At 40.6% G+C, this 288,358-nt stretch overlaps 12 protein-coding genes and 1 long non-coding RNA gene across 27 annotated transcripts; 7 read left to right on the top strand and 6 right to left on the bottom strand.

Moving 5' to 3' along the window:
• Positions 1–1,574: 1,574 nt before the first annotated feature.
• Positions 1,575–3,709, top strand: nkx2.7 (NK2 transcription factor related 7). The gene is made up of 2 exons (XM_069523080.1): positions 1,575–2,094; positions 2,951–3,709. The coding sequence occupies exons 1-2, from the start codon at positions 1,818–1,820 to the stop codon at positions 3,514–3,516; spliced, it is 843 nt and encodes a 280-aa protein (XP_069379181.1). The 5' UTR covers positions 1,575–1,817; the 3' UTR covers positions 3,517–3,709.
• A 5,811-nt stretch (positions 3,710–9,520) lies between these two features.
• On the top strand, positions 9,521–10,696 carry nkx3-1 (NK3 homeobox 1). The gene is made up of 2 exons (XM_020093721.2): positions 9,521–9,784; positions 10,092–10,696. The coding sequence occupies exons 1-2, from the start codon at positions 9,589–9,591 to the stop codon at positions 10,484–10,486; spliced, it is 591 nt and encodes a 196-aa protein (XP_019949280.1). The 5' UTR covers positions 9,521–9,588; the 3' UTR covers positions 10,487–10,696.
• A 6,863-nt stretch (positions 10,697–17,559) lies between these two features.
• slc25a37 (solute carrier family 25 member 37) lies at positions 17,560–25,762 on the bottom strand. The gene is made up of 4 exons (XM_020094053.2): positions 25,422–25,762; positions 21,499–21,727; positions 21,110–21,166; positions 17,560–20,525 (listed from the first exon to the last, which is right to left on the bottom strand). The coding sequence occupies exons 1-4, from the start codon at positions 25,617–25,619 to the stop codon at positions 20,029–20,031; spliced, it is 981 nt and encodes a 326-aa protein (XP_019949612.2). The 5' UTR covers positions 25,620–25,762; the 3' UTR covers positions 17,560–20,028.
• Positions 25,763–28,139: 2,377 nt separating this feature from the next.
• Positions 28,140–35,179, bottom strand: entpd4 (ectonucleoside triphosphate diphosphohydrolase 4). Of its 4 annotated transcripts, none has more exons than XM_020094034.2 (13): positions 35,022–35,179; positions 34,542–34,669; positions 34,235–34,432; positions 33,940–34,145; positions 33,647–33,797; positions 32,584–32,687; positions 32,186–32,260; positions 31,858–32,012; positions 31,147–31,313; positions 30,745–31,069; positions 30,156–30,241; positions 29,874–30,035; positions 28,140–29,210 (listed from the first exon to the last, which is right to left on the bottom strand). In XM_020094034.2, exons 2-13 carry the CDS (start codon positions 34,547–34,549, stop codon positions 28,976–28,978), a joined length of 1,872 nt encoding a protein of 623 aa, XP_019949593.1. In that variant the 5' UTR covers positions 34,550–34,669; positions 35,022–35,179; the 3' UTR covers positions 28,140–28,975. The 4 variants fall into 4 exon arrangements, with proteins under 4 accessions (XP_019949593.1, XP_019949595.1, XP_019949594.1 ...); XM_020094036.2 differs by having other exon boundaries at positions 31,882–32,012; XM_020094035.2 differs by having other exon boundaries at positions 32,201–32,260.
• A 774-nt stretch (positions 35,180–35,953) lies between these two features.
• Positions 35,954–41,077, bottom strand: LOC109633606 (uncharacterized). Of its 2 annotated transcripts, none has more exons than XM_020093609.2 (5): positions 40,937–41,077; positions 39,992–40,307; positions 39,436–39,602; positions 37,741–38,981; positions 35,954–37,560 (listed from the first exon to the last, which is right to left on the bottom strand). In XM_020093609.2, the coding sequence occupies exons 2-5, from the start codon at positions 40,278–40,280 to the stop codon at positions 37,185–37,187; spliced, it is 2,073 nt and encodes a 690-aa protein (XP_019949168.2). In that variant the 5' UTR covers positions 40,281–40,307; positions 40,937–41,077; the 3' UTR covers positions 35,954–37,184. The 2 variants fall into 2 exon arrangements, with proteins under 2 accessions (XP_019949168.2, XP_019949169.2); XM_020093610.2 differs by having other exon boundaries at positions 39,992–40,310; positions 40,937–41,041.
• A 1,938-nt stretch (positions 41,078–43,015) lies between these two features.
• Positions 43,016–52,518, bottom strand: gda (guanine deaminase). Its single transcript, XM_020093635.2, has 14 exons — positions 52,268–52,518; positions 50,890–50,978; positions 50,027–50,198; positions 49,701–49,788; positions 47,945–48,050; positions 47,426–47,453; positions 47,225–47,332; positions 46,791–46,898; positions 46,356–46,453; positions 46,033–46,100; positions 45,162–45,308; positions 44,795–44,913; positions 44,647–44,674; positions 43,016–44,319 (listed from the first exon to the last, which is right to left on the bottom strand). The coding sequence occupies exons 1-14, from the start codon at positions 52,394–52,396 to the stop codon at positions 44,246–44,248; spliced, it is 1,362 nt and encodes a 453-aa protein (XP_019949194.2). The 5' UTR covers positions 52,397–52,518; the 3' UTR covers positions 43,016–44,245.
• On the top strand, positions 52,180–53,368 carry LOC138407490 (uncharacterized). The gene is made up of 2 exons (XR_011240909.1): positions 52,180–52,589; positions 53,153–53,368. It is a non-coding gene; the product is annotated as an uncharacterized lncRNA (long non-coding RNA).
• Positions 53,369–57,607: 4,239 nt separating this feature from the next.
• c4h9orf85 (chromosome 4 C9orf85 homolog) lies at positions 57,608–61,813 on the bottom strand. The gene is made up of 5 exons (XM_020093803.2): positions 61,104–61,813; positions 60,718–60,973; positions 60,460–60,566; positions 60,225–60,338; positions 57,608–58,349 (listed from the first exon to the last, which is right to left on the bottom strand). Exons 2-5 carry the CDS (start codon positions 60,817–60,819, stop codon positions 58,118–58,120), a joined length of 555 nt encoding a protein of 184 aa, XP_019949362.2. The 5' UTR covers positions 60,820–60,973; positions 61,104–61,813; the 3' UTR covers positions 57,608–58,117.
• On the top strand, positions 61,646–76,311 carry abhd17b (abhydrolase domain containing 17B, depalmitoylase). Its single transcript, XM_020093801.2, has 4 exons — positions 61,646–61,780; positions 64,324–64,800; positions 72,716–72,895; positions 73,890–76,311. The coding sequence occupies exons 2-4, from the start codon at positions 64,334–64,336 to the stop codon at positions 74,107–74,109; spliced, it is 867 nt and encodes a 288-aa protein (XP_019949360.1). The 5' UTR covers positions 61,646–61,780; positions 64,324–64,333; the 3' UTR covers positions 74,110–76,311.
• A 701-nt stretch (positions 76,312–77,012) lies between these two features.
• On the top strand, positions 77,013–105,715 carry cemip2 (cell migration inducing hyaluronidase 2). 2 transcript variants are annotated; one of them, XM_020093800.2, is made up of 24 exons: positions 77,013–78,154; positions 81,414–81,765; positions 81,889–82,029; positions 82,124–82,691; positions 86,601–86,770; positions 87,284–87,475; positions 88,925–89,094; positions 90,574–90,786; positions 91,950–92,155; positions 93,637–93,706; positions 94,742–94,870; positions 95,497–95,585; positions 96,927–97,058; positions 97,503–97,538; positions 97,806–97,961; positions 99,853–100,030; positions 101,070–101,285; positions 101,385–101,596; positions 101,935–102,117; positions 102,373–102,592; positions 102,670–102,774; positions 102,864–103,009; positions 103,625–103,731; positions 103,826–105,715. In XM_020093800.2, the coding sequence occupies exons 2-24, from the start codon at positions 81,432–81,434 to the stop codon at positions 104,023–104,025; spliced, it is 4,173 nt and encodes a 1,390-aa protein (XP_019949359.2). In that variant the 5' UTR covers positions 77,013–78,154; positions 81,414–81,431; the 3' UTR covers positions 104,026–105,715. The 2 variants fall into 2 exon arrangements, with proteins under 2 accessions (XP_019949359.2, XP_069380053.1); XM_069523952.1 differs by lacking the exon at positions 77,013–78,154 and adding an exon at positions 79,232–79,293.
• An 11,925-nt stretch (positions 105,716–117,640) lies between these two features.
• Positions 117,641–255,478, top strand: trpm3 (transient receptor potential cation channel, subfamily M, member 3). 10 transcript variants are annotated; one of them, XM_069523943.1, is made up of 28 exons: positions 117,641–117,757; positions 119,841–121,179; positions 192,591–192,670; positions 194,811–195,012; positions 196,334–196,547; positions 198,219–198,343; positions 199,656–199,827; positions 209,406–209,580; positions 210,608–210,731; positions 220,175–220,247; positions 224,850–224,950; positions 225,689–225,823; positions 226,059–226,109; positions 229,920–229,955; positions 230,131–230,271; positions 231,983–232,012; positions 233,224–233,516; positions 235,427–235,655; positions 238,045–238,248; positions 240,413–240,553; positions 242,120–242,248; positions 242,868–243,119; positions 244,773–244,947; positions 245,568–245,696; positions 247,306–247,456; positions 247,978–248,171; positions 248,401–248,533; positions 248,907–255,478. In XM_069523943.1, the coding sequence occupies exons 2-28, from the start codon at positions 120,976–120,978 to the stop codon at positions 250,516–250,518; spliced, it is 5,505 nt and encodes a 1,834-aa protein (XP_069380044.1). In that variant the 5' UTR covers positions 117,641–117,757; positions 119,841–120,975; the 3' UTR covers positions 250,519–255,478. The 10 variants fall into 10 exon arrangements, with proteins under 10 accessions (XP_069380044.1, XP_019949433.1, XP_069380046.1 ...); XM_069523945.1 differs by lacking the exons at positions 117,641–117,757; positions 119,841–121,179 and adding an exon at positions 146,225–147,285 and having other exon boundaries at positions 238,045–238,212; XM_069523944.1 differs by lacking the exons at positions 117,641–117,757; positions 119,841–121,179 and adding an exon at positions 146,226–147,285.
• A 5,689-nt stretch (positions 255,479–261,167) lies between these two features.
• klf9 (Kruppel like factor 9) lies at positions 261,168–265,856 on the top strand. The gene is made up of 2 exons (XM_069523942.1): positions 261,168–261,973; positions 263,777–265,856. The coding sequence occupies exons 1-2, from the start codon at positions 261,547–261,549 to the stop codon at positions 264,052–264,054; spliced, it is 705 nt and encodes a 234-aa protein (XP_069380043.1). The 5' UTR covers positions 261,168–261,546; the 3' UTR covers positions 264,055–265,856.
• Positions 265,857–266,569: 713 nt separating this feature from the next.
• fam219ab (family with sequence similarity 219 member Ab) lies at positions 266,570–275,364 on the bottom strand. The gene is made up of 6 exons (XM_020093640.2): positions 275,064–275,364; positions 273,681–273,780; positions 271,940–272,045; positions 271,004–271,084; positions 270,844–270,898; positions 266,570–268,263 (listed from the first exon to the last, which is right to left on the bottom strand). Exons 1-6 carry the CDS (start codon positions 275,139–275,141, stop codon positions 268,105–268,107), a joined length of 579 nt encoding a protein of 192 aa, XP_019949199.1. The 5' UTR covers positions 275,142–275,364; the 3' UTR covers positions 266,570–268,104.
• Between the last annotated feature and the right edge of the window lie 12,994 nt (positions 275,365–288,358).

The following is a 288,358-nucleotide window of genomic DNA, read 5'->3' as shown; positions in this document are numbered from 1 at the left end:
CAGAAAATAAATTCAACTAGAAAATGGATAACAGCAAAATAAAGTCTAATTAATAAAACTACAGTCTCTCTTAGGCCTAAGAAAAGAGGTGGCTTCAAAACAACAAACAAAAGCTGTTAATAAGATTGTATCTGAATTTGATTGAATGAATATAGTTATTTGAGGTGTAAACATCTGACCCTAACTCAAGACCTTAAACCTCTTTTAGATTTAATCTGCAGCAGGTTGAAGTTAGACTCCAGACACACAGACCTTTAATGGCATTGAGGTGATTTCTACACTGCATCTGGGTTTATAGTATAAACCACAGTGAAGTTAATACCAGATCACAGGGTTCACTTTCACAGATGTTTGCCTCTTCTCCAGACTGTGTGGATGTTCACTGGCTGTTTTCTTTTCCATTCAGCTCTTTTCTGATTTTCTTTGAGCTGCAGAAAACTACACAAATCAACCTGAGAACAGCTTTTACTGACCTGAATGTAACTTCTCAGGGACATTTCAATTGCTTGTTCAGTGTGGAAGATGGTCAATCAACAGCTAACTCTTAACCCTAACCAGCAGAGGGGGAATCTCATACTTTGACCATGATTGATGAAGTACATAGACAAACTGTGTCTGATATCCATTGATTCATAAAAAATATAGAACTAGTGTCATTTTTTCTTTGTATATTTCTGGATTGTTGTTTGCACTCACTATCTGTAAAGACTTTTCAGACTGACGTTGGCTGTACTTGTTGTACATAGTGTGATGATGACTGAATAAAAAGTCAATCAGAGGAAAGACAGAAATCATAAGTGATCCTACAGTGTTTTATTTTATTCAATTACAAAGTCTTAAAGATAATAGAGAGTTTTATTCTAAAGTGTCAATCATCAGTTTGAGTCAGTGCTTTGAAACCCTTTGCTCGGGCGCGTACGCGGCCTCCACACATCCTGCAGTGCGGCCAGTGTCTGTCCTGGTTCCTGTCTGTGCGCAGGACGCGCGCCTCGGCCTCAGTCATGCATTGAGGGCTGGCGCCGCCGCCTCTCCACTTCCACAACATCAGGTGTAGTGTTACTGTTTGTTGTGGCCTGAGAACACTAATAACGTGGCTGGAAAACAATGTTGATGGTAAAGCTGTTCAACATCACGCAGGATCACTCAACCCACCCACCTCCCCCAGACACCCCAGAGACCTGCGCGCTGATGGCTTTTTTTCTTTGACTCATCAGATGGATGGATTACACTGAATAAATTAACCTGCACCTCTTTTAAAACACTTGATTGAACTGGAAAAGTTTCACTCATTGCTGATGATGCAAACGCACACTTTTATCAAACATGCATTGTTTATCCATGAAGCAATGTAGGAAATGTAAGAACTTTTAATTCCTTTCATGTTACGAATCGATTGTTAAAAAGAAAAAAAGAAAATCGGCAGAAAGCAACGTAGAAGTTCGTTCAAAGGTTTATACTTGGTCTAGTTAGTATGGTGCTAAGATCTTATCTCTTAATTAAACTTGTTAATTACGCCTCCTCCCAGGGAAGGGTGGATATGTTGAGAGGAGTGCCTGTAAGGTGAGAAGAAGAAAGGCAGCTGCAGGACTGTGCGCACAGGCAGGCAGGGTGTTGGCCAGTGTTTTGGAGAGAGGTGACAGATCTATCTCTTCCCTCGCGCTTCAGCCGGACCTTTGAATGATTTAAATCTTCCTAGGCCCTCCACTCTTCAGTCACTTAAGAGGTGCAGCGTCACCATCACCAGCAGCTCGAGCACAGTGCGTAAAAATAAGGATTTTTTTAAAAAGTAATTTGCAGCAAACTAAAAGGTTGCGGGGATGCATCCCAGTTCAACCTCAACCTCGACACCCTTTTCCGTCAAGGATATTTTGAGGCTGGAGCAGCACAGGGACTTTGAGAACGAATTTCTGATGATGGACCAAGTTGTTCCAATGCAACATCATCATCATCATCATCATCAACAGCAGCAGCACATGCTCGCTGCGTCCAGGAGCAGGGACTTTTATGACAGCCGGTCAGAGCCGTGCGTCTCCGGGACGCAGGAGAAGCTCGACGCTCACAACTCAGCAGCAGAGGATGAGATAAATGAGCAGGGTGAGATGACACACTCTGTAAATCACCATCGAACTAAACTAATTTTGAACACTAATGGCTGTTTGTATGGAGTTAAAGGCCACCTGGAGGAATTGGGCCTTGTGGTCCCAGGGACGAAACGGCCTATAGACCTGTAGCATTTTCATTTTGCTTCAGATCTCTCAATTTGAAAGCTCAACCAAACATCATTATTATTGAATAAACCACCAAATATGGGGAGAACCAAGCATTAATAACATTTTACCACCAAACGCCCATAATTACTCACGTGTAAGGAATAGAAGGAGTAATGAATTGTGACTAAAGGATTATTGTTGTTACTATTATTTATTGTTTACTGTGATTAACCAAATGAAACAGTTTAATGCACTGTTTACTGATTTTTGTCTTCAACGTAAATCGATCCATATAAATTATGTCTGTCTAAGTGGGACAACGTCACATAACCACTTCTATATTCAGATATCGTTTTTAAAAATCTATAAAACATTACAATAACCGATTTTACACCATGTAACTTTTCTCAACACTGAATATTTTATTTTGAAAGTGGAATAAATAGGCAGCAAAGTATGTATTTATTTTATAAAATATATTACAAATACAGTGTACTGCAAATATAATAAAACAGTTGTAAATATCTGGTTTCTTGCAGTAAAGTAGCCATAAAAAGTTAAACCTTACTATGAAAATGTTGGTATAGAAACACATGACATCATCAAACTCCATCAACTGAATTTTATTTCATTTTATTTTAGCCTCAAATACCATTAATCATTGTTTTTACATGTGTAAAAATGGTTTGTAAATTTTGGATTATTTAAACACATTAATATTATTGAAGTGTTTTGTGCAGACACCAGCGGACTGGACAGTTCTCCCGGCAGCGACAGGAGCGCGCAGCAGCAGCAGCAGAGCCGATCCAGGCTGCGCAGGAAGCCGCGGGTCCTCTTCTCCCAGCCCCAAGTGTCCGAGCTGGAGAGGCGCTTCAGGCAGCAGCGCTACCTGTCCGCCCCGGAGAGAGAGCAGCTGGCCCGCATCCTCAAGCTCACCTCCACGCAGGTGAAGATCTGGTTCCAGAACCGCAGGTACAAGTGTAAGCGGCAGAGGCAGGACAAGTCCTTGGAGCTTGGGTATCCACCTGCGCCCAGGAGGGTGGCGGTGCCGGTGCTGGTGCGGGACGGAAAACTCTGCGGCGCGGGCTCACACTCGTCCCCTTACAATGGGACTATGGGACATTACAACCCGGTGTTTGCCAGCAGCAGCGCGTACGGCTGCGGTTATCACAGCTTGTCTCCTGCGGCCAACATGGGCGCTGCGCACATGTCCAACAACCAGCTGGTGGATCTAACAGGAGCCGGCGAGGGGCCCTTCAGCCACGGACACTTCCAGGCTTCATTACAGGGACTGATAGGCTGGTGAGCACAGGAACACCCAGGATCTGTGTGGAAGAAAACTGTTTAATATTTTTTACTGTATATTTTGTATGGAACTGTATGTTTATCCTTTTGAAAAAGTCAGTGGTAAATTAAAAAAAACAGCTGATATAAGATTCACCTTTTGTTTCTCTTCAGTCACAGGATATAATTGCACAGTTTAAAAAGACACGTTTTTTATTAGATTTCATATTATTTGTTTTTTATTGTTTTTTGAAAAAGTTGGACTTACTTTAAATCAACTAAATATGTTTACATGGTATTCATTTGCCTCCATGGGCTAAATTCAATTCAGTTTTTCCTTTGTAAAACACTTATATTATATTATAATATTTTTGTTGATCTTGTTTCACAATTATTTATCCTTAAAGTTGACACCTACTCTCACTTACTTTAAAAAGGAACAATGCAAAGCTTTCAACGGACATCACTGAATAATAAGGCTGGGCAATGAAACAATATCAATAAACGGGGAAATATAATTTACACTAATTGCAATAATAAAAGTTCAATATGTATCAATATACTGTGTAAGCACAGTGAGAAGGTATAACACATAATTGATCCACCTCAGATTTTCACATGGAAGATTTTAAAACCACTTCACATGCAGGAGCTAAATCAGTCTTTAAATCTAAAAGAAATAATGTGACATTTATCGTGATCATTTTCATTATGGACTTATATTGACTCATTTTTGGCCGTATCACCCTGTCCTGCCAAATTATATCAAATTTGACAAGATTCCTCAATCCATTGCTTCCAGTGAAATGATATAATGTTCCTGTGAAAATAAAATAAAATAAAAACAACATACCTGATTAGAAACCCTTTAGTGGCTATAATTGGCCACTGAGCTTTTCTCTGTGCACTTTATCAAAGAGGGCCATCAAACAGCTAATGGATGAAGTGACATCTGACCTGAGCCGTGCTGCTCTATCAAACTCAGCTCATTATTGTCCCATTCACAAATCCACTGATAAGGCTGCAGAGCCTGTCCCATCCCGGAGCTTTGCTTGGTAAACAAACCCGCAGACAGAGTGGCTCTTTAACTCCTTCAAACTCTCAATCAAACTGGAAACACTTCCAGTCTGACCTGCCACTCACTCATCCATCAGCCACTGATAAGAGCCAAATTTACTTGCACTGCAAAAAGTATCCTTCAGTTTCCTTTAGCTTCATTGTCCTGAACATCAGGTGGAAATGTGTATTTATGTGGAGATTTAAAATGTCACACCGAATGCTTACAACAGAACAGAACTCAACCAAGCCAGGTGTGATATCTTATCCTAATAATACATGAATGAACTGAGCAACAACAAAATAAAACAAAGTAGTGTGTGAGTGTGTGTGAGTCACTTTTGATGGACATGGATGCAGAGGTGCACACAGAGCCTGAGGAGGAGAAACACCTCTAGGGGGAGAGAAGAGCTGCAGGAGCATCTCTGCACAGATAAGATTGAAGCTGCAGACAGAGAGGAGACCAGAGACCCTTCAAGAGATCAGATAAGGCCTTTGTGTGTGTGTGTGTGTGTGTGTGTGTGTGTGTGTGTGTGTGTGTGTGTGTGTGTGTGTGTGTGTTACATACAGTTACATCTCTAACTCTGGTTTTAAAAGGTAGGTGATCTTATCTCTTTTGTAATTCTAATTCAGACGTTTACTTCTTTATTGATATTCAATGTAAATGTGAGAAAACGTAACTTTTCTTTGTGTTTTCCCTCCACCTCATCCCACCTTGGTTACCGACCAATTCATAATTAAAGACGTTTAATCAATCAAGTAGGTAATTCCTTGGTGAATTCATATTTTCAAGGATGCAGGGACACACTTGAGCCCACTTGATGAAACATCAGTTATTTTTGTAGACTTGCTCTCTCCCCCTCACATGATTCATTTGGTAAAACAGGTTAAGGGCTCATACCGAATACAGAGTGTTGGCTGTCAGTGATTACACAGAGTCATTCAGATGAAGTGGTCTAACAAGACAGCTGGGTCAGCCACAGCCTCGGTTTCAAGAAGGTGCATTACCTGAGAGAGTAGTCATTCTCTAACATGGTGAAATTAATTGAGCCATATTATTCGGAACTATGACAACTGCCTGTGAAGCCAGTTAGTCCAGCCACAGCAGTTCGGTGTCGGCAGATGCAATGTAGATAAACAGTAAAGTGTTGACCATGCATTCAAGAGTCTGCGTCCGCTGAGAGTTGCATGCTTGTTCCGATTACATGCACGTTCCCTCAGTTCTACTTAAACTAAGATGACGGTCTTTAGGTGTTTCTCGCATGTGATTCCATTCCAGTAGGTGGTGGTAATGAGCACCTAGGTTGTTTGTCAACTGCCACTTCTGTCAGCAGGTACTCTCTCCAAGAGTACGCACACATGTTGTTGTATTTCTTCAAAGACCGGTTGTATAGATGTGGGCACCGGTGGATCTCCTCAAACAGCTCTCACTTCAGAACAAGCATCCATGTTCTTCTTCTCTTCTTTGCAACCAAACCAAGAGGATGCTACCAACGGGAACGTGTTGAACAACAAACTATATCATGGAGCGTTAATTTGATGAGCACCAGCGTGGTTACAAATTTTGGGCAGCACACAGCGTCACAGGTAGATGAAGTCATTTAGATCACAAAGGTCACAGAAGACCCAGGCAGACTGGTAAACATGGGAAACTGTGTGTTTGCCTTATGGCTGAGTCACAGCAGGCATTAAAAGCCACTTTAAAATATGTCAGGGCAGTTTATAGGTACTTGAGGTCGGGGCCAGAGAAAGGTGTCACCTCTCTTGGGGCCCAACAGATTAATGACGGTACCGCCTGATGCCCAGCACAGAGCCCAATGACAGGTCAAACATCATTTAATGTGAACGCTGGGTTTTCCACAGGAATGCTCTTTTTTTTGGCAGAAATAACTGTGTATTGATTTCTGTCATCTTCCAGAGATTAGCACACATGAAGATAACAAATAGAGCAGGCTATTGAGGTGTTAATGGGTGGGAAAGTGGGCTGAGAGAAATGTGGAATAACAAGTTTCCTGTTGTTGACAGAGGCAGAGAGAAGAGGGGGTCTGACAGAGAGATAGTACTGAAAACAAAATCCCAGAATAAAGATGCTTGATTGCACTGTTGTGATTTCATGAGGGTCAGTTTAAACAGAGGATGACGTGAGTCAGGACATCAGTGAGAGACCCATTATGTTTCATTTGAAAAAAAAAAAGATATTTAGTCTTCCTGTACACTGTCTTACGTCAACTTTAGAAGAAAAAGAAAAAGTGGATGTGTCATTTTGGACCCTGTGATGACATCTTTTAAAAGTCCCTCTGATAATCTTGTGTTCATAACAGAGCTGAGACGGTTCATAAATCCATGATCAGGGTTTTCTCTGTCCAACCACCCGGCTGACTAAATCCACATAAGAGACTGTTGATTCTGAACTCACTGAGAGAGGAAACTATCCATGAAAGATAAGGGCTGACGGTGCATAATCTGCCTCTCTTCAGACCACATCTCTGGTAAAATAGCTCGTTGTGTGATTGTCCCTGTAGCTTCAAGTGGCTGCAGGCTTGCTGAAGACTCCCACATCAATTTAAAATGACAGAACACAGATTTCTATAATAAATGTTTATCTGTGAACTTCCCTTTCCAGCCTGATGACATATTTGTTATGTAATACAACACACGGAGTGGCGAACTTGTGCAATACCTGCAGGTGTGGGATTCAACACAATATGACACTGATGCCGAGCAGATAAATCGACTGTTAGGACAAAAAAGTCTCACTGCTCGTCGTCCCAGACAAAGACATGACAGGAACAACAGCAGAAGATTGATGGCACAACAACGATCTGTGACTTAAAGAAAACATTGTCTCCACACATTACCTGCTGCAGATGACAAATGCCTTTCCGGGCTAAAAGGTGAGAGGTTACGCTATGTCATGCCTCATACAAAACTATGAGGATGTATATCTTCATAGTGAACGTCTGCAACGCATGTGAGCAGTAAAAAAGATGGGGTTGTTTTCAGTATAAGCAATCATGTAGATTGTCTCAGAAGAAAAGCAGAGGATAACAACATGTTTAGTGCTTTACAGAAAAAGAATGAATGCCTCATCCAGTACAACACAGACCCTCAGAGGCCCCCACATGGGCACAAGAAGCAGGGGCGGATTCAGGGGAGGGCCAGGGGGGCACTGGCCCAAGCTGAAATCTAACTGGCCCCTGAAGTGTTCCTGCCTTCTTCTTTTTTTTGTAGTCACCTACTAACAATACCAACAGCAAATATGTCAATTTTTATTTGCTAAGCTCTTTAAACAATCTGATTTGAAAAATATAAATGCAATGATTTGTGACCAGCTACAGAGCTAACAGTAAACAAGAAATGACTGAGCAGCTTAATAAATTAGGAAATGCACATGCATGTTGGACATTAATTTGGCCCCTCTGTGTAAATTGTGGACCCTTTATGGCCCCCTTTTTTCACTGGTGATGTATTTTTGAGTAATGTCGCCAAGAGTTTTTCTACATTTGAAATCAATGTATACATTTTCCTGAAGGCCTGCATGACCACATGATCTTAAAAATGCACATAAGGGCTTAGAAAACAGAAAGAAAAACTTTGTCTAGACAGAGGGATAAAAGCTCCCAGTGCTTACAGTCCAACACACTGTGCCTCTGCAGACAAAGAATTCAAGGTGAAGCATATCACAGTCATGATCTTAATACACTGTTGACAAGACAGCAGCTAATGCTTGAGAGGAATCTTTTGAACGGATGTGTTTTTATAAATGATGATCCACAAACACAGGACAGAACACGTTAAATATTACATCAGTCACTGTGGCTTTATATCACATGAAGTACATGGCACTTAACATTCAGGGAAGTTGCTGCACTCCCATTGAATTTAAGCAAAGTGTCATTTATGTAACACTGTGGTGCTGGTGACTCCTCGGTGTGTGTTTGGTGGAGTCGGGGGGCCAGGGTGCACGCAGAGGACCATGTTTGTCATACAAGCATTTCCAAACTCCCAGAGGAGCACAGACACCAAGGAAATGAGTGAATCTCAGTGGAAAGGTCAGGCCGAAACCACGGAGAACAACACATTAACAGCCGCTGAACAATGACTGTGTCCGTTCAGGAGTCTGTGAACACAAATGTGTCGAACTCATTAGTCCTGTGTGAGCATTACCACCCACCACTGCAGACAGAGGTGTCTCCCTGCAGCCGCAGACAACCGGGTCACTGCCCTGAACTGAGGGAGACATGACACTCAAGGCACAAATCCATCTGGCTGCTATGACAATTATACTGTGTAATATCATATTTCCAAATATGCAATGAATCTATAATTTATTATATTTATTGTAGACATATTTATAAAACATATTCAATGTGGAGATAAAGGTTTATGCTGGATACAAGTAAAATAAGTTTTCTTTAGAGTACTCTGTTTATGAGAATATATTGTTTGCCTATTTTATAGTTAAAATATTTGCGATGTATGGCAGATTTACTTCATGTATATGAATAATAATTCCTATATATTTATACATAAGCATTGATTTATTGGTTGTCAAGCTAAAACAGATAAAACATATTGTGTTGATATATCACAATTTAACATTGTATGAAAGAAGCCATATATTATATTTATATTATATATATATATATATATATATATATATATATATATATATATATGATATATATAACATTATATTAAAACTATGTTGTTTAAAAAAGTTATTTGTGCATTTTACAACAAATGTTTTTTAATTTGGAAAATCGATATAAATAGCATAATTTCAAAAAGGCCAGTTTAATAGAATTAAAAATATATTATGCATATTCAATTTGCATAAAACAATAGAAAGTGATTAACACTTAACAGCACATAGTGAGCCACTTGTCCCGCCTTCTTATCTTGTAAGTGCAGTGTGCGTGAGCCCGCCTCTGCTCTGGTATAAATTCAGCCTGCGTGAGTGTGTGAGGACTCACACTCCTTCAACCACGTCCCCCTGCAGCTGCAGCCCTCTGGCTCTGATCTGTGGATTTACTGGATGGACATGTCTGATACAGTTAAACCTCGGACTTCCTTCCTCATAGAGGACATCCTGTCCATCAAGGACAGCACGAGATTTAATGGCAAATGCAGTTCACAGAAGATGGAGAGATGTTCGTCGTGGGAGGAGGAAGAGTCTGAAAAGTTGACAGAGAAACTCTGTGCTCAGGAGACAGTGTCTGGAGAACACTCAGGTGAGCTGCAGATTTACTCTAACAGGAATTTTACATTAACACAAACAATATAGTTTATAGAGTTATAGAGTATTTGAATTCCAAAAAAATGTTTTAGAGGATGGATGCTTTTCTTTTAAATGATATGTCTGCACAATCAGAAGTTGTAGCAATGTACTGAAGTTCTCAGGGGACAAAGAATGTTTTTATTCATTGTCATGAACCAATTTTTGGAAAACTACTTCAAATTATTGCAGACTACACCATAGTATGTACTGAAGAATATAATTGTCTTCCTTAATCACGTATTCACATATGTACTTCACAGGGTCTCTGAACACCTCCTGTCCCATCACCCCAGAGTCCAGAAGTATGTTCACCACAGGGAAACAAAGACGCTCTCGAGCTGCGTTCACACACCTCCAAGTGCTGGAACTGGAGAAGAAATTTAACCACCAGAAATACCTGTCAGCCCCGGAGCGGGCTCACCTGGCCAACGCCCTGAGACTGACTGAGACCCAGGTGAAAATCTGGTTTCAGAACCGGAGGTACAAAACCAAACGAAAGCAGCAGACGTCAGAGTTCAGTAAGGATGTGTACAGAGCCGAGGGCCTGAGAGAGGAATTAGTGCGGTCGTCCCTGATCACCTCTTTCTGCAAAGCTTACCAGTACAGACCCTACCTGTGGGACTACAGTGGCCCCTGGGGACCAACGTTATGGTGAAAGTGACACTGTGATTTTAAATCATGTGTGGTATTCCTGATATTTAGGCTCAATGTTCCTTATCAAAGATGATTCCTTACTCACAGAATCATATGTGTAAAAGCATGAATGAATATGATGTGGTTTTGCACAAAAAACCATTAAATCACTGAATTCACTTGTGGCATTATTGATTAATTGACTGATTAATAAACCAATACTGATACATTTCATCTGCCTTCCCATTAAAATGTACAGAAAATGAATGTAATTGAAATACCTCTTATAGAGCAAATAATGACATTGAATTAAAACTATGCTCCTGATGTACTGAATCTATTCTGCCAATGTTTAGGAAACACTTTGACATGAGGCCCAAAAGTATATTACAGCAAAAAGTTGAGAAAACAGGGGAACTCTCAAATTATCAAATGATAATATATCAAAAGATTCGGTATATATTTAAAAAATACACAATTTGCTGTTGTTGAAGTAGTAGTTATAGAAGTGTTAACCACTGTATTGAAATTAATAACACTATGACACGTCTTTAAATCTTCATACAGGAAATATTTAAAATATGTGTGTGCAGTCAATGAGGTAGATGAAGATAACAGTGAGATGAGGGTAAGAGAATGATGACATAGAGATAAAACAGTTTTTTTTCAGGTGACATTAAGATGAGATTAATAAGAGAGTAAGATCAAACAAGCATCAAAGACTGATTAGTTCATAGGGAAATTATGGATAATTATGTTTTGGTCAGAATACAATAGAAAAAGATATGAAAACAATAATACTGGTTGAAATCTGGTTGATTGAAGCAAAAAAGTCATCCATCTAAGAAGCACGTCAGCAACCACTGCAACGTTTTGCTTTCTAAACCAAACGTGTCCTTGTCTCTCACATAGGGTCAATGAGTTTTGCTTGTGTGACTGCAGCGTGAGTTTTTTTGAATGCATCAAGAAGCTCATCACATGAATGTGATAGCGATTAACAAAACCTGTTTGTTAACATGACTGCTGCTGGGAACAAAGACAGAACCCAGACAAGCGGTACAGAGGGGACACAATGCAAAATGAAATTATATAAGAAGACATGCATTATAAAACTGATAAATGTATGTCGAACAAATGTATTTAACTCTATACTTCTTCTTTACACTAAAAAACGTATTAATATCATATTATCATATTTCAAATTATTCCAGTGTTAACCTTATTGGAAAAATATAACTGAAAACCAAATGAGAGAGCAGTTACATGGTTGATGGCCATTTCAAATATGGTGCAAAATATCGACTTCAGCCACAGAAGCAATAAGCCATGAAAGTTACATTAAACCCAGATGAAACTGCACCACATTTATATTCATTGATTCATATGTTTGTTTAAAAAAGGTTTAGGTTTCCATTAATAATGATCCAACGCAATCTAGATGTGAGTATAATTTTTTCATGAAATACAGGCGTTATGCTCACATAATGCATCCATGGGCTCTAAACTTGTGGCTGTAGAATCTCAAGAAAATAATCTGGTTGCCTGGCAGCTACCTTTAGCCTTTAGCTTATAGGTTGTGTATCCACCGCCTGCATGTGCCAGTATGAGACACATGCAGTGTGCACTTGAGCCTCCCTGCTGCAGGTTTCAGATATGGAAGGCGGTTTGTTATCTTCCAGATTATTGACATTATCCATGGCTGAATGAATTAAGGACATTGTCTCCTCTTGTTATCAGATGGTCTCCTGTGTACGTTGTCCTCAGCAGGTAAAGTCACTGCCTCCTTCGTGATCACAAAGCTGAACCTTCAGGTTCACTGAAGTCTGAGTATGTCAGAGCTGTGACTGTGTGTCGGAATTATCCTTTACCAAATGCAACACATTTTCTCTGAGGAATATTATCACAAGCTCATATTTCTGTTATATCACAACTTCGCATGGTCTGGGTTTTGAGGTCAAATAAACCATTAGCCCATAGCAAATAAAAAAGAATAATTATGTCTGGCAGGAAACTCAAACTTTGCTTTGTCAGCTGACAGCTTTTCAGAGGCATCCTTTCTATTTATCTGTATGCTGCTGTTCCAGTGAAGAGTCTCCTCTGCTCAGAGCCGCATCTTCAAGTCTGCTGTTTCCTCTCTCCATGGACGTTTTCTGAGTTAATGATCACTGTGATGCTGCGTCTCCACCACCAGGAGCTACCTGTGTGTTCTGAGGTCAATCTATTACAATTTTCAGAGTTCAGTCAGACAACTCTTCCTAAAACGTTTATTGCAACAGTGGAACATGTTAGTGTTCGGCGTCTAGGCTCTGACTTAAAGGGATAGTTCACCCAAAAATGAAAATTCACTCATTATCTACTCACCACTATGCCAATGGAGGTGTGGGTGTTCTCTGCTTAAACAGAGCGCCTAATAGGGTTGGTGTGTATTATAGATGATGGTGGTGAATGAGGTATGCCACATGATGTAAGTCACATGATGTATGTCACATGATTGGAGCAGCTCAGCTCGATTTGGATAGCTCGCAAACATCGCCTCATTTATTCAATGCTGTATTTATGTAACCAAACCAAGATTGAGTTTATGGAAAGAAATTAATTTTGGCCTCTATTTGGGTCTTCTAAAAAATCAAATAGCAATTATAAATTTGAAGGTCTTTTTAACAAGACATTTTTCTTCTTTATCATGATTCCAGTTTATACAGAGAGGATCTCCTAACTATCTCATTCCCACTGGCCAAGTGAGCCTCTACAAACAAACATAAGGTGTGTGTGTAGGTTTTCGAAACACGTCCCTTGAAAATCATTAACTCAAATGAAAAAGGGGGTTTCTCATCTGCAGTCATTTGAGAGTTTTCAAATAAAAAACATACAATCAATAATTACAATCTATAGTTAAGTCCCAGTCTTTCAGATTCCAGTTAACTGCTCAGACGTATAACTATTTCTCTGTGTCCTAAGAAGAGTATAGACGGTGATTCGTGCAGGTTGGCATGTTGAGCTCACTCAGTACACTGCTGATAAGATGGCATGCAGGATTTAAGGCTTTACATATTTAAGAAGGGCAAGTTTGTAGTAAGACAACTGTAGTGTGTGAGCAGCAGAGGTCTGATGGAAGTGATAGAGGGAGCATTGAGAGCTCTCTCAGCAGTTAACCGCCACATCTGTGCTACCTACAGAAGAGAAGTGTCGAAAGACTTTCATCATTTTTCAATGAGATTATGTGTTTCACTGCACATTCATTTCAACTTTCACTTTTACTCACTCCTTACTTTGATCGTCTTACTGTATATGCAGGAGTGGACAGTAAGCAAGCACATTCACTCGAGTACCATACTTACGTACACACAAGGAACTTAGAACAGGTATTGGCATGTAGGTAACTAATCTTCTTACTAACTAATCTACTTCTATTCCACTCCAGCTTTAGTTATTTTTCAGATGTCAGTGTAAACTATGATATTGCTGTTGATTAAAATACCAAACAGAATATAAAGTCGCCATAGAATAATAAAACATTTTACTGAACTATGACAACTTTTGCTTTTCATACTTGAACTACATTCTGATGTACTTTTACTCAGGTTTTGAATCCAGGAGTTTTAATGGTTGGGGAGATTTTTCAAATTGTGGAATTACTATTTTTACTTAAGGATCTGAATACTTCAACTTTTATGCTGCTTTGATGACACGGACTCATTTCTCCACATTCAAACAAGCATCTGGTATTAGTTATAATCAATGATCTGGCGGTCATATATCAATCAATTACACTTTATTTATAAAGCACTTCTCATACAAAGCAAGGTTATTGTTAGTGGTCTACTAAACCACTAACAATATAACACAAAAAATAAAAACACTCACAAAAACAAGAACTGAGGAATCACTATCTCACCCATCCTCAGGCCCGACCGACCAGCAGGGGGGTCCCAGGCTTTTAACCTCTGTGGGTCTCTACCTATGTTACAACCAACCAGCCTGCTAGAACCAGAGAAGGCAAAACATTCCTGAGACACAAGCAAGCCACCCACGCACATCTGCACAACTCCGAGAAACCAATGAGGGCACTCTAGAGGCAGAATTTAAAAACTGCTAAAATTAAAAAAACAAAAAAATAATAGAAATAGAAATGAATTAAAAATAAATCCTATAAATCCTATGGAAGGCTAGATGTTATAAAGTGAGTTCGATCGATAAAGAGAAAAATAAAGTGCATTAAAGGAAAATAATCTGAAAATCATAAAGTAAGTGTATTTTAAAGATATAGCAAATAATAAAACAGGCCGAAATATATACAAATACACAAATAAATTAATAAATTCAATTGAAAGCCAGATTTAAATGGGGATGAGGTTGCTTTTAAAAAATATCAATTACACTACTATGTCATGCCTCGCTATGTAGAAGCTTAAAAACTGAAACCAGACATGAATCTTAATGATTTCCTTAAACTGATGTGACTTTTTAAGCAACAATACCAGCAGCTGCACCATTCACTCTGGGTCCTTGGAGTAAACAGGTAATTAGACATGAAGAGGGCAGATAGCATCTGTTTTGACGGCGTTGAGAACCTGACAGTATCTCTCAGTGTCTCTCAGGCCGCTTATGCACACGCTCATCAGATAAAGGAGCCTGTTGAAGGCTGAAGCCGAGGGTTGCGAGAACTATTATTATTGTATTTGCAACCGTAATACCTGCACTTCCTTAAAGAGGAAGGCTCAAAGAGACGCGGTTTCCACAAACATAGAAGACTTAACAACCTCATGCCTGTTAGACCCTCTGTCTTTCCACAGGTTCGGGGAGTGTCGCTAAATCTGTCTCTGCACCACCTGGATTAACTGGATTTTGAAAGTAAATGATAAAAAGCATCGAGGAGTTGGAAACATTACTGTCTTATCTCCTCCTCTATACTAAGATCATAGATTTGGCTGGTACATGGCTCTGTGCAGATTTTCTAGGATATGTAGTTGAAGCTGGTATAAACGCCAATAAACACAATGTTAAATCTCAAGAGTTTATCTTCTGTTCTATGCAGGAGTGTGGTTTGTGAGATGCAGGGAGCCGTGTGGTCGACGTGCTCTTCAAGGTGGCCAGTGATGCTTTGAAAAACAAGCAGATCCTCACAACAGATGAGGCGAAAGCCAGGGCCTGGCCACAAAGACAGCCTTTGTCGGTGTACCAATATGCCGTGACTGTCTGACAAATTTGTTGAAGTTGATAAGATGGTTTAAAGCAGCCCAGATCTTTTCTCCACACGGGAACACTCGTAAACTTCTCCGCACAGTGAAACTGGATCCCACGTGTTACTGTACCTGAGGAGCAGCTGCTTTTCTTCTCCCATCAGCAGATGCAACTCAGCATTCAACTGAACTGATGGTTAACGTTGATTGTGTGGCTGCAAACAGTGCATGTGTGTGTGTGTGTGTGTGTGTGTGTGTGTGTGTGTGTGTGTGTGAGAGAGAGAGAGGGAAAGTCTCAGGTAGACAGAGTACATTTCCAATGTGTTTATCTGTGAAATGAGAAACATAGAAAGTAGTGGGATAGTTTACTGCAGATGAAAGTGATAAGAGAAGTATGACAAGGACAGGGGACAGGGGGCCGACCATTGTGCACCTCAGATAAACAAGCTGCTCGTGGACCAGGGCGAAAACTAAACACATCTGAGACAACAACGTTGCAGCACAAGTGTACGTGTCCTGAGGCATGTTGGTTTGGGATAAAGCGCTGCACTGTCTACATTTCAATAAAAGAAAAAAAAGGTCAGTCTTGATTTCCTGCCAGTATAACATGCAGGACATATATGTGCATTACCTTCAGGTAAACAACAGAATATGTAAGAATATGACGACAATGATAGTTCATATTCTTCTTGTGTTTGTATAAGTTATCAATAATCCAATTTGCAGAAGATCATCAGATATCTGTGTTTACAGGCGTGTTCCCATCCTCACTTCTTTCTGAGAGCATTTGCAGTAGAAACTTTATTCACTTCCTAGTGGAATAAAATACAATTTAGAGACGAGATTTTTTTTTTCATCTTTTTTATGCAACATAAGAAGAGAGGCCTTTACAAATTGAATATTGAGAGTTAGATAACTTTTAAGTTGCAGTTTGCAGCGTTACTCTGACATAAGTTGTTTCTGGTCAGATTCTTTTTAACATTATGAAGAGATGTTGTTATGAAAAAATAAATAAAAGAGATACAGTGTAAAATCAATGGAAAAGGCATTTATGTATTTATTTATAGAGTTTACTCATGAATCAGTGATGGAGACTGGGGTTACAGAGGTCCACTGCACAACATAGTAACTTTAAAACCTGTATGTGATACATTTTCAGAATGTTATCAGTGTTGGCAAAGTTCAAATCTTCAAACTTATTATTTTTTTATTTAAGTACAAGACTGGTGGTTCTGAGGGCAGAGTCAGTAGAGCTGGACTCATCATCACATCATCATGTATCTGAGTGAGTCACAGTGACAACTCAATGTCAACATCATCTCTGCCTGTAAGTAATACTATAGCGCCCTCTACAGGAAGGATATGACTTTGAAAGGTCGTTTCAGACCAATTTCAGATCAGCATATTCTACAGAATCCACTGGGATGAGTGGTGCACATATCTGTGGTTTTCAGACACTGGTCTCTTGGCTCGTGTTACATAGCAGTTAAAAAAAAACACTTTTCAAAATGTAGCAACAATTTGCCCATGAGTAATACACAGTAGGTGTTTCAGTAACAGTTTGGAGTGAGCAGGTTTCCAACTGAACTACTATGTTCTTGAACCAAAACCTAAACCCTGAAAAACAAAATGGAACAATTAGGTCCATGGGTTTTTCTTCACATTAAAGGTGAGTTCAATGTCAACCTCATATCATCCATCCATTTTTCTCAAATCTTCGCTGGTTTGAAATCAGTAGCACTGAGCCCAAGTTATTTCTTTGTAATCAAAAACAATTCATCTCAACAATAGCTGACATATCCTGACATCTTTTGTTCCTCTCGTGGGTAAAAACAGAATAATTACACTGGAGAGTAAGTAACGTTAAAACAAATCTAAGACTGAGACAGGACATTAAGAGACAACAACCACAGCATTCCTCAGTTGCTTGTTTATTTCAGCTCCAGTGATACATACTGTAGCAGCATTATTACAATCATTTCATATTTGCATGGTCAAACTTTTAAGCACTCCTCCTCTGGAGATGGCACTCAGCAGAAAAAAAAACCACTCCCAGCTCCCATTTCAAATCACTTGTGCGTAATTAGCGTATAAATATTTACATCATGAAAATCCCCACATAGAATACGAGTTCTCCTGTCTTCTTTAAGATGTAGAGATATACATGAGAAACACTGATTTAACATGTTAAAAGAACATGGACACACAATTGTAGAATAATAATTCTCTATTCTGCACCAACACCTCAAAGGAATAATGCAGCATTAAATACAAGTATAAAGCAATAAATCAAAATGTATTCAGACTGAATTGTTATTTTGTTTATCATGTGATTAGCATTGGATGAGTTGATGTTTGTCAGTGGACCCAACTGTGAAAACACAATGTGGATAAATGCGCTGTAACTGTGATTAGATGCTTTAAGGAGAATAGAACAGCTGCATGAAGCTAAATGCTACTGAATCCACTTTTATATTCAAGTTTAACATCTTATCCTTTCATGTGAAATTCATATTGCACACGTAACTAGGAACAATATAAGCGGTTTATATAGCCTAGTCTAAAAGAAATAATCAGTCCATAATTAGCTCACAATGTAATTTCCCAAACTCACTGAAATCTTTCCAAAATATCAATGATTTTTCACAGTTAACTGCTTTTGCTAAACGTTTTGAATCGTTATTGAAACTTGTCAGAGGACAATGAAAAATGTCAAGGAAGAAAAGATGTTTCTTTCTCTTCAACAAGTTCCAAAACAATAAAGAAAGATAATGAAGAATCTAACTGAGTGGAAGCTACTATATGTGGGGGTGAAGGTGGAATAACAATTCACAGCAGGCAGGCACACAGCATCATGACTACATGTTCGAAATGTGATGTGTAGAATAGAATGCATGTCTTTGGTATATTAATAATTACCCAAGTGTACAAGCAAGAAGAATCTGTTGCTAACGGGTTCGTGACTCCACTGGAATCTGACAAACTCTCTGAACTTTTCCAGAGTAAGACAGAAAAAAACCTCCATAATTAAAAACAAATAAATCTGGCCACTTGCTGGATCACATCAATATCTGGAGGAATGTCCTGATTACTTTATCAAAAATAGACAATAGGCTGGAGAGAGCAGTGAGCACACAGGAAATATGTAAATACAACAGGACGAAAATAAAAGGAATGATGCTGCCTGCTCACCAGCTGATCAGACCTCATGGAAACGAGAGCGCCTGACTTCACTGGTCCGTTTTTAAAATCAAATTCAATCACATGAAGTTTGAATTGCAGCAAGTGTGAATTTTAACTTTCAGCTAAACTTATACTCTGAAAAATATTTTATATACAATCTACAACCTTGAAAGGTCATTATTATTTATACATATAAACATCACAGTATAAATGCACGAGATATTACCGCCAGATCAAGTAACAGCCGTATTTGATCCACCTGTGGACCTGCATAATGAAGTTTCTCAGAAATAGTCACCCTAAAATATATATTCACGTGTTTGAATACATATGAAAAAGCTGCCTTCTTTCTGGAAGTAACGTTATTGTGCGTGATTCAGGAGTGTTTTAGTACTTCACTTCAACAAGGCAAATAAAATAACAGACCGTTACGGCCTACACATCTTGACCCTGAGAGGAGTCTCTCAGGGGGAAAACATGGTATTTTACACATCAACCGGTTAAGCCTGTTCAGATGTTGAAAAATTTGACCATTTATGACAAAGAGCCACAATAAGATTGTAATCTTATCTTATTCTGATAAGCCTTGGACCAAACAAAAATAAAATGTGGAAAGATTTCAAAATCAAGTGCATAAGATGGAAAAAGCAAAAGAGCATTTAATATTTATGAGGCACTTTAAAAGCGCTGATGTACTTTCCACTGTGGAGTGGAAATAAGGAATGTGTTGTAATGGTTCTTTATAAATACTCCATGAAACAAAACAAACATCCTTAAAACACAAGCTGCGGAAAGCTAACAAAATAAATAAGAAAGTTCCAATATTAAGAACTATAAACATCTTTCAGGACAACTTCATTAAATGGTCAGCACATGAGACTGGAGAGTTGTGGTTGATGGGACCGTGGAGAGGAGGAGGAAGAAGATGACACACTAACAATAGTCATCTCCTCCTTGTGCAACGTCATCCTAACTCAAAAACACACACAGACTTGAGTAAATGAGAAATATCAAGTGTCGTCCTCTGCCACACCTCGACCACAGTGACTCCCCTGTGAGACAACTACTGATGTTATTTCCTCCACAGTGGAAACGATACATTGAGTTCACACAGCTTCAGGTGGGGAAAGTCTTTCATCAGTCTAGGTGTGGGTTGCTCCAACACATTTTCCATGACAGCAGGTCCTGCCTCTTGTTCCAGCTACTGTTTCGTCAGGAAGTACTTGAAGAACTCATACACGGACCAGGCGATGGCGGTGGAGGGCATCTGGTATATAACCCTTGCTTGGACCCCTTTGAAGAAGGCTGCCATTCCACCAAGCCGGTACACTGTCCTGAAGGTGTTAGCCATTCCTGTTAAGTGGCCGCTGATTTTCATGGAGTTCAGTGCTACATTCTCTTGTGTGTTGAGCAGCGTTTTACAAACGTCGAGCGGAGTAGTTATCGCTGCAGAGATGGCTCCGGCCGCTGCTCCCGACACTATGTGGCTGCCGGGGTGGTAATGTCTGTGGGGGTTTAACTGTTCCTGCATCAGCTCATAGGTGATGAAATGAACAGCCTGGAAGGGGATGTTCATGGTCAGCTGCGTGCTGTAGCTGCGGTAGAACGCTCCGATGCCCTCGGTCCGTGTTATTGTTTGAACACAGTCCCAAAGTCCTCGATATGGAGAGTTGTACATTTGCATCCGCTGCTTTATCACTGAGTGATGGGAGGAAACAGAGAACAGTGTTTAAAAATGCACTTTACTTTAACACGCTGCTTAAAAAATAAAACAAATATCTCAAACACCAGTAGAATAAGTTTGGCAATTAAGGGATAAAGGAGCAAGTCAGCCAGTGTAGCTCATTGATATTTTTGGACAACAATAGAGTTCTATGGAAGAGAAAAATACAGTATATCAGACATTAGATACAGAAATTATTCATGGGGTTTTTTGACATTAAGAAAATTACAATATTGTCACCAATATCCTTTAATAATACTAATAATACCAATCACTGAATCTTTAGAAGGTCATGGGGGAATATAAAACAATCCTAGCAGCGATAGGAAAGAGGCATGTTCCAACCTGAACAGTTCATCAGTCAATGACAGGGCTCTCTCATAGTGACGTACAATCGTTCACACCCACGGGAAATTTAAAGACGCAAACTAAGGCCAACATACTATTCCAGCCTGTGGGAGGTAGCTGGAAGCTGCATTATTAGAATGTTCCTGTCAGAACAGTTCTAACAGCTGCAGCAGCGAGCCACCCACCAAGAACTTGGACTTTTTCTTCTTACCTTCAGCTGGATTCATGACTGCATCATGGAGCACAGTGGCCACACTACCTGCCATACCTGTTAAACATAAACCAGTGTTGTCAACTCTGATCCAGTCACAGAACTATAACAACAAACAAAACAAACTGGATCAACTTTGTTGAAATATATGTTCCTTATTTTCATTGGTTTTTCTTCTTCTTTTTTTTTCTACATGCTAGAAAACAGCTTGTACCCACACATCCTAGATCGCATGTTAGGATTTTGGCTTTGTCCTTGCCATTCCAAACAGGAAACAGCATTAACAGGCATTATCCTAACCCTCCTCCTCCTGGCCTTGCTGCTCAGCCTAGTGCACAACAGTTAGTACGACAGCCAAGTGATTTGTGTAAAGACGTGGGAACTCATACCGTTGGCTAAATGGCTGTTGCCTCCCCTCTGAATGACGTCACTTAGTGAGCGTTTGACCCGCTCGTAGCAGGCGAAGTAGAGGGCATGGGCCGGCCCCGCTCCCATCATGGTGATGTTGAGGCCCCTCAGAGGCCTGAAGATCCCCTCTGTCTGAATGATCCGTTTCAGAGCCTCATAAACACTTCTGTACTGTGCGTTCCGGTCCGGCTGCAGGCTCTGCATCCTTGTCTGCAAAAACAAACCGATATTTTAACCACTGCTCATCAATGGTCGCAGCATGGTTGGATTGGTTAACAAGTGCTGATGTTAATGTCCAGCATGAATGCTGTGGCTGGCTTCAAAGTGGACACCTGGTATCATCCCAATCACCATTTCTTGATGCATTGTTCCTTTTAAGACTGTCACATTGTTCTGACAGTGAGTGCTCTTGGCAGCAGTGAGGTTCCTGTCAGAGTGGTGTGTGTCTCTCACAAGGCTGGTGTGTGTGTGGTGGGGGTACGGGCGGTGGCAGCTCCTTGTTTTACTCCACCATGCCAAGTTATCTGGCCAGCACAAAGCATGTTTTTATTTGCGAGGAGATCTGGGGCTGACTCAGGAGATAGGCCGAGTCTATCTTCCCCAGCATGTTCCCATGCGTTTCCTTCCTTTGGCTTGACAATGAAGTATCAATTACATTTCCGTTTAATAAGCATTTTTGGAACCTTGGGTCACACAAAACCTGGTAGCATAGTTTACATTTTTGGTTATTGTGACTAAACTCAGAACTACATTATTACACAACTCTGCCCAGGACAGATGCATTAATATTCATTTTATATGCACCTTTCAATGAAGTAGTTGACAAATAAAACTAATTGAACATGACACTATAATTTAATGTTACAGCTAATCTGAAGCTGAAATTATGCTGGGGACACAGTAACCTGCCAGTTCAAACTTTATCATCAGACGGTGATTGTACAGAAGTTCTGATGTGATAAGACATGCATCCACTTTAACGACACAAAAATAACAATAGTCTCTGAAATTTTTTTTAAACTGCAGTATTTAGTATGCCTGTTATTATTATGGTTTTTTTTATTTTTAAATCATTTGAACTCAGGCACTTGATTGCACTTTATGATTACCACACATGAGATTAACCTGAAACTTGAAACGAAATACAAATTCGTGAAAGAGAATCATGAAAAAGATGATAGGTCATAGTAAAGGTAAAACAAGTAAAAATTGGTTCATGTTAGGGAAGGTTTAACCTGAAGATAGAGTACTTAGATTGTTCATGTATCAAGATGCCTTTAACATCAATGTAACAGTCAACTGAGGTAACAAAACAGGTGGCAAACACCAGAGTATCCATTTACTCATCCTTAAAAGGATGCGCTCTCACCTCTGACATCACTCTGTGTCCTATCTTTATAATTCACTTTTGGCAGTTGTGGTTCTTTGGACGTTTACTAATCAATACAACAAAAGATTGAGTGCACACACACGCCCTTCGCTGTGTGAGGCTGATTCCACATGTGCACAACATTGATAAGATCCCCCTCCTAGCATTCACATGGGCTACTCCCTGAGTCTGAGCGGTGTCTCGGCCTGCATGGGAGGCTGAAAGATACACTAAGTAGATTGTTGTCATATTCAATGAGCTCTGAAATTATTTAAAACAATTATTCAGCTAAACTCATCTCAAGTTTGAGGCGAGACTTCGCAACTTCAATTCATTACTTAATACACAGACTCTTAGTTTTGCATCTACTGCTGAAAACATATGCAGATATTGTGTCTCTGAAAAGAAAAAAAGGAACCATGAGTAGGGATTTCATCAGTTTAGATCCACCGATATTTCAAAACAGGCTATGTTTCAATGCCAGACACACACTGATCAAACAGCTGAAAAGTGCAGAGAAATCTCAGGAGGAAATGACAACAGTGGTTTGTATAATAATGTCTATTTTCATAAGAAGCACTTAATGAAGTTAAGTTAACTTAATAGTAATAACAGTACTAATAAACATAAGTTAACTGTCAGTTGTCAAGACTATGAAGCAAAAAAGGATATAAAGACTTCTTTTCCTTGCAGTAGGTTTGCAGTTTTCTGTGCCACATCGAGATTAATGTTGAGTAGAGCCGCATACCAAATTATCACAACAACACCACATTGTTAGAAAACAGTAGTTGAGCAGAAGAGAGAGGATTTCAGGGGCAAGGATCACAATCAGCCCAACAGTTAAAGATTTACTTTGCAGACACAGGCCAATTTTTAACCATTTCTTTTAGTCATTTAACTTCATCGACTGCGTCTCAATTCAAGATGGCACTCATTGGTGAACTAGTTCATTCCAATACCAGCCACACAAAGAGCTGGAGTGAGAAGGATTGAATGTTTATGATTTTGTGTGATTCCTGCCAAATATTTGTACACACAAAAATGCATGTGGGCAGTGACTCATAGCATCTTTGCGACTTGATGTGCAGCTCTTTTTATAGCAAGTTTCAGCCATTAACGTGTAACATAACTTACTTTCTTATGAAAATTTGCTCAATATCAAATTTTCTCTACCTTGTTACTAATGTGAGTAACAGAGAACCATGGTATGATCATTGTTTTCAGTATTTAGGAACTACATAAAATGAAGAAAGAAGACAGAAGTCCTCAATGATATATCTAAACCATGTTTTATTTGTACCGTGTATTAAGGCTGGAGCGGCCAAGTTGATTCATAACAATTCATTCTTTGGATCCTTTTTTGGTTCATCAATTTAACAGTGTCAAGTTTAACAGGTCAAGTCCAAAACCCAAAGATATTAAGTTAACAATTACTTTAAAAATGACAGACAGCTGCAAGATTCATTTTAATCCACTAACCAATTTATCTATAATCAATTGTTTCAGCTCTACAGTGTACTGCATTAAATGCTCACTACCAAAACACAGAAAAACCCCAATCACTTAAAGTGGGCATTTTATATATTGGATTGTTGTTAATTTTAGATATTGAATATATTATATTATTAATTGTATTGTATTATTTTGTATATACAGTTTGCTGATGTTTAGTATCTGGTTAGAGGCTGAGCTGCATTTTGATTCATGGGCAAATGTTGAGCAATCACAAAGCTAAATCCTGTAAATACAACAAATCTAAATCTTTGTATTGATTTATTAGAGTACTCCTGTGAAAGTAAATAAAGATATGTTTAATTGGCAGAGTTGTTTTAAGTTAATGAGTCATCTGGGCATCAGTGAGTGGCCACTATGTTTCGCAACTACACACGGGAGTGAAGCAACACAGTAAAAAGATAAAGTTAAGCTTTTATGAGGGGCAGCATCGCTGTGGCAGTAAGACTGTGGATTTGAATTTAAAGGCATTTAGACACAAGTTACTGCCACGCCACCTTCTTGACCTTCACTTATCCTCACAGCAGTAACGAAGTGTGGACAACTCGCTCAGTTCTGTGAACTACAGCCGAGACTGAACAGAAAGAGGGAGAGCTAAAGAGGAGCTAACGATGAAAAACGTAAACGTCCATAACTTGGTTCTGACCTTGCTAACTTAGGAGTGACAGCGGTGAGGTTACAGTGGGCGCTCAACCCACTCACTATGTTAGCAAAGTTAATAATTACACATGGAGAGCCGTGTAAATGAGTACAACTGTTAGTTCTCTCTGTGTCGGGCTGACACGCGGTGTTTTACTCGTGGTTTCATTTATGCTAGCGAGCTTAATTAGTTAGTAAAAGCAGACTGACGAGCTTGAATTAGCTAACAGCGTGGCTAGCTGCTGTGTGATGAGCAGCTGTTTTAAAGCTAACGCTCGTTAGCAGTCGGCTGCGGAGCATGTGTGCGGTTAGCAGCGATGTTGTAGCCCGTTGGTGACGGAGCTGTGGCGGCGGGGCGAGCGGGGTTCACCCGGTGGGTGTTACCTTGACGGAGTCCACGGGGTACATCACCGTGTGCTCCAGGATGCCAGCCACGGCTCCCGCTGTCATGTGGGTCGCCACCGAGACATGAGGCGGCAAGCTCTCGTAGTCGCCGTCGCTGTCGCTGTTAAAAGGCCCGTCGTCTTTCTGGCTCTGCGGCATCTCCAGCGCTGCCGCCGCACGCTCCGAGCTCAGCTCCATGCGGGGTGAGCTCTCGCTGCGGGCTCTGAGGTGCGGGATCGTGCTCGGAAAGGTGTCGGCGGCGGCGTGGACAACCACAACATCACCGCGCGCACCGCAGCTCCACTGCCCTGGGCGTGACGTTGGCAGCCGAGGGGGGCGCGTCTCCGGCCAACATGGACCAATCGCGCTGCGGATTTTCAGCAAAAGGGCGGGCCATCGCTTTGAGGCGGCCAATCGGAAGTTTTTCCGTGGTCAATTCCTCTGACGCTGGTTGTGTCAGTGTCAGCGCGTCCCTGCTTCTCCGAGAGGTTTCAATGGGTTTGACAAGAAAGTGTAATCTCACAGCGCTGCTGCAACAGATAAGTAGGTTTGGTCTCTTTATCAGCATCTGCTCGTTAGTAAGGATCGATCTCCCTTTGTGCTTTCCTCACACTCAATGATTCTTAGGCTGTACACATTGTAGTATTATTGTTACAAATAAAAGTCCTTCAAAGTTTAAGCCACGTAAGAGGAAAGACAGAACAAAACCATTTAAATGCAAAAATCTAATCTTGAATGAAAAGGATCATAATAATAATGATCTTATATAATCTGCTCTTCCACAAGAAATTAATTAACAAAGAAAATAAAAATAATTCAAAAGAGCCCCCCGAACAATATTAATAATATAAGATAATGTCATTACTGATGCACCATGTGAACATCTGTTTAATTATAAACCCCATTGGACTATTTTATATAATGCCTGATTTTAATGATATCATTTAATCAACAATACTGTCTTATCTTATGAGATGATCATATGTGTCACACATGAAGACATTTATATTTTCATTGACATTTGGTCCAATATAAAGAGAAAGTGGGAAAAGAGTGGAAACATTGACTTCTCAAAGAAGAATAGCACAATATCTCAAAGACAATAATTTTTTTATGTGAATGTAATTTGTCACTTTCCACGACTGGGGTTGTATGTACTCGAAAGGGGTCTTACTAGAATATAATAAAATAATTTATTTGTCTGTACACATTTTAAATACAAGGTGTTGTGTGTTTTTGCAGGTTGGTTGTTGTTTTTGCATAAAATAAGTTTAAATTCAATGAAAACACATGCAGCAGCTACCGTGGTAATCGTTGTTCCAGGGACCAGTGCTCAAACTAACCACAGCTTTTGGTACTACTTATTTTGTACTGAGATTTTTATTGAAAATTTTCCTGGAAAATTCAATTATATATCACATCCTTATTTGAAAAAGGAACAGAGGAACCAAAATGGGCTCTCTGAAACCACATGGAAACCACAACAGTTCTTCTTGAGTAAGTAACAAATTGGGGGAAACCATCTCACCTGTGACCCTCTTAACTGGTGTGTGAGCACATGTTGTCTTTTCCACATCCATTTTCAAACAATGCAGAGACTGCCACTGGATGTGCTGTGTGAGGGAAGTGTAAATACTTGATGCCCTCTGCATGTGGGACACATTAAAACATCCTGTGTGAACTCAATGACACAGTTTGTAACCCCTCATCCATTGCAACTTCATCAGTAAAATAAATACATTTATTTTTGCACTTAAAACATTGAAGATACTATGGCCTACTTATATTTCATACACTTCTACATTCCATACCGTCAAGTTATTAACTCACACATTTACTTGTTCTGTAACTTGTACATTTGATTTGAATTGAATACTTGGTTTGTTTCATGGCCAAAAGATTATGGACCAATAGTTAGTCTTTTATTAAACATACCTCAATCATGTGGATTATAGTGTATGAAAAAAAGTGGTGGCCAGTCTGACAACCCTGACTGTAGCTGTGAACATGTGAATATCAACTTTAACCCCACTGCTGGAACAAGAGGATCTTAAAAATGCCAGGCTCTTATAATGCTGAGTCACTGATGTGTCTCACTTCACCGACACACCCACAGAGACTCGCCAGGGCACTTTGTGTGCAAAGCTTATGTTTCAGCCAATGGTGAGTGACACAGGATAGCCAATAGATCAGGTTCTACTCAGTCGCTGCAAAGATAATTGATAGTGTCTTTCTTCAAAAGAATAATACAATTTACAAATCAAATATTGTGACTAACAGGTGAGGAAACAAAGGTTTAGATCTCTCACTGCACTACACAAGATAAAAAACATTATAAATCATTCAGAATAATACTTAAAGGGGCCTGTGGTGAAGAAACTCTCTCATCTAAATTCAGAATTTTTATTCCACAGCTGATGACCCTCACATGCTTTGCAGTGTAAATTCTGAGCATCTCATTTGTCCCATTCTCACAACTCATGACCTTGTCTTGAGCACTCAAACGCAAATGACAACTATAACTTGTTACAGTAAAGGGAGATAAACTTATCATTTCAGTGTGGAGCTATTGTTTATTCTAGGAGAACCACAGATTTCAGATTCAGTTGAAGGAAAGACACCACTTGTTTAGTCTGATTCATGTACACCCTATGGTCTGATCTCTTCCTCATTAAATAAACAGCCAGACAAGTTTACCATGAAACCTTAATAACTGAATTGAAATTTGACAACATTTATTTCGCATTAATTTGTGCAAACGTTTCAATAGACGATTTTCATATAAATAACGGGACAAATAAATGTGCCCTCATTTACAGTCCCCTCACAGCAGTGATATGACAGCTTCTGAAAATGAAGCCCAACGTAAATAACAGTGTACGCAACAGCATCCAACAAGATCGTCAGATCACCCAACGTGAGAATTTCAGTTGGGCTTCAAGAGAGATTGATACCACACACAAAATGAGCAGATGGGTTTTGGAGAATTTCCCAACAGTGTCAAGACATGTATTGCACAAGAGGCAGAAATTATTTGGGATAGACACACGCACACAAAAAAAGACTATTCCAGCTGAGAGTAGCTGTGCGTTCAAATTTTCTCATTTTTAACTGCATTACAAAGTGCTCCTTCCACTAATTAGAAATCATATTGCATTTGAGGTTTCTGTAGATGGCAAAAGAAAACGTGTGATGATGCAGATATAAAAGGCATAAAGAAAAGGCAAATGCCCACACACACAGAGAAAATTAAATTAATGCCACTGTGGTATATTTTGTCAAACTTTGAGAAAGTTTAGATGACACTTATTTGGGTATGGAAGATTCCCTAATGAGAAAAGTACTGCGTTGTTTGTCTTTTTTTTCAATTAAGTAGAAGACAAATTGAGGCAGCTGCCTTTTAAAAATGACAAAGGAGTGACAGGCAAGATCATTCATTGTAAAAAGACATTTTCATGTCAAACAAAATAAATTAAATACCAACATTGGCTCAGCCAAGCCTGAGAGCTCACAAACAATGTCCCTCATTTGTCCAAATCTCAGTACCGAATAGTTTAGAGGTTGATGGGGAGCGTGGGTGAGCTGAGGCCCTCTTCCAACCATGGTACGGAGGAGGGGGTGCAGCGCTGGGCCGCATGCCGGTGGATGCGGCGGAGTCGCATCAGGTACAACATAATAGACAACAGCACAATGAAGAAACAAGCCAGGAATAAGTAGTGGTTGTTGAGGAAGGAGAAGTTGTGCCGCCAGTGAGAGTGAGCTCCTTTCAGGCTTTCCTGTTGGATGTCCCTGAAATAGGCAGAAAACGAAGCAGCTCTCAACAAAGAGATTATGTGCATTACATTTTTTGTTTCTATGTGTTAAAACATAAGATAGTTTGATTTGATAAGAATCCTGATTTAGCGTGGTTTCAATTTCAAAAGCAAGATGCTCAAATCTGCCAAACCATCAGGACCAACTCTAGTGATTACACACAAGAGAATGTGGAATTTATTTGTATCTTTTAAAGAAATGTTTGGGGTCTTTTTGCCTTTATTGAGAGGACTATATTGAGGTGACTCTGTATGCGGGGTGCACAAGATATTTTTTTTTTAAAGAGAGCTGTAATAATAAGTCACCAAGATCTTTAGAGTAAAAGACACTGTCTATAATTCGCTTTGCTAAAGATCAGAGAAATTTGAATTTCAGTGAATTTGAATTTATGTTGTTCTGCCAAATGCAGAAGTGAAAAGCCACCATCTCTGTACACCATAATACTTAGTGTCTTTTTACTAGCCAATCTCAAGTAATGGTCATTGTTTCACTTATGCTCAAATGTGTGTTGTTATCGATGGCAAACAAACAATCACTCCTGCACTTACACTGAAGAGCAGTTTTAAGGTGGATGATCTCTTATTTTTGCTCATTAAAACTAGTTGACCCTAGTTTGTTTAAAGCGACTGAGAATCTTACCTCAAAGGCAGAAACCGTGTTCGGTAAAGTATAGCGCCAAGAGTCCACTGGACCTCCTTATCATAGACCAGCAGCGCTGTCTTTAGGTTTTTGTAATTGGCTGGGAAAGAGAAGCCTGAGTGTAATACCTCATACATCCATGCTGATTTAAAACACTGGTACCTGGAAACAGACACATGAAGCCATTGATTAAAACAATCTTGCACAAATCACCAGACATCTGTTTTTTTTAGGTGTGACCAAGTGGTTTATTGAGCTTTCGAATAATCCTGTATGACTTACTTCAGTCTGTGGAGATCAGCATGTGACGCATACAATCCAGAGTCAAAGCGCTCTCTCAGAGTCTTCCACTGGGTGGCACAGTAACTCTGAAATGTTAAACATAAACCCACAACATCAGCAAAGTTTCCAGTGACAAGGCATCAACAAGTTATAATAGATTAACCAAAGCTGCTCTCAAAAATATAGAATATTTAAACCACAATAGCATTGCACTCCACAAGCCAATCAGGGATTCATATGTTTTCATAGAATGGTGAATTGGTGGGGCAAAACAGCATTGGTTTATAACAAGCCTAACCCTGTACTAAATCAAATTACTGCACGTGTAGTAAGTAAATGAATAACCTCGCAAAATATTAAATGCATGATGGATTCAAAATCCTAATCAGCTAATCAGAAAGAAAGAAAACACTGTATGAATTGGGCACAGAAAAATAAAAAGCAGTAGTGTGATGATGAGCTGTGGCAGATTTTAACTTCACGCACTTCAAGAGAATAATGTTTCTAACAGAAAGAACATTGTATTTTCTAGTCAGATGGAGAATATTAGGGGAATACTAAGTTACTTATTTTTCTATGTGGCACTTACCTTAGCAGCCCGTGTATATTTTGAAGCATTATAATCCCCACCCATGCGCAGCACATCCTCTGTGCAGTAGTAGAATTCAGAGAAGCCGTAGAACTGACTGTTGCTGTAGTCAATGGCTGGCTGGTAGATACCACTGAGGGAGGTTTGGGTCTCATTGGTGCGGTTGAGGAACGGCTGGAGAATCTGGCGACACTTATCAAAGTCTCCTGTGCCTCGCAGATGGAGCTTCTGTGCAGATGAACCAATCTCATCCTGCAGGTCTGTGGGCAGACAAGGGTCCAGGAGGGGAGACTCTGCTGTCTCACCGATCTGCTGACCCATGAGCCTGAAAGAATCAAGTAATACAGTGTGAATACACACCAAAACATTTACAAAAGAAATGTGGAAACAACAGGATCTCACTTGTTTCGAGTGGCAGTGTTTCTGGTGAGGCTTTCCTCATATCTTTGGCGTGCTGCATTTCCTCCAAAACCCAGGAAGGTGGACACATAAACACGATAAACATGCTCTGTGCGATGTGCGTCACATCCCAAATTGAACTCCGCCAGTAAGTTCTTAGCAACTTCCTCCTATGGGAACAAACAAAAATCCACCTGGGAATGAGGAACCTCGAATAATCCCACACACATCCATATCAGTTTACCATTTTCTAGATGACAGAGAACTGTTTTCTAAAGCAGGTCACAACAAGCGTGGGGCTAACTCATGGGGCTAACTCATGTTATGTCCAGTTATGTGTATTTAAAAATATCACGCAACAGAAGATAAAACTAATAAAATCTAGTAAATCTAATTAGTGAAAATTCAGCATAGACAGTATATAAACCTTCTACTGTATATAAGTCACAACGACACAAACAAAACATCCTTGCACTGACAACTTTCATCATACCTGATGATCTCTACATTAATAACCTTAATCCTGCTATGGAGTCATGCAGCAGGCTTACAGTATGCGTTCAACAGTGATGAATGGAGAGCAGATGATCTCCACGGGACAAAAACGGTGCTTACAGGTTTAATCAGGGAATGTAAGAAGGAGGGAGAAGAACAAAGGGTGAGTGACAAAAAACCAAAGACGGCACAAAAACAGAATTGGTTGTGGATAATAACCTGCTGTGGAGAAGCAAAGCTTACAGTTTTGGGCACTTCGTACGCAATCTGTGTTGAGACCCCGCCCATGTCCAGGACACCGGCAGTCCTCTTTCTCACCAGCGCCTCCTGCTGATCGCTGCCCGGGACATTAACCTCAACTACAGCCTCCCCATCTTCAACAATTGACAGTGGAAATGTGAGACAATCAGGCAGGGAAGATATATCACACAATTACTGTGTAACTAGAGACTTGTTTAACATACAAGTGCTTTTTTATTAGGTAAAATGTAGCACATTAGCTGTTAAATTGCAAAAAAGCAAAGCAAGGATGTACTCAATATATTACCTGTTGGGTTCTTACCATTGTGCACATGGTTAAACCTTCCAAGGACAAAGTTTATTCCAATCCATGCATAGACACCTAAACCAACAAAAAAATTTTTTATTAAGTTATTGCATGAAATGTTTTCAGAATTGCCAATGCTACACTAGTTTTAATTAGTTAACTAATTAAAAAAAGAGAATCCTACACCCACTAATTTAGCTAATGCAGATGTGTCTTATTTAATTTGAGTAACAGCTACAAGAACTGGCAAGAAATCTGTCAGCCTCCATGAAGAAATGAATCAGTTGTGCTGTATTAAATATGTTACAAACAATGCTTTATTAAGTCATGATGTTTTGAGGCAGAAGATTGAAGCTGAGGCTATTGCTTTTTATTGCTTTCTATTTCCTTGTATTTACCTTCCTGTTTTCCAGAAATGACTTCTACATGGGAGTCAGAGAAGAGGAAGTTGAAGTGGACTGGGATGTCAGTGCGCAGATCCTCCAGAAGTGCTTCTTGTTGACTGAGGTTAAACAAACACCAGAACTTCATCATGAGTGTCAGTTTTTCTTTTTACGAAACAAAATGGTCAGTGCTGTTGATTAGGTTGATGCCGGTTTTGCCAGTCCAGTCAAGTGTAGGAGTTTTAACCAGTTAGATTTAATGATGGGTAATGATTGTTAAAACCACAAAGGTTTGTGTTGCATCTCAGCACTAAATCCTACTTGATGTATTAGTAATAAGCAACAAGGTAAACATATCATTCTTCATTTATAAATTGATTAGCAGCTATTGTGTAATCTAATCCTAGTATCTGACGAGCTGTGTGCAAACAGAGGTCGACAACATGTAGGAGCTCAAATTTCAAAATTTGGGGATGAAAGATGTTTACAGTGAGTCAATCCGGTCAAGTGCAACACATAAACCGTTTTCAGACATGAGCTCTGTGTCTGCATAATTGGGTCTGGACTTTATCCGTGGTTTGCTTTTTACACAAACAACGCAGCAGGGATCAAGTGTTTTTGTTTACAGCACATCGAAACCTGCTTCGGCTCTGTTGAACCCTTTGTCAGTTTCTTCTACGTGTATTGTATCACTTTTTCATCAATTTATTTCAGTTCTGCATCCACCGAATGTTAGAAATGTCAGCAACACACCCACACACTCAAGATGAATCCTAAGGAGGATCTCCTACTGTGTTCCTAAATTGGCTCATTCTTACACTCTGCAGACTTTTTTATTGAGAGCTGGCAGGAGAAACTCCAGAGAAAGTCCAGAGCCTTGCATTTGCGACAGTCCCTCCGGATAACGTCAAGAGATTATCCAGAGTTAAGTGCATATCTGAGAGCAGCTTTAGTGGTGCAATTTTGTAAACTAGTCAGGTCCGGTCCAGCTCTAAACAGTGCTGTATTCACCAGAAGTCTGAACATTTCATGCAGTCTTATATAGATCTGATATTATTCTCATTAGACCCAACTGTACCTTTCAGGTAGGATTCTCATTCCAGCTGTGCACAGTATATACAAGGGTGTTTCCTGGTGCTTATTTCTGGGAATGTGTTGGGCTGCAAAGCTCAGCAGTGGATAAATATAATTACTTGCTTTCTCTGGCGTTTTAGCCAATTCAGAGATACCTACAAGGAAAAAACAAAGACCAAACATCTTGTTTTAGAATGGGTAAATAACAGACTAACTTATAATAGTTTTTCTTAGAGGATATTTAATCATTTGAGTTTTGAAATATTCAACAATTGGCACTAGCTCTGGGGTGCTTACCCGGTTTGATCTTCATTACCACTGGCTTACGGTGTTGATCTCGCATTTGCCGGATGTCCAACAGCTCATGTGGATTACCATTGTGCCTGGGCCAGCAGTAAACAAATACTCGAGAGCCACTGCTGCCACAGTCCACCACCAAGCCGTAGTTCAGGTTGGGGTTACTGGTATCCGTCGCATCCACATCAGTCACCCTTGCCAAGTGCCTTTTGGACAGCAAAAAGATTATCAGTGCTGAAATATTACCGGTGGCCCTCATAACATAAACACTTACCAACAGCGGTTGATGGGTTACCTGTGAAAATTATTTTCCTTCCTGATCCAGCTGGCGTGCCCCTTTCCTGTAGCAAGCAGCAGGTACAGCAGTCCGATGAGGCAGAGCACCAGGCCGATGAAGAGCAGCTGTCTGAGGGAAGGGACGAGGAGCCGAGGAAGAACCTGGGACGACAGGCTGAAGTGCCACGAGGCTGGGAAGAGGCACGAAAAGCTGATCCTGTCAACGGGTGAAAGAAAGAAGAGAATCAGCACAAAGGATCTGTAATGTCACAGATATGAGAGGTGTGAGAATCAAGTTACAATACCACAAAAGAAATCCAACAAACCTCCCCATGTTGCAAATTGTCTTCAACTTCAGACTTTAGATGACGTACATCACTGATCAGTCGATTGAGGGAGGCTGGTTTGGCTTATTCCACGGCTCCATTCCGTTCTGCTCAATTTACATCATGATCTTGTGATAGAAAAAAAACAAGTCAATGTAATAGTCAACATTAAAACCTCAGGTTCTGAGCTCTTCTACGACAAAGGCCTCAAGTTAGACGAAGAGGACGCACATGTCCTCTCTTGTCTGTCGATGCTGTAAGTGTGAAGGTTCATGTATTTAAATTAGAAACACAATCTGTTAGAACCGCAGGGAAACACTGCTGTAAAACCAAAACAGAAGATAGCATTAGCATTAGCTGTGAGCAGTGACACTCGGCTACAGCGGCTAGCTTAAACCGAATTTAACGTCGTTTTCAGAGCCGTCAGTGTAAACACAGTAACTTCACATGTTCGCGACCTTTAGCTGAGTCGACACTTACTAGCAAACACGCGGAAGTCTCCCGTTTTCCCGAAAACGTGACATTTCTGAGCAGCCAGATGCGAACCGCTGGCTAACGCTGAGCGAGTATGTGGCAGAACGTCTCCGGCGAGTGACGTGTTCGTGTCGTCGGAGGTGTGTTTGCTTTTCCTCTCCGCGCCGCCCGGAGGAGAAGCAAAGTTTACAGACGGTGTAAAAAATCAAATGCCGCCCTACACCGACCCCAGCGGCGACATGCAAACAAAACAAACGCCATCTGTGGAATCTATTGCTTTGAGCGTGGAGTAAGATTAGAGATCGATTTTCTATAATGCTTTGATTATACTCGACAATCTTACTTTGAAAGGACCTCCCTAAGATTCAGTATATGTGTTTGAATCGTCAATTTGTTTAATTATATAAAACTGATATAAAAACGGTCATATTTTGTCAGTAGTATCACTTCATTAGTTCTCAGACAGAGGATACATTAAATTCACATTTTCATTTAAATACGGACTAAATAGTAATATACTGTAATTTGTTTTAGATGTGTATGACTCATTATAGTAAGACCATTTTGAATACAATTTGAGACCCCTGTCTAGGGTTGGGTATTTAAAAATGAATTGATCAAACATCTGGTTATTGATTCCAATTCTTAGCTATTTGGATTTTCAATTCCAATTTGGTAAAAAAGAATATCTTTATAAATGAGCATGAACTAACTTTGGAGAGAATTTGACCAATTCTAAAATATACAAGTCAAAAGGTGAAGTTATAAAATCAGTAATAATCAATAAGAGCAAATAAGTACGGATTGTGAACATGCTATTTCAAAAACTCCTTGACTGAATTTCTTCAAATTTGGTGAAAACATTTATTTGGACTCAAGGATGAACTAAATGTAGTGGACAAAAGTCACAGAGGCATAAAAAAACACACCCAAGAGAGTTTAAAATTCATAGTTTATTTATTGAAATTAGAAAAATAGCAGGTAATAAAGAGACTTGAGCAAACAGAGGTACAGATAAAAATAATGCATTTTAAAAAGGTCAAAAACGCCAAAGATGAACTCAATGAAAGCTCTCTCACACACACACAGGTGTTTACTCTACACTACTGTGATCCGCATGTCACCAATATAGAGTTTGAAGATCACATCGAAGGCCTCTTCCTTGAGCAACAGTCAGATGATTTTCTGCAGGTCGTCTCCACTGAGATTGGCAAACACTGTGGCCATGATGGGGGATGTCATTTGTCATCACGCCTCATTTTAAAAACATACTATATGACACAAAAACACATGCATCCACATCTCATCACGTCCAGCAAAAAAACACAGTGACAGGAACAAAACTGTGTTTTCATATATATTTTTTCTCTCTTTATCTCTCTGCACGACATAAGCATGTTATCAGTAATAAATCAATGTGTGTAAATGCTTAAAATAATACTAGTGTTACCTGATTCGCTTGTAATTTGACAGTTGGCCCCCCGCAATTCTGCGAACAATTTAAACAACAGTAAAAGAGGAAGCCTAATTTTTTTTCAAACATAATCAAACCTTGAACTGAAAGTGTTCCGGGGGAAAAAAAGGAAAATGTATTCACACACACGAACAGATTTTTGGTGCAGATTGGATAATGTAGTGTACAACAACTTAATGTTTCATGGTGAAACATTGAAATTAGACGCCATGCCACGGACACGCCCTCTGGCAAAAACTCACAAAGAGCACAACTTTTACTTCATCAAGGTGTTTAGATTGTACTGTAATTTGAAGCCGAGCTGATAATCCTCTAGGAGGAGTTTGTTAAAGTATGATGTGTGTGAATTGCCAAAAATGACAACTCAATCAGAAATGGCTGACTACATTTTGGGTTTGGAATATGGGTCACATTTTCATGCATTTTGGTAAAACATCATCAATTTGGCACACCCATGCGAGAAAACCATTTAAAATGTAAATTTCTCGTACATCTGAATTTTGTGAAAAAGTTTAGGCCGTGATATTTGGGATTCATTAGGAGGATAAAAATATGAACTTCAATAGGGTCCACAATAGGGTCATTGCTCAAGGTCTAAATATAAGCAGTAATAGTCACACAGAGATCCCTATATTATTACAGATGACATTTATATAGCGCTGTATTTCTATTTTAATTCAAAAGAGTACACTTCTTTACACCCAGACCACTTGGACTTCACTGAACTTCTTGCAGTTCAGCCACTCAACCTTATTGATCCCCCAGCAGTATCTTACATCCACAAACTTGAGTCTCTTGCTGTGTTGCATTATGTTTTTCACTGTTACCATCCTCACATCCGTCCGCTGCAGTTTAATGTGCTGTACTCGTCTGAGTGGCATGTCTATACAGTCCATACGGGGATAAAGGTGTGGGCCCAATACACGCTGTAAAACGCAGTCCAGAGGGCATGGCAGGGAGACAAGTGTGAGCTTCTCCAGTAAAGGAGAACCACTTAGGAGACACTTGAGCGTCTTCCTCAGGGACATCCAGGACATGGCAGGTTTCATTTGGCTGTGAATGTAAGAGAATCTGTCGACATATGGGAGACACAAAGAAGACAAGGGATAAATTATATATATGTCGAAAATATAATCTGATTTAATCTGCTGGATCCATCAAATTAAAATGTCACTGATATGTTGCAAGAGTTCAAATATACTCCTTTCCTCAAGTGAGTCATGCTGTACTACATCTCAACAGTAGCCTTACTTGAGTTTGAGAGTGCAGAGGTGAGGCAGCCGTGGCAGATCCTGATCATCCCCCTGATCATCCCACTGATCCTCCTCCTCATCTTCCAACTCTGGCATGATGGGTGGCTCAGCAAAGATGAGTAGGTCTCTGAGTCTGGGACAGGACTTGATGACCACCAGTAGAGGGGTTTGGGGGCTGGTTTTCACAACCTCCATGGTGAGAGAGACCAGGGAGGAGCCTACAACTTGGATGGCAGGAAGCAGATCAACCAGAGGGCCGGAGAATTGTACTGAGAGGCTCAGCAGCTGGCCTGACCATGTCTGGAGGGCTGCTGGTAACACAGACACAGGCCTTCTCCCCATACCGTCACCATCAGCATTCACAGATATGGAGCAGATGTCTGGACATAAACGGCTTAAACTCTCCAGAAAGTCACAAGTAACACCCTTGACATCTTTTAGGTGCAGGATCAGGTGTTTATCACCCGACTCTGACAAAACACTCCTTTTTTCCTCTGCTTGGTTCAGAGAGCAACTTGGCCCTTCATCTGTACTTGCATCTTTCTCACTGTCACCACAATACTCTTCACACAATGTCTCCTCCTCATCATCATGTTCCTCAACCCCTGCTGTTGCTGCACCTTCTCTCTTCTTCTTCCAACTGTCGACCCCCTGCCTGCTCCTCCTCTCCCTCCACACCTCCTCTAGCCTCAGAACTCCTTCTCTGTCACTGAACTCTTCTGTCTGCGTAAACTCTCTGTGCTCAATGAGCCAGCAGGCCTGTGCAAGGCCCTCCATGTCCACTCTCTCCAGCCCAGGCAGAGAGAGTAGTAGGTAGGCTGCAGCCACCACATTGTCTCCATCTTCTTCCCCAAACCCAATATCCAGAGCCAGTAGACTAATGAGGGGGAGAGGAGGCAGGGATGAAGAGAAGGAGGGCGAGGGGGCAGAGGAGAAAGAGGAACTAGGAGGTGAAGATGTAGAGGTGCGGCAAAAAGATGAGTTTGAAGGACGAGCAGAGGATGAGCAGAAGGCACCACCTCCAAGAGGTAGGAGTGCAGCAGGGGAAAGGAAATGACAGCAAGATACATCGAGGTGGCGCAGCAAACGGCAGCGGTGGGCAATTGTGCTGATCACACATCTGTCACAAGGCATACCAGCCAGGGAGAGCGAGCGCAGGGCAGGCAGACAGCAGAGAGTTTCACACAGGACCTTTGAAGGCAGCTGCTGGGCCCCAGATAGATCCAGTCTACACAGACCCTGAGACAAAAAAGAGGAAATACAAGCTGTGTCTCAATTCAGGGACTGCATCCTTCATAGGCTGCATTTGAAGACCTGTGAGATTATGGCATCGGCAAGCAATCAGGCTTCATTGTTCTGATTTGACTCAGGTAAACATGTTAAGAAAAACAAAGGGTATTAAAACATGTAATTTCCAATTGCAGCTCTGTTGCTAGGCAACAGCAAGAAGGAGTAGGATAAACCAGTGACGCCGAAAAAAATTGTCAATTACTTGTTAACTTTTCGAATGTAGCAATTTATATATATATATATATGACTCTAAAAAACACTAATACATCCATAAGATAGTATTTCAGTATTTAAAAAGGAATAAGATCAGTGCAGCTGACTCCCAACTATTAACTATTAAATACACTCTCAGGTATTTGTAGTATAAGACACTGGTTTCAGGAGACACTGGTTTCAGCCTGACCTGGCAGCGTGCAGTAATGTGGGCACAGAGGGCGGAGGTGACCAGACCAGGACAGCTTTCTAGTGACAGGCCACGAAGTTGGGGGACCAGCAGGAGGTGGAGGGCCGCGCGGGACAATTGTTTTCTAGAGCACAGCAGCTGCGTGAGCTCCTCAACCAGTTCTCCTGCTACGCAGGATATAAGGATGGAAAGAGAGAGAGAGGGAGGCATTAGAAGTGATCAATTACTCTGTTCCTCTGTGGTCAGAGAGGTTGTATAGGGCAAAGGTCTGTACATGAGGATGTAGTTTAGGAAAGACAGCTAGTTATTTACCATCTAACTCAATCTGCATGATAATAAATGCTTTAATTTTATTGACATCACAGACATTTTGCTAATATGGTGAATGACATTTGCTAAAGTTCACATGGTTGGAGATGGACAAAACGTGTGATCAATGACAGTCACTTAAACTACACACAGTGACAGTTGTGTAGTAACAGTTCCAAACTGAAATGCAATAAAGTGGGAGCAGGCAGGTGATAGAGGACTGATGAATAAGCCCTGGTAAACTCACGCAGTAAGTTGAAAGGCCCCATAATGTGCCTGAATGAATAGTGATCCAGGTACTTGTCAGCGTAGTCTTTCGCCCATACGTCCTTCATGTTGTCGGCGAGGCTGAGCAGACAAAGCCGTGTCAGTGACAAGACAGAGCCGTCTTCATCCATCCTCCCGCTTCTCCCCTTCCCCCTCATATTTCTCAAGCACCTCTTCTGCATGGGTTTCGTCAAATTTAGGGCGAACATAGGCCTTGCAGGGCAGCAGAGGCTGGCTGCTTTGCTGAAGTGGATGCTGGGGTAGTACATGAGAGGTGGAGGCTTCTGAGGCTTTTGCTGCTGGTGGGAAGAGAAGATTAAGAGGACAGAAAGAATCTCATCAAAGCTAAATACAAAAATGCTAATCTTGCTGAAACATTATTCACTTCAAGAAAATATAAAAAATGTAGGAAAAAGTAATGAAACTGTTTGAACTTGTTGAGTAATGATTATGGTTATTATGGTTATTATGGTGGCGATCTGTTGTGCGATTTGTGAAAAGAAAGGAAATCAAATGGCCATATCTATCTATATATTATAATGTTATTTATAATAAAGGGGCAGGTAATATATGATTTTTCTTCTTCTTGCTCCTTTTTAGTTCATAAATCAGTGTTTTGTTTTGTTTGTGGATTACACTGATATGAACAAAATAAACTAAACCAAACTAAAATGGGAGTTTACAAGATTCCAAGCTCCCTTCCTAACATATACATCAATGTTAGTATTTAATTGGTTTGTTTACTAATTGATTACTTGTATTACTGTGTTGTTTTGTCTTTGTTCCATTTAAGAAGATACACAAAAGATAGTAGTACGTACAATGCCAATATTTAATCCATCAAATAAATACTGTCACATATAAAGTGAAGAGAGGGTTTTATAAGGAGAGAATATATAAATATTGGGATGTCTATAACACCTACCTGTGAGCTCTACAGGTGCCGGGTGTGTTCACACGAGAAGAAACCAGATGTGTACAAATAAAAACAACCTCGAACTCGTGATTCTCTGTAGCACTTCCTGGTTGCAAGATTTGGGACATTTCGCCCTGTGTTAGGTCTCACAGGAACATCCGGTCAACCTATCCGTGGTGTTGATTATGAATAAAGGGATAGATTTGAACACCAGCTATGGACTGAAAACTAAATAAACAACATGCAATTAGTCTAGACATATTGATAAGTTGATAGATGATGGGGCAGGACATTATCCGAGTGGCTTATATCTTCCTGAAAGTCAAAAATAGGGGCAGTAACTCATGGTTCATGGTTGTTTGATACAGTGGCGGATCAAGGATTTTATTAAATCAGGGGGGCACAATTTACAACCCCTGATTCAGTAAGGGGAACATTTAAGTTATTCCTTGTTAACAGTTGGTTCTTTAGGTTTGAGTAAAGTCACACATCTTGGATATATTTTTGCCCTGTCCCAATTCACCCCTGACCACTTGGTCCTACCCCTTGTTTTGTGTGTGGCCATGAAGGGGTAGCATTGTCCCATTTCTCTATAGGTAGTGGCCATCCAGCACTTCAAGTGTATTGTGTCAAGTAGCTAAATAAAGATGGTGACCGATATCTTATCAAAATAACCATGTCAAAATGTTTAAATCCAGCACAATAACTTATTTTAATCCAGTAGGAAATGAAAATGCAACTGAATAGCTGTGAGTTTCAGGAAAATTGCTATTCACGCCTTCAAAACAGGCACGTAAACAGCCTGAGTGAGAGAAACGAGTAACGTTCATTACTCTTGTGTCCCATATATAAAGTTTGAAAAAAACTTCCCAGCTCATTTAAGAACATTTTCAGTGCAGAAGTTTCTATGGACTGGACCAACATTACATTGACATAACCAATGTTAATACACTCGTCTGTCCTGCAGTTGTAAGATGTGTCACTGTTATGATGTTGGTCAATGACAGTTGTTAATATACTGTAGTTACTGAAGTAACATAGTTCAGTTTGGAGGGGGGCCCTCCCAGGGAAAGGTCATATCTAGGGATAGGTAAGAACTGGGACAGGGCCTTTGGACATTGTTCCTTGTTCAAGCACATTGTGAACTTCAGAAAAACTTAGCAAACAAAGATTCTTAACAAATTTCAACAAATTTCAAAATATATTTTTTATTTAATCTTATAGGAAGCGAGTCATGCTTATAAAATAAAAAAACAAGACGTGTGTATCTGGGGTAACGTATAATTGAATTCATAATGAGGCTTCTGTTGAGTACAGACTGCATGTATTCACTGTGTGCATGTATTTATATTAATACTATATCCTTTCTTTGCTGCACTTATCCTTTGAGGGTAGTGGGGGGCCAATCCTTGCTGACACTATAAGGCTGTCTGTACATAAGCAGTGTATTACGTTAAAGCTGTTTATTGTTATTTCCACTGATATATTTTGTATTGTATTTATTTTTATAGTGACAATGTACATTCAAAAGCAATTGCACCAGAGCTAACCAGCAGCTAACTGGCATCTGTTGCATATTAATTGATAAAAATAATACGTTTGGCTATTTTATTGAATGGATTGCTCACTATCCTGGTTAACTTTACATGTTATTACTTCAAACTAAGGAGGATAACTGAACCACAACTATTCTAATATATGTGATTGTTGAAACTATTTTCATGGCTTCTTTACCACTAGAGGAGATTTCTGTGGTAATCTTCGTATTTCAGGTACAGTGTCCCCCTCTAGTGGATTTGAATATAAGCATGACCCCTGGAGTGCAAACACTCTCCAATGGTCTATTTGAAGAAGAGGAGCAGGGGCCTTGGTGTCAGCAGGACGTGATTATAGACTTCTTCATGTCTCTCTGCAATCTCACACTCTGAGCTGTCTCACCCAGATGGTGAAGATGGTCTATTAAAGGAGTTGTTCCGTTAGTCGACTGGAGGGGTCAGTGGGCATTTTTGTTTATCCAAATATTCTGGGCCATGATCAATGATGAGAAGCTGCTGGGTAATCAACTACAGAATAGAAAAAAAATCAACATAGACTTCTTGGTATTCTTTATTTCGATCTCTCATGATGTGACACATGGAGAGAATCTTAAACATGTACAATGTGCTCATCTGTCTCAGTTCTATTTCGTGATAATAAAATTAGCAATATTTCAGTAAAAAAGGGAAACGTGTCTTAAATACATCCTCATTCACCTGGACAAAAACATATTCAGCAAGTTGTGCATTTCATTTCCCTTGATTTCCTGACAATTAGTATATAGAGAGGAATATAAATACATAAAGTGTATTTAATCTGGATGGTCCTTAAAATCCTCTCAGAGGTCAAACCATTAGAATTGATATATAAATGCGGGGTTAGTATAACAAAACTATAGTCAATGAGACACCAGGTTTATTTCCCTTTCACTAAGGTCAAGTCAGGATGTGGATTTTGACCAAATCAAAAAGGCATTAGTGCAGCTACATGTTAGATAAGATCCTAGTTTCAGTTTGTACATGGAGCAGACTGACAAGTGGAAAAGTGACACTGAGTAAATAACATAAACTGTGTCATTTTAAAGACATGAATGGATGCATTTGAATGGAGTGTGCAGTGAAAATAAACAGAATGAGCTCTAACTATTTAAATCAAGGCAATCCCAGTCTGATTGTAAGTCTGTTTTCTAGCTACACTAGCATGAGAATGGGACCATTAACCCGCTGTAAGGAGTCATTCAGTCTGCATTAGTCCAACACTAATATGTTTCTGTGGTTGTTAACACACTGCAGAGGCTAAAATCACCAATAGTTGTATCTTTGTAAGTTATAATGTGTCTATGTAAAAAGTGTTAGTCTACAATGGTGTTAACATAAACAAAGAGAACCTAAAAATATATTTCATTCTGCAAAAATGAGCAACCAACTAACTATCTGAATAACTAACAGAAAAGGTGTATTTAGCAAGTCCCTTATTCCCTGTAATGACCAGTAACTACCTATAATTCTTTAGGAAAAGACTACATTTTTTGATGAACACTATTTGTATGACCCTCATTTAATCTCATAAATAATCTATTCTAACATCTGGATTTAACACTGAAATATTTATCATGAATTGTCTTTTTTGACTTGTCTATACAGATAAAATACACAGTACACCAGTTGATGCATCCACATGTCATTTCCAGCTGATCGTGCCTTTGCTGCATACAGTTTATTATATCTTCAGATGTGTTTTAAACTGCGAGACAGGTGGAAGTGTGCAGAGACTTCAAAAGCTTTACTCCACTGGTTCTGTAAAAGGTACCACCTTCCTCCCGGCTACGAACACCTCCACTATGTTACGATCGTCACCTATAACAGAGGAACACAGATACATTTGGAATAGCATTGTAATTTCTTCCTCATCAGCAAAGCCCTTAATGACATGGTGCCATCAATCCATAAAGAGCTCATAGTACCAGATCACCCCACTAGAGCACTGCACTCCTAGAATTCAGGAGCCTTCAGCTGTCAAGCTCTCACATGGAGCTTAGACTGTATTTTCTCATGGATAATAGATATTATTATTCTGTTGATGTGCACAAATAAAGTTTGATTGACTGAAAAACATGCAGGGAGCAATGCTTGGTGTGTGAGGGTCTGAAAAGTTAGGAAATATAAACTGTAATGGACACTTACCCAAGTTCAAGAACTTTTCCAACAGAATCTGAAAGTAAAATAAAGATAGATTAGTCTGAACATGGATGTTTTTTTGCTATTATAAATCTGTATGTTAATGTGTTTGTTTCTGCCGAGCGCTGGATAAAGAAGGTGCTCATTAACCAACCTTTGGCCCTTCGCACTGGATCAAGTCGATGGGTGCACCAGGAGCAACAATGTTCACCCTCAGGGCATCGAAATCTTTGCCCACCTCAAAATTCCCTGTTTGGTCATCCAAGGACAAGGCTACAGACGAAACACAAAGTCAAAGACACTGTTGTACTATCTCTGAGAATTCATGTAAAACTGCATCAGTCATCATCAACAAATACATCATGTTCTGTTCATGTATTTTGATTCTGCTGAGTCACTTGGCGTTGGTGCAGGCACCTGAGCAAGAAAATCAGCACTGCTTGAAACAAAGAGTTGCTGAACACTCTTGTGCTTTCATTGTTTCTTCGACACACTGAGTGACAGCTGCTTTTGTGCGTTACCTTGGCTGCCACCCAGTGTGGCCAGTCTGAACACCTCCTCAAAGGTGAGCGTAACATGCTCTGGGTCCTGGATGGTCAAGACTTTAGACGCATCCAAAGTTCTCCTCACAGCGTCCAGCATAGAGGCCGAGTAGCCCCCCGCCACGTCTGATGTAAGACCACAAACACAGGTGGGTCACATGAATACAGGCACATTTAAGAACACAGACACAGGCATTCACCGCATGTGTATTTTAAAATGTCAGATTTTTAAGTTAAGACTTTTTAAGAACAGAATGAAACAGCTCTGTCAAATATGACAGACTGACTTAGACTTCCTCATAACTGAAGATAAAGGAAAGTAGTCTAGTAGAGAACTCTCAAAATAGTTTGTTATGTCTCAAAGCAGAGACAGGATCCTTAATCTTCCCCAGAGCCAGAGGGAGAGTGAACTGTGATACATTCGGATAGACTATAGATATGAGTTCCACATTGATCCTGTTTGTAATATCTACGAAAGTAGCTTGACATGAATGTTGATATAACTGAGACCGACCAAAGCCTGATCTAAGATGTAATGTGTAATATTTTAAAATATTCCAGACTTTTCTCTAAAATTTGGATGATTGAAGTGACCCGTAGAAACCCTGGAATCAGATGTTTGGATTTACTTTTAGATGAATGATGAAATAAAACTAAAAACGTGATCATCTGACCAGTGTGCCAGACATTTCAGCTGACTGAACTCACTACATCATTATGTGGAACCACATGATGCAACAGCTCACACGCATGCTTGTGTCTACAGAGGAGAGGATTTTTTTTTTAAAGAAGCGGAGCAAAGGTTTGTCAAAAAGCGGCGTGGCACTTGAAAATGTGAATTTGCTCCAACCTGTTCCCAGCCCCAACTTCACTTTGTGGTTCAGGACGTTGCGGACATTTAAAATTCCACTGCACAATCTAGAAAAATAAAGAGAGAGAGACATGACTACTGGATTCATTCCTTATCAGTTGATAGATTCAGTACTTTTATGCTGCTACGACCTCTTTTAGTGCAAGGATCCATGAAGCGTCATCTGTATTACATATATTCATTCAGGATTTTTTAATAATGCCTCACACTGTTTTTCTTATGTTCTATTTTACTTGTATTTTACTTCTTATGTTAATCATCATGGGCATAGATCAAGTCTTGAGAAGCACCTGGATACTTACGCAAAGTTGGAATTGGGGCAGTGAGACAGAGAGGCTCCCGTCTCTCTGAACAGATCCAACTCTTCATCACTGAGGTAGCAGCCATGGGCCATCACTGTCTGTGAATCAATCCCGTTACAAATTACATCAACCCTGTTCAGCATTTAAGCAGGGATTCATAGAGTTTCTATTTTGCACACAGAGAGGTGGGTGTGTGTGTGTGTGCATTTGTGTGTGTATTTGTGTGTGTATTTGTGTGTGTCCTCCCTATTTGAATCACCTTTAATGGGCTGTTGAGTCAAGACTTGGTTTTAGGCTTGTGGTTAGAATTAGGTTAAGGTTAGGGGCTTGGGAATGCATTATGCCAATGAGTGTCCTCACTAAGACAGATGTACATAGATGTGCGTAGGGTGTGTGTGTGTGTGTGCGCGTGTGCAGGCAGTGATGTGTTCTCACTTTGTCTGTGAGCAGGTTGTGTTTGTGATAGACGTCCGTATACGACTCGGATTCAGGAAACAGCTCCTTTACGAGCTTCACCTCCTCGACGTTTTCACTGATGTGACTCTGGACATAAACACACACATCAGACATGAAACAGCTACATTAGAAAAACAACTACAAAAGCTGTATGATGTTATAATTGTGGCTCATTCCTGAGCGAGCATTTTTTAGATTTGGGGCCCAGGAAAAATATATTTTGAGGTTAAGAAGGAGGATCCAAATGCCAAATGCTAATCTGAAAATACTTTCTTCATTCATCTGCATTGCATAAGTGTAAGTGTGTTGTTTATGTCATTGCTCACAACCCCCACAGGTCCAAATACTAAATGGTCTCCATGGTAACAGTCCCCAGTGAACATAGCCTGGTTTGGTTGCCACAGCGAGCTCACCTGAATGTGCAGGTTGTTATTCTTAGCGATTGCTCCCAGCTGTCCGAGCAAGGCTCCTGTGCAAGATGGTGCAAAGCGAGGAGTCACTACCGGCTTCACAAGGGGGTACTGGGAGGGCAAAATAGAAGAATATAATGCAGACCTGTGATTGTTTTACTTGCTTTGTTGAATCGTTCTTTTTATCTTAATATAAAACCTTACCTTTTTGTTTAAGAGCTCTGCAATGAACCTAGAGGGAACAAAACAATTAAAAATCGGAATAGGATAGGAATTTAAACCTCAACCCAATGCTAATAAAAGACAAAGCTAATTCAGCGCTGGGTCAATGTTTGTTCTCAGCATTCGAGAAGAGATCGACGCAGACAAAGAGAAGTGAAGAGTTTATATACTGCAGCTCTCTGGGGTAGCACACTCTACACATGAGACGTAGCTGATGTACGTAGAACGCATGGAATGTATTCAGCCTCTGTACAAAGAGCATCCTGAAGTACGCATGTCTATTGACCGTGACCTTTCTTGACAGGAACCATTAAATCATCTTCCACCAGGCATTACATCACAATAGATGTGTAACCTTAGAGCGTCATGGATGTCAAACATATGGACATATGCAATAAGTTATTGCCCAAAGAGAAATTCTATTCCTAAACATCTGTTACTTTTATGACACTGTTGATCTCTGTTGGGCTTCCACAGTAGAATAGAGTTGCATGTACCCACCGACAGGTTTCGTCCTGTGACTCCTGGATGTTCTCTTTGTAATGTTTCACCGCGTTGTTCCTGTCCATGCACACCTTACCCACCAGGGCACGCTGTCCAAAGTCATCTGCAGGAAAAATAAGGATGATTGAGCTTGCACTGAGTTCAAAACATCAGGCAACATGTCCGAGCTTTTTTCATCTGGGACGTTTCGAGCATGAAAATACAACTTGATGCACTTTACATCACAACCATGATAACATGATCATAACATGTGAACAAGGTATCTGAGACATGTTTGATATTCACGTTCTCATTTATATTGTTCCATATGTTTTTTTTATATTACTTTTTTTATAATTTATTTTACTGTTTTAATGTTGGTCTTTTATCTGTATCTCTTTCTTATTTGCTTAATTCACACTCACACACACAACTGGTTTTGAAAGGTGCTATTGAAATTGAAATTTTACTTTGAATTTGCACAAACACAGAGATTACATGTGAATTCAAAGCAATCACGTGTATCATCACATACATACACATACTGTATGGTTGTTGAATTGCAACAGTCCTCTGCAAAATGGGACAGCTGCTCAGAACAGGACAAAGGTGAGGGTTCAATGAACCTGGTTACACACAATAACTACGTAAAGCTGCCAGTGCTCAGTATGGTTGTATCAGAAAAAAGTCAGGACATTTTGTTGATCCTCACAAGAGCTATTCAAGGGTTATGACTTACTTTTAGGGTTAGAATTAGGTTTGGGTTAAAATTAGGTTTAGGTTTATTTGAAGTAAAAAGCACAGTGCTCTGAACAAGCACAGGCACTCAGAGATGGTGGGTGTGACATATTTCCATCCCTTATTAATCCACATTTCCAGAATCAGGTTAGGGTTGGGATTAGGTTAATTTTAGTGTTAGAATTAGGTTAGGGTTACATTTAGGTTAGGGATGGTGTACGGGTTCAGCATATGTGTGTGTGCGTGTGTGTGTGTGTGTCTGCGTGTGTGTTTGTGTGTGTGTGTGTGGGTATAGTTATGAGTAGCAATTGTGGTTCAATACCATCATTGTGAGGACATTTTGACATTGGGAGGACATTTTGGCTGGTCCTCACAAGTTCAAAGGCTAGTTTGTGGATTAAAACTTGGTTTTAGGGTTAGGTTCAGGTTTAAGTTAGGGTTAGGGTAATTCATTATGTCAATGAGTGTTATAGAGAGACGTGCATGTGTGTATGTGTGCGTATGTGTGCATGCATGCCTGCGTGTGTCTGTTCAGTGTTGCATAACATCACATGATAAGGTACAAGGCCTAAAGGTGAACAAAATAAGTGATAATACAGGACCCACAACATCTGTCTGGCACATTGTTACTTCAGCTCTGCTTATAATGGCACAGCTTAAACACATGGAAAAAGACAAAGGTTAACCATGTACTGTGACATGTGGAGAAAACTATGTGCTTGGGGGGACAGGCTAACATTAAGTTTTTTTCAAAGGGACATCTTTCTGTATGTATGAACCAGAACAAAAAACACCTGCTCCAAGGTGAACATTTTAAACTATGAGCTGGATATTTTTGATGTAATTTAGACTTTATCAGCATCACGTCACCTAAATGGTTTCACAACACGAATCAACATTTCAGTCCACAGTCCACATCACAGACAAAAAACATGCACACACCCGACGAGGGCCAGTGTATGTGTGTGTGTGTGTGTGTGTGTGTGTGTGTGTGTGTGTGTGTGTGTGTGTGTGTGTGTGTGTGTGTATGTCTTACTTGCAATCTGACCCAGCAGAAGAGAGGCGTCCCTGTGTATAGTAGCAAAGTAACATGCAGTGGTTGTTCCATTTCTCAGGGTCCTTTTCTGTAATGCAAAGGGATCATATTACAGGTTAAGGTTTATATTCCTTCTCTTCTCAATACATTGTTAAGTCACCAAGCTGTTCACACCCTCGTCAAATCATAGGTTAGGGTCGAGTTGTCAGAGAAACTGCTTTTACATTTTTCACAGGGTATTGCATTGTGCCATAAGCAAGGCCCAGTTTTGTTTTTCTGTGTGGCTTTAATTCACATTACTTATTTCATGACGCCAGCAAACTCACCACTACTTGTGTGTAGACCCTGTTGGCAAACTCCAAATCCTTGAAGCGGGACTCCACAGGAAAGGTGTAGGTATTGAGCCACTGCAGCAGGGGCAGGTCCAGGGCCGTGCCTGCGTAGCTGTACTGGGATGCATGGATGTGGGTGTCCACCAATCCTGGCATGAAGAACTCACTGCAGTGGAGCAGGCATGGACATATTTTAAGGATATTGTTTTATGTTCTATGTTCAATCTTTGGAACTCAACAAATTAAATTCTCTAGATATACTCTTTGACTGTCATCAACCAATGGAACATGAGTCACACCCTACAACACCTTTCACCACAAAGCAAAGAATGTACTAACTGGTGCACCAGGAGCACAAACACCTGAAGGATGCACTTAAAGTCTGCTTCTACCAAAACTGGACCTTTGTGGTATTGGTCCCAACCCTGCAGTTGGTGAAGATTGTGCATATGTCTGGAACCTCAGGAGAAACTTCAACAAGCGTCACATTTCTGTGTTTTTTACACCCATGCAGGACCGTGCTGGCACAAAAACTGGTTCATGCAAAAGATAACACACCCACAACACAACGCAAGTGTGCAATCCAAAGCAGTCAGGGATTCACAGACTTGTGTAGCATTGAAAATAAATAAATATTACATAAACCCATCGTTCAACAATGTAAGTTCAACCCCCTTAGGTCATGACTCAGCAGTGTACCAACACCTGGTTCATGAGATGGGAAACTTGAGTCCAAATGTCCTCACTATCTGTCAAGACTAACTGCCATACTCTCTAACTCCCTGAGGCCATTGCACATTGATTACTGTGAACCACAAGTCTACTTATCCAGTGATTAAACCACCAACCATACTTACTGTTGTGTCAGTTGAGTCACCACAGACTGGCTGAACCCAAATGTCTGAGACAGTTTGTGCAACTCCTCTCCTTTTCCAATGAAAGCAACCTGAAGGCAGAATGAAAGGAAGGCATCAGGAATCAAATATAATCACAAACACATGTTTGCATACAAGTAGCAGTGAGGCCTGAAAACATCAGTCTACTTAATGCAGCATTCATTTGTCATACATATATCATACAGTATATCAGCAACTTCAAATGTATTCTTATGTCAGCCTATACACCACTGTGTACATGTCTGATGCTTCACTTTGAATTTTATTCGATTTTCACAATGTCCACTTGATATATTTATTTATTTTCCTTTGGTTTTTAATTATGTTGTATTGGTTTAAATCTCCTTCATTGTAGCCTGGTTGCAGAGGCCGCACTTCAGAGTATCATTCTTTTTTAAAGTATAAAGCATTAAGTAACAGATCCCTGTCTAGTGGAGCGGCTAAGAGCTGATTTTAGGCAGAATCGTGCATTTGGTGATACAAGCATGAAAATTGGCATGAGCAGTCTCCATGGGTCACTTGACAAGAAAATTGTCCCAGCCACTTGAAATTTCAAGTTGGCGGCCATTTTTCTGTGTTTTCTGGTGTAGACCTATGGCTCTGCTCCACACCTCCACATCAGTGTGTCTTCAGTTCTAACAGTGATTCACATTTTTAGTTTAGTTCTTTAGTGTTGTTTTCCACTGGCTAATTACCAGTGAGAGATATTTTTAGTTGAGAAGTTACTTTGTAATGTCAGCACCTCTACTTTTTATTTGTGAGAGATATTTTCACTTTGTCATGGTTCCACGGCTGTGTCAGTCAGAGCTGCTGTTGCCTCTGGATCTGCCTATATTACCGTTCAGTACTAATTGCTCAATTCTTTTTTGGACATTCAGCACCACAGCTGTGATATTTTACTAATCTTCCTTTTTGTTTCCCCGTCCCTTAGTATTCATTTGACAAGTAACTGTCTGTTTGTTTAGCCCTTAAAATTATTATTTTTTTAACACTCTTGGCCGTTTTAGGAACTCAAATTAACATGAGAAAATATATTATTTAAAGATCCAGGTGGCAATCTCAAAGAGTAGCTGGTATCTTGAAATTTCAAGTGGCTGGGACAATTTTATTGTCAAGTGACCCATGGAGACTGCTCATACCAGTTTTCATGCTTGTGTCACCAAATGCACGATTATGTGACTTATCTGCTCCACTAGTCTGCCTAATCCTGTTTTTTACGCACAGTCACAGTGAGCCAACAGATGACATCAATAAAAACCTCCATGCCAAGAGGTGACCCCGTGGTTTTGGTTTTTAAGAAAACGGATCATATAATCAAATATTAAAAAGACTGTAGAACCTTTCCCTCTGCGTTCACTCCCAGCAGTGCGTCTTCCAGAATCTGCACGGCCGTGTTCTGCGTCGAGTGGATGAAAGTTCCCCTGTAGACGAGTGAGATTGCGGCGGTGGGTCTCTGAGTGTCCGCCATCCCTTCAGCAGATCAGCCTGAGCCCAGCAGTACGACACCTGCGGCTGCAGCAGCGCACTGGGGTTTTGTCCTCGCAGAGCTGCGCTCACCAGGACGCACGACTCCACCTGGTTGCATAGACTATCTGCAGCCAATGAGAAGAAAGGGTGTGTGTCTACATGCGTGTTGGGAATACACTGGTCATTCTGGTAGTGTAAGTATCCCCCTGTCACAGAGCTCGACGGTTTACAGCCGATGATCATGCGCAGGTGCTAAACGCTTTACTTCGATTTACCCTTAGAGCCGTGGCTGTTCAGTAATTTAGCACAGATGTAAATTACGCAGGATTACCTCAGTATGTTGCTCCTCTTGTGCCATGAAACTCATTAGCTCCCATGCGTTTATATGAGCACATCAGTTCAGGTGTGTAGTGGAGAAAAAAGTGAGGTGGGAAACTATTTTGTAGTTGAAAAGTAACTTTTCTACCTTTTATGACTTTTATGACCTTGACTTTTTGTGACTGAAATCTTTATGACCTTTTTATTTCTGTTGACCTAACTTACACAAAAAGTTTAGTGTGTCTTAATTTAGTACAGAACCAGTCTGAACTGGCTCAGTCAAACAACCTTATAGTTATTCTGTATAAGATGCTTGCATTTGACTGTTCTCCATTGGCACTCTGAGATCCCTGTGACTCTCTGTGTCGATCCTTTCTGCAGAAAGCCCCTAATAAATACACAAAGACAAATTTGGTAATCCAGCCTCTTGTATTTTCAGATTTCCATCAGGTGAAATGAAAGGAACCTACAGTTTGGCTGTCCAGCTCTCCTGCGTAAATATATGTAGCCTATACCCCATTCTGTGCAAAGAAATCCATTCATTTTCAAATGTCATATTAATGTCATGGAATCACTGAAATGAAATAAAATGAAATGAATGAAAGTATGACAGTATGTGGACTGGTTTGCAATATTAAATAAATAGATAAATAAACGAATAAATAAATAAAGCACCTTTCAAGCTTAAGAGGTTTTCCAAATGAAAAAAACCCCAATATGAAAATCATAAATCAACTATCTAACCGCATTTGTTAATTTTTGTATTTATTTTAATTTTTGTCTCTTGTTTTTTCTTTCATTATACCTTTCAAACTAAATCTAAAATAAAATATTGGAAAAAAATATTGTTATTGTGTCCATCTTGGAAGACAATATCTCTGTAGGTATGAAACTGTCATACACCTTCTCTGTATAAAAAGTTCTCTGTATCCATATATCTATCTGTCTGTTACTTAAACTATATTTTGTGAATCTCCTTTTTAGTGAGTCTACTCTAGGGAGGATGACTCACTCACTGTCATTGTCTCACAGGATTTTGTAGTCCAGAGGTTCAAGTTCAAAGAGATCTTTATGTTCCCTAGTTGGGTTCCTGATAATCATCAAATTTAATTTTGGGTATAGGCCCCAGGGAGAGAAGCCTATGAAACCTTGATAAAGAACAGGTTGTGTTGTTGCGTGACAGCAGCATGTTGATGTCAAGAATTTACATCATCACATTTCCTCATATTAAACATGTGACAGCAGCATGTTGATGTCAAGAATTTACATCATCACATTTCCTCATATTAAACATGTGACAGCAGCATGATGATGTCAAGAATTTACATCATCACATTTCCTCATATTAAACATGTGACAGCAGCATGTTGATGTCAAGAATTTACATCATCTTCTTCATGAAAGTGAATTTGAATTTCACAATAACGTACATATCGCAAATGCATGCAAATGTAGACACCAGTCATATCTCTATACATACTTGATCCTCTTTGTTGTAATGCAGTTTACCTATGTGTTGTGAATGTTGCAGTTCACCATGTTGTCTGAGACATTTCCTCATATTAAACATGTGACAGCAACAAGGAGGCAAATAAAAAGATAACACCAGGGTTATAAAACAGTGAGGATGTTTTTGCTTGTATTACAGTTTAAAGAAATTGGAAACGAAAACAAATTAAAGTAGCAATTCAGCACAACATATCAGCAACAGTCTGGAGAAAATATCAATTAATAGTTTAATGGAATGACAAAAATAAAATATAAAAGGTAAAATACAATCATAACCAATTGATTGTTTTAAATGACTGTACAAGTTCCAAGTTCTTTCTTTTATAGCTAACAGATGTGTGTGTGTGTGTAAATTTTTTTTCTAAAAGATTATGTCCAACCAAGCACTATCCTCCAAAGTGAAACAGGTCAATGTGTTTAGGAATTGACTATAGGAAATTCTGCAAACCTGCAGGATGTGGTCTAATAATTAAATTAGTAGTCCCTTGCATTCATTAAATAAAAAGGCATTAAAAACTGTTTTTCATTATGTGTTAACTCTTTATTTTATTATTATTATTATTACTATTAATTATTTTTTCCTGATCTTAGTTACTAATTTGATGTAGAGTTCAAAGACATCTGTTAAAAAAATAAGTAAATGTAGGAACTATGGCATATTTTTCACTGGACACAGTGAGACTCGCTGTACCTCTGATTGTACCATCATTGTTTCTAGAGGCCCTTCACGATGATTCTCTCTGTTAAAATGTCTTTTTAATGTATCCCCTGTGCCAGTTAGGGGTGAGAAAAACAGCAGTGATGTGCTGGCTTTTACTTTGTTAAATATTGAGCAGCTGAGTTCTTAATTAGTTGAAGTTTTCCTGAAGTTTAATATTTTTGGTAGCTGGTATAAAGCTTGAATCAATGTCTTCTGCCATGTTGATAATTACCTTTCTTTGTGCTTCAAAGTTTAAATGAGAGTCCAAAGTGACAATGAGATGAAAGATGAAATGAAATGAGAGTTCTCTGTATCCATTCATCTATCTGTCTGTAACATTAAACTATATTTTGTGAATCTCCTTTATTAGTGAGTCTGCTCTATGGAGGATGAGTATCTCAGTGAGGGTCCCTGATGTAAATGTAGGCCCTCTTAGGTCACACACCAGTCATGTCCCTATACATGCAGTTTATGTGTTGTGAATGTTGTAGTTCACCATGTTGTCTGAGACATTTCCTCATATTAAACATGTGACAGCACTTGATAATCTTCCTTTAAATCACAGTGTCATTATGAAGAACTCATTGCAAGTGACAGCAACAAGGAGGCAAATAAAAAGATAACACCAGGGTTATAAAACAGTGAGGATGTTTTTGCTTTTATTACAGTTCAAATAAATTGGAACAAAAAAAAATTAAAGTAACAATCAAGCACAACATATCAGCAATAGGTATGAGAAAAAGAAAATAAACAAGATAAAATACAATCACTGTTCTTTTCTCTTTTTTCAAAGCTAACAGATGTGTGTTTCTTTAAACGCCATTTCTCCATGATTTTTATTTCATATAATTTATGTTGTATTTTTTGTCACTTTCAGATTATTTTTATGGGGTCAATATTTTTACTAAAATGATCCAACCAAGCACTATCCTCCAAAGTGAAAAGTATTATATTAATAGCCCGCTGCATTCATAAAATGAAAAGGCATTAAAAACTATATAAAATAAAGGGGTTGATAAAATAAGATAAAAGATCCAAATAGAGACAAAAAATATGAATTGTAAATATAGAAGCAAAAACTAAAAGAATTAAGAGCCTGCTTAAATAAGTATTCCATCAGTAGGTTTTCAATTAATGTTGACAGAGCTTGCAAGTCTAATGTAACAGGACATGGTGTTCCACAGTGGCTAACTAATGTCCTAATTCATTAGTATAAGCCTCTTCAGGAACACCCAGAATATCAACATCAGAGGACCTGCAGGCTCTTGTTGGGTGAAAAACAATTATAACAATTACAATGTTTGTAAATGTAACAAGAAGAAATAGCATTATCATAAAAAGTTTTGTACTTGATTAAATAGATCTTAAAATCAATTGGAAAAGAAATGAGCTGTCAGTAAAGGGTGAGAAAAACAGCAGTGATGTGCTGGCTTTTCCTCATATTTGTTGAATATTGAGCAGCTGAGATCTGAACTGAAGTTTTCCTGAAGTTTAATATTTTTGGTAGCTGGTATAAAGCTTGAATCAATGTCTCAGCATCCCGCCTTGTTAAAAATTACCTTTCTTTGGCAATATTATTCTGTAGTCCAAAGTGACACCAAGAGTTTTTACTTATAATAATAATAATCTTGAAGTCCTGGTGAGCTGTGTATCTGTTATGTCTTTTTCAATTTTCAAAAGATTGTTTAATGTATGCACTATATTACAAACACCAGTATACTGCAATACAATTCAGTGGCACCATCTTAATATAGCAAACAGTACCCACTGTGGTTCTTGTTACAAATGTTCCAAAGAGGAACTAGTATTTCGAAAATCATATCTTCTCAAATCCGTCAACTTCACATGACAAATGACAAATCCACTATTTTGAGATGACACCATGCAGCTCGCACGCCAGGAAGAGTTTCTGTGTGACTACAGGTTATCCATGCTGTGACAGAGGGAGGAAGTGTGAAAGTGGCTCAGTTCTAAGTTAACATGAATAAGTTATCCACATAAAAAGTTATTTTCCACCCATAAAAGTTTGATTAAAGATTACCTCTCACACATAAGAAGTAATAGTTACTGTGAGGGAAGTCAACTGAATATTTTTTGTTCTATTTAGCTAATTGTATCGTAGAGGGGAAACACAATAAAACACTTTGAGCTGCTGTTACCTAGCCACAAAATGTATGTTTTTTTTCTTGTGTCTATTAAGTGCATCCTCACAAGTATAAATGGATCATGGTTGGGCGACATCTGGCCGTCATGCAGCTTGCTACAGAGTTTTATCTGATCCAACGAGGCAAGTCATAAAAAAGTAAATCAGCAATATAGAAGTCCCCATGACAGAAATTACGTTCTTTCTGTGTTAAAAGACAATATAAAATACTCGACTTATAATTTAAAGGGGATCTCCTCCTATTCTAATCCTGTCACAGTAAGACTCAATGCGCAAGTACTGAGGTTAAAAGGAACAAGTGAAAAAGAGGTAGAAGAGGACGAGAATTTACTTGGTGGAGCAAGAGTTTGTCATTTATTCCTGTGAGAGAAAATGTCACCGCACCGAGTGAATGAGTGACACGGTTAATTACCATCCTGTTGTCGTGTTTGACAGATAATTGATGGTGTTGAACATGGGAAAGCAAGAATTGGAGCCATGGTGTGTGACAAAAACACACAGCTCAAATATAAACAAACATAGCTTGTTAATTGATTTATTTTATTTCTTGACATTTGCTCCTTTCTTCTTCTAGGTGTATGGGCTCTGATCAAGGCGGACCGACCCAAACCTGGAAACTCATCACTACTATAATATTGTGCAGAATAAAGGAGAGATTGAAGACGACAGAGATCGGATGAGGGTATCCTCTCCAGAGCCAGAGATTGATCTGACTAACAATTAGCCAGCGCTGGTTAACGAGAAGGCAGTGGTATCACTTCCTTATCACTCACGGCAAGCCGCCCTTTTAGCTGAGCTGGCTACTTATTGGATGCTGTTGGTATCCAAAATGAATATTTAACCAACTTTTCATTTGCACTTATAGCCAGAAATCCAAAGCTAAACGAACACAGACGATGGTACTCAATTTAAAAATAGCAAAAGTAGTTTACTTGCATCAGTTAATTTGAGTGTTGTCCCAAACTTCAGACTGTCCTATAATTACAAAACTATTTTGGTGTTAAAAAGTCCATGTGGAACCCTCCTAGTTTTTATTCTTTAAAGCTGACTCTGGAAACATCTGGCAGCGCAGCAGACACGTTCTGTGTTTTCTTTCGACTTGAGTCACAGTCAAAATCTTCATCATCCTTATCGTCAAGGTCACCAAAGTCATCATCAAAATCATCATCATCGCTGTCCATGTCCTTCTTCCCTCGTTCACGTCCTTTCTTTGTCTGTTCACCATCTTCTTCTGGCTCTGTGTTGTCCAGGTGTGAGTTTATCCTACACAGGGAGAGAAAATCAAAACGAGGCAGTGGCAGATGTTTTCATGTGACTGTGCTCTTACAAGAGAGAGAGGAAAAATAGCCATAATGTCATGATGTAACCAGACATAAATACATGATTCCTGGGAATAAACTGATGTGAAATTTTAAAATGTTTTAATAATGCTATAAAATAATGATTTAAAAACTGAACCAAGTTGTCAAGAAGCAGTTGTAATGCATGTCTTGGTCCACATGGCAGCAGTCTTGCACTATAATTTACTGCATGTGGTTAATGAAGAATAAATAGATTTACTTTATGAACATAAAATGTAATTTAATCCCCACATGTAGGGCAAACAAACAGCCATTCTAACAATTGTTTAGTTCATATATAAAGTGAGAGCATTCAATATGAATGGCTTCTCTATGAGTAACTGAAGGCAATGTTGGCATAAAAACATAAAACTGGTAACACTGAATAGAGACAGATTTTTTCCAATGATGACCGTCAATTTATGTAGGGCCAGAAAACAAAATAAAATCACAGACATTAATCATTTGTAGTAAAGATGTTCCAATACTGATACCAGCCACAGAAATATGCAGCTGAAAAGGCCGGGCACACAAATCTACGTACCGATCCAATCCCACGTCTTTAAAGATGATTTGTTTCACTCTGATAAATAAAACTCTGACTACTTTTTGCACATCTTATATTCATATGTACTTATTTCAGTCATGTTCCTACCTTTAACTTTGCAATCAACTACTGCTATTTTGCATGCTTGTCTCTTATTTTGTCATCTTTTGTATTTAGTCTCTTGTTCTTCGCTCTATGTGCAGTGCCTTTGACATGCTGCTGTAACACAATCATTTCCCCATTTGGTATCAATAAAGAACATCTATCTATCTAAATATGTAATTTTCTTTTCTGCTACGAAACAGCCGTTGCGCTGCACTGCTTATGGAAGACCCATTTTTCGAATGGCTGAGTAGAAGTGATTTCTGCTGTGTAGTGTTAGCCAGTGTAGCAGCAAATTTTGGAAACTGCATTCAAATGACATTAATTCGACACAGACAGCCCCAAAGCAAGAAAGATAATCAAAACACTTGTCAAGTTCATTGTTCTAGACGACCAACCCCTGGCTATTGTTGAAATTGTGGGATTTCTTTGTTTAATGGAAGATTTAGAAAACATGGTACAGTTTGTCAGGTCTTGAAGTTGCTGTTGCACTGGTGTTTTACATTGTAACTGTGAAAGTTACAGTCAATGATATTTATTTTTCTAAATTGTGGCTGCATTTTAACAGTCTATATTTAGTAGGATGATTTATGAGTTGCTGCTGCACTGTTTTATAATGTTACTGTGCTGTTTTAAATGTGTAAGATCTTTTATTCTATAAACTGGAGATGCACTTTAACAGATATTTAAAAGATAGCATTTTTCCTGGGTGTATTCATGTGTGTTTTTTTCAGAAATGCCTGCGAAATTATATAATTAAAGAAGTTCTATAGAGTTCATTCCCTGTATGCATTTCTTCTTCAATTGGATTAACTGGAGCTAGGCCACACAACAATGATAATAATCACTACTTCCATACAGGGTTGGTAACATACATTATAGGTTTTGTTTTTTATAATGCACTGGTCTCGAATCGGTATTGGCCAAGGTCCAGGAATCAGAATCTACAGGTCTTGACCTTAATTTGTTATGAAATGGGTCTTAAAATTGAACTGAATTGAATACCTTTTAATTGTATTCCTTTTTTGCCATGGAATATGTGAAGCACTTTGTAACCTTATTTAGATAAGTGCTATACAAATAAAGTTATTATTGTTATAACATCAGTTATAGCTGCCACACTCCCTGTAGTTTGACAGGAATACTTACGGAACAACAATCTCCTCCTTCTTCCCACACTTGCAGCAGATCTCGTGCTGAAGAGAACAGGGCTTACAAAGGACGTGGTATGCATCCTTCACAGTCTTCTGAGAGCATTTGACACTGAGAGAAGACAACATGAAGAGGTGGCGTCAGATCAGATGTGTGGAGTCATGATTTTTGATGATGGGATACAGATACTTTTCTATATAAAGTCATGTGATTAATGATCAAGTGCACTTACCATTTCCGGGGCTGTGTCAGTGACTTGTATTTGTTGTACTTGACTTTCCATTCGAGAACACCTTTACAGTGTTGACACAGGCCATCGTGGATCTTTGAGTTTGCCACCTACAATGAAGACACAGATACAAACAGAATACTGGAACGGTTATAATGATAAAGTCATAAAAATGGCTTTGACTAAAAGGATGCGACACATGATGACACAAGTCGTGGCAACACATCGCTTCAGCAACAAATCTCTTCACCGCTCACGCACCTTGACTTGTGTGGTCGCTCCGTACTTGTTGTTTTTGTAGGCAGTTGAGTTTTGATGCTTCTGGCCTCGAGAACGAGACACGTTTCCTTTCTGAGAACTCATCTTGTCTCCCACTTTTAGTAGCACATGTTATTTTCACTCGACAAATCCCACAACCTCACAACCATGCCGGAGAGCACACTGACCCGGAAGTAGTACGAGTACGTCCCTCCCCTCCAAAAAAACGTCACTGAAGTAAAACGCACATCCACTTTTTCTAAAACCAAAATAATTTAAATAAATCAAGACAAAAATAAATTTGCTATCTTAGAATTACGAAAAAAAATCCAACAATTTTTTCAAATTTACGAACACTAAAATAGCTACATTTCAATGACGTCACTTACCAGGAGTGAGGGAGCTCCTCAATCGATGTTGATTGGACGGTGAACCACAATAGTAACCTTCTATTGGTTCTTGTAGACGTCAATCAACACATGAGTCAACAAAACACGCCCATACATTGCCACGCTTCTGTATCATTGGTCAATTTGTTTCTTGAACCTCTTTCCCATTTGTTCCTGAAGCCGTCAAGCACCGCCCCCTTCTCTCCTCGAGTCAGGACAACAAGCAGCGAGTGATTTTCACAACGGAGGCAGGAATGCTCCTGAGCGGATGTGAACTCTGAGTCTAGTCCATGTTTCTGTGTTTACTCATGTCGCGGCTGACTTGTCCGGACTCCAACATTTCCCCCGAGTCCGCCTCGTTGTCATTCAGGACCGTATGTTGAGGACGCCGAGCGGAGGAACGACACTTCAGCCCTGGACCGGAGGAGGAGCCGCCGCTAACAGCTTACAGCGACTCCCAGCTGTGGTGGAGCCAACACTTCAGTCACTAACACAGAAACACCGGCGGAACCGAGGATCGTCTGGCCGAGGACAGCCTCGTCAACCCCGGCGTCGAGAAGAAGGTACATCCAGTTGTCCTGGTGCAAAGAAAACGTCTGTGACCACGGCGACGCTGACCGACACTGTCACACCAGAACAGAGAGGGAAAACAAAAGCAGCGTCCAGCCTCCATCCAGGTAACGTTGTCATCCTTTCACTGGTAATGACAAACACACGCGCACTTCCTCCTGCAGAGTCGCGGGTTAATTGGCCCATCCAATGAAATCCGTGTAGCCTCTGAAAATGAAACCTCCACACACCAGCCTGAGCCTGGAGTCAGTGTAATCTCCCTGTCACTTCTGCCTCCACCACCATTTTACAATAAATCGCTGCAGGGCTCCATTCTGCCTCCATAGCTGCGGGATTATGGGTTATTTGGGGGGAATGTGGGAAGCAAATTGGGTCCACTATGTGTGCACGCGTTTTATGGGATGTCACAGCATATTGTAGAACATAGATTATAAGAAATACATTCATCATAAATCATGTCAGGTATCACATGAATGGGCACATAGAAGCCCTTGTGTGTAATCAAGGTGAGTTTTAGGTATAATACAAAGTGTATTTGCAAGGTCTAACTGCTGGTAGTCCAGTATCCTTGATAAACTGCAACATCAAGACACATATTCAAAACCAAACCCATCACAAGGTTGTTGTTTGAAAAAATGTCAATTAGGTGAGGGACTTTCAGACACCATGAACATGAAGCTACACTGCTCGGGGCAATGTGTGAAATTAAGCATGCGAGATGAATCCTGGTGATGAAGGTCACCACAGATTCTATGTCAAATCTGTAGCTCCTTCAAAGTTGCCAGAGGTCCATGAATGAAGGAGGGAGAACAGGCAGTCCTTCATCAGTCATTCACGTGACATCTGTTTGCCAGAAAGCATGCGGAAGACTATAATAAATATGGAGAAGGCTTTATCGTCTGAGATCAAACTTGAGTTTTTGGTATAAGCCAAACATTGCACACCAGTATTGTAAGTGAATCTGGGACTCCGATACTGAGTCTGTCATTCTTGACGTAGGTCGTAAATTTCACGTTGGTCTTTAAAAGTCTTCATTTTAATTAGTTAATCTGCAGAAACCCTGCAGCAGAAACACTTCCATCTCCAGGTTAAAGATGTGGAGGCAGCATTATGTTTATAGATGTTTTTTGCGCAGCACAACTTGAAAAGCTTTAGGAGGAAAGAAACTATGCAGGATTATCCTGGAGAAAATATGTGGCCACATGGGATAGGGTTTATTTTACTGCAAGATACCAGCTCCTAACATTCATAATAATAAGTTGAATCTATACAGGCTGAAGGGTTTCAAATTTGCATTACAATTACGTGCACACCAATATTCTGGTATTAACCTGATTAAGTCAATCATCTGAATGACACACTACCATGTAAACAGCTTATTTTCTGCTTACCTAAACCCGAATAAGGTCATACACAGAATAAGCAAAAATCAAATTAATACATTGTGGAGTATTCTGAGCTAAGTCGCATTATAATAAGAAATGTATTTTACTGAATAGCATTATACCGTCGTATTTTAGGTTTCGTAGCATTTTGCGACATAAACATACAGCAGCTACCAACTGCTTGATGGCACATACTCTGGATTTGAGTGTATACATTTAAACAGGAATTTGAATGGAAGATTTTATTAGTAACTCCTGTAAACACCACAATCCAAAAAATCGTATTCAGAATAAGGTCAGTAGTCTGAATATTGCTTTTCATGCAAATATAGTCACTGCTGGTGTCATGTATTGGTCAGCCTAGACCCGAGGCTAATCAAGTATCTATGGCTTGAGTTGAAACGGGGTGGACCCAATTAAACTTGACAGAGTGGAGGAAAAGTGCTTTGTGTTACAGGGATACAGTCATGTTCACATAGACTAATTGATGTATTTGCGAAGTTGAAATAGCAGGGTGTAATGTCTGTCTTCTAGTACCATCATCCTCCACACATTGTCATAACCTGACATTATGATGAGTTTCACCCTATTCGAAAAGACAAAGCGAGTCCAATTTGAAAGCAAAAACAAGGGATACATTTAAAACATACTTGGGACTCCCGACCAACCAGATTCAGTGTCACCAAAACAAGCTCTCCTGACATCTCCAGTGATGTCTACTGCATTTCAAAAAGCACCTGGAATATCTAAGCGGTAGCCTTAGGTCCAGGTGCTGGGTGGACAACAAGGTCTTTTAAGTCTATACTGTCTGAGTGGTTTTGGAGCCTCGAGGCAGAATGAGAACACTCAATTGGGGTCAGGACTATATTTTCTTATTATCCTGGGTGAAGAAAACCATGCGTTCTGTTGAAGTGACTTGATGGTGTATTTTTTTTTTTAAAGAGACCAGCAGCCTGGCTTTAGCCCCAGATTCTGTAAACCCCAGGCTTTTTTGTGCTAAACAAAGACAAGTGTTTGTATTCTGAGATGGAACATAATCCACAAGCTGTTTGGCACTAATTTGCTCTTTGGTGTTTTCCTTGTGATCAGTCTGCAGTGGATGCAGTGACAAATTAGTGTTACAGTTGTCTGAGACAACTCGGATGTTGTTTCACAGGATTGTATCTGTTTTTCTCATTCTTAGTTCTCAAAGGCAATTTTTGATTGAATTCAGTAATGAAGATTGACGGTTCTGTTTTAACTCCTCTCTCCCTCTCTTGCCACAGTTTTTTGAGGATGAATCACCTATCCATCAGTGAGCTATGCTGCCTGTTCTGCTGTCCACCATGCCCCAGTAAGATTGCCTCCAAGCTGGCCTTCCTGCCCCCAGAGCCCACCTACAGCCTCATGTGCGACGAGAGCGGCGGCCGATGGACGCTGCATCTCTCTGAGCGCGCAGACTGGCAGTACTCGGCTCGTGAGAAGGACGCCATCGAGTGTTTCATGACGCGCACCTCGAGAGGGAATCGCATTGCCTGTATGTTTGTCCGCTGCTCTCCCAGCGCCCAGTACACTCTATTATTCTCCCACGGAAACGCAGTGGACTTGGGCCAGATGAGCAGCTTCTACATCGGCCTTGGCTCGCGGATCAACTGCAACGTCTTCTCGTACGACTACTCAGGTTACGGGGCCAGTTCTGGGAAGCCCTCAGAGAAGAACCTGTATGCTGATGTAGATGCCGCCTGGCAAGCCCTCCGGTCAAGGTAAGGAAAGGGGATGATGAATTAAGGGGAGATGAGGATAGCCCACATGCGAGGAGAAGAAAAGAGTTATCGATTAGTTGTGGTGAATGCGGATATTAGAGTAACTTAATAGCATACAGACGCTGTAATTGATTTATAATGGACTGGAGACATAAGCCTCACAAATGTGGCGACTATGTGCCAAACAGCATCTATACTTTGGAATAAAATAAACCTTATTTGTGAAGAACATACGGTATTGTATGACTTTAACTTGGTAAGTTGTTTCTGAAACACTTTTTATCTTATTTGTTGAAATCCTCCTCAGGTCCCAATAGCCATCAATAAATAGTCATCTTAATAGTTGTCAGGCAGTGAGCGTTCATGCAGTTTTGGGGCACAGCTTTGACGTGAGGGCCGATGGGAAGGGACGTATCAGTTGCTTTCCCAGGACTACCAACACCAGCTTTAATGGGAAAGGGAAGGAGCGTATCCAACAAAAAACGGCAGATACATTAAAACCTTTATTTCGATACTTTGGTCATAGTTCTATCCTGATTTGTTGCTGTAAATTTTCCTTTGTATATTTCAAGTCACAAAGTATGCTGTCAGCTTTGTGAACAGCCAAGAAAGAGTCATATTAATAGCAACTCTGGGTTGGTGTCATATTTGTTGACAGCTTTGCATTGGTACTTGAAGAAAAAGTTGTAACAGCTTTACAAGCTTATGCTGTGATTGTCTGCAGCCATGCAGGAGTTTCACGTTTGAAAGGGAGCCACTGAAATAAAAAAAGATTTAATGAAAAATCCAAGCAAACCCGCCTGAAAAATCACAGGGACATGAAGACATAACGAGAGGATGTGAAGACGACAGAGGGAGCGGAGTGGAGGGATGATCAGATCAGACTTGATAAAATCATGGTTGGAGATGTGGAGGAACTAAAGTTTAGTAGCAGTGACATGAAGTTTTTTGGAGGCGATTTATAAGGCGTGTGGTTTCTATGATTACACCAGCCCACCATCTGTAGGTGTGAGTGGGTGCTCGGCTGAATGTTTATGCTCTGCAGTCTATGAACAGACTGATAGTATGTTTTCTGATTATCAGCAGCGGCACTTGACCCCTATGATTGGCAGTATCTGTATTTTCCTTGATTAGTATCTGAATTTCTTCAGCTGATAAAACTTGCTTATTCAGTGCTTCTTGTTGATGGTAACTGTATTATTATTCCACATTGTATCTTTGTCATGATAATGAAACAAGCATGTTTTTTTACAGTGCACGTGGCCTAGAGGAATAAGCTGTTTACATTTACGCAATTACATCTCTATAGTGCATTAATTAATTGTTTGTGAAATTTGAAAAGTGAAAAGAAAAGTCATGGGGAAACAAATTTTCTTATTTTCACTATCCTGTTTTCATTCAAATACATTTTCTCAGCTTCAATCACTTGTAATGTTAAGGTCTCACAGAAAATAACAGATGAGGCCTTTCTGAATGTAAGCGATGCTCATCAGTCCATCTGTCGAACCTCACTTCCCACACTTCCTTCCATCTATACTTAAGAACCACGACGTCTCTTGTCATCTCCTCCTTTTGTCCTTTTGTAACACCAGAGACATTACACTCCGTGTCTTGGGTTCTAGATTGTAAGGAGAGCGTCTGCATTGAGGTCTCACAAACATTCAGTAAATAAAAGTATAAAGAGCTGAAACTGAGGTATTGAATATTCCAGCAACAAGAAATGAGCTGGCAGCCATAGTCATTAAAAATTATTTGTTTGAGTCATTTCTCCAACAAACATTTGCTGCTACCAACTTCTGAAATTTTGAATGATAGTGAATTAAATGAAAAGCACAGAGGGGCGATGCACACCCTGAACGCACATTGTGTATTGGCTATATTTGTTAGTTGCACCCTTATCCACACATGCGTTCAAGACAGATGGTATTGCCATGCAACTGTTTGGATCAAGAACAGGATGTGGAGGAGGAGTGTACAGTGTTGATCAGTGAAAATAATGCTGACATCATATCTGGGCATTTTTGTTTGTCAATGAGGGAGAAATAAAAGTTCATCCAGTAGGTTGTTTCTGTATACTTCCTGCTGTAAGACAAACAAATGATGAAGAGAGGAGAGGGAGAGAGTTTGCTTAGGAAAATAAAAAGGCCGGAAGAAAACACCCAGAGCAGTGTTAATCAGGCACAAAGAAGAATAAACCAGGCTATAGTGTAGAATGCTCCTCCTGTGTCAATGCTGACGTGTGTGTGTGTGTGTTCTTTTTGTGCTAAATTAAGTTGTTGGTTCTGCAGAGATTTCAAAGTGCTGATGAATAACCTTGGTATAGCCACCAGCAACTTAAAGTTACTGTTTCTTAGCTACTGACTTGTGCTGTGGATCTCTGTCAGCACTTCTCTTCCATTTGACACCAACCCCTTCACTGAGTGGCCTTCTGTAAATAAAGACATTTAAATGAGGAAGGCAAGTTAAACAGGAAACCCTTGATCATAAAGATTCTGCACGCAGGAAATTGGCCAGACTGTATATGCGGGATAACCAAAATCTTTCTGACACTGGTACTGCTTCCTTCCCAGGAGTACTACTCAAAGTTTTACCAAATTCTTGCAGACAGTGTCGCATGTAAGACAAAGTAAAAGCAAAAAGGGTTTGACACACAATAAGTTTTTTTCTTAATATAAAGTGCACCAGATGACTTGAACAGCTGTTGTCTTTTTTCTATTTTACTCTTCTTGTTTTCATGACCAGCACAGAAAAATAACTTTGAAATTTAATATTAGAAGAGCAAAACAGATGCTTTATCTAATTATGCTTCCTGATTTGTGTGAGGAGCAGAATGTGGTTAAAGACAATTCCCGACATTCAAACCATAACTGTCAACTTTGCTTACTATGTAAGCTGAGTTATATAGTCTTGATGACAATTTGCATGGTGTGACCCCTTGTCCCCGTCTGTCCTCTAGAAGACTGCAGGGATGTAGTAGCTGTAAAAGGCTGTTTCTCTAAATCAACTGCTTTTTATTAAAAAAAATGTCTGAGAAGGTAATAACAGTTAATCAGACACTGTATCATGTGGCTGTTGGTTAATCAGGAAAGAAACCTCTTCAAAGTCATATAAGAGGCTTGCAGGAACAAGGAAATAACTACATATTCAAGAAGTAGGTCCCATGCTTAGTCACACAGCACAGCAGGACTCAGTTCCCTCTGGCTCTCACAGTCAAGACGAGTTGACCACAGTTTCATGTCTGAGCGCTTGCTGTTTTTTGGCTGCTGTGCTTGGTTGTGCATTCCAAGTTGAAATTACACTGTCTATGAGCAGAGATTCGCTTATAAACCGTTAGATCTCTGTAATATGGGCCCGAGTTCAGGAGCAGCTCATGAGATGTGACTCAAAGTTATTAAGCTTTTGTCTATTCTTCTTACTAAAGTCAGTTTCTTTGGGACAGTGGGTGAAGTGTGTTGAGTGTTCCTTCTGGATACTGTACGCCACAGAGAAAAGATGCAGGACATTGCTTCGTTTACAGCCACATTTTAACAAAGTATCTGAAAAGACCCACAATATCATATTTGTGATGTCATCTCTGCAGGACGTTGTGATACATGTGATATTACAATAAGACCATATGTTAGTCCCCAAAACCCATTCTGCATGTCCTCAGTCACCAACAACAACCCCTCAATGTCAGTGTCTCACTGTCTCTGTGGTTTTGTTTGGTTACACTGTGTGTGCCTTCAAACCCTCCACATCATATCTCCTCAACAAGCACTTCAGGTTCACATTGATCTGGTGCTTCAACTTGTTTTGTCTTGCGCAAAGACCGATGAAAGTTTGAGAGGATGTTTCACAACACCTCAGGGCCTCTTATCAGTTAATTACTACAAGTTGAATGTGGCCAGAGATCATGCATGGCCTGGCATAGGCTACTTCTCCACTTTGACATGTACATAATTTTTAGTATAAAATCCTCAAAGCTCAGTGTGAACGAAGCCTGTAAGTGTATTATTGTATATTATCATGGATTTTCTGCCTTTTGGACCGAACTGTCTGTGTCTGTCTCATAATTGACTGCCTGTGTGATAGAAAGAGTATCTTTGACCCAGCTGAACATGAATCAAATAGTTTATCACATCAAAAGGTATCTATGCCTCACGTTAGTCGGCTGCCTACACCCCTCGTACATCCCTCATGTCAGACCAGGCACAGCCTGAAGAAGAGGGCGGCTCTCACTCTGCTTGTTGATCTGTGTCTTTTCTTTCTCTGATTATTTGACTCCTTGAACACAACATATTCTGACTTCCTCTGCTTCTCTTTTTGTGTCACTCAATCTTTTTCCTTTGCTTTTGGTTTCAGCCGGTAACAAATTTAGCTTCTCCTGAGCGTTGACGCAACTCATGTTCTTCTTTCCCTGCACTACAGTCATATGACATAACAACCACGGCCACCCATCACTTAACAATCTTACCACACAACTGCTCATGCCAACACACACACTCTGCTCCAGTGTTCTTTTGTTAAGCCAAGGATGAGGCACTCCCTTCACCTGAGCAGGGAGTGAGTCAGGTGATTCTATGAGTCAGCGGGTTTACACATGTGTGTGTTTTCCCCTAAAGAAAGGAACTGTTTCATCTTCATTTCCCTCTGAGATGTAGGCGAGCCAGCAGTCAATCCTGCTCCTCTAATATTGAGCTGTAGCCTAGCAACCAATTTCCCAATGAGCTTTCAGACTGAGGTCTTCTGTGGCCAATGAATACAAACAGGAAAAACTGGTCACTTCCTGGTCGATCTGATTGATTCAAACATAAACACCATTTGTCAAAATGCCGATTTTTTTTTTTGCAAGAATGTACACAGGAAGGCCACTCACTTGTAGTCAGCTGTTCCCTTCTCTTTATTTGAAATGTCAGAGACTACTGGCCTGACGAAGTTTGTTGACAAAGGCCACTGTGCCTGTTATATCAGATTGGTGGAGTCCCATTACTCTCCTGACTAGAATACTTGGACTTATTGTCCTCACATCCTAATATTTATTTCAGTTTTATCTCAAATCTCTGTGAAAATTGAGCCTTAAATAGAGATTTAATGTTTATGTATTTTAGTATCTGAAAAGGCAGATATTTAATGAATTAAAAGATGCACTGTAGCGCTTCAGTGGAGGATCCCCAGATCCCCCGGTACAGATGGTACTCTGATCTGTGAAGCATGCTAGTACATATGTTCAGGATGTCCTAAAATATCTATTAGTCATAGTGAGGGCTAAGGGATGAGAATATTTTTGTCTTCAGGTTGCAAGAGGTGGGCAGCCAAGAGGGAGCGGGAGACGGAACAGGGGGACGAGGGAGGATGTGATGCATAAAAGATTGGATTTGTGTCAGGAGTTTAAATTGATGAAGCTCTGGGGGAAGGGTGTAACCATGGTGCATGGCTGGCTATGGCTAGTTGAGATCTATTCAGGCTGAGAGGCAATGGAGCAAATTGTAGACCAGTGATTGCCGTTTCAGGCGGTGGGGGTGTGTGTGTGTCTTGTGTGGAGCTGGGTCAGTCAGAGCCTGTCATAGTGTCTTTATAAGAACGGTGATTGTCCTCCTTGCACAGCCTTTATTGAATGTGTGAGAAAAAAGCCACAGGAATTCTTCTAACAGTACAGAGTTGGCGTGGTGGGATAGCGTTAGAGGGAGCTTTTTGTGGAAGATCACAGGTTCAAGCCTTTTTTCATTGTGTTATTTGTGGCCTCAAGTAAAACCCTCCTAAATGCATTTCCATAGACCCGATTCACATGGTGGCCTCTGACATCACGCTCAGAATGGAAAGCTCAAATGCTGATGAACAGAATAGTGTCATACTGCTGTCATCCAGCGAAGAAGTTAGCCAAAAAGTGGATCAATGTTACTACTAGCAGTTTGAGCTATCAAATATGGTGTTTAACATTGAAACATGCTCCTGTGACCCTCCGACCATCCATTGTCATTTCAGTTGCAGATCAGTGAGGGAACTGAATATGATCTATGCCAAGTTAGGTTTTGTATTACCTGATAACTAAGCTGTCAAATCGTTTTCAGCTTACCCTCTCTTTATTGACATCAGGTAAACTTTATAGCGTTGTAACATCCGTTTGTCTGCGTCTTAAGATTGGCCAGCCTTTTGTGGTCTGATATGTTGAAGAACATTGACCAGATAATCATAAAAAGCTGATAAATGCTAACAACAACACGTAGTCATAAAGGGTAACAGCAGATAAAGGTCTAAGTGATACAACAGGAGGATAACGGTAAACAAACAACAGGCTGTGATGACAACACAGCTCAAATCCTTGACTTTTGAAGTTGCAGGTATCAATGTTTACTGCTCAGCAACAAGGGCGGATTTTTGATGTGTTATTACACATTCAGAATTTTAATGATTGAATGTTGCCCTTTATAAGTGATGAGCAAGTGAAGTAACCAAACAGCCCACTTGTACCAAGCGTGTTCATTTCGACTTCCACTTCCAGCAAACATCTTCCAAATTCTACTCTCAGTGATTACGCTTTCTGTTTTAAAATGATTTTGGCTAAATCTCAGAAACCCTTGAGGCTCTAAAGGTCATGAGAAAAACCTTTCGCACAAGCCAGACTAGACAAAAGTGGAGTCTACATTAGAAAAGCATACTGCCATTGACATGCAAATGAGTGAAGTTGTTTGAGACAGATTTGGTTCCCAACAGGCCATCTGAGAAAAGAGCTGTGTTGTTTTTTTAATGTGAACAAACTGAAGAATGTTACTTCATCTCCTTGTGACTATGTTGCACCATTAAGATGGGCCGTACATTTTGAACATTATAAGTCAGCCATCTTAGAGATTTAATGTTGCTGTCAACAGCGTAGCACCCAACATCCTGCAGTCACTTTCTCATGGCGTGGCAGTATTATCACCCTTGTTTATACTCGGTTAAGGCCAGCTGACACACCAACGGTAAACAGATCCTATATTCCTGCTAATCGAGACTGTTTGTGTGTACATGCACTTAAGTTAACTATACTGACCTTTATATCAGTCGCACTGCATTTCTGCAGATTCTTCCTGATCCTTGAGAAGGTTGTGTTGGACTTGTGTGTTTGTGTGAGTTCCTAATTATAATAATCCATGTCAGCGGTGTAGTGTGGTGTCAGACTCTGGAGCTCATGCGTTGCTCATCACTGTGTGTCATAGGCGTGCAGAGGCTGTAATGTCGAGGCTGTAATGTTGGTGTCCTATTTTTAATAATAGATTTGAGCAGAGACTTAGTCAGACTGGTTGTAGCTGTTTACTACGCAGCGGCACAGACAGTGATGCAGTGTGCTCAGACCAGGCTTCAGGTCGTCAGCTGACTTGCTCACTTGCTAGACTGCGTCACATTCTCCATAATCGGTTGTGGAATGTAGACTATTCCATTTTTCTCCCCCCTCTCTCTCTGGTTTTTTGGTTCTCCCTCAGCCTCAGTCCAGTATCAGTCTTTTTTTTTTTTTGCTCCCTCTCAGCTCGTTTTCCTCTAATTCTCCCTCCGCCCTCCTGTATCACAAGACCTCAGCGGAGCTTGTCTTTGCTGTGAAAAGCAGCAGAAAGCCACTTAACCTGGACTGTATCACAGATCTGTGTGTGTGCGCTTGTTTTAGGAGGCCCTATAATCACTGAGTAATCACTACTGCATGACGTATCAGCCGATAATAAGTATGAGTAACTGCACACAGGTGCATGTTTGCTTATGGAGCATCACGTGGAGCAAATGTAAGACTGATAGAGAGATTGATATATTTCCTGCTTAATGGGTATGAATCAGACTTTACTCCGAGAAACACGTTTCTCTTTTCCTATGAAAAGCCTCTTTTTTTCAAAAAAGAAAATAACTACACTAAATTTACCTGAAAATGTTTGGTTTGATTTTCTGATATTCTTTGTCCTCCTCGCAGGTATGGCATCCGTCCAGAGAGCGTCATCGTGTACGGCCAGAGCATTGGCACTGTGCCCTCAGTGGACCTGGCATCTCGCTATGAAAGTGCCGCAGTTGTCCTCCACTCCCCACTCACTTCAGGCATGAGAGTGGCCTTCCCCGACACCAAGAAAACCTACTGCTTTGACGCCTTCCCAAAGTGAGTGCATCCACTGAAAATGACATAACGCAGAGCTATTAAACTCAGAAGGGTCTGAATGCATTTCAAATAACAACTCAGCAGGTAAAACTCAGTTAAAGTTAATGTTTTAAAATTATAAAACTATAAGATTATTATTTTCTATTGGGAAATACTGGTGTCGTGCCCACTGAACCTGCTGAAACCAAGCCATGCCCTTTTCAAGCAGTCCTGGTGTGTTTGTTTGGTCCACACAGTGTCTCATGTGACAGCTTTAACACAAGCCCAAATATACTGTACTAACTGGACAAACTGATCCGAGGTTGTTTTAACCAACCAAACAGGTTAGGAGTGAAAATACAATGTAAAGTCACAGCCTTAATAAAAACAACCCACCAATGCAGCTTCAGTAATTGTAACATTACTAACTATGAAGGCGACATATTCCTCAGTCTAGCTTTTCCTTCACATACAAGTTTAAATTTGTAAGCACAGAAGACAGACATTCATTGGAAGATATGAACTGCACTGTACTGTCCCGGGAGTGGGATGATTAAGACAGAGGAGATTTACTTTCAACAACAATACTAGATTAACCATAAATCCCAATTGTCTCCACTTTTAAAAAGAATCTATTATAGTATCACAGCAGGGGCTACGGTAAGTATGGCTCCAAGCAATGATGTCTGGTCGGTGTAATGGTCAAACTCCACAATTATATTCTTAAAAGTTCACATCTCTTTATCAATGTGTAATATGTTAACAAACAAATCCCAGAGTTCTCTTTACACTGACTGAGGAGTCACAGCACTTCAAAATATTTTCAATCGCTCCCTCTAGTGGACGGTCAGCAAACCAGAGCTGCTTTAGATCTCTGTGAATGTTCAACATCTATTATTACTTTCATACAGTGTTTATCAGAAGAAGAACTCAAATCACGTCTCGTCTTTTTGTTTGTCTCCATGTCTGTATTTCAAAATCCCCCTCCCTCTTTCTTTCTATTCTCACTTCAAAGCATCGACAAGATTTCCAAGGTAACGTCACCGGTGCTGGTGATCCACGGCACAGAGGACGAGGTCATCGACTTCTCCCACGGCCTGGCGCTGTATGAACGCTGTCAGCGCCCCGTGGAGCCGCTCTGGGTGGAGGGGGCCGGACACAACGATGTGGAGCTCTACGGACAGTACCTGGAGAGACTCAAACAGTTTGTCGCACACGAGCTCGTCAACTTGTAGAGGAACTGAGGATGAGGGAGGAGAGGAAAGAAGAGAAGAAAGCGGTAGTTTCTAGGAAAGGTTGGATGATGGACAAGGAGTTAGAAGGAGAAGAACTTTTTTTCCCGTGAAGTGGCGCAGGTAGAAGTGTTGATCGTCTTTGTAGTTCTGACTGTTTGATGGCTGACCTCTCTTATCAAACACCTCCCCCGCAGACTGAGGACCTGTCGGTACCGTCCATTCCACACGCCTCAGCTGTGAACTTACAACTACACATAATTTAGTTCTTGCTTCTTTTTTTTTTTTTTTATCATGTTTAAAGTTGCACATCATGACAATGTGTGAATGAAAGAGGAAGCAGACATGTGCACAGACAACATACCATGTGTATATGCAATATTGTATGTGTGTGGGGGGGGTTGTGTGTGTGTGTCTCACATTCTTGCTGCCTTTTCGAGAAGGACGTGGTCCACAGTTGTTGCTGGGGACTTCTGGTCGTCTTCTGAGGCTGTTAACGTTCTGAGTAATGGCCTTGCTTCAAGCTGGACTGGACCAGAATAAACACGCCACCTGTCTGACCCCTGAGGTCGGGTCCTAAACAGTGCAGTCGCCATGTTTGTTTTTGTTGGTTCTTTATTACCGTTTGTTATATATTTTTTATAATACACACGATATTTGCACGTATCAGCTGTCACTGAAGAACTGTACCAGACAAACTGACACACTACCTAGCTGTGCCAGTGTTGCCAAATCTTAAGTATAATATATTGCAGAGACTCACAAAGACGCGTACATTCTGAAAACCAAGTTTAGAAATATCTCCAAAGCTCCTTTAGCCGTCTTCAGTCTCTGCCTCTTTCTTTAGTCCCAGAATGATACAATGTCGTCAACAGTGATGCAAAGCTCAGTCAGTTAAGAGGCTGTAAATCATTGACCAATAAAGAGTTGGTTATTTCCTCACGTTGTGTTTTGAAACATTTCCACCGTTCCTACTTCTGAGTTAACTTGATGTTTTGTTGCAGTAAGATCAGTATCATTACGATAGTCGATAAACTCACATGTTTTCAGCAAAATCAAATCATGGACCTTGATATAGTGGCTATTAAGAAGCCCAGTGTTGACAGTGTTATTTCTATCAAGTTAAATAAAGTATGTAGGTGTTATTGTAGATCTCGCTTATGTACCTAAATCAGATCTTGTGTCTTTATATTATTAGAATATTTAACCACTCTGACAGCAGCTAACAGCCTGTGCTCTGATCAAGAACTTCTACCACTAATGCCAATCAGGACTGAACGTGGTCAGTGTAGCTGTGTTGGTTTATTTTCAGTTCAGGAACTTGTTTAAAGAGGACAGTGTTGTATTTTAAGTTATTGAGAAGCTTTTACTACACTACACTAGAGGTGAAATTAAAGGATTCTCATAAGAGTCATCGGCTCAAAATGAAAGATCATGGACAGAACGTCTTTTCCTTCCCTTCTTTCTGTGTGCATGGTATTTCTAGAACCATTGTTGTCCGTTGATTTGCTCTTTAATTCTGTGTGAGGAAAAACAAAGCGTCCGCCAGCTGACGACTCCATTAGGGCACTGAAAAAGTAAATGTCAGTGTGCTGCTGCATGACACAAAAGGCTACTTTATCTTGTGTTTTTGGCCTAATGACAAACACTTAAATTTGTTTGTGTGTCAAATACTGTTTTATGACAATTAACCAACAAGCCAATTGGTGCTACTGTAAACCTTCAGGTCTGATCACTTGCAGAATGAGAGGAGACAATGACAGCTCAGTGTTTGTCAGATTGACGAAGATCCAGATCAGGATCAGTAACTCGTGTGTCATGAGATGATCTGTTGTTATGAAAACCACTGTTTCACAACTCATTACTCTTATAAACAGGGTTGTGCTTTTTTTTTTTGTTTTCACTTTGTAAATGATTTTTTTTTTGTACTGGACCATGTTATCATTACATTTTTTTCCTTTCACAAACGTTTACCATTATCTCTGAACTGTATTTCTGTAACGACTATTAAAGACATAGGTAGGCCACCGTTGCAGGCTTTTCCGGTGACCTTTGAACTTGTCACCCTGACCAATCTCATCTCTGATTTGATTCGATTCATTTTGTACAGCATATTTCAATACAGAAGGAACTTAAATGTAATTACAATATTAATATAGTAATTCTAACATGGATAGAGAAAATAAAATGATATTTGAGAAGCAACCCAGTTTGTGACTGAATTTTGATGTGTGTGTGTAGGGGGGGACTCTTTGTGCTTCTTAATTTTACATGTTTATAGATGGAGATGGATAATCTTGTGCCAGGAGTAATTGCTTGTTCTCGCATGTTATTAAGATAATACAAATACAGTTTCATGTGATTAATTCAGAATTCATCATTTTAAACATCAAGATAAAGGTTCTGATATCTGCTCTGGTTTGCTCTGTCTGAGGTCATTTCTTCATCATACCAACAGGCGGCGTTGTGCTCCAGGTTTAAGCTCCTCCCCTCAGTCCACACCGCTCCAGTGCTCTTGGTGAGCCCTTCATGACTCCTCGGGAAATTCCTCTTTCGTTTGAGTTAAAAGAGAAAGACCTGTCCCACTAAGACACACAAGATGGGGAATAGAAATAACTCACACTGATTGGTTGATTTAGCTTATGAGTAGTCAAAACCAGCTAGTTTGTCCTTCAGCTGCAGAATCACAGGCACTCACACTCCTCTGGTGAGATGAATAATACCCTGCTCACAAAACCCCTTCAGATAAAACCTAAACAGAGGAGTGTGAGAAAATCCTTTTCAAAATGTCAATCAAGATAAGGAAAACATACATACATATATATATATATATATATATATAGAGAGAGAGAGAGAGAGAGAGAGAGAGAGAGAGATTTGAGGATGTGCAATGAAGAGACAAAAGCAGGACAACCCCACAAAGGGAATGGTGTTACATGTGGTGGCCATAGACGGTTGCTCTCTCCTTATCCCTCCTGACTGAGTCTTCTCTAGTTTTGTGTTCTGTTAGTGTCCTCGTCACAACCAGAGCCGTAAATAAATGACCTCCAGCAATCTACTGGCATGCACGTCTCTGACCCAACTGTCAGAAACAGACTCTATGAGGTCTGAACGAGATGAGAGCAGGTTTACACTATGCACAGGCGTGAAAGAGTCTGGAGAAGCTGTGCCAACGGATCCCTGACCACTGTTAGTTAACGGAATGAAATCCTCAGTGATTGTCAGACCTGACGCTGGTGCAGTGGGCCCTGGGTTCCTCCTGGTGCAGGACAGTGCCCGGCCTCATGTGGCCAGAGTGTGTAGAAAGTTCCTGGATGACGAAGGCATTGATTCCATTGACTGGTCCTCACGTTCCACTGACCTAAATCCAATGGAGCACCTATGGGATGTCATCCAACACCGCAGAGTACTGCCACAGACTGTCCAGGAGCTACTGATGCCCTGATCCAGGTCTAAAACATTTGACCAAAGAGATCAGTTAACAACAAATATAATGATTTAATATCATTATTATTCTTAATTGTAAAATTGTAATATGACCTTTTTTTTTTACACAAAACAATAAGTAATACAAGATTTGTGGTGGAATCTTATATGAGAAGAATGAATTTGATATAATTTGATGCTATAACCGCACTAACATAATAATGTAGCACCCTTATTATAAAGATAAAATATTATTATTACAGTAGAGAGATGATATCGATCTCTCTGCGCGGTCCGGAGGATGTGTTTGGTTTCATTGCCACTTCTCACATAGCCCGTGAACGCACCGTCACTTCCTCTCTAACAAGCCGCGCCTGCTTGTGAGTGAGGGACCGAGCTGAGGAGGAGGGGGACAGCCCGTCAGCGAGGAAAAACACCATGTGAAGACACGGTGGACATATAAAGGGACACGGACAGAGAGAGAGAGACACAGAGACAGAGAGGGAGGGGGAGCAGTCTTCATTAGTCTCACCTACACCGGCTTCTGGTTTCTAACGGCTCGGGACAGAGCGAATGGACAGAGCCGGAGAGAAGCAGGAGCAGGACAGTGTCACCAACCACGGTACAGAGAGAGAGAGAGTGTGTGTGTGAGTGAGAGAGTGTGTGTGAGTGTGAGTGTGTGTGTGTGTGAGAGAGTGAGTGTGTGTGAGTGTGTGAGTGAGTGAGTGTGTGTGAGAGTGAGTGAGAGAGAGAGTGTGTGTGTGTGAGAGAGTGTGAGAGAGGTGTTAGCTTCTTCTGGGTGCTCGTACGTGTTAAAAGGTGACAGTTAGCACCTTTTGTTGTTTGCTAGCTAATGTGTGCATCTTGTATGTATAGTGCCAACAATAAATGAACTGTCAAAGTGGAGACAAAAACACTAACGCTGCAATTCTGAGTATGATTCAGTGTTAGTAACTTGAATGGTAAATGGTGCTGTGGGTTATCTTCTCCCTTCCTCTTTTTGTGTTATTAATAGTAATGATGGGGAAATACTATGGTGTTGTAATGAATCAAAAACAAACCCATATATCCTAATAATAATAATGAAATCCTCCCATTGAACTCACTTAATTCAACAAGGATGCACTCAGTGTGGGTCAGCTCACTCACTACACTTCCATAATTCAGCTAGTGCTGTAGAAGTAGTGGGAATATATTAATAAATGCTATTTATAACTTTTATATACAGTTACAAGGTGCTTTACAAGAGGAAACAGTTAAAAAGCAAACAATAATACAGAGCTAGAGCTCAGATACAGAAGAACGTGTAAAATAAAATAAAACTTCATCAAAATGAAAGAACACCTATGAAAATGTGTTCGATTCAAAAGAGGATGAGGAGTTTGTCAGACAGATCTCCTCAGGGAGATTGTTCCAAAGAGAGGGAGTCATGGTCCTCCTTGTAGCAGTAGTACTGGTAGTACTGGTGTTTATGATTGCAGATATAATGTAGTAAACGCATGGCTTACTGTTTGTTACACTGCCACTGTAAGTGTCCAAAGTAAATGAGGATTTTACCGCAGAGGAATGTGTATTGGTCTGTCCCGCGTTGACTCCAGTGTTTCCCCCACATCTGTTTGATATTCAGTAGCTTTCAAATCAGGAAAATATGAGAGGGAGCGAGAGAGGGAGGGAGGGAGGGACTGAATGAGTCTGTGGTCCGTGAGGAGCAGCGCAGCCTTGTGATCAGTGTCATTTCCCAGACGCTTGAATAGCCCCGAGGTGAGTAAGCCCACAACTCTCACGGCTCTGACAGGTCAGTAAAGTACAGAGAGGGAAGCAGGGGGCAGCTTGGCCCTTTTTTTTTATGGCGAGGAATGTGAATAAAAACGTAGCCTGAGACAGGGCTGTTAAAGACTGATGCCTGAGGGGGTCTTCTCATCACTGGACTCCCACAGAGTCCAGTTTCTGATGCAGGGAACAGACTATGAGAACGTGGACATCCAGGATAAAAGTGTAACCAGCATGCCTTGTTGTTGGTGGGAGTTTAGGTTTAGATTAAGATTCAATAGCTACTAAGACTTTGTCCAGAAGAGACGGTGTAATGGGATAATTGAGGTTGAAGTGGGTGAAACAGCAGCTGTTAGGTCGAGCTCATGCTTTGGCTTACATAAGTGACAGAGCCCTTGTCTTGAGGTCAACGCTTGTATATTGCTTTGTTTATGAGCTGAAGAGGTTTGTTGTACTCTGGGCTAAAAAGATGACTAATTGGCTATGCAAGACAATGGTTGTGTGTGTGTGTGTGGGTGTGGGTTGGTGTTTGTGTGTGTACTCCTTTTTGTTGCCTCTTTACAACCATTTCCAGTGTAAAGACTGTGGACTTCATGGGGACCCAAGATCTGTCATACTTAGGCTAGATGTCATTTGCGAGGCCCTGTTGAGGTTAAGGGTAAGATGTCAATTGTGGTAAAGTTATGTTTAGGGTTAGGCATGAATTGGTCATGGTTATGGTTAGATACATGGGATCAGAGTTTTGTAAGGCTGTCCAGTGTCCACAATGAATGGAAGTGAATGCAGTGTCATTAAAACGGTGCCTGTGCAGACTTGTTTTGTGTGCGTGTGTGTGCGTGTGTTGTCCAGGGGACCTAAATCTGTTTTCACAGTCACATAATTGGGACTTGTCTTCCTTATGGGGACAAAAAGCAAATCTTCATGATGTAAATCAGACACAGCTCGTATATGTGTTTGTGTTTTTGTTTGTGAATGACAGAGAAAGAGAAGCACCACTGGAAATAATCCCTGTGTCTTTGGTTTTGACCGAGCCAGACTTGTAAAGATGTTGCAGTCTTGCTCTTTTAACAACCTCTTTAAAAACAGACTCGGTCATTCTTGGACTTATGTGGCCGTGCTCTGAAAATTTGAAATTGCTGGCGTTTTGTTTATGAAGTCCTATAGTAGCATGTGGTCAGGTGTTTGTGTTAAAGAAAAGTGCCATTGTAGCCCTTTTTTCTGCACTGTCATTTCCTTTACCCCTGTGTGTCTGTGTGTGCAGGTGGGTTTCCGCATGATCTTTCCGTGTGTGTGTGGATTCAGCTCATTTTTTTTTCAAACCTCTGGAGTTAGTGTGAAGTAAAGGCAGCGCAGACTCAAGCTGGGGCGCTCTTCTCCTTCCCTATTCTGTAATTGGTGCCATCTGTTTTGGCTGTGTTAACATAGTGTGAGGAATGTTATGATTCTTTATTCACAACCTCCTTCATTTAAGTGGACAAAGTAGCCAGTGTCACTATATTCAAGCCAAATCTGCCGGGGGGATCGGCTGACTGCTTCTGAGAAATAGATTTACAGTCTTTTAATGACCCCCCTCACAGGATCATACATGGAGGTCCATATGATTGAGATGCTTGGTGGCTTATTGCCTGTTTCCCCAGAATCGACTGTCTTCTTTCCTCACCTCCCGCTGCTTTTACTTTCATTTAGGTTTATTTTTTGTGTCTTCTTCCTCCTCTTTGACCTGTTTCTGTCTCAACTGTTTTATCCCTTAACACTTTGCTAGTTAATCAACTTATTCCTCGTGGTAAAGTCTTTACAAAGAAACACAAACTTGGGTACAGGTTAAGTAACTTTTTGGCCACAAACTCTTAGCAGACAAACATAAGTCAGATGACAGGATTTGTAATAATATTCAGTTTCACAGACTCACATCAAAGAAATGTATATTGTATGAGTTAGTTTAGATTCCAGAATTTGATGTGAAAGACAGAGGAAAGCCTCTAACAGAATCAGAAAGTCAGACACATTTTGACTGTGGTTCCTAACATCTTCAATGACCCGATTGTTATGGTCGATGTCGCAAATGTTTAGTTTGCCTTCTTGAATTAAAATATTAATTTTTCTCATCTCAGGTAGCAGACACGTGTACAATGCCGACGAGTGATGGCCCCAGTCACTTCCCAGTCTTCGTGGCTCCGCCCCACGGCCACCACCCGAGGTCCCCAGGCTATGTCCCTGGGCGAGTGGCTCCAGTCCGCTCGCCACCACCTGCCAAGGCTCCGCCACCTCCTCCGCTAAAACCTCATGGCCCGCCGCCGCAGCGACCAGCCCCTTTCAACCTGTCAGAGGAGAGCCAGCGCAGAGAGCGCGCCCAGAGCCTCCAGCAAAGAAAGAACACGCTGATCTGCTTTGGAATATCGATGGGTGCATTGCTTCTCACACTTATCCTTATCCTTAGTCTCACCAGTGGAGATGTGTTAGATGGTCAGTATTAACTGAAATGTTTCTCATTTATATGTTTATGTATGGTTTCCCAACTTTTTTCCTGCTACATGTACCATTGCTGTGTAGTTTTTGATCCCAGTGTCTAATTGCTTATGTTTACAGAGAACTGTCCAGACCACAATCCATCCCTTAGTAGCTGGAACCCAGGTCATCAACCAAAGAAGGCTGTTGTTGTCATGAGGGGACATTTGTTTCGATTGGATTCTTCCGCTACCTTCTTTTCACTAACTATTCAGTCAGGAGGTGAGCACAGCAAGGTTCATGATTCATTTAGTAATAATAATGATGGCTTTACTTTCAATAAATATGATAAGTGTCTTCCTCTGACCGCCCACAGGTCAGGTAGTTTTTGCAGACAATCCTGATGGCTCCAAAAACATAACCTTGAGAACACACCACATCCTAATAGAGGAAGGAGGAGCCCTTCACATCGGCGCACCCAAATGTCGCTACCGTTCTCATGCCTCCATCGCCCTTGTGGGCCGTTCCGACAACAAGGCTGTTCCAGAGGTCCCTGGCCTAGGCCGCAAGTTCATTGGCGTCCAGAGCGGTGGCACCCTGGAGCTGCACGGCACCGAAAGAGTTTCCTGGTCTCTGCTGATGAGAAGCATCCCAGCTACTGGGCTGGCCACAGGGGGTCATGCCTTCCAAAAGAACTTCAGCCGAGGCATCAACCTACGTGTGGTGGACCAGGACACAGCCACTGTGTTGCTAGCTGAACGCTACGACACGCATGACTCCCATAACGACAGTCGCCGATTGACCCAGCTGCTTCGGTCCTTACCCACCGGCCGAATTGTCACACTGGCTGTAGGGGACTCAGCTGCCAAAAGTCTTCTAGATGAAACCAAGAAGATCATTGAAGAGAAGCTCGGCAGCAGCTTTGTTTATGATCTCAAATACAGGTAAATATTGCCAATTCAGTGTTTTAAAGAATTATTCATATTTATGTTTCAAATCAACCACAAATAAACACACATTTTATTTTGTGTTGTGAAAATGTCTGCTGAAAAAGCTGTGAGTTATTGGCTCAGCTGTGTGGCAGTGTGCCAGCTCTTGGAGAGTTTGTGCTGTGTTGTCTCTGAAGCTCTTTCTGAGTGTTTTGTTTCTTCTTGGTCTCCTGGGACTGATAAAGAAGGTTAAATTGTTTTTACTCAACAACTAAAGTAAGGCGTTTCCTCTTTGAAGCCTTAATACTGGGACTGGAGATTCCATCAACTTGTTCCATGTCCATCCTCTCTGGAAAATTGTCCTACTTTCATGTATCTTTTATCTCATTTGGGATCTCGCCTTGAATCACTCCTAGTTTTTTGTCTTTCCTTTTTCCTGTGTTTTTGCTAAATTGCGCTCTGCCAGAAAAGGAAGCACGTAGTGGATGCTGGGGTTATGGTCAGGATTTGCGCAAAAGGTAGTGATTCATGCTTTGTCCAGCATGCTTATTTCCTCCAAAGAACAGATACTGGAAGGTTGTGGTCTTGTTCTAATGAGCTGATGCTTTCGTCAGAACTGAATTTTAGCTTTACATGACATTAGATCTTCTGTCACAGGCCCACAAACATATGCATGAGTACATTTCTTTGAATGGAAAGTGCAACATTTCATTCTGAGTTATTTGTAAGTTGGCCTTGTTTGGTCTTTGGTTGGCTGAAAAGCCAAGTGCTACGCCAGATTCTCCAGTGTCACATTTCGCCTCTGGGGGTGGGTGCCAAGGCAGCACAGAGGTCTTCATGCAAGTCCCTTCAAACCTAAATGGATCAGACAATAGAAACCTCTGCTTGTGAGTGTGTGCGTGCTCTAGTGAGTTACTGTCTGCTTATCCTTTCACCCTTTATTGGTGTGGAGATTTGTATCTAAGCTTTCTGTGGATTTTCTTATGATAGGAGGAAACACATAGAACACATTTATGAGCGAGCATGCCGCTCAGTGTCTGACTTGAGTCACACTTTGTTTATTTTATAGTATGAGTGTTGTAAGACTGGAAAAGGTGGGTAATAAAAGCATAGAAGTTACAGGATTAAGTAAAATGATCAGTTTATTATGTTAAATTGAGTTGTGGAAAAACAGCTGGAAATGTTGCTGGAACCTACTCGGGAACTAATTTTAGTTATTTTTAATATTTTATTAGTGCTGTAAGGTCAGATGCCCTATAAACCCCTTGTGACCTCCAACTTAAAATTAAATATAAAATAAACAACTATAACTCCGCCAAGGGCCAACAGTCCCCTCATGAAACCCATTTTAAATTCAATTTGGATCAGCACCAAATTATAAACACTCAAACATGTCTGATTTTTTTTCATCAACATCCAAGAATTATTCTCTGAGAAATCAACGGAAGTGTTGAAAAGCAGTTCTTCATTCCCCCATGTCCCCATCCTTCCACTTAGTTTCAAGAAAATCTTGAAATCCTTACCTTCTTGGTGGAGATAAAAATGCTCTGTTTTCTATAGGTTGGTCTTAGTGGCGTCAACCATCCTTCCTGGCACAGATCCATGAATGTGTTGGCTGTGTTGACTCCTCTGTCTTTAATCTTTGCCTGTCAGGAGAGTGCTTAGACGCACGTGAACACCTGATCATGTGCGTCTATAGTGAATTCACCTCTGGCCTCCGCACATTCACTTTTTCCGGTCAAACAATGAGGTTGTTAAAAATGCTGATGAGCATCAACTCTAGGATGTGCCTGAAGGAAAAAGTGAAGCGACCACTCTGTCTTATTTCCTCTAACTGTTGGATTCATCTTCTGATTGACATATAAAGTGTGCAGGCTATATTTTAGCAGCCTATGGACAAAAAAGGGGCCTTCCTTGATATTTTTTTCCCAACAGGAAAAGCCACACACTGGGGCAGAAATGAAAGAGCAGAGTGGATCTCCAGATGGATCCTGGTTGTGTATCAGAAGGGTGCACAGTGACACAGGGCACAGGGGCTCTTTCATCTACAAAGACATGTGTTTTGGTTTTGGTTATGCCACTGGTTGCAATTATTATGCACTGAGACAGGTATTAACACAGAGGGATGTTGGACTTAATAGAATCACAGACTGCTGCTAAAACCCAGGGAGATTTAGTGGGTAAACATTGGGAATGTGAAGTCCCTAAGTCCCTCTGGTGCACATAGTTTATTTTTGTGATTATTCCAAAGATCATTCTCCAAGGAATAGATGGAGCGTTTTACTACTTTTGGTATGGTGTTCAAATGTGCCAAGAGCTGTAGGCTTAACTGTTCAAAGTATGGTATCTGAAGTAATAGAGCTAGAAATGTAAATGTAAAGGTGAGTTTAGGAAATTGCCCCTGACACTGTTTACTGTATTCAGAGTGGTTCAAGCTGTCTATTGGAAACAAGACTTCTACATCTGCATACTTACTTTCCTGTAGTCTTTCAGAATGTACAGCTGCATATCCAGGATTCAATAACTTTAAAAATGGGCTTTTGTGTGGTTCAACTGTGCTAGAAGGTCATGTTGGTCAGGGTCAGTTTGTGCTGATAAAGTGTGAAAAGGTCATGTCACAGTTTAGAATAATGCTGTTAAAATATTATTGAATCCAGGAATAGCAAACTAATTTTGTATGCTTGTTTGGACTCATTCAGCTGATGCTGGACAACAACAAAAAAGAAAGAAGTCATTCTTAAGAAGCTAAGGGCATGACATTTGAAACATTTGAAGGCTGCACACCGTCTTGTGTTACGTCATACGCCCTCAAATACACACCCAGTCCCACTCGCCATCCACACCCTTGAGCTGCTCCGCTCGAATGGTTGTTCATGCTTATTCAATCATTGTAATCTCATTTAAAACGATTTTCTTTACATTCCTGCTTTATAAGATATTGTGCAGAGGAGTGAGAAGGGAGGATTTGATTGAATCTTTGGACGTGGTAGTAGGTACAACCAGTATCCCTCTGGGCCACACGCACACCCTTCTTGTAATAATTTTTTCTCATATTATTAATACTACTGCTTTTCTGATATGCTTTAGTTTTACTCCTCTCTCTCTCTTTATTATTACAGAACATTCACACTGATATTCAGCTTCCTGCTCCTCTTTCACCTACCGTCCTACTTCAGGCTCACCACAGGCGTTAGCTTTTCCTTCAGGCTAGCACACAGTGGCTTCTTTAATCCCGCTTTTTAGATATCTTGCTGAAATGTCTGCCTGTAATGATCTGTTATCTCAAGAGATTTGGGTGTGTGTGTGTGAAACACATTTTCACCCTGAAGCCTCACACACACAGACACGAACACAGAGAAGTGTTATTACTCAGCTGAGGGCACACCCTTTATCTGAATAAGTGTTGCATCTGTAAGATATTAAGTAAAGGGTGTCACCTGTTGGTTAAGGTTTCCTGTTACAAATAATGAGTCACGTAAGGGTGCAAAATTCATATCTGATCAATAGCATTTACAATAAAGCTGCAAGTTTAATTGGGTTGTCTAATGATTATTTGGGCTATGAAGTAACATTAACTTCTCAGTGAACCTGTAAAAGGATTAAAACACTGGTACTTATGTTTGTGTGGTACAAATGTGAAGACGGTATTAGATGACATAGTGAGTACTGAGATTACAATATTAAGGAGTGACAAAAATTCCCACACAGAAACACACATACTGTATTTTGGCCGATATGTATTTAATTGGCAATGATTACTAAGATGTCATTATCTGTTATTTTCCTCATCCAAAGAAAGTGTGTGGAAAACTAAAGCCCAGATCTTGGTCATTTGTTATTCTTTGGAATGGATGTGTGAAACATTCATATCACATACTTTATGTCTCTCTCCTACTTCTTTCTTCACCCCTCCGGTCTCTCCAGACAGGCGTGGGCCCTGGTCTCTGTGGTTGAGGGTGGCAACGCGTCATGTTCGGAGGACGTTAGGGAACATGAAAACCACGACACGGGAGGTAGAGCTCTGGCAACACGCAACTTCACCACCGTGGATGGAGTGGGCTTCTCGGTTACCGCCTACAGCGAATGGAAGAATGGTGAGCAACAGCTAATGATGGTTTACATTAGTATATTTTCAGTGTGATAAATGATAAAATGACTGCCATTCATTTTAGTCATTCTATTTGTCACAATAACCGGGGTCAGTATTGTGTAAGATGAAAATGTCAGGTTTCTCCGTCTTTGTTAGGGTGAAGGGTTTAGAGACAGGGTCAAGAACAAGGTTTACAATATGCCAAGTGCTTTACAGATCAATCTTCTCAACATGAAAGACATTCTTGTGTTTGTGTGACTGTCAGTGTTTTTATGACCATATGTAATAGCAGGTCCTAAGGCAAATGAAAAGCACACCCTTTGAGTTGTTCTTTGCATACAGTTGTTATTTAGTAATTGCATGCCCACACCTTGTAAAAGACATTTTGAAAGTGAAATAAAAGGAAGTAAAATGTGAAATTATTTCATTGTTATTGATATTGCACAAATGTAATATTTCAGATTTTTGGTTTTCGTCATGTTCTTTTTAAATCAAGAGCTCTGCTGTGTCCTTGCAGGTTTTGCCATTTCAGGCTTTCAGGTGGATGCTGTGGACCAGGTAGTGCTAAACCTGCAGGATGAAGTGCAGCAGACCTGGCGACCTGGGGATCAAATTGTCATTGCTAGTACAGATTACTCCATGCACCAAGCTGAAGAGTTTACCCTGCTGCCCTGTCCTCACTGCACCAGGAGACAGGTCAGGATACAAGGTGAGAGACATCAGCTGTGGTTTTCTGGACTGCAAACAGAAATTGACTGGTTGTCTGTTTGTCCTCTGTTGGTCCGCTTTGCTATCTTGTGTGTCTGTGGTGTTTGTGTTTGGGGGTGGCTTGAAATCTGACCCGAGGCTTATACTGCAGTTGTCCATTTTGAACTACACACTTCCCGGTAAAAGGAGAGAAGGACATAGGAGAAAAGGAAGGAAGAGCAATGGAAAGTGCAGCGCAAACGTATTATTACGTTAGTGAAAACATTCATGACCAATACTTTATCAAGAATAGAACTGAGCAAATATGAGGCTTGCAACTGTAGTGTTTCCATATATTTATTTATTGGAGCTCGCCACATGCTGTTCTTGTCAAATTGGTAAAAAAAATATTTATATAATAGAGTTTTGTGCTGTGCAACAGAAACACATGAAGACACAATGGACCTGACTGTCAGACTGGCACCAGAAGCGCCAGAAGAAAGAGGGCCAGTGAGCCATCTATAAACCAATAGCATTTTTACCGTCCATTTCTGTCTCTTAACTGCCCCTCTCTGTGCGCCTGCCATTCGGGCTGAGCATGAGATGATGCAGCGTGATGTGCTGGGACTGTTCTGATTAGAATAATATGAAATATGAAATGAAACGCTCACCGAACCAGGTCAAGATGATGAGGGTAAAATCTTATTTCATGTTATTTGTTTTGAAACAATGGGGCTGTATACTGTTCAATTGCTTATTTTCCATAGAGCACTTGGCAACTAAAATATTTGCAGTATTTTAAGAAAGCACCCCCCTGGTCAGCTATCGCCACAAATAGAATCTATTTCTGTGGGAAAAACTGCATCATCCTCCTTCTGCTGCTGCTCTTATTTCGTTCTCTATCTGTGACTTGTTTGTCCATCTCTCTATCGCACACGTTTCCTGATCTCATTCCATCATTGTCAACAATTGCCTACTCCCTTCCTGAAGAGAAGGGTGTATTGATTTTGTGTGTGTGCGCACCTCGTTTTTTTGTCCACTGCTATGAGGAAGGGCTGAGCAGCTGGAGTACAGCTGAAAGTTAACATTGGCATCTGCACTCCTCTGGGCACGGGTACTTTCCACATTTTCGAAAAGCTGATTATTCTGTGCTTCAAATGTATTAGACTTTTACTTTTAAACGTCCAGTGGGTGTGGGTAGGTGCCTGTTGTTTAGATGTGTGCTGCATAGGAAACTTCCTGTGGTTCGCAGTTGGTGGTTAGTCTCAGAAATAACCTTTGTTGCTACATTAGATGCTACTACCTGTTTTTTCCCTTCAGTGTTTTTTTTTGGGGGTGGAATGAAGTGATTGACATTTGTGTTTATACAAAATAATTACTTGCACCTTTTCCAGGTTTTGTCGCATTGTGTGCTAGATTTTTCCTGGTTGTAGCATGTGACCGAGAACCAACCTGTCTACTCTGTGCTCAGGGAGGCCTCAGTATAACCACGTCGGAGAGATCATAGATGGAGTGGACATGCGTGCCGAAGTGGCTCTGCTCTCCAGAAACATTCTCATTTATGGAGAAATGGAAAATTCCTGCTATGGAAACAACCTTTGTCAGTTCTACAGCCATGACACCTACGGAGGCCACATCAAGGTGTGTCTTATTTGTGTTTGCGTTTAGTCATTTTACAACATTGGCTGTTGTTTAAACTGTGTATTTTGCTGATGTTTATGTCTGCATGACTTTACATTTTCATTAAAGGTCACCATATCTGCAGTAACATGTGTGACAGTTTCCATACTGCAGAGCTCCACTGTGCACACATTCTATATTTATATGCTGTCCTAAATGAGAGGGGTTGTTCATGTTCCCAGTTCAGTCCAACAATTTCTCCAACTGCCATTCACTCTGTTTTACTCATTTCTCCTCTGACATGTGAAGCTGTTATTTTTCTGGCTGATGCTCATTCTGTAAAAGACGTGCAGTCTATAAATCTGAACAAAACCCAGAAGATGGATCGCAGTTGAGCGAAGCAATAACTGGAGCATCTTATCCTCCTGGACTTCTGATGGTCTCTATGTAGGCAAATGAGTTCATTGCAATTTAGTTAATGATTGTATGACTCCTTTAACATTTGTGGCAAATAGACAATAACATTCCTTAGTCTCGATGTAACTTGCCCCCCTTGGGCAAAACAAAATAAACACTTTTTTTTTTCTTTCAACCACAACTGTCTCCAACGAAAACACTTCAACTCATTTTACACAATCTGAAATGATTGACTTTTCCACCCCCCCCAAACATACCTCAATAAGAACACCATCTCTCTCTCTCACACACACTCACACACACACACACAGAACTCACTGCACATTTTCCTTAATCCATTGGTCACAATGCTCCCACCTGGACACAGATATAAAACCTTTGGCAGTCTTGTCTTATGTTGTGTAATTGTACTGTAAGTATATTTCTTAGAACTCTCTTTGCAAGGGTGTCTCATAGCAGCAGTCATTTAAAAGGAACAGAGAGGGAGCTGGGCAGTATGCATTCTGTGTAACTGTGTATTTGTGTGTGTGTGGGTGAGTTACAGTTAGCTGGAGGGATTGGCCAATACCTCCCTAACAGGAACCAGACCATGTGGATTTTTGCCATACCCACAAAAAGGCCTCCTAGAGAGCATTGTACCGCATATTCACAGAATATTTGATTATTTGTTGATGTTAGTGTTTGACCTAATTTGCTCCACAGTGCATTTGTGTTATGATGTGTGCACCTCGACATAGGTTTTAATTTATACTTCTCCCTCGCATCTTGTATTCGTAAAGAGGAACATCTGTGGTTCAGAAGTTTGACTCACTTGAGCAGGGTGCCAGCAAAGCTATAGCTCATATCCCAGTGGGATCATTGACACACAGAGAAACGTACTGAAGTTCTGAACTTTTGACTGGACCAGAGTGACTAGAAACTTTGTAGCAGAATGTTACCTTATGTTACAGTCCACAGTACCAGTTTAAATAACTTTCACTCTGTATAACAACTCATTGTTCTTGCGTCATCAGTCTCTTAAAGTCTTTTGCGACAAATCGTCCACTCTATCCTTTATTTGCTCTCTTTGTCCAATATCATCAGATCTTTGGTAACTTCTCGTCAGTGCATCTGTCCCACGTGGAGCTGAAGAATATGGGTCAACAGGCAGAGAGGGACCACTACCCCCTCCACTTCCACATGTGCGGGGACGTTGACCAGAGGGGAGGTTACAGGGAGCCCACCTATGTGGACGGACTCTCCATACACCACTCTTTCTCCCGTTGTCTTACCATCCATGCCACTAATGGGTTGCTGGTAAGTGTGTGTGTGCGTCTGTGATGAGTAAATGTATGCGATACTGTAGAAGGAACAGATGTTGACACAGCTCTTACTAATGAATACCTTGTGATGCTGACTTTTGAGTTCTCATCAATTACAGCCTCCATCACTGGATTACTGTTATCACTTGTTTCCTCCATTTTCTTCTCTTTAAGCTCACTCTTCAAACCCTCCTGTCCAATCTTTCTCTCCATTATAGAACCGTTCCATCTCTATATATAGATGTTGATGTTTTTTTGTTCTTGTTGCATAAGTAAAATCAAATGTATAACATGATTGTGTTTTTACGTGCTTATTGTATTGGGTAATAATGTGAGGGGAAAAAATCGGAACTTCCAACAATCAATTATACATTTACAAGACACAATTATGAATTCTCTAAGATGAATCTGTTTCAGTTTTTGAAGAATCTGAACACAATCTGTGCTCTTCATTTCACAGCCAATACGATTTTAGTAGGGGCTAAAATAGGGATCAGGATTAATAAGGGCATGTTTCAAAAAAAGACCCAAACCATAAAATCAATGATGAGGTCTGGAAATAAGTTAGAGGCCATTGTTTTTCAATTTTTACCACAGGTTCCCACAGGTTTTTTAAGGACTTTTAGGTCATTTAATCAGGCATGATGTTCCCTTGTTGTACATCAAAAGTGACCTGGAGGTTTATGACTGTTTTGGATGGCATTGTTTGACTATTTGTTTCCAGTTCTTTTCTCTCTAGTGCAATGACCAAGTGAATATTCTTTCGTTGTGTGTCTTCTTCAGCACCTCCCTTGATACCATCATTCTTCACATAGCTTTAGATGGATTTAATAAAAACAAGGTCTCAGTAGGAAATTCTTTCAGGAATTTTAAGTATTTAAGGAGGCTGGCATCTAGGTAGCGGAATGTACTTTATTTTCCTGTGGGTTGTTTGGGAATCCAGGATGGACTAATATATGTTGTCCTTGTCCTCTTGTTTACCAGGATTTTCTGCATATTTCCATAAGGTGCAAACTGGCCACTACTTGGAAAAGGAGTGCTATGAATTGGATTTAATATCTACTTTATTTTCTCTCCTGCTGAGAACTCTTCTCTAAAAATCCTCCTGGGCTCTAAATAATATCTTGTGTGTCTTGTTGCCTTCTTTCTTTGACCCAGGTGAAGGACACTGTAGGTTATGACACGTTGGGTCACTGTTTTTTCCTTGAAGATGGGATTGAGCAGCGCAACACTTTCTTCCACAACCTTGGCCTGCTGACTCGACCTGGGACTCAGCTGCCCACTGACCGCAATGACACCCTGTGCACCAGCATCAAGGACAAAGTCTACAAGGGCTACACTCCCTCACCCAGCACAGAGTGCAAGTAAGAGATCAGTATAATGACATGATATATCTCTAGAGTACAGATCAAACCGAGTTTCTGTACCAATTATCAAGACTTTTGCAGTCCAATTCTTTTCCAGCAAGCACTGCAAGTCAAGAACCAAGTCTAAGAACATGTTTCCTCAATTTAAAAACACTAGTACAGTGCCCATTCTAAATCTGCCTCTCGGCCTGTGTTTATGCTCCAGTGCTGCTTCAAACTTATTCATTGTCATTGGTGAATCCTCCTCAAACAATTCTCAACGGAAGTTACAAAGCTTCGCGTTCATCCTACCTGATTTATCTGCAATGAAGCCACTTTGCGTCTATCATCAACTGGATTTATTTTTGTTGCACCAAGTCCATGTTTTTCTTATAATGAAAATTGAATCATCGTTACTACTGTTCATGTTGATGATACAAGATACAAGAATGATTTTTTCATACATTGCATGTCAGTTATTTCAGAGGTCGGTTTAGCAAGCAACAAAAAACTTCAGACCCGCGAAGATGAAATGTTCAACTGGGTCTGCTACGCAGCCCTGCCTCCATGGACTGCAAGGCGCTGGTTGCTTGTTTATTCAAAGTTTATTGATAATAAATGTGGCGCACCAAATCTGACACTACGCATTCCTTTGACCTTTAACAAAACACATGCCAAGTGTGAGGTCGATAAGATGAATAGTTCTCAAGATATACGTTACACATACAGACGGACAGAGCTTTCTGGAATTAGTAGATAGATACGTATATTGTAAAGTTATTATTGGTGTTATCTATAGTATAGGTCTAAAAATCAATTTAACAAACACACTTTTTAAACCATCATTATGTATGTATGAAGACTGACTAGAAAGACTATGTCTTGGTTTTATTTTAAACATAAACTACCCTTATTCATTCATCAGGAACAGTAGTAATTCATAAACCCTGTGGCACTGTTGAGCATAAGTCTGAGGATAATTGAAATGAAAGATAATAATTAGCTAAAGATTAAGAGCTGTGACCTACTCAACATCTGATATTTAATGTATCTGTGTCAGATAAAGTGATTGACTGCCGTGTCAGTGTTGAGATGGAGCAGACATGCTTTGAGGGAAGGCAGCAGGTCAGTGTCCTTGAGAGAGATACTGTCGTTAGCAACAATGTGTGAGAGAGACATTGGCAGGATGGTTTTTATCTGTGCAATAACAACCTCTCCTCTCCACGGGATGTTTTTATGCCGCGGTAAGAACAAGAAATGTTACTCTGTGAGGGAAGCTAGAAAGTCTGTTTCCAGAAGTTTAAGTGTGAGTCTTGGCATGACTCACCCCATCCAGGGTTCAGGTTGGAGAGGTTGGATTGTTAAGGGAATTTGTTTAAGATCACTTTTATCTATCTTCTTCTCATAAGTCATGTAATGGTGCTGCTGTTTTCAGTGTTTTCAGCTCTCTCCTGCTTCTGTTTTTGTGTCCTCATCTGTGTGGTGGGGGTGTTTTCCAGGGCAGTCTCCACATTCTGGATCACCAACCCAAACAACAACCTCATCAGCAATGCAGCTGCTGGCTCTCAGGTAATAACATCAGGGTTATGGAGGAAAACTGCTTCAAAGCGAGTTTTTAGAAATTATTAAGAAAAAGATGAATGACCAACACAGAGTCAATTTGTAAAACACAACAGGAGCTGTTGTGAAGCTGCTGTGGCTTTGCTGTTCCTGAACTTCACATAATAATAATTAGAGATTTATATTTCATAAAAAAGTGATCCATCAATAAAACAGGAATTAACATGCTTTGGTATTTGATAGAAGGGTGCAATAAACTAGTGAGACTCCTAATATATGAAAGTAGAAGAGGAAGATCCCTTGTCTCATCTCTTTTTCGTTTGGGCACAAGCAATGTGGAAGTTCACATGGGAGGGGAATGCAGTACACTACCAATACTGGTAGGTTGACTGTCAATGTCTGATGAACCATAAACTTTAATGAGCTATTGAGCTCATATTAACTCCTACACCTAGTTTATTGTTGAGGTGGGGCCGGATGAATATGATAATAAAAGGACATCCTGCCCTGTACTTACTTTGCCAGAGCCGGATATTGTTTTCACCCGTGTGTGTGTCTGTCTGCGTTTGTGTGTACACACAAAATAACTCTACAACACGTGCAGATTTTAATGAAACTTAGGGGGGATATTAGGAGGGTATCTTCAGAATATTCACCTTTGGAGCTGATGGGTCATGATGAAGTCAGAAAACAACATTATGCATATTTTATAAAATAAATGTTTTTCCAGGTATCACTACAGTTCTATAGAATAAAGCTTATATAGATCAAAACATAATTTTGAATCAATTTAATATTTTTATTGTTGTTTTATTACCATTTGTCATTATTACAACATGAAAAAGTTGGCATTGCCTGATTGGGGATTTACAGCTTGCATTGCCGGGTATGCATCCTTTCAATGCTTTTCAGTGTTTTTGTATTTTCCTCACATCCTCCTCTGAAGTGTGTCTAAGCCCAGATAATGAAATTCCTGCTGTCATCCCACAAATGTGATTTGTCTTGTTTATCACCTCATTCCTCTTCTCTTCCTTCCCGTTTCAGGATGCTGGCATATGGTTTGTGTTCCATAGCTCTTCCACTGGAGACTCTCATGGGCTGGTACCAGAGACCAAGGCAGAGCTCACGCCCCTGGGGATTTTTTACAACAACCGTGTTCACTCCAACTTCAAGGTATCAACCATCTGTGTTTCATATTTTTGTATTAATCAGTGTATATTCAAATCAGTGTTTTTATATGCAGTGTTTATAACTGGTGAAAGAATGATTGCACATAATTCACTGCTTAATAACTCAATTCATGCCAAAAATTACACACACATACACACACACACACACACACACACACACACACAAGCACATGCTCTCTAATAGTGCTCTGTTGTGTAATGAGTGAAGTCAGGCAGGTGAACTGTAAGTTCTTTGTCCAGTCAGTGACCACAGCAGCCTCTCTTATAGTTGAGGGAGCCCTGAGGTTTAAGACTATACCTGACTTATACCACAAGACCAACTCAGAGCACAGGTTTCCATATACATAGCACACACACACATATTACATTTGTAATGCCATCTATTTTACACTTATTTTTTTAAACACACAAAACTAATGTAAACATGTACCTTTAGGTTTATACATTATTCACAGGAATTCTGTTTCCCCCCAATATAAATAAATGTCAAATATACTTTATAATCTAGTTCATAGTATTTAAGTCCAGCAGAAACAGTAGGTCAACCTTAGACGTCCAACCAGTGTAAAAGATTTGTCGTTTACTGTCATCACACTTTCTTCTTTTTAGGCTGGTCTGTTCATTGATAAAGGAGTGAAGACCACCAATGCTAGTGCTGCTGACCCCCGGGAATACCTGTGCCTGGATAACAGTGCCAGGTGTGTATGTGTGTTTAACAGCATTTTACAGCGAAGTGTGCAATACATCATTCACAGTAGTAGTATGTTTTTGCATAAAGCCTATAACTGTGCACTGTTAAAGGGGCTCTGCTGGGTGATGATATGCATCATGGTTTACAGTTTCTCTATGTAAATGTTAAGGTTTTTGCGGTTAACAAATGTATTTGTTTAAAGCCACACTTTATAATTGTTTATAAATGAAGTTATTTATAACTTCTTTCTGTATATCTAGTAGATTATGTTCATTGAGTGGTATAGATACACTAGATGGCCTTTTACTCTGTTTCTGCATTTTGGTAGAAGCTCTGTCAGGTTTGTGTTGACAGAGAAAATAAGGCTTCGCAGATAGAGTTTCCACTCTGCTGCCTCCTACCCAAATACAGACCTCAACTAGACGGAAAAAATCTTACGTGTCCACTGAGACTGCTGGCCACGCTCCGCATGTGTGTGAGTGAGTGTATGTATGTGGGCAGAGGTATGAAGAGGAGGATTTTTAATGTTAAAATGTGTATTTAGGATTAATCTTGCATGAGACAGAGAGTAGCCTTTGTGTTTGGTCATTGAAAGACCCTTTAGAATGAGGGTATTAGATATTATTATTTCCCAGAGAATAGTTATTTCTGATTTAAAATTATATCACATATAATAAGAGAATATATCACATTGTATTTAATTATTTCAGTATAAATGCCTCTGAAAGGTTAAAGCACTGGTATGGATGTCTTTTTCCTCCTCCTCTTCATTATGTGCAGTACTTTCAGCCATTTCTGCATTTCCAAGCAAACCCTTGTGTTTTCCAGACGATCTGCTGGTGCAGGCTGATGATTATGAATCCTGCAACAGTTTTCCCACATGTGTATGTGGGTGTGTGGGTGTGTGTGTATGTGTGCGATGCACACACAAGATATTTCCTACTCTAATGGGAAGATGGCCATAAAACTTTTCTTAGCACTTTCATGCTCTCCAAGGGGATACACTCTTTTGTGTTTAATGATGCAGTAAACTCCTCTACAGTGTAGTTCACATTTTGGGAGGCAATGATGCCTGCAGTCTTTATACTTCTAATCTAGTTATAAATTATGTTTTTGCAGATTTATAGTATGATGATGTTATGATTATCAGCTCCATTACTCACTGTGTGTGTATTGTGCATTGACCTACGTGACAATCACACATACAGAATATAGAGAGGGAGAAATAGGTTTGACATTGTGGTAATGGTGAAAACCTTACTCAGAACAAATGAGTGTAGTCATTGGAACTTCATAAAGGTAATGGGTAAAAAAACCACGTGGGTTTACCTGTGTGTATTACTTTCAGATTCAGACCACACCAGAATGCCGATCCTAGCCGTCCCCGGGTGGCGGCCGTCATCGACACTCTGATCTCCTTCAAGAACAACGACTTGGGAGCGTGGATACGTGGTGGTGACATCGTCATCCAGAACTCTGGGTGAGACGAGTCAGAGGCTGTGATGTGACTAATGGGTCGTCTTTAAAAAAATCTGAGGACTGGGATGTTTCGGTTGATAAACAGAGAGCAAATATCGTCAAAAACATGGATACTTGGATACTGAGAATATGCGTTGGTCGCACAATGATTGATTTATTTCCACCACAAACTCTCCTGCGATGACGCTTACTTTTACCTTTTCGTCCAATATTTTTGTTGTATAACTGTATTTTGGATTTACGTGTTCTTCAAATTGGTAACAAAGAGCTGACATTTTTTATGGAGAAGCGGATTGATTATCAGATGGTTTTCTTTAAAAGGTTCATCGATTACTTATTGTCTTATTTATATTCATGTTCTGAATGTTGGATCAATACCAAACTGTTCTCAACACATCTCATTGCTTTCTTACATTTTGGATAACGTTCATTTTTCTGCTTCCAGTTTTGCAGACAATGGAGTGGGGTTATCCTTTGCCAGGTGTGTACTTAACTAAATCACTCCTGTCCTGACAGAGTCATGGTTTTGTTCAGCTGTATCTGCTTTTGTCCGATCTGTGAAAGAAACTTGGCAAAAAAAACCACAACATTTGTGGTTCATAGATAGTGAGCGAAGAGCAGATGTTTTAAATTTCTTTTTTGCCTAACACAAAGACAGGCATTTTTTACTTTTATTCCTGAAAAGCTGAAAATATTAGACACACGTTATACATGTTTTAATTACTAAATACATTCATCTCCTTTCCAGTGATGGCAGCTACCCTAAGGATGAAGGCTCCAGCCAAGAGGTGATGCAGTCCCTGTTTGTGGGTGAAAGCCAAAACAGAGGAACCAATGGAGGACAAAATAAATACTGGGGACTTGGAGGGGCTGATGCAAAGATGAGGACACTGCCTAGAAACAGGTGAGGGGGGAGGGGGACTGGGATGGATGCGTTAATTAAGGAAGGAAAGATATACTGTGGGTGAGGAATTGAGGGAAAAGTCCAAAACAAACTGTGCTTCCGCGGAAATTGCAGGGGACGGTGTCGGAGTAGTTACCTAAGAAAAATATGCTGAGAAAAACAAACAAGGAGGAGAGAGCCAGCGGGGCAATCGGATAGTTGGACAGATGGAGAGATGAGGCTGCTGCTGCTTTTCGCTGGAGGTGGACTCGTGAAAGGAAGTTCTGTTTTGACTAACTTCCCTCCAGTGATATTTTAGGCAGTTTATGAAAAACTGTGGTGGCAGCACTTAGGAGATTCCGTAGATAGGGATTACTCACTGTAGCACTTGATTCCTTTACGGCAAGGGGAGTCTTTCCATGCTTTTCTGACGCACAGCTCCACAGCTGTCACAATTTAATTCCTGTTTGTTGTAATATTTCTATCATTTTAAATTGTTGATCTTGTTTGAGATGGTACATGAAGATCCCACTCAGTACTCTCCCCCTAGCAAGTAATCCAGACAGAGGATTTATACGAGGAAAAGTGTCTCACCTTACACTGACAACTGGATTCCCCTTAAGAGGAAGTTTAAAAAGTCTCTGCCGTCATGCATGACAGACCGGATGGACAGTCTTGAGTAGAGCAGAGTTTTGAGCTTCGTATTCCCTTAGGGTCTCTTTTTTTATTTCTGTCTTTGTCATTACAGAGGTCGTTATATATAAAGAGAGAAACATAAACCAAAGTTGCCAAATAGCTTCTGCTTTTAGTTACTTATGTAATATGTGACCACTGTCACGACCAAGTACGACTTTAACACCGGTTTATAGGACCTGACCACACTGTGAGTTCTGGCTCAGCCGGGTCTGTCTATCGTCATCGTAGTCACTGCCAGAGCTGCTAATATACTTTAATTTTCTTTGCCTGAAACAAGTTAGTTCAGCTGAATAATGACAGTTTAATCCTTTTAATTAAAGTTCAGTCAAGTTTCATGAACAGCAATCACAAAAGGCTGCTAAGACTTCTTCATTTGTATTTTCTGTATCTTTGTTGCAACCATTATTGAAATACATGAAATATCACAGTTCAACTCTACATCTTCATCTGTGGTTTAAGAGGAAGCTAAAAATAATCACAGGAAAAACACAGTCACTCAGGAAACAGTTGAAAATATTTCTTCAGAATGGGGTGTATATATAAATAGCATCGTGTTGATTCATTTACTAAAATTAACTTCCATTTTAGAAATGCTGTTTGTGCAACACACTGTTTACTTTGGTAAAAGGTATAATTTCTTACTTTTATTGTCTGTACTGGTGCAGCTCGGTGATGCAATGGATTGTAGTGTCCATGTTCTCCCTGTGCCTGCTTGGGTTTTCTGCGGGTCCATCTGACTTCCTCCCACAGTCCACAGACGCCTATAGTTGTGAATGTGGGTGTGTCCTGGTGTACCCTGCCTCACGCCCAATGTCAAGTGGGATTGGCTCCATATCCCCTGCGATACTCTCCAAAGGAAAAGCGATATAGCAAATATATGAATGGATTGTGTGTTTATCTTGTAATGTTTCTGTATTTTTTTATATATTGTGAAATAGATTGAATTTACATTGATGGTAATTAATGTTAACGTACTTGTAATTTGGACTGATCCCCCCCACTAACCACGAATTATGGAGCATATCATGTCTGAGGCAGCTGATGTCCTGATTCCTCCTCAGCTCATGGCTGAATCAGAGCTTTTATTGACTTGTTGTTGTGCAACTATTAAAAAGTTTGGGGCTTTAGACAGTGACCACTGTATTTTCGACCACTTTTACATTGCTTTCGATTGTCTCGCCTCATCGTGGACTGATCCCTCTCCTTCTTAACCCAGGACGTTTCCAATCCGAGGTTTCCAGATCTACGATGGTCCTGTGCGGCTCACTCAGAGCACATTCCGTGGATTCATCCCCACACCAGAGCGTTACACCAGCGCAGTGGGATTCAACCTGAAGAACACGTGGCAGCTCACCCCACGAAACAACTTGTCCCAGCTCAGCTTCCACTCCACTGTGAGTGAACATGCAGGTTTGATAAGATCAGAAGCACCTCATACAGAGCACAGTGTGTAGCACATATGTGTCGTATATGTGTCTTGGGGTTTCATATATATATACCGTATCGTATTTATTGTTGTCATTGTAATCTGCTTATAATATTGATTGTTTATAATGAGTAAGTATCATAACCACTTCACTTGTTTAACCATATGACATTTTCAGGTAAATAATCCCATGACTCTTGTCACGTTTTTAGCCTTGAATTTTGTTCAGCTCTTCTTTCCTTCTCTGTCTGTATCCATCTGTTGCATATTACTTTGCCATGTTTTTTCTGTTCACTGTAGTAAAGAATATTCCTAAGATTAACAGATTTTTCTATTTTTCTTCATCTTAACTCTGTGTCCATCTTCCTGGTACACTGGGTCTGACTGTTTTCTCTTTGGCAGTTTGCTGGTATTTGTTCTTCACCATTATAACCATCCCCTCATGTTGTGTTGTTTTGGTCAGAGCCATGTACTTGGTGGTTATTTGAAAAAAAAAAGTTAGACAGAAGAAAGAAGAGAATGTTTGTGAAGACCATTGTAAATCACTGATGCCCTCTGGTGGTGATATTAGTCAGTCGATTCCTTTACTAAGTATAGTACTAAATATCTTTATAGATCTGTAGTTTATCAAATGTAATCTCTTAAACATTGATGTCATTGTGGTACCCATCCTAACCAAACATCAACCACTGATGTGTCAGGGGTTAGTCTTTTTAAATCATCAAGAGTGCATTTCCTTGTCCTTTTGCAGTGCTTGCAGTCTGTTGTATGTGGAAAATTTAAATGAAATACTGTTGATGGATTTTATTTTTCTCTCCCTCAGTAAGACAGGGATTAACATTCTGTAACTCTTGGAAAAGAAAATTAATTATGTTGATAAAATAATCAAGTAAAAAGCTGCTGCTCTGGAGAGAGCACTCCCCTAAGAGCAATTGCCACCTTTTTGGGAATAATGCCAACAGGTAAACAGTGGTATTCACAACACTCTTTGCCACTGATTCCCTCAGGTGGGTCTGAAGACGTTCTTTGGTCGCCCCGGGCAGTGGTTTGAAGAAAACGACCTGGACGGTGACAAAAACTCCATGTTTCACGATGTGGACGGGTCAGTCACAGGCTACAGGGACACATATGTCGGCAGAGCTGACAACTACCTGATCCAACATCCTGGCTGTGTGAACATGTCCCCGTGGAGTGGAGTGATCTGCAGCGGCCGTTACTCTCAGGTATAACTCGTCCAAATCTACACCTCAGTTCTCCTCCAATGTCAAATAAATGCTCCTCCCCCTGACCTTTGCACTCTACCACTCTAACCTCCTCTTCAGGTGTACATCCAGACACAGGGAGCCCCCAGTCTTAGTTTATCCATCAGCAGAGATGAATATCCTGACGCTCCTCTGGTGCTAAGGGGGATTAACAGCCAGGGGGCGCCATCTCAGCAGTACCAGCCTATCCTGATGATGAGCAAGAGCTACACCCTGCACTGGAGTGGACCTGCGCCTAGGGAGGTCGTCCTCTCTCTCATCAACTTCAATAAGTAAGTGTGTGTGTGTGTGTGTGTGTGTGTGTGTGTGTGTGTGTGTGTGTGTGTGTGTGTGTGTGTGTGTGTGTGTGTGATGGGGATGTCCATCTCCATGAGAAAGCCATAAAACCAGACATTTTTATTCCTTGTCAAATTAGCAGGAATATGTAACCATAAAGAATGAACACATTATTGCATTCAAATGTGTTTGTCAGATTTCTTGTTATGATCATGTTCGATTTATTCTGAGCTGAAAAATCTCATTAACAAACCAGAGAGTGATATTTTTCTCATTCTAAATGGTCTTGATGGAAACCTGTTAATGTCTCCATCTTTCTCTTTCTGTCACTTAGAGACGACTGGGTGCTGGTGGGACTCTGTTACCCATCAGAAACCACGTTTCAGATCATGGCCGACATCAACGACAGGCAAAGCAACACCTTTGATGACATCACAGACTACGGCACAGTGTCATCCCTTGCAGAGCTGGAGAAGAAACCGATGGAAAGGAAGTACTTCTTTGACAAACCGGCCGGGTAAGAAAACTCTGAACCTGTCACGTTCCTTCTTTAGTTTTTCTTTAATTCCTCTCTCACAAACTCACACACACTTTGACTTTTCTAGGCATTTGAGGTTTTTCAATTTATGAACATGTCTTAGTATATAGTCAGATTTATCTTGAGTTATTTTTACCACATATTTTGTGAAGCACTTACTAACCTTGTTTAGATGAGTGCTATAGAAATCAAGTTATTATTGTTATTATTATTAAACTCTGCCTGTTTGTTCAGGTTATTGTGGCTCTACCTTCGGGCTCGCCATGGTCGTGACGGTCACAGCTACTGTTCAGTGAAAGGCTGTGAACGAGTGAAGGTCATGGCCACCACATCCTCCAAACAGACCTGTAACTGTACAGCCAAGGCCTACCCCAAGTACTCCAAGAGTCCCTCAGCTGTGGTGCCTATGCCGGCTCTAAACACGCAGCCCTGCAAAGGCTGTGGTGCCAAACAGGTTAGTAATGATTTTGAAGATAACCCCTCTGCTTCAAACACAAACCACCACTGCTGACCGATGTGTTTCTATCTCAGCTTGTGTTTTCCAGCGAGCCTTGGACTTTCTACCTCCAGACACAAATTAAGTCTCTCAGCAGCAAAGAGCAGCAGCAGAGAAATGATAGCAGCTCCTTTATCACTGTGAGCATTCTCACACTCTCTATATCTGTGTATTTTCCTATCTATAAGACGAGAACCCGTTCAACTCGTTGTTTCCTGTCACCTGCCAGGTAAATGCGGTGACCATGTCCTTCTCTCAGTCGGGGTACTTCCTGGTCACAGTGGACGCCTGCTCTGGAAAAGTCACCAAGAAAACCTCATTTTCCAAAATGGATGCCAAGATGGAACAGTACCTTAAAACTGGAATACCAAAGAGGTGAGCCAGGGAAAAAATATCATAATAATAGTAGTAATAATAATAATAATAACTTTATCTGTAGAGCACTTTTCAAAGTACAAAATGCTGCACAACAAGAGAGTGATGGTTAAAATACAGAAGGAAGTACATAAATAATAACAGTGTTAATAATGATAGAGATTGAAGAACTAATAATAACCTGGCACCACAAGTAAATTCAGGAATATGCCTTTCGAAAGTCGTCGATACTTAAAAAGGAGACAATGTGTCAGGCAGCCTTATTTCCTCGGGCAATTAATTCCTGAGCCTTGGGGCCCTGATGGCAAACGCTCTGTCTCCCTTAGTTCTCAGCCTAGATTCAGGGAGTGACAGCAGACGCTTTGCCCGATCATAAAGGTAAATAGGGAATTAAAAGATCAGAGATAGAGCTTGGGGCCAGGCTGTGAACAGCAATAAAAGTGTTCAATGACATTTTTATATCAAATGTAAATGTAAGAACAATAACTCTGGTGAGATCTCATCTCTTAGTTCTATGTAAAAGTCTGGTGGCTGAATGAGAAGTGGCAGCCTGTTCTCGTCCCTTGTGTGCTGGGAAACAGATCTGCATTTCATTTGATTTATTTTCCACACCAGGTCAATAGTGCTCATGGCAACACGAGGTCAGCCAGCAGACTTGGTTGCTGTTGCTCCATACCTGGTTCCCTTTGGTTTGGCCAAAGCTGCTGGTCTGCACGGTAAAGGTTAGTGACACACTGCGTTGTTTACCTTTCTTTCTCTCTCTTGACACTGTACTTTCTCTCACACTCAAACTCTTACTGCCGCCTCTCACCACAGAGAGTCTGGCCCTTTGGGGGTTCCAGGGCGGTGCTCCGCCCCCTCCGTGGGTTTCTCTACGAACCGGGCAGGGGGACGACTTCCTGGGGCTGCAGGAGCGTTACTTACCGCTGGGTTCGGAGGCATACGGCTGCACGCCGCCCACAACTCAATCGCGCAAAGATTTGGAGCTACTCAAAAAAGCCACGGGACTACAATGACCAATGTGAACAATACAACTTACCTTCCCGAAACACTCTTGCACACAGACACACAAACACACACAACCAGCTGATGAATGTGAACTGCTGAACCTTTAATTTATTAACAAAAGCAAAGATGTTTACTGACTTCAAGTGAGAGAAGGTTATTTTATTATGAACAGAGGGAGTGGTTTTGTAATGTTGTTTGTGTGTGTGCACATGTATGTGTGTGTAAGTGTGCCTTTGGGGCCGCTGAGTCAATGCACTTTCCTTTTTAAAGACACAACTTGCCTTATCAGCCAAAGTGATCTGATGGAGCGCAACAATGCTGAAACTCAGTTGTTCATCGACAGAGACAGAAAAAAACAAACCCAGACCGCTTAACTTTTAACATCTCCCTACCAACGTATTGTTTTTCATGCAGTGAATGAAAACATAATGAATCGTATTGTCTGAAAAGAAAAAAATGCATTAGATACACACAGGCCAGTAAGAAATTATAAAATTAAACAACATCGTCCCTGAAATGAGTGTGTTCGATTGAACCTGAAAAGGTGGATTACATGTGCTCAGGTAAAAAAAAAGCCAAAGATGAACATGTTATGTTATGTCATTATGTGTATTTGGGAATAATTGATGCAAAACACATTTTTAAAAAGGTGTCATAAATTAAAGCCATATTAATACTATAATCAGTCTGTAGTAGTTTGCATTTAAATGAATTTGGCTGTCTTGCCTTCCTAACATATAACACTGCAGGTCATTAATCTCTTTCCACCAATCCTCACATCGTTCGCTTCTTAGTTAACAATTGAATCTTTTACCTGGAAAACCTCCTCTGATCATCGGGCAGCTCGACAACTGAACACTTTAAGCACCTTTTCATGGATTCTAACTGGACTTTTTTTTAAATCTCATATCTTTTATGTATCTCTCTATCTCTTCGCAGTCAGTCCGAAGTACTGGCCACATGTGCAGCACAAACACAAATATCATCTTTTCTTTCTATTTTTGTTTTCTTAAACAGAATTGAATGTTTTTCCACCGCCTCATGTGCATTATCGCCAAAACTGTGTTTAGATGCATTTCAGGGTGTTTTTATTTTTTAGAAATGGCACCCTGACTGCAGTAGTGAGCAGCAAAATACATACAAATCATATTCTGGCTGTAAGGTTTAAGGCTTTCTGTTTAGATTTACAGTTTAATATAATCTTTTATAGGGTGTTTGGATGTGAGCAGGGCTCCCCCACTGAGCAGTGATAAGTACCAATTTGTGTGTGTGCATGTGTGTATGCGTGTGCGTGCGTGACTTGTATGTGTAAGAGAGAACAATTAACTTTTTGCCTTTTAACCACTTTACTGTCAAAAAGAGCAAGAGAATGGGAGAAAGATGTTTCCATCATTTAACTTTCGTTCAATAGATGCAATTAAAGATGCACAACCAGAGCGTTGTTAGTAATGGTTTTTTTTAAGTTAGAAGTGAGCTTTGTAAATATGGTGTTTAATGTTTTGTTAATGTTTAACTGTAAAAAAAACTGTACATGTAATGGAAAACATGTTGTCAATAATGTATAATGTGTTTGTTTGTTTTTGTATTTTGTGGATTGATAAGTCATCTGGAGGGATTCTAGTTGAGTCTGTTAACATGGAAACTCAGCATTTGTTATAAGGGTGCCAGTTAAATAAACATTTATGCTTTGTGATAAAATAACATTGTATTTCTCTCATGGGATTCACATCCAAATGCATCAATATTCATTGTTTTCCCCCAGATATACACAGCTTCACCACTTGGGGGCAGCCTAGTATTCTTAACAAGCCCTTAGCAATCATTCTGAAATGATCATAGCACAAATCTTTCACATCAAATGTTTCATCACTAATAAGACAGGTTTTTAGTATACGAAGAAAACTGCCGTCAAACTGCAGCCTCACTGAAAACATCTCTGTTGAAATCAACAGAGGGAAGTGGCCAGAAGGTTAGCGTGGAGTTTTAATGAGCCTCTCGAGAGTTCACACCCATCAAACATGTTTAACTGTTAGATGTTGAAAGAAAATATGGCAAGATGGAGTAAAGGAAGAAAATCATGAAGTCATTATCCACTAGAGACAACTTGATTCAAGATTATTGATTGACATTTTGACATTTTAGCAGAAAACAAGACAATGAAACTCCGATGGCACCCTCTGAGATAAAAATATAAGAAAAATATAGGGAACCTGACAAATATGCAAATGTAAAAAAAGGGATGAAAAGAAAAACACACATACATAAAAAGAAGGTTATTATTCACTGTGACATTCAGTGTGCAAAGTCAGCAGCAAACAGATGCAAACAGATAAAAGTTGAGAAATATTCAGGGACTTACCTCAATAAATCAGACAAATATCTACTTTCATGCCACTGCTCTTCATAACCAAGTGAGACTGATCATTCCTGTGTGTGTGATGCCCCATGACAAGGAAATCATATAAAAAGTCTCACCGCCTGAAGAAATATGGTGCAATCCTAACACACCAGAGCCCGTCGTATGGCTCAGAGTGAATTTGTACATAAAATGGTCTCTGACCATGAAGACCAATCGTTCACTTCACGTCGTCCTGAAAATGAGCGAGGACAAATTGGTATGACACACTTGCAGGCGAGAATGATGCACATGAGGACAGCGGTCCCCCTCAGGCATCGTCCATAAAGACAATTTTTTTAAATAAATGAACACATAAGGCACAGTGGTGAGATAACACTGCATCTTGTTTTCATTGTTTCTCACTGGTTGTCTCCGCAGGTTTGAGGTTGGACGGGACACACGAGTGCAGGCAGGGAGCACATTTCATCAGATTTGCCATTAAGCTGTCGATGGGGTATTTGTGGGTTTTTTGTGTGATATTTTTTGTAATCCTTTGATGATTGTGTTTCTATGGTGCACGGATGGATTCAGCGTTCTTTACAGCTGAGTTTCAATTATGTAATACTCAGGCTTTTGAACTGTGCAAATACAATTAGAGAAATGCCAAAGCTAAAAATATGACACAGTGGAGACTCAAGTGTGTGTGAGTGTGCGTTTGCATGCTGGAGTGTGGGCAGTAGCCTTTAGCGTTGTACTGTATATTGTTCTCATGAGAAAGGTAAAGCTATGGCAACATGAGTCCACAATGTGACACATCACTGTATCTTCTTACCTTCTTCTAAAGGTTAAATCAGAAAGAGGGGACATAAAAGAAAAAGGGAGAAGGAGAAAAAATCGGAGCTGAAGGGCAGAGAGCATGAGAGACAGAAAACAGGGTTTAAACATTGTTTTAAAACAAAAATCAATCAACGACAAAATGACCTTTGAAATGAAAATGTGTGACAACATAAGAGAGAAACATTTGTTCTATAGTTTTTCATACATTTTAAATATGTGACTTAAAATTATGCATTTCCACATTCTGAATTTGTCTACAAGGTAAAAGTACATTTGTTTTGTTGCTGTCATGCTTTATATCGAGCTTAATTACAGAGCTTTTATTTTCCAAGTTGTAAACTTGGGTCTGAGGATTGTCTCGATTGCTTAACAGACCTATGAAATTAGAATACCACAGTAAATCATTCAAACATAAGCCACACACGAACAATATGAAATAAACAGACTAAAACTGGTGCAAAACAGGATCCAGTTAATCATGGACGTAATATGCCTTCATATGCTGATAAACCAGGTGGGATGAAAACAAGGTTTTAACGTTTTACTTCACTCTGCACCATCGACTGTGTATAAAAAGCTCTGCACGCAATGTCCAGCACACAAGCAATGAAAAGTGACCGTATATTGTAGAACAGTTTGAGGAGGACTCACTAATGATGAAGAATAATTCTCAAGTAGCTCCTGAACATTAACGCAGGACGAGAACAGAACATTCCAAACAGGCAGATTTAGAACGGACACTGACCCAGTTGAAACTCATTTGAATAAGATAGATTCTCGTCTTATTTTATGTCGTATCTTCAGAGCAACATTCACCTGTAGCAACATGACCGCTGACATTGGAAGAAAGGCTTCTTGTCCTCTTTAGATGAACAGATAACTGTGTTATGTTCGCATTGAAATGAACTGTGTGCAGAGCAGTGAATACTCATTAGCTGAGTGCCCCCAGGAGTTTTATAGCCCAACACTCGAGTATATTCAAGCTAAGTTTATCTGGATTCCCCAACTTGCTGCGTCGCATAATTTTTTTATCTCGCCATTCAATCGGTTGAGGCGGCTCCAGCTGATTCCCCGCTGATGCTCAGTGATGGTGGTCCTGAATAATTAACCAATTCTGACAGCCGTGTAGGGGTCCGTTTCCATGGCAACCCCCTCTCCCTGTGTCCTCGCTGCCCCGAGGAGCAATATAAATCTCCTGTCTACTTAATGTCACGGTAACAGCAGCAAAGACACACAGGTAGAGGTCGGCGATGGGAGCTTTTGATTGCACGTCCGGCCTCGATTTCCTCTCTGCTCGGTGACATCACACAGGAAACGGTGTGACGGACGACCCGTGGCCACACGAGGAAGAAGGTTCATACACAGCCTTGCAAATATGAAGTGGGAGCGGATGAGATATGTGAGCTGCCATGTGGCATAACCATACAGTACACAGCTGCTGGAGGAACACAAACATTGTGTAGCAATGAAGCGTATGGAATGATGAGTCAGAGGTGGGTGGGATCGCTTTAAGGTCACAGGGGGAGTATATTAATGTTGTCTGTAATCTTTGCTGAGGGGATGTTGACACATCTGCGATTCTGAGTGCGACACGCACAACATCCCCTTTCACACTCAACACTGCTCAGTCATAGTCAATTAGCATTTAACATCAAATGGTTCATCAGCTCCCCCGGCCCATTAGACCAGTGAGTTAACCTTATCTACCCACAGACGAAGACTTATGGGTGCGACAGTTAGAAACCTTGTCCCAGTCAGAGTTATTTCTCAACAATATGCAGTGTACTTTCCACGCAGCGGGTCGCCAGCTAATCGGGGCCCAGAAATGCAATAAAGAAAGGATTATGATGCTTTTTTTATATTGTTAAAATTGCTTATTCTCTATTTTATTCATTCACTCAATTAATATGTGGCTACGTGTTGTGTTCGGGGAGTCGGAGCGGCTGTGGGATGTTTAAATGCTCAAACCCAGCGTGAGATGTTTTCAAAGCCAAACTTCCATGGAGTGTTTCAACATGACCTAGATTATAGTCGCTCCATCTGTGTAACAAACATGAAAAGTTTTTAGTTCAGTGTAATGTTCATTTTGTTTGGCTGTGAAGTGACTTAGTGGAGGCTCAGATGTGTTACTTTAGACAGAACCTTCAGATCTGTGTCATGGCTGAGGACTTTTGCAGCTCAGCTTTATATATATATATATATATATATGTGAGGTTGCTAGTGGTAATCACAATGATGATGAATTAATGGGGATCGTGATGGCAGCAATCACGCTACCAACGTCAATCTCCGACTGAACTGATTTTTGCTGCGAAACCATTTGCCTGTTAAGAGAAAACAGGTTGAGACATGAAGTGTGGTTACCAATCTGTGATGATCACAGCTCCCTGGAGAAACCGCACCAGATTTTCTCTCTGCTGCCACTGACCCAACATCGCGGGCCTGCTGCTCTTCTGAGAGCTACACTGCTCCAGGCTGTCGCAGATGCATCTGATCCTGTAACCGAGCTAAAACCAACTTTGGTGTAAGCCCCCCCCCCCCCCCCCAGAGGCCCGGGCTCAAACAGAGAGATCACAGGATAAATCCTCTGCGACGCTCGCTCAGTATTTAGCCCTGTCAGCCACAAGGCAACCTGAGTACACAGAGTCACTCACCAGAAACTGTACTCTATCAGCTGCCCGGCTCATTATCTGTGTGTTCGTGTGATTTCAATGTGGTGATGGGAGAGCTGTGCCATCAGCCAGACCAGAAAACAACACCACATTTTCTGATTAGATATAGATTGTGTGTCCTTACGTGAAATGGGGAGAAAAATGTTCGTATGTTTGAGTTGATTGATTGTTTGGAAGGTCCTTGTCCATCATCATCATTTATGGTTTCATCACATATGAAATCATAAACACTAGAAACCACATTGATATAGAAAGACAGATGAATGTGTGTGTTTTTTGTGTGTGAAACATATAATCACATAATAAACTTTATTTATGTAGAACATTTTTAAAACAGTTAAAATGGGTTTTAAAAGTTAGAAATGAAAAAGTGAAGGCAAACAATTAAAACAAGTAACAAAACGTAAAACAATAGGAAACAATTAAAAGAAATTTGATAATCATGTAGCATTAAAGCACAAATACAAAAATAACAAAGAGTAAGAAACAACAATATCCAATAAAATGATTTAAAAAGTCGGTTCATGGAAATACATAGGAGTTGTTACCACTGCTCTCTACTGTCTACTTCTCTGTACTTTGTGTTCTTGCTTGACTTTATGTGTTAATGAGGCAGTCAAACATCAGTGTGAAAATGGCTTTTTGTCGCTGAGGTTTTCATAATGTTGTTTTCCATTAAAATTAAAAATCCATGTCCTATTGTCGACTAAAATAAAACACTCAATCCTTAGTTTTACAACTTCAGCTCACAATGGTGAACAAGCTTTTACCGTCCTCTTCATTCCCTCAATTTATGAGTCCTCATCATCATCCCTTTTCTTCAATTGTTGTCTCTTTATTTGTGCCCTTACATTCAGCATTAGTAATGACGCATCTGCTGAAGAGAACCACCCACTCACAGTCAGGTAATTGATTACTAATTGGTACTCTATAAATGCAAACGCACTGTCTGAGATGCTGCGCCTCTTTTAATCATTTTATCTTGTTCACACATTCTTTTCTTAGACGTCTTTCCCCTGATGTGAAGCTTTATACAAGAGCTTTAATGTATATGTTGTGTGTGTGTGTGTGCAGCAGGTGTGCGTGGCTGCCTGATGGAGCAGTGTGGAAATGAATGAGGCCTTGATAGGGACCAGTTTGTACCTGATTTGACAGGCTTCGGCTGCACGAGCCATTTTACAATCTCCCTGTTGACACCGGTGCAGATGGGCCGTGACGGGAGAAGACACAGCATGAAGGGAGAGGAACGGTGGAGGATGGAGAAGCAAATCACTGCAAAGAGAAACATTTAAACAAAGTGGGATAGAAAGGAAGGAAAGATTTTGAGAAGTGAAGTAAAAGATTTGTTGTGGACAGATACCAGTGCGACGTTGTATCATGCTCATGTTTCCAGACAACAGAGAGGCAGATCGGGGCCCTAAAATGGTCAGCGGCTTGACGGGGGCCCCTCGCTGAACTCCCACAAGACGACTCCTCCCCTCTGTTGCTGTGGCATCTAAGTGATCTCTTCATTAATTCATAGCCGAGTGCTGAACTAAATTAGCACTCGTTAGCCACCCGCTGTTTGCTTTTCTTTATTTGCTATCATTAACCCTACTCCCTTCAAACTGTGTGTGTGTGTGTGTGTGTGTGTGTGTGTGTGTGTGTGTGTGTGTGTGTGTGTGTGTGTGTGTGTGTGGAGGGGGTGAAGATTTGGGGTGGGCATCATGACTGCCTCACCTAGCAACCGGCCCTGGAGAGCTGCTCAAAGGGTCTGGATCAGTGGTGGTGAGACGCACACTGAGTCTCCCGCCTGCACCCCCTCAGAGTAACTGTGACTCAGGAGCTTTGGTTGATGACGTTCCACCTGCCAGATGCTCATCAGGCCCCCACACGCAGCAGCAGCGGCCACATCTGCAGGAACATATCCTCTACTGAAGCACAAGGCCAACGAGGAAGAGCAGAAGAGACGCACCGCAGAGTTAGAAGATAAGGGACGGCCTTATCTCGTGTGTTCACGCCTGCCAGATGACAAAACAACAACCTCTTCTTCTTCATCTTCTTCCTCTTTTTGACTTGTTGGCTTCAGATACAGACAAGGTTTGTCTTAAGTTTGAACAAATCAGCAAACCAATTAGAGATCGACCAAAGGTTTAAGTTGATTGAAATACCTGTACGGTTGGTTTGGCTGGTTCTGGTGCTGAGGCCGTGATGAGATAATTGTGGAATATCTGGATCCTCCTCATTAGGTCATTGATTCTCCTGGACCTATAGACAGATTTCATTAGAGACTGATAGTGTCTCTCTCGCTCTCTCTCTCTCTCTCACACAGACACACACACACACACACACACTGGCCGCGTCACGCCCTGTCCTCCAACACGCCTCCACTAACAGAGAGACTTCTTGCCCACCTGTGGCTTCTGACTCCTGGAGCCAGCCATCTTCTCTCAGCCTCCACTCCTCTCCTCAATCATCTGGCTTTGTTTTTCTGTCCCAGTCTGTGTGTGTGAAATCACCCAGGTTTACACCTTTCTGTCTTTTGAAGAAAAAACAAGGACATTTGCTCAGGAGAAGATTCAGAAGTTCAAGACTCAAAGTGAAGTGAGGGAGGGAGGACAAGCGATTCCCAGAGGAGCCTCCAGGACTTTCAAGACTGGTAAGACATCGGCCATTTTGAATTTGAAAGCTGTGTAATAAAAAGGCCATCATTGATTTTACACGAACACATAAAGTTTGATCAAATCATGTTTTGCAGGAGTCTTTTTTTTAATAGTTGCTTCAGTGTTATGTTAGATTTCTTCATGTGCCGAACTTTTCTGGCTGATGATGAAAATTGTATGATGGAAGCTGCAGGAACAGATCAGTGCTGAGAAGTTGTCGGCTGCTGGTACGCTGAATAAATGATAGTCGTCTCCCCGTATTCCCCCTCTCTTTCTTGCTTAGCCCCTCCATCTGTTGGCCATTGGACACTGAAGCGACCATATGCTCTCTATGTATAAATCATCCGCAGTGGGTTGCTCTGTGTTAGTCTGATAAAACATGGATTTGGCTCATTCACAACAATCCTCTGAGGGATTCTCCGTCTCCTAATCAGAGCGGCCGTGTTGAGTTTTTACTTAAATCTGTGAATTTGTTTCTCTAGATTGAAATTCAAATAATGCAACCATCTGTCTCCTCTCAGTTTTTCTAGTTCACACCTCTAAAAGTTACAACTTAAACACAAGAGGATTTTCTCTCACGCTGACTGAGGGCTGAGCATCGTCTTAAAATTGAATCTATTTTATTTTCCATGATATAGCAGAAGTCTTGATCTCAACCTGGAAAGAGGAGAATCATCATTACAGAGAAAATACACGTGTGAGTGTTTTTTTTAACATGATTTGGCATCTTCTCTGTGATTTGCGTATTAGTGACTTGCCTCCAAGTTGACAGACGATCTGTCCGTCATTACAGTGTGTGCGATGGAAAGCCAGCATGAGTCATTGAATCACACACACACACAAAATTACGAATGCATCATTTCGTGAACATATTGAGGATTTCATGGCGTTGCTGGTTATTTACACTGTTGTCAAACAGCCTGTGGCATGTGTAGGAGTTTCTGCAGCAGCATGGACAGTTTTGGTGACACTTCTCGCTTCTTGGTCATTACAGCTCCACAGCGAGACGAGTAACTGAATTAACAGACAGCCACAGAAATGCTGGAACAACATGAGAGAATACTCTAAATACACGTACCTGATGAACAAAGCAGACGCGTTTGACAGAAATTCACAAATTCTGGCAAACAGAAGCACACATATTGTCTGTGGATGGCGTGCGTGAATTATTGATGGCATCAGCCTGCTTAAAAATGCATCCCCAACCTTTCTGTCGCACAGAGAGAGGAAGCAGTAATTAGTGTTAAGATATGGCAGGAGAGACAGAGGTAAATCGTCAGTGTGGTAAATGCCATATTGTTTATTACTGCCCCTAATTTTTTACCACAAGATCGAGCTGGTTTCAAGAAAGTGTAGGAGAAGGATTTTCTCCTTGGTGGCGATGTGCGATTGTGACAAGATAAAGTCAAACTTGTGGGAAAGATTTGGACGAGCTGCTTGTCACAGACCACTTCAAGTTCAAGACAATCCTGAATCCATTACAGCGCTTTTCTACATTGATTTGCTCTTTTCAGTGACAACTCCGAGTACACCGCTCATCACTGGAAAAACAGAGCTACTGCCTCACCAGTAAAGTTACTGATTACATCTTTGTCTGTCAAGGCTCATTCGTCAAGATTCATATATGACATGAACTGAGGACAATGAAGCAATTGAAGTGTTTTCTGTTAATAAGCCTATCGATTCTTTTGATTTTGCCAAAAGCATGTGTTTCGAGGTCGTGGTGACACCACCAAATTCTAATCAGTTCTTCCTTAAGTCAAAGTGTGGTTGCAAAGTTTGTGTCAGAGGTTATTAGATCCCCTCCCTATCCACATCGTATGGAAAGATAACACAAGAAAGAATGTTATCCATTCATCCATTAATTCATCCATCCACCTAATCATTAGCTGATCTTCTTATCCTTCATATGGAAAGATAACACAAGAAAGAACAAGAAGAAACTATTTCATCCATCCATCCATTCATTCATCCATCCATCCATCCATTCATCCATCCATCCACCCGTCCAATCTTCTGATCTTCTTATCATTTAAGAGTCAAGGGGTGGCTCAAGCCAATCCCAGTGGACATTGGGAGAGAAGCAGGCTACACTCTGAACTGTTCACTTTTCTCTCCTCCCTCGAATTAAGTTTGATCTCCTTCATGCTCCTCCTACCTCATGCTATACCTACCTTTGCATTGCTAATGAAAAACAAGGATTTCCGCACCATGATGCTGAATCAATACAGAAATCCTTAAGGTAGCAGATGTAGATTACTTTCTAATTTACCAGAGTCTGGTATAATAACATATGTCAGTTGGACTGGTTGATTATAAAGAGACAAACAACCACTCACTCCTACAGGATAATTTGAGTTGTCAATTAATCTCAACCTTCATGTCTTTGGACTGTGGGAGGACACCAGCGAGGAAACCCACGCAGGCTTGTCCACACAGAAAGACCGCAGCAGTTTTACAGAGGCTGCTGAGCTGTAGCTGTGAGGCTACCCAAACAGAGCGAACTACCACGTTTACATCACACCAAGTTTTTGATCTAATGCAGTTTGGTAAAGTTGACTCTGTGCATTTGAACAGACCCACAAGCCAGACCTTTAAGTCCCAATTAAGTTGTGAGAATAGAAATAGAAATTGTCGTTAGGGGAGTTCAGTCATGTCACCTCAGTGTAAATAAATTGAAAAGCATCTGTGAATGTTTTCAACACATTGCATCATACCTACAGTATGAAGACTGCAGAATCAACGGCTCCTTTTAAAATATGTACATGACAACACTATTTAAAAAAGAGATTTAAAGATTCTGATGTTCTGATCATTTTCATCTTGTCAAAAATTGAAGTAGTTTGGAAATTAGAATAAAACTTTAGTTTGATGAGTGAGGCTCTAAATGAGCACACAGTAATGTGTAAGTAATTAAGTGATTAATTTAAACCACCACTTTCATATTAGTAGAAAGAAAAACATTATTTATTTATCTCTCTCTGATTTTGTCCTCCAGAGGAAAATGCCGAGGAAATCTCACACCAGAAGGGTCCTGACCCCGCTGTGCACAGAGATGAAGGTAGGACACTCTCTTTCTGTTCTACTACTGCAACATCAGAGACAGAAAATTAATTTGGGATCAGACTTGATTTTAGAAGCTCATTTGCAAACTCGTCTGAACTGTTGCTTTTACTGCTGCTAAATAATTTATCAGAAAGTCAAAAAATTTAATTACCAGCAATTTAAGGAGGAAAAAACACGAGCAACATCGCATCATTTTGCTGCTTTGAAATGTGTGCAATGTATACATGTTTCATTGAGCATCAATAATTTGTCACAAACTTGATATGTGTTTGTAAATATATTGAAATAATGACATGTCAGATTTCCTCCATGTGGCTGTATTGTGGTGACAGTTGTTGCATCAGCAGCTCCAGCTCTGTGTAGTTCACATTTCACCATAGGCCTATTTCACAGCAGACATTTTGACATGTTATTGCAGGAATGTCACAGGTCTGAATAATAAAATGAACACTGGCTGAATTCCGTTTAGCTGCTTCAGTTTCAGGGTCGTGCTGCTGGGTCAGAATCACATGTCATGTCAGAGTTGAACAAATCGGAACTATTGTTAATGTCTTCAGTGAAATCTGTGCTTTTTCTAATCGTCAAAATGTGTTGTGAAAAAGGCATTTAGAGCATTTAAATAAATATATCCATGTCTTTGGGAAAGAGATACAGTTTGACCATCAACAACCTTCAAGACCCGTGAGTAATGTCTTGTTCAAAGTCTGGCAATTAGTATTTATTTAAGAGATTGGAAACCAACTGTGCAATTTCTCTCAAGTATTTTGTTATTTTCCTCGGCTAATGGTAGCTGCCCACTGGTGCACTCTGCTCTTTTCTGTTTTTTTTTCTGTTACCAAGTCAGAGCTTGACACTTTACGCAACCCCCAGAAAAATATCCTGCTCATCAGACGGCCAATTAAAAATCCTCTGACTCTCCAAAAAGTTTCCTTTTAAATAAAATGACCTGGAATTGAATGGGGGTACATGTTTATCAGGTCTGTGGATGTTTAATAATGAATTTCATTTATTTGGTGTTGCACCATTTACTGAACATGTACCTACCTACACTACCTGAAAGTGAAAAAAATATCTTCTTATGATTCTTCTAGAATCCATACAACTTTTTTACCTTTGTAGGAGTTCAGTTAGTGATCCTGTGAGATTGTTTGTGTATTTGTGTGCACGTCTATGTGCATGTGTGGGATTATTTTTGATGGCGACTTGTTGTGTGCTGCCAGTGTGGGTGAATGTGTGGATGTAATGGTGTGAAATTGTACATGAGTGCACATGGCGATAAATGGGAGGATTAGAATGAAGCGTTCACGTAAGTTACCATGGCAACCACACAACCCTGCGTAGGTGGATCTTTAATGTTTAAGGAAGTGGGTGGTAGTGCCACAGGGCAGAGGCAGATGTAAATACTAGTCTCCACGTTACAGGACTAGTTCAAACTTTAAACACATGACAAATGTTAACCAAGCTTCATCAGGTGAACCTGCCACTCATCTCATCTTTACTTCCCTTCTCTGTGTCTCAAGGTTTTTCGACCTCTTTAGCCCTGTGTCACCATTTTCCCCTAAGTCCAGTAAATAAATTCTACAGCAAGTTTGTGTTTTATTCAAATATATTTGAAATATATTAATACATCAATCTTATCTAATGTGATGTCTTTTGAAAAGCTGGACAAACTACCATGTAATTGTGTGTTTCTGTTGTTGAATAGTCTCAAATCCAGCTGAGCTCAGATAAGATAAAATAAGACTTTATTGATCCCACATTGGGGAATTCCATTGTTACAGCAGCAGACAGTCAGAATGAGATGGACAAGAACATAAAAGAGGCAAAAGGATCAAAACAAAAGAAATGATAAAAATACAGAACATTAGCACAATGTAAACCTCCCACTTTGGACATATTGTTTGTAGAGAAATGTATTTATCTATTTAGAAGTTTATGTCCAATAAAGTCGAGGCTTCTGAAGAACCACCAGCAGCTTCACTTGAGTGTCTCCAGAGTTGATTGTTATGAAAATGAAACAGTTTCATTCTAAAGCTGAAACTGTTGAATCAAAGTGTGTCCAGACTTAGAGAACGTTTGACTTTAGCACCTCCTAGCGGTCACGACAGAGAGGACACCTTTAGCCGCCACGTGGAGGACTCGAACACCGACTGGTGGTGTTCCTCCCGCTCACACCCTCTGACAGGTAGATACCGGTGAACTACTTACACCCACTCTGACTGTGTTGAGCACTTTGCAGCTTGTTATTTATATGTTGTTGTTCGGCCGTGAAGATTAGCAACAGCCTCAGGGAATCATTAGCACGTCATTAGCATGCTAAAACTAGCCCTAGCTAATTAGGCTATTAATGAAGCCTGTGTGTGGCAGGGAGCTTAAAAAATGTGGCATGACTTAGCAAACTTGATCCACTGGGTGTTACAGGCTGAGGTAAAACATCCACAAACATCCAGCACTACCACTAAAGTTGTCCTGTTCAGGCTAAAGAGCTAAAGGCTACGCAGGCTAACTGCCCCATGTCAAGCTTTGTATTCTAAGAGCTAATTTAGCTTTAGATTTCACGTCATGAATTATAATGTAGCTTATTTACAGTGAATAACCAAGCTGAGTATGAACTGCTGTTAGTGTAGCTGGTGGATGAGTTGACCAAGAGAGCTGAAGGCACAGCAAATGAAGAAAACTCATGCAAGTAGAAAAAACTCCTGCAAATGAAGAAAACAACGTCATCAATTTGATGAAAACAAAAAGTCACAACATGTGCAAATACAGAAACAAGCTGTAAATTGGAGAAATGTTTCCAGGGAACCAAAGCATTGAACTACAACCAGGTTCATCACTTTGATGGTTCCCTGGAAAATGTTCCGGTGTCATTTACACAATTTGCAGCACTTTTCTGTATTTGTATGTGTTGTGACTTTTTTGCAGCGTCATGTGTCATCAAATCGATGAAGTTATAGTTATTTCTATCTGCATGTGTTGAGCTCTCTCGGCCTCCGTAATCAAAAAGGTTCCCTGTGGCTCTAAAGCCATCTGTGTTTTATGCATCATATTCCTTTTAATTAAAGTTTGTGCTTAGAATACACCTTTTTCATGGCAGCCATTTTGACATGAAATAGTAGATAACCACTGGAGTTACTGATCGTGTTACTTATGGCTCTATATAAATAGAGCGTATCCTTGATGTGATTAGTAACCCTGGTGGTTACCTGCTATCTCATGTCAAAATGGCTGCCATGGGTCAAAAAACATCTTGCTGGGATGTTGTAGAGAACTTGACTGTTTACTCAGCAAAAAAAAAAGTACATTGTGCATCTATGATCATTTTAATTATAAGTAAGTCGCTCATTGTTAATTGATTTATGCCATTATTATCTCCTACATACTTAGATAGAGATTACTCAAAATGTGTTATGTACAAAAATCCAAATCCAGATCTGTTTATAGTGATAGGAAACAGTAAATCTGTGTTATTGGAGAACCTAGTCAATGTTTGGCATTTATACTTAAATGTGTCAAACTGTAAATTAATATTATTGATTATTAAACTTCTTGCTCTTTAATTTTCAATTTTCATCAATCAGCCAATCGGCTCATTGTTTGCTGGGGGGTCCAGTGGTTTTTGTTGTTGTTGTGTTAGTTACACTAAGTCATTCATGATCAGCTGATCGATTTTTGAAGAATTTTACAACTCACACAGTATTTAGCACTTTTCTGTCTCCATTTAGCTTTTTTGATCCAATACATGGGATCGTCAGTGTCAGTCATTCAGTACCTGTCCCTGTCCTTTTATTCTGCGTTTGATCAAAATTGAGTTTTCACTCCCACCGTCTTTCTTCATCAGTCCTTCTCTCGTTCTCCCACTGTCACTTGTTCACCGCCTCTCATCCTTCAGTGAATTTCTGTTCTGCCTTTTCACTTTCTCTGTCTCTCACTTATTCAGTCACACTACCTCTCACACACACACAGACACACACACACACTCTCTAATAAATACACAGTAGAGTGTACTCCCAGGTGGTTAGCTGTTGCCGGGAGCGACGACAACATTGTCCCTTGTGTTTAGACACTGTCACCTCTCCTTACTCTGGCTCCTCTTCTCTGTCCCACTATCCTCTGTGCTCTCTCTCTCGGTCTAACTCTGTCTCTATCTCTTCCTCTTTGGCCAAAACAGAGAAAAGTGCATTTAAGATTACCTTAATTGTTTTTTCTCACCACTGCACCTGAAGAAATTACTTAAATTCTCACCTTCTGTCAACTCCACACCTCCACAGCGTGACACCCCTGTAAGCACATGTGAAGACTTGTGAAGTGAGAGAAGAAAAAGAAAACTGGGAAAGCAACTACACCTTGGAAAAAGACGAGAAATAACAACTGCCAGGTTTATTTGGTATCCCTCTTTACTCTTGAATTGCACCAGAGAAAGTGATGCTCGGGTGGCTTAACTCATGAACTGTGAACCAAGTGCATCAAAGAGGGAGGAGAGAAAGAAAAAGAAGAAGAGGGGGAAACATGCAACCCACAAAGAAGAGAGATGTTGTGTATAAAAGCTTGGGGAGCACGAAGAAGATGAGAGGGAGGAGATGGAGGTTTAGTAGCTGTGGATATTCAAGGCACAGTGCTCAGTGAGAGAGAGAGTGACTTACTGAGCAGTGTGTCTGTCTCTGTGCTTCTCAGTCGGCTCAAAGCAGCTCTGCGCTATACTCAACAGGAACACTGCACTCCAGAGACTATTGCTTGTTTCTTTGTTTTCTTTGTCTGCAAGCCTTTTCTTTTTTCCTCTCTCCACCTCTCTCGCTTTCTTCTGTTGTTCTTTTCTTGCCCACTCTCTTTTCTTGATATTATTTTGTCTCCATGTTAAAGTCCCTTTCACCCTGATCTTTATATTCCACCCTCAAACCCCCTCCTTCTCCTCCTCCTCCTCCCCTTCGCTCTCTCCCTCCATCCCTCGCTTTCTCTTCCCTCGTTTCCCTGTTTCTCTCCCTCTCTCTCTCCCCGCGTGGAGGGAAAACAGCATCAACAGCCGAGCCACAGTAACAGCACATGCAACAGGGTGCAGACAGCACCTTCTGCTGCTTCTCCACCTCTCCTCTCTGACTCTCGTCCCTCCCAGAGGAAGGCTACAGGGAAGAAAAGAAGAGCACAGGAGTGCAGCGGCTCAGGTGAAGATCTGCTGTCTCGCTCTCTTTGATCAAGAGCTCAGGAGAAGGAAAAAAGTCCAAGAAACTGGAGTCAAATCTTCCCCTGAGAACACTTAAAGAAAAAGGAGAGAAACTGAGCGGATCAGGAGGAAGCAGAAGAATTAAGAATGAAGTGGAGACGCCACCTGTTGCACCAGTTTGATTAGAGAACTCAGCGTGGCTGTCCCACTTCCCACATCTCTTTGACCAAATTTTATTTTTAACACCAATGGCTTCCAAGAAGAAGTGGGCCGAGCGGAGGGAGCTGCAAAGAGAGCGGCCGTTCTCCACCCGGGATGATTCATCTGTTGCGTCCGGGACATCTGGGCCGGGGCGTCCCACCACCAGGGGGCGGTTCTCAGAGTCGTGGAAGAGGCTCAGCTCCCGAGGGGGGTCCACCAAGAGGGGGGTGCTCAACTCTCAGCAGCCACCGGTAAGATTTTTCAGGGACACATGGGCCCCTCTACACGTTGCCCCAAAGATTAATCAATGACCTGGGTGCTGGGAGGGAAATGGGACAGGAAACGCTGCTGTTAGGGCAGCACCTTTCCTGGGGCGGAGTTTAGCAGCAGTGTGGGATTACGTTATGAATGGGGTAAAGAATTAATGTTAATGTTTGAATTAAAGATTTAAACATTAAGATCAGTAGATTATTCAATCTGTGGTGCGTAACACTTAAGCATCTAGCAAAATACAAAACAGTTTTTGTGTAGCTGGTTTTAGCTTTACAGTCTTCCATCACATGTTACCTAGGAAACCAGGTACTGTAGACCAAAAGCTATATATCTGTAAATGGATTACTTCATAAATATACTCTAAACTAAACATGTGCAGTTATTTACCATTGAATTTAAAAATGCTCCATGTACTAATTTTCAAACTTTTTAGATAATGCTAGGTAATCAGTCAGCACAACACATTATCTATAAAGATATTTAGTGATTATGGTGATTGTACTCCCTGTTCTTCATGGGTTCACAGTCTATCAAAAACCCTCAGTGCCCAGTGGGTACTTTATGAAAAATTGAAGGCACTGTGGCATTCAATAGTGATTCACCTATTGATGACACAGTACAAGTTGTTAGAGAAGTAACATTTTAAGATTTGCCATAGAAAAGAGACTGTTTGTACAAAGACTCCGACTTTGTCTTGTTTGCGTTTGTCATTTAAGTCTTTGCCCATATTCTCCTGTGTCTCTGACACAAGCTTCATGATGCTGGGGACACTTAGTGCTTCAAAAGTGATGTTTTTATGTGTTTTAGCGGCGTCTGTCAAACTAGTGGGAAAAAATTCTCTTGTCATTTTGGCAATGATGAAACTTCTCTGTGATACAGATCTGATGTGGAACCATCCACTCTATTTTTGAAATTTAGAACTTCACTGATGTTTATGGATCAAGGGCAGAATCTTTGGAGCTGGCTGCCTGCTGGTGCTCATCAGCTATCACACTTAGCCAATCAGTGGGGTGATATTTGGCAGAGATAGCTCAGCTGAGAGATGTGTGGGGACACAGATATGCACGACTGGTGATATGTGATCCATTTCTGGTTTTTCAGTTGTGCTCCAGTAACCAGTGCTATTTTGTATTGCACACACAATATACAAAAACTCAGTTATTTTAAGCATTACTTCTGACCGATATAGTAAAGTAGTAGACAGTTTTATCACAGATGTGATTAGGGACAATGTAAATGTGACAATATCTTGATTTTTAAAAAGGCACTCAAAATAATTCGTAACAGTATCAAGTGTGTGTGCTCCTGTCTGTGTTACTAGTTGTGTGTCTGTTTGTGTGTGTCTGAGTGCAAAAAGAAAGCTAAGTCCTGTAGGATTTGTGTTGCTTGGATATGAACCGCAGAGTGATACTACAACAATGCCACTGCTGGTCTCAAATCATTAGACACTTTGAATCAACAGTCATTTGTAATGGCCAAGTGTGTGTGTACGTTTGTGTGTGTGTGAGACTAACTGATTGAGTGTTGGCTCAGACAGACAGTGAAGGACAGACATTGAAAGTGAGTGAGAGATGGAGAATCACTTCACAAGCACTTTGAGAATCCAATACTCAATGTTAGTGCAGAACGGGTGAAAGACGAGGAGAATTAGAGGCAGAGACAGATAAGAGAGTGAGAGAGGGGAGCTTTAAGAGAATTCAGCTCTGTGGATTTAAGTTTGTCACTTAAATCCACTGAAGTATGCACCTTTCTGTAAAGCTGCAAATCTATTCCTCTCTAAAAAAATTCACTCAGTTTCCTTCAAGACCAACTGTTAAAACGCTAGACATTTGTGTCCTTTGAATTTAAAACTGCTTTATTTTCTTTTTTTAATTCAGTTTTTATTCAATTATGGAAATGTGGGCCACCCAGGCAAAGTACAGCTGCTAATTAATACATTTACACCTCAATCAATCAAATTTTATTTGTATAGCCCATATTCACAAATCAGAATTTGTCTCATAGGGCTTAACAAGGTGCTACATCCTCTTTCCTTCACCCTCAACAAGAGTAATTAACAACAACAAAAAATGTTCACTTGGACTCAAAGATGAACTGATTAGAGTTTGGTGCTTAGAGGTCAAAGGTCAAGGTCACAGTGACCTCACATCCTGGTGAATGTGATATATTCTGACCGCCCGAAGGGAATTTCATTATATCTGTTACAATTCACCTGGACTCACTGAGAAACTGAATAGATTCTGTGTTTTTGGCCTCTTAAATGTGATATCTGAAGACTGCTTGAGAGAGTTTCTTCACGTTTTGATCAGTTGTCACTTGGACTAAGATTCCAGATAAAGTGATCAGTGGTCAAAGGTCACAGTGACTTTATATTAATCAGGAAAAAAAGTATGTAGAAATATGTAAACAGAAACTGCACTGGTTGGTGGATGTGTACAAAAATGCAGGAGTTCTAGTTGCGTATCGTTTTCCTTCAGTCCAAGGGAGGAGCAGAGTTTGTGAAGTTGTTGTTCATGTCAACGTTGGTGTTACTTGTCTTAACTTTCTAAAACATGAAGTGTTTGTTCCACTGCTAGATTCACAGTGATTAGCTCTGATAAAGTACTAAGGCTGTCACCTTTTCCAAAAATTAAGATTGAAGAGATTTGACATGACACACATGTTTAGAGTTTACAGGCATGCAGTGAGACCAGGTTGAACACTGAACATTGATCTGCCGTCCTCCACTTTCGTGGCATAACAACAAAACATTACTGACTTACTTTACTTATAGTTGAAGAGGGCATGCTATAGGTCAAGCTGATAGTGAGCGCCCCCTGCTGCATCATAGAGAAAACTACTTCAGATGGTCTGATGTGCCTCTAGACTTTATATTTTGAATTCTAACAGGTCATTACAGTTTGAATAGGAACTCCCCCTGCGTTTTTACTTCATTCATCTTTACACTCCTGTCAGACCCTATTTTCAGCCCACTGTGCCTGTGTGCTTTGACTGTGGAGATTGAGTGTGGTAATTCATGTCATAGTTAGTGTTTTCTTTATTGCCATGCGAATGCCCTGCAGTTCATGAAGCCATCTGTGGATAATAGAGGCCTTCTGCTCAGCACATCTAGAGAAATCCCCTGTCCCTTTAATAGCAAGACAAAAATGTTGTTCAGGTTTAAATTACATGTGAGATGCTAGTGCTCTCTCTGTGTGCTTGACTGTTTGTGTATTTTGTTACGTGGGAACCAGCGTGACATGAAAACTCTCCCTTATAAGAATAAAGCAATTTGAGTTAGGATGTTAATTTGCATATAGAGTGGAGAAGTGAGATCCGATCACAAGTGGTCAGTGGAGACACATGTGGAGCTGCATACTGATGCCAGGTATGAACCAACATACTCAAACACTTGTGATCAATTGTTGATGCAAGTTATGAACAGGGTCATTTTACCAACTGTTATCACACCTGGGGGGGGGGTCACAACAGCAACAAATCATCTGCAGGATTCAGGTGAGGGGTCGTGCAGCAGACAGTGGCAGGAAGTGACATATTAATTCTGCTGCGGTGATCACGTGATAGTTATTAAACCACAGTTTTTAGTCAGGAGCAAAAATCAGTCTTCAAACCTAAAATAAATCACAGTGTGTCATTTATCGTGATAATAATCAATATCGACTGATATGAACATTTTTATCTTGATATTCCTTCTGAATTGAGTTCAGGCCTTTGTCTGACAACTGTCATCTTCACATTAGTTACTGTATGTCCAACATGCTGTGTGATACATGTTTGTGTGTTATGTTTGTAATATTATAATAACAATCAGATGACATTGTGACAACTATGGGACAATGTGCTTTTGAAGTGAACCTTCAGAGAATCAGCTTTACTGAGATGAACTTTGGTTTAATCTCACCAATCTCACTGCATAATTTTCTGCTGCTGCAGGTATCTGACAAAAACCCACTGCCTGTTCAGTGCCAAATGGCAGACAGACAATGTTTACGATTGTTGTGCATGGGATTACTGTCAAGTTTGATACAAGGGAGGAATTACTGCCTTTCATTAAAGGTGGATTTCTTTGAGCAGGTGGTTTTGGCTGAAACTAGTTGCGAGTAGCATCATCATCAACTGATCAATCGATCAGATGCCTCACCAAAGAGAAGCAGTTACAGCCATTGCATTAGTGTCATATATTAATTGAAGTCATTTTTATTACACCTTTTACAGACATAAACTTTGCAAAGTGCTTTACATCAATAGAAATTAAACATTTTAAAAATAGCAAATATTAGAATCACAAGCAATAGTTGAAATCACAACAACAAATGTATGTGCAAAATATATGTGTTTAATCATTTGTTAGTTTTAAAATAAAAAGCATTCCCCACCCCCAAGTGGCTAAACATAGTTTGGACATGTTGTTGCAGCTGCTGTAAGAAACTATATCTCACAATATCATTACAATGTATGGAACACAAACATAGGCTTTTTATCCGACATTTAAAACATCTCTTCATGTTCAGTAGATATTTGCACACTCATGTTACAGTGTTTCCGTGCTAATAAAATCAGGTTTGGTTTGGTTGAAAATTCACTTTGTTCTTCCTTGTTCCCAGTGGGAAACCGAATTAAAATTAGTGTGGATGCTTTTGTTAGATTCTCGTTACAATGAACCCAAGTGTGATATTACTTTATGAGGCAGAGGTCGGAAAGAAGAAAAGAATGTTGTCGGTTCCTATGGTGACGGTGCATGCTCCAGTGATTTGTGTCTTTTTAGAGAGATGTTTTCAGAACAAAGATCAGTGGTTCTTACGCTTTAATGTGCCTTCTGTGAGTTAGGAAATGTGACATTTGCTCCTTTGTTGCTTGGTAGCACAACCAGCCAAATGATGACTTCTCAATACAATTTTAGTTTGAAAAATATAAGTTTGGGTTCAGAGTTTGTTTGTTTCTTTTATTGACTTTTCAGAAATTCTTTCTCTGTCTACGGGAATTGTAGAACTATTACAACAAAATCATTGCAGTTAGAGACAGACATTAAAAATCCATAATACAATCCATCCATATCTTTATAATATCACAAGTGTTCTTTCAAAACAGAAAATCCTGAAACTACAATGTCTTCCATTCGATCAATGCAGGAACACATATTTATATTTTCAGAATCAATCGAGCCAGTGGGTGGTGGATGGAAATCATGGAAGAGTGACAAAAGCAAGTGGGCTGTCGGAGGCGAGAGAGAGGCTTTAGGTTTCTACCTCGTAGAAAACATAGTAAGAGATTGCCAAGGCACAGAACCGGTGGTAATCTGATATTCAAACTGTGTGTGCTGTGCCTAGACTGTTTGACTCGTTTTGAAATGAACCTGATGTTGATTCTCTGACCAGCAACCAGATTGACAGAATTCACAATCAAAGCAGGATGTCAGGCTGATGTCATTCTTAAATGTTGTAACGTGAACAGAGTGGTTTTCACTTAGAGTTATATGGGGTCACATAGTGTTAAAGGATCCAAGAGAAGAAAAAATGCTGCAGCAGGTGGAGAACCAGTGAAGGTTTAATGTCTGCAAAGTAGCATTTTTAATCTTTTGTTGTTGCCCCCACCAAGGAGGTTTAGGGTGTTTCACCGCAACTTGTTTGTTTGTCAGCAGGATTACGTACAAATGTACATTTTTCATCCAAAACCTGGTGGTAGGCATAGCACATTACATTTATGGTGGGGATCTGGGCAAAAGGGCAAAGACAGGAACTTTTTTCATATTGCAAGGTATTGTTGTGAGCTGGAATATTTTAAAATTTGATGGATGCAAAGCAATTGGGTACAAAGGGAAACTGAATTATATGATGATAATGATGCTGATAAAAATGATTACAAATATCTAAAGAATATAGATCTACCGCTGTATGTTGATCACCTTTAACAGGCAACAGGGGATTCTTGATTCAGGCTAGATTACGCTAATCCCCTGAGAGGTTCTGAACACTGCTTGTGGCGCTGGTTATTACTATGAAATATTTGAGAGCATTGTGGAAATGAGTCAACCAGCAGATTCAAAGATGAGTGTTCAAGTGATGCTGTAGCAACTCTGTTGTGGTCACCACAAACAGACTAATACATCTTGTAACAGTTCTGAAACAAGAAAAGTTTTGGTTGCTATGGCTGGAAAAATTGCTTTTTAGAGTTAGCCAGGAAAGGTTCCTTGTACAGTTCATTGTGTTCCCTGGTGACTTATTTACAACAATCTCATACTTGGGTATAAAAGGTTCAGTTTGCCAGATTCAGAAAACTCAAATTTTGCAGTGATCAGAATCGAGAGCTATAATATACTATTTCATAAGGATTCACAGTCCTGATAATGATAATGAAGGAGGCAAGAACATTGTGTGTCAGGATAAAAATGACTAACTCCATCCATACGTCATGCTCTATGATAAATATTAGTTTAAAATAAGATTCAGTGCCCTTATTTCCCTTTATTATGTATAGTTTATTAAATGTGGTATTTTCCTTCCATGATGATCCAGTATCAGTGTCTTCTGACTGTGTTGCATCTTTGACAAGACGCATAATATGACCGTCTGTTCACTTTCCTCTCTTTGCTGCCTAATGCATTTGAATGACTCTTGATGAAACTAGCTATATTTATATTTTGCAGCTTAGCAGTTAGCCATTTACTAATAATTATTGATATTTTCAGAGTATATCTATTGTAGTGTAAATATAATCTAATATTGTATGTGTATTATATATTTTATGCTGACACAAGGCTTCTAGTGCCCCCTTGTGGCTCCTGCTATGAAAGGATATTCATTAAGACATCATTAAACCATTAAATGGGGCCATTAAAACAAACAAAATGAGTTCAGGTTTATTAGACCAACAATAGTTAGTCTACTGCCATATGTGGGTGATGTGGCTAGCCACCGTAAGGTAGTGCTGAAACCAAGTGTGAAGAAGGACGGACAGCACAGATGGTCTGGTCTATTCATATTATTGTCTCAGTAACAAACATTTTTTCTGGTCTCACAGAAAACACTTATCTTTTGGCTGAGTGTGTATTATTTAGAATTTCAGACCTTCAGGCAGCATTCTAACATTCTTACACATTGTGCTTGTTCCATGGTAATCCCATTGATAATCAGTGTAAACAATAAAGTGTAGTGTTCATATGTCAAACAACAACACACTTTGCTATCCCTGTGAGCTTCATACTTTCACCTGTCAGTTTGCCTCAGTCCCACAGTGACAGCGGTTGTCAATACACAATGCACATGATTGGATTGAAGTGGAGACTACTGCAGACTACAGATTTTATATTGGTATGCATCTGCACAACTCTAATTTTCCCTGGACATGTGAGGAAAATGAGGTGTGGTGTTATTTTCTTTCATATGTCAACTGTGTAAGCTTTAGTGCTTATCCAGACTGAAAATTGTATATTTTTTAATAATGTTTAAAAAAAAAAAGTGTGGCCACAGGGACCATGAGTTGATAAATGGCTCCAATGGTCTTGTTGATAAGGTTTGTGTTTTTTTCAAGCATATCAAATACTAGAATGAGCGCATACCTCTACCAAGGCTCCAAAGTCCCCTAAAATTGAATCAAGCTGCATGGAATTTCACACACTAATAGATATCAGTTTATAAATGTGTGTAAATGTCAGATTTTCTTTTATTCAGATTCATGAATTATTCGGAGGGGTTATGGTTACAGTGAAAATGTTGATGTGATAAAATTTTCCTGGATCCAGCCCTTGTTCTTGCTCGACCAATACCACATTCTTCTACCAAGTTTCAAATCCATTCAGTTGCTTCTGTGAAATCTTGCTTACAAACACATTAACATACAGACAAACAGACAGATGAAAACAACCTTTAGCAGAGGTAAGATTGATCATAATGTTGTCTCTGGAAGGATGCAGTCATGTGAAGGTTGTTTGTTGGGCATCCAAACTCCTCGAAAGACCAAATCTTTATCCAAGCCAAACTTTCTCATCAATGTTGGCAAAATAGAAAGATGTCTTACTCTGTCTCTTTGGCAAAGAGCAGCAGTGCACACACATCCAGCTCAGAGCATCTCATGTCATTTATTAACATTCATTTTGTGAGTAATTTGATGACGTGATATAATTTGTGAGGGAAGAACCTAAACTGTAACCCCGTTTTCAGTTGTCAGTGTTTCTGATGAGCCAACAACTCCAGTGCATCATGTCATGTTAGTTTCAGAAGTTGGTGCCTCTCAAACCTTCATTCGTTTGCTCTCAACAATTTAACAAGATCAACTTTGATATCTTGAACCAGAAGATTGCTAATTGAAAATGAGGTTTGCCAAAGTCATTAGATTGCATCTGTTATTTCAATGTGTCAGAAACATATTTATTCAAAATTGCAAATCCTGTGCTCTTTTATAAAGTTTTGGATCAGACTCCATATTAGCAGATACCCAATAGTAAATGACAGAAAAAGGGCCAAAAATTCTGATGAATCCAACATTTTTTTCGTATTCATTATTTAATGACACCCAAAAGGGGAGGTGTTTAAAGATGATTAGGCTAGCCCCAGTGTCAATTGAGAAAAATAACCAAAGGGTTGAGTTACCTGTAATATGGGCCGATCAGACATAGATAAGTCCCATGGCCTATTTGTAAATCCTTAGCATGTCATTATTCATCTTATAATTATAAGAGATGTTAATTAGCAAAGATAAAAGCCTTCTAGAGACAGGGAGTGGACAGACAGTGTGGAAACACATCAACCACTACACCAAATAAACCCGATGGCACAGCAAAACAACCCAAATTACCAAAAAGTTGTTGTTGTTTCTTTCATTTCAGAGTTGTCCTGGCACAACTCAGTAATTGGTCCCTCTCAGTAATTGTCATGCAACGCCTGAGACTTTGATTTCACTTGATGTTCGCATGCCAGTGGGGTTGAATCATAACACAACCCAGGCTGGGCTGCTGGCATGCCAACGCAACAAAGTCCTCAATGTTTAATCTGCTTAACACATGTTTCAGTGGCACACCGGTGGTACAAATAAGCTGGTTATTTGGAGGCAGTGATGGTTTATGTGTGTAGGTGCTGACTGACATCCGTAGCAACAGGAGCATGGAAACAGCCCTAAGAATTATGTTGTGTGTTTAAGCAGTGAACGTAGTGGGTGGGTGTTAGATGGTGGGAGAACGTGCTGAGGAGATCTTTTGGGAAGATATAAGCAGTTATCTGTATGTGATCACGTCTGTGTGTGTGCATGTGCAACAGTTAAGGAGAGCGAGTGTGTGTTGCAGACGAAGCTTAAAATGTGAAGGGGTTGAGCAGGCATGATAATGTTTTGAGATCTCTAAGGGTGTTAGGTGTTAAAAGTGCAAGTGGTGCATTTTATCTCTCTCGATTGCTCTCTGTCTCTCTCACACACACACACACACACACACAAACACACACACACACACACACACACACAGTGGGGTTGTGGCACGGCCCTTTTTTGTGGAAACCTAACTAAGGAGATCTTTTCTTTCGATACCATTCAGAGAGATGATGCGGCTGGTGAACTTTTCAGGCAGGGAGAATAGAAAGGGCAAAAAGAACTGTGGCCATGAAAAAGAAAAGGGATGGGAAAGGAAAGCAAGAGAACCGGGTCTGATAAGGTCACATGGCAAACTTTTGTTGCGATGGCAATGCTTGTTCAACTCTTCTGACTGAGCTAGTGACCAGAGTTGACCTGCAAGTCAGTATCTGTGCATGGGTGCGTGTGGTGTTTTAATGTGTGTGTAAACAGGGACTGCCCGACAGAAGGCGTATTCTGACCTTAAAACCACTCATCATTACTGCTGCAGTTTGTCTCGAGCTGACTGTGTTGCAGCCCACCAAGTTTCACTGAACTATTAGCGAGGATGCCTGCACTGTCTGCCTTGATCTGGTAAATACACTAAAAATAGGATGAAAAATACCACAATCTACCTTACCATGAGCTTCTTATTGTCTTTAAAATGCCAGGCCGACAAGAAAACATGCATGAGTGTCAGAAACAATGTGATCAGGCCGCATTATAAATCTACGTTTAATTGGGCTTTTATTTTTTTGCTTCTCTATTCTCTTTGATTCAACTCTCCAATCTGCAAATCCATTCATCTCCCTCTCCTTTCTCACCATATGATTTAAGAGAGGGAGAGGTATTATGACTGCTCTATAATCCTTCCTCCCTGCATGGCTTTTGGATTTGAAATTTAGAAGCTTTTTTTCATTATATTACACTGATTTAAGTGTGCTATTGTCCTTGAGTTAGCTTTGTCCACACGTTGCGCTCCTGGCCGTCCAGGCCAGTGCACTAATGCTGAGTGGCAAGGATATGGAGGTGAAATCGCTTGTAGGTGCCAAAAAAACCAAATGAAATCCGCTCTACCTGGAGTGCAGGATTAAATGTGTCTCCAGGGGTTTCGTATTTACCCCACAGCTGTTTTGAAGACACATACACACACACACGCACATGTACATGTACTGTTTACTTTGGCTGTGTACCGGTCCCTGGAATTCAGTACCAGTACCTAAACGTACCTCTTTTCATACTTCAATTATTTACATAATCTTGGTTTTATACTAGAGTTTCAGACATATTGGAAAATCTCAAATAGTGTTTTAGCGTGGTAAATAGCATATTTGCAAGGTATTTGATGAACAGCCAGAGGCAGTGTTGGCAACCGCTAATAAAATGCTAAGTTAACATGACAGTGAATACAGCCCAGTTATTTAAATATTCAGCAGATTCATTCTATGAAGGTGTCAATGAAGTTTTTGATTCCTCATTCAGGGTTTCATAGTGCATGGAGGTTTCAACAGTAGTGATTTCTGCAGGCATGCTAAAGGTAGCTGCTGATACTGTGGGGGACCTTCAAACACTTGCATTACCTCCACCTATTGCCCTGGATCATGGACTCATCTTTGGAACAGTTTGAGTTAACATGAATTGGCAGTAGTGCCGTTACAATTCGGTCTGTAACCTTAAATATACATAGTTACTGTGTACACACAAACACACAGGTTTGTGCAGCTATCCTTATTAGGACTTTGCATTAACTTCCAGTAATTGAGGAAAGCCTAACCAACACCTTACCCGTGACCTTAACCAGGAGCTGAGAAATGATGTTTTGCCTCATTAGGACCAGGTTTTGGACCCCATGAGGTCTGCTGGTCCTGACGAGGTTAGTGTTTATTATAGAAAAGGTCCTAAATAGATAATAAAAATGATTACACAGATACACACACAGGGACATGAATGTATACAGGAAATCAAAGCAGAGCACGTAACCTAAAACCCCTAAAACATTTAAACAATCCAAAAAGCATATTCTAGTATTCTTAAATCATATAATGAAATAAATAATTATTTGGAGATGGGTTCAATATCATTGGGGCAGTATGGGGTAAAGCCATACAGTCTATGGGTAAAGCCCATATTTATTAAACAGGGCAAAGTGACTTGCCATAGCAATATATAGCCTCTTAGTTGCTCCCCTTCTGGATTTGTCAGATTACTGGCTTGGTCCTGATCAAAGCATTTTAAACCCTCCTCTAAGAAGCCTCACTCTGAATTCTTTCTGCTAATTTATCCTCGGAACAGAAGTGGAGGCAGAGACGCAGACAGAAACCTTTCAGAGATGCACAGTCATGCCTCAGTAGAAACCACCTCCATTAGACAGCTCACATTAGATTACAGCTTTTTTCAGTGCAGGAAGAAATTATATTTTAGATTTTAATTTCCCTCACTCCTCTCAGAAAAATCTGTTGCTTATTTCACTGATTTCGTTTTATGTCTTGGTGTCATGAACACGACTGAGCTGCAATATCTCATGTGGTTACACTTTAAAAACCATCGAGCTATAAAATATTATTTTTTGCCTTTACATTGTAGTATTGAACATTAATATTAAGGGTTTCCCCCAGGAAATTGAATAATGAAGATGGCTAAATGCTACAGAGCCTCTGTTTTTAATTACTGCTCAGCAAACATTAAAGGTCCAGTGTGTAAGATTTAGGTGAAAGGGAACTATTGATAGAAATTTAATGTAGAATAAACCATATGATGTTTTCACTAGTATGTTTCATCTAAATTGTATGAATTATAGTTTTCTTTACCCCAGAAAAGGCCCTTTATATTTAAATACTTTATATTTACATGGAGGGGACCCTCTCTACGGCCATGTTTTTTACATTAGTCCAGACTGGACAAACTAAACACCTTTTAAGTTTTTATGACAACTGAAGCTACCACAGGTTCTTTTTCGTGTGTGGAAGGGGAGGGTGAGGTGAGCTGCAACATGCAACTTCACCAATAGATTCTACACACTGTGAATCTATAGGTGAGGAACAAGAGTTTGGGACTGGAAGCCTTCTGGTTTCTGTTTATAGTTTGACCAATGAGGTTAGAGCAAGTTTTGGTTGCCCACAGGGAAATAGGACGTGTGGAGAGCAAAGGATATCTGTTAATAGAGATCAGCCAAGATGTCATCTGTCATCTAAAACATCTACAAAAAAGTATCACTGTTCGACTCGTGTGATCAAAGAAACTTGTCGGACTATAACAGTGTATGACAAACTGAAGATGATGTATTGGACCAGAAATCTGCTGTCCACACCAAAAGTGCCAAAATATTGGCCACTCCGAGATTGATGATGTAGTAACTTTCTGTTAGTTTAAACATTTTCCTCATTACTTTGATATATGGCCTTAGCTCTGTGGTGTGGTTAAGTTTCATATTATATCTAGATATTAGATTTTGTATCCCATGAGCAAAAAAATGCTCTTCATTGAAGGAAAGCTTGTGCACTTCCACCACAGTATGCTCTACGAAACCCCTTATGTTTTTAGTTTGCTGGTATTGATATTTTATGCAGAGCAAATTGACAATATCCAGTCCATGCTCCCTGTGGCTGTTCCTCAAAGTAGTTGCCAAACCTAGAAACAGGAAACTCTCTAAACCAGAGCGCCGTCTTCATGTAAATGTAGATATTTTTTTATTTATGCAAATTTAGAGATGTTTGAATAGATTTGATGTGAAACCCGTGTTGCACCCCCTCTTTGAACTGTGGCTTTGAAGCTCTTCTGTATGATGCAATGAGCTCTGGGCTTTGAGGTTAAGCATATCCTCGTATGTGTTTCCTGGTGTAGCGGTGTGGCAGTAATGATTGCCATAAAAGCCATTATCAGGGGCCCGGGGCCACTGGGCTGCGTGTCTAGCTTTATTACACCGACCCGCAAGACAGTAATTACACTATGTCCACGTTGCTACGGCAACATTGAGGTTCTCAACAGCTAATGCAGTATTTATGTGAGGGGAGTGTAGCATTTTGTTAGTGTAGCTGTACATTTGTGTGTTTGTGCCGCCTTTTCAACAGGGGCACATCTCAAAGATGGAGTGACAAAATGGAGGAGGTTGACCCATTAGCTGTACTATCCACTATTTCACCTCACTGGTTTCGTCCACATAGCAGAGCACTGAAGCCTGAGTTTTAGGACAAACTGGAAACACAGTACACCCAGATACAACTGCTCTGAACTAGACTGATCCGAACTCCGACTTCTCGGTGAGAGAAACATTATGTCATCAAACACCCGGTGCCGTATGGCTTGTTACTTGGTTATTGGCATGTCAAATTTTTGTGTAGTAAACCAGCAGTTTTCTAAAGGTAGAAATGTGATGAGTAAAATTAAGTATTGATACAAGTCTCTGAAAATCTGTGGATTTTTGATAGTTTCACTGAAAATTGTATCATGGATTGAATTATTAAATCATGAATTTGGTCCAAGTACAACGTTCCTGCAGCATAAGCCTGTAGTTTTAAAGACGACTGCAGTATCAGGGCGACATGAGTGACTGTTCATTATGGTGGCTTCTGATACTGAGCCATGTCTGCATTGCTCTGTTGACTCAGAAGATTAGATCGGCAAGCACTAAAGCTAATCTGGAATTTATAGATTTCTGTGTGCGTGTGTGTGTGTGTGTGTGTGCGCACGTGGACGCCTGTAAGAGAGAGAGAAAGCAAGAGAGATAGATTTTGATTTATTTCTACTTTGGGCACTGGTCTGACATAGAATTTTAGGCTTCAGGTAGGCACCACACTGATGAGATAGAAAAACACATTAGTGTCTTGCATTTAATAGGGAAATTAAATCGTATAAACCAGCATGATAGTGATTTAACCAAAGGAAGATGGACATTAAGTCCCACCGATACATCATAGAGTGGGCTGAGGCCAAAAGGCATTTTTTTAAAAATATTACCAAAGCAATTTTAAAATGAACATGATCACACAAATGCAATAATGCCAATGTTATGCCTGAGCTCCAGTCAGTGCAAGCATTTTTTGAATCAGCAGTAATAACAGTTGTATTCTAATAAATAAAGTTTAGCAGCGGGTTGGCATATCTCTCCACTGGTAAGAATAACTCCATCATAGTCCATATAGCCTCTGGAGTGCATGAATTTTTAATTTGGGGCCTATCTTTTTTTTCCTGAGGGGCATCATATGTAGACATTGCATTATCTTCCACTGTAAAGCATTCAAAACTTCCTGCCAAGCCCAGCAGCCTCACTCACTTGATTTCTGTAGTAAACTGTCAAGTAATATGGTTTGGAAAGAATGCCCAGAAATGTTTTTAAAAAAGTCATTGTTAGTCCAGGCAAATTTCAATGTCCAAATATTTGGGTTTGCATCTTCGATTTAACCCAGTTGAGAAAAGCTTGTTAATTTCTAGTGTTTTTTTAATTGTAAATTTTAAATCAAGTTGCAAAATTGGGCACTCCTGCATTTATGCCTCTGTTTGTTTGACTGTCCATCCATCCTGTTCTTCTGAACGCTATAACCCAGGAATGCATGAAGTGTTCAGGGCTCAAGGATGAATCAAAGTCAAGGCCACCATGAGCTCCCAAAACATGTTTTTACCCGCAACCTATCATTTTCACACTCAGGATCAAGATGGTTGTGGTTTAAAATGAACAGAATTGTTGTATTTTCTTCAACCGCATCAGAGCAAGAGAAAGCTGCCAAAACACAACATGTAATGACCCATTAGTGATGTTGCTTTCCTTTCTACCTCTCTGCTCCAAAACAGCTAAACAATTGGCACTTGGTTTTAAAATTAATTCTATTTAGCCACACCCATTGTATTATATCCCATCTTAGTTTTAAATCTTGCTAAAGACAGATAAGACACATTTTCTTTCTCAGCCTAATTTCTAATGTGAGATTGAGAAGGAAAACTTAATGTGAGGGCTTGAAGTGTTTCAGCTGCTAATGAAGGCACATTATCCAAAAGAGCTATTTGATGCTGCTGTTCAACATCCACTTGAATGAAATGAATTAACAAAATGTTAATCTAAAATGGTTGTCTCTTCACAGCTCTCTGTGCCTTGTCCTCTCCTAATGTCAATTTCTTCATGTTTTTCACTCCTTCCTTGTTTTCTCTTCTGTCTAACGTTGAACCCTCAATGCTTCATTGGACACAAACACCCAAAACTCTTCCGCAAATGTTCTTATTGAGAGAGTTGAAGCGTATCGTCAGACTCTTAAGACCTCGACCATTATTTTTTTCTCTTTGACTGACTCTAGAGTCTTGACAGTTTATTCAATAAAGAACTATTTACCTCAATATTTTACAGTAGTTTAGTCTGAAGGAAGCATAATCGAACCATAAAGCCACATAAAATGCACAATATGTTTGTTTCATTGCTTTCTATCAAGACATAATATAAAAACAGCTCTCAGAGCAATTGTAGTGAAGTTGGCTCCTTATTTTGACATCAAGTGATATTTGCCAAAGGTTTCTTATTCTTATTAAGTAGTAGAGGTGTGGAAGTCTCTCGCTTCCAGATGCATCGTGACGCGGACTTGGACGATTCTGCATCAATGCTGTGACAGAACATAATCGATTCATGTTCTCCACTATGGTCATTGTTTTTAGCGATGTCCTGCCACTTCATAATTATAACCAGCGCTGTTTCAGGACCAGCAGATGCTCATTAAAGGTGTGGTTGTCCTGTGTCACTCTGTCGGACTCTACTTGCTCCTCCCCCTCTGACCTTCACTCATTTTACACTTGAACAATTAACATCATCACTGATCAAAAGTTATTAGGACATGTACAGGACTGATGTTTACTTTGTGTTTGAGCCGCTCTAGAGTTTATGAGACACCTGTAACGTGACGCACAAAATCAGGACATCAGTGTTAAAGTGAACAGAACAACCGGAGACATGATCCGACATCATCGATTAATCGATGAATCGAATCATTGACTGCTGAATCGTAATCAAATTGTGAGGCTAGTGAAGATGCACACCTCTATTAAGTGCTGAGTTTTATTTCAATCTATATTTACGGTTCCCAGATTATGTGGCATATTACTAAGAATGACTCACTTTCCAGGGACCACCATTAGTCTTTATACATTATTCATTGTCAATTACAGTTTCTATAATTGCACCACGCTGCAGTGTGCTGTTTATGCATCCTTAAGTACTGGGGCAGTTTTGAAGATGCTTTTTTCCATGACTGAAGACACACACCAACTCACACACACACACACACACACACACACACACACACACACACACATTGGTATTTCAACAGTTGTGTCCACACATTAAGAGAAAGATATTGGTGCTTATACTCAACATTTTTTTAAAGCTTTTTTTATTTGTTATAGTTAGTCCATCAAGTTGAGACAGTTAAATATGATGTGTTGCTGTAGAACAGAGTCACTTTGTTCAACCAAGCAGATTATACGGTATGTGCAGTTGTAAAAGTATCTGCACCCCTGGGCACATTACATAACAACCCTGATGCAAAATAGTCATACAAAAAAGTGACATTATTCAAGTGTTACTGCAGTGTGAGTTTTATTTTATGTACTAGAAGTAAAGATAATACTGCATAGAGTGATTGTTAAAAGTTTGGGGCGCCCTGCTTAGTCAGCACTAATCCCACTCTAAGACATATCCCAGCGTACAAACACTTTTTGTAGCAAGCTTAAAGTCTCTCTGTTCGCGATTAAGGATTTACACCCACGCGTCCTCACAGGTCACTTCAAGTTCTGAGATATTTTTAGGCCATCTTTCACAAAAAGCATGTTTAACTTCCACCCACAGATTTTCAATGATGTTCGATGTCAGGGTGCTGCGAGAGCCGTTCCAAAAGCTTCTGTTTGTATTTTGTTTGAAGGAGTTCATTGTGGATTATGAGGCATGCTTAGGATCATCACTTTGACTTTATTGCTTTCAAAAACATTTGCTTGTAGAATTCGCTGACATTTTGTGAAATATATTTTTCTTTTTGTTTGTGCAGTGTTTCTTGTTCCAACGGCTGCGGCACATCCACACAGCTGAATGTTTAGAGGTATAGGTGTATATAGGTATAACATAGCCACGTACCCTATTGTAGCTCTAGCTTATATCTTGTATAAGACGAGCACACGAGACTCACCCTGCTTCTCCTCTGACCTCTACTCTCTTTTCTGCGTTCCAGTAAGTTCAGTTAAAGTACCTGTTCAACATTCATTAGCTCCAATGCAGACAAAATCATCTAAGTTTCATTTGCCATTTTTGGTAGTACACACATAGTTGCATAGAAACCCTGCTGTGCACCCTGCTAGCATTTTGTTATTGCAGAACACACAAGTATAAATCCTCACGGCAGGCTCTGCAGCGATCCTAAATATAAAACAGGCTGAAATTGCTTAAACTTTTGTTTGTCTGTTGTCACAGTGACTATTCAACTTTTGTAGGTTCATGAAAAGACAGTTAAAGCAAGTAAAGACTAATTTGAATGTTTATTTGGTGCTGGGTTTGCATTTTCTGTTTTTCACTGCTAAAATCAACCAAATATATGATTTTAGAACTTTAGCATACAGCTGTTCCTTGATTTGAATCTATTTTATTCCACCTTGCAGAGACTTGCCAAACACAGTATTACCTGAAGTTCTTTGTTTTCTAAATGAGCCTCAACCAGTGTGTTATAGATTGTTTTAAGGATGCATTTCATGTGGTTATGTTGATTCTGTATCTAAACATCTATCTTATAGTTTATATTTTTCTTTCTGCAATTATGAGACAGTTGTTGTTTTTCTGCTTTCGCGTGTGGGGAATGTAAAATGCCACATAAAGCATTTCAACTGCAGATAAAAAAGACTCTTGTCTGCTCCGTCCTCGTCTAAACTAAAATGTTGAATTTATCTGGAGGGAAGACTTTTGATTTCCTCTTTCCTTTCATTAGTCCAAACTTTCATAATTACATTTTCAATTCAGTTTTATCTCACCTGCCTCTTGTTTCACATGTGTCTCTCAACAATCAAAACAAAGCAAAAGGTAGACAGACACTTGATGTGTAGTAAGAGGGAAGTAAGGGCTGCTATATTAGATATTGGTGAAATGGTACTGATAAAGCCACAGTAAAATATTTTCACTGAGGCAGCCAAGTGCTTACAAATATGAAAAAGAATGTGTTGTTATAATTAAGCCAATATTAAGGTCAACTTAATATTTTTTATTATTCTAAGACGATCCTGGACAGTTTGATCCTCCAGATCAGGATGTGTTGTGTAAAAAGAGGATGACGGATCTGTGTAGTAAACTGATGATTCGATGATATGACAAAACACTATGTTACGCTATGATAAAAGAAGCTTAAGTGACTGCTGCATCGACAACCCCTGCAGGTCATTAGTTTTAATTAGCACCAGCTTCTCAGTCAATTACCTCTGGCATAACTGATAGCACCCTTGTTTGTCATTTTTACCTGCCGATAACATTTAGCCGTCAAGCTAGAAGCCTAAATGTCAGAGCTGAAAACTGTGGACCTGATTTGAGGGCCTCAATGTGACAATCTGTGCGACATGAGGAAGCATTGATCTGCATGAAGACGTTGACGTTATAACAACTATGATTGGATGCATAAGGGAGTGTGGTGAGTGATGGAGAGTAGCAACAAAAATAATGTGGTGAAAAACGGCACATTCTAAGAGACTCAGTGTGTGTGTGTCTATGTCTGTCTGTGCTTATGTATGCATGTGGTTCCATCCCGCAGGCTAATAATCATTGCCTCTCTCCAGATGGAGGAGTGTACCCAACTCAGCAGAGGCCTTCCTGCTTCCTCAGGGCAAGGAAAGTAGGGGGTAGTAGTGTGTGTGTCTGTATGTTCGTGTGTGTGTGTTTGTGTGTGTGTGTGCGTGTGTGCGTGCGTACATTTGTGTGTGTTTGTGTGAGACATAGAAAGTGCGAGAGTGTATGAGCGTTTGTGTGTATGAGTGCATATGGGAAGTATTGAACTGTCATTTACCTAGAATCCTCCAAGGGATGATGATCAGCTAGAGAAGAGGGAGAGGAAGCCAAATCAGATAAAGGCTTCTGGCACCGTCAATCTACAACAGACAACTTTGTTAACACCTGCAGTCACTCAATTTACTGAAAAATTGATTCATTGGGGGGTTTTTATCTGTGTGTGTCTGTTTGATGGACATATTCATCCATAACACTGTAGCAACATATAGATTATTCAGAAAAGTCTTTACAGGCAAAGTTGTACTAGATATATTCTGAGCCAATTGTTTAATACAGACTCTACCTGCACATTCTTCACATCAACACACACTGTTCTGTGTTTCACTCTACTGTAAACTGATAGTTTATCATTGGAGAGTTTCAGCACACGCCACCTTTAGACATGTACTTCGCACAGCTCTTCCCCACCCATGATTTATTTCAGATTGTTAAATTTGGTATGTTTGTTCTAGGGTTGGGGCAATGCATCGACATCATTGATGTCATCGTTTACGTAATTATGTCGAATTGCGAAATGGGTGTCGACGCGTCGTAAGGAAGGTGGCTGCACACAGTCAAAGCATGGACTCATCTGAAGAGCAAGCTGAAAAAATTGCCCTTAATCATCTAGCATAGGTCACCAATAGGCGGACCGCTGTCTGGAATGGACCCAGAACACTTTCTATATGGACTCAGACCTGTGATTAACTTCTGCCGGAGCGTTTCTTTTTTAACCTGCGCTTTTTCCGTCTTTACGGTTGTAAGTCCTGGGAGCACACTGTAAAGTTTACGTCACTGAACAAGAGAAAGTGGAGAGACAAGTAAAATCTGTTTGGTTGTTGATATTTGTTGAGATGTTTATATGTGCAGTGTAGTTATATATTAAGAAAAAAAGATAAAAGGAAACTCAAATTATATCTTTATTTAAGTTTTCTAAAATTAAGCTATTTATTTTAAGATGCCATTTTCCAAAGCTCTTTATTTAGTTTTTAAATGCAAATCTTATTTTACTTATCTTATTATCTTATTAGAGGACCCTCCAGTTCAGTGTGACAATTAATAATATGCATTGTTGAAGTACTATTGAATTGCACTTTTGGAGAGATATGTGACTTTAGCAGTTTGGACTGGGCTATTTTTAGTTGTGAAATTGTGCCTTGCGGTCTATTTTTGTGTTTTGTCAGATTTGTTTGTTGTTAAGAGAAGATCATTAGATAAATATAACGGAGGTTTTTCGTGAAGTTTTTTCCCACAATGCATCATGAAAAGTAGTGCACACCGATGGTCACTAACCGAGCAATATATACCATCTAGTGAAGCAGGGAATAGTGAGTGAGTGATTTGGGACACAACCTCTGTGATTCCCTTTGTCTTTGTCAGTTCGTCTGGTACTTGTTTCACTTCAGTTGTGTGTTCCAGCCATTACTTTTTTCCTAGTGTTTCTTAGTGATTCTTTTGTACTTCGTTGTTTGGACCATGCTTTGCTTCAATATTTTTAGTACTTTTGATTTCCTTTGGATTGATATTGGCTGGTATTAAATGACAGTTTTTGTTGTTCATCCTCACCTGGCTCCTGTGTTTGGGCCATCCTGCTTTCCACATATTTTACACTATAGTCCCATAGGATGCAGAGATACCTGAAGAGATGTATTTTGGAACTATGCATGATGTACTTTTTTGTACTTCTTCATGACATCACATAAAGCAATACAAGCTTTATTGATTATCTCTCTTGCTGCATTATTAGTTTTTTTTTTTTACCTTAGACTGATCACCTCCAAAGATTACACACACACAGACAGGAGTGAGAACGATACCCTGCTTGCGTGGTTATAACATCGCCCAGGGTAATGATATTCCACAATTCCAAACTCAGTGAGCTCCATTCCTTAACAATCTTTTTCTGTACAAACACTCAGAGAGGATTCACATGTTCTATATGAGCAAGCAGCTTCTTGGGAACTCCTTTCTTTTCTTGACTGACAGGTGGAAATTGGCTCCTTTCTCACTCCTGTCACAATGCAGGTAGGCAATGTCACAAGGTCTACTTGTAGCAGAGATCCCCTCAAAGAAGAATTGGAATACAGAACACCCACTCAGTCTTATTAAGCATAAATGTGCTATTCATGCTTACACGCAGATGATGAAATGTACAGTTTCCGCACAAGTACAAGGGTCATGAGTGGTTTATTCAGATGTTCAGTGATGTGCACACACATAGTGATGTGCACACACATTTTACATTTACATAACACTACATAAATCCACACCTAAAGGCACTAGAAAAAAGTCTTCTTCAGTTGGCACATTACTCACACTGTGAGTACAGTATATGTTTAGATTCACTCTGATGAATAACACTCTTCTATCTCTAACAATTCTAACATATGTTATTTATTGTTTTTGCTTTCACCATCTGACACGCTCCCATTGCTGAAGCACTTAAGTAATTAACAGCAAACTGCCTCCTCAGCCAAGTTAGCTCCCATTGGAAGAAATGAATCACTGTAAGGGAATTAAATCTCATCTTGTCTGTTCTTGTTCTTCACCAGTGTTTAATACCTTTCTACGCTGTGATAATTAGTTTAGCCAAGAAGAGTGAAACGATAAAATGAACCAAGACACCCTTATGCAAGGCATGTTGAACTGATGCTCTCTAGTGGCTGAAATATGTATGTCTTTAATGGCAGGAAGATAATGCAGACATGCCATGCATCTTCATGCATTTAATTATAACAAGGCAGCCACTTTGGTTTTGTGGTGGTAAAATAACTTGTGGTTTTATAATTATTCAGATTTGTGTATACTATAGGGTTGTGGCTGGAGTCATGATTGAATACTGGGGCTGAGGCTTAGGTGGATATTGTGCATTAGAAGGTTGCCATCTAGAGTCGTGACGCAGGCAGTGCAGAGAGATGAAGCTGTGTTTGCAGAACCATTTCATGGGGTGAGATGGAGAAGTGTGAACTTAAAGGGTTAGGGGGCACACTATCACTCCTTCCGTTGACACACACACACCCACACACCCACACACCCACACACCATCTCCACAGTGACTAGCTGTACTGTTGACAGACAGCTCTCCCAGAGGTCTTGCAGGTCCTCAAGGACCTGCTGGTCAGTGAGGTGTTGATTCTTAACGTCGGTCCTTAACTGTCAGGGCAGAATGCCCACTAACTGTGAGGTGGTGACTCGAGAGATTCATTAGGGAATTCACTGATACCCCACACTGTCATTGATGTATTAGAATACCTTGCCAGCACAATGGAGTTTGAGAGCATTATGGCAATGCATCTTTCTTTTTTTTCATATTGTGCTGCATTAGAGCACCTAATATTATTATAATTTCATCTACGAGAGAAAAGCACACAATGACAGCTTGTCCTGCTTCACACAAAGAGCTGCTTTAACAACACCAGAGGTTAATTTTCCCTTTAGGTCTGTTTCTATGAAAACTTATAAGGCCAACTGTTCCGTTTGTATTCCACGTCCATATTACAAGCTTATCTTTTATTTGTACCGATTTAATGTCTCTGCCAAGCAAGAGCCTGTGTTGCACAGGTACAGTCTGATATTTAATGTAACAGTATTCAATGTGACATTAATCTGAACCATTTAAAAACAATGACAACACACAGTGCATCTAACCGGAGACATCATGGGTTGTCATCAACACCTTTGAACCCTCAGTGTTTTTATGTGCACACCAGAGGATCAGATCAAATCGAATCACTCCTCCACCAGCCCAAACATGCCCAGTCTGTCACAAAGAGAGTTGATAATTTGTGTTGTTCATCTCTTTTGTTTTGACAAGCTTTTGGGTCTTTGATTATGGTGTTTCAGCAGTTCACTGGAGATAGTCTGAGGGACTAGAAATAGAAAGAATAGGTACACTACATTCAGAACACCAACAAAGACAAAGTTTTTGTCAGTGTGCTTAATAATCAAGAATGCAAGTCTGATCTGATAAGGTTTTCTATTATAGATACAGTATATCACATATTATACAGCTCTGTGGATGGATGAGGGTTTGATCTTATAGCATTCACTGAAGGCAATTCTCCTGGTGCCCTAAGACAGGGAGACTTACACTTCTGTGGAGTGTTTTAATAATGCTTAGTTTAAAGATGACCGCAAGCCTTTGTTATCAAGGTCCTTAAACGAGGTACAGCATAAAACTCTAATTAAAAACATTCTAGCTGTAAAGAGAGGACATGTGATAAAGAGTGCAAAGTTTGAGGAATAAAAAAATCATCAAATATGTAAAATCAAACAAAAATGTGATTAAATATTCATATAACAAGTAGCTGTGGCCACACTAAGGTTTGTTTGACAGCTTTCACACCAGTCCAAAAGAACTGGAAAACATAGGGATATGGAGACCAGACTTCATAGGATGGTGGATGGTGGGTGGCAAAAAGCAGTGATTTTACATCTTCCTGGGAAGGTGAAGTGACCCTTAATAAAATATGTACACAAGGAACATACTGGTGGTCGCTGTACTGTTGGCGGGATGGCACCGGTGGTCTCTGGTGGAAGTATATAAAGTGGTGTAAAATGGTCACAGCCGAGGCAGATGTTATTGGTGATCCTCAGCTCTTAAAATCAACCCACTCCTTCTCCATCTCATCATTATTATGGAATTTAAATAAGGAGAGAAGTTTTGCATGTAGCCAGCTCACAAACTGCAGTAGGTGAAGCAATCGAGCCGGAAAACACTGATGCCAATGTGCTGAAGTTGATGTCACGTTTATATAATGTTAAAGGTCCAGTGTGTAAGATTTAGGTGAAAATGAACTATTGTCAGAAATTTAATGTAGAATAATCCTCATGATGTTTTCAATAGTTCGTTTCATCTAAATTGTCTGAATTGTAGTTTTCTTTACCCCAGAAAAGGCCCTTTATATTTTAATACTTTAAATTTACAGGGCGGGGGTCCTCTCTACAGAGGCCGCCATGTTTTTTACATTAGTCCAGACTGACAGACTAAAACCTTTTGAGTTTTTATGACAGCTGAAGCTGCCACAGGTTGAGGTGAGGTGAGGGGTGTTCAGCTGCAACATGCAATTTCAATACCAGATATCACAAAATTCTACACGCTGTACCTTTAAGTAAATTTCCAGTTTGTCCTGAGCCCACCTGGAAAATCTTGAACACAAAAATGGAGTTTAATGTTCGAACTCTTCAGTTCAGTACTATAGCATTCACAGTCTTTACACATATTTTCAGCAATTATTTCCGGTTAAACAAAACTCATTTATAGATAATAAAATTATTTTGGTAATGTTGATTCAATTATTTAATGTCTCATGCTGTGAAAAATTTAGCCTCGTAAACACGTTATTTTATCTGCCCGGATTGACAGAGAAATGCTTATTTACACTTGTAATGCATTTGGTCCAAAAAGTGCTATTTTGGGTCTTAAAGATTAAACAAAAATAATATAGAGATGTTAAATTCTATTGTGTTTTCTATTAACATTATTTTGAAGAGACTGAGTGGCATCAGAGGCTGTTTAGGTGCATTCAAAATTGTATCATACAATATGAAAGTCACATCAGCTGAGCTGTTTTTAGTGGCTTTTTTTTATTCTGCTTCTTAATGTGCAAATCAGTAAGTAGGTCGTCCTCCTCTTCACTGCCACGGCACCAAGTTGTTTAATGTGCTTACATCTTCAAGCTCCATCTGAATCCACTCTATAAGACAGAGCTTTGGCTGTGCTACACACATTTCCCTTTCGACCACCACACAGTGCCTCATCACATCTCTTTCGCTCTCCCCTCTTCCTATTCTCTCTCCCTCTCCCTCTTTTTCCATCTCTCCTGTTTTTTTCCCATGCGCAGAATCAATCTTTTTTTTGCATCCTTTCCCCGCATAGTTTCAATTTCAGCCTGTTCATCTATTGTATTGGATTTTATTTTGTCTCCCCCTCTCTCTCTCTTTTTCTCTCTCTCCTCTCTCTCCATCTCTCTGTCTCTCCCCCTTCCAGTCTCTGTCTTTTTTTTTCTCGTCTTGGAGACAGTAGTGTGCATGCAGCCTCAAATCTAAGCTGCTGCCTGTCAGGCTGCTCCGTTTATGCGCTCTGCGCTGCTCTCGTTTCCTCTTCTCTGCCCTCTGCGCTATACCGCACTGCACTGCTTTGCTCTGCTCATCTCTCTTCTCCTTTCCATTCCTCTTCTCACATCTTAATCTCTCTTTCTTCTCTTTCTATCTTCTTCCTTTTTCTCTATCTGCATCCTTTTCACATTTCAAGCTCTTTTATCTGCTGTGCATTGCCGTGCTCTGCTCTGTTGTTTGGGAAATTATTGTTCACTCTGGGTTTTTTCGCGCCACCGCTCTACACGCTCCAGCTACTGGTGGAAGAGGAATCAGATGCTCCTGGTGCTCCAGGTTTGGCTTGCTTCGAACTCTTTGGATCTGTGTGGACAGAGTGGAGAAGAGGACAGGGAGGAAGGGTGGAGGGGGCAGTCAGCTGCCCAGGTGAGAGCTTCATCTGCTCAGGGAGGTAAAGGCTGGCGGTGTTGGTGGCGGCAGTAGCGGTTGTTTTTTGTCCGTCGAGGGTCATGCCCTGGGAATTGCGTGATTTTCAGCAGTTGGAGACCCTCTCCCATTTTTGCCCCCCTTGTGGGGCAGCATTGATCCTGGTGCCGCGAAAAGCTGCCGGGCACCAGTTCCTGCTCCGAGAAGAGTGGGCACCATGAACCAACTGGACGCGCCACGGCCACTCAACTGGACCATCAGAAAACTGTGCCATGCAGCCTTCCTGCCATCTGTTCGCCTGCTAAAGGTAAAAAAAACTGGAAAGAAGAGAGTGAGGATGAACTAGAAAATGAATGCCCAGGGAGATGTATCATAAAATATGTCAGGCAGCCACTCTGCTATCCTGCTGCTTTCCAAAGGAAGATAAATAGAGGTGTGAGGATACAAAATGAATGCTGGAGAAGCTGCTCTGCCACATCTCTGGCTTCATTCAACTGCATTTACAACATAACACAGTTGATGTAAGGCACACATAAAGAAGAAATAGATTGAAGGATTTGTTTGAAAATGATGAGAATTGTGGCAAAACTCACGGAGATTGGAACATAGAGGTTTGGAAGTGTGGGGATGTGCAAAGAAGAGTGGAGGATAAAAATGGAGACGGGGTAAAGTGTGAGCATGATTCTAGAGAGATGCACAGAGTGAGAGAGAGAGTGAGCTTAAAAGAAAAAAGGAAAATGTGTATAAATGAATGAGGGCTACAAAAATGAAGGAGGTGAGAGAACAGACAAGAAACAGGCTGAGAGTGGATTAGAAGGATCCATTGTTGAAAGAGAAAGAGGTTTACACAAAGGGTGAAGGTGACAGCATGAAATGTAGAAAGTTAAAAAGAGTAAGTAAAATAAATGTGCGAGGGCAGGAGGACAGGCAGATGATGAACAAAAGAGGCAGAATATAAAGGAAGCGAGGATTTGTAGGCATCACTGAGGAGAAATGTGAAATTGGAAATGACGGACAGAACTGAGGAGACTAAGGAAGACGGGGATGTGTTCAAATGAATTCAACAATGCACCTGAAAGTAAAGCCTCGTGGGAATGGGGTTTTTTGTATGCAGGTTGGGTTGGCAGACCACACTACCTCGCCTCATCTTCTGAGCAGATGTGTGGTACATGGTGTGCGAGATTGGATGCACTTATACACCCGTGTGTCAGAACATGTGCGAGTGCATCTGTGCGTGTGTCTGATTTCCTCTGTAAATCCGGAAGACCTTTATATGGCTTGTTTACACACATTTTGTTGCCTGAAACCTCATCTGTATTCATTCATGTGCTTTTATAAGCCAGTTACAAACACTCTGCAAGGAGGGCTATTGTTGGAGGTCTTGAATGCCTCCCCTTTGATCTGACTCTATCAAAGTGTCTCACAGAACAGTGGCGCTGTGATGTTGAACCTCACAACCACAGTGCCTGGGCTCAAGCATTTGCATTTGTATAGCCTGGTTAAATGAATATCATTGTAATTGGTGAGTAAATGTGTGTAGGATCCATGTGTGCATGCAAAGTGTGCGTGTGTCTCAGGATACACATGGTGTACTTGCTCACACGTGCTTGAGGAGGATGTCATTTTGTCAGTGACTTGATGCATTTGTGTGTTTACGGCATTCAAAGTGCTGCAAAGTGCTGTTAACGTAAACGAATATATTCCATTTAACAACAGCAACAAGAAGCTCCAAAAGTGCTCCAATATTTCTAAATTACATGTGATTTTATTAAGTAAAAGCTTTTTCGAACTACCTCTAAGTGAATTTACACACATTAGACCAATTTCAATGGTTTTTAAGCTGGATTCCTGAGTGACAGGACTGAATAGATTAAATATATAAAGTCAGACTTAGTACTGGAAGGTTTTAGCCCTCTGTAGGCTCAGAAGTAAACCAAATTGAGTTTCACTCGAATTTAAACCTGAAAATGTCCCAGGTTTTGTCCAAGATACTTGTTCAAATAATGTAAAAATAAGTTGTAAATATTATTTTAATTCAAGGTGGATTGTTGCTTCAAAGTGACTCCTTTTAACTGTTGCTGCTTTTGAATAGCTGATTTCTCATTTCGAGGTTTAGGTCTTACAGATTTGGTATTGGATGTTGCAGCTGAACCTTTAGTCTTGCTTATGTTATCACTATGGATGACGTGACAGAGGATTATGAAAACTGTGTTCACTGTATATCAATCCCTGCAGGGAGACATCAGGCTGTCAGAGTGATATTAACCGAATAGGCTTGTCATTATTGTTGGACATTTCTGCAAGACAAGCACTTCTCTCCCATGTCCCTCTAACTTATCACCTGCCCGCTGCTGCCAACTGCATTCTCGCTGTGTGCTTGTGTGTGCATTTGAGTGTGACTACAATTTAAAGGCTGACAGAGATGTTTGCCGTCTTCCTTGGGCAGGAAAATATCCAGCAGATTGCGAGTGCATACTTGTGTGTAGGTGTGTGCTTGTGCACAACCGTTTCTGAGTGTGTGCATTTATGATGTGGCGCTACAAGCGTAGTTGGCGTTGCAGCAAACATGAAGACTGCAGGCGTGGGTGTGTGGGCATATGATTTGAACCCTGTGGTCAGAGCGGGAAAAACCACTAGAAAAAGCCTCTAGTAAGAGCTTAATGTTAAGTATCAAATTGAGGTTGAAAATAAGGATAAACAAGCAGGACATTTACCTCATGTAATCACAACTACTGTACCATATCTGTCTCTTCAAAGCCAACCAGTGAAACAATCTAATCCAATTTAGTGCAAAGCAAACATACACAACCAAACGAACCTGCATCAATGCTTCGATGCAGTTAATAAAAAAAGCTATTACCAGTTTCACTATCTTCATTACCCTTAAGTAATGACCCTGTTGGAGCCTATGGATGTGTGTGCTTGAGACAGACCTGCAGCACGCTCACTTATTGATCAGCTGAAGATATCATTTTCACAGTGGCGAGGCCTTCCACCTGATGTGGAATTGGTGTCTTGTGTGTGTGTGTGTGTGTGTGTGTGTGTCTGTGTCTGTGGGTGTGTGTCTTGCTGTAGTTGTTTATTCATTTATTTATGTTTTGCTCTTTGGTCTGTGTGTCTTTTATGTCAGTTCAGTGAGATTGTATCAATATCAGTGAGACCAACGTGATACACATCGTGATGATTTACCTGCAAAATATTTAATATAAATATGAAGCAAATACATATGTACAAATAGATTCACCCCTATTGTGTTGCAGTGTGATTCATCATGATTCAACGTGATACTCTGCAATGTACAAGAATATATTGGGCAATTCTCCTCGGTAATATTTGATTTTATTTCTTTGATTTCTTTGCCCACAGCAAATCATAAAAAATTTACTAAAAAAAGTGCAATTTTTACTTCACACATTAGTTTCTCTAGCAGAGCAACTCGGTAAGCATCTCAGTTACACTCTTGCTTTTTTATTATTAAAATACATACAATTCTTTTCACAAGTTCTTTGTAGTGCAAACAAAAAAAGTCTGACAAAACATGAAATAAAACTAGGCCTCCACCTTGTCTCGAATCAGACTTCCTTTCTGTTCTCTGTCTCCAGTTACACTTTTATAACAGGTTGCAGGAGTAATAGTGAAATGTGCTCTGCCTCAGCAGAAGGATGTGCTTCACACTTCCAGTAGGTAGGCACACTCAGCAGAAAGTGGAGCTGTTTCCAAACTTTATAGCAGCACAGCACATTTTGCTTATTGGATGCAACTTGTTAAATTGCTCATCTCTCTTGAAAAATCCAAAGTGTCAGCAAACACGTGATTTGTTGCAATTCTTTGGAACGTGTAGCTCTTCTTCCTCCATGATAATCTCACCCAGACCAACTCAACTTGATGACAAATGGCAGCAGTGAAGATGAGAGGGCGCTTGAGAAACAGTTTAGAGGAGGGATTTAAATATAAGTATTGGTAATATAGATAAGTATTGGTCTCACGTCTTTTCTGATACAAAGATGTTGCAAAACAATGCAACCCAAAGAGTTCATCCCAAAGTGTATCCTATGCTCACTTTTTCAACCCGGGCAATAACCTTGTTTATGCTGGTGCACCAATCCCAATCAATGAATCTTCCACTCCTTAATAAATGCAGTTGAGTTCTGTGACTGTTTGATATCAAATTATATCAAAAAAACATTTGTGTTGGTTAAAGATTTTCCCAACATATTTGTGTTTTTCTCTTAGAGCAGTCACACTTCAGTTACTCAGTTTAATTGATGGTCCCAAGCTGACAATGAATCAAGTTTGTACCGACAGGAGTTTTCAACTCAAGTAATTACATTCATTACAACAACTTCCTATTGACCTTTAAAATGCCGAGCAATTGGTGGCGCTTGACAGAAGAATAATGCCCCTATAAGACAAGAGGGGGTTTCCTCAAGTAGGACACGTAAGAAAAATGAGAGGATGCACATCTGGTCCATGTTCTCTCAGAAATAGAGTTGTGCAGTTTTTAGGTTGTTGCATGTGTTCCTCAACTCTTACTTTTGATCATCATACCACAATAAGTTGTCTCAACTGCCTCTTCTATATCTATTTCAAGATATTCTGATGTCACCTCTCTTCACCCTGTGAGAAAATCAAATAGTTAAGACCTCTGCAGTGCTGTGTGGTAATTGTGTATTTAAAAAAAAGCTGCAGTTAAGACAGTAATAATCCTTTCTTTGATTCTCTTAATGAAGTTGTGCCTCTCTTGTCTCTACCAGCCATCTTTTCTCTGTCCCATCTGTCCGCCTGTCTTTCTCTCTCTGTTAAATCTCATCCCTTGTAGTCTCTCTATTCCTTTTATTTCATTGGGTCCTGTTATCATAAAGCATAGATAACACTCCATCTTATGCAAAATACATGTTGCTGCTAAAAAATAAATATGTCTCTAATGCTAAAAATAGATGTGTTACATATTGAGATATATGCAGCTACAGTGTTTTATATCATCTAGTTTAGCTGTGATAATGAATATGATAATCTTATGCTTTACCTTATACTTATATTAATTAAAAAATGTTTTTTACACAACATATTATTACCAATGAGCAAAGTACATGCTATCACCCATAGGTGGCACCACCCATATTTGTATCTTAAATAGATAGAGTAAGATAGACAGACACAGTAGGTGTCAGTAAAAAGATAAAACTAACCTAAAACCTGCAGATGTATCTGATCACTGTTAGAGTTTTATAAATGATGTTACATCAGTACAGCAGCCAGCAGTGTAATACCTCACTTTTTGTTTTAACTGACTGAAGAGTGCAATACATTCCTCTGTTGTAATTACTGGGCCTGTTCAGTTTGATACAACACCACCCATGTTACATCCCATTACTTTGTTTACCTTTTAATTAGCTGTACTGTGAATGTTAGAGCCACTGAAGAGACAGATTTTATTTCAGGCTGAGTTGAGTCTTTGCATTAGGCTCATTGTGTTCAACAAATGTTGTGCTTCATTTACATAGTCTGATTCATAAATAAGATTGGGGCAATAGGGGTGGTTCTGCTTATCAAACTAAACCCCCTGGTTATCTGATGGAGTTTTCCTTGTTGCGTTATTGAGACACTTCTACATATTTATCTTTGTACACTTTTACCTCCACTAAGGAGGTAGATTTCCATTAAACTTGGTGGAAGTATGGGGCATTGACCAAATTATTTTTTTTACTTTCATTGTGATTTAACCAGAGAATAAAGAATGGATCTTGATGATTATACAATAGGCAAATTCACAAGACTGATACCTATGAGTACGTGTAATTTGATGTAAATTGAATGTGACCGTCGGTCCTTGGTGGAGGTATGCACTGATGAGTTTATTTAAGCAGGAAACTGCACACGATGTAACCCACCCCCCCACCCCCAAAATGAGGGATGATATGTCGCTCTCATTCTTTAGCATAGCTTATATCTATCTGTACACATATAAACATTGTTATATAACATACCAATTACACACATGATTCACAATTACAACAAACAGCAGGGTCACAAATAAGATAATGAATTCCAAACACGTCCTTTGTCTTCTTCTCTGGTGTTTGGTGAATAGGCGTAAAACTTATTGGATGTCTCAAACCCTGCTTGTTTTTGTTTCAATTAACTGGTAAATACAGCATTCATGAGATTTCAATTTAAACATTATCTCACTAATGAGCCAAAATTTGAACATAAGCTGCAAATTAGCACCTCATTTCTTTATTTGGCCACACAAAAGACTTTTTATTTCCTGTTTGGCATGATTACACAGCACATCATGGGAAGTGAGACAAGCTGTTTGCAAATTTGTCTTTTACAGGAAACCAGCTTGAGGAAACAATGTGTCGTCATGCTCTCTGTAGTATTTGTCCTGAATTAATGCAACAGGCAGCACAGAGGGATTCTACCTACCAGTCTGCTGCTAAATCATTTATGAAAATCGATGCTGAAAGGACCTACAGTTTCTGGATTAATGTATAATTTGACAAAACCACTTCTAGCTTTCACTGGAAATTTCTGTCATACACACAAACATCGGTAAAACACACAAACAAATCCCGGTTTTGTGTCCATCCACTAAAGGAAGGTCAATCCTGATCCACCATCCTCCCACCGTGAGTCAGAGATGCAACGTCTGTGATCGTAGCAGTAGATTTATGAACTCTGAACACTGACCTTTGACCTGTGTACTGTCAGGGGGAGTTTTATACTGGTGGTAATGGTCTGTTTAATAATGTATACATACAGTATGTCATGAATCCTGCTTCACTATACCGACATGTGTGACACTGGTGTTGGGTGAGTTGTGCATTTATGTCTGTGTGTATTGCCTGGTTTATGTGTGTGCAAAGGTTTGTGCATATGATTCGTAGGTTTTGGACTATGCACAACTTCATGCTCTTGTATGTTTCTTTGAATCAACATTGAATTTGTATGCAGTATTGCAGAACCTTTCACCATTACCATTACTAAAGGTATTGACATCATGACGTGCACTGACTTCAGCTCAGCCCGAAACCTTTACAAAAAACAGACAGGGAAGTCATTTATTAGTACAAACTAAATATAAAATGGTCTGTTTGTTTCCGGACTATTCTTCGGATAGGTTTGGTATCTATTTGGCTTTTCCGACGACAATGCGGGCAGCGTTTTCTATTGCTAATGCAATTTGGAAGTTGAAATGTAACATTAACTGTGAATAGTTTAATGTATACTCAACTCAAATATACAAATATAATTTAGGGTCATCGAATTTATGTAACAAAATCACATTATAAATAAACCCAACCCAACAACAAAAATGTAACCACCATCCCTCTGCTTTTAAATGTGTCTCTGAACTGTCAGGTGCTTCTTTAAGTTTGTTGTGTTCCTGTGTTTTCTGTTACCACAAAATTCAATGTTGTATTTAATGTTAAGACACAACAAGCAGAGTAAATCACTTCAAGTAGTTGAGTAGTTCTGTTTGTGTGGGCTTGCTTAGGAATTCCACGAAGGTTGTTGGACTGTGCGCGTATGTGTGTGTGTCACAGGGTGGGCCGGTTGTGTGTTTAATACATGATAACTTATTCATATATGCATGGTTCCTTGGGAGATAATTGACAGCTAATCCACAGGTCACAATAAATCAATAAATACATTGATCAATACGTTTCCATTTGATAATCCTCACATGTGATTGGCAGGGCTGTTAAGATAATGAAAAGACACAGTGTGGTGTGAGAGGACGGTGGGAGAGGTATCGAAATTGCATCCTGAGCTCAGGAGACTAAAATTAGAGGCTCTCTAATGAGATCTGTTGCCATATTGTTACTGAGGCTTGTGCAATCAATCAAGCTGTTGTTGATGCTGAAGTGAAGTCAGCAAACAGATGCTACTTTGACAGTGTGGTGAAACGCAGTTTGAAAATCAGCACCATGGACAGTGACAGCAGAGCATCTCTCACTCACAGCTCTGATACTGAAGTCACAGATATCACAAACCCCAATTTACTACCTAAAATACATAAATATTAATTTACTACACTTGTTTTAATTCTTTAGGGCAGGACCCATTGATTATTTCCATTATTTTCATAAATTATAAGTCGTTCTGCCAATGACTTTCTCAGTTAATCGATTAATCTTAGTTAATTACTTTATGTTTTGTTCATAAAGTCTCGTAGTCAATCCATAATAATGGAAAACAAATAACATCCTTAAACACTCTCCTTTTACACATAAATGTTTGGGACTTTACCTTGAAAAAATAAACTCTATCATGAACTCTGGCTGAATGGCCTGTGGTTGTTCCTGAGCATGATTGCATGCAGATTAGAGAGGGTCTCCACGGGATCTGGTTAGAGGACAATTTGAGATACTGGAGTGCAATCCATGATGGTGGGGGATGTTTTGCTCTGTTAGATAATAGACTGCTCTTTCATTCTTGACCTCAGAAATTGATGCAGTAACAATGTATAATAATGAATATTCGATATTGTGGCACTTCACAATCTGTTTTACTATTAGCTCTTGTTAAGACTGTGCTGAGTGTAGATCCTGAAAATGTCAAACCATTTTTATTGGCTTTGCTCAGATTTGACTACAGTCATCAGGTTTGGGACTGTGGCTGTCTGTAGCAAAGCGTTTGTGTTTGTTTCACATGACTTGTATTTGCCCCAATTAGACTCTACAGTGAAAGAGTTTCGCCTGTTTAAACCTCAGACAAACTCATGTGACCTGTAGGCACCGTCTGTGGTCTGTGAATAATTTATATGGCCTTGGTTGTTGTGGTGTCCTTGTGTGTGTTTGTGTAAAAGGCTGAGTCATAATTTATCCAGATTCAATCCTATCGATTACAGTATATAAGCCTGCATCTTTTGTAGACACACCCAACATGCCTGGTTGCTACCATTTATCATGCACCGCTGCAGCCCGAGAAGATATAGAATATTATTGTTTCCACTCTTTGCATATTGCTGATTTAAAAAAATTTCGCAGCCCTTACAGAGATCAAACCTTTCAAGCTACACACGGTGTGGTATCTGTTGCATAAGCAGTTATAGTACTTTTGTCTTTATCTTTTTATGGCATCAAATAAAAACAAAGATGGGTTTTCTTTTTTTTTTTTTTATTCCTTCATTTGAGAGTTTGCTGTGCTGGTTGTTTCTGCCTCACAGATTTGTGGAGTACACATTCATCATTTTTATTGCATTTTAACTGTGCAATGAGAAAAAGTTTTTAAGTTTATTTGCACACAGATGCAGATTGAACATTGTGGCCGGATGCTAATGATTTAGTCTCTAGATAGATGATTTAGCATCTCTAGCACTGGTAGTGCCAAACAAAGTGTGTGAGTAAAATATTTTTTATAAAACAAAAAGTGTGAAAGAGAACAGGAGCCTTCAGGACAGAAAGTGGTTTTATAATACGAAAATTGTTGAAAGAGAATAAAATTCTTTACGACAAGAAGAGTCTTTTAACAAAATGCTTTGATCTGAGAGAGCGCTGGAACGGAGCGCGCTCACTTACTGCCCGGCCTTATGTTATGTCTCATTTGATCACTCTCTCCATCTGTACCTTTCTATCAGATCCCTCGCAATGTTTCCTCCCTGCTTCACTATCCACCACTATCAGTGTCACTCTAAGTACCCTCCTCAACTCTGTCTATCCTGTTCTCCATGGATGAAGAGAAACTAAGCCATCAGGAAGTACAGTGTATTAAAAAAACATTCGATTCCATCTTATTAAATCACGTTGCCTTTATTATGTATTTTGTTATTTCCTCCACCAAGAAGGTTGTGTTGTCATTGCTGTTTAACTGACAGGATTATTAAAACATGTTGGAGGGGTGGGGTGAAAGGACCCATTACATTTTGGAGCATATTTGATAAGGGTGTGGATTCAGATAAGATTTCTTAACAAATGATTTCTATGAGTGTGCAATGTGGTGCAGGTTGATTGAATTTAAGGAGACTGTTGGGCCTTGGCAGAGGTATGCACAACTCAGAGCCATTCTAGTTGAAGATGTCTTGGTTAGATGGGAAGATACAAAGGGCTTGACTGATTCAGACTCTGAGAAAGGAAACATAGATGTTGTTGACATTAAATAAACTATCCAAGATGAATTTACTGAATAATAGTATATTTGACGACAGGTTATTGGTCACCTTTGATACTACATTTTTGTTATACCCTTATGATCTCATCTGTCACCACATATATATCATTATTCAAGGCCCCCCCCTCTGTCTGAGGTGAAATTCCCATGTGGCCGTCAACGTTTTCTCATTGTGACAAACTCTACATCACTTCTTTGTTGCTGTACAATAATTTGTCTCTCTCCCTTCTCCTCTGTTGTTTGCTCTTTCTCAGCCTCTCCCCCATTCTCCATCTCCCTATACCGACACTATTTTCTTCAGCTCCAGACAGTGTCGTGTTTCAGTGTTAGGGATCTCAGCCGGGTCATTAGCTGTGTGTTGTGGCATCTTAAATCATGGTGGAGCAGCTATACTTCCCCTGCACACCGTCTCCAAAATGTTGGCCTGTGCAATCGCACTTGTGGATTTACTTATTTACTGTACACAGAGGAACCACAAAACACAAATATGCATGCTGATACATATCATGAACACATGCATACATATAGACACAAATAATACTCAGAAGTCTCATTTGCACTTAAAAGCTAATTTACTGGAACACAAACACACTAACACACTTTTTTTTGTTATTTTATTGCAAGTGTGTGATTAGTCTGCTTCCTCTCTGGCTTCAAATAATAAAAGTGAAATCCCTCTCCACCAAAATGAAGAGAATGAATACCCACTGCAGGCATTAGGGTTTTTCCATCAGCTGAAATGATTCCTTCATGCACACACACAAGCATGGGATCCAAAAAAAAAAATTAGCTGGATTTATTTGTGTTACAGTTACTAAGACCAACTGTATGTAAATTGTTCTCATTTCCATTCCTGTCTCCGTCTTTCCCTCCCTGCATTGCTGCCTTCATCTCTACTCTTCTGTCATTTTCTCTCTATATCTCCTCCCAACCTCTTACCATATATCACTCCCCTTTAAATGGCGTGAACAGCTCTAAATCTCAAGGCATGACTACAGGATAGCCCCCTGGGGAGTTCCACCGGCTGCCTTCAGTGTCTTTGAATCTGTGTGTGTGTGTGTGCGTGTAGTGTACTTGTATATGCATAAGTGCGTCCCTGCTTCAATATACATTTGTTGTTAAGGCCTGGCTAGGTACAAGTTACCTTTTGATGGAAATGAAGAGGATGGAGGTGTGAACAGTACTAAGAAAAGAGTGTGGCGGTGTGGAGGAATGTGAGTGGAGAGTGTTTTTATTACTGTGTGTGTGCGTGTGTGTGTGTATGTGTGTGTGTGGCTGTAAATTGGATATTAGGACATGGAAAATGAAAGTGAACAGCATGGCCACAGAGGGGCTATTTTTGTCCCTCCATCCATCTCTCAGTCCTTCTCACGCTCTCTCAGTGGATTCCCCTCTCCCCTCCTTCTCCCCAAACTTTCCTCCTCCCTTTTTTTCTCTCCCTGTCATCTCTCCCTCTTTCCTCCTGTTCAATATATCTGATATATATCTATGGCCACATCGGAGCAGTCAACATCCCATCTCTTTCACACCATTCACACTGTGCTTACAGCCCCCCACTCTGAGGGGATGGCTGTCATTTTACATCTAAGAGGTTATTATATCAGTGCTCCACATTGGCTTCCAACGGGCAGTTTTTACAACACTCAAGTCTAAAATAGCCTCTGCAGTCTTATAAATCGTCTCCACATGCAAAAAGTCTACCTACAAAAGACAGATTTTCAGTCTTTCCTAAATTTATTACATAATATTCAGTTATGTATTCTTCTTTTTTTATATATATAAATACATTCACACTGCACACTTGTTATGCCCCCAAGGAGAATTCTGCAATAGTTATGCAGGATTTCCCTCTGCTTCTTTTCATCTTTTCTTACTCGTTTTCACAGTATACAGCTCAGCTACGGTTTATTATTCGGTTTCCATAAAAATTCATTTTCTTCCTCAGCCACAGTGAGAAGATTTTCATATGAGGTAAAAAAAAAAAGGAGGGTCACCCTGGCTGATCAGATAGCAGGCTGGGCTTTATTTGACAAGAACGATAAAGAATGAGATCAAATGTAGTCAGAAGGTCAATTGTAGAAGCTTTATGGAGCGTGTTCTCTTACAAATAAATGTTTCACAGAAGAGCTTGTTGGCATTTCAGGGTGAATTGTTATGGATGGTTATTCCCACGTGTTCCCAAAAGGCACAGAAAATGTAATACAGTGTGCATCATCCTGCTCTTTGCAATCCGAACATTCTCTTAACCGCACTTCACCGCAAACAGTTCATGTTGTGATATTCCTGCAAATACATCCATGTTGTTTCTTCCTTTTCTTAGATACTTGCACAGCACATACATGTAGAACGGATGTGCCTCCCTCTCCAGTGCGCAATAACAGTGGCAGAACATCAAGAGGATTATACACTCTGTGAGGACAACCAGAGACTTAACCAGCACTGCTGCTCTGCCTGCTTTTCAGCATGATCCCAAAAGGCAGGAGGAAAGTAGGATGCAGCACTTTTCCTGAGATAGATGGAGAGAAAAGGGGGTGGGGGATGGTACAGGGGAATGCAGAAAAATAAGGAAGATAAACTAAAAGACACAATAAAAGATTGAAAAGAAGGAAAACTGGCTTAATGAGTATAGGAATGAATGATTAAACAGACAGTGCAAGGTAAAGAAAAACTGGATTCAGGGAGTTGATGTGATGACTGGTGCCTGGTGTTCTGGGGGATTGTTGGCAGGTGCTGCGCCTCTGAGCACCAGTCCTGCCAGCAACCTTATGTAATGAAGCTTTATCCCTGTCACTCCATGAGGGTGAGAGGGGCAGCGGCACACTGCCTACTCACTGTAAACGTGCCATAAAGAAATATGGAGCTGGAGAAAATGAATGAGAGTGGCTTGCTAATTTTCATGTTTGGCTTTTAGCAGATTACTTCTCCTGCTGTGACTCAATCAATTGTGTCAATATGGTTTCACTTTTCAAAAGTGACATTCGTCTTCATCTGAATTCAGTTTATTATAAATATGCTAATCAGTGCAAAATACTGACCCCTGATTTCCAACTGACTGGTATGGAATCACCATATTCATATATTTTAGATAGGGAATTGGTTTCCTTGGCTTCCTCAGCTGTTTATGGCCCTGCAGCCACCAGGAGGCCCCTAAACCGTGAAATTACAAATGGGAAATCCTCTTCTCATTTTTTTGTCATGACATTTATGTTACACACTTATTATTTTATACTATGAAATGTATTTGTTTAAATTGGCATTACATTTTCAGAGATTTGAATAGCTGAGAACCAATGTGTAGAAAAATTAAAGGTAGGGTTGGTGATTTGTTTTTGAATCTCTTTTGATCTTATTTGTTGAGATCTTCTTCACGCCCCGATAGCCATCATTAAATAAAGTCTTAAAAAAGAAAAAGCCAGTGTCTGTGGCCCTCGTGGGACTGTAATAAGTTCGACCAATCATTGCATTGCTGTCACTGCGCATGACCGGACTCTACACAAGCCGGAGAGGTGGAGAGGCATTACCCTTCTGAAGCAGAGACGTTAGCCAGAAGTCGGCTGCGAGCAGTTGTTAGTCAGTGCGCGTTCATGTGTTCTTGGGGTGTAGCTTTGAGATGGCTGATGGAAAGGGGTGGGTTGTATCAGTTGCATATAGTAGCCTGCTCATGCTACAGTTTTTCCTGGCTTACCAACCCTAGCTTTGAGCCTTGATCTGAGCCAACAGGAAACTATTAACAATACTGATTTTCTATAAAGTTAAATAAAACACTGACTTTTTGCTTGATGTAAAAATTGTTGTGGAAAGAGTGAAATTTCTAGTGTTAGATACTTGCTTCACACAAACATATTGTCCACCACAATGCGTCAAATGACCTGGATCAAGTTGCGAGGTGTATTATTTTAAAATGTCTCTGTTCTTTTCTATGTCCTCTTTATTTGCGCGACTCTCCGCCAATCTTACACATATTTAGACAGTTCTGTTCCAGCTCAAAGTCCCAGGGTCAGGGGGGCAGGCAAACATTTCAAGGTTGAGCGGCTATTGAAACAGAAAAAACAACCCTTGTTTTTACTTGTCGATCAGGAGAGGTCACATCTGGTTCAACACTGTGCAACGCATTCGAAAAGCCTGTAATGCACAGTGTTGGTCTATTTCCTGCCTTATGGGATTCCATGTATGCTTTTATCTCTGCCTGCTGGTTGCCCCTTGAGGGTGTATTATACGTTACCAGAGGAGTACCCATGTCGGAGTTGGAAGCCATGACCTTGACTGTTTTTATGACATACTTCTGCAGAATCATCGTTCTTGCCCCGTAGTGCATGTGTATCACATATGTGTGTGTGTGTCTCGTAAAGAGGGTCAGCTGCTTCACAGAAGCTGCTGCCAAGAGAGGCAGACAAAGAAAGCCCAGACCAGAGAGAGGCTGTAAATGAGAGTAGCTATTTGGGGAAACCTCACTCTGCACAGCTCTGCACCACAGGTGAGAGAGACACACATGAGTCAGTTCATAGGCAGACACCAGCTCATGAGCATGAGAAGCTGTGCAGTTCACCCACATGCTCAAACATACATAGGCACATACACACACATATACACGCACACACATTACCTCTCCATCGCACCCATATTTGCATGTTTGTATGCAGGCATTCCCCCCCATGGAATTGGATAGATTGATAGAACGGGGCAGCCGTGTGAGGTGGGAATTGGGGGGAAGAAAAGCAATTAAAGTCGCACTCAAGCGGCAGCAGTGCAGCAGAGCATCGGATGGAGTCAGTCCCTGGCTTAATTACGCTTAGCCACGAGAGCCCTCACCACGAGATGTGTCATCAACACACCCACAGAGCCAGGAACATGTGGCCGGGCTCATGTTAATGTGCAATGTGACTCTATAGTCATTCATTGGATATCGTGAGGAAGGAGGACGTTTAACCGGGTTATACATTTGTATACGTTTGGTGTGAGTGCAACAAGCGTTGTATGTTTGTTTGTAACCAAGATTACACAAAAACAAGAGACTCGATTTCCACGAAAGTTGGTGTAAGGATGTGATATGGGTCTTGAAGGAACCTGTTAAGTTTTGGCGTGGGAGGCGAATCCAGGATTTATCACGTTCAAATTAACATTTTCACAATTTTAGGGAATAATAATGGATCTTGATGGAAAAAAAGTCAGACATACCTTAGGAAATAATGAGTGTATACAAGGTATGTAAAAGGTATGCGCTCTACTGAGAGCCATTCTTGTATTTCATGTTTAATCCCTTTAATTCAGATGCACAATTCCTTAAATCCATTATTTCTTGTTAATCCATGTCTCTTTCTGTGTACTTACCTTTTGCTCATAGGGATATGAATATATCTGATCACTTGAGACATCTGTGACAATCTGTGTTGAACAATTTCACATTAAAATGCAAATTTATTGTGTTCCCATGTGCAGGCTGTGGGCCAAATGGCTGACAACTCACCCTTATCTCACCAATCACCGTTACATACAGCAGTGAAGTCACATGGAAGAAGTCATATAACACACAGGATGCGTTATGCAAAAATGTGTTGGCACCACATCTAACTTGCAGAGTCACAGATGCTTGTTGAAGCCTCTGGAGTATTTTCATTGATGGGGGATATTCTGACTTAATCATGCATGTAGTCAACCTTAGCACACAAGTTGTCACACATAGAGGATGATGATAAACCATAATCCAATTCCAAGAGAAACAATTCTGACTTGTTTGATGATAGATATAAATGTATTATTATTATTCTATTTTTAATTTTATAGTAAGATAAATGTCAAGCTACAACTTTGAAAATGTTGAAATTGTAACAGCCTGAGTGTAAGAACAAAAACATTGTTCAGTAACTCTTCGTACCCTCCATCTTTATTTTGGTCAGTTGCTGCCCCGAGTGATCCAGATCCCACACATGTACTTCTCAGTGGTGGTCCTGCAGTAATATGTCTGTGTGGTGACAGCCTGACAGTTTGAAAGGAGAGGAAAAAGAAAGTCCAAGAGAAGGAGAGTCAAGAGTTGAGAGCTGGAAAATGAAAAGGTGTTTCAATAGTGGAAAGAGAGGAAAGAAAAAAAATATCCCAGTTTCACAAAGACTGAGAAATAGAGAGAGAGAGAGAGGAGAGAGAGAGGCTGATGGCAATAATGAGCTGCTGAGGGAATGTGATGATATGTCAGGGAAGGGAAAGTAGTGAAGAGGTCCAATGTAAAGCAGAGAAACACAGGAATAGAATAAGAAAACAGGCTGATTAGTACAAGCGCCTAACAGCAGGAGAGGACAGCGAATAAAAGAGTGCGAGACAGGCTAGAGATGGAGAGTGAAAACCTGATAATGAATGAATGTGAAGGAGACAGGCTGTGAAAGAGAGAGGGCGGAAAGACAGAGGTTTCACGCGCTCTGATCCTTAGCCAGCTCTTTTTGCCTTATCAGGCTTGTCCAGACATGGGAGAAAAAACCGTGTACCCAAAATGCACTGTGGCTTTTGCCTATCGGCCTGGAAAGAGCCCCTAACCCCATCCTATCTGCTCAGAGGTCGCTTGCCTTTGCCAGTGGAACTTCATCTCTGGGTCCAGGGAAAGAATTGTGTGCAGAGCTCGGTAGAACGGAAAACACTTGCACAAACACTCATGTGCAACTGCAGATTCGGCCATCAGCCATCAGAAGTTGACGCCAGGTCTCATCACGGTCATAATCTGTGTCTGAGTTGGCAGTTCAGACAAGCATTTACATAACTTGCACGTACATGCTCCCTAGCATGAAAGTTCTTCTGGTTTTAATCATATTCAGGATAGTGTGTTTACATGGAGCACTGAAATATGGTCATTCGTATCCCTGTATGATAAATGCATGTATATCCTGGTGAATTATAACTGCAGGTGCCTGTGATGTTTAATATTACTATGGCTACAACAACACAGCCTATTGGCAATTTTGATTCCTGTATGGTGGCTATTGAAAATAATGCCCCTTTAGTTTATAGTGGGATTAGCCCTATTAAATTCTAACAGGGTTTGGCTTATTCAATTTATTGGGAAACATGTCCTCTACTTTGTCTGCTGGCTGTCACTGCCACAGCACAGAAGCAGGGCACAGTGGTTCAAGATACGCATCCATGACTGGTGGGATTATGACGTCATGTTGGAGTTCAGTGTCAGAGAAAATTACCGTATGAGTAGGACATCCTTTTATCAGCTGTGTGTCACAATTGTTCCGTTCATGAGACAGGAGGAAACAGCAGTACAAGTTTGCTCCAGAAGTGAGATGTTTTCTTTGCCGCTATTGTGTTTATGCTGCAATGGTCAGAAATCAGGATAAGATGAAAAGTGCACCAGTATCCATCTTGTAAAATAGCTTTTTTTAAAGGGCTTATCCAGGATACTAAAATCATGATAGGACGTTTACATACTTGAGCACAAAACCTGCTAAAAACCAGGATGCTAGCATGTATGTAAACACAGTCATATGTATAAAAGCACATTAGGACATACACCAAAACATATTCGTAAACTTAAAATTACAAAACATAAACCAATATGAAGATGGTGTTGTGCTATTTGGGAATAATTGATCAGCAAATGTCTGCTTTTTGTCAATGTAGCGGATATCGTCTAAACTAATCCCAAGTGAAATGAAACCACTGCAGATCTTCTCCCCAGATAAATAATTGGAGGTTTTCCTGTTGCCAAAGATGTCTGCCAGTCATTTCAGGGCAGAACTCAGCTGCACTGAGCTACAACCCCTGGCAATATTGAGGGAAGCTGATGAGCGTGCTGTCTAAATGCGCACATTACTTAGTGACACCACATTTATCCCAGGGCTTGTTTAGTGACATGTAATTTGCAGTGAAATGTCCACACTTAAACACGCGTGCATTCAGAGACCAGTCAGATGTGCAGTTTCTGTTTTGTCCACTCAGTGTGTGTGTATGTGTGTGCATTTGTGTTTTCTGCCATGTGAGCACTGCCCATAAGATCAAGGTAGGACTTATTTAGTGTGAAGCTCCTGATAGACATCGATGATGAACACTGACGTTCCTGAGATGAGCAAAACTGAAAAATTTCACGTGGGCAGGATGAGCAACACGACTCTTAGCCTCTGCATAGTCATATGTCTGTATATAACTAATGTACATACACCATGATATCATATTGTCCTCAGATGACTACAGCAGAATCCGACCCAGGTTTTTGTTCATACTGGCATTGTGTGTATTGTGTTGTGTGTGACAATTCAAGTTTCCTATGTTCTGTTGTGTCTGTCCATCTGTTGCAGATTAACCTGTCTCATTCCTGCCAACCACATGTTACTGTCTGTTCCCAAGGAGCTTACTGAAGCTTCTCTGCTTGACCCGCCACTACATGACAAATAGACTTCATCGTAAAGTCTCAAATCTCAAATTGATTTATTGTAATTGACTGGTGATTGCTCAGAAATTTCAAAGGAACATTTCAGGTATCTGTGAAAAAAATACTGCCCAAGTCATTAGATGTACTGTCTAATTTAAAGAGACTTATTTATGAATTTAATGACTTTAAGTAGAAAGTCAAATGTTTTCTAAGAAGGGACCAAATGGCAATGATTTGATTTAAATTATTTTCTCTATACGCTATGCGAAATGTTCTTTATGGTACTGTGGATTGAATTTTCAGACGCTTGCAATAAGTACCTGCATTGGTAATCTGTTAAAGGAACCAGTGGAGCTTAATATCTCATATCTCTTGTATAGCTTCAGTCTGAAGAGAGGGGGGCAATGATAGTTAATTGCATTTCTAACACAGATTACTACACTTCTGCTGTTCATTGTGCTGGGTGATCTGCTGTGAAGTACAAACACAGAAGAGGTATTTCTTCTTGAAAAAAGGTATCTAAAGGAGTGTGTGTGTGTGTGTGTGTGTGTGTGTGTGTGTGTGTATGTGTGTGTGTGTGTGTGTGTGTGTGTGTGTTCAGCATCTGTGGCGCTGTAGAGCTCAGTTGACAGACCAGTCCCACTGCGAGTGTGAACACCTTTAATAATTATGGCTCTGCTGACCCAAAATGTGAAGCCGACTCGTTTGATGTGATATCAGACTGTGACGTGGTGCAGCTGCTCTTTCACACAAACTAGGTGAAGTCCACTGAACAGAGAGAGAGAGAGGGAGAGAGAGAGAGAGAGAGAGAAACAGCACATCAGCGTACCAGTACAGCAGCACAACAGCAGCACCTGATTGCTGTATTGAGATGTGTGATTGGGGACAGTGCTGATTGTCTGATTATGTATTTAGAGCTGCTGCTGTCCCCTGAGACCCAGCTGTACTGATATTCATTTCACTGGACATGGACATACTGTTGAAATGACACCTTCAATCCCAGCAAATCAACACTTGCATGCTACACTAAGAACAAATGCTGATCAGATTAATGCATCTTTAAATGTTTTTATTAGGAACATTAAACAGATGAAATGCTCGTGCCCACATTCTCCTCGGTTTCAAGCTCATCTGAGTCATTCTAAGTGTTTACGTAACAGAATCCCATCTGATTTCAGAGGCTAAAGTGAACACACTGTCATTCTTTGCTGATGTGGGATCCATTCATTACATCTGGATCTCAGCCCTGACATTGACAATAGATCTCGGCTGCTCCATTTTGAAGGTCTTGTAACTCAGACACCTTTGAGTCTTGTTTCATTTGTCACTGGATGGTATTTATCCATGTTAATAAGGCACCTCAGGACAACCAAAGTCTCTGTATTATATAACTGATTATATAATGTAACCTAATGAGGCTGTATCATAACATTTACTGGACAATGGCTCCACTAGACATTGATATAAACAATGCTCTCAATTTTTATTCACAAGGTCCCGAACTTATTCATTTTTATTCTTGGGGACACTAATGCAGATATTTTGCATTTTTAGAATTTATGGCCACCTAATTGCCGCTTTTTTGTTTGAGTGTTTGTAGTCATTTTAGTGTTTTTGTCAGGACTGAGTTATTTCAAAAAAAGGAGGGGGAAGTATCCACTCAAAGAAAATATCTGCAGTAGTGTAGACAAGGCCTCAGTAACATCAGATAAATCCCTTTGCATGAACTACCGCTCAGAATTTATCCTGGGGACTGTTCCTTTAATAGAAATTGTGTGAAGTGCACATTAAAGACTAAATTACAAACACATTTCCTGGTTATAAAACTGTGGACTAAGGATTTATTTTTAAAAATAAATATGACGTATACATATTTGTCAAGTAAAACATGACAAGTATGAATTTGGAGGCCTGTATAAGTCATATCCCATACAGCTGGGTCTGCTACAAATTGTATTAAGTAGCTGTTTCCCTATTTGTGGATCTTGTCTTGTTTCATTTTATATCACTGCATTTTCTTCCCCCCCCTTCTCTTTCTCTTCCTCCTTCTCTTTCTGCTTTCCTCAATAATTAATAGGCCTTTGCATGTTTTCACTGCAGGAGATTTTTTCTTGCTGAAGTAATGATGTGTAAATACAGGCCATTTAGTGTACCATCTACTTCCTCTTTGTCCAATTAGAGGGCACGACACAAATCCCTGCTGAGCAAGGACAAATAGCACACAAACTGCTAATTACAGGAATTACAGGGAGCTGCCGGCTGAGAAATTGTGATTGTTTGAAAAAGAGGGAGAAAAGCCCGCACAACAGTTTTCAAAACCATTGATACCTCACCCTAAACCCCCCACCAATCCATCCAGCCACACTCCCACACAGACTTCTAGTATAGAGATGTGTAAACTTCTATGTCTGCAAAAAAAAATAATTCACCTTTATTCTGTCAACATGTCAAAGAGAGAATGAGGGATGCATAACAGAAAAAAAGATAACGTGGGTAAAATGTTAATTTCACCATCTTACATTTGTGTAAAAATCAATACAGTTCATTATTGCAATAGTTTTTTTATGCTTCATCCCCCTGTTGAACTCAGCAAATGGCCTGTGTAATGTAGAAGGGAGACATCTGTCTGTGTGTGGTAGATTTCTATGAACTGGCTGTTAGAAATTCAGATTAAGACTCACAAATCATTAATGGTAAGATTAGAGGAAAAGCAAACAGAGTAATAGCAAAACACATACAGTAAAAACAAACGTTTTTGGACCAGCATGTGTGCGTGGGCGTTTGTGTTAGCATCTTTATGTATCACAGGAAAGGTACAAAGTCATTTCGTGTCAAGGTTTTCATTCTCATTATATTGCCATGTCTGTGGTTAAACAATCCATCGCTGCTACCCATCCAATTAGCCTCGGATTTCCACAGCACACCGCCAATGACACATGAACTGATACTCCATTAACAGCGATGGAGAGATGAATGAGGAGGGAATGAAAGCAAAAGACGGGATTCACATTAGTCCTTCCTCTAGCTTTTTTTGAGGTGAAAAAAAAGTTGTCTTTCATGGCATGATTAACAGACATCAATTTGTCAGTCTGCAGAGGAGATCTGAATATCACCATGTGTTTGGCTGATGTCTCCCATTTTACATTAAGTTTAACTTTTAGGCTGAGGCCTGTTTGAAAATTATCAAAACAGTTTCATATTAAGCCAAATACCAGACTGGGCTGCCATACCAAATTTTACCACTAGGCATTTGTGCTCAAATCTTGGTCTGAAACTATAGCAAAGATACTTGTGATGTACCCTTCTGCATTAGTTGCAAGAAAGGACCCTGAAAGAGCCACTATTAACAACTTTGAATAAACAGGTGACCAGCTTGCTCAGTAGCAATGGCAGCATTCAACATGAATGACTTCATCAATGACACACAGCACCTTCTTGACTTTTGATATGTTCTCGACAACAACAACCGATTCTCCAGGTCAGGGTTTTTAATACTGTGCAAACAACAGCTCTTTGTGCAGCAGTGGTGACGTAGCTTCAGAGTCCTGCAGTTGGTCTTTTTCCCCTCGGATCAATAACTACAGCTCACTTTTACAGTTTCATAAAGAAAACTGCATCCAGCATTACCACGGGCCAAACAAACAGCCCATTCCAAACAGGCAGGTTTAGAACAGACACAGCAGTCTAACAGAAATTTGATCTTCGTGATGCCGACCTTTGCTTTGCACTATATTACACATGGCGCTTCAGACACTAGTGGTTACTTTAGTAGTTTATAAACAAACATCATATTCTGTATTTCTTGTTACCTCCACCAAGGAGTGAATGTTTTCATTGCTGTTCATCTGTTTGTATGTCTGTTAGCAGGATTGCGCAAAAACTACCGGAACAATTCTATTGAAACCAGGTGGAATGGTGGAGTATAGGCCAGGAAAGAACCCAGTTGCAGATGAAGGACACATTTTAGTTTGCTACAACTCCCAGCCCTACTCACTTGATTGGTTTTCATATTTGATTATAATAAGTAGCCCACAGGCTCCGCAAAACAATAATATGAGCACACAAATATGCATTAATTATCAATATGCTATGATAATTCAGTATAATGGCCACAGTACAATTAATTCAGACATTTACTTTGATTTGTCTGATACTGAAGCAGTTGCATCAAGATGTAAAAGATAAATTCCCCACTTTAGTTTGGAGTTAAAAAACGTCAAATCAGCATGATGCTATACTAGCTTGCAAACTGACATTCATTGCTAAACACATGATAAAAGCTTTATTTTGGATTTTGCTTTTAATTGTGAATATAAGACGGATCTGGTGAGTTAAGTAATTAGATTTTCTTGTAGAAAATTAGTTTATGGAACAATCCTGTCACGGTCTCTGCAGTTATGTGTGTGTTCAGTGAAGCGTCTAACTGAACATGATTTTAGGAAGGTTGTGCTTCCCTTTAGGGAGCAAAATTGTGGACTCGAGACATGTAAGTCTAATTTCACAACTAATCTTGACAAGGCTAAGGGGAGCCTTGCACCCACGAAAGGGGAGAGGGAAAAAATATAGCATATGGCATCACAGCATCTTTAATGGTGTTGTGAGCAGAAAAAGCAAGAAACTGTGAGCACTTTAAGTTTTATAAACACCACCTAGTGTGTTCCACATGTCAAAATATACTTTGGGGGCAGGAGGAGTAAATATGTAGTTTAGGTTTCCACTTATACAAGAACTACCCATTGCAGCCGCTGAGAAATTGTGACGTCACTGGGTTGTGACGCCCTGTACAAAGTCAACATTCTGTATATCTGGTTTGCATTTTTTCAAATGGTCAAAGTTTCTTCCAGTAAATGTCAGAAACTAACATTTACAAAATAAAGGTTCAGCCTTTCTGAAATGTAGAGAGTGGCACCCAACTCTATCCCACTGCGTATTTCACATTACCCAGAGAATTCACAAGAGATGATGCCATTATAAAACATCAACTGCATATACATTTGGTCCTGGGAGTACAAAATATACAGGCGAACAAAAAACAAATCAACCTCTGTGTCCAGGGGCCAGTGGCAACAACTGGTCTTGCGCCTGGTCTGAAGCTAAGTTGATCGTAACAGCCTAACTTATTGTTATGCCACTATCTACACTTAAGCCTTCTCAGTGGTTGTTAATATTACACCTTGTCAGGAGCAGATGTAAAGTCAAAATCTTAGCCATTAAACGTAGGTGAAATATTGAAGTAGTAGACGATTTAATGTGCTGAGCCAAAGTTTAAACGTTTTTATTACTATATTTTTTAAAGCTATCAGGCTATGGAATCCAACATATTTTTTCTTTATGATCGCCTTTGCTTCGTTTCTCTATCAGTGGACACCAACAATTAACAAAGAGCGCTGTCAGAGAGGTGTTGGTCAGTCTGTGTGTGTAATAAGCTACCTCAAGCAACAACTGTTTAACATATTAATAGAAAACAAGCCAGACCCTCTTGACGCTGGACTGTCAGCGATCGCTCCGATGATGTTCAGACACGGGGATCATGGTCTATCTGCATAGACTGATTGTAGTCTTTCACACTGTTTTACTCCCTGACTAATGTAGGTATCTTGCAAATAAAGTTTTCCTTTTTTGGCTCTCTCGTACACACAAATAACATTAAGTAGCTAAAACAGATTGTTGATCTAGACTTTATCGCCACTTACTGGCCCAACATGCTCGTTTTATTATTTGTAGTTATTCTCGTGGATGGAGATATTTTGTAAAAATGAAGGGGAAAATATCCGTTTGCAGTAGTGTGGACAAGTACTTTGTAAAAACCAGTTAGTGCATCTGGTCCAGGTCTTTTCTAAGATCTAAGAACTGTTTGGCATTACAGCGGGATGTGATTGCCCCTAATAAAAAATGTATAGACTCTTCATTGATCTATATCTATGTTCACCTACTCCACTTCTCAGATAGAAGCTGATGGTGCAACCAAATATTTGTCTGACACTGGATCCAAAAGTTGTTGTGCCACCTCTAGTCAGACACCTGCAGCCCTTCTCTTTATGTCAATAGAGCTTAAATGCCTCCTCTTGGCAAATACTGCTGACAAAAGCTGTGTGAAGTCATTGATGTCCTGACCCGCAGCAGTCCACCTTCTTCTGGATTAGTGCTGAGAGCTACAGGTTCAGGACCACATAGAGCTGCAGCAGCCACAAAGCTACTGAGTCATTAATTATCAGCACTCTTCGTCTGTGCGACAGCTGAGAGAACAGACACTTTTACCTCGACAATCTAGCTTCAGGTACTTAAGGCACATCCTCCACATTCTGGAGACCCACTTCTTTGAACTGTGTAACCCCATCAGTCTAAGCCTCAGCTCAGCTGCACTTTCTCCCTCTAACTTCCTCATCATTAGACACAGTAGTGGTGACACCCAAAGTTTGGCCTAAAACACAGCAGCTCTAAATGACTGCTATCTACAACTCTCTCTGTTTTGTCTCAGTATAAGACAAAACTGTGCAACATTTAAGTACATTTACATAAAATTGATGGTTATAAAACAGACACACTGACTTTTACCTCGACAATCTCATCAGTCTAAGTCCCAGCTCAGCTGCACTTTCTCCCTCCAGGCCAATGCAGATATTTTGCAAAAGAAGGTTTTTCTTCTACAGACTCTTGACCACATGCAAAAAGCTTTTTAAATCACTAAAACAACGATTTTTACAATTTGCTTTGTGTAATGAGCATGAACCAAAAACAACGACAATTATATGTTATAAACTAAATTAACTATCTAATTATTATATTCAGTGAAGGTATATACACGCATATGTTGCATGCTGTTTATCGAACTGCATTTTCCTTACAGTCAAGGCACCAAGGACCATCCAACGTTGATTTGCTTCTTTTTGTTGGACAGAGCATCTTTATTTTTCCCTCTAAATTTAGAAAAAAGAAACCTTCAGTTCATAACGTGGGAGCCCCTTTGCCAAAAGTATGCTATGAAATTTTAAACAGCACCAGAATATGTTTTACTTCTAAACATAGCTCACAGATACAGCTGAAGTTAGGTAACTACAATTGAAAAACAAAATCTGTCTTCAAGAACAATACTTCATATCATTAGCTTTTACATTTTTAATACCCTTTTTTCCTCTCCAGCTCCTTTCCCACAATCCTCTTCCTTTTTTCTTCCCTCGCCCTGAAGAGACCACACTCCCCTCTGCACCTCTTTTACATACAGAGTAGCTCTTGGTTTGACTTGCAGCCTCCCTGCTTTCAGTTTAATTCTCTTCCCCATTGCCATTCTCAACACTTTTACTTCTTCTGACAGGTCCCTCCTCCCTCGTTTCCATACAACTCCTCTTCTACTACTTCTGCACTTGTGCTCCCTCAGCTCCTTTACGCTTCTTTTCTTTCAACCAGTTCTTGCTGCGGTTTTGCCTTCACAAAATAAGCAGCCATTGCTCTTCCATCCTTCTCAACATAAGCGCCTCATTGTCCCTCAGCTGGTCAGCTTGCTCTTGTCTTTCAGCTTCAGCAGACTTTCATATCCTCTTCTCTGCCTGTTGCTCTCGTCCATCTGCTTCACAGTGACCAGCCCTAAGGGTATTTCTTCTCACAGCCTGCTGACAGGAAAACTTCCCATGTCCAGGATTCCCCCTCTCAAAACAGGACAACCTCTCTGCTGTGCTGGTGGGAAGGGCAATAGATTACATTCATAAAATACATTAATTTTTAAGCAGATTTGACTTGCTCCTGCCTCATGCCGTATCTGCCTGCAGAATTACAAATGTGATTTTACTCTTTTTAGAGAACTGTTGAAAAATTAACTTGAGAGCTACAGAAATAATCTTTTTTCCTCTGCCAAGGAGGGAGGATGGTTTTTTTGCTGTCTCTTAGTAGGATTACGCAATAACTATTGGATGCATTACCACACAACTTGATGACAGGATGTGGTCTGGGTAAGGGAAGAGCCCATTCATCCAAACAAAGGATCTGAAAAGCTCACAATTGTATCTCAGGTACATAGACTAACAGGTACATACTAATGAATGAAAGAGAAGAGAGAGAACTGCATTGCATGCTACTTGTGGATACACACACAACTGCAGTGATGGGGTCATTGTGTATCGTACTGCACACAGCTATTTTGGATTCGATTAAGGGGCGGATCCAAGACATTTCTCAGAATTTCTCAAGAAATTATGCATGGATCTTGATTGTAACAAATCAGACATACTTAAAGGACTCATGAGTTTGTGCAATTTGGTATTGCTTGATTGAAATCAAGGGGATTGTTGGGCCTTGGTGGAGGTATCTTTCTACTGCCTAGTGCCATTTTAGTATTATAGATTGAGGTTTATGTGACTCTCTGCAAAACCAATACACTAGCGTTGATCATGGGGTCAAGACCAGAGACATTAGTGCAGCTTTTATTCATAATGAAATCATAGTCACAGTGTTCACAAGCTGTCTGCTGGCAAAACATCACAACATGTTCCACTGTAGAACTGCTACTGCACACATACTGTAACAGCCATTATTAAAATGACATTTTCTCCAGTCCCAGCGACTGTAAGACGTCATTCTGACCTGCATGTCAAACACGTGCTGATGAAGATATTTTAGAGTCGATGTTACCAGCTTGGTTTATCCCCCTCGCTGTGATTAAATAAAGGTTATACCTCATTTAGTTTTGTAGCTCAGTTCTTAGAAAGTCATAAGTGTTTCCTTTATTTAGACTTTCTGTTATACTCTGCCAACTCCCTGGAAATAGAAAAAGAGAAATGCTCATGGGGAGGCTGATGAAAACAGAGCTAGAGAGAGCTCTTGTTTGTGTGGAGTAGGGAGTAGTGTGTCTTGGCATGTTGTGTTTGTGAACTTTCAGGTGTCTTATCTACAATTTCCATACAGTTGTAACACCTGCAGCATGTGATATCATGAGCATGTGTTGTCAGAGGTTGTGATGTGAGCATGCAACAAGCAAACAATGAAAACTGTCATTTAGTTCATCTTCAGTTTATGTTTTTAGAGCAATGCTTTCTGTAGTGAACAGTAAGTTTGTCATAACGCATATGCTACACTCAAAGGCTTTCAGACTTCAAATGCCTCAGTCTCTCTGTCTGCATCTGTGTCTCCCTCTACAAACTGTCACATACAGCAAGACGCAGGGTGAGACGAGGGGTAATGTACACTCAGAGAGACATAGAGAGACCGGCAGATGGACAATAGGATTATGGCCCAGGTTTCAGTAAAGAGCTTTGTGTCGGTGTAGCTTTGTCCACAGATACATTACTGTTCAAACACAGACAAAGTAGATCTAATTCACACAGATAAGTTTCTGGATGGAAACTGACACATGATAACAACCACTCTGTCCTTCTTTATACTCTTCAGTCTTTGAAAATACTTGAATTATTGGACATACATGTAGAAGTTAGTAGAATATCAATATCACATAAAGCTTCACTTCACTTGGAGTATGAAAGATGTGTGTTTTCAGTTCCTTAGAAAAGTATATCTTTTTTTTTGATAAGCAGAAGCAAATGTGTAGATAAATCAACACTTGACGGTTTGTCTCATTGTAATTTTGACAGTCTGTGCAAAGATCATCTCCTGTGAGATCAAGGTTGTTTAACATATTTGCTTTTCGAACAATAGTTTAGAAAAAGCTCAGTTGTGAGTTTGCAGAGCAAAGATTTCGTTCCCTGATCTGTCCACAGCCCTGACAGACAGCTCCATCACTGGTCAGACAGCTCAGCTGACAGGCTGATAACAGATCACATCACTCGCCTACTTTCACAGAAAAGAGCGTGTCTCAGAAATGTCAACATACCATAATTTGTTTAACTGTGCCTATGTCGTCATGATTACTGCTTTAAAATTAGATTAAAAGAATTTGATATTTGGAGACTCAGGTTCTGCTTGTACAGTAACTAAATCCTCCATGATGAAGCTTGGAAAGTTAGAGAAGTCTAATAGAATAAAATACAATAAGATACTTAAATGACTCTATAGCAATGTGATCAGTGATGATGTATATGACTTTACTTTGTTAGTACTTAATTATTTTATATCAAATATTTAAAATGTCCATCAGGCCTGCCTGTAACAGGATGTTTGGTCTGTCCATCATCAGGATCGATCCTGTCTGAGATATTTCTTGCGTTAAATGTTTCAACCTTTAATTTTTCCGCCAGCTCCCTCGATGCCAATCAGCGTCATGTTATAAATGCTGGAACACTGTGATGGGGCACTGTCCCTTCCAGGCTTGTCAAATACCACCTGACATACAGAATCATGTTTGATGGACAGAGTAACAGATAAACAGAAGCAGCCCGATTCATTGTCCTGGCTCCTTCCTCATTTCCCAGACCCTCATTAATATTCATCCATATTTCTATATGATTCATATATTCCCATAAGCCTGTCAGAGAAATATTGTTTGGCAAATTTGTAATTATTCCTTGTTACCTTTTGCTCTGTGTGCGCTCGCTGTGGTGTCAGTGTGCTGACGCACATGGGCATGCTCCAGAGATCACCTCTCCAGTTCCCAGCTATGCCTGGGGGCCCATGGGAGGGGGGCACAGGAAGCAAGGAGGGGGTGGAGTGATGTGTTGGGGGTGGGGTCCTCCTAGTTTTCAGTATCCATGGTAACACCGTTCTGCCCTGCCAGGATCTGTGTCAGTGATGCTGAGATGAGTTTCAAACAGACTGAGGAGAGACGGATAGGAAAGAAAAGAAGGAGAGAGTATAAAGAGGATAGTGGGTGCAGGGGGATTGAGAGGACGTGTTAGAAGGAGGGAAAAGAAGAGACATGTAATGAATTGTAGAGTGCATGGGGATGCTGTCAATGGGTAACTGGACTGACTAGAATGGCACTCAGCAGAGCACATGCCTCCGCCAAGGCCCAACGGTCCCCTTGAATTCAATCAAGCTTCACCAAATCACACATAGAAATCAGTCCCTTAAATATTTTAATACAAATTCCATAATGAAATGATTCCCTGGGAAAAATTCCCCAGTAAAATTGTTTAAAAAATGCCACCAAAGAAAACTCACAATGTTAAAGAAAGCGCTGAAAAATTCCTGGATCCGCCCCTTTGTCCGATCCATGCTAAAATGTAATGTGTTCTTTCTTTGCCATTTCCCTTCCTCATCCCATCCACAAACATTTAAGAAGATCAGAGCAGTAGTTTTTGATGGTCCCGCTGAAAGTCAAACAATCTGGGATGAGAACATAAGCATGTGTGACACAAATGTCCGTGTGAGAGGCTCCGCAGTTTCTGTGCACTTTCTCCATCTGGCCTCCTTGTATAAAGTCCTTGGAAATCTAGGAGCAGTCGATGGATACACCGTGAGCGAACGGGGGGGGGGGTTGATGATGCTTCTAATGCGCAACAGATGCAAAAATGAAAAAAACTGAGCGAAATCTAGGATCTCCCGATGAAGAAGTGGTGACACACACATAGAAGACACAGATGAAGATGTCAAGAGAGTTTGAGATGACAAGAGCTGACAACAGAGTCTGTGTGATGTCAAGAATATCACGATCTCCACAGCGCAGTTAATATGCCACTTCCTGCCTCTGCCTGCTGCACCCAGCTCTTGCCTGAATAATGCTGAGTAATTTTTTGCTGTTGTGAACGCATCTGTGCATAGAACCTCCTGCTGTGTTGTACATGTATGAAAACCAAACTGCGAGGAAACTCCAAAGCCAATTCTCTGTATTTTACCAACAGGTCATTTCTGAAAACGGCTATAAACTCCTTGGCGAAGGTAATAATCAGAGAGTGATGTCAGTGAGGAATACTTCCACAGGAAAAACTGAGATTCAATGACTTGAGTATTACCTGGTAGTTCATTTCACAGTTGTAATGTAGTGCCTCTTAAATCCTCCACCCATATGCTCAGACCTACGCACCTCAACAGAAACTCATCCATCTCTGGCAGCAGGGCTGGTCCTACGCATTTTGGCCGGAGGGGACGGGCTGTGACTTCCTTCCTCTCCCTACCTCCCATCCTGTCTTCCTATCTGGGGATTCGCTCTCTCTACCTCCCTCAATTGTGAGAGTCAGATTGAGTTTACCAAGCAGCCAAACTGCTTATTGATCGAAAATAAGGTTCCAGGGAGAGGCAGACGACCAGAGAGATATAATTCAATACAGGCTTAATGATTTGAATCTAATACGACAGAGGGTTGAATTTATGTCGATGTAATAATAAGGACTGAGGATGCTATGGCTTTGGTAGAGGCTTTTTTTTTATGTGTGTGCGTATTTTGTATGTGTGTGTGGTGAATTAATACTGATGGCCCGCCAGAAGAGGAAACTCGTCAGCTGTTCCCGCTGTGCTGGAAACAACAGGGAGAGACAGAGAGAATAAGAGACTAATGGTGTGTGTTTGTGTCTGTGTGTGGGTGCTGTACATCTTGTATGACCACAGTGTGTGTGCCTGTGTGATGATGATGACAAATGGATTTAGCCGCTCAGCTCAGAAACCATAAACAGAACTTCTGTTGAAAAAATATTGACATTGATATTCCACTTGTGTTACAGAAATGACACAATGAATGGAGGAAATAATGAAATGTTTTTTTTTTTTCTTGGAGGATTAGACACAGTCCCTCTGCTCTTACAAAGAAGTCATTTCTCCTCCATTTATTTAGCAGTTGAGCACAAAACTCTGCACCATCAGTTCTCAAACAGCTGTTGATGACTGCAGATCCTGCCGGGAAGTTTTAGAGATTTCAGAAAGTGGTCTTTCAGATCAGACTCTGTAAGTCTGTGCCAAAAAAATGAATCATTGGCCATGAGGACTTGACACTAGAAATACATCTGTCATTAATTGAAAGAGGCAAGACAAAGAGAGAACTTCAGGACGAGGTCAGAAGTGGTGAAAGAGAACAGACAGGGTCAAAGTCAGTCAATGTGAGTCTGTATGAATTTCAAATTTTATTTTACTCTTGAATAAGCAGATTACAAAGATAATGAGATCCAGCTCTTTGTACAGACTACAATATCTAGAAAATGGAAATAACAATAGATTCTGATTGACAGGTACATTATAGATCATAACATGCATTTGGAATAGCTTGTTGTAGCACAAGCACACAACATCACAAGAGAGCTTGCGGCAAATAGCACTGCACACACCAATTTAGAGAGCTCTTATGTTTTTATCAGAAAGATAAAATTGATATAATTGATGGAACACTGCTAAATAAGGAAATGAACAAAGCCAAGGTTAAAACCGGTAAAAGCTGTTTAGCTGTCTCTGACAGGTACACGACTGACGTGTCCCTAACTTCTGCTGGTGGTCGTGAACATCTGCTGCTGATCCCTGACATCGGATACTTGTCCTCTTTCTTCTCCTATTCTGTTGTTTCCACACACATTTAGACTCTATTGGCCCCAATATATATCAGATACACGAGATGCTATTTCACAGCCTTACACCTGAACCACCAGCACCTGCAATTGCATAACAACACACGATAGCATTGGTTCGCTGCACGCACATAACACAGCACAGTGTAGCTCTTGTTTTGGCTCCATGTGGCGCTTCACGATAACGGCCATCACATGCACAGCGCTCAAATTATATTGCCAGTGGTTTGGTTAACACCACATCATTTTGTGAAACAGCAGAAGCCTGTATAGAGCCTGTGGCGATAAAAAGAAGACAGAGGAAGGAAAGATCTGAATCAAATGTTTTGTAAATCTACAATGCCTGACAAAGCCAGTTGGGTCCCACATTAATTCAGTGGCTCACAAATGAGTCCGGTGTCCGGTGGTGTGATCGCTGACAGCTGTTGCCACCAGTTGGAGCTTGGCATGCAAGATGGAGAATGGCGACCTTCGCTTCCTTTTCAATTAGCGAGCTGTCTACATCTGCGAAAAACAGCTATTGTAAATGGAGACAAGGTTGGATGACACTGACAAAGACGTACATGTTGCTGTTAGTCGACTCAGTGAAATAACAGCTTTCAGATCTACATATTTCTAGGAGCTTAATAAAAAATGATTTTACGAAGCAGCCATTTCAATACAGGATGTCTGCAGGTCTTAACTCATAAAAGGAATCTAATTATTTTCCTCTAAAAGACCTTCAAATGTCTTAATAGTCTTGAATGTCATTTATAAAAGTTGAATATTTTCTCTTGCCTACTGTCGAAAGTACTGTGAGTTGCATTGGCTGTTTAAAGTCGAGATGTCTGGCAGTCACAAGAGGCGGTTAAATCCTTTCTTGTCAGTAAAACCATCACTACTGCTCGCAAGTACAGTTTAAGTTTTCTGTCACACATAGGCGGGTCGAGGCTGATTTACTTCAGACTCATAGATTATTAGGAATTAATTTTGCTGTGATGCCCACCACAACATAATGTGTCAGACGGGTCCAATAAGTCCAACAATCTGAAATTTAAAAAGTCTAAAATACATTACGTAAACTTGCGTATATGGATCTGCCTTGAAGTCTGCCCTCTACAGGCCCACATTCAACCTTAAATGGTCAATGAAAGCACCTCATGAATCGGTTACGATGCTGAATCATGGCATGAAGCCACGAGAAGAAACACAACTGTCTGACAACATCAAGATGTGTGTTAGTGAGGTGACGCTGAAGAATGACAGACCGTTTGGTGGCAACAGCAGTGATATAATTTACAAAAAAATACAATGGTAACTTGTTGATGCTGCAGTGAGTGAGAGTGAGTACAACGAGGATCGTGCCTGAAATAAAAAAACAGGTCGGATTTAAAGGGATTATTAAATTCAGAGTCAGCTGTGATATCCCCAAACTCTTAAAGTTAACAAGAAACATTTTATTCCCGAAAGGTGCTTAAAGATTATACAGAGTTAATCATATCACACACAGACCTGGCGGCTAATTATTCCAGAATTGTGAGTACTTGTGTTTGCACTGCGACGGTTCGTTTCCGGTGACTCAATCCAAGATCACAGCTCTATCATATCTTATCAGCTGATGATTCGGTCGTCATCAAGGGCCAGGAAATGGAAACACCTCATTTCCTACTAATCCTTCTATATGTTGCTCCTCTCTCAGTGCCAGTGCATCCATCATGCAGCATTACACACAGCAGTATTTATGTTCACAGCAATTGGAGTGATTATTTCACACATAAGTGGAATCCTAACCTCCACTTTGGGACATCATTTGGAAAATGAAGTTTAAAGTGGAACACAGTTTATTTATTTTTTGTAAATGGTCTCCAGTGAGCTCTGCACACCGTGTGTGCTCGGTGCAGCTGACAGCACAGACACCTCCACGCAACATGCAACGATTTGCATTTCGTACTTGGTGTTACAGGTGCAGTGTTATAGAAGATATTATTAAAAACTATAAATCACTTGGTTTAAGTTTAAGTTGTTTCATCCACCTTTCAGTTGTTTTACATCTTTTTCAATTGAAGGTTCTTATGGAACACTTATGTAACGCTGTTGGTTTTAATGCTAATAATGAGGTGGATCAATAATCTGGCTTCAGTTCACCTCCTCACGTCTGCATCGCCACTCTCCTTTCTCCAAAATGTTCAACCCATGGGTTAAAATTTGCATAAAAGTGCACACATTTTTCTTATCAAGTTTGGTTTTTATAGATCCCAACGTATGTGTGAGAAGTGCTGGACGCACAAGGTTATTCTAAAGGCTACTTCAGCTTATCTTCAATAATAGGGAGGTGTAATTCCTTCAGATCAGTCATATCTGACATAAGTGTTGAATTTCATTTATTGAGCTCTTGAAAAGGTCTTTAAAAATCTTCAATTGAACGTGTGGAAACTCTGTGAATGACTGAATTAGGAACAAATTGAACCCATAGTTTGAATGTAAGGATGTGGATTGCACATAACACATATTACTAAATTGAGCTCAACATGACAAAACACAGTGGCAAAGGAAATCAATATGACACAACAGAGAACACACGCCATGATGCAACACGACAACACAATATAACATCAAAGCTTAGTCTTAACACAACTACCCAACATCATCACCACTGAAACAAAGCTAAACACATCTTCTCTTTTTCTTATTTCTTTCTCTCTACTGGCTCCTGACTGTTACAATGTCCAACATCACTTACACACCACTTGACAGGTGTCCATCAACCCGTGGTTAACTTAAACCGCTGTGTGATCGTCAGACTGACTGCAGTTCATTGGTTGGTTACTCCCCTGGTCCATCTCTGTCACTCTTTGTCACTCACTCTTATCACATTTGGAGTCTGGTGGACTTTTTAGACCTGTGCAAAGAGAAGGATGTGGCGTGATCAGATCTCGATGTGGACAATGGAGACATAATAGCACCAGGTGTAAATGTAATCAGGTTTAAAATCATATTTAGATTCACTCTGAATACAAGACATTAAAGCCAGGTGTAAATGGCGTCTCTCTCTTCCATCACTCCTCTTCTCTGCTGGCTTCTTATCTATCAACTACGTCCACAAATCTCTGTCCCAAGGTGGTGCAGAGACACATTTGGTACGTAATATGTTAATTATAAGAGGACAACAAGGGCGTCTGGCTGTCAATCAGTGTTAGTGACTTAATTGATCACGACAGCAGCTCGTTCACGACAACTGATTTTGATGCTGATTTTTGATGCTACACTGAACTTTAAATAAACAGGCAAACAGCTCATTTTTGCAGCAGCCGTGGTGCAGCTTCAGGGCTCTTTACTTGTCCTGGCTCAATTACTGCAGGTCACTTTTACAGTTTCGTTAAGACGGCTACAACCAGTGTCACCACAGGCCAAGCAAACAGGCAGGTTTACAACCGGCACTATTTTCTTCTAATGTGAGGTTCCACACTCATTCGCCCTCACCTTGACATCTAGATACAGCTCCTCTCTCCTCTCTATCAGTTTATTTCTTTTTCGACTTATTTTTGAATACAACTTTTTCGCCTCAATTCATTTTCTTTTACTGTCGCTTTAAAAAAAAATCCTAATTTGCTCCTGATTGACAGCAACTAGGTTCTTCTTCCTTTTCTTCTTTTTCACCTCTCCAGTAATGTCCACTTAATCTGTCTCTGAGAGTTACTGTCATTCTTGCACCCTTCTCTCTCCTCCCTTACTCTGACTTGGCATCACCCTCATGTCTCCCATCCAAACCACGATACAACACAATTCATGTCACATCTTGCCTCTGTCTCCTCATCTGAATCACAGCACCCACCTTCACCTCTTCATCACTTCTTATCTCTCCCACCGCATACCTCTGCCTCCATCTTCCCCACACTCTATCTACCCCCTTCCCTCCTCGTCTCCTTTCGCCTTCACCCCCCCTCTCCAACCCCTCCCCAAACTGTGAACTTGTCTCCCCCTTTCCCTCTCTGTCACAGAGAGAATGGCCATGCCAGTGTTGATTAGAGCCTGCATGGCCAGATGCTCAGCTAGGCTTAGCAGAGGCCTGTGGGAAAGAGAGCTGCTTATTCTGGCCTCAGGAGGTGGATTGAAAACGACGGGGGCTAAAACAAGCAAGCATTCTCTCATTACTCTCGCGCATTCAAAACACCTGCACATGCGCACAAGTACACAAGTAAACGCGTTGCAGTGACAAACAGCACACAGTCCAGTCAAGAAGAAAATAGATGCATGCACAAGCGCATTTTGAAAACATAAACAATTCTTCCCCTCATGAATTTTGCATTTGATGTTGTTTGCTATATTGTGAGGTGATTCAGCTGCTGTGAAACAAGAATTATTATGTTCAATGTAATGTGATGAACTACATTTCTTGTTTACTTGTGTCTTTGCATTTATTTATTGTTTTTATAGATGTCTGGCATACATTATCATAAAAAATGTATACATTTGCATCACAATTCAGCAAACCACAGCTCAGGATACACTGACCCAAACTGTACCGATTACATACCAGTGCTTTCTTTTAAGAGCGGCTGTGGCTCAGGAGTTAGAGTGAGTTGTCCTTTTACAAGAAGGTTTGTGGTTCGATCCCCAACAGTGTATGCATTTTTTGTGATAGAGAAAGTGGTCCACATAGATGCACTGTATGAATGTGTGTGGGTGGATGGAAAAACTGCGGCAAAGAGCTTTGAGTGGTCATCAAGACTAGAAAATCGCTTTATAACTACAGACCATAAGTGTATACACCTCAGGTGTGGATCTTATTGGGATTTTAATGTGAGGTTCAATGAGGCAGGAGATTGTTAGAATTCAGTCTGGCACAACTGCATGAATGTAACTGATTGTTAAAACTCTGAATTTTATATTGACTTGGACGATGGAAGTTTATTTTCATTTTATGGAGATTGGATACATTTGGTAGATACCCACAAGGCCTATAATAATAAGGTTGCTATCTGCAACAGTATCATTTCCCTGGATCAGATTTGTGCATCCCAAAATAAATGTGATAAATGAGACGCTGTGTGTGTCACTTTTTGAAAATCATTTTCTTATTTCCTTGGTAATTATCTATCACACAGACACACTTTTCTTTTTCGTTTCTATCCACCGCTATCACGCAACTTCACTGCAGGATGTCTGAAAGTCTTTATTTATCCTTTTCACAGAGCCAGTTGATGTAAAGTTACTTGCCAAGACTATGTGTCACACCAGCAAAGTGCACTTTGTATAATATAATATGTACAAAATATGACTATATATAGTCTGTTTACTGAAAACCATTAACATATGAAATACTGTATATTATTTATAACATATCAGGAGGGAGATTTAAGGTCGTCTGTGGGGTATATGGGTTTTCAACTAAATTGAATATATATCAAACACAGCACACACAGCGGAATAAAAAAGAAATGTTACTTTAAAGTGTTTATTTCATCTGCACTCTTCTGTCTTATAGGACACTACATAGCTGTAGATAAATCTATAAATCACATTTAAGTCAGTCCATAAACCTGAGTGCAACCTGCCGTAAAGTCTCCCTTCAGGATCACAGACATCCCATCTCAGATCATTTCAGTGAAGGTCTCCTCAAGGTTGCTGAGTTGAAGAATCAGTCACAGATAACTAGTCACTGACGTGGTCTTTGACGTTGTGGATAATTATACTGTAGATCACTGAGTTACAGGATGTAAAACTGGAAGTTTGTGTTCTGCAGCATGGAAAGGCTGGGCTAAGTGTGAGAGCAGATTAATAGCATTTTACGCTCAAATACTGAAACTAAATCTGTCAAGCGTCTGTTATATCTGTAAATCTGTTCAAATATTAATGTAAGCTGTGCCTCCTTAAATCAGCTGCATGGATTCCTTTGAAAGCAACCACTAAGGAGAAAAATAAGAGCCAATCTTTTAAGTGTAAAGTGCTTAGTTTGCCAGTTTTAAACCGGTGGATGATAAAATACATGCAGTTAAACACTGAAGAAAAGCGTTGGCAGCCTTGTTATTCAGTGCTGTCATTTGCACTGGGTGAAATTGTGCATTGTGTTAGATTTAAACAAAGAATCCCACTGGCACTTAACAAATTACAGGATTTAAATAAATGTTCCCTGTGTCTTTAGTGCTTATTAACATTTGGTATTTTCTAAGCTATTTTTTCTTTGAATGTTACATGGCATGGTCTTATTGGGAGACATAGTGTGCATGATGCAATTGTGGGCAATTGCCTCAGGAGGCACAAGTCCCCTCTAAATCTTGTGTTTATGAATTCATGATTCTTTCTTTCACTGGAAATATGAGAATTTTGACTTCTGGGTATTTGGAGTGGGTTATCTTGTGTGTTGACCAATTTGTCACTGTCCTCCACTTGTGGCATCAGACTGAGGGAATATAGATGGAAAAGCTAGACTGCGAGGATTCTCCTGCGAGGATTCTCCTGCGAGGATTCTCCTGCGAGGATTCCTACTCAACCTGCACTTAATTTTCCATTTTTTATTTTATTTTACATTTTACATCTTAGCACAATTGAGCGGTTGAGAAGTGGTTTTCTCCTTTTCAACCTTTCTCTGGTCTACCTGAGAAGAGCTTCTGGAAAATATTGCTTTAGGCACAGACTTTGTTGAGCGACCAGCAAAGAGCCCCCAGTTTATAGTCAGTTGCTTTTTGTTTTGGACCTTGGCTGCTGACAAATAGAGTGAAAGTGCCCCCTGAGTACACACATATACTTGTTATAGGCCCCGTAAAACAGCTCTGTAACTCAATTGCCTTTTTGGGTTCAAACTTTAAATCTCTCCTAAGCGGCAAAATACTAAAACAAGTGGAAAACTAATTTTGTGTGTGTAAGAAGGAGGTTGTAGTTAACATACCGATCACCCTCCATGAAGATAAACCCAGGTTCGCATTTGTGTTCAGATTAGTGAATACTATTTCACTTTGTTCCTCCTCTTGACGTCATTGAATTTAGAGACGATGACCTCACCCTAAGCGTAGGTAAGCACATGGATCTTATGAGATGGCGATGGCCTTTGTGGGCCTCGATCAGCCATCGAGTCACAGTTGAGTGCTGTTTACCAAGGTAATGACTTGCCATAGAAAGGCTATCTTTGAAGGTCATTGTGTATAATACCTCCCATCTGTGTCGTCATATTGTGTGCATGGTTTGCTTCTGACTGGTGTATAAGGTTACAAATGGACTTGAAGAGAAAGACAAAGGACAGAGGAGGGATAAACAGAGAGAGAGAGACAGTCACAATGACATCAGGTAGATGAGTGTGATTGATATGGAAGCTGAAATGGCTGAGCGGAATTTATTTCAACTAAGTGCACTTCAGTCTATGCCTGCTCTGAATTTCTGGGGTCCTGAAGTAGATGATTTGTAAATTTTTTCCATATTGACAATCAAACAATGTTTTACTGAACTCCAGATTTTTCGATGGCATTTGGCTGGACGTTAAGGTTAGCAGCGATGTTCACTTAATATCGTAAACAAGCCAAGGTATCCCTCTGAGTTAATGCACGCCAACTATGCTAACAAAATCCTTTTTTTTACAGACAGTAGATGTCATACAAAAGCCAGAGGAAGATGCCGATATTTTCAGCGCGTTGGAAATCTGTTTCTCATTTGTCTTTTTATGCAGTTTCTTGTTTATGATCAGTTTTGTGCCTTTTACACTAACCAACCAGCCATCGGCTTCCAAGGCTGGGGTAGAGATGCAAGGCCTAAAGAAAAGTCTTGATTCTGGAAAGATTGAGAAACATACGTATGATTAAAAATCTCATTATCAACAGGTTTTTGGATATTTGCAAATATCGCAACACTGACATTTTCAATAATGGTGAAAATGTTGACCAATCATTATTTTCACAGAGAAACAAAATAGCACAAACGCATGTGCTGGCTGTATGATTTTGAATCTAGGCCTCAATGGGTTAATTATTTTGCTTTCCATTGACAGTTCTTCTATCATCTTTTTGTTCTCAACAAATTATAGAATGCACATAAGATTTTCAACTTGAATAATTCGTACATCAAGATCTGATGTGTGATTTAAGTGTTCATTTTTTGAGCAGTGTGCTAAATAATGTCAGCTGCATCTTCTACATATGCCTGGTTCACAGTACAACACAGTTAAAAGAAATGTTTCTACACTTCTTCGCTCTCTCTCGCTCTCTGGGAGCGAGGTATGAACATCACAGAAACAGCTGTTTATGGCTCGCAGCACTCTCTCCCTCTCTCTCCCTAGCTGACTGTCCATTCTCTTGGAATTAGGGCCAAAAGTTGTATTTTCAACCACGAAAGAGGAAGAGAGAGCAACTGAGAGAGACTGAGAAGTTTCTGTGTATGATCTCTGCAGCTCCATATCTTTGGGGCACTTACACACAAACAACACAGGGTGTGTGTGTGTTAACATGTGTCCCCTTTTGGCAACAAGCCACTGAGTAAGTTGAAGATTATGACCTTGCCATACCTCTTCCTCCCTGTGTGTGTGTGTGTGTGTGTGTGTGTGTGTGTGTGTGTGTGTGTGTGTGTGTGTGTGTGTGTGTGGTTTGTGTGTGTGTGTGTGTGTGTGGTTTGTGATACTTAATGCACATTCTGACACACCTGCCTCTGGTGGCCTGCAGCATCTGAACTGTGTGGACTCAGGTGCACTCCTCCAAGCAGAGTCAGTCATGACATTGAATACATTAATCTTTAATTTAAACCAGATCTAGGGCAACAATGCTGTTTCTGATCATTTCACTTGCACTCACATTATGTTCTCGGTGCCTGTGTGTGTGTTTTACATTAAGTAGGATTACAGCTTTTTGGAAAGTACATTTCCTTCCTGTGTTTTTCCTGGATGTATATCATTATACTTAATTTATTTGAGATTACAGTTTTACGTCCCCAGTTTCCCCCACTGCTCCTGCTAATTAAACCTGGTCTTTATTATCTACAGGTCCGTTAATCCCCTTGATGAAAACAGATTGGAAACTACCCTACAATAATGGAGGAATCCTGCAAGTGAAAAGGCAAAAGCTTACACAGATGTGTGTGTGTGTGTGTGTGTGTGTGTGTGTGTATATGTGTATGTGTGTGTGTGTGTGTGTGTGTGTGTGTTAGTGTGTGTGTGTCATTTGGAACTAAATAAGGATGGTGCAGGCTCGACGAATGTCATGTTGCTCCACATAATAGGCACTCTTGCCATTCAGGCTCCCTCTTCGGTTTCGGTCTGTGACAGAAATGTGGCTGAGAGAGATGACACTCTCTCTCCCTCGCTATCGCTCTCTGACACACACACTCACACACAGCTACCTAGCCATACACGCATACACTCACAAAGTCAGATGTTAATTTAAAGCTAGAATAGGTGAAGAAGAAAGCAGTTAATTCTCTAAGTAGACTGTTTTCTGGGAAAGGCTTCATACTTTTGATTATTTTGGAGAGCTTAGACTGTTATGGTATAAATTGTTAAATAGTAATGTCATGAGATTTCTACATATATATAGATAGAGTACATATTTGGATTGGGGAACAGGAAGGATACTCAGAGATACGTAAAGACTAGTGGAGCAGGGTTTCAGGGTTTGCCTATAGTGTGTATCTGTAGCACCATGAACATGCGCGTACACACACACACACACACACACACACACACATACACACACACTCTCTCTCTCTCTCTCTCACATTCCAGTAGTTCTAATAGTCCCAGAATAGAGCAGTTGCCTGTGGACTTAGAGGTGGCCTGATCAGTTTTGCTCTGATCAGGTTCATTTAGTACTTTCTATTTTGTAGATAGGATCATAACATCTAACACCTCAACCATGCAGCTCATCACAAAGCGCAGGTGAGTCAAAAAACCTTTTCACCACAGATTTACCTTTGATTTACCTGTTTGTGTTTAATTGGTAGAAATAGCTGTACTTATAAAAATCTGTTAAAAAATGTCGTGGAAATCTATTTCCATGATGATAGATGATTTAACTTGTCTCTCTGGTTTTTAAAATAATATTTTCAGTGTTTATGTCAGTTTTATTTCATCTATTTCTTTCAGCTAGCGATAAATAATTGGAAGTACAGGAAATAACACTCCTAAAGTACTTCCTGTTCTGTTATTTGCAGCCCAGATTGAAAAAGAGCTCTCTTAATGTTCAACGTTTGTATCTTTTCACACACACATCCAAACAATATGGTCTAACCTCAGACTAACTTATTTCATCGTGTATGTGATCACCTTCTACCGAAATTAAAACATTTTAATAATAACTTTTAATTAAAAGCTCTCTATGTTATGTTATAATGTCAGACAAAAAAATAGAAAGCAGCTGTTTGATGATCTGGCTTTAAGCACGTTTTTGGACATCAAACAAAAGGAGAGTATTTGTGTTTTGCGACAGTTGTGTTTATTACTCGTTTCATGCTTCAGTTCTTAATAAGAGTTCAAATACGCTGCATCTACAGTGCTACAGGCTGCCTATATGATCACATATATGCCTGTATAAAAGCTGACTCATTCATGTTTGTTAAAAGGAAAAGAGATTTAGAAGAATGAAAATGCGAGACAGCAAAGAGATTAGGCTTTTGATTACATATGGTTCTCAATTCCGCTCCCTGCCACTGCCAATAACAAAGAGGAGATACAATAGTACGAGAGGGGAACATGGAGAGGAGGGTGGTGGAGGTTTGAGTGTAATGGAGTCAAGACCCCTAACAGGCTGTCAGATGCTGCTCACTTGCTGCACAGTCACTATTTACACGCACGCACGCACGCATGCACACACACACACACACACACACACACACACACACACACACACACACACACTGAATCAAACGCACCAAGTCTTTTGCAAAACATTGGACTATGTGTGTGCCCCCGGTTATAAATCTTAATTACACAATGGAGTGCAGGCCATGTGCCATCTCATCATACCATGTCAAATCTCATAAGCAACACTAGTGAGCGTGAGAGGAAGAGTGGGAGAAAGAGATGAAAGAGAGAGTGAGAAAATGTGAATATAATGTGTGAACAAAAAGATGGAAGGTCAAGACTGAAAGAGGGTAGAGCAAGAGATGGGGTTACAAAGCGAAAAGAAATCTTTGCATTGGCTGCTGTAGGGCAGAACGACTTTTTTTATTTTACCTTCAGCCTTGTCAATACTAATCAACTCCGAAAACCATTGCTGCTGCTGCCACTGAATGGAACTAGTTTCCGCAAGGATGAGCCGGCGGATGAATACACCGTTTTAGCATGTCATAGAAAGAATGGGGCTGGCGGCGTTGTTGTGGCCTGCTGAGTCATCGTGGCCAGGGTGATCTCTAAAAGCAGCCCCCCAGCCCCCCAGAGTAATGGTTAATCGTGGAAAGTCTGGTGTTAGGGTAAGTGTGCCCGTGTGCAGGCTCAGCCTGTTTCTGGCCAGATGGGGTGCATGGGTTTTGGCGTGCTGTGGTGTGACAGGGCCAGTCAGGCGGATGGGGCGTGTTGTTGTAGCTGTGGCGGAGGGGAAAGCCCTGTACAAGCAGCTTTCAGCTCTGCTGGCTGGGAGAAGAGCCGGGGCAGCTCTCCCAGAATGAAAAGCAGTAAAAAAAACGCTCTGTTCTTTTGTTTGCACTGCTGTTGTGTTCCTGTTGCTCCGGGTTTGGGAGTCTGGCCTGTGTGTCTTCCTGGTTGTATGTGAACGTCCCGCTGTGACATTCGGCTTTATTCTGGACCTCTGGTGTTGCGAACTGTCGCCACGAAACCTCTCACAGACAAACTCCACTTCCTAGAATGGCGGCGTCAACACAGGAAGTGCAACCTTTGAACCACAAAGAGCTGAGTCCAAAGTTGTTCATTTAAATGGTCGAGGATAATTTTCTAATAATCAGAGAAACTGAAAATTTAAATGCAACACATAACTGATTTTCACTGTATTAATTATTTTTACAGTTAATCATTACAGAAAGGAAAAGACACTGAAAGATATTTATTACATACTGTTTGTTTGGCTCTTAGGTCTGATTTATAACCATGACAGCAGATGAAACAAGTCGGACCTTGTCAGATGGCAGCAGAGGGAAGCTTGATACAGCTGGATTCAGGGCGTTAGGCATTAGGTTAGATGAGCAGGACAAATAAAACAAACCTGGAAAAATCATGGCTGTCTAAAAACAGTTAGATCTAACAGTCAGCTGTGATGTTTTTCAAGTGAAAGTATAGCTGTTATTTTATTTTTATCCTATTTGACTGCTGATCACGCTATGAGTCAACTAGGCAAAGTGTTTACTCAGTCTGTTCGCAGGATTTTGGTTGCCTATAAACGTAAATCTAGATTTCAAAGTAGTAGCTGCAGTTGTTATTGTGTATCTCATCCTCTGAACGATGCAGTAAGTGAAATTTAAAAGGTACTTTGCAGCCCTGTACTTCCATTTCTTTAAAGTATTAACCTATTCCTTTTTTTGGCCCTGTAATATACTCTGACTCTCACTTCCTCAGTGAAGGAGAAAATTGAGAAATAAAAATAAAATGTATCTTAAACTGTAAGCTTCTCTGCCTTCTGGCATAATCACTTATACTACCAACACTATTAAGGTCCTACACTATTTTAAAAGTATAATACAATTTACTCTATATAGTCATATATATGAGATGTGTATAAAGTAAAGATAATCTCTCTGAGATAGAAAACAGACGCACAAACAGGCAGGCTCACTTAAAAAAACATTGTGTTCTGTTAGTGTTATGGAAGTAAAGCAAATGTCAGTAAATGCCAAAGAAAATATAGTTGTAGTATTTCACATTGTGACATTACATGGTACCTATCAGCAAGCTTACTTCTTATCTATTGTTAAAATGCAACATTATTACTTACAGATCAGTGTAAATTCTCTGAGAGACGCCCCAGTGCTGGCACAACACCATGGTCACTGATAAAGCCCACAGAGTCTGAGAGGGTTCTGCTGCAAACAGTAAATCACCTTGTGTGCCGTTGGATCCTCCTTTAAATATTATGGATTTGTGAATATATGAATGTGTGGAGACGTCTAAACATGTGCTGCGTGCGTATCTCAGGCTTGTTCAGTGGCTCAGCAGTGTCTTCCTGGTTGTATCTGTAGCAGGATAATTGGCTCCAGTCAGTCGCTCTGTCACTCAGACCTGCAGCTGATGCGACTGCAGAGCAATCAAGGTCTCGCACTTGCACCCTACCTCCATTATGTTGAGGAAGTCTTTTCATACTATATACCATATGAGAACAAAATGCACATATAGCAATACACACACACTCACTCAGCTGGCTGCACATATGAGTATCTAAGGAGTGGAACACGGACATAATTTAATGCCTCAGTGCATTTAACATCCGCTTTCTCTTTCCCAGCTCTTCATCTCCCCCAGTTTGGGCTGGAGTCACTGAGTAACAAAGCATTTCTGTCAGAGTGTCTTCAGTGTTTGAATTATGTGTGAGGGACTCTGCATCTGGTGTGTGTCTGTGTGTGTATGTCATTTCCAAAGTGCTGTGATTTTTGAGGGGGGTGTTAAATTGCTGACTTTTCCTTTTTGCTGAGTTTTTCTTACATCTCTAAGCTGTTTGCAGTCCTCCAAATCTGGACTGTTGCTTGGAGATAGATAAGTGTCTCGGACTGCCTTTTTTTACACAACACATCGCTGCTAAACACAACTCTTCTTATTTCCTGAAGGACAAGAAAACATTTCCTTTCACAGGTGAAGCCCACAGTGAAGCACTGCTCAGGTTAGAGCTCCATTATCTGACAAAGACTGACTGCCTTCTTCTGTCTTCATTTCTGCAGGCACAGAAATCGTGGATAGAAAGAGCATTCAGCAAGAGAGAATGTGTTCATATCATAGTGAGCGCCAAAGACCCCCATAGGTGAGTAAGAATGTGTGTAAATGAAAAGAGTGTGCAACTGAGTTTTTACTGTTTAAGCATTACCTCAAAAGTTTACTACTACACACTCTTATTTAATGTACTTTCTTATCTAATGTATTTTTGCCAATGGTAGAGGAACTACTGTTTTTACATATGTAAGTGCTCTGATTTCTAGGCAAAAAATAATTTGTGACAATAAGGATTTCCATTTCTATCAAATTATTTTGCATAAATATGTAAATCACAATGTAAATTACACTAGAGTTTTTTGTAGTAAAGAAGTCTATATATTTAGGATTTATTAAGTTAGCTGGTGTGATAGTCCACCACACATACACCCGATAAAGAACACTGTTTAACTACAAACCTTTTAGTACAGGCCTCAGAGAAAACACCATCACAATGGCTTCTGTTTGCATCACAGGTAGATGCTTCAAAAGGTTGGTGATAGGCAGGTCGGGGTCCTAATCTGTACCCAGATGGCGTCCTATCCAGATCTGAACTTGTAAATGACAGATCACTTAGAATTGTCAAATTTTGACAGAGCGTTTCCATCATACTCTGAGCTTCCCAGCCTCAATAACAGAGGTGTAGTGGCAAAGGACACTCACAGGCCAACCTCATGCCTTGATAAATAATCTCACATGATGCCAATCAAATCAGGGAATTCCAATGAGCATTCTGACAATCAGTGAGAGAGAGAAGTAAGAAAAGTGCCCTCACATGGTGTGCTCTTAAAGCTGTTCACACAAGACAGTAAATATTGTAAAACTATTATTGCATTATACTTTCTTTGATTTGACAGTTGTTGACAACACATAAGCATTGATACATCTAATGTTTCAAATATTGCACTAAATCATAATGCTAGTTAGACATTATGATGTTCTAGACCTTTGCCTGAGGAAATGTTCTCTCTCTGGACCTCTCTGAATTTCAGTCGACTACCCCAGCTCTACACGAATGAGTCAAAACACTTACATTACACATTTAAAACCCTGTGAATGCTTATTGACATTTGTGAAATACAGGGTCAAACCAGTTCTAAGTCAGTAAAATATTCCACATCATTTTAAAGGATTATTAATCTTAGCAGCTCTCAAGATAGAGCCTTCAGGAGTTTTCTAATCTACTCAAGAGATATACATTTTTGCAATTATCTTCCTGATACTTCCGGACACATCTTAAGTGATGTTTCAGGATTAATCTGGTGCTTCGGGTCATTACGCTAAAACATGATTTTAGTGCATTTCAAGAATATAAAAAACCTTAACTCAATTTTTATGTTCTTCAAAGTGACTGCCATGGTGTCTTTATCCAAATATTTCCTACAGCTGACTGACTCACAAAGTCAAATCTGATTCCTCAAGTGCTGACACACATCACCACATGCACACACACACACACAGGCAATGCCGCTCTTTGTTAGGTAAGCAGAATTAGCATAACCAGAGGAAAGCGTTGAAAGCCATGAGCTGTAGGAGGGGAAAGAGATGTTCCTCAAGATCAAATCAGCTTTTCGTTTTTTAGTCAAAAAACATTCGTGCTGACACCTTTGGTGAGAGATGAGAGATGACGGAAACATGAAGTGATAATCAAAGCACTCCCTCTCCTCCCAGGGCTCCCACTCCATCCTGTAAGGTGATAATACAGAATCTGAAAGCTGCATTCAGCACATCTGAATAAGTATGTTCTTGTGCAGGAATAATACAATTGATTCTGTACAATTCAACTGTCACAATGCTAACCTTTGAGTTGCCAAGTGGGAAAAGGAGAGGAGAAGACAGGAGGGAGTTGGAGGTTTGGAGGTTTGTGAGGAGCAGAAAACAAAAAGAGACAGAGCCAATATAAGATTACAGGGCCCCACAGATGCTTCTCCTCCTCCTCTCCTCCCAATCAAGAGATGAAAGTCAAATGACAAGCTGTCATTTAAGCCTTGCCCACCTCTCACTGACTACAGCAGCTCTCACACTTTTCTCTCATCCCCCTGTTAGACACAATGTCTTTCTCACCCTCCCCTCTTTTTTCTGCCCAATTCTACAATAGCTTTGCTCGAGGCTTAGACCTGTCTGGGTTCCAGTTGTAATCTGTGAGGAATTTGTAATATACCCATCCACTTTGACTTTCTGCTCTCATCCAGGTGCTGTTGTGGTCGTCTGATAGGTCAGCATGTGGGCCTGCCCCCTGGCATCTCATCCAGTCAGAATGATAAGGCAGAGCGTTTGGCCAAGAATGACAGCCTGTCAGAGAAGTGGTCCATCAGCAAGCACACACAGCTCAGTCCCACCGATGCCTTCGGCACCATCGAGTTCCAGGGAGGAGGACACTCCAACAAAGCCATGGTGAATCCCATAACAAATCTACTGTGTCACATTTTGTCAGTGTCTTGAAAAAACCTCGCTTCTCACGTTAAACATTTCTTACATATTTCAAATTGTAAAAGGAATGTAAAGAGGACTCATTATCACCCCTCTTCATCAAGGTGAACCTGGTGTCAGTGTAGTGCAATAGACAGTAAACAGATTTATGATCTTATTGAGTCTGTGCAAAACACACGTTGTGTGTAGTTTGGTTGCGGTATAGGGTATTTGTGTGTGTTTGTATGTATTTGACCTATTTAACAGTCTGATGGCTGTTGGATAGAAGCTTTTCCTTAGTCTGGACCTCCTGCATTTCACTATGTAAGTCTTTGATTTCCCAGTTACACTAGCGCCGACTTCAAGCACAACATCAACAGACTACAGTGTCTCTTTTCAGTTTTATTTAAAAAAAATCACTCTTCTTGGCAGACTACACATGGCACAAGCTTGTTTTTTTTAATGCTGGTCACAATATTTTGGTTGGTCTGAAGCGGTTATTTCTGCTAGACAAGAGTAGTGTTGATGTCCCAAGAGCCAATTCCTTGGCTGTCGAAACAAAGAACTGGTTCGAAATTAGGTTCTGGCTCCGAACCGGTCCTTGAAGTGCCTTGGTGTAAAAGGGGTATTAGTCCTCAATCTGGCTCATATTTAGATTAAACTCAGAACAAATTAAACATCATCTCACATATGAAGAAATTCATCATATCTGTTAGCATAAAGAGTACAGCATTCTAATAATTATGATTACATATAATTATCAATTCAAACGAGTGCGGTAGTTACATTTGTACCTGTAATCGATCCATTCCAAAAGTAGAGTGTTGTTTACACAGTCACTGTCTCTAGAAATCACATTTACACAACCACATCACATATACTACAACACACATGATTAAGGCTAAATAAGGTCTGATTTATTCCCAGTGTTAAATTATTCATCCAGACACATGTGAGGTTGAGTGTCTGAAAATGTATGAGATGATAAACAGATGCTCCATAACACATGTGGTTCTGCAGTTATACTACACATCTGTTCAATACTTTGTATAAAATGAAAGCCATACGCTCAGCATCAGGTTTTAATACAGCTCTGTCAGATTTCCTTAACTTTACCTTTACATCGTAGATTTCCATCACATGTAATGCTCCTGTAACACAGTAACATGTACAGTTTGGACTTACTGTCTGTATTTACACGTTTGTGTGTTTCTATCTCAGGCACATGCAGACAGAAGTCACCATGTGCCTGAGGGTGAAGCAGATGTGCCGCTGTACATCACTGACACCTCTTTACCGTTTGCAGTACGTTCGAGTGTCTTATGACACCAAGCCTGACTTGCTGCTCCACCTGATGACCAAGGAATGGCAGCTGGACCTGCCCAAACTGCTAATCTCAGTCCACGGGGGCCTGCAGAACTTTGAATTACAACCCAAACTCAAACAGGTCTTTGGCAAAGGGCTCATCAAGGCTGCCATGACAACAGGAGCCTGGATATTCACTGGTGGGGTCAACACAGGTAAAGTTCTGTACAAATTGGCCAATTCATGTTGAAGACAAAAAAATGATGAGTATATTTGAATGTTCCTCAAAGATTATTAGCTATTAAATAACCATTTATTCAGCCCCTCAGGGTGTAAATATGTTTCAAAAACCACTGGAATACCACAAAAGGGTTATTTAAATATATAATGAGCACTTAACTCTACTTACTCTTCATAGTCAGCACAGGGGAAGTAGTAGCTCTATTATTATAAACAGTGAGAGATAATAGTGTCAGTCTATAACTGCTTTTTGATTTTCATGGAACAAAGTAGGGTAGGGTGATAAAATAAAAAAAATATTGCAATAGAATTTTCATCAATCGCAATATAATACATGCATCAATATTATACTTATGTGCAAGCACAGTGAAAAGATACTATATCGACTGATCTTCATATAATTTTGGCCACATTGCCCAACCCTACATCACAATGTGTCACATTTAAATTAACACATTGAAAAGTGATATTTTTATCAGGAAAGACTATATATGACCTAAAGTCATCAGAGTTATTGTTGTTTTATTAGTTGTATGATAGAAATGACTGAGGAGGAAATTTGTGTCCATGATTATCTGAAACCTTTTCAGGCAAAATGGGCTTTTCCCCTGTACAGAGTCGAGAAGAGTCAGCCCAGTGGAGACTTGTGACTGGTAGCAGGATGAAAGTGGCCTGTAGCAGGATTTATGAGGACCTCAGTCCACTGGATCTTAATCACAGCAGGTGCAGGGTTTTCTTAAAAGCACCTCTCAAAGTCAGAGAGCAACGAGATAACAAGAAATGAAAATAGCGTAAACAGAAACATAAACATCAGCCGACAGATTGACAACACATGAATTATGCATAAGTATGGAGTTATCATGCATATGGAAAACTGTCTGTGACTGTACCTGAGCTCTACTATGTTTATGTAACGTAAAGCTATAGATATTGGTTTTAGGTTGAGAGGTTAGTAAATGCTTGGTTGTTCCCATCTTCCAGTTTATTGTAACAGTAGTATCCTGAGTCAGTTATCAAACAGTATCAGAGGTGTTGAGAGTGGATAATCAATGCTGTTTCACTTTGTCCTCAGTATCGCACTTCACTGTTTGTATTCTTGCATTGTGTCCAGGTCACAAAAAGAGAAGTAACTTTGATTAAACGTATCAATACTAAAAAAGATCAAAACAATAATGTTTACCAGGACCTGATAAAAAGAAATGATTTGTTATTGGATGCTGTGAGTGGACAACACTTGGATACAGAAAGGAGTAGAATGTTAGAATTACTGACAGAATGGGTGCAAAGGCAAGAAAGAGGAAGATAGAAGCATGAATAATGGATCGATAGATTGAAGGAACAATGAATCGTTGAAGTGGAGAAGGAATGAATGCCAGCACTAGAGATGGAATAAGATGGTCTCCAGGTCTGACTGCTGCTCCCCTGAGGACAACAACTACAAGCTAGGAGTTACGACCTGTCCGTGTGTTTGTGTGCTTGTGTCTTCTGCTCCGCACAAATTCTGTTTATCTTTCGCAGCAGAGTGTATCATTATCTGAGTTTAGACTTTGTATTGATTTCGGTGAAACTGATGTGTTATCTATTTCTCTGTCCTTCTCTCAAACACACTCTCAAATGTTTTTACACACACTCATGTAAACACACAGGTGTGATTCGCCATGTAGGTGATGCACTGAAAGACCACGCCTCCAAGTCAAGGGGGAAGATCTGCACCATTGGCATCGCCCCGTGGGGCATCGTGGAAAATCAAGAGGATCTTGTTGGCAAAGATGTAAGTCTCTCAAAAAAACAATAATGTCACGATGAAAACAGCTACAGAGTGGGCACATGTACCACTTGTTTGCATGTTGTTTGTATGTGGCAAATATCAAGTGCACTCCACAGTTGTCAGAGGCAGTAAATTGCGGCTGACAGCTTATTAACTGGGGTGCTGAGTAAGCCAATCCTATCTGTGATAAACACCCCTTCAAAGTGAGTCGGACAGCTGGCGGATCCACATGAGACTGCGGAGCATATGCTGACTCATTCAAATTCTCGGGAATCAATGTTATGTTATACTTAAAATTTCATCAGAATGAGCTGCACACTGTCCTGCTCCACAAGTCAAGCAGAGCCAATTAATGTTGGTGCCTGAAATGAGATGATTAAGTGCTGACGCTCCTTTTTTACGCTTGAACGGTCTCAACTGCATAATGACCTGATGAGTTTACCTTTGATTGTCAGACACTGTCCCAGTGGACCAGCTCCAAGCTCCGAGAAACTTAATGTTGCACGAATATTCACCCAGTTCAGAGGACAAATCTATAAGCAGCACAATTAATGTGTTGTTTAAAATGATGGATTGTGAATGGATCCCAGTGTTTCTTTGATTCATTCTCTAACTTGAACCTGCAGTAAAACTAAGGAAAATGTACTTTGTTGCAGCAGCAAAGAAGAAATAGTGAAATATTAACGGTCCTCTGCGCTGATCGACAATGGATCTATGTTTCTGTCTAGTGGTGTGGGGGAGGAGTTTAAGCAGACAGGAGGAGTATCTACTGTTACCAGTCTGAGCAAATTTTGAGTAGTGCTTTATGCTAGGAATGAAATTGTCATTTAAATCTACTAAGGAAGAACTGCTCATGGCTTTAGATAATAAGCGAAGAAGAGTTGACAGCTGTGATGGTAGTTAACCATAAAATGTAGCCTACTTTAAAACTGCAAAGTTATTAATAATACATCTGTCCCTGTTCAGCGTAAAACAGTTTAAAATATATTTCATCCAAAGAATTGTTAAATCATCTTATGTAGTACCATAACCTCCTGTAGTGACTATAGGAAACATCTGCGTTTGCCATTGTACAGCAGCAGACTGCAGCAAGTATTTAAGTTAACACATATAGAAGAAGAACAGAGAACTATTTCAAGTTGCCGTAGCAGAGCTTAAAACTGTCTCTGTATAAACGTTAGCTCCTGAGGTGGATACCTAATGTGACTTCTCTGGCCTGGTTATTAATCTATACAGTTTTCTTTGCACAAACTGCCCGCCATTGGCTTCTCTGATGTTTTTACCTGATAAATAAATGTTATCTTCTCTCGACCAGGTGGTGCGTCCATACCAAACCATGTCCAACCCGATGAGCAAGTTGACGGTTCTAAACAGTCTCCACTCCCACTTCATCCTGGCAGACAATGGCACCACGGGAAAGTACGGCGCTGAGGTCAAACTCCGACGCCAGCTAGAGAAACACATCTCTCTGCAGAAGATCAACACACGTAAGTGAAAATTAACTGTATCTTGTCTGTCACGGCTATTGTCAGACTGACCTACATACCCTGAATTAGAGAAGATATTTTAGAGGAACACAGCTAATGAAAGCTGCATAATGAAATATCCCTTTTTTTATCAATGCCACCACTGAGGGTTAATTGGGTTCAAAGTCTGCAACCAGACTAAAATGATCATTACTGATAGTATAAACATACTGTCAGAGTATATTTTTAGGCAGCTGTGATACCTATCGATAATCCTTTGAAACTGTCCCTCCCTCCAGGACGGCTTTATATTTTCTTTCAAAGTTTCCTGAGAGCTCAGATGAACTCTTTCCTCAAATGAACCTGCAGATTTTTGTTTTGTTCTGGAGCAGGGCACATAGCTACAACACCAGCTAACAGATAGTGACAGGCACAAACACATGTGCACACACACATGCACCACTCCGCAGACACACCAAGTACATTCAGTTGAACACACATAAAGGAGAGAAAGTTTTTGAGTATCTTTCCAGTGTTCTTATGTAAACCTCAAAATCATGTTTTTCCTGTGCAGCTCTGTTTTCATTTTATAATTTGCTTGAGCAGAAGTACATTATCCTCATCAAAGGGCAGCAAGAGTGTATGTAAATGCACGCGTGTGTTTAAAGATGTAGGTGTGTATTTAGTGTGCATATATTATTGTGTATTTTAGTCTGCACATGCACATATTTGTCTTCATCCACTGCCGAGTCCTTGTCACGTTGCATTTATCCATTTCCAATTTCCACATTACTCTCTTGCTAGAAACCAAATAGATTTGCATGAATAGAAAACACATTTCTCCTCCTTTTTTTCCTCCCTCACACACAAGCGCACACAAACCGCTCACATTCCCTCTAATTCTCAGGAGCCTCCCGCAGCATTGTTTAGAACGTGTCAGAGGACAAACCTGAGTCAGAGAAATGTTTTTTGCAGCCGTGATTTATTGTTATTACCGACTTTCGTTCACAACACAAGGCAATTGTAAAATAATTTCCTCAGCCTTTGGTTGACATGAATGCAGACATTTTAACATCAATACTTTATTTTATTACTGTCAGAGTGTCGGGAAATAGGTGTTAGAGTGTCAAAAGCAATATCGTCCCTCAGACCTTTCCTTTGTCAGTAACATTGCTGTTGACTGTCACTGGTGTTCGCTGATAGGGACTATACATTAAATGTTAAAAGTCGCTCTTGGGATGAAACATAGTTTATCTGTTCTTGGGGTTGACAGGGTACACTAATGTTCTTCTTCCCTGTGTATCACTCTGTCATGTGACCTATGGACTTCCCTTTGTCATCCTATGCCTGGAGTCATACAAAAGGGGCTGGGAAGGCAAAGGGACGCCCAGTCGTCACACAAGCATCCGATGTAAATTTACGGGGAGGTCAAGTGCTCAATCAGTCAAGATGGATTGATGGCACGTTTTTAAAATCATTCTTACACCTCTGCTTATCGTGAAGTGACTTGAGAAGTGAGTGAATATCCACATTTACAGAAATTGTTTTTTTTTGTAACAAATTGTTTCCCAGGTTAGATATTTCAGAATGTTGTAGATTGACATAACCTCAACATTACAATAAAGCTAATTCAAGATCACCTGGTTAATATCCATCCATTGTCCGAGGCATGTTTGAAAAGAAATCAAGTTTTAAATATTTATAGCTGTGTGATATGAGGCCCATGAATAATTTGCTTCTTAACATGAGAAAAAAAAAAACTGGAACAGCTCTAATCCTGAAGCTGATTTACAGAGCGACAGCTTCACCTCTAAAAGAATCTAACACATTACTGGCAAACTGGCCTCCATCTATTCTCTTTTAGTGTACATTTATATTTCACACTTCCCAGTGTTTATCTATTATTCTATGTTTTTGCATCCGTATGATGTGTCCTCCCCTTCCTGTTTCACTGCTGCAGGGCTGGCAGACAAGGACCATTTCTTGATTTAATTACCTGTCCACAGTGAATCGAGGAGTGCATTAATTTTCCTCACAGCGTGGCTCCCATGGGATCCAAGTGTAGCCTTAGGTCCTGTCCAGGAGAGCAGGATAAAGGAAAGTAAAGAGGGAAGAGAGCGGTTAAGTTTGAATGTCCTAACATGTGGATTTTAGACCACACGTATCCACAAGGTTTTTTCTTCTCCACTTCTTTACTTTTAAACACAGTCACACTGCACACTGCACACAAACCAAACATGAAAGAAGTGTGGTGAATAGATATGCGTAATCTCCCCCTGTGGTATTTTTGTCATGTCTGGGCAATCCTGTAGCTAATCCTAGTGTGGCTGTGTGCAATTTTCCAGGCAACAGTCCTGTCATCATGACGGCAAGAAATTCTGGAGCAATCAAATTGGCTCCACAATATTATAATGCAAATTTTAAATATGGGATTCAATTCCATTCCAGGTGTTTTGGTTCGACTGCACAAAAAACCTTCATTTTTCTGAAACCTTTTTTTACATTTGTGGTTATTTTGCACTGTGCACATTTCCATTACAAGGCATGGCAGCACCATTGGCACCTGTCAGAACCCATCACTGGAGCACAGTTGTGCTTTAACTAAAACTCTTCCCACCACCCCTGGGTGATACTTGTGAGTTCTCTCTGTGGACTTTGTCCTGCAGTCTCCACTGTATATTTGATGTTGTGGAAGGTTGTGTTCCTGTGGTTTCGTACACTCTTCAGAGGAGAGTGGATGAGAATATCCAAGGGACAGCTCTGGCCGGGTGTAAACAAAATAAATGCCTCAAGACAGTAAACTTGGGTTGTGCAGCTGTAAACATGTCACATGGAGCCAAGACATTCACACGCAAGAGTAAATGCTGTGCGCTGTGTCCTACTGTACGTGCGTGGGCTTCCGGTGACTGGTTCAGCCAGACATGGTCGAGCTTGATAGAACTTGTAGTGAGATGTAGATGCAAATGAGTCTGGATTATCGTGATGAGGATTTAACATGCAAACAGAGGGACGGAGTCTACAGTGATCATAAACATTCATTGCATGATGATGTACAAGTGTAATTGTAAATTTAAAAAACGTGTATATTGCTTTTCCTGACACGCTCATTTATCGTATTTAAGGTCAGACGCACACTCTGGGACATTTCTTCCACTTGAGCTCCTCCTCCCAACATCTCCTGCCACTGAAGAATCAATAAAACTAAATGGCACCATTTAGCACAGCTCACTCCATGACGCAGCTCTTTTGACATGTTTGCAGCAGGGGCTATAATGCTTTTTAATTACACATCTGCCTCAGAGAGAGGAGGGGTACAAGAGAAAGAGGAGGGAGGAAACAAAAACACAGCCAAGGGATAGACAAGAATTATATGTGAAGCAGCTGTGAAGCATTGATATGACCTTGAGGTGTCTTCACTGAGAGAGCAGGATAAAAAAGTGAAAAGGCAGCGAGAGAGGACATAATAGGCTTCATCCATGAATGTTTTCTTATTTTCTCTTGGAAAATTGGACAAGAAAACCCTAAATCTTATTCGCTTTTGTTTTTGCACTTGACAATTTAAAATGACATCACACTCCAGGCCCAGAGAGGAATTAAAGTTATTCATTTGTGTAATTTAGATTAAGTCTGTGACAATGCATGAGGCACCTTGAGTGTGATCTCTTTCATTTCACCTAAGTTTCTTGGAATATTGAATTGGACCCGTTAGTACTTTGTATATTGAATTCGGCATAGGTGTAGGTATGGGTGTGTGTTAACTCTGTCGACTGTGCAACCTTCACTGACCCTCTTATAGCAGTGGTTTCATTAATCACAGCATACGTAAAAGATGAAGTAGCCGGGGTAATTGAATCTAGAAGCCATAAGACCTTGCGTTGCAGATTAGCCATGACACTGTGACCTCCACTGTGGAGCAGCCCATACAGAGGAGATTATCCTGAAGCTGTTGTACATGGCAAGACAGAAGGGCTGTAATACTCTTTTGAGCACTATGAAGTCTGGAAAAACTTTAGATTTTTTTGATGAATCTTATAATATTGTGCTTTTTTCTTGTGTGACCAGCTACAGTGTCACATTTTCAACCTGGCTTTGAGATCTCACCCTTAGCTGGATGTGGTTGTGTCAAGTAAAATACAAATAGATGGACAATGTAGAAAAGTTGATATTCAAAAGAGATTAAAAGAAAGTCTTGGTAATTCAGGGAAAAAATTGCAAAAGTAATCTACTCAAAAAATATTAAACCGGATATACATTCCGGCCCCTGCCATCGGCCCTCTCTTCAGAGCTACGCCCCCAAAACACATTAGCGTGCACTGAAGGACAACTGCCAGAAGTTGACTTTTCCATGACTGCTCGCTAACCTCTGGCAATCGTTTCGTCTTCAGCGGTGTACGCCTCTCTGCCTGAAGACTGTGGTCATGTGGAGCGAGAGCATGGGCAGGGTGCAGACAGTCAGGTCAGTTAGTGACAGACAGATACACCAGCAAATCATTTCATTTGTATTTTTTAAATGATTTAATTTATTGATGCCTATTTGAACATGAAGAGAATTTCAAAAAAATGTAATTAAAGTTAATTCAGGTCTCTAGATGATGACAATACTATGAGTAACATGGATTCATATACATTCTTCATGACTCTGGTCAGTGGTTTTTAATTCCTGTGGTGGTGCTACATTGATGACTGAGTTTGATCTGACACTGTCAGTGTGGATCAGTAGATATTATTTCATCGTATGTAGCAGGCACATGAGAATAAGTGCACAGAGAGAGTGTGGGGACACTTGAAGACATTGGGCGAAGGTGTGGTCATGCACGAATGAATACGGAGAACATGTCAAAATGATGAACATGAACCACCAGAGTGTTCAACCCTGTAGGGGAGAGATAACAAAGAGCGAGTGAGTAGTGGATTGGATGCAGGACTTGCTGTATGTATGGGTCCAGGTTGATGATGTGCATGGATGACATGTTATGTGGTGTGGAAAGAATTTGAGTGCATGGTCATTAGTGTGAACTGTGGTAAATGTGTTTTGGGGAAAAAAGAAAGAGTAGTAAGAAGGTCAGCAATGTTCAGGCAGCTGGCTGTGCACACTGCAAAGCAATCAAGGAAGTCAGATGGCAAGTTATTTTTTTTTTAGTAGAACCCTACAGGCATGAACTCCAGAAAATGTGTGCACAAGGGATCTGGATTTTGCCTTTCCCATATAAAGAAGGCATTAGGAGCATTCAGATGAGGGGTGGTGCAACATGCAGGAGCCAGCATCTTTTATGTGTGTTGCATTTTATCCTGAGATATTTCCTTTCTTTTTGTTTTTTCAATTTTGCCTTTATTGCACCCAATTAATGTCATCGATGCGCTGACTTGCTCATGGTGAATCCTGCGGTGAACCTCTTGCTGTATTCTCACAAGGTCTCACTCAGACATTATCCAGAGTTTTTACTGACTTGAACATCTGCATTCTCACATACAGCCCCTCCTGATAATTCCAGGATACTATTGGGAGTTCAGTGCATGTCAGAAAGCAGCTTCACTTATATATTTATGATTTCCCCTGACTGTTTCTTCATTGAAGTGTCACAAACCCTTTAAGCTTTTATCTGTGAAGGCGACTGGGTGTCAATCCATTGCAAATGCTTTCTGAATGCAATTCTTCTTTGCTTTCTTGATGTCCAGCAGCTTTCTCTGATCTGTCAAGATGCATGAAGTTACAATATGGTGTGAATATGGTCCAATATTCCAGATCACTGAAAAACCACTGAACTCTCAGACTCACAAATCATCACACAAATCACAGGGGTCATATTTCTTGAACCCCAATTTCCCTGTTGTAAATATATTTTATTGGTCAATGACACCTTTCATGAGTATTTCTCTCCGGCTCACTCGGCCGTGGTGGCCCCACAACTCATGTTACTGGTAAAAAGGTGGCACATCAGACCTGAGTCAGTCAGAATTCTTGTGACCATGTTAGAAATAACCGAATATCTTGATGTCACAACAGGCCGGAAAAAAAAAAACATTTTGGAAAAGCTCTGCCTCAAACCCCCTGACCTTTAGTTCTGTAGCCTGTCGAGTCGTGTTGCCTTCACAGATGTGATGTTTCCCGTCTGCTTTAGTTGCTGAACGGATAATGTTGTGTGCATGTGTGCGTGTTTACATTTGGTGTGAGGGGATGCGAAGACAACGACCCGCATAATGTAATGTAGCACGCCTTCTCCAGTATACTGATCCTAATTTGAGTCATACAAGGAAAAACTTGGCACCACAGACGCACAAAAAGAAGATGAGTCATTGCTGAATCCATAATTAGCATCATTTAAGCATGTTATGTGTGTCTCACTTACGCGCTCCGCTTTCCCTCCCAAATTCCTTCTGTTCCTTCTTACTTCCTCTTCTCCCAGACAAGGATAAATATAGAAAGTTGGCAGTGGATCCTCATCGACTATCAGGGTAGTTTCCCTCCTGAGAGATAAGGTGTGGGCACTGGGTTAAAAACTATGGATGGGATACAGAGGGATGGTTGTGTAATCTGATGTGTTGGAATGTGACTGGTGCGTGGATGCAGCCAGTGTTGGAGGAGGAGGTAACCGGGTTTAGAGGAGATTAGACAGTGCATCTACAAATATCTTCATTATTGCATTTAATTCACATGTAACATGGGGAAACATGGAAATAGACTGTATTTATATAGGGGTTTTCTCAACCACTCCAAGTACTTTACAATACATGTAACAATCCCCCATTCAAACACACATATTCTTGCAGCACTTTTTCTATCACACAGCTCACAAGACAGCCTTTCACCTACACTTGCATCCCTGCGTTGGGTTCAGCTTGAGTTCAGGATTGAGTTACGGTCCTTTTGTTCGTTTTTAAAGCACTAAATGGCCTGGCCCCTAATTAAATCTTGTAGCTTTTCTGCCCCCTTTTCCACTCTCCGATCTCTCAGCTCGTGGATGTTACCCGGCCGAGGCTGAAGGGTGAGGCTGAGGCTGAGGATGAGGGTGATAGTGTGTTCGCTGTCACAGCCCTGAAGTGCTTCTCTTCTGTCAACACATTTAAGACGAAACTGAAGACCCTCACGTTCTTAGAGGCTTTTGGGTCATAAAGTTGTTTTTATTTCCATCATAGCATTTATTTATGTTTTATTTTACTCCTTCCTGAATTGAGCATTTTGTCTTCTTTTATTGCACAGCACATTGGTCAACTGCGTTTGCTTTATGAACTTGACTTTCTATCGTTCATACGCTGTTGGTACAGCCATCAGGGACAATTTGGTCTTGCTCAAGGACACCTCAGTATGCTGACTGGGGGAGCTGAGGATCAAACCACAGACCCTCTGGCTGGTGGATGACCCGCTCTAGATCCTGAGCCACAGCCACGAAACAGTAGGAAGGAGACACAGACATATATCCACCTTCTAACAGTGCTGCACTTTGCACTTTGTAAACTCCAGTAAGAAGATTGCATTCCACTAAATTCAGAATAGCAGATTAGCTTTCCGGCCATGGGTGTAGAACAATAGTTGTAGAACATGTTGAACAATAAATGTGCCTCTGAATGTGCTGACTCATGTTACCACACTGCACAAACTGTATTAAAATAGAGTTTTATTTAATAATAAAGGGAGAGTTCAGAACTCTAAATCCACCCACGTGGATGGAATAATTCAAAGGATTTAGTTCTCTAACAACAACAGGATTATATTTAAAGAACTGTAAAATTGCAAGTTCAGTGGAAGCAGCAGTTGGCCGAGCATCAATACTGGTTAGTATAAGGTCTCAGTTTCCACACAAGCCTCCAGGAGCAGGATTTTTCAGGACCAGTTAAAATTCAGGTCACATAATGGCCATCAAGACTTTTCTATGCAAACTGTACATTTAAATCTGTGAAACTAAACTGAAAATAGATTTGTGGGCACCACAAAGAGAAAAATTATGTAATAATATTAAATGCTCATATTTATAACCATAAAATGTGCCAGCTGTTTTTGAAAAGGCAACAGAAGATGATTAATATCAACATGTATGAGTGTGCATATGTATGGGCGTGTGTGTGTGTGTGTGGATGCACATGTATGGGGACGTATCTGTAGTTAAACATGGGCATGCGTGTGTGCGTATGTATCAACGTGCACGTGTGTATGTATGGGAATGTGTGTGTTGTGCACACGCAGGCAGAGTTTCCTCCCACCAATTAGCCATGACACAGCTGTGCTTTCCCCTTCTCATCTGCTCCCCGGTGGGTTTCAGTTGAACAATAATCTTTACATACTGTGGCGTTGCCTCCAAGAGCTCACTAGTCATCAATATCAATGCTCTGTCCGACACAACCATAAACTGGCACACGCGTACACACACACAGGTAACAGAAAAAATAGACATCCGAAAGAAATGGAAGAATCAGACACAAAATGTAAGTCATTAGTCTGCTTCTCTCCCCCATTCCGCCCTGTTGATGTATGGTCGGGTGATGTGTTGTGGCACAGTGACGTGTTACCTCTTTGAAGTAGGCAAGGCCCCTAAAATATTCTCCTTATGTAACTGTCCCTGTTACAAGGCCGCACAAGGCTGTGTGAGGCAAAGCGTTATGGTGGAAGGTTTGCTCCCAAATACGTGCGTGTGCTTGTGTGCGAGCGTGTGCGTCAAGTTTGTAAGCACACATCTGTACGTGCTCGTCTGCCTGCGTGTTCTGCGAGACAGACGATGCTTTCTCCTTTGTGAATTATGCAGACCAGGATGAGGGTGCAGCAGGGCGGGGAAGATCCGGCAGCTACACAGCTTTTGAATTAGAAGAGTCAAAATACCCAGTAAAAAACACAACCTTGTGAACAAGAAAAAGAGGGAGATGATGAGAAAAAACAGCAGAGAGGAAGACAGAAGGTTTGCAGGAAAGGGCGGAGATGAGGGGAGAAATTAGTTTTGGAAGTGTATTGGACTGAGGACACTAAAAGGGGAAAGAGCATAAGGGCATAAGAGAGAATGGCCCTTAGGAATGAGAGTGAACTGGGTTTATGGTGTCTATAATGGTGTGGTTTAATAAGGAACAACAGCTAGAAAGAGAGGAACACGAATAAAGCAGGAAATTCCTTTGAGAGTGTGGCAATAGCTTTCATATCTGCGGTAGCTTCTCCTGTACTAGCCTCACTGCGTACAGAAATAACCCACCTGCCAATGATGCATAATTACTCTAAATAGCCTGTGATTAGCAGGCAAGGAGCAATCTACTGTATGTGCAACGGTGAGGGATTTATCAGTGAAACGCTCACACACTCTCACAGAGAACAAAGGAAGGCTGGTTATTTTTGGAATCTTTTTTTTACAATCCTCTGTGCCATAATAAGAAAGTGTGCAGCGCCTTGGCAATAAATCCAGGAGACATCACGAGCGGCACATTTACACGTTGTTGGTAAATTTGGATTGAGCTTTTCTATTTGTATATCAAGCCTGACTCTCCTCCCTTTGTCTTTTTCTATCCTTAACCTGTCTTCTCCCTCTTTACTTCTCTGTCCCTTTTCTGAATTGTTCATCCCTGTATTCCTCTCTGCAATCTTTCCATCACCCTGTCTCTCCTGCTCCCGCTCTTTTTACGTGCAGGTATTGGTCAGGGTGTGCCGGTGGTGGCTCTGATTGTGGAGGGAGGTCCTAATGTGATCTCCATTGTGCTGGAGTACCTCAGGGACACTCCTCCAGTTCCAGTGGTGGTGTGTGACGGCAGTGGCAGAGCATCAGACATCTTGGCCTTTGGACACAAATACTCTGAGGAGGGAGGGTACGCGCTCACATGTGCACATCATGCTGTAATCTGAGGACAAACACTAAATCACTTACTCTGGGGGAGAGTTTCTCGTAACATTGTTTGCAATCTGATAACAATGAGTTTGATTATTATCAAATGAGTAAATAACAGGTCTTTGCACACCGAGTCTGTATTTTTCATATGATTTAGATTCGTCATCAAGTAAAAATCATCACACGCAGAGTAGGATGTATTATATAATTCTGCTTGTTCACAAAACTTGCCGTAGGAGATAAAATGGAGTCGACCGGTGAGGATGATTTTGTGGTCCTCTCACTCAGAACATCCATCTAATCCCAATTAGCTGCCAGGAACAAGGAGAATTTCATCTTCTCACCAAAGAGCTGTGAAGTTTCTGAGTCTAGTTCAGGATCCCAGTGGTCCAGTGTGATACCAGCACTGAGATCACACTTTAAAAAGAAAACAAATTTCTGTTATCCAATTGATGCTGAACAGCTCAAACAGATGCGAAAAGTGCATCAGATTGAACACATTCTTTTAAATGACAGGGCTAACATTTCTGATTGGACACAACGTGAGGTTGGATTTGGACGAAAACTACAAACTTGTTGTGCAAAGACCTTTAGTCCCCTAGATCAAACATATGCATACTATTTCATACATCGTAATGCTGAAGCAACAGTATGATAATATGTAAGAAATATTTTTACCATGAAAACATGAATTGATACAAAAGAAGAACTTGAAAAATTCTTTCTGAAATGATCTAATATGTATTTTTACTTACAGTATATTTGCCTCAGCATTGTTTTATAGCTTCATACTGTATATGCAGTTACAGATGAGGGTAAACTTGCAGATTCCCACTTCACCTCTCAGAGAAAATATGCAGAGAGTCCCTGTCAACCTTGGTTTTACCTACTGACAAATAAATCTAATTTGCCTGCTTCCCCTCACATTGTTCTTCCTCTACGTCCCTCTCTCTTACACCCTTCTGACATTTTCTTGTCTTTCCCCCCCCTCACCTCTGCTCCTGCAGCATAATTAATGAGTCGCTAAGAGACCAGTTGCTGGTGACCATCCAGAAGACATTCACCTACAGCCGCACTCAGGCCCAACATCTGTTCATCATTCTCATGGAGTGCATGAAGAAGAAGGAGCTGGTGAGTGTGGTTTTCATACATGTCCACATACACATGCTACGTACATTATTTATATGCATATACATCATTTATGCACATGTATGGTTGTATTTTTTAGATTCCCCAAAGAAAATATAAACAGTATATAAACAACCTTTTACTAATAGCACCAATATCAGCATAAAACTCTAACCCTGTATAGCAAAGCCCCAAAATGAAAATTATGTTAAGCAGAAACAAATGAAGCTTACTCAGCGTGAAACTTTTATTGAGGCAATTATTACCCCATCTTTTATGTATGACATGTAAAGCTAAGTGGATGTAAATGTATTCAGATGAAGTTCAGGACCAAATGGCCTCCACTTGAGAGTCTGTGCCGCTTTGGCCGTGTTTAAGTCAAGAAGCACATCTTGTCAAGCATGGCTGTCACACACATCCCTGTCCCCCGGGAAGGAGTCTCAGTCCCTTCAGCGAGCTGTCAGTCATATGGAACCCACCTCTTATTAATGCTCTTAAATGCAGTGGGTGTAGAGGTGATGTGCAGCTGCACTGCATCGAAACATTACACATTACTCGACGCAGGTCAACAAGAGACTCTGCTCGTCTGCTCTTTTCTAATCACTCACACGTTGAACTGATCTTTATAAAAACCTGCTGAATTGATATTTATGTTCATGGATAAACAGGGCATCACTTCTTCTGCAGCAATGAAGGGAAAACACTGCGTTGCATCATAATCTGCTGGCAAAGCTTCTCTTCTGTCTTCTCGTCTTTGAAACTGACAAATATAAATCTTGGGTGAACATGCTATTTCCTTCCTCTTCATCTTTTGGCAGACTAGAGGTTGACTCTGCACCTTTTCTGCCATGACCTTATTACACGCATTGAACTTCTTGGCTTTGACTCGTAAATAGCCATAAACTTTAGTTAACTAAACCTTTTTTGCGTGTGCAACAGCGTGATGCAACACTGGCAAGACAGCACATTTTCTGACACATTGTTCTTCACCAGGGGAAAAATACAGAACTCTCTCTCTCTCCTCTACCTGCAATAGGAAAGGAGTCAATCTCCTTTTTAGCAGGTTAAACCATGTTTGAAAAACCCACATATACCTGCTAATTTTGGTGGGGAAAAAATTAAAAGGGCACATGTGTGAATGTTTCAGTGGTGAAACTTTGCCTCCTGTTCTCTTCCAATCTGTGTAAGTGAGGGGGCAAGAAAACCATTCACCTCCTGTGGTGAAGCAAAGCTGCACAGTGGCTCTTTGGTGAACTTTGACCTTTGTGTGAGATAGGGAGTATTGGTACTGTTGGCTGCCAATGGCACTTTTCTAATGAATTTGTATTCACAGTCATTCACACACCCAAGCTGTATAGGTAGGTATTTATCTTGTGATACTCATCCCACTGTTTGTACAAATACTGCAAGTTAATCATTATGTTTCAGTTATTCAAATAATCATATTGTCACACAAAGAAATCAAAAGCACATGCTCACACAAACCACACATATACAGTATGTGCACACACACAGCACATGTCATATTTTTAGGCAGCCTAGCATTGGTCACAGTTGCAAAGCGTGTAAGTGGATTGATTGTGTCCTCAGTGGGGTTCCAGCGGCTGACTGATGCTCACACTGATGGATCCTCTGAACACAATACACCAGAGCAGAACAATGGCATGTGAATCATTCAGCAGGAGCAGCTGTAGAGGCCAGATAATCTGATGCCGTGTCTCTCCGAATATACCAAACTGTTACCTCTGCCTTCCAGAAACTGAGCACTCAAGAGTATTTTTGGCAACATCAACATCAGAGTTGGCCCCAAGGGTCAAAACACAGCGACTTTTTAGAATACACAAGATTTCACTAAAACACGACAACCCCAGAAAACACAGTGACATCTCAGAGTATGGAAAAGAAAGGACAGCACTTCTTGTTTATGAGAACTTCAGGTCCTGGGGACAGTTCAATGTCATCATTCTACTACTCTCAGCAGTGTCTTAAGAGACAAGGGAACATTTTAACAAAGGATGAGACGGCTCCTCATAAACAAAGGCCTTTTACATTTTCATAAAAAACAATCATGACATAATTTGAATGAAATCCGGTATCTTCTATGTGCAGGCTATCTTACTGGTAGTGTTTGCAAGCTTCTGACAGGAGTGCTGCGGACTTCTGGCACAAAATTGTACAGGAAGTCAGACAAGGTTGTGTACCTGATGTTGCTTGACTCACTATTTTAAGACTACAGGAGATGTTTCTTAAGAAGAAAACAATGAAAGTGCTTTTCCAATCAGCACTTATTTGCTGGGAAGTGTCTAATTTACTGAAAGGTCAGCAGGGCATGCTCCCTCTGGTGGACCACAGGTCTAACTACTGTTGAACTTAAAGATGGTACAATTTGAAATGGAATAGGTCAGATTCAGTTTGACTCATAAGGATGAAACACTGGAGTGATGCAGCTTCTGAGTAAAACCTTATTCTTGATACATGTGTATGATCATAAAAAGCAGAAAGGTGGTAAATCCAAGAGTGAGACTGATAGTTGTATTAATGCGGCTGTACTACAATCGCACCTGATCTGCATCGAGTTTCTATTCTTCCTTAAAAACGTCTCTTTAGCACTTTCACAGATAAACAGTTTACCATCTGGTCTGTGGGACTGGATTTGGAAACATGTTTGGTGTCCCCTCTCTTACAATAAGGAAACAAAACATTGTCCTAGATGTTGAACAACCTATTCAGTATTTCTGCCAGTGAAGTAACTGTTCTGTTTCTGGTCTTCGTTCTTGTAATGATCGCGGATCTCACGCACCAAAGCCTTTTTGTACTGGCAATAACTTGCTACCCCCAGCAGGGCTACAGAGCTGTTCCTGCAGAATGAATAACAAACTCCACATGTATCCAGTCAGAGCTAAAATACCTTTATTACCTTTATTGAAAGTGGTGCTAACAATATTTAAACTGCAGATGAACATGATATTGCAGGGAACCTTGCAAAATGCTCTAACCCCCATAATGCAACAGTGCTCATTCTGCAATCATATTCATGTGACATTACATGAAAGTAAAACAATATGAGACCAAAGCACAAATGGATTCAAAAGTATCAGAAAAAAAATGATCTATCAAAATTTGAATCGAAAGCCAAGCTACAAAATTCCATTTGTAAGTATTAGTCACCAGTTTCAGCCTTTCTCGCATCCACATCTAACGTCTGAATGGATACTAAAAGCTGCTTCATGAAAAGTTTTACGCTTTGAAACAACTTAAAGACCCGCGCTGTAGGAGCTGAGGGACCTGGTTCACACATCAGAAGCATGTCAGACAAGTAGGCTGCTGCGAGATCACAAAGTGCTCTTAATACAAGTGAGATCATTTAAAAATCAATATGGAAACTGACAGGACTTAACAAAGGTGCAATGTATTCTCTCCAGAGGGATACAGTGAAACTATAGTATAAACCACAGTCACATATTGTAGAAACCAGTGTTTAAACTAAAGTCAAGTTGTGCCAAGTCATGTTAACATCCAGGTCAGAGGCTGGGTCACCAAACCAGGTTAGATAACATGTGTTGACCCATTCACACTGGCAGCAAATGCGTGTTTATCCTGGGTGGGTGCATCGGTCTGAAAGTGGGTAAGTGTCTGAGAGTGAGAGAGACAATGATAGTGTGTGTTTGTCTTTGTGCCAGTACGCCTGCCTGTGCTTTCATTTTTCTGGCTCCGCTGCACGAAAGCCAAAGAGTGGGAGGGAAAGAGAAAGACTAAAGGTGACTGGCTAGGATAATGTATGAGAGAGCGAGGGCGTGTGTGCATGTGTGCGTGTGTGTGTGCGAAGTCCAGAGAAGGACATGCTTTTTTCCTTATTTTCAGCTTGTTGGTTTATTCATGAAAACATTTTGTCCTTCACTTGTTTTCTGTTGCCTCTGCTTTGTTTGTCATACTCAGGTCTGTTTGTTTTATATCAAGAGGCTATAAACTTACAATCCTACGTGCACGCTGGAATTCATACCTCTGTGTTTTTTAAATTTGTTCAAGTGGAACAGGCAGTTTGATTCAGGCCTCAAAGCCATTTTTTGCTCTGATTCTTTCAATTCATGATTCCACATGACAGATGTTATCATTAACGTATTACTGTGAAGTTAGTAAGACAGTAAATTACAAAACTGAGAAGTGCTATTCACAGCTACAAGCCACAGCTTCACAAAACAATTAGCTAGATACGTGTTTGCATTCAGTTTAATTTAAGGCTCACGGCCCAGTAAAAAAATCTGCTCTGATAGATGATGCGTAATTAAGTCTCAAGTCAGATAAAATGGGGGTGGGGGTAATTGCAAAGCTAATCAATGAGTAATGATGTGCAAGTGCTTGAGTTTTACAGAGGGCTAGCTGATTTAGAATATATAGCTGATGCATTATGTAAGTGCAAGAGAAAGAGAATAGTAAAAGAAAGCATCAGCCACATTTGGATGAATTTGGATGAAGAGGGTAATTATCTTCATCGCGTATGTGCATCGCTTATCATATTTCTTTTATCTCTTTTACATAAAGGTCGTCATTACATGAATGTCAAACAGCACTGAAAAAACCATAGGCAGCGTGAGAGTCATTTAAATATCACCACACACTGTTGGCCTTTACAGTAACTTCTTTTTTTCCAAATTCAATTCTTGGTCTCCCGCCCTCGCCTCCCTCTTCCTCTTTAGGGTGGTGTGGGTGTGTGTGTGGGGAGGAGGGTACAAGATGACTGTCCTGGTATCTCCCAGCTTGGTATGAATAATTGAGCACAGAATAGTCCTATTATGTTTAATTCGGATTAAATATTGAGGAGGAACCACCAGGCCACAATGTTCCTCCCCCTCCCTGACAACAGATAAGAACTAGTAGGAGGAAGATGAGGAGAGCGAACAAGTGACTTAAATGGACCATGAGAGAGAGAGGGTGGGAGGGAGGCACAGATGGAGTGAAAAAGGGAGGGTGGAGGCAAATGAGAAAAGAAGTAGAAGAGGTTAAAAAATATTGTGGTTTGGATGAAGAGCAAATTTGAAAATAGGTGCAGAACCGCAAACAGAGAAAACTGAAGAGAGCACATGAGCAGCAGGGCAGTTTATCAGTACAACATTTCCTGAGTGGAGAAACCTTTTCCCTCACTTTTTTCTTTTAAGCTGTGGACCGTTAACAGTTTGGTTTTTTTCCCTTTCCTTTTCCCTTTTAAGCGCATGGTCTTTCAGTTTATAGGACTTATTGACATTTCACATGCAGAAGCAGCGAGAGAGTGAGGAGAAGAGCTGAAGCTGGAGCGCAGGAAATCCAAGCACAAGCAATGCCAGTGCAGGGATTTATGTGAGAGCCTTGCAAAATCTGAACGTGAGATTAAAAAGTAATAAAAACGGGGGGAAAACGTAGTTAATGGTTCATCCCAGAAAGTAACACAGGAGGAGATCATTTGGGAACCTCTGTGAGCTGTGTGTGTCACGTGTGCCATGTGCTTGGCATGTACATGCAGCAGCATCAGCAGGGTCTTTGCCTGTTAAATGAAGATGAATGTTTTCCAATCAGCTTCGCTCACTACAGCGTGAAGAGCAGTTTTCTGATCCTCTAAGCATGTAGCTTAGTGTCTCTGAAGTTGTGGCAACCTCCGACGGAGCCCAGTCATGCTGAGAGAGATAGCTTTGCCTCTTCCCTTTTCATTTCTCACACCCGTCTTCAATTTGTCAATAGTAAACCTCCCTCCTTCTGTCTTCCTTTGCTTTGCACATGATGCCTCTTTCATGCTGTCTCACATCTATCCTCCCGATTGCTGCCCCTCCTGAGCGTTTCAACTCCTTTCCTCCCTCCTCTATTCTTGTCAACAGAGATTCAGTGTGACAGACACGAGTCAGTGCCCTGTCGCTTGTACGTTGACCCTCAAGTGTCACTGAGGCTGAGTGATGTCAGAAATATATGGAGCATTTTAAGATATTGTAAGCTACAGTTAGTAGTGGACTGCATTTTATGTTGTGATGTTCTAGTCTCAGTGAACGTCACAGACCACCTGACAAGTCGCATTCATCCATTCATAAAGCGCTTCTTCATCGCATAGCATTCACTCACTGGTGCCACAGTCTTCAGGGGCAACTTAGGGTTAAGGGCCTTGCCCAATGACACATGACCTGCAGACTGGAGGAGCCGGGGATCAAACCCCTGACCCTCAGTGTGCTATAGAAATGCCATGGTGCGATCATTTCCCCACAGGGTTATTAACTCATGACAGCACTGGTGTTAATGATTACACTGGACATTTTACAAGAAAAGAAGGTGTTTTAATTTGCTGCGGGCAGCTTCTACTACTACTACTCCTACTACGCTTGAAGTCGTGTGCAGTGTTTCACTTTAATTGACCAAACTGTGGCGCTCCACTTCTCGATAATATATAAAAGATCTTGCACACGTTTTACACTGTTGCCCACCAGCAGCAGCCATGGGTACAGTTCTAAACTGACCTTTGCTTGTTCATGTTTCCTTCATTCTCTCTTGACATTTCTCGCTTGCTGTCCACTATCAATAAAAAGATGCCCACAACATATCTTTTAAAAACTATTGTTGTTCCACTGAACTTGTTTGCTCACAGTAAATACTAAGAGCACTTTTGCTTGAAAGGGACGATGAAAATAGATGGAGTAAAAGCTGTTTCTTAACCTTCACACACACTTATTGATGACTCAGTGCAATTAAATTAGCAACCTAGCATTGTCATAGAGGTTTTGTTTTAACGTATTATCTGTATTGTTCTGTATTGTATTGTAAGCTCCTGTGATAACAGCTAGCACATAACCGCAGGGTCACCTTGGGGGTGTGTCTGAATGAAGGGAAGAGGGAGGAAGATGGTGATAGCGGTGGTGTGACGTAGTACACCAGTGAAAGGTTGCTGGAGATTAGTGGTTGGGGGTGGGGAGCAGGGAGGGTAGAAAGATGATGGATGGAAGAAAAGGAGTGGATGGAGGTAAAGGTGCAGAGGCCTGAAGGGAGAGGGGAGAATAGAAACAAAGGAGTAACATCTTCTATAATCGTCATCTGTCCTCTATCACAGCGTCATCCACCTTTAGGGAACTCTCCATTCTGATGTAATGATACTACAGGCTCACACATGAGCACTCACTTAAAGAATATCGATAGCTGTGCTCTCTCTCTCTCTCTCTCTCTCTCTCTCTCTCTCTTCTTCCTCCTTCTTCTCCTCTGTCTCACTCTCTCTCTCTGCCTCTTCCTCCTCTTCCTTTCTTCTCTACTTAAAGAATATCGATAGCTGCGCTCTCGCTCATTCTCTCTCTCTCGCTCTTCTTCTCCTCTTCCTTCTCCTCCTTTCTTTGTCACCATTCTGGTGCAGATGTGGATCAGGGGGTAGATCCAGGAATTTTTTCCACTTTCGCACTGTGAGGCATTTTTTTAAACATTTTTGTTGATTTCTCAGAGAATAATTTTATACTAATAATAATAATATTAGATCTAGTGGATTTCATAAGGGAACCATTGGACCTTGGCAGAGCAATGTGCTCTGTTGAGTTATTTCTAAAATGGATTTAGTTCGAAAATCATGTTTGATGTTTAACGGCAACCTTTTAGAGTCGCAATGCACACACACAAAGAAGAAATACGTTTAAACACGCATGCTTGGTTAGGTCATTGTATCGCAATTGTGTTGGCGGATGGCTACGTAAATGTGTTGTTAACATTAGAGTGAATGCAAAGATGCATTCTTGCAAATAATAATGTAGCCGCTGGCCACGCACACAAATACATACAATAACTAAAAATATGAAAATAAACATTGTGACAACAGCTCATTGGTGTTCCCACTTGTGAAGACCTGAGCTGGTACCTTCACTCCCAGTGCACTCCTATTTCACCTCGAGAATTACCTTTTGATTACACAGGTGACCACCTCACACACACACACACACACACACACACACACACACACACACACACACACTTAGATGCGCTCTATTAGTGATTACATTTGCAATGCATAACACTGGGCTTAGGCGTTAACACAACGCCCTACTCCTCATTTCCCTCTCACAGGGAAGCCTAGATGTCATCAGCATATGGTATACAAATGATGAATGAGCCAACACAATAGACACTGTAAATCATCAATGTGAATTGAATTACTTTCGTGCATTTGGATTGTGTGAAAAGAGAGAGAGGGAGAAAAGAGAAAGATGAGGGTTAGACTACAGCATTGCAGCATGGCCCAAGGGAAAACAGCAGCAAAAGCAGCAGCCCACAGCTTCCCAGAGCTTCACCAAATGAAGCCATTTATAGGGGGGAGATGGAGAAGGGAGATGGGCTGCAGGGAGGAGAGGGAGGTGGAGGAGGTAGATGGGTGGATGGAAGGATTAGAGGAAAAGCTCGTCAGGCATTCAGAACACGCATTCTCCCGTACATGGCTCCCACAAGGTGCCCTTCACATGTGCACACGCATGGGTATGCACGTCCAGTCACGAGTTACCAACAAAGCCGGTGTACACACGTTTGATATAAATAACAAAACAGATATTCAGAAAAGCGGTCCCATTCCTCAGATTTCCCTCTAAGCAGACTTTGGCTTTCATCCACTGCACCATTAGTTCGTCTCTCGCAGGACATAAAAAATGCAGCTGAAGACTACACAGATGAAGACCTAAACTGGCCTCAGAGTCAAATATTTTGCTAAAGGCCTAATCTGAAAAACGTTACACTCAGCAAAAGGAAAAAAGAAGAAAATGATCTTCAGAAATGGAGAGCAACATTATTCATATTGATGTGATCTCCCTCTTTGTCATGTCTTTGCTCTTATTTTCTTGGTTGCCTTCTCAGACAGTACAGTGAAGCAGCTGTTTGGAGAGTTTAGTGGTGTTCCCTGCAGAGGAGGATAAGAGAGAAAATCTGGAGAGGAGATCATACAGTACCGCTGTTTTCAGACATGAACTCCGGAAACTGTCCAGAAAAATTATACGACAAGTTTTCTGACTTCTCATCTTCTTCCAGCGTATTCTACATGTATTGCACCTCTTTGTTTTTCCTCTGATTTGAGTCATTTGTGTGCTAGAAACTTCATCAACACACTCACTCACTGTGAACGCTATGAACATGTTTATCTCACCTCGGTTCATTTTCTGGACATTTTACTGGGGTGCTGGCAGAAGTTCTGCAAAATGTTTAGAGCCATTGACTCTGGCATTAGCGTTCACACCTACAGCCCCTCTGGAAAATGTCTGAATATGGCTTAGGCTTCAGTGCATGTCTGAAACTATAGCTTATGCTATATCAGAGTGAATGCTCTCCTCCCCTCTTCTCCGAGTACCTTGAAAGCAGTGTGTTATTTGTGTAGATTAATCTAATAAACATATTCACTCAGGATGTGACTGAATTTGTTTATGCTGTAAACCTCGATACATTCCTCCATATCCCCCTCTCTCTCTCTCTCTCTCATTCAGATAACAGTTTTCCGGATGGGGTCGGAGGGACATCAGGACATTGACCTTGCCATCCTCACTGCATTACTCAAAGGTGGGTGCGTGCACATTGCGTGTGTGTGCTGGAGCATGCTTGTAAAGTAATTGACTTCCATTTCACCACTGCCCTCTAGGGATGGGGTTATTTGGATGTTTCTGAACATGAAAAGGGGTGATGATGATAACGTTTCAGAAAAACTGCTGCTCTCCCTGTCCCAGTTTAAGTGTATGTTCAGAGCACACAAGTATGTTTTTGTTTTTTCGGTTCATAGCTGCGTAATAAAACAGATGTCTGTGCTTATGTTTTTCTCTCTCTCTTAAAGCTCCATTAAGCAATTTTGATCACTGCGAGGCAGGGAGACTCAAACACAAACTTGAGTTGAGTTTTGATGTTATATCAAACAATTGTTTACTTACAGATTTTGAAGAAATGTGATAGTGCCTCTATTCTGGGGGCCTCTTAAAGGTCCAGTGTGTAAGATTTAGGTGAAAGGGATCTATTGGCAGAAACTGAATACAAAATAATCATGCTGATGTTTTCACTAGTGTGGAATCACCTAAATTGTATAGAGAGGTTCCTTTGTATTTAAATATTTTATATTTACATGAGGAGCAGGTCCTCTCTAAAGAGGCCACCATGTTTTTTTAGGTTTCCATAGGTTCTCTCTAATGTTTAGAATGGGAGGGTGAGGTGAGGGGTAGTCTGAAAAACTGATTGAGGAGGAACCACCAGCCCACAGATCCTGCTAACTTTTCCAGGATTACTAACCCTAGCTTTAAGTCCAGTGTTCTCTAACTAATGACAAAAGTATCTGTTTCGCGAATGATTAGATTTTTTCTATCACAGCACAACATGTACGTTTCCCCCCTCTGTATTCGAATGGATTCTGCCAATGTTATATACCATTATAATTAGTGAGCTTTAGGGGTGGTTGTATTTTTAGCCTCATAAAGAGCCGGGCTTGCTGTTTCCCCCTGTGTCCAGTCTTCATGCTGCGCTAATCTAACTGACAGCTGGCTGTAGCTGTGTGTAGTTATTGTACTGTCATCCTCTCTCATAACTCTTGGCATGAAAGTATCCAAGTGTATTTCACAAAATCTCAAACTACTCCTTTATATGTGAGCTGTTTGCAGCTCTACTAGAGTACGAGCTACAGTTTCAGACCATCCTGCAGTGAATCCAGGTTTCCAGCATGCTAATGAAAGCCTGTTATAAAAACAACACCTGCAGAATAATCCATTATCATGAACACAGCTGCTCATTAACTCTGCGGCCAGAGACAGATAATTACAGGAAGACACTTAAAGTCACCACTGAATTATGGGAACGGCCGTCTCTTTGTGCCATGTCAATGAATATTTCAGTGTAATTTGTTTTTATAAAATTAATTAATTTGGCCAATGTCCTAACCATACACTGTTGTGTCACATGACTTCTTATATCTCTGGAATGATTTAAGTGGCCACATTGAAGCTATAGAGTCCCACAGTCCAAGCTTGAAATGTACAGCAGTGTTTTGTGTAGTCATGGCACAGCAAAGTGTATGTGAAGATATACAGTCAGCAGCATAGTGCGATCCATATGCTGTAACACATTGCTCTGCAGTCATCAGCACCAGTACTGAATTGGAGTAACAAAATTGAAAATATGTCGAGTGTAGACAAAGCAATTAAACAAAATCTCTATTGTTCCTCTACCCTATTCCCCACTTCACTGTTTCCCATACATTCACCATCCCACACACACGCACACTCAAGGATCAATTTTTTCGATTGGTTGTTCAGTAGCTTGTATTGATCACAGTTGCTTTTGCGTCTTCAAGGAATATGACTTTGACTTGGCTCCCTGGAGTTTGCATGCGTATACTCTCACACAGACACTCATATGAACACACTCTTGTGCACGCGTATGAAGAAAAGAGTGAGTCCTGTGGGACTACTTAGCAATTCAGAGCATATGATTGACAATTTTGTAATTGTTCCTCAGAGAAAGATTTGCCTCTGCAGAGACTGAGGACATTAAACTTGAGTTTAGAGAGAGAGAGAGAGTGAAAGTGTGTTTTACATAATTTATGTGAAGCAGTGTGTAAAAGACACACACACTTCGGCACTTACGTCACTCCCTGGTCTTTATCTATTATGTGTTCTGCTGAATTCATGTGTTGATTTCTGCTACCTTTTCCATTCATTTATTTTCACATTTAAATAAATAAAGGATGTATTAATGAGGGAAGCAATTTAATTCAAAGGAACAGGAGGAAAAAATGGAAGGAATAGAAGGAAGAGACTGAAGAAGAGAAAGGATGACAGAGGAGGACTTAGGAAAGGGACAAAAATATTTTATGGAAAAAAACACAAGGGTCATTTTTCATGCAAGTCTCATCCTGTGGCTGAGTGAATGAGACGCATAAAGGCTTTTAGTGTTAAATGAAATCAGTCACATCCTGCCTGAGAGCTTTTTAAAATGTTTGGATTAAACTCCTTCGTCGAAGGAACTAAGATACTGCCTGAAGCTCGACAAAGCACGGCACAGTCAAGAATCTGCAGTGAACAGAGCAAAAAGCAGGGAGAAAAAGAGAGGATAAAGGGAGTGAATGTGTGAGCCTGTGTGAGAGAAAGTGGGAACAGACGGAGCTGAAGGGAAACTGCGGCCAAACCCACATGTTGTTACAGAGGGGTGTTTGGAGTAATTGATGATCTGCTGTCAGAAGTAGTCAATATCCTTCAGATCGGGTCCATAAAGTCAACTGACTGCAGTTCAACCTCCCAGAGTGACGCCGCAGGCTTTTAAAAGAGCAAGGCCGGCCCACCTTTTAATATAAACATACTGTATCTCCACTAAAGCTCTTATTAGGGGGCTGTGCATGTTATTAGACGGGCTCTGTCTAAATTTACAGCATTAATCTCCAGTAATGCTATTCACACTTTTAAGTCCTAGAGAGCACTGTGTAAAGCAATGATACTGCTGTGCTTATTAAAAGCTACACTGTCTCTTCTGCACACAAGAGATTCTCACAATCCTTCATACTTCACTGGATTTTGCTAAAGGCCAAGTTCGATTATTTCCTTATTGTTCTCACGTTGTTAAACTCCCAGTGTACAGGTAAATTATTCATGGGAACAGCAGACTGTGGTTCTCTGTTAGATCTCACTGGTCAGTCTCTCACAGGCCGACTACAGAAGATAAAATGCAGTGATGTATTACACTGAAGCTCACACTAGATTATGCAGTTAGATTAAAAAAAGAACAAACATTCACTTGAGACTCATGACTGAACTGATCGAAGGTCAAGGTCAATTAACAAAGATGTTTTTGGTTTTGTGAAAATCTCAGGGACTTCTTCAAATTTGGTACGAACACTATTTTGGATTCAAAGAGGAACTAATTACATTTTAGTGGTTGAAGATAAAGCTCAGGTTGACCACTGACCTCATATGAGTCTGAAAAGGTTTGACCACTGAAACTGCACTGGTTGGTGGAGGAGAACAACAGCAGTCTATTTTTTTTTCCATTCCAACAAAAATGGTTTCACTGTCACTTATAAGATGACACAAGATTTACGTTGTCCGGTCTGTTCACAGAAGTGACACGCAGCAAAGCTCTCACAGAGACAAGTCGCCATTTACTTTTTCCATCGTTATTGTCAGCGTGGCTGTGAATGCCTTTTCTCTTGCCCACGCTTCATTCAGAGTTCCACTGAGCTAATTGGATCTGTCTACAATGCCACTTGATCTTTTGTTTTCTGAGCTAATGTAGCTTTATTTTTTTCCCCTCGTGTCGAGGACCACAGTGCAGTAAATGATGTTTGCTGACACAGAAAATCAAATGAGCAGAGTTGTTATAGTCCACATTTTATGGAGCATTAAATTAAGTGTTACATCAAAGAGCAGGCAGTCATTGTCCAATTTAAATACATCTTCTTCTCTGCAGGCTCACATTAGGCTTCAGCCAAAGGTGGCAACAGAGACTTTATCTGTCTGTAGTTGTTGCACAAAGCCTCAAGTTCGATGAAGCCTCTGCAGCCCACATAAGAAGCCCTCAACTCAAAAAGCTACAAATCAATGCATTTTAACCATTGTTCTGTATGTTTATTCTGTCAGAGATATAACTCCAGTTCTCCCAAGATTGAGATAAACCTTCACTGTATCATACTATACCAACTATTAAGCAAGAAAACAATTAGCATTCAGCTAACATGAATAAGAATATAATGAGAAATGAAGAAGCAGTGATGACAAATCAATGTCAATATTCAAGCAACATAGAAGATTGAACAACGGAGAACTAGAATATTACACGCCTCCACCAAGCCCCAAAGGTCTTCTTATGAAATGACATTTAAAATCACCAGATCCAGATTTTTATTTGGACCTGCACCAAATTGAAAATGTTCATAATTATCAGTCCCCTAAACATGACCGATCTTTTTTATTACTCTCTGTGAAAATGTCAAAAACATCACAAAATCTTTTTTTTTTTTAAACTCTCCTGCTGAGAAACAAACAAAAGGACAGTGGTGAAAACATGACCATCCTGGTGGAGGTGATGAATAAAAATCACACTAACAGGTTGTTTTAAAGTTAGGATCTTTAACTTTGTATTTGTGTTTAAAAAGAAATATGACATTGTCCTTCAACTTGCTTCCTCCTCTCTCAGGTGCCAACGCCTCTGCTCCTGACCAGCTAAGTTTAGCTCTGGCGTGGAACAGAGTGGACATCGCCCGCAGTCAGATCTTCATCTATGGACAGCAGTGGCCCGTAAGATCCATAATCCTTGTCAAGAATGAATAGTACATACTGCAGAAGAAATACTGCTTCCACTGCTTGTTCTTGTTGCATTACATCCACTGATATTAACAGTTCTTTATACAGCTCTGCTTAATTGGGTCTTTTTTTCACATAAGATTGTTTTGGTGTTAAATTACTGTTTTTAATAACTAACATAGCGTACAAGAAATTTCTCACAGTGATTCACATTTACACCAAAAAACTAGTAATTATTGAATATTTTGTAAGAGAAATATGATAACCTAAACAGAACTGAGTGAAATTATACTTTCAGCATTGAAGGTAATTTGGATTCAGAGTGCTATTCAGAATCAGTCATGAGTGGAAAGAACAACTGAAAAATGGTTACAAACAGTAATTAAGGACTACTGTGGTTATCTATGACCATAATTGAAATGTATGCATTTATTTGCAGTAGTAGGACTTCATATTTTGAACCATTTTATTTCAGCTCACTTTACTTTTTGAATCTACTGTTCTATTAGAATTAATATTTTTGCACCTCCACTTGCATGTTGTGTGAAACTGATAACGATAAAGCAGTAACGCTGCTCTGGAGTTCACTGCATTATCAGAGTGAGTACTGAAGTTGCCTGTTGTAGGAATCCTGTATTAAAGTAAATTATGGGGCTCAAGCTTTATTTCCTTGAAGTCCTGTTTTCTGTTTTTTATCCTCATTATCTATAACCTCTGTTCCATGTGCCGTAGGTCGGTTCCCTGGAGCAGGCGATGCTGGATGCCTTAGTTCTGGACAGAGTGGACTTTGTAAAGCTCCTGATTGAAAACGGAGTCAGTATGCACCGTTTCCTCACACTCTCCAGATTGGAGGAGCTCTACAACACGGTAATAATAAGTGCACATGAATGACAAGTTGTATCGTCTCTTGCAACACACCAGTGAAACACCACTTTCAGAAAATAATAGTGATTTTGAGTTTTCAAGTGAAAGGGTTGTTGAAAAGGCACTTTGTAAGAAAATCATGGAGCTTATAGTGAAGTGAGGTATGGTCAGTTCTGTCTTAATGAGCTGTAGATGCTGTCTGTTTCAATAATGGTATCCTCATATGTTGTGTCTCCAGAGACATGGACCATCCAACACGCTGTACCACCTTGTACGAGATGTCAAAAAGGTAAGAGCATCACTGCCGTGCCTTTATCTGTTTGGGAATGTTGGCTTGAATCTGTGTATTAAAGAACACATGTTTGACTATATTGTGTTTCAGTTGCTTCTTTGCGGTGTGCGTCTGTTTGCATCGATTGGTGTGTAAGTTTGGTAGCCCTAGTTGCTGTTAACTGCAAATAGAGGCCAGCTTTTCTCTTTCAGCTGGAGTTGCGGGCTGCAGTGGCTGTGTAGAGCTATGCACGACTCTCATCCCTCTCATGACTCTTTACTTGTTTTCTTTAAGGCACACACCACCATGGTAAACAAACATGACATGTATAAAACATTCTTTCATCCACAGAACTTGAATTAAAGAAAACTCGTGGGGCTGATCAAAATGAACTTTGCATACTAACAATCTAATCCTACTTTTATTATTATTAACATTATTATTTATCTACTGAGTCCTCTTCAGCGGCCGCAGGTTCGGTTCTGACGCGGCCCCTTGGCTGCGTGTCTTCATTGTTCTCTTTGTCCCTTTCATGCATAAATTCTGTCTGGTCAAAAAAGGCCAAATTGCACAAACAATTCTAAAGACAAAAGAAACGTATGAAGCATGTGTCCTCTGCTCCTATTTAGTATTCTAATATTTCACAATTAAAATCTTTCACAATTAAAACAACAGGAACACTAAAGTGCTTTTACTTTGAAACGGGTACAGAAAGTGTTGCAAAAATATTTATGTTTGACAGATAGACAGTGAAACTGTGGTGAAAAATCAGGTTCATTGAATACTTTGCTGTGAGCTGTGCGTGTTACACAGAGAAAAAAGGCAAGACCCCCACTCTCGAGAAGCAAAGCTTACACACAACGCTCCTGAGACACACAAGTTTTTAAATATTAATTTATGAAGTTAATTCTTTGAATCGTGATATTGCTTACATCAAACCAGTCTTTTTGTATTATGACAGTGTTAATTTCATGTTTAGAGAAAAAAGGTTGGTATGATTTGGCTGCACTTAAGCCAAGATTTCGACAATGTGCAGTCTTCATTATTTATTTTCATGCAGACTTCGTATAGCGCCATGATGATTACAGGTGATTTACATTCACCACATGTCTGCACACCAATTAGGAGCGATCCCACTGTTGAGGGTTGATGGAGAGGTCAGTTCTGTTAGAACTAAGAGGTGTTCATTAATTTAGTTGCTGCTGATCACAGTAATAATGTAATCCCCACCCCCCACCCTCTGAGTCGCTGAAGACGCTCTTTATGTTGTAATCAACCTCATTTACCTCCACACTGTCTTTAAACACAACTCTGATCTGTAGTTGCTGCAGAGAACATGCAGTTTTACTAACACACAACATCTCACTCCAGAGACTCCCAAACATGCAATCACACTCTGTAGTGCATGGCATAAAATTACCATCTTCTTTTGCCAGAGCTTTGTGTCAGTGCCATAGTGTAGCTTAATGTTTGTGTGTCATTGTTGTGTATGACAGTGTGATGCTAATTAGACATAACTACTATCCCTCGGGTTGAGTCACCATGTCATCGCTGTTTCCTGGGTTTATAGTTCTCTGCAGACAAGATGCACTGACAGCGAGTGGCAGCTCTTCTTTTGATTCTGATGCAGGTGTTTGTGTTAATAACAGCTGTGAGGGCTGCTCTCAGGTTTAATCTGGCCAATTCATTAGACTGTGTGAACGTTGAGTCTGAAAACAGGGCTTGTGGTTAGCTGGCTGAGCGCAGCTGCCAACACAGAAATTGGTTTTCCTGCGGCGAAAGTGAACAATGCAGTTTTGTGGTCAAAGGTTGATAGCAATACACCTTGGGCCTGGAGTCTCACATAACAACGGGGGTTGGGAGGAAATCCAAATATAACAGGGACAGTGAAAGAACAGGAGTGAGCCAGAATAAATGGGTGTACTGTAGGTCATCGACTGGATTGAAAAATACAGACCATGTATGTTACATATTTATTAAATATTGTCTTTACCATAGCGACGTGTTTTTCATTTGCTTTCTGTAAAAATGGCACCTTAAAGCTAGGCTTGGTGTTCCTGGAAAGCTACATGAATGTGCACCAATTGAGATCTGCTAGAAGCTGGTGTATGCCAGCAGTGTATGTCTCTCCAGTTTAGGACTGACCGATCTGCCTGCCGGCACACAGACGGGTACGCTGACAGGTCGTATCTATTACAGTCCTGTGAGGGCCACAGACACTGGCTGTTTTTGTTTTGAGACAACTTTATTTACTGATATCTAATGGGAGGTATAGAGGATTACATTAAAGAGGATTAGATTAAAGCTACATCCATACGACTAACTTTTCATTTGAAAACGCATTAACTTTGCCTGGTGTCCACGCTACTCCAGAGATTTTGAAGTTTGGAAATGATAATGGCTCCGTTTTAGTTTGGACTGGCAGAAACTGATATATAAGGAAACCATGACATAGACACATACACTTGCTGATTGGGTCTTTTTAGTCATGACGATCCCATGGCCCCCTTCTGGAAGAAAACAACTGGCAGAAGCCTTGACTGCCAGTGTAGAACCCAACAGTAGCCTCAGCTGTTTATTTCTTGGCTATGCTGAATAGAGGCAAGAAAAATACATTTTGAATTTTCAGCAGAGCAGCTTCCCCATTAGTAAGTCAGCCAAGACTCAGCCTTTACCAAATACACAGGAGAATTAAAAACTGCAGAGGGCTAAGCTCTCGGAGTGTATCAATACAAGGTGTAAACAAACAGTTGTTAGTATGAGCTTCACCACCGCTGGGAATTTAAAAGAGGGCTCGGCTGACCACTGACTGCTGCATTTGAACTATATACTGTATATATCAGTATATAGACAAGCAGCGTCTGTGGCTCTTGTCAAAGTGCATCAGCCGGCCCACAGGGGTTTGTCAAGCAGCGCGTCCCTCGTCTTTGCTGCCGATGAATTTTGATCTTTGGATATGAAGTCAGGCCCGAGGATGAGCAAGTGAGGCCTAGGGTTCCTTGTCTCTTACGTCTGATTGCAGAAGGGTGGAGCCGGTATCAGGGTGTCTGGGTATCAGTGTAAAAGATATGTAAGGTAATTGGTGTGTTTCAAAGGAAACAGTGGGGGTCAGGATAATGATTGCGGGATCTTGGGGTTGATTTGGAGGGCATGAGGAGGAGCAGCGAGTGTTGACGTGGTTATAGTCTTCACGTGAAAGGACTTCCATTTCAATAATGATCCTCCCCTCCAGCGCTAATAGCTGTCTGTCTTTCTTTCCATGCTATTGCTCCTCTCTTCCAGGCTAATAAGTCACTACCTCTTCCACTTTCTCTTTTCCCTCTCTTCTAGACTGCGTTAAACCTCAATGAGAAGACCTCATTATTTCCCTAAATGCAAATTATGACAAATCATTCCATTTTTTTTTACATGCTTTGTTATTCTCCTCACACAATATATTCTCTCTATAAATCGTACTGCTTCTGAGTTTTTAAACTCTCTTGATTTTCTGCTTCTCAGTTGAATTTAAGAGAAGAGGTTGAACTTGGGGCTTTAAGGTTTCACTTTCTAGAAAGCCACCAGGAGGAACACCATACCTAAAATTGTGACTGTTTTTTTCCAATATTTTGAGTTATGAAAACGAGGAATGAATCAAATTTTCTGCATTCAAACCATGAACTACAATGTTTCTGAGAATTTGAAATCTAAAAAACCCAAACTGATCCACAGTCTGGTGGAGGAAACAGTTCATTAAAGAGGCTGGAAGAGAGATCTTTGTCTATGTATCTCATTTCCCCTGCTCTTGCTTATCGTGCGGTTTACTCACTGACATTGTGTGTTTTTTCCAAGCGAGAATATCCAGGGTTCAGTTGGATCTACTTCAAGGTGAATCCGATAATCACGTTTTCTCTTATAGCCAAAAAAAGAGTTTGATATGGATTTTGTAGTTTAAGTGTGACTGTATGATTTGTGTTGTACGCTTGTATTTCCCTCTTCTTTATCTTCCTTTATTAATCCATTGGTGCGGGTTGTTGCATGTTAACACTGTGTGGTTTTCTAGGGAAACCTGCCCCCGGACTACCGCATTAGCCTCATCGACATTGGCCTGGTCATTGAATACCTCATGGGCGGAGCTTACCGGTGTAACTACACCAGGAAGAGATTCAGAACTCTGTACCACAACCTGTTTGGACCCAAACGGGTAAGTGACTGATTCTCACCCTCATTAGTGTCCCCCACCATTTAATGCCTTTCAAAGTCTGAGAATTTATAATGTCATTAATCAAACCAACAGTATCAGTGAAATGAGCCTCATGATCAAATTTGCCCTGGAAGGGCAAGATAGATAATATGAGCAAATTATATTTTAATAATAAAATGTTAATTAGTTATTGTGCACTCGCTGGTTAACTCCATCTTGCTGATGTAAGTAGGTAATTAGTGTGTACGTACACATTTACTGGGTGAGATATGAAGCAAGGAGGAGCAAGGATGACGGAAATCTTTGCGACACACCATTAAAAACTTTCCTTTACTCAGATAAAGCTTTCAAACAAATGAGGAAGACGCTTGTCTGAGATCGTAGGACACAATTCTTTGTGTAGGAAGGAAGCCCAACAAAGTAAAAAACTTATGTTTAAAGAAATGTTTGTTCGTGCCTCACATCAATATGTAAAATAACAAACAGCAACTCTATTGGTGAGCCAATGGATCATCTCTTATCTATTGCCTTGAACAATAGGTTTGAGCTGTAGGTGTTTGTCTTCAAGGTGGTGTTTTAAGTCTACATAGCTCACATATGCCCACATCAAAAACTGAAGCACTGAAATAAAACATTTAGACAAACTCAACATGATGTAAAGGTGTTTATTGTGTTGTTTGAGTTGCGGAGCTGGAGTGATGGTGCTGCTCATCAGCAGAGGTCAAACATAAGAGTCCACCTCCTGTTTTTCTTCATCTCAACATTAAATGGAGCGGCAGCACAAGCTTTTAATTAGCTTGTTGCAACGAATCATCCATCTATAGCAGTGGCTCTTCATCATGCACCATCATTGTATCATACATAAGTCATTTCAACTACTGCAGAAACTTACTGATAAGCAGACGAGGGGAGAAACTAATCTTTGAAACTGTGCAAATTGTGGTGGTAGTTCTACAGCACATATATACAATAACATATATGTTATATGTTCATGCTCTGTTGTGCCGTACTCATTCTGCCTCAATACTTTTCCACAGGTGTGTTGAAAATAGACATACACAGCTGTGTATGTTAAACCATATTTCTCCTTGATGGTGCATCTTTGTGATTTTATGTTTGAGTGTGTGTATAAGTGTTTGTCAGCGTGAGTCTTCACGTGCCTGTTTATCTAATTGTACGTCTGCCATGGCAGCAACAAAGAAGCTGGAAAGACAAAGATAAAGCAAAAGCAGAGAAATGGGACAGAGACTGAACATAGAGGCAAAATGAGAGAGCGGCAAAGAGAGAGAGAGAGAATCAGTTCAAATTTAACTCTAGATGAAATGAACATGCAGTCACATAGTCACACACACACACTAACACATGTTAACTTAGAACAAATCCTGGAAATAGATGCAGATATCAAAATCCCCAAAGGAGACCTGGGCTATTTTTACCAACACAGATGATGGCTCATGAATACATAATTCATACATGCCCTGCTTTAATACAGATACTCAGCACTGTACAAAATGCAGAAACACATGGTTGTTGCTTTATATATATTATACGTAGTGACTATCGATATTAAAGTTTATTAATTCATCAAATGTGAGTGCATCTGTCTGTCTGTCAGTCCTTGTTGTGTTGTAGTTAGAGAGTAAACTGCTCTATAAAATACATTCGACACGGTTTCTTGTTCTGTTTGTTTATGTTTTTGTTGCTTTTCTAGCCCAAAGCCCTGAAACTGCTGGGGATGGAGGTGAGTGTTGATCTCATCAAGGTTGTTCCTCAGTCATTCCTTCACTGTTCCTCTCCCTCGTCTCCAACACACCAGTCCTCTCACTCGCAGTCTGTGTTAAGTGTTGTTCTGTCACTCTGCAGAATCTTTTCAGTGTGCGCTGTGCGCCTCGACGTCTTTGAAGGAAAGACCTTGAGGCATATTTAATTCATCGTGGTGGCAGTCTGTATGCACGTTTGAGCCAGTTGTTGTCAAATTAAATTATCAGACTCTTCACACTTCCTGGTACAAAGTTATATTTTTTTTTCAATTTGGATTTTCACTGATTTTGTAAAAGAAAAAGGACTAATGAGCCCAGACAGTTTAAACAACACACCTCTTATGACACATGTTAGAGCAGCCCAGTTACATTTAACTGAATAGGTAATGACTAACCTAACAGGATTACATAATACATTGTTTGTGTACTCGGATGTATCCATGGTGTATGTACCATGAAGCTCTACATCGTAAACCTTTTATCACAGCATGTGTCTCCAGAGGTATTTATATCAAATATATTTGGCTGTCCGTTCCTGTGTGTCTGCCTGTTTGAAACCTGTCTCCCTGTCAGTGTGTGTTTCCTCCTTATTTGTGCCTGTTAAAATCTATTTACTTTCCTTGATGCTTTGCTAAATTTCCGTAAACTAGTTTAGCATTCACTAATATAGCCAGTCAAGAGTTTTAAATGTATTGCTTTTAACCCTGGACTCCATATTGTATTGCAATCATTTCTAAATATCCATGAGCTCATAAATTTGCCTACTTATTAATGGATGATAACGTCGCTCTCTGAATAATTTACTGCAGAAGTATTATCATATGTTTCTTCATCCACATTATGTTGCATAAATCAAGCAGCAATTTTAGTAGCGCTGAATGTCATAACTTACATGTATGTAATTATCCAACGATTGTTAGTCCTCAGCTGTTTTAATGTAAAATTATTGGAGATCAATAAGGCTGACGTGCCTTCTCTAACTGGCAGTGTCTGTCTCTCCAGAGACAATGAGAAAACCTGGAGACGCTCAATGTTTCACCTCAAGTGGTTGTTAGTCATGAGTAAAGGGAAAGTCTAAACCTAAACACTTTTGTGTCGTCCTGTTCTACTGACTTTATGGTAGTGACTATAACCTCTTCATCGATGCCTCTGTGTTTCCGCCCCGCTCACTTGTTTTCGGGACCACCACCAGGACGACATGCCAATCCGCAGAGGCCGCCAGAAGACCACGCGCAAACGAGAGGAAGAGGTCGACATCGATTTGGACGACCCGGAAATCAACCACTTCCCTTTTCCCTTCCATGAACTGATGGTGTGGGCCGTCCTCATGAAACGTCAGAAGATGGCGCTGTTCTTTTGGCAGCATGGCGAAGAGGCCATGGCTAAGGCTTTGGTAGCCTGTAAGCTTTGTAAGGCTATGGCGCACGAAGCCTCGGAGAACGATATGGTGGATGACATCTCCCAGGAACTAAACCACAACTCTAGGTGGGTGACACTAATGATGCACACAGATATTCCTGTATAGTGTCATTGTCCTGGGTGAGACATGGTTTTGTGTCTGCATTAAACTACTAAAGGTCAAGTGTAGATTTAGTGGGTCTGACGGTGACAAACCGCTGAATACTCCCTCCACTCATCCCTTCTTCTCTAAGCATGAAGGAGAAGCTACAGTGGTCTTCAGATTCCATAAAAATGTAAATGGTGTTTGTTAGAGCCACTGTTTTCGTTTCTCAGTTCTGGGTTACTACAAGAGCACTTACTCCAGGTGTAGATTCTAGGCTAACGAAAACATGATAATTCGTAGTTTCCAGCATAGACTGTGTATATGGATGGTAGACATATCATGGATACGGGTTCCGCAATCGCTTTTGGCGTCATTTGGAGCTAAAGTCAATAATGCAATGTGAGTGTTGTGTGGAGCCTTGATATCAAGGTCCCACCATTACAAGTACTCGACCAATCACAAGTCAGCATCAGCTGTCAATCATGACGTTTTACCCTGTTTTATAGCAACAACTTGCTAATTAAAATCAAACTTACTGGATACATGAACACTTGAACATAAGTCACTGTGATGAGAACTACCTAAAATGACAGACGCTATCTTTGAGAAAATTGTATTTGACACGTACTTTGACTTTGTAACTCGGTCCATATCCCATCCACTAGCATGGAGGAGGTGGGATTTGTGACCTATGCTGCAGGCATCAAAATGGTTTGGCTTCACTTCCAGTGATCTGTCATGTCATCAATCTTTATATTGTCTTATATTGTATCAGATTCCTAGATTAACAGTCTAATGTGTGCAAAAAATGTTTTGCACTTCTCATGTTAACAAAACAAAACCCTTGACTGAGTTGAGAGTCCAGATGGGAACATGTAGTGCCAAACTCCAGCATGTGTGCTGATGCAACACACAAACAAACTAATGTGCTTTTTCTCCTGTTGAAGCTTACCTGTTTTAAATGACTACTGACTCCTACGGATGAAGGTGACATACAAACAGAGAACATACATCATCATTAGTTAACAATCTGCATCTGATTAGATAATCACTTCGAAATGCTGACTACGAAAATAACAGTTAATAACCCCTTCCACCAGCACCCACCTCCCCCACACGCTGCAATCACACTAATTTGTGTCCGCATGTGTGTATTTGTATAAACTCAAAGGATAATTGTTTGAACTGGTGTTATTTCTAATGCGTGGTAAAATAAATACAGTAGTGCCTTCTGTTGGGACTTTGCACAAACAAACCAGATAAACAAATGCTGTTGAAAGAGTAACCTTGTGCTGTAAATGTGGGGGTTCATTAGAGAGGCAATTCATCAGAAACTCATTCATGTATTCACGCAACACTGCTGAAATGTGTCATATGCAGTGTGTCTATTTCATTGTAAACACTTGCACACCAAATCCTCCAATCCCCAGCAGAGTAAGTTCCCTGTTACACACTGGACTGATTGCTTTCCAGTGTATTGTGAAATATCGCGTTGTGTATTTTTGAGTGGGTGTTCATGTGTATCTGTATACAGGGGAGTCCTTTAAGGTGGATATCGGGTTGAAACTTTATGGATGGAGGATGGATGTGTTCGCCATATTGAAGTCCTACATTGTTCTTATAGTGCTGCTTCATTCTCAAAGACATATTATATATCCCCCCATTGTTCTGTAATCAATCCGCTCAGAGCGTTTCTTGTTTGTGTACTTTGTACCTACATTATAAATTTGAACAGGAAAAGATTTGACTCTGTGTTTAAGTGTTTTCATGCAAACCTTTTCTCCAGAGTTCATCCAGATGGTCGGTGATTGACCAGACTAATGTGTATTACTGTTTCTGATCATATGTCTGCCTGAACACTATCTCCTGCATACTGTTTTTATTTTCCTAGAGAGTTTGCCCAGCTGGCGGTGGAACTCCTCGACCAGTCCTATAAACAAGATGAGCAGATGGCCATGAAGCTGTTGACATACGAGCTGAAGAACTGGAGCAACGCCACCTGTCTGCAGCTGGCGGTAGCGGCCAAACACAGGGATTTCATCGCTCACACCTGCAGTCAGATGCTGCTGACCGACATGTGGATGGGACGCCTGCGTATGCGGAAGAACTCCGGTCTGAAGGTAACGCAAGTTTGAGACACAACCAGATGCTTGAGAAGTACAGTTATATTAAATCACATCTGTCTGGAGTTCACAGCGTTAGAGAGGAACTCATAGTGGAATGCTCGAGTCCCCTTAGACGACCACAGAGAAGCTGGGCAGGAAAAATAATGAGAAGCCTTTTGACCTCCTTGAGAAACTACTGCAGACGAGGCCCAAATAACTCCTCTGTTAAAAAAGTAGAGGGTGGTCATTCATTTTGCATGTGTGGAAATGTGGATGTGAGGATTGCTATTAACCTTTGTGCAGAAAATGAAAATGCCATGTTTGTTTTTAGCATTATATATCTTATAAGAAGCAGAGGCCAGATGTATGTGCTCTCTAAGCACCCTTCTAGTTTTACAACAGTTCTATGTAAAATCAAAAGTGCATATCTGGATCACAATTCCTCAGGTCTATTCAGAAACTATAAGTACATTCTGAGAGCACATACATCTGACAATGCTGATCCTGTATTCTGCCATGTTAAAGAAAGTCAGACAAAAAAGACTTGCCTGTCTATTCAGAGCTGCACTGGATCTGAAAATGTTACAAGTTCTTCCTTGGGGCATTCCCCACCCCTCCACGAAATATAATGGAAATTGGTTAGTCGTTTTGGAGTAAACCTGCTGACAAACAGCAGTGGAAACAGAACCCCCTTGGTGGAGGTAATAATGCAGAAGACATACGGTACAATAGTCATGTGCTTGTTGAATGTCATGCACCACTAGGCTAAAGCTGAAAGATTAGAATTTAATTCAAGTTACTCATGTACTCTTCAGTGTATATCTGTATAAATCTCCACTATATACATACAACTCAGAACATAATGGTGAAAAAGGAGCTTTTATTCCAACACTGTTCTAGTAATGAGCACTTAACAAGCTAAAGGAGGGAGCACACTGGTGTGCCTGGTTATAACTCTGCTATGGCCACAATGACTAATTCCCCAGGATGTGAGGAGTGTGCACCGGCCTGTGAAAAGTAGACAGGTCACCTCTGACAGTTTAAATGCTTTATCTCAGGACTCAACACTATCTGCAAGCGTCACGAGCATCGGGGCGAGGTGACCCTCGTGGCTGAACTTTCTCCCCCACTTCATTAGTATAAGCTAACAATGCTCTATCTCTTCTTTAAACCAGAGTCAGAAGAACTGACCTTAATTAGTAAAAAAAAGACTTGAAATTGAGGCTTGTGTGGTTAAACATCCTTTTGAGGGGAGGTATGAGTGAAGGGCGGTGGTTGGATTTTGGGGAATATTTGCTCACATGGGTTTTCTGGATGCCTGGGAGTAGGGCGATAGGAGGCAGCTGCTCAGATCAGAGGGGTTGGGGTTATTTATAATGAAGAGTCGCCCTGGGAGTCACTGCAAGGACGAGTGGGTTCACACTCATTCTTACACAGAGGGAGACAGGATGATGAGTCCGGCTGGTTTATTTCCTCGGAGCAGGGGCAGACTGTAAGTGCTGTAAGTGTGGCTCGGCCTCTGCGGGAGACGTGCGGTGGGGTGCGCTGCTTCTAAGTCAAGCTCATTGGAGAAGAAAGCCAGAAAGGAAACCACAAGTGGAACAAACAGGATTCAGTGCCCTAAGGAGTTGATGATGCACAGCAAATAACATTGTCAAAATGCTGTCAAAACAGTCTGTGTGCACATTTCTGACGCTCGGCTCCAACCCTCGGTAACTCATATCAGAACACGCTATAAATGAATTTCAACGCTGAGTGCATCGATTTCTTCACACATCAATAAGTTATGAACTATTGATATCTGTGCGTTTGACCTCTTGACGAGAAAACTGAAGCTGTGGTTGTTATTGTTTTTCTCACTGCTCCCTCCCTCTTGAAACCACTCTTTTCATATCTTCATACCATTGAACCGTTTCCTCACCTCAGCTCATCACAAATGTATGTTAAGTAAACTCCCATTCATCAATGCAATGAAAACAGTTCAATTACATTAGTTAAAGGCAGCTGCTTCCAGAGATAAGAAAACACACACTGCTCTTCGTCTTCCTCTCTCCCCCCCGTCCTCTTCTCACTTTGGTCACAGCCTCTTGCTTTTCTAGTTTGACTATTATGTATCTGAAGTGTTACAGCACGTCTGCCTCTTTTATCTGCCGTGGCTGTGTATCCCTTGCATCCATCGTGGCAGCTCAGTGGCCTTACTCCCTGTCTATTCAGACTAATGCTTTTGTAATTGATGGGATCCGCCGCCTGAGCTGTCATAAACATGAAGCTTTGTCATTCAGGTGTGCAAATATCGACATGAGGTGGCGTTTCTGCAGCGCTGCTCCTGAAACATCTGTTTTTTTGTCACTTTTTAATTTTCTTCCTAACTTTTCCACCACCACTCCTCCCCCCCGTCATTCAGGTGATCTTAGGGCTACTACTGCCTCCGTCCATCCTGAGTCTGGAGTTCAAGAACAAGGACGAGATGTCGTACATGCCCCAGGATCAGGAGGCCTACCTGCAGGAGAAGGAGGAGGAGGAGCCTGAGAAACCGGTCAAGGAGAAGGAGGATGAAGACATGGAGTTCACAGTAAGATCTTACTGTGAGACGCAGTACAACTCCGTGGTGAGAGAACCCACCTCAGCCCCGCATCTCAGAATCTATACACATATTCAAACTTTAGATACAACACATACACACACACACGCACACACACTCTTCAGATTATAAAACACATCACTGCCCACATAGCCCAGATTCTGTGTTCTTCATAGTTATCGCCTGTGGACCAGTTTTATTCATTGTTGTTGCTGTCCACAGTGTGACAATGATATGCACACACAGTTTTACACACAAACATATTTGTTTCTTTATTCTGGCCAACTGGACACTTCCAGCCAAACCGGCCTCTTCCTGTTTCTCGTCGTCTCAGCAAAGACATGGTCGTGGAGTTGTAGCGTCTCAAGTCTGTCGCCGCTTGTGGGTTCCCTCGTGTATGTTTCTCCCTTCCATCTATCTCCTTCTCTGCCTTTCTGCCTTTCCTTTCCCCCCCTCTTGTCCTCTGCTCAGCTCTCTCTTCGCTTCTTTTGTTTCTCTCGCTTTCGATCTTTTGTTCTGCAGCCGCCCCCCCCTTCTCTCTCTTTCTGGCTCTCTTTCTCCTGCCCTCTCTCTCTCCTAGCTCAGTTCTGATTGAGGTACAGTACTGTATGCTGGTCGATTGCTGCCCCTCACACTCTCATCAGGGATGGCTTGCTGCAGCACACCACTCAGCATGTCGGCTGCTGAGCATGGGAGGCCCAGGCTTTTGCATTATGTAACCGTGTCCGCCTGCTGCTGCAGAGCTTAAATCATGCAGAGTCTGAGCACCTTCTCCCGGCTCACAGTTTAAGAGTTGTTCCATCTGCATAGACGTGGATGTACAGCAGGGTTAGGACTTGTTCCATTTCAATCCAATCAATCTTGGAGATGATGCTGAGATCCAGTTTATGGGTTTAAATTACGACTGGAATTTCAAGTAGTTTAACACACAAACTGGATTTAATGTCATCCCAGGGATTGAACTGAAGTTGAACGCCTTTCAGCACCACTGTACATACTCTCCATCTGCATTGAGCACAGCTTCAAGCCAGCGCAAAGACTCACAAAACATTTCACACACACACAGTCCTGAAGGCACTGTGGTGTGAAACTAAGAATCTTGCTTCCAGACGATGCTTTTGCAATGAGCCCCTTCCTGTTGCCCTGGCTTCTGACTATGCAAATGCACCCTCAGATACTTATGAATCACATCGAGATTCATACACATACACAGACTGCTACACCACAGAGGGAGATTGTATTGTCATATCCTCAGGTGCTTTAGATAAACCACACTGTGATGAATGTAACAACGTGCGTGATAGCTTGTGTCCACTTGCTGATTGGACGATGTGCATGTTCAGTGCAGTAAATGGCATGGTGTGGCATCTGAATCCGTTCACCCTGAAGGCCCTGTCTGTGTGTACCTTGGACAAAACTTTTACAAATTCGGAAAAAAATAGAAATCCCTTATTATACTGATAGTGATTTCTTAGCTATGGTTTTGTCACTTTTCAGCCGCCTGGGAACTTAAACCAACAGCTCAGAGTGTAGCTCAAATATTTGGACAGATTTAAAAAAGGTTATCTTTGCCCAGGTCAACAGCACAATACAATTCCATGAATGAACTCCCTCAGAGGTCTGGTGTTGCTTTGACATTAAGACCATGACCCATAAAAACAATGGGCTCTGAACCCTATCTCATGGATTAGGAACTGTGTCACAGACTGAAATGAGATATCTATGTCTTATCTTCTTCCTTTCCTTTTCCTGTCTTCTTTCTGTCATTGTCTTTTGTGTCTCCTCTGCATCTTATTTGTTGTCTGAGACACAATCCATGAGTGTCCATTTGTCTGCGTCATACTGGGTTACCAGCCTTCACCCAACACTCCACCTCAAACACACATTTCACATTTTGGAATGATGACATTGCCTGTGCTTGCTTCTTTGATAATGATATTAAAACTTTGTTGTAGACCATAATGCAACGCCTCTACTCTTTCTCCCTATTTTCTCCTTTTGTCTTTTCTCCATCCCCCCGACTCCCTTCCACACACTTCATCTCCATCCTCTCTCTGCACCCTCCACACACTCCTCCTCCTCCACCTCTCCAATCTGTCACACTTCCCTCTACCCACACTATCCTTCCCATTATCCCTCACACCTTTCACTCTTCCCTCCCTCGCTCCGCGTTTGGTTTGCATTTGCCCAGGCAATGCTGGGTAAGGTTACCACGGAGACATCCAGAAAGAAGGATGTTGAGGAGGTTCAGAACCGCCACCGCCTCATCCCCATGGGACGCAAAATATATGAGTTCTACAACGCGCCGATTGTCAAGTTCTGGTTCCATACGGTCAGTGTCAGCTTCAGCAGCACCACCCACACACACGCTCAGCTTCCTGCTGGCACTGTCAGGCCCTATTGTATCTACAACAGCATCATTTGCTGGTTTCCCTGTGGTTAGCTGCTGCCTCCGTGGTGCTTCCATCATCCATTAACCTCCCGTTCCAGCTCCACCGTATCATTGGCCAGCTTTACTCAGGTGGGAGAGTTTTGTGGGGAGAGTGATGGAGGCAGCGTGTTGAGAAAAGTCTAAGTGAGGAAACCTCTGAAACATTACATCATTTCTCTGGATTAAATCTTTATCCAAACAAATATTATTTGATTTTAAGTTAAGCGTTTAGAGTGTTTACATGAGTGGGAAAATGTTTTTTTGTTTATTATATTTGTCCCCTTGCGGCACAGTTCATCCACATTCTGTGACTCTGTCTTTGAGGTTTATGTGTAGCTTGTGTCTTTTGGCTATCTGACTGTGTGTGTAGAAGTGGATCTTTTATTTTCTTGTTTGTTTTTTTTCTCGGGCTCTTTCAAAATGCTTACCCAGCAAAAATACCTTTTTTTCATCGGGATTTCACAGTTTATTTATGCGGAGAACATATTTTGAATGTGTTTTGTTTCGTCCCACTTTCTCCTCTGAGGTTCACTCCCTTCTTCGCTCCCACTTCTCCTTTTTGCCCTTCAGGTTGAAAAAAATCTACTGTGAATTTCATTAGAGCACCACTGGAACAGATGCTGGGTTTTCTTAGGGCCAACATTTGGTCTTTACATCACAACCAGATTTGTATTCATGCCCATTACCCTCTTTAGAGCACGGTCCCATTTACAAAGAAATTAGTCAAACCTATCCCACAAACAAATTGTGCACATAGGAGTGTGATTGCTTGATTTATAACTGGAAAAAAGACACTGATGCCACTACTTCAATCTGAAATTTAAAGATGTTTAAGACTTTATCATTTTAATATCATTACAAATGTAAAAGCCAAACAAATTACCGTTTATATACATTTTTCATCTTTTTCTTAACTTACTCTTATGGCTGACAACCATTAAAAATTCAAAAATATCCAACATTTGATTGAAAACATTTGATTGATCAAGTTAAGACCTGTAAATGAGAACTGAGTGCAAAAATGGATTTTATATACATGTGTAAAGCCCTGAGGTCTAATCATTACATGGTTAGACTTGCATTGTGATCACATTTTCATCTTATCTGTATCATTATGATCCGTAGTGCACAAATATAAGAAAATGAAAGTGGACAGCTGACCTGGATTTAAATAGATACAGCCACGGGAGACAAGTAATGTGGAGGCACGGTAATAGGCTGCCCTGACATCAAATCTTTAGCATTAGATCTGAAAAACGGCATTAGAGGAAGGTGTAACGAGGGTCAATCATTCTCTAAGTAAGCGTTTAATTTGTGCAGTTACTCACAAAAACCTTTTCCTCACCCTTTCTCAGCCTTTTGAGCCGATGTGCTTGAACTTGATGTGCAGTTTGCTCATGTTGGAGAAAATGCGTAACCTTAAATGTGTCCCTGCTGATTTCCCTCTGCGGTTGTGTTTTTACGTAGATGGCATATGTGGGCTACCTCATGTTGTTCAACTACATCGTCCTGGTGAAGATGGATCTGTGGCCGTCTCCTCAAGAGTGGATCGTCATCGCTTACATCTTCACTAACGGCATCGAGAAGATGAGAGAGGTACGCTGTATCCTGTAGTGAATACAAAAACCCTATTGAACCCACAATCCGTCCATCCACTGAACTGAAGACATTAGGCTTGTCAGCATTATATCGCTTACAGCTGAATTCTTTGAGATCTGTGATGCAGGCCGAAGGCTAAGCTTTATGTCCATGTCGTCAAACAGCTCATAGTAAACAGGGAATCAGTGATTGACTGAGGTGGAAGCAGAGGAGGAAGTCACATGGAAAGAGAATTGAGGGGAGAGATGGTGGAAATAAAGTTAGGAAACAGAGATGGAAAAAACAAAGAAAGAAAAGGAGTAAATAGAAATGAGTCATCATATGAGCTTGGGTAGTTCAATCTCACATTGTGACTGTTTGTACTGTAAATGTATGAAATGCATTAATCATTGTGTCACATCACTCTCAGCTGCACAGCAATGCGTCCTCACACTTCTGACTAGATTCTCTCATGACTGGACTCTTACTGCCCTCCTATGGTGGCCCTGACATATTGCATTTCTTTGTTTCTGTTCTATTTCAATCACTTTCTGGTCTCACTTCAGTTTTTCCCTTTCATTGTTCCTGCTTTTCTTGTTTTGCTTTATCGACTCATTTGCCTCTAAATCTCTTCCAGATTCTGATGTCAGAGCCAGGGAAGTTGTTACAGAAGGTGAAGGTGTGGCTCCAGGAGTACTGGAACATCACAGACCTCATGGCTATCCTCATATTCTCGGTCGGCATGGTTCTGCGTCTCCAGGAGCCGCCGCTCATGAGCTACGGCCGAGTCATCTACTGCGTCAACATCATCTATTGGTACATCAGGCTGCTCGACATCTTTGGAGTCAACAAGTACCTGGGTCCCTACGTGATGATGATTGGCAAAATGGTGAGATGAGTGAGGATGAGTCTCTTGTGTTTTTTGTTCCTACTATGTATTCTTCTTTCCTTCAACTGGATCTTGAGTGATGTGTATTTTTGGGGGGTCGTTGTCGAGAGCGCTATTAAGGATTCAAAAATTCCCAATACTGAAATATCGCCAATGTAACAGTTTAACATTTAAACTCTATTCTAAATAACTATAAATAAAAAGAAAAAACTAGAACAACCAAATATATACAAGAATTATTAAAAATTTAAATATAAATGTACTTATTTTCTGCATTGTTTATTCTGTAACAAAAAGTTCTCATGTCGGCACATATCAGCAAACGAACGCTGATACCGATGTGTCTGTGAAAGACACATATCTGCCAACTGATTAATCGGTCGGGCTCTAGTTTTTACCTTCTGCTTAAACTCAACATGGGTTATAATGATTATGAGTTAACTGAGTTCTATGATCACACAGGTTTAATTTGTATATGGCGTGCAGGCTCCATCCGAACGAACGTCCATGCCCCTAAACCTCATTGTTTGATCACAAGATCAGAGCCTGTGATTCACACATGATGACAGAAGCAGAGAAAGGATCAAAAGCCCACATCTGTATCAGTCGGATGTTTGACTGAGTGGGCTGTTAAAATCTTTCCCAATTAGTTTGTAAGAGAGAGATTGATTTGAATTTGTATTCAATGACTGTATTCAGGTGTTGACATATATAATGTTGCAGCGCTACAAGCTGATTTCAAGTCAAAGGAGTTCGAAGAGGAATAGAGAAAAACAAATAAATGCAGCTGAAGTACCACATTATTCACAAACTGCATACTTACACAAAGGATGTCTTTGCAGAAACTGCAGCATTATAAAAGCCTCTTTCTGTCAAATTGGTCTGCATCTTGTAATTCAAACAAGTAATATTAGTCAAAGTAACATCTGAAATAAATAAATAAAAGACTCTGTGTTAAATGTGTTTCAGCTTTCCAGAAGAAGAATAAATGACAACTCTAATCAAAAATGACACGGTGTAACAGTAGCTTGTGGAATATAAAGGGGGGCGGCCGTGGCTCAGCGGTAGAGCAGGTCATCCAATAACCAGAAGGTTGGCAGTTCAATCCCCGCTCCTGCTCACCACAACTGAGGTGCCCCTGAGCAAGGCATCACCCCACCCCCCCGACCCCCCGCCCCCCGGGCACCGGCAACAGCAGCCCACCACCCCAGTGTCAAACATGACAATGAAAGTATATCTAAAGTAGCCCAGAGGACGCTGGGCTTCCTCACTCACCTCTGTGACTTTCATGTTCAATTTGGGATCAACCTAAATTAAGTGCATTTTAGATATTAACTTCAGTTTAATTCCAGAACAAATCAAATTAAGGTTTGATTGACCAACCAAGACTCAGCGGATAATAATAATTATTAGAAGGATAATAATAATTATTAGAAGGATAATAATCAAAATATGATTCCGACTCTTTAAACTTTTATAGCTGTTTCTCCAGCTGAAACAGCACGTTCCTATTCTGTTCTTTTGGCTCATTACTGCTTTGTTATTTTATCATTGTTCCCCTCAATAACCATTCTGACCAACTGCTGCTGCTTTTTTCTTTTCCCAAACCACTCACCCCCTCCCCTCTCTCTCTGACAACCCTCTCCCTGTCAGATGATCGACATGATGTATTTTGTGATCATCATGTTGGTGGTGCTGATGAGTTTTGGGGTGGCGCGTCAGGCCATTCTCCACCCGAACGAGGACCCGTCCTGGATGTTGGCTCGGAACATCTTCTTCATGCCTTACTGGATGATCTACGGAGAGGTGTTCGCAGACCAGATCGACCGTAAGTTCGGGGCCAGAGTGTCAGAACTGAATCAACTTCATTTTTGTTTGAGGGCCCGGTCACACTTATGCAAGTGTTTCAGTGGGGAACTTTTGCCTTCTGTTCAATCTTCAAAACATTTGCTTCCCTTGGCGAGACAGGAGAGAGTTCAGATTTGTTGAACTTTGACCAGTGAAATTTGCTTCACTTTCCCTTATGTGTGATTGGGCCCTAATTCTGGGGGGGGTAGGTCCTGAGTATAACTGAATACACACAACTCAATGCAGAGATACTAGAGTAGTTTCCAGTCATTCCTCCACAGGTTGAAGTATTAGATTCCTTGTACTTAAATACTTACATATTAAAAATACTTTCCTTCAAAACAAATTACATTAATGTCTACTGTCATTTTGTCATGACCTTTTTTGTCTCTATTATTTAATAACATAGACTTCTTGACTTAAAATCCAAACTAGCTTGTGAGCAGTGTCTGTGAAAACAATGTCCAGAGAGTGCGAGTGTATTTGTGTGCTGTTGTGTTGTCTCTATGTATGGTAGTATATATCTGATGGTGTGTACAGGATGTGAGGAGTGGCCCAAAGAGAAGAGATCTGAAATAATGTTTTTATTCTTTGTTTCAGATATGCATAGTAGGAAGTTACAGCACAGGCTGAATGAAAAACTCTGGCTGGGCGAAAATTACTTTCGAACTCACGGAACCTGGCGTATTAATGGTCCATCCCACATTGGCCAGTGCAGTCAAAATCCCAGTAAATTTATAGCTATAGGCCTCAGTTTAACCGCATCCACCTCCCCCACCTCACCCCTTCATCATCCTCACATTACCACCGTGTCATGCCCACTCCTACCACTAGGGCCCACTTGAGACAAACGTGTGCATGCAGCGCCACATGCTCGAAGGTCAAAGTTGCCGTCACGTGTTGGTATCTTGGGTCAGCTACTTTATACTCTGTAAAAGAATAAGAAAACAGTTAAAGAGAATCTGAAGTGGAAAAGTTTGATTCTATGGGACGACATGTCTTCTCCATGTTAACAAGTAGCTTGACCTAAGACTATATCCTGTAAGCAACTCTACCCTGACTAATTTTGGCTGGCAAATGGCACTGTTGCATGGCAGTAGCACTTTTCAAATGGTGTCTAATGTACAGTATTTACCCTCTTTAGTTTCTTGCATTTATGTTCAAGCTAAAAGAGGAACTATCAAAGTTTTTAAATTTGATATTCCCTTGATGTATCTTCCTCCCATTTTTTTCTTCTTGACTTCCAAACAAATTCAATTTGAAAAAGTGATCCTGCCATGTTAACACCATGTAAACCAAATAAACCATGTCACCCCCCCTCAACGCCCGCTCAGCTTCTCATCGGAGCAAATGCAACATTGCCAAAATCCTTCTACCAGTGTAGTCAACATTAAACATAAGTAAGCATTCAGATTTCAACATGAGTATCACATTATACAGGAAAAAACATACAAACACCCACAGCAGAAGATGTTTATCAGCCACCCTTCATCATCTATAATCTGTTTTTTCACGTGGTTCAGTTGTCAGAGTTTTTAAATCTAAATTTTTTGAAGGTAAAACTCCCAAAAAAAATTACTTCAGTTCTCTGTCTTTGGGCTGCATTGTGTGAAACAATTGACTGTCGAGCAATGACGAGCATGACTAGAATGAATCTCAAAGGCAAACAAACCAAGACCTTATGCTGAATGTTCCCCAGTTAAGTCACAGCAACTGAACCATCACAGATGGAAAAACATGTGATGTATCCGAAATACATTTCCAATGATTCAAAGCAATCAACCATTGCTAAATGAAGCTAACGCACACATATGTGACAATATATTTTAAACATCGACTGCATGTTTAAAAATATTGTAAACACAGATAGTGATGAGACATGATGAATGTGTTTTTTTGAGTATTTTGTTTTCAGATTTCACATTTCTGAACATGAGCCCCCTACCATTATTGTGTCCACTCTTCCCTCTTTGACAGAAGAAGCATAAAAAACACATTATGCTTCTTGTTTGTTTGCAAAAAAATGCAGTCATGCACTTTGTTTGGTTCTTTCAGAGCTGCTTGTCTCTTTGTTATTGTTATAACTCAACATACAGTTCATCTTTGAATGTTTTATATTTCTTTGACATTTTCTCAAACTTTATTCCCCTATAGATTTTATTTTCCTTTACTTTAAACTGTCCTCTCCTCATGTAACATGCCTGCATGTCTTTCTAATTTGTTGTGCATCTAAATGTTTCGTCTAACATATAATTTTGATGGATTCAAGTTTCTTTCTGAAGTCATACTTCCCTTGTATTAACTTGTACATGTGTATTTCTTTGGTGACGGTGTGCAGCTCCCTGTGGGCAGAACATCACAACAGAGGACGGGGGGGTGGTGGCCCTGCCTCCCTGTAAGACGGGTGCCTGGATCGTCCCGGCCATCATGGCGTGCTACCTGTTGGTCGCCAACATACTCCTGGTCAACCTTCTCATAGCTGTGTTCAAGTACGTAAAGGGAGCTTAAACATAGCATGGCAAGATATTATTAAATAACAGAATAGAAAGACTTGGATGTTACTTTTTTAAGTGTGTGTAAGAGAGAAATAAAAGAGGAAACTAGTAGTTTGAGATGCTGTTAAGGCACAGTCATTAGAGGCGGGTTGCAGATTTTATCAGAATGGGATAGAGCTTCTTCCACGGAGACATTACCATGCTAATGATCTGATATTGTGCATCTGAATAATCCACAAAGCAAGAACCCTGATCAATTCTCTCACATTCGTCAGTGTAACAAAAAGTGCACAATGGAAGAAAAACAATCCTTAAATAAAGGTTTAATCACATTACAACAAACATTTACTGTGTTGCATTAAACTTGGCTTTGCAGTGCAGGAGCATGCGATACTCCACCAGCCAATCAAATGTGTACATGTATATCTAAAAAGGTTGTGATGTATGGTTTTTCCTCCAGTACGTTAATCGTCAGTTGCTTTGACACATCTGTCTGTGATTGTCCGTCACCATAGTAACACATTCTTCGAGGTGAAGTCCATCTCCAACCAGGTCTGGAAGTTCCAGCGCTACCAGCTCATTATGACCTTCCACGAGCGGCCAGTCCTCCCTCCACCACTCATCATCTTCAGTCACATAACCATGGTCCTCAAGCACCTGTGCTGTCGCTGGCGCAAGCACGACGACGACGAGAGGGACTATGGATTGAGTGAGTGAGAGAAAAACGAAAAACACGCCTGTTTAAACTCAGGATGTTGTAATAGATTCACATCTCTGTTACCTTTTTTTTAAATCATGTTCTGTTTTTAGCACTATAGCAGGAGTTTTTATACCTTGAAATATGAAGCATATGTTTTGTGTTGGACTTTTGTTATCATAATACCACTCGATAAATGTGACACTGCAGCTTTATAACTGTGGAACTCTTTCATCCACAGAGCTTTTCATCACAGAGGACGAGCTGAAGAAGGTCCATGACTTTGAGGAGCAGTGTATAGAGGAGTACTTCAGGGAGAAAGATGACAGATTCCACTCTTCAAATGATGAGAGGATCAGAGTCACCTCTGAAAGGTCAGCCTGTGTGTTAGTTTTATGTATATATATAAGTCTGCCAAGAGCAGAAATGGTTTGTTTTACGGTGCACATCTCAAACTGACAAAAATACAGTAAACAAGCAAATATGCAAAGATTTTTTGGAAGCTTAAACCAGTTTAGTCCAGTTTTAACACTAAGATAGCATGACTTATGGTTTAGCAATTTTTGTACGTAATCATGTTTTACTTATTTTTCTTTGTTTAGTTGACTGAAATTGTGTTTTTTTATTCTTAAGTCAAGCTGCAGTGTGGAAGACTCTTACTGCCATATTTTTCTCCACCACTCTCCCACGCTTTTCTCCCCTCTCCGTTGCTTTTAATGTGTCCTTTCTCCTTTTCTTCTCTATCAGGGTGGAAAACATGGCCATGCGTCTGGAGGAAGTCAATGAGAGGGAACACTTCATGAAGGCGTCTCTGCAGACTGTTGATATTCGTCTGGCACAAATGGAGGAGCTGATCGGCCGAATTGCCGTAGCTCTGGAGCGCGTGACAGGTGTCGAACGGGGTGAGGTCAACAAAGTGCGTTCCAGGACTTCATCTGACTGCACAGACTCTGCATACATTCTCCGCCATGGTGAGTGCCATGATGCAACATACATCCTTCGCCAAAGCAGCTTTAACAGCACAGAGGGGAATGCCTACCGTATGCAGGAGGCACTGGAGGGAACAGCTGAGGGCTCCATGTCCCCTCCGTCTCCTACTGGCATGGCCACACGGACAAGAAGCCACTCGTTTTATGTTCGTGGAGGTGAACGAGCAAGTGGAGCTGAAAGAGCTGAGAGCTTCTTCAAAGAGCGCTCGCTCAGTCTCCACAGAGCCAACAGCTCGCAATCTGTGTCCTCAGTTGCCGCCCCCAAGGAGTCTAAGCCCCTCCCCTTGGCGACGCTATCGGTATCCCAGCAACACCGTCCATCATCATGCATTGATATCTATGTCTCAACTTCTGAGGAGGTGGGGCCTGCGGAGGTCTTCTTGGATCCTCTCCGTGTGGTCCCGCCACTCCAGAGAGACTTGTCGCTGCAGTCAGATATTATGGAGACGGTGTTGCCGGGAGGCCGGGACTTCAGCAGCGCTGCCACCAGCGGTCTGGGCGACAGGCACTCGGAGGGCAGGGCGGGCAGCAGCGCAACAGGTGGAGCTATGTATGACGACAGTGCAGCTGCTGATTTGTCCTTGTGCTCGGCCCACCTCTTACCAGACACAACCTTACCTCCGTGGGACATGGAACCATCCCCACCTCCCTCAGCAGGGCTGCTTGAACGCTCTAAGAGCAGTCGCTACCTCTGTACGACAGGCGCATCGTTCCTCGATGAGCCTCCTCTGGTCAAATCCCACAGCCTCATGTTCACACCGAGAGGCTGCTACAGCGGACTGGGGGCAGGCGTCCAGGTAAAAGCTGCAGAGTACACCAGCATCACTGACTGCATCGATACACGCTGTGTCTCAGCTCCATACACTCCAGCAGAACGCTCCCACTCCCCTGGAGGCTCCACCTCATTCCCCTTTGATAAGCCTTCAGACATTGGCTCCTCTCACCCGGAGAGAGAGGCAGAGCTTAGTCACACTGAGTCTGATCCAGAGGACCCTGAGGACCTGATTCCAGCCCCTGATACCCCTCGCCTAGGGGGCCTTGGCGGGCCCAGTGGGGCCCCTCTCTGCTCCCCCTTCTCCAGGCTTGAGCGGGCAAACAGCTGCTCCTCAGATGACTCCCATCCTTCCCTCACGCTGGCCCCTCCGCACCGGAAGAGCCTGTCAGTGAGTGAGAGGATGGAGAGGGGATCGGGTCTGGGGGCAGACAGGGGGCCTGGGCCGGGGGGCCGGGGTCTGGCAGGAACCAGAAACCCCTTCCTCAGGAGCAAGTCTGGAGCACGGCCTGAGACAGCCAAAACTGACAGCCTCTCCATGAGGAAACTGGCCACTCCGTCAGCTTTCCGCAGCTTTGATAGACAAAACTACACGTGACAAGGACACTGGTCAGCTCACTCACATACTGATAGGAGCAGGGAGGAAAAGGGCCCGGGGCAAAAGTGAAAGCATGGGGGAGTTGCCCGTTGCTCCTAATCTGGACAAGATCTACAGTTTTTACACTTATGTTTTAGTCTAGAGAAGGTTATAAAAGTTTCTTCATAGTACGTGCTGGGGGGGGCAACTTTACCCTGGATCATGAATCAGGAAGAAGGGATGTTAGATGCAGAGGTCCTACTGTACACCAGTCAAATACAAAGAGCTATGAATCTAGACTAGTTTTTACCTCTTCTTGTAGCTGAGTATCTCTCAATGGGGTGTTATGGCAATGGAAGGTGTCTTTGTACTGTGTGTCTTCCACCCACCACCTTTACGTCGAGTAGACAGCTGTCACTGTTACATTACATATCAATCACATTAGTCAGAGAAAGTGTTCCTCCCAGCTGTTTCGTATGGTAGAACCTGCCATGTCTGACGGACGGACACAGAGAGAGGAGGAGGAACCATATAACCACCACCTCATTTTGTCAGTTTGTCTTAGCATAGAGTCATTGCTGTCACTAAACTGAACGTTCACATCAAGTACATTTTCCTCTCTTTATCCTAACTCCACACTGTACGACCCCAGCACAAGCAAAGCAAAGCTGACATTTCTCTGGCTGGTCCATAACGGAATCAGCAAAGTGTTTGGAAACCCTCGTGTTTCGAAGACAATGGCAGTAACATGGCAACAACTTACCTCTGGATACACAAACACACCTTTCAAATAATCAATATTTATATCAAACGTGTTTTTCGTTCACGTATTGTAGCAAAATGTATCTACAGGACTGTATTTATTTCGTCTGTCGGATCAGCCAGAAAAAGAAAGCCGTGTTGTAACTCATGCCAGACAGCTGCAGGTCTCCAGTCCATCTGTTCCTGCAGTGACTGGACGAGTTCAATCTGTTTGATTAGCCACGCGATACAACTGAGAGGGAAAAAGTGAGAGAGAAAATGTGACACGAAGTCTGAAATCAGCAGGAGACAATATCCAGTGTTTTACCGCTCAGGCTTTCACCACGGACTCCAGGCATGAGTCTGTATATCAGGAAAGTGAGTCAGTGCTTCGAAGGCCAACGCATGAGAAAGGGAATGAGATCAGACAAGTTCTTTGGAAGTGCGTGTTGACATTCTCATACACATGACTGCACACAGACATGATCAGTAAAATCTTACTCACTGTTGGTAATAAACTCAACTTCATACCTGAGCCCAGAGATTTAACAAGTGCAATTGCAAAAAACGGGGGCAAGAGGGCGCTGTGAGCCTATTTGAGAGGCAATGCTTGCTGGGTGAACCTGGGGCAAGTTTGGTGGTGTGTTGAGCACCCTGTTGTGTTAATACACACGTCACTGCTGACTCACGTTTGGATTTTCTGAGTATCATGTTGCACAATAATAATTACATTTAATCTTGAATCGGTATTGGGCTACACCTCTAACACACCCACCAAACAAAAGAACACTCAACCACCTTAACAGGTTTCAAGGAAACACATTGTTCAACCAGGAAAATTGTAGCCAAACGTCCCGTGATTGAACATGCCCCCTAGTGTGAACTTATCTCCGCCTGCACCTGACTCCAAAAAATTCCTTCCACTTCACCAATTGTAGCTCTCTTGTAGCCCAGACCTCCACCCCCTCCTTCAGGTTTTGGCAGCGGCATTATGTTGCAATGGTTTTTACATCCACCAACAGCTAATGGATCCGTCCTTCATCTCTTCCATAACTGTCTTTCATTTGCTTTTCTCTTGTATTTATTTATTATTTATTATCTTTATTGCGTTCAGCTTCTGCAAAAGCAGACTTTGAAAAGAAAGCACTTGCCCCCATGAGTCAGCCCATTATAAACCATCAACTGGTACAGAAGAGGTCCTGAGGAGGAGGAGCTCATTTATGAATACAAAAAGAAACACGCTTGGGAATAAACTTTCAAGTATATGCATTCTAGCTGAGATTAAAGAAGGGTGTGTATTCACGCAGGAAGAAAAGTGGGACTATTATTGAAAAGATGAAAGCCAGATAAGTGTTTTAAAATTTTCTAATTTTTTTTTTTATTCTAGTAGCGGAAGAAGTGTGGTGTTGGTGGTGGGGGAGAAGATGTCCTTCTTTAATCGCTCTATAAAGATAAAATATAGGTGAAATTATTAGAATTCCTACTGATTTTTTTAATGTTTATGTTTTATATTTCCTCGCTATTATAATTCATTTCAATCATGTTGCATTAATTTTGAGATTGATTCTATTTATTGACACTTTCTTGCTTATTGATAATTAAAAGAAATGCCTGTTTGAATTATTACAAATTTAATATTTATATCTTCTCAGTGATATTTTTGTCGAATTTTAAGTATTTTCTAATTAAGCTTTTAAATTTAATAAAAGTTGACCATCTACATGCACTAAATGCTGATGTATTATATTATTTATTAAATATAGAATTGTCTGATATACTGTACATTTCAATCATATTTAAAGTATTTAAAGTAGTTTTTATTGTACGTTTTATCAAGCAACTTGTGAGAATTTTCTAATATGACGTTGACGAGGCAATAAAGATTTGCCAGTATAACAAACTTCGGGTGCCTTTTGGGCATCGAAGGAAAATGTGGGGACTGAAGTGATTCTTAAGTCTGTTCAATTTCTCACCTTTGTTTTCTTTTTCTCTCTCTAGTCACAGAACCTGAATATCAGTGATTATTCTCAACATGTGGCTTCTACACACTCTCATAGACATTTGTTGATCTCTTCAAACACGCCTGAGCTCCAGAGTAGGGGGACTGACTGCATCAGGGCTGGTGTGGACATTTTTTGGAACTGTCCAAACATGACAAAGACAGGATTGAGAATAATGGGTTTTATAGCTGAAGAGGAAAAAAAATCTATTTGCACATGAAAGTGAGGACGAGGGTATAGCATCATCGTGAGGTCGGTGCTGTTGCAGTAAATCAGTTTTCTTGTCTGAGTTGAATGCTTTGACTTATCTCTGTGTCACATCCCAGTCTGCTGCATGATACAAACTCTTCACATGTTCACTACACCTGACCTGAAAACCTTAAATCACTGGTACAATGCACCAAAACTCCTAACTGGCACATAGTGTTTGAATCTGCTAGATCTGGATTTTAATTTGAATCTGACACACTAAATATTGTAAATATTGGATGTTCACACATCCATGAATTATTCTCAGAGAAATCAAGCAAATTGTTGAAATGTTAAAGAAAGTGTAAGAGCATTCCTGGATCCACATCGAAGTGTCGTTGGTTTTTCATTGGGTCTTATCTCACCCCTCCACAAAAACCTAACCTCCTTTCTAAAAGGAATCATCAAAGTAAAAGCAGCAGAGGCTGAGATGCTCAAACATTTAGTCCAAGTATGGATGAAGCTTGAAAAAGGATGGACTCCATAATTCCTTCAATGGATCTTTGTGGCATCTTTTGATAAGAATCTCCCTGGATGTTAAATGTGCTCATCTCTAATCCCTGGTTTCTCAGACTTCAGAAAACTGTTCGAAGGCTGAGTGGTACCATGACCTAAAACTGACCTTTATTTGTTAAATCGGCGGAATGCACCTTTAACCCAGTTATTAAAACACCAATATAAGTGGCATTGTGGACACATGGGCAGTATGTGTCATGTAGGTTGGACAGATCGGGGGTGACACATGATGAAGGATCACAACTGCAGTTTCCTCGACAAATATACCGTTTGTTTTAGAGAAGAAAGGTTGACACCAAGTCAATGCTCAGGGATTCATTACTCCAGTGATGCAAGGCCGAAAGAAAGAAAAGACAGAAGAGTGACTTCAGCTTCCAGTATAAACACTGTGCTTTATGAGTCCAACCCAGAGTCTTTAAGAATCGTAGATAATGTGATCATTTTGTATTTGTCGTCTTCAGCAATAGTTTCTGAATGAATGTCGTCATGACTCGTTCACCATTTGAAGTCTAACGTCACTATAGTGTGAATAATAAGGGGGGATTTTATTTGTCGGTTCTTGGAGGATTGTGTTTTGATAACGAGGGCTTTGGTCACACACAGTTGACCCTCACAAACCAAAATTTGCCAAACCAAATGGAGCTGAGCTGAGTCGTGCTCTGCTGACCTGTCGTGTGCTCAGCTGTGGCGAACAGGTTTAACCGAGCAGAGGTCGGACAGCTCAGCTCGGCTTCGCGTGACCAAGTATGAAAACAGACGACTGTGTTGGACTGAAAGCTCCCTCCCTCCTATTCAACCTGTCGGGATAGGAAATCAAAATGTCCTTTTCTTTATCCTTACAGTAAGGATTACAAGATACCGTAGATGCCCATGTGTACGCGATTCTTTAACGGTTCTGTGACATGTTGACATGGAATCCGTGGATGGTGTCGACGAGAGGCGTGTGCATGTGTGCGTTACGTGTGAGTGTGCACAGACTGTGTGAATTCAGAAATGTTTGATGACAATAAAAACAGGGAGGCATGTCAACACAACACAACCCAAACAGAATCTCAATGTACAGTATATTTCAAACTGTTTCCTCTGCTGTATCTTACAGTATTGTGGAATGGTGACCATATACGATGATAATCAACAGACCCGCTTGCCTCCTGTATGACGACCTCTGACTCATTAGATAAAGAGTTTCACACACACAGTTTCCTGCAATAATTGCTGATGTTGTACTTCGACAACACAAGAAGGACTTACAGCCCCACTGGTCACACTTTTATGTAATGTCCTTTAAATGCATGCGGTTCTTCCACCCAGAGTGTACACAGACGACCTGTAAAGATGATGATGAGAGAGAGATTATAACATGAAATCAAAGTAGTGAGTATTTGGATGAAAATACAAATCTGTATTCCTCAATGTGAATAGGATCATGTCTGGCATGCATTGTTAAATAAACAATTAAATACTGTAGATTGGTACTTCCTGTCTCGCCTGTTTTTACTTCATCTGGTTCTTTAACCTTTCAGAAAGACTTGTGATTTATGTGAGAAATGTGTGGTAAACTCTATCACGACGACAAGAAGAGCAGCATCAGAGAGATCAAGTCTCATCCTGAACAATTATGAGATCCATGATTTAAAAAAAAAAAAACCCTGCAGGGCTAAAAACATCAGGAACATCTGCATTTCTCCTGTTCCCTTCACGGTGTTGAGCTACAAACTGGGGCCGCGAGCCGTTAACCTCGTTGTTGCAGAGCTCATAAAACAACAAAGCCTCACGGTGTGTAAACCATCAGCTACTGACACTGCTTTCTAATGCCCCCCACTGGCTCCCACCAGCTGCTGGTGAGATGAGTGCTACCGGTGCAGGTGATGTGTTTTACATGCAAGAACAAGGGAAACGTTTTCAGGAGGATTGACTCTCATTCTAAATCATGATTTATATTATATTTTGCAACAGGCATGTTTCTTGCAGTTTATTTGGTTTACCTCTGCTCCTCGGCCCGAGTCTGTAAAACACAGTCAACGTATGTGTCAGGTTGTTGTATTCACATAAAACAGTGCACAGGATGAAAGTCGCCACTTCGGAAAATATGTGGGTGCTGCTTTGCAAATACTTTGCTTCATCCTGCTTTGTGTACACAAAAACATGAACACCTCTACCTGTATTACAATAGTCAGAGCTGTGTTATTGTCTAAAGCAACATTCCTTTTGAGTTTACACTGCCCTATTAGGTGTTTGGAACATCATACCTTCCATATTTAAGACTAATTTTCAGTATGGCCAAAAACAACACACGTCTCTGCCACAAATTATACACCTCACATTTTCAGTGTTTTATTTTCACAGTGGTGGAAGAAGCACTTAAATTAAATTAAATATTAGTTAAACAAAAGACTCATTGTTAGGATGTAACATGTACATTTAATTAGTGTGTTTTCATTATCTGTACTTTACTTAACTAGATTTATTAATTTTGGATACTTTTCACTTTTACTCCACTACATATATCAGCAAAAATCTGTACTACATTTTAACAATGGATTGTTTTCCATGTTTAGAATCTTTTTTAAATATTTTAGAAGTAATCACTTATTAGAAGTGATTTGGTCCATTGATCCAATCAGACCATCCTTTTTTAAGATGACAGTCTGTATCATTCTTCTATTAAACAGAATATATGTAGTTGACCATTGCATAAGGGAATATAATCTTACACTCAAGTATTCTTCAATTACTTTTACTTTATACTTTGTACATTTATAAGTAAATACTTATTTTAACTCCAGTAGAAATATTTATGTTTAATAATATTTTATGTTTTTACTTTTACACAAGGAAAATGTTTGAGAACTACGGGCTACCTCTACCAATGAGTAAACGTTTTTTGTTTCGAGTAAAAGTTGTGCAGTAAAAATTCTATTTGGGTCAAATTAAATTTAAAAAAGGTAAAAGTACTGCAAATACAGGTGTAATATGAAAAGAGTGTGAAGAGTAACATGTAGATTATTTCTGCCTGAAATGTGGAGTTGTAAAAGGATAAAGTAGAATATTACAGCAAGAAACCCATAGTAAAAGTGCTTGTTGAGTAGTTTTCACCACTGCATGGTCGTTTCCTATGATTATGATTCAGCCATTATTCCTTTTCCTGTTTGGTGACTCTGCCTCAGCTGCAGTGTTGTTGTAGCCTACAGGCTCCACACCTCCCTGTAGTGTGTCTGTTGTGTCTGTAGTGTGTCTGTTGTGTCTCCACTGTGCAGCCCTGGCTCCTGCTCCTCTGACTGGACCGGGACTTCCAGTGTGTCCCGCGCTCTGTTGGGGGGGGCTGTTCCCAGAGCGCGCGTGTACGCTGCGGTAAAACGCGCACGTGGAAGGGAACGTTCTGTACCGAGATTACGCGCGTGCCCTCCTCCTCTGTTACAGCACGCGCAACTCAAAACAACTTCAGAATTTGTAGTTACACAACCACCGTGTCGTGTCGACCGGTGTCAACACAATAACATGACCCAGATGCGCCGCGCACTCCGGCTGAACTCTGCCACCTCCGTGAGAAGGAGGAGGAGAAGGAGGGAGCTCCTCTCCTTCCTCAGAAATGTTTACCGCCGTGCTGAACTGAAGGAGGAGTCGAGGAACGAGGCCACAGGCGAAATCCTGCAGCTACATCCGGATTGTGTTCCTAGAAACCCAGGGCTTCTGCCACCACAGGAGAGGCGGAGCTCCAGCGCGGGACGACCCAGAAAAAAGGGGGCGAGAAGTTCCTGCAGAGACTCGCCCAGGACCCGTGGACCTCAGATAGAGACTTGTTGAGTGTTCCTGCAGTTTTCACGAACCGTCAGTCTTGGACATGTTCTCTCACTGGATCAACAGAAATCTGCTTTTTACGCAGTGACAGTCTGCTGCAGTGTACAGATGATCCCTCCTCTACGGGGGGGGGCAGCTGATGAGGAGCTGCTCTGTTATTGTGAAACGTTGCTACACACTGTGGTCACATCATCAAACACAGTGAGGTGTCACTAACACACACTGGCTTGTGGGGACTTTGCCCTACCTTGGTCCTGATGTGCCACTCAAATACAGAAAAACACCTCAGTGTGTGTGTGTGTGTGTTATTCTTAAATAAACAGCTTCAGGAAGGGGAATGTGTCTAAAGGACGTCTGCAGAGTTCATGTCAAGGAGAAACTATTGCCAGGCAGTGTTGCTCAACCCCCCCACAGCTGAGAGGGGTTTTCAAGGAACTTTGGTCATGAATGAACCAACCACTGCACTTCTCCACCTTTTTTTTTTTTAGCTGGGGGTCTTGTTACAATTCCCAGTTCACTGAGTGTATGGTCGTCTCACTTTCACAGTGTGTATGTATATAGATAGATAGATAGATAGATTTTAACCTATATATCGATCTGGCTTGCAAAATGTTACAATACAGTCTCCAGAATAGGTTTATTTGACATATGCATGTGCATATTCAAAAATGAATTCAAATAAAACACCTCTAAAACTTTAAATACATAATCACATTATTGTCTCTAATCCTTGCAACTAATTATGAGAAGAGCGACAGTTTATCTATTCATATGGACCATCTCTTCATATCGGGATGTAAGTTCGGCTGTAATCCAACCAGGCTGGGTTTTTAGAGAGAACATAGCAGCCACTGGGACTGTGAGTGTTGAGGCACAGAGGAGAAAGAAATGTGTGCAGCCTGATTGAAAGAACATTTATATTTAGTAAATGAGTAGGAACACTGTTGAGGTGGCTCATACATCACACAACACAAAATGAAGGAGTGTCTAAAAAACCACCTGTCAGCTCTACTCAAACTGTACGAAATTAAAATCATGAAGATCTTTTGAGATGTCATTATTTTTAGCTTTTACTTAGGATTATGAATAGACAACAAATCCAATAGTTTTATGTTTTAAAGAGGCTAAATTACATCATAACCACATACCATCCATTGTGGGGACACAGCATGGATTGTGCTTTGGGATACATGATAGTCTTTAACTGTTGTTACATTCAAGCTGACTGTTGCTACTCAGCATGTTATGCAGGTATCTGTGTTATGGATTTACTCATTCTGCGGGAAAGCGGTTATACAATGTGTTTTTCATTTATTATCATTTTAAACATTAAATCGACAGAGTGATCATTTACTTAGGGAACTTTACACAAAACCCACTGGATGTTAATCAATGAGAGAAATGAAAGAACCGCATAACATTTTCTCACCAGATTCTTTTTCTGAGCAAGAAAGATAAAAACACACTGTTGCATGTGTTGACAGCTTCAAGGGACCGCACGCCCTCTGTGAATTTGCACTGGTGCTGCAGGGTTCAAGTGCAGCTCTGAGGACAGCTGAGGACAGCTTGGGACAGTTGAGGACAGCGCTAATTTAGAATCAGACCATGGCTGGGAAAGTGGGAAACAAAGTGAGACCAGTCTGCAGCTGAGGCATTATGGGAAACCTTGGCTGGGTCGGTTTACATCTGACAAGAAACAGCACATACATGACACTGATATACGTTATGTGTCATCTGGGCTGCTCGGGTCGGATGCCACTGCAGCGGCTAACACATGGACGTTACACAGGTAATCTGTGACTATGTTGTATCATTAGTAACAAAATGTCTTTATTACAAACCACGACTTCTACTTATTTAAAAGCTCATTATAACAATCAATTATAATTGTGATGTCCAAATCACAGTTAACTCCTCACAAACCTATTTACAGCAGCAAACCCTCTGCCACGTCTGCTTCAGGTAAAAGCAGCATGAGCAGAAAGGCCTTAAACATGAGCTGCTTTCTTTGACCTTGACTGGAAAAGGCCAAGCAAACAGATAAGCAGCTGCAGGACTCACATTCAGCAACAACAGCAGTGACCACTGGGCCTCTTAAGAAAGATATGATCCAAACACCAAGCTGCAGCAACAAATCTCCTGGTCCGTGTGGCCACAACACAATGAATCGAATCAGTCATCATGAAATATGTACACTGTGACAGCAGCTCTCATGGCTACTGGCAGTGTGACCTGCAAGTGTACATGCTCCTGAGAAATAAATTCTATTGTTGTGGGTTTTTTCTTTCGTTTTGTCAGAACAAAGTCTCAGTTCCTTCCTTGCAAATGAGATCTCGTTTGTGCTGAATCAAACTCAACATAAATACACTCATGTACCCCCTCAGCAACTCGCTACACAAATAGGACCCTGAAACCATATGGAGGATATACAGTCAACAGGTTTGCTCCTCCACAACTCTCACGAGCCTCTCACGCACGCGCAGCAGAGGACATTTTAGGTAACAACAGTGTGGGATTGGGGGCGTGCTCTGATGAGGCCTTGAACCCAGACCCTCTGCTGTGATGCGTCCAAGTGCTTCATCAACAGCTCGGAAAACATATGTGTCTATAATAGGAAATGGCAAACAAGCCCTGTAACAGTCTTGTGTTCATAAAAAATAGAAACTTGCATGAAATTGATTAAGTCCCAATGACCCAAATATATATATAATATAAATATATTTTTCCACAATACTAACCTCAAAAACAAAGAAATGCATGATGATGAGTGGGATATTTAGCACACACAATATATTCAGACAACATACAGACCTAAAATGATTTATTTTGAAAATGCATTTGAAATAAATTGGCTAATAGAGTACAATATAGGGTCATAGTTACATTTGTTATATAACGTTATAATGCAAAACACATTATTTCTTATATTATTTTATCACTATCATTATATACTTTTATTTTATAATTCAGATGTTATTACTGTAACAATAGAAACACATTATTGTTATTATTATTATTATTATTTTTTATTATTAATAGGCACAGGTTTTCTATATTTCTATCAAATTCTTCGAATATATTTGGATTTAAATTAATGAAAAAATATTGACAGTACAGTACATTTTGTATGGATATGTTCAGCCAGTATAAAGTTATTCCTATTTCTACAAATATCCTATAAAAACCAGTTCGAGACAGTATCTGTATTTCCCGGGCCACTTAAAGTACGTGAAGGCAGCATCAGGCTGGTAGGGTTCCTCCTTTTTCTGTGATTGGTCGATCGTCCCGTCACTCACATGTGTGAACAGGCAATTCCAAAAACCGAGTCATGTGTCCACTGGACCAATCAGAGCGCCGCTTTATTATGACACCACGGGATTCCGCGAAATAGTTTCTTGGAGTTGAGAGAAGTGCAGCTCGCGGAGGACCGGGACAAGTTGACGCATGTGTGGGAGCGAACAGAGGCGGAATCACAGCGGACACAATAGCTGCTCCCGGGGACGCTCCCGTTTATCGATCCGTCTGTCTGGAGAAAAGAAACGATCAAGAGGAAGAAGAGGGAGGAAGATCGACACGTCTGTTTCCTGGGGGGCTGTTTATTTATCCGCCTGCAGCAGAAGACGCAGCCTGAGCACAGTCACATTGAAGCGGACACGTGTGGATAGTTGACCACATGTCTCCTGGGAGGACCGATCGCATCCGTGTTGTCCCGCTGTTGTTTTAAAACAGGGTCTACTTTCTGTAGATGAACACCCAGGTTGCTTTCTCTCCGGTCGGATCTGCTTCAGTGATGTCAGAGGTCGACTTGTCCGCAGAGTGTGTCCCCACCGGCCGAGCCCCGGGGCGGACAGAGGACACGTTGAAAGAGAACCAGGAGAACAGGACGTTGCTGATGGTGGCGATGATTTTATTGGACTTGAACAAATGTAACCCCGCTGCTGCCGGCAGGTGTCTCGGGGGCTCTGACGCCGGCCCACTAGAGAAGGTGGAGCGGGCCGGCTGCCGGCTGGGGACCGGGGACGGCCGGAGCTCGGTGGCACCCAAGCAGTCCCGGGACAAGGCTGCGAGGAGGCAGGAGTCTCCCGAGAAGAGACACTGCTGCCCCTTCACCGGCTGCGGGAAGGTGTACGGGAAGTCGTCCCACCTCAAAGCCCATCTCAGGGTCCACACCGGTAAGTGAGGGGCCAGGGGACACGCCTACGACAGCACCGGGCCCACAGAGAGCCGCTCTGCGTCACTTTCACCAGTGGCTCTCGTCTCACGCTGACGTCACAGTCAGAACGTGAAATAGCACGGACAATAGGAGTGACATCACACTGCGAGAGACTGAAATAACAGTTATGACGTCATGAAAAGTCCTACGTTTAATGTTATAGACCAGGACTGCAGCCTGTGTGTATATGTGTGTATATGTGTGTGTATGTATAAGTGTGTGTATGTACATGTGTGTGTGTGTGTGTATAAGTGTGTGTATGTACATGTGTGTGTGTGTGTATAAGTGTGTGTATGTACATGTGTGTGTGTGTGTGTGTGTGTATAAGTGTGTGTATGTACATGTGTGTGTATAAGTGTGTGTATGTACATGTGTGTGTGTAGTGACATGAGGAGTGTAAGTGAGAGACCACATGTTCATGTAAATGAATAACAGATTATAGGAAAGGTGGTCCCATGAAGTTGCCCCCATGCTGTGGTGGGTGTGTATCTTTGGTTTTACTGAGGAGGGGGAGGGGGAGGCGTGATAGAAACGTGGTGCTGACATGCACCCGCACTGACCTTACACGAGCCGGGAACACCGCGTGCCCGCCGCCCATGTTTGTGATCGGGTTAACTTCAGGTGAACCTCAGCGGCCATGTTGATATGATCCATTGATCGGCAGCACACAGGACACACACGCTGCTTTAATCATGTCAGATGTAGATCACACGTGTTGTATGAAGAACACGTAACACATTCGGCCTGTACGTCACATGTAGGTCACTGCGACACCGTGTCCTCGCACGTCCCGTGTCCTGAGATATCTCCCTCCCTGCACCACTGCTTCCTCACACGTCATCAGCCTCCCCCGCCCCGCCCCGCCCCGCACTTCGGGTTGTAAACAAGAGGAGACACGAGGAGCAGTGAAGCACGTGCAGGGGGAGGGGGGGGTGGGGGGTGGAAGCAGCCATTTCTCGCCCGTTTCTTTTTTTATTCACGAGGCTCTTATCATGACTCAGTGTTTCTAAATCAATGTGTTCTGGGAACATGCTGTTTATTACAAGCAGTGTCCAAACTTGTATTTACCACAGGAAGAAACAACACACACACACACACACACACACACACACACACACACACACAGTCTTATCGTGGTGAAGTTTGTACTCTTAAGATCAGTTCATTTCACAGAGTAAAAGTTAACAAAGATTAGAGTGAAGGTGTTTTTTGATGGTCAATGTCAATATTCTTTTGGGGCCCTGTCAACTTTAAACAACTTACCTGGAATAGGGCCCCAGACAGCCAGCTTCAAAACATAGTTATAATCCAATTACAACAGAACAAGGGATTTTCATCATTTCAGTGTTGACTGCACATTTTAAACCAGTGTCACACACCACTGTCCCTTCTTAATCCCTAGAAAGTGTATTTGTATTTCTTCTTCTGGAGTCTAATAACAGTTGGCTCAGAGTAAGTCTTACAGGGGCCGAGTGACCCCAGACTAAAATCACAAACATCAAATGTCTTAGTCTGCAAATTACATTTTGGGGAAAAAATAATATATTTGTTGATGCAATAATGGTGACATTGGATAAATAACAATGGTTTAGAGCTGTTTCTTTATTTTGTCACCATAGCCAACTGCTATAAAGGGATAAAAGTATTTGCATATTATATATTGTTTATATATCTTTTGTGTGTATACTTTGATAGTGAGTAAAGAAAGCTATTCATAAAACACAGGGTAGTTGAGTTTATGTGTGTGTGTGTGTTTCCTCAGGTGAGCGTCCCTTTGAATGTACCTGGCCAGACTGTGGCAAGAAGTTCTCCAGATCAGACGAGCTGACGCGTCACTATCGCACGCACACGGGCGAGAAGCGCTTCAACTGTCCAATGTGTGACAAGTGCTTCATGAGGAGCGACCACCTGACTAAACACGCCCGGCGACACGCAGGCTTCCAACCCAGCATGCTCCAGGGCTCTAGCGCGGCCAAGAGGCGCCGCTGCTCCATGTCTATGTCGTCTGATTCAGGAGACCAAAGCCCTGCAGGGGTGTGAGACACACCCACATACTGTACATATATACATACAGGTAAAAACCGAGCCCTACACAAACATGAACACACCCACACGTGTGGCGTGTGCACCTAAATCCTTTCCAGACAGACAGCTCGACCAGCCAGACCACTATCCAGCAAAACACTTTCAACCTGACTGTTATCAAAGTCGAGTTGCCCCCTCTTGTCCCCTGAGCTGACTGATATTTATTAAAGGTTATTCAGGGTCAATCAGACGGGTCGACTTGTTTTCGCCATTTGTAATAATTGAATTTGTTTTGTGTTTATTTTTTCTCTCTGGAAGAATCCACTGTCTGGGTGGAATCCATGTACATATATATAAAGTCGTTTTCATAAACACTACATGTTTTCACTTTGCATCACTTCCTTTGTAGTCGAAAACAACAGGAAAGCAAGTCAACTGAATCTTCCGACTGAGATATTCCCACAATGACTTGGGACAAGTGTTGAAGCAAATGCTGTTGTTGCACGCGCAGACACACACCTACACTTGTTCAGTTATTCTTCAGACCCGAACAAGGCAATTGTACAGTATAGCAGCGTTATCATGTAAATAGATGAAACTACCTTCCAGGTGGATGATGTACTCCCTATAATCCTGTAGTTAGGTGGCATTAGAGAGTAATAGGCCAGAGCTTTAATATAGAGACTTGCAGAGATTCTGTGTTTCATTTGGCTGTGGACTTAGTAAATCAGGTAAACTGTGAGCCTGTAGGTGTAGACAGAGTTCCCGCGTTGAAACGTAAATGTTGTCGCATCATGATTAACTTGGAAATAAAAATACCTTTTTCACTGCTCAGTACGAAACCATAACACACAAGCAAATGAAAATCATCTTTTGTGTTGCTTTATCAGTTGTGTCGGTGGTGCAGCAGAACATTACAGGGTAAAAGTGAAGCGGTAACTTTCTCTCTCCTCTGGGATAAGACCACAGTGATTAGTGTGTATTCAGAGTGTGCAAAGTGTAAATGAGAATGCCCGTGCCTTTTTTTAAGGGTTTTTGTAGCAGAGAGGAATTTTTACATGTTCAACCTTTGGGGAAAAACTACATGAACGAACATTGTCAGATTATTTATGTTGATATTCACCATCCTGAATATCAGCAGCTGTCTTTTATACACACCAACAGTGCCAGTTGCTGTACATTGAAACTACGTTTTGTTTCCTCTGTATCCGGACTGCATATTATCAGGGAATAATAATGTGACGCACTGTCATTTCAGTTAAAACTACACCTCCTGGTGGTGATGTGGAAGCACAACATTTCTCATAACAGAAAATCCAAAAACTATTTTTTTTATTCTCTGTCCAAGCATTTGAAGGCAGGCTCATATGATTATTTAGTCTGTAAATCAATGAATTCCATCATGTAGCATGTTTTATGTATTTGTTTGGTACAATGTGTTTTTTTTTATTTGTCTGGTAATCTTTTTATATTATTACTAATGGGATGAGAGGTTTTATTCGTCCACTACAGGAAACATTGTCGATATCATTCGTTTTCTTTTTATACATAATGCATTAAACACCCAAATAGAGTGTGGAGTGAGGTGTACACTCACAGAACCCAAACTACTTACGTTTGTAAAGTGAAAAGCTTTTGTTTTTTCTCTCTCTGGCATTAAGACAACCTTGATACAATGTTGGTGCCTTTCAGGTCAGAGCCCTTTCTTCTGATGCTACTGTCAATCCAGGTCCCATGTTATTGCAATATACACACTGTAGCTGTGTAATACTTACTGCTCAAAAGTTTTAACATTAAAATGTTTTTTTCTTTCCAAATATGTGCTCAATACTTCTTTCCCCCATCAAACACATTAACATTGGACTTACTGAATTTCTTTAATTTTATATCTGAGGATAAAGTGCCAGTGGTGGAGGAAGTGAAAAGACCACATCAACTTTTCTGAATCCATTTCAGGAGTTTTCCTCTTGTGATGCCAACAGTGAAGCTCTGAGTGGATCAGTGGACAAACCCCTCTTGTTATTGATTACTTTTAAAAACAACAATATGAACATATTTACTGATATATGTAATGGAGTAAAAGTATAAATACATCAACTCAAGTAAAGTACAGATACATGTTTCTTATGTACTATAAATTAAATTATATAAGTGTTAATGTTAGTTTTTAAATCACGAAAGACGTTTAACAGAAGGGTTGCACTCGGCTCATAATGCCACCCAGTGTTTCAAATTGTATTAGACCTTGCTTACATAAAGTAAATCATTTGGGACGTCTCTCTGTCGTGACATTTATTTATATTTAATGAAGTTAACACTCTCTAATCAAAGGTGGGCGTCCCAGCAACTGCTAATGAGAATGAGAAATTGAAACTCAACCCCTTAACTACCACATCTTCTACCATGCAGAGATGTCCCCGTCCTCTCCTGCTGCACTTTAAATACAGTAGCAGAGTAAATGTAATTCCTTACATCCCACCACTGTATAGTGCAAAGAAGGTGTTACAGAAACAGTGAGGTAGAAAGCGAGTGCTCTATCAGCTCTGTGTTTATTTGTTTTCATACACTGCACGTAACAATAACATTGTTAAATACTGTAATGGAAGTGTTTAAAGTACAAGAAAAAATCATGAAAAAAAGAAAACCAAAGAAAAACAATTAGCACTCATGTCAAAATGTAAAAAAGCACAACTTCATGGACTGCAAATGCTCTTCAAACCAACAAAATGATGAAGATGGGAATAAATACTCGTCTTTTGAACTTCTCTGTACTTAAGGCATACTCTAAATGCAAATAATCAACTGATTTAAGGGACAGAGAGGGTCATATGTGAAGGATATTAGTGCTCAAAATCAAGTCAAAAGAGGCAAATAAATGCCATCTCCCACTTTATTTTGGTACTTTATGTCTGTATGCATGCACGTGTGTGGGTGTGTGTGTGCATATGTGTGTGTGTGTTGAGGGAATAAATCTCTGCATCTGAACCTGTGTGCTCCCTTTATGACCTGTAGATAGATAGAAATATGGGGAGGAGTCCCTTTGGCCTTGATAACATGGGAAGCATCATGTGTGTGACAGGGTCAGTGCGAAGATAAGTAATCTTCCCTTTTGACACAGATCATTTCAGATAAGACACTGTCACCGCTCTGCAGGAGAGACCACAGATATGGGCCCAAAAATAAAAATAAAAACTGTGCAAATTCAAACCAGTACAAACCGAGCCTGTGCCTCAACAGAAGCACATGATTGCATGTGAATAATGGTTCAAAAATCATGTGCAACAAGGTAGTTCATTATTATTTCCAATTACTTTAGTGAGGTGTTCTTCATGCAACTTGTTCCTCAGCCATTTACTGTACGTTTACATGTTCATCCCTCAACTCTGGAACGAAACATCTCATGTCAGTCGGGCAAAGAAAGCATTGTGAAGATGGTGTGTTACAGTGCAATGACCTGGCCTGTGCTACATTACAACCCTGTACAGTACAGTGAATGCAGTTTCCTCTATCGGGGGACCACAATCCACACTTCTCAAACACCTCCAGGTCAACACGTACAATCATACTGAACCTGCAGGTTTAAAAAACGTAAGCATTTAAATAAAAAATTTAAAAAAAAAATAAACTAGAAAAAAGCAACCAAGAAATCAGGTAAGCAGAACTGTTGAGATAGGAGTCATGAAAATGTCTCATATTCTTCAGGGAAATTTAAATCACTTTTACAGCATCAGTTAACCCTTTGTTTTCTGTCAGTGTGTTAAGTTAGTTCAGGTTCTTCCAAACAGAAGTGCACGTCCTACCATAGGAGGAAACCACCGCATTTAAATACATAGTCAACATGTTAACATATGTTCCTCTCCTAAAATTTAAAGCAATGTTTCTATATATTAACTGTATTATTTGTCATTGTCATTATCATCATAGCACAGTCGTTACAATATTCTACCAATGCTTCAATGTCGCTGCTGTGGCGGCAAAGTAAACTCACAGCAGATGAAGATCGGGGGGTTATGTTGGGTGGAACGGGGTCGGGGGAGTGGAGGCAGAAGGTCAGACGGGGCAGGGTTACTGTATTTGACAGGTGGTGGAGGAGGTTGCCTGGCAACACATGCAGGTGGGGTTGACTGATTTGGGCGGTATCAGATCCAGGTCCTCGTCGTCTGGGATCTCGTCGAGGCGGTAACCGTCTTTCAGCAGCTGGATGTTCAGATCCTGGTTGATTTGCTGGAGAAGGGGGGAGGGAGAGAAGAGGTTACAGCAATGTCTGCTGACCCCTGGGCTGGGGACCTGTACTGGGCTGGAGAGCATTTGTACCTGGATCATTAGCTTTGTACAGTAAAGTTGGGGAGGTGGTCATGTTAGCACACATAGCCCAATGTACAGAGCCAAAGAGACAGTGAATACGAGTTCCAATGTGGTGCATTAGTCGGGTGAGACCAGAGGGTCCATACATCTTTTATGTCAAACATGTCGCTAGATTCAGCTACATGTTAGCTTAGCATAAAGACTGGAAACTGGGGCGTACAGCTAGCCTTGCTCTGTCCAAAAGTAACAAAATCCACTCACCAACACCTCCAACCAAGATTGACCAATTGAAATAAAACTAAAGTGGATAAACAATGATTTGCTGTGTTGGGGGTAACATGCCAGACTATTGGTTGGCTTGTACCTGGCATCTCCGTTTGTTACCTGGCAACTGGTCCAGTAATTTCACAACAGTTTGAACTCTTTCTTTAAGAGTTTCTTTGTCAAAAGTCTGGGGTAAGAATACTTTTTCTTTGCATTTAAACTCATAACAAACAAATATAAATTGCTTTTTTCTGTTTATAATTGATCCCTCAGCTGCTCGGCTGGTTCGACAATCACAATATTAAAATGATTCTTTAAAAAACAGGACAGGGAGGTTTAAAAAGGGAAGAAAATGAGCCTGCTTATTCTAATGAGATGCTTCATATGTGAGTAAAAAGTGGAAAAAAAACAACCTGGTGATGACAACATACATGCAACTGTTGTCAGATTAAGACAATGTAGGGCGTAGAAATATTAAAAATCCGTTTTTGTCTGATCATGAATTCAAAGTTACCATGGTAACCATAGTAAAGAGACTGACTGTACTTTCACAGATGGCTGTAAGGATCATCACTGGACTTTTGTCTTGAACATGATCACTACTACTTGGTCTTAGTGTAATTGTTTTTTTACGCACATGTAAAACAGAAGCAATGTCTTCATTTAAAATTCTAGCATCACTCCTCATATGTACAAACCTTCATCTCTGCAATATCAACATCAAAATCACCCCATTATCTGTCAACGCAACCACAGTCACATGAAACCTGCTGTCATGTGTGATAACCAGTTATCCTTCCCAGACCATGTTGCATCTGTCTGTGGGTCTGAATCAGACCTGACTCAGAGTCCCACTCGATTCTTAGTACAGCCTGTGGTTATCTCTCCCCTTGACTCCTGCTATGCCCCTCTAGCAGGCACAGTCAAACCCTTACACAGATGGTCCAGAATGCAGCAGCATGTCTCATCCATCTTCCTCAAAGGGCACGTGTCATTCCGCTGCTCATCGACCTCGACTGGCTACACATCGCCACCCAAATCAAATTCAAGTCATTACAGCTTCCCTAGTACATAGCGTCTTCTGTGTCTGCACCCGTCTACAAGAACTCACTCATACAGGCTTATGCGTCTTCTCGGCCACTGCGGTCCTCCAAGGAATGTCGTCTGATGCTGCCGTCCCTACACACTCCATCTCTATCTTCACAAGCCTGCAGGAGACTCATCTCTTCTGAGAGCAGCTCCTCTCCTGACACCTCTAACACGCCTGACTCGCACTAACTGTGCACATTCAGAGCACTTCTTTACGTGATCTCCGACACTTTCTCCTGTTGAACAGATTTAGAACTCAGTGTTTATCCCCAGGTCTCCTGCTGTACTGAGGCGTGAGTATAGTTCCTCAGTTAGAAGTTGCTTTAGATTAAAATGTCTGCTAAATGTAGATAAACTGTGTAAACAACAACCACAATTCCCTGCAGGACATCAACTGCTGTAGTTAGCTTGTACTGAGAAAGAGGAGAGGATGGATAAAGTGGCTTTACTGCATATTAGATCATTAAAATAAGATAATGGGCAGCTGTGGCTCAGAAGGTAGAGTGAGTCGTCCACTAATCAGAATGTAAATGGTTTGATCCCAGTGTCCCCCATTCTGCGTACCCAAGATACTGAACCCCAAATTCCCAATGACGCCTGTGTCTGCAGTGTGTGAGTGATGTGTGATAGAGAAAGTGCTGCATATAGACACACAGAAAAGTGCTTTATAAATACAGACCATTTACCATAATTATTTCTAACAAGATAAGATTTGAACACGTTTTTTTTGACATAACATTCAACATATTCTCAAGCTTGGACATGTCATTGACAGGAAACTGATGCAGAGGCTTAGAATGAGAATTCCTCTCGAGAAATATGACAGCCTGTCTGAGATTTGCACTTATATTTGCAGACGTCTTGAAAACAGGATTTGCAGGAGCAGTCAGCCAAAGATGACATGTCATTTGTTTCCTGCATTGTGTCTCATACTTATATGTCTGTGCATGTGCATCCTCAGCATAACTGTGCACTTGCAGGGAGAGCACAAGTCTAAAGAATTAACATGGATGAGCAGGATGGATGAAAATGGGCTCACTCCAAGAATGGATTATAAAAAGCTGACTCTTTCTCTCAACAGTCGTGGAAAATGGAGGGAGGGAGTGGAAGGAGGGAGTGATGGAGAGAGTAAATGTGAGCACTTACTTCAGCAGAGGAGTATCCCGACGATGAGTATCTAGACATGTCAAAATCATCATCGCTGCGAAGGAAAAACACAATTTGGTTGATCATCTTTGTGTTTATGGGCCTCCTTTACAAAACAAATGGAGACAAGGAGCGGTGTGTTTGTGTGGGGGGGGTTCACCTGTCTGTGTCTAGGGCCACCAGGGGCTTCTCGTCTGGGCTCTGGTCTAAAGAGGAATAGCCTTTATTGGGCACTACCAACCTGTGGGAGGGAACAGAGAGAAAAAGAGGGAGGGAAGGATAGAGGAGAATCAGAGTGGGGGAGGATCAGAGGAGCAGAGATAGGGTGTAAGAGGAAGAGGCGGATGAGGGAACATCACAACGAGGTGAGTAAAAATCAACAGAGATGTTGAGAGAAAAGCGAGACGAGCCTGAGACAACATCAAAACTGAAGCAAAGCGTGAAAGAGTTTAATTCTTTGGACAAATCCCTGAATCAATGGAAGAGTTTGTTTCTTTGGAGACAGAGAGAACATTTGAACATAATCCATTTATTCAAGCCCGTTATAAATGTATATACAAAGACGTCATTTTGAACGACCAGCACGGTGGTGATGTGGGTAGCAGTTTCGCTGCACAACAAGAAAGTCTTTCTGTGTGGTGTTTGCATGTTTTCCCTGTGTCTGTGTGGGTATTCTCCAGGTACTGACTTCCTCTCAGTCTAAAGACATGCAGATGGGTTCAGGTTAACGGAAGGCACTAAAGTCCTTCATATATGGCCAACGACAGGGAAAAGAATGTGACCCTATGTGTCCCAGACCACAGCTGAATGTAGTTGTAGTGATTGGGATGCAGACAGACCACTTGTGATCAGATCACTCAGGTCTCATCAGGGTCTAAATTGGCCATAGGTGAATGTAAGAGTGAATGGTTGTCTCTGTATGTTGGCCCTGAGATAAGCTGGCAACCTGCCCAGGGTTTACGCCGCCTATCGCCAAATGTCAGACCGTAACAAAGCTGAAAACCATTTTAATTACTGACACCTCTCAGACAGACACCATCATTCGACTCGTCTCATCTTCGCTATTAACTGAGGACCACAGCGATCTTCTTCTTACCGTGTTCTGGCCATGACGTTGTTCTTCTTGGGCTGCTGGTTCACTGGACTTCCTACAGTGTTGGCGTTCTTCAACGAACCCTTCCTGGCAAGCTCTCTCTGTTTCTCTGCACATGACACACACACACACAAAGGAACACACACATCGGATCAGCTTTACATGGCACATGAATAAGGTTGAAATAATGTGTCTAGCTTCTGCAATTTTACTAGTGGAATTTTATCATCTGAATAATGGCTTTTCAGAGGGACATATAATTCAAGACATATTTTCTCAACTTTGTGCAGCATGTAATTCTGTCACGCTGTAAACGCTGGTGGAAGACTTAGGTTGTAACATTTACGAGAGGAGACGTCAGTGTAATTTAAAGAGACACTAATCAGGAAGTGTGAGGATCAGAAAAAGGAACTGGGTTTGTTTCTACTTCAAATCAATTTTCACTTTGAGAATATGACATCAGGGAAGATCAGCTTCTGTTTGTTCTCAACAGCGGGCTGCGTCTCAGGTGATTCAAAGCTAATGTGACATCAAAAACGCTCTCACATCCCTTCTCTCATTTGTTTAATTCTCATCAGTGATCTAATCACAAACGCCTACATTAATGCTCTTAGTCGAGTCTGAGCCAGTGATGAAATATATGAAGTATCTATTTTATCTCAATAAAATATAATGCTTTTGGGACTGTTGTGAAGAGCAAAGTTGCCACAGGATAATGTATTAGATTTACATTTGCCGCCAGTTAATTGCATGGAAGTGTGTTAAAAGCTCATCAAATGCAAATTCACATCCCAAGGTCACAAAGGCAAAGAAACTCATGTAATAATAACACAATTAAAGCAATAAGCTCAGTGTGTTTTAAAGATAATACATTTTGTCACAGTGTTTACATGAAAAACCATTAAGAAAACAACAAAACAATATGAATTACCACTGTAGTCATCATTATGGTTTCACTTTATATATCAAATATTAATTTACCATAATTCCACAGTGGCCGATGTACTGCACATGACCGACATTTCTGTCACTGAATACTTTACTCGTTTTGAATATTGTTGCTTGTTCAAGGCTTCGTCACAGAAGGTTTTACATCAGCAGCACGAGAAAAACAAAGAAGCGCTGCCGAGAACATCTGGACTCTGTCCAAGGTGCTGAAATGAAACTTGAGGGGCTAAAGCTTTTCAAAACCCAGACAGACAAATATAAAAGAGGCTAGAGTGACTCATACTTTTCCCATAAGACAAACAATGACAGGGATAAGATTGGAAACCATTAGTCTATCAGTCAGTTAGTTGTTAACAAACAGTAATCAATGTTAACTTTGATAATTGGGTCGTTTTTTTGGCCAAACATTTGCTTTTTTGATTCATTACATTTTCTGTTTAATATAAGTGTTAATTTAATCCTGCTTTGTTGTATGGGACTGAGCATTTGAAGGCATCACAATGGAAGGACCCAACTCTGAAAACATTTTTTACCATTCTATTGGTGGATACTTTACAAAACAAAATAAATTGATGCAGACTGATGAAAGAATATAATAAATTATGTAATTTAGAATTACTAAACCTCAACACATCACCAACTTCTTAATTTGCCGTGTGATGGAAAGGAAGAAAAGTGGCTCCCCTTGAGTATCTCTATCACATCTGCACATATTATATAATACATGGACTTTAAATTGAAATGTTCCTGCCTCCCACATGCAGACCCCTGGTCAACAAATATTGCAGCATCTCACCTATTTTCATCTGCAGGGGTGAGGGCTTGTAGTTTATGGTGACAGGCTCCCCCTCTCTGGTGTCCGAGTCTGCCTCTGACGTCGTGGACGAGGCTGGGTCCTAGAGAGAGGAACGGGAAGACGGCATGGACAGAGAGATGAGAAGAAAACCTGCATCACTGAATTGAATGTATTATTAATGAATTATTAATGTATATTTGTTTTGCACAACAGACCCGTTCAAGACATGTGAGGGAGAGTCGCTCTCGGTATAAAACATTATTTGGGAAAACATTTTTTAGACGTACATAAATTTCTTTTTTATTAATTCTGTATTACATTGATCCACCTTTCTATTTATGTTACACACTGTTTATGAATGTTGTAAATATTGTTTGTTTATTGATGTGCTCTCTTACAGGTGACACTGTGCATCCTGGGAGAGGGAGCCCCCTCTTATGACTCTATCTCAGGTTTCTACATTTGTACATTAGATTTCTTTCCCTAATTGAAAGTAGGTTTTTCTGGTAGTTTTACTCTAGTTACTCTAGTCCAGGGTTAAGGTCAGAGAATGTCACACCTCATTCAGTCCAATGAGGGAAATTGTGATTAGTGAATATGGGCTATAAAAGTAAATCTTGATCGATTGATTGACTTTTGGAGCATTGATTACCCAAATCTTTTTTAAGCAAGCAAGGTTTTGTGGTTTTATTTTACCTTTTATCCCAGTTTAGAAGTCACTCCTAAAAATATATATCCACTGGGCAAAGTTGAGGAGAAAGGAAAGATCTCATCACCCAGTGGTCACACAGGGGACGATGGGAGGCACGAGGAGACAGCAGGTCAGACTGCTCAGTCTGGTTATAGCTGCGGGCAGGAGAGGCCGCCCTGCAGGCTGCAGTCACCCAGGGCCCCGCCACAGGCCAACTCATTCACACTGATTTATTTTATATACAAACGAAACACGGTGGTTCGGTGTTAAATACGAGCACATCAGAGACTAGGAGCCGCTCGGGGATCGTGATAAGGCCGCGGAAGTTGCTGCATGGATGCTGAGGATGTGGCAGCAGAGCTGGGATGTTTTCAGACATGACGGGTGATGCTCACTACGCAGCTCACCGGATGTTGCTTACACACAACAACAGAAACCTGGCGAACGAGTAAATGTACCATGTCGCACACTGTCATCTTTAACAACAACTTGCTGGATCGCTCCATCATCAGACAATATCACGCATGGCAGGTGGTGGGTTTGTTGGCATCCCGGAGCACAACGTATACGCACGACTGATCCTTATAAACACAAAGCATCCAGGAGTAAATCAAGTCGATTCAAATCAGAAAATGATTCCTGATCACTGATCGATCCTCTCCAATAGACCACAGCCGACAAATGTGACTTACCAGCGGCTGCATCTCCGCCTGCATCTCCGCCTCCTGCACGGCGCTCGGCACTTGGAATCTGTCTATTTCTTCCATCATGTTGGAAACACTCCTCTTTTCCTCCCTCTCCTCTTCTTCTTCTTCTCCTTCTTCTTCTCCTTCTTCTTCTTCTTCTTCTGGAGTCTAAATCTCGGTGAGTATCGTGTCGCCGGGCTCGTGATGTGATCTCAGATTTGTTCCAGTGCCTGTGGTTCTCAAGCGGCGAGCTTCATCCCAGCAGCAGCAGCAGTATGTCGGCGGTGGTGAGACCAGCTGGGTGACGGTGGCTCCACCACCCACTTCCGGGTGGGGTATCCCAAGCTGAGGGCCGAGGACCCGGAAGGGGCCTTCTGAAGGGGAAAGACTTTCTATTAGAATCACTACATGATGCAGTTTGTTCTGATGTTTACATCATGTGCAGAATGTAACTCTTAAATCACTGAGGCAATGAATCCACTCAGTGGGTATTTCACCTTTTTCATAATTTAAGAAAACTGGATCTAATAACAATAATAATAAAGTTAAGCCCTTATTTTAGACATTTATAGTTTTCTATTTATCTTCTTCATAGGTTTGTTTATTATGTTATTTAACATTTCAGTAATTAAGGTGTGGTATCCTTAGACTGGATTAAAAGCAGATAAAGCCAGCTCAGTTAACATTATTAGGAAGGATTATTAAGTTAAGTTAGGTTAAGTTGATTAGTATAATTGAGTTAATCCTTAATTACAACATGGACAGCTAATACGTGTTTACATGTCCTCTACAGAGACGACTTTTATGACTAAACAGGACTCTTTTAAAAAGTGAATGGGGACCTTCAGCTTCCAGTGGCTCAATGTTTTGTTCTTTGTTTGTTTTGTAGGCACTGGCATCTATGATTATAATGTATATCAGCCAAACAGAAGCAGTCACATCCTCTCTCACTGTGCACTCTCTCTTTGCTCTTCACATCCGCAAAAGAACTCAGAGTCTGAGGTGACGCTCCTGGATTCAGTAAAATCTCAGTAAAATATAGAATGCTTATGGTGATGCAGGTCCTTGTCAGTTTTTTCTTCTAATGTGCCAAATATTAGTTTAACAAAGTTGGATGTACAAATGATTTATACAGTAACATTTCTACTTTTCTTAATTTGCGGTGATTTAGCTATTGAAGTTTATTGAAGTAGCTGATTTTATTACTTTGAAAATAAACAGGAACATACTGGTATATACTGGTATATATAGATAGATAGATAGTTGGATAGATGGATAGATAGATAGATCAAAATATAAATACAAGATTGAAAAAATTAAGTGTCACTCATCTCCATTGTTACATCATCAAAAACAAAATAAATCTTTTAAACTTGGCAAGTGAATGCACACACAATATTTTCTTAATACTGTGATATAGAAATACTAGAAGTAGATGTTTCAGCAACTCAACAGTCAGGAAACCAATTAGCACGGCAGCCTCCACAATGGAATTTCAATTAAAACTCATCAGATGACTGTTACAACTTGGAACTAATTAATTTCTGCGCCAGAAACTCTCTGATGATCAAGGACCAAAAATGTCAGAAGAAATAATGTTTGATTTGGAATCTGTGGTGTGTGATAATAAAGACAATAAGTTATCAAGTTTTTTTTACATTTTTTATGACTTCAATGACTTTAAAGTACACTTACACAAGTAACTTAGTTAAGCACATTTCCATTTTCTATTCTTAACACTTCAACTCAACATTATTTCTATCTGATATGTAGTTACTTTTACAGATTCTAAGTTCTCGAACTGTAATGATTATCTAATGAAATATAACACTGTGTAACAGATTTATCTACCCAACAAATAAACTCAATTTACAACAACAAGTCTCCAAATGTCTCTATTCATTCAATATTAAACTGTACACAGTACTACTAATTGTGTAATTGTAAATGCAAAACCTGTGGAATAAAAAACGAGACTAAAAAAAAATGTAGACAAATAAATAAAAACAAAATAAAATGAATAAATTAGAATTTAAAAATGACAATATCAGGGACATATTACTCAGTAATACGATCTTAATTAACTTGTATTGAGTGTAACTTTTGTAAGTATTTTATTGTATGCTTATTTATATGTCTACTTAATTTGCAGAAAAACATAGAATAAAGTTAGAAATAGCTTCACTTGGACCAACACTAACATCAAAAGTCTTGTACATTCACGCAGCAGTAATAGCCCTGTTACTTTTGACTTTTGAAATACAATTTTGTACTTTTCTGAAAGCAAGAGTTTGATGTTTAATAGGGACCAGTTTTACAATTTGAATTTAAACTATAGCATTAAAAATGAACACGGTGTAGATTTTCTGCCTCTGTCAACAAAAAACAACAATATAAACTTCACTAAAACCTTTATCATTCTCCACCCCACAAAACAATTATATCTATTACCCATTTAATGAATCTGTAAATTAATTATAAAACCAATTAAACCTTCATTCTTCTCCAGGCTGTACAGCTGTGCAGAGTATTGCTCAAACTATTGTCGGGTGACCTTTTGGCAAGAGCAATGAACAGTTGCTCCCATCATACAACCTTTACCAAACATAGATAAATAAAAGAACTAAATTAGCTTCATGCAACACAAGTATTTGTATAAAAAAGACAATAACATAACCCCTGGTAAATGACACCCTGCCAGAAACATATCCGCAGCTTGTCATTGACACGTCTGACTGCACACCCTACCTGGATATTCCAGCAGAAAGCAGCAATAGCACGCTCTGCTACACAATAATGGAGAGGGGATGTGGCAGCAGTGGGCCTCTGCTGCAGCCATCCCCAGGCGACTAGAATAGTAGGCAGCACATGGAACACAATCATCCAGCAGGTGGCAGTCTGATTCTACACAAGAGGATGGAGGATGAATGACATTGTAGTGTGTGCAGGGTCAAGTAGGTTATAATGTTTCAGTATTTAAAATTCAAGCAGTTTGAGGTCCATACTTCTGTTCCTGAATGTGCAATAGATATGAATACAGCTGCATATCTGGGGGTCAATTTATCTAAGTTTGGAAAATGTGAGACACTGATGTTTTTTAAAAGAGGATTTCTAAAGAAAAAAAAAAGAAAGGAAAGAAAGATATTAAAGATGAAAGAACCTAGATATCTTCTGTTTCTCACACTTTCTGGTTCCTTTACATCACACACATCATTTTTTTCTGTTATGTTCTGTGCACTGATGTTTTTCCCGTAACCATCATTATTTCAGCTTGTTTCATGTTATAATTAGACCTCTGATGGCAGAATAAACAATCATACCGACTAGATTACACCGAATGATTTTAATATCGGAGCTGCACTGTTGTCAAAATAGATTTAATGATTGTGTGTCTCTGTGTGTGTAATTGTGATGATTGTTCGTGACTCTATAGGGGTCCTGGCATGAAGATCTGATTAGGTGTGATTAGAAATGTTGTCATTAATCATTCATATGCAAGGACAGTGAAATAGCAACACACACACACACGTCCCATCCCTGCACATTTTATTTTAAACAAAGACACTGTCCCTGTACTGCATGAATTCATATTTAATCACAGCTTCATAATAAAAGTTGTGTTTATAGATTCTCACACACAGGCACGCACACTTGACATGCTTTATTTGGAAACTCTAAATTAAATTATAGATTACATAAACTTCAAATGTATTAATAAACAATCCCACACATATACATGTAGTGGCCAAAACAAAGATTAACATTTGATCCCCCACACTCACGCACACAGACACAAACACTGACATCACTCAGTCTGGCTGGACGTGGGTTATGCAACCTTTCCATTGGTGCAGATGGAGCTGCAGATTACTGGCCTTTCATATGCTCATTAGTAATCTCTCTGTCTGTAATATTTGTACTGATCATTATATAACACAATATTGAGTTCAGTGACCCTGTTCCATCTCAGTTACCATTGAACGACCGGGGAAATTGTTTTGTTGCATTCGCTGAGATGGAGGGATGGAACAACTCATGATGAGCGCAGCAACCGTGTCTAATCTCGACCGGAGGAAGTCACAGTAAACATCATCCAAAAAAACTACTGCACTCTCTCCTGAGGCGGAGGGATCGATACGAGAGTGTTGGGCAGGAGAGACGACGTGTGACCAGATGGATCAATGAATAAACTCATTTAGCTGCATGTTTGGAATAGAGGATCTTTATTTTTGTTTGTAAGATCAGTGCAGTGTTTCATTAACTATTTGAATCAGAGCGTACTGACCTTCACATCCAACACAGGCTCTGGCTCTGGCAGTGGTGTGGCTCGATGGGAACAGAGAAACAAATAAGAGGAAGACAGCCAAAGAGATGAAGGGAGAGAGAGGAACTGGCAGGCAGATACATAGAAGGGAAGCAGATAAACACTCAACAGCTGTAGAGCCTTTCTGACAAGCCGTTTCATCTCAACAGCCCGTCACCAAAGGCCCAAACCATCTGTTTCTGTGCTACAAACCATTGTTTTACACCTATACATACATGTCTTATGTACTGCTGCTGTCACATATATATATGCAGCTAATATATCACCACTATAAACAGATAACATTACACACGTCATCATTTTATCTTGTTATGTGTGAGGTGAATCCACGGCTTGGACAACCATGTTGGTAGTTCACCTCTTTAATTTGATTCAGCTTTATTTATATAGCACCAACTCACAAGATACATTATCTCAAGGCACTTTACATAGTGAAGTCCAGCTCTTCTGGAGAAACAGTTCCTACAATGAAGCACTTTGTACCTGTGAAGAGAAAATGGTGTGAAACCTCGAGCAGAATCATTTGCCTCACCAGTTGGGCTGAGGGGAGAAAAATGGATGAGAGAAGCAACAGGCAGTAAATATTATAATTGTGCAAAATAGAAGAACTACTCTTTCTTATTAATGTTGCATGTTTTTCTATGTTGTAGCTGGTTAAGGTGGAAATGCTAGTTTTTTCTTCTTGGTGGTTTAATGTCTGCAAAATGTCTGCTATTTATTTTACATGGTAATCTTTATGGGGAAATCGGTAAAAACTCTATATAGGTGAAAAATAATAAAGTGGATTAGAATTATAGCATAAATTGTAAATGCTCAAGCACAAGTACCAAATGTACAGTTCTAACAGTACCATTCGGTCTTTATGTGTGTTAAATACATCAATAAACTCTATAATTAAGATGCTGCTTGTCACTCACCGAAAATGACAGCAGCAGTTCACTCGATAGTTCCCCTGTGGATGGTGTTTAGCAGATAAAGAGAAGACAGTTATATTTGACTAAAACAGGATGTGGGTCACAGTTGGGGTCATGTTCCACATTGATTACTTCACTGCAGCAGGTTGTTATTTCAATTCATGCTCCTTTGTTTTGAGAATATTGAAGCGTGTTCATTCACATAGTCACAAAAGGGTTCTGTATAAATGGGACTAAATCATTTTGTTGTATTAGTAAAGAATATACTGGAGTAATGCATACTAGCATTAAACACAGGGGTGCTGTTGAGGTAAGCTTAACTGTGACTCCACTTATCAATGAAATATCAAACTCCTCTCTCATCAATTGGTTTTATTTTGACAGGTCAATCAATTAATCAAATCCACAATTCTGCATTAGTTTTGTGACCCCAAGTGCATTTCCCAGAAATGGCCCATCAAATGAAGCAGAACACAAAGTGCTACAAGAAAAAATAATATGGAATTTTTATTTCATTGGATGAAAAGAAACTAATACCTGAGATTAGATTTCAGCTGAAAAACAAACAAACAAATTAAGAAACATTTCTGAAGCCCTTTCACAATAAAATATGTGTACGAGACAAAAACACATAAGCTGCTGTTTTTATTCCCACGATGTGGAGATGAGGTGATGATTGACTCATCTCTTTTAAACCCTTCAATAAAATCCGGATGTCCCTCAGCTACTGACAGTACAGTACATTCACGACAATGAATACAATTTTCACTTGTTCCTGTGTGACAATGTGTTTCCAGTCATTTCTTGTGAAAACTGTCAATAAATACACTATTTGGTCATGAAGCTCACAGACTGAAAGACAGGCACATCGGTACACACAGAACATTTACGCTGTTACTTTTAATCCCTTGGGAGCCGGTGGAATCGGTGGAAGCAGAGACGTCAAATAGGAAGACTGTCAAATAGTGGCCGCGAGCTCCCTTTTCTGTAAACAACACATCAAAGTGGTTCTTCCCCTGCACTTTATCATCCCCCCAAATATCTGCCCTTTATCGCACACACTTTCTCCGGCGGCATCTCTCTCCTCCCTGCATCTCTCAGGCAAACAACAAGATGCTCTTGAGCTACACAGGTACACGTTGTCTCCTCTGACACCTCATTGTGACTCAGTCGACCCTGTCGCCCCAAATGCTTCCATTTCAATTCGGCGTGTTTTTTCTTTCTCCTCCACATCCTTTCAGCTGTCTCACACGACGGGATGAAAAAGTAAGGAGCAGAGGGGGAGATCACAGACTGTCTGTGTAGAGCAAAGCAAAGAGACTGACAGATGGACAGTCCCAGCGACGCACAGCAGAGATAAGAGGATTGGACGCGCTTGTTGTTGTTATTGGTCTTGCCACAACTCTTCACGCAGTTAGCTTAGCCTGAGCTCCTCTGACTTTCACAGACGGAACCAAGCTGATGGTGGAGAGATACGAGCAGTGTGTGAGACAAAAGAAAGCACTGAGCAAAAATAATGACAAGTGTTTGAAGAGCAGCTGGTCTTGTCACATTCTGCCGCTCAGTATTTGAGCTTGGGCGGATCCACAAAGCTGAATTTTGACTCCGTCTCCAGTCTTTGCTCCATGATCAGGCTGCGGTCAGCGTGTACCTCTGCTCCTTCCTCTGCTGCGGATTTGCTGTGAAAACGGGCGCTTTGTCCGGGTGTGAAGGCACCTTGCAGGCCTTGTAGAGGATGACGAAGAGGATGAGGATGAGGACGCCCACCACCGAGTTGCAAACGATGGCCACGATGGCCCACAAGGACAGGCCCATCCTTAGATCGTGATCCATGGTCGACTGGTCAGCTGCCTCACCGCAGTCACTTCAGAGGCCCTGCAGCTGGCTCCTTGCTGGTTCCACCATTTCTCTCTGAAAGAAAAATACATTTTCACTTCAACATTGAATATCCAGGCTCACACTCACACACCCCGTGCACACACAGTTTGTCACACTTGGCCCAGACTAACCTTCCCGTCACGTGGACCTGCTGAGTCCTCTGATGAGGTCAGCTTAGTAAAGATTACTTTCCCTCTGATGAGGTAGTCACTAGGTCAAGATGGCCTTATCCCTGCTGATGCTAAATATGGAGGAACCTGTGTGCAGCCTGTCCAAGCACCTGTGCGAGTGGGTTTCATTGTCAAGTACTATTTAAATGTCAACTACAGAGCAATTTCAAGGTCTTTAATAAAGCTATAAAATGGGGCAAAATCATTATAATTCAGTGTTAATAATGCACAAGAGACATGTCAGACGGATGCAGAGAAAACTCCATTGTCAGGACTTTGTTAAATTTAATAATCTGCAGATGATAGCAGAATATTACAGGATGAGAAAGTGCTTTTTGGCTGCAGCCGTGTGTTGAAGCACCTTTTCTCCTCTTCGTGGTTCCTTTACACTGGCAGAGAGCGATGAAGTTATTAAACTGATAAAGAAGGTGCCAGCGAGCACTTTTTCCATGCTGAATTATTTTTGAATGAATTTCAGCGGTAAGGTGTTTTTAGGAGGAACATGTGGGAATATAGTTGACAGTTTTGTGGCTGATATTAAATGGGTCGCTGAGGTGTACTAGTGTGCGTGAGAGAGAGAGACTGACGGAGACCGAGATGGAGAGAGAGAAGGCGGGAGAGAGAGTGTGAATATTTTCCCTCTCAGAGTATAACAGATAAAAACTTGAGCTCATCTCTTCACTTCTATGCCCCTCTCCCTTCACTCTAATGCATTTGTAATGAAACCACATATTTCCTCTCTTCTCTCCGACTGAGGGATATACTGCCACAGTCCAAACCTGCCGTTGAGAACTCATTTCAAAGTTATCCTTCCCCTTTATAGGCATTTTATGACCAAGCAAAATAAAGATGGATAGCTCGGAGTCAGAGAGGATGACAGTGATGCATTTGATGTGCTCTCCAACTCGTGATGGAACAGATGGGTCTGTCTCAGGAAGCCTCTGGCATCACTGTGGGGGAAAATTATCCTCATAATCACTAACTTGGATTACTGTCAATAAAACTAACCTCACAGATTTTACTGAATATTTCCAAACCATGCTGAGGGCCTTTTCTTTTTTTTTTTCAAAAGTCACGTGATATGAAATGTAGCGTATCCAGTTTACAATTTCAATTAGAGCAAAAGTGAGGAATGTGTAAACTATTAAATGACAGAGAGATGTGACAGGGAAGAGTATGCACGTGTGTGTGAGTGTGTGCGCTGGAGAGTGTCAGAAATGAAATGAGTGTGAGCAATGTACTGGAAAAGAGGGCTGTTTGCGTGCTCATATTGATTTCACACATTCAGTGGTGCATATAACAAGAAAACACACAACCGTCACACTAGCTTTTCATTATCAGCAATTATAAGACATTTTCATAATGTATACTCATCAAGTAGAAGATTGTGCTTCATGTCTTACTAACAACAAGAATAATTAGTTCTGGTTTGCAATGTGAAGGCATTTCCTCTGAACACTGTGCTAACTACGTTGCTATTGTGACCACACTAGAGGAAAATAAACGGATTCAATATTCAAACCGAACGTACACAAGGTAAATGAGGATCAATGTTTTATAGATTAGGAGAATGTTAGTGGGTCACAACATTAGAAATAAAGAAAATAATTTGAAATCTGGCAACGTTTACAATGCATCACTGCTGTTGACAAGTAAAGCATTTCTAGTGTGTGTGAATTCAATTGAGGGAATCAGAAGTTTAAATCAATGTGTTTTGGTAGATTCAGGGGTTCAAAGGTCAGAACAGCACATGACTGACCCAACACTCACAGGCACACATTGACTGTCTGTGTGTGTGTGACTGCAGATCAGTGCAGTGTATCTGTTATGCAATAACTGTGGTTGTAATGAGATCTAGGCAAGCTACATGTGATCTGGGCTGTTTTGTTTAATTCTATTATTTTAATGATTTAACTTTGGTTTTATTAATTTGTTGTTTGGATCAATGTGAAGCACTTCGTTACTGTACTTTGAAAAGTGCTATTTAAATCAAGTGTATTATTATTTAGCTTTGGTCTGAATCTGGAATTAAATTATGCATCACATAAATGCAATCCTGGAGCTTGCATGTGTGTGATTTAATGAATGGTGCCTTTGACCTACATAAAGGCCTTTTGTGTACACATGCAAACAATCTCATGTTTGTTTGTATGCAAATACTGCCATGCACCAGAAAGTGCTCTCTTTTCCGGGGGTGGGCATTTGGGCACTGCATGAGAGTACAGCAACACAAGTCTCACAGAGCCTGCAGTCAGTGACCACATGGAAAACAAGCGGAGACTTGTGCAGAATTCATCACCTTACGATATCAGAATTGCCCCTTTGACACCGCCTGTGTATCTGCCTCCCTCACCTGTGCGGCTTGTTTGGCTGCACGACCACAACTTCAGCATGAGTTGCGAGATCAACAGTGCTGAGTGCAGACAAATGCAGTATAACAAAGGTTCAGTACTATACATTGGCTATGCATTGTGTTTACTATTGATCAGATTTGATCGTTGTTACGCAAGTGTTTGTCATTCTCTGCTCATAGAGAAGAGTTTAAAACATTCACGTAGTCTTTAAACTTATAAATAACAATGTGATATTTATCGAGGTTATTATCGATATTCACTCAAAACTCTCAGCCTGATAAACAGAAGGATAGGGAAGGTTTCCCTCCATGTTTAGTTTTTACACTGATACACAAAGTGCATAAACATCTCATAAACATCACTCTACCTGATTCTTCTTTGTGTCCATGCGTCTGGATTATCTGCGCCTCAGCTGCGTAACGCGTCCGGATACACACGAGCACGTCTCTCCAGCAACTCCCCCAAACCGTTAGTGAAGCGGGAACTTCAGCCTGGAAGTAGGTCATCGAACTCGAACCGAGGACAGGCGGCTCAGCAGCACCCACGGGCGGTCAGAGGCTGGAGGAGCCCCGGTGTCTGCAGCCAGGCGCAGGGGAGATGCTGCTGTCAGTGACGGCTGCACATCATCCCCACCCCCCTGGTCTGTGCCATACTCCTTCCCCCACCCACCTTCCACACCCGTCCCTCCCTTTCAGTCCCCCAGTCTGTTACCACTGAGCTATTAATACAAACACTCTTATTGGAACATCCCATCAAGGGCTTTTCCTCTCAGCTCATGAGAAGATCCAGTTGTTAGGACTTTTATTTCACACAGCATTTAAGTTCACATGCGAAAGCCTCAGCAGTCCAACGTGCAGACAAGCATGCAAGGTATTAATCAGCCTGAGAAAGAAAGAAACGATGAAGGAGAAAATGAGAGAAAGGATAAACACTATACAATCTAGGGTACACCGATAAATGCTGATAGAAATGTTATCTTCATTTAATCCTTGGGGAACATTTGGGATTCAGCTGAAGCACTTTCTGTCTACTTTAAACAACCACTCTTTAAATTGTCCATCAATACAAATGGAATAAAACCCTCCAGGCGTCTTATTGCTTTATTTTACCCATTGTCTCTTGTATTAACTTGTTTCAGTTTGTAATTGCACTGTATGTATTTTCTCTTTCTATGTCTGTGAAGCACTTTGTAAACATGCCATTATACATACAGTTATTATTTTTTATGAATTTAATACCCATTTTAGTTGATTCATTTTTTTGTCATGGATTTTGTGAAACACTTTGGAACCTTATTTATATAAGTTCTATACAAATAAAGATAGTATAATTATTGTTAAGTTCAGTGTTATCATAGTAGATAGAGGTATTATTAAAATACACTGAGTTCAGTGAGGATGAGGTAGGTACAGACTCTTCAAAGCTCAGCGACCTCTAGCGGGCATGTAAATAATGGCAACCGCAGGTGTAACGTCATCACATCACCTATGACCTTTTGGACCAATCACAATACGATGCGCCCGGACACGTCCAGAGAGGGGGCGTGGCTAACTCATACCCATGAGCATGGCGGATCTGGTGAGTTTGAACATTTCCACGTGTTTTATTCACTCTGTGTGACGTCACCCTGCTGTGTGCCACGCGCATCTCTTTCAGTTCATACAGTCTATGGTCGCTTCAGATAAAGTTGAAAGTTCCTCTGAAGGCGCGTGATTTTAGCATCAAGGTGCTAATGTTAGCTCACATGCTAACGCTCCAGCTAGCTAGTTCACGCTCTGCGTCATTACTGTAGATTCCCGCGTCTACATGCGCGACAATTACTGTGTGTATCCTCTGAAGCTTATTGTACAGAAGAAATTCATGTTGAAGAGAAACCAAGAAAAATCCAATGAGATATGATCCTGAATGTGGTTATGTGAGCTGCAAACTGTACTACCTGTAGTTTGCTAACTGTTAGCTCAATATTGCCCATTTACAGTTCAGGTAGGGTCATAACTTTTGATTGTGAATGAATTTCTCATTAATATTTATCTGTTACCAGATCAGTATGCTTTAAATGAGATGTCATCATATGACCCCTTTCATATGAATTCATCAAAACCTGCTTTGTTGACTTCTGAGTGACCTGGTTAGCATGTGTCAGTATCAGTTTGTCCAGCTCACAGACTGTATATAAAGAAAGGGCCAGCTAAAGGTCCAGATTTACCACACAATGTTTTGTCATGGCTGATATAGCTGCAACAACTAAGCATCACAAAATAAGTACGGAAGATACCTTTCTTCCTGTCTCAGTCTGAAATATAGAGGTTCATTGACACATGTAACATCTGCATGACTCAAGGTCGACCTATGCTTTATGTTTAAACAAATTCGATATTGTAAAACCATACTTATTTTCAGTTTACTACGCTTATTGAGACAAAAAACGCTAGGTCAAATATTTTGGTTGTTGTATCTTTAACATTTCACAACCATTCCAGAACTTTCTCAGGGTTTGGGTCTGTTGCAACATCTGACTTCTTCCATTCAAATAAATACTATGAATCATATGTCAAATGTAATAATGTTTCAATGGTGTGATTGATTAGCAGAAAGATTTTAGTTGAATATATAAAAAAAAAATGTTGCAACCATCCCTACTTCCCCTCTTCATGTGAAACACATTGTTAGATTAAAATACATAGCTTAATGCAGCAGTTGAATTATTTTCAAATCAAATGCAGATAGACTTATAAAAGACACAGTGTTTACGTTGTTTTGGTCTTGAAATTGCAATGAATTACAAGCTCTTTCTCTCCTCCTCACTTCTCCTAAAACAAGCTCCACAGAGCTGAATGGCAGCTGCACAAACTTAGCACTTGTTGCCTCCTCTTTTTCTCATTGGTATTCAGTGCAGCAGGAAGTGGTCCATGGGGGGAGTCTGAGCCCTCTCTCTCTGTCTCCCTCTCTTTGTGTATGTGTATGTGAGCGTGTGATGGGAGCGGGGTGTACTCTGACCCACATGGTTCAGGCAGAGACAAAGCATTCTTTCAGGGCCCCGCTCTCACCCTCACTACCAGCTCCAGACAAAAGTTTTTGCAGAGGATCAGATCCAGAGAGCAGCAGTTTAATCAAAGTGCTGCCTGTACACTGGAGCACATGTTAGCAATGATTCAAGAATTGCATCATTTAGATGAGATGTGATTGCAGTCTTATAAGTGTCGGTAACTAATGCAGCAAAATTAGGAACACATTTAAATCAGATTTATTTATCTCATCCCCTTTTAATCAATAACTAAATTATAATTCTTAAAGCATGTGGTCAATAAGACGATTTCTCTACCAGGTGGAACATTGTTTTATTCTTTTCTTGGGGTGATATCGAGACACTGCCTGCCACAATAGATTTAATGATGTTTTGAATCTAGTTATTTTACATTGAATTCTGGTGAATTACTGCACTCAATGAGACTTTTTCCAAAAAGCACAAGTGCTGTGTAGGTTTATTTTTATGGATGCAATTCAAAGTAGACAGTCAATACTCATGGATCCCTTCACTTTTTGTCACAATCAGACTGAATTAGTCCGAGAGCAGCATGAGAGCTTAGGCGGGAGAGTTATCACTGATCACAGGCTCATTCTCGTGAGGAAGCTTCTTCAGATGTGTGATTCATCAAATCAG

The sequence above is a fragment of the Paralichthys olivaceus genome, chromosome 4, assembly GCF_024713975.1.
Source record: "Paralichthys olivaceus isolate ysfri-2021 chromosome 4, ASM2471397v2, whole genome shotgun sequence".
NCBI classification, from domain to species: domain Eukaryota; kingdom Metazoa; phylum Chordata; class Actinopteri; order Pleuronectiformes; family Paralichthyidae; genus Paralichthys; species Paralichthys olivaceus.
The sequence above is the reverse complement of the archived record's forward strand: the minus strand, read 5'-3'. Positions and strand labels throughout refer to the sequence as shown.

Bases quoted from the DNA above. Each gene is read 5' to 3' on its own strand.
- klf9 (XM_069523942.1), top strand. From the start codon at position 261,547: ATGAACACCCAGGTTGCTTTCTCTCCGGTCGGATCTGCTTCAGTGATG. The intron at 261,974-263,776 runs GTAAGTGAGGGG...GTGTTTCCTCAG, and splicing joins CCATCTCAGGGTCCACACCG to GTGAGCGTCCCTTTGAATGT.
- entpd4 (XM_020094034.2), bottom strand. The intron at 32,688-33,646 runs GTACAGTTGGGT...GTTTAACCTCAG, and splicing joins ATGAGAATCCTACCTGAAAG to TCAACAAGAAGCACTTCTGG. The intron at 32,261-32,583 runs GTAAATACAAGG...TTGTTGGTTTAG, and splicing joins CATTTCTGGAAAACAGGAAG to GTGTCTATGCATGGATTGGA.
- cemip2 (XM_020093800.2), top strand. From the start codon at position 81,432: ATGCCGACGAGTGATGGCCCCAGTCACTTCCCAGTCTTCGTGGCTCCG. The intron at 82,030-82,123 runs GTGAGCACAGCA...GACCGCCCACAG, and splicing joins ACTAACTATTCAGTCAGGAG to GTCAGGTAGTTTTTGCAGAC. The intron at 94,871-95,496 runs GTATCAACCATC...TCTTCTTTTTAG, and splicing joins GTGTTCACTCCAACTTCAAG to GCTGGTCTGTTCATTGATAA.
- c4h9orf85 (XM_020093803.2), bottom strand. From the start codon at position 60,819: ATGAGTTCTCAGAAAGGAAACGTGTCTCGTTCTCGAGGCCAGAAGCAT. The intron at 60,567-60,717 runs GTGCGTGAGCGG...TCTTCATTGTAG, and splicing joins GAGCGACCACACAAGTCAAG to GTGGCAAACTCAAAGATCCA. The intron at 58,350-60,224 runs GTAAGTATTCCT...CTCCCTGTGTAG, and splicing joins AAGGAGGAGATTGTTGTTCC to GATAAACTCACACCTGGACA.
- nkx2.7 (XM_069523080.1), top strand. From the start codon at position 1,818: ATGCATCCCAGTTCAACCTCAACCTCGACACCCTTTTCCGTCAAGGAT. The intron at 2,095-2,950 runs GTGAGATGACAC...TGTTTTGTGCAG, and splicing joins GGATGAGATAAATGAGCAGG to ACACCAGCGGACTGGACAGT.
- fam219ab (XM_020093640.2), bottom strand. From the start codon at position 275,141: ATGATGGAAGAAATAGACAGATTCCAAGTGCCGAGCGCCGTGCAGGAG. The intron at 271,085-271,939 runs GTAAGAAGAAGA...TCCCTCCCACAG, and splicing joins AACGTCATGGCCAGAACACG to GTTGGTAGTGCCCAATAAAG. The intron at 268,264-270,843 runs GTAAGTGCTCAC...CCCCTTCTCCAG, and splicing joins CGGGATACTCCTCTGCTGAA to CAAATCAACCAGGATCTGAA.
- slc25a37 (XM_020094053.2), bottom strand. From the start codon at position 25,619: ATGGAGCTGAGCTCGGAGCGTGCGGCGGCAGCGCTGGAGATGCCGCAG. The intron at 21,728-25,421 runs GTAACACCCACC...TTGTTTTTGCAG, and splicing joins ACCCCGTGGACTCCGTCAAG to ACAAGGATGCAGAGCCTGCA. The intron at 21,167-21,498 runs GTATGAGTTCCC...TATGTTTAACAG, and splicing joins CAACAGCCATTTAGCCAACG to GTATGGCAGGTAGTGTGGCC.
- nkx3-1 (XM_020093721.2), top strand. From the start codon at position 9,589: ATGGACATGTCTGATACAGTTAAACCTCGGACTTCCTTCCTCATAGAG. The intron at 9,785-10,091 runs GTGAGCTGCAGA...TGTACTTCACAG, and splicing joins AGTGTCTGGAGAACACTCAG to GGTCTCTGAACACCTCCTGT.
- trpm3 (XM_069523943.1), top strand. From the start codon at position 120,976: ATGGCTTCCAAGAAGAAGTGGGCCGAGCGGAGGGAGCTGCAAAGAGAG. The intron at 195,013-196,333 runs GTGAATCCCATA...TACCGTTTGCAG, and splicing joins GACACTCCAACAAAGCCATG to TACGTTCGAGTGTCTTATGA. The intron at 245,697-247,305 runs GTAAATTTATAG...GACGGTGTGCAG, and splicing joins CCAGTGCAGTCAAAATCCCA to CTCCCTGTGGGCAGAACATC.
- gda (XM_020093635.2), bottom strand. From the start codon at position 52,396: ATGGCGGACACTCAGAGACCCACCGCCGCAATCTCACTCGTCTACAGG. The intron at 47,454-47,944 runs GTGGGTACATGC...TGTTCCCTCTAG, and splicing joins TCACAGGACGAAACCTGTCG to GTTCATTGCAGAGCTCTTAA. The intron at 44,320-44,646 runs GTAAGTGTCCAT...CCTCTGTTATAG, and splicing joins GGAAAAGTTCTTGAACTTGG to GTGACGATCGTAACATAGTG.
- abhd17b (XM_020093801.2), top strand. From the start codon at position 64,334: ATGAATCACCTATCCATCAGTGAGCTATGCTGCCTGTTCTGCTGTCCA. The intron at 64,801-72,715 runs GTAAGGAAAGGG...TCCTCCTCGCAG, and splicing joins TGGCAAGCCCTCCGGTCAAG to GTATGGCATCCGTCCAGAGA. The intron at 72,896-73,889 runs GTGAGTGCATCC...CTCACTTCAAAG, and splicing joins TGCTTTGACGCCTTCCCAAA to CATCGACAAGATTTCCAAGG.
- LOC109633606 (XM_020093609.2), bottom strand. From the start codon at position 40,280: ATGTACTACCCCAGCATCCACTTCAGCAAAGCAGCCAGCCTCTGCTGC. The intron at 39,603-39,991 runs GTGAGTTTACCA...TATCCTGCGTAG, and splicing joins GGGGCCTTTCAACTTACTGC to CAGGAGAACTGGTTGAGGAG. The intron at 37,561-37,740 runs GTAAGGCTACTG...ATATGTCGACAG, and splicing joins CTCTGCACTCTCAAACTCAA to ATTCTCTTACATTCACAGCC.